This window comes from Eleutherodactylus coqui, chromosome 8 (genome assembly GCF_035609145.1).
Source record: "Eleutherodactylus coqui strain aEleCoq1 chromosome 8, aEleCoq1.hap1, whole genome shotgun sequence".
In the NCBI taxonomy this organism is placed as follows: Eukaryota; Metazoa; Chordata; class Amphibia; order Anura; family Eleutherodactylidae; genus Eleutherodactylus; species Eleutherodactylus coqui.
In genome coordinates this window covers 38,339,863-38,628,220 of record NC_089844.1, presented here as the reverse complement: position 1 = coordinate 38,628,220, position 288,358 = coordinate 38,339,863, and the positions used below count along the sequence as shown (strand labels likewise).

Sequence of the window (288,358 nt, the reverse complement as noted above, 5' to 3'; positions counted from 1 at the left end):
ATAGAGGTATTAGTTTGTATTTTAGCCAAGATACCTAAGCCTGCGAGCCCACTTCACGGGTCCTCGTTGTCTTGCAGCTCCCTACAATAACAAAGCAAATAACCTCGGGAAACCTGACTACAATGTGGGGCGATTGTCCCAACAGGGACGACTCTGCTCTGGAACCTAGGGATCTACCTAGTTCTAGATGATAAAGGACCGCCAGCAAGATACAGTTCACACTACACATACAAAACGTTACAGAGACACCCAGGAACATGTATATATATATATATATATATATATATATATATATATATATATATATATATATATATATATATATATATACATACACACACACGCGGTGGGGAAAAAAAGTATTTAGTCAGATACCAATTGTACAAGTTCTCCCACTTAAAAAGATGAGAAAGGCCTGTAATTGACATCATAGGTAGACCTCAACTATGAGAGACAACATGAGAAAACACATCCAGAAAATCACATTTTCTGATTTTTAACGAATTTATTTACAAATTATGGTGGAAAATAAGTATTTGTTCAATATCAAAAGTTCATCTCAATACTTTGTTATATATCCTTCATTGGCAATGACAGAGGTCAAACGTCTTCTGTAAGTCCTCACAAGGTTGGCACGCACTGTTGCTGGTATCTTGGCCCATTCCTCAATGCAGATCTCAAGAGCAGTGATGTTTCGGGGCTGTCACTGGGCAACACAGACTTTCAACTCCCTCCAAAGGTTTTCTATAGGGTTGAGATCTGGAGACTGGCTAGGCCACTCCAGGACCTTAAAATGCTTCTTACGAAGCCACTCCTTCGTTGGCCTGGCGGTGTGCTTGGGATCATTATCATGCTGAAATACCCAGCCACGTTTCATCTTCAGTGCCCTTGCTGATGGAAGGAGGTTTGCACTCAAAATCTCATGATACATGGCCCCATTCATTATTTCATGTATACGGATCAGTCGTCCTGGTCCCTTTGCAGAGAAACAGCCCCAAAGCATGATGTTGCCACCCCCATGCTTCACAGTAGGTATGGTGTTCTTTGAATGCAACTCAGCATTCTTTCTCCTATAAAGACGACGAGTTGTGTTTCTGCCAAACAGTTCTACTTTGGTTTCATTTGACCATATGACATTCTCCCAATACTCTTCTGGATCATCCAAATGCTCTCTAGCAAACTTCAGTCGGCCCAGACATGTACTGGCTTCAGCAGGGGGACACGTCTGGCACTGCAGGATCTGAGTCCCTGGCGGCGTAGTGTGTTACTGATGGTAGCCTTTGTTACATTGGTCCCAGCTCTCTGCAGGTCATTCCCTTGGTTCCCCCGTGTGGTTCTGGGATTTTTGCTCACCGTTCTTGTGATGATTTTGACCCCACGGGATGAGATCTTGCTTGGAGCCCCAGATTGAGGGAGATTATCAGTGGTCTTGTATCTCTTCCATTTTCTAATTATCGCTCCCACGGGTGATTTCTTCACATCAAGTTGCTTGCCTATTGCAGATTCAGTCTTCCCAGTCTGGTGCAAGGCTACAATTTTGTTTCTGGTGTCCTTCAACAGCTCTTTGGTCTTCACCATAGTGGAGTTTGGAGTGTGACTGCTTGAGGTTGTGGACAGGTGTCTTTTATACTGATAACAAGTTCAAACAGGTGCCATTACTACAGGTAATGAGTAGAGGACAGAGGAGCCTCATAAAGAAAAGTTACAGGTCTGTGAGACCCAGAAATCTTGCTTGTTTTTAGATGACCAAATACTTATTTTCCACCATAATTTGCAAATAAATTCGTTAAAAATCAGATAATGTGATTTTCTGGATGTTTTCTCATGTTGTCTCTCATAGTTGAGGTCTACCTATGATGTCAATTACAGGCCTCTCTCCTCTTTTGTACAATTGGTATCTGACTAAATATATTAGCAACAGGCCTGAGGGATTAACTGGCTGGAGAAATCCACGCCCAGCCAGCTCAACCACCACCTGTGGGGCTGCGCTGCTGAAAACACATGTAGAATAACAGATCCCAGCAGCAAGCTCTAACATGTGTTCTGTCAGATTTATGCCAGAAGCAGCAGCAAAACCAGCTAGGTGAAGGAGTTACGCAGACTCTACAGCTGTAAAATGGTAAGAAATATTTATGTTCAAAATGCTTTTATTGAACTTTTATATGTAAATTACTTACATTTGAAAATAGCACATTAACTGTTGAACAGTTTGCAAATACTGAGACATTATCCACAGACCTATTTAATATTTCTAGATTTGATGTATTCTACCGTCCCTTCTTTTGCTTCTATATAAAAAGAATAAACATTTCAACATTTCCTGTGTTTTGCCTAAGAATTCCTTGTGTATTGGGTCTCCCCTAGTCGTATTGCTGTAGGATCCCCCCAGAAAAAGCCCATTAATTGTCACCCCTTTCTTCTTGTCCCATTTAGTCCAGTTCTAAATATCAGTATACATATTAAGAAGGAAAACCAAAGAAAGTAGAAAGAGAAAGCACAAAGAGGGTACAGTTGGAGGGATTAGGGAAGGAAAATGCCATGGGGGTCCATAAACCAAACTCATTCATTGGATTTCTCTGAATTTCCATACCCATTCACCTGAAGTCTCTCATGGAATTGATACACTCCTCAGCCAAGATGTGAGACAAGGGGAGTCTCGGAACTCTATCCAAACGGCCCAAGTGGCGTAGAATTTTGAGTATTCTGCTTCCATGTCGTTACATCTAAGCTCCTCCATATATTTCAAGGGGTCAATGGCCTCCAGTCACACTACTCTTGGGATTACAACACTCTGTCTCCAACACCTGAGGATAATCTGTCACATAGCCATAACAAAGTGCCTGAGCAGATCCTTTATGAGCTGAGAGATTGGACCCAGGGGAATAGACAAGAGCGCCAACTCCAGCGGAGTTAACTGCAATGACATACACCTCCAGCAGGTAAGAAATATTTAATATAGATGATTAGGAATGTTGTTTCATTTAAATTAGCAATCAAGTGAAGAAAAAATAAATGAAAGTGCAAAAGTGTCCATAGTGTTCTATGACAGGGTCCTAGGTAGAGCTAACTAGAGTCCCTATGGATGGTCTTTACCATTCCTCCTTTTACAAGCATTACAAGATAAACATCCTTGACCCAAATCAGCTTTCTTTAGGGGATTTGCCTAATTTATTTATTGATTTGAATAAGTATTTGCAAACAAGTGGTGAATGAGATTTCATGAACTCAAAGAAGTAGAAGCAAATTAACAGCGCATTGTATGGTAGTAGCGTCTAATGCATTTATGCACTTTACCTTTATGCATTTTACATTAAAGAAAGGGACTCGCCTGGTGCCAGAAGGTAAATCCCAGTGAAGGTATAACCCGCTAGCACCTATGGGTGCTGGTTCGCTGGTGACACTTAAATCCTGTCCTTATCCAGATGATCCGGAGAGACGTCAGGGAGAGTATGCCCACTGGTCCTCAGTGAGCATATGTATATGATGATGATTATCCGTTCAGTCGCATCCGACCCTCGGTCACTCCATGGATCAATGTTCTCCATGCATTCTTGTCTTTGACCGCTTCTTTCAATTCTGCGATTGACATGTTGGTGGTGGCCTTGATTGTATCTAGCCATCTTGTTCTTTGTCGTCCTGATCTTCTCCCCCCACTGACCTTGCCGAGCATCAGTACTGTTTCCAGTGAGTTAGCGCACATCATGTGGCCAAAAAGAGAGTCGCTGTTTGATGATTTTGCCCTCTAGTGATATTCTCGGTTTGACGCGATCTAACACTACCTTGTTCCTTGTCATGGAGGTCCAAGGTATCCGTAGCATTCTGCTCCAGCACCATAGCTCAAACGCATCAATTTTCCTTCCGTCTGTTTTTCTGAGCATCCAACTTTCGCAACCATACGTCGCTATGGGAAAGGCAATTGCATTGGCCAGTCTGGTTTTTGTTGCAATGCTAATATCCCTGCTTTTCCAGATCTTTTCCACTCCTTGCATTGCATTCCTACCAAGTGTAATCCGTCTCTTGATCTCGGGTCCAGATTGCCTGTTGCAATCAATTTTGGATCCAAGGTAGATGAAATTTTGGACCGTCTTGACTTCTTCGTTGTTAATTTTTATGCTCACTGTACTGATGCCTACCGTGGTCATGACTTTCGTTTTCTTGCTGTTGAGGTACAGTCCCATGCGTTCGCTTTCCCTTTTCACTCATTATATAAGGTATTCCAGGTCCCTTTCACTTTCTGCCAGCAGGGTGGTGGCATCCGCATATCGAAGGTTGTTGACATTTCTGCCACTGACTTTGACTCCGATTTCTAATTTGTCCAAATTGCATCGCCTCATGATCGTTTCTGCATACAGATTTAAAAGGACTGGCGATAGCATGCAGCCTTGCTGTATGCCTTTCTCGATTCCCAACCAATCCATGTTTCTATAAGCTGTCCTGACTGTTGCTTCTTGCTTGTTGTAAAGCGACCTTATAAGCTGTTGAATATGTTCTGGATGCCCATTTGCTTCAGACACTTCCAAAGCTTGTCATGTTCCACACAATCAAAAGCCTTGCTATAGTTGATAAAACACATGTACACGTCCTTATTATACTCTTGGGTCTTTTCCATGATCCAGCGCAGGTTCGTGGTTTGGTCTCTGGTGCCGCGTCCTTTGCGGAAGCCAGCTTGAACATCCGGTAGTTCCCATTCAACAATTGTCACAATGCGTTTTTGTATGATCTTTAGAAGAATTTTGCTCACATGAGGTATGAGGGCGATAGTGTGGTAATTGGAACATTCTTGAGCATCACCTTTTTTTGGAAGTGTGATGAAGACAGATCTTGCCCAGTGTTTGGGCCACGATTTGGAGCTCCAGATCTTTTGACATAGGTTGGTTAGGATCTTGACTGACACTGGTTTAAGCAGTTCGGCTGGTATGTGATCAACACCCGGAGCTTTCCTGTTTGGTAGTTGTTTCAGGGCCCATGTGACCTCTTCCTCCAGAATGCCCGGTTCTTGTTCTACTTGATGTACCTGATCCAACGGGTTGTCTGTTTGATTGCCTGCATACAGCTCTGCTGTATATTCTCACCACCTACGCTTGATTAGATGTATATATGTATATATTAAAATCCAAACTAAGGAGAAACAGATATTTTTGGTATAACTTACCGTAAAATCTCTTTCTTGTCGCGTTCATTGGGGGCCACAGCCTAGACCATGGGATATAGCCACTGCCCTAGGAGGCGACACTAAGCAAAAAAGTGTTAGCTCCTCCCCCCCTGGCTATATCCCCCCTGCAGGCACTCAGCTAATTAGTCTGTCTGCAAGCAGTAGGAAGCCAGTGGGAGTAAAATTATACATACTATGTTTTATACATACCAAAAAACATATTTTTGGCGCCATTTTCTGCCAAACCATGACCGAAGAACAGAAAGTTCCAGCAACTGCCTAAATAAACAAGGGGTGGGTGCTGTGGCCCCCAACGAACGCGACGAGAAAGAGATTTTACGTTATACCAAAAATATCTGTTTCTCGTCCGTATCATTGGGGGCCACAGCCTAGACCATGGGACGTCCACAAGCAGTCCCGAAAACAATATATTGGGTGGGCATTCAAAGTTCGGCTGTGCGGTCAACGACCGCCGCCTGCAAGATCTTCTGGCCAAGAGCGGCGTCCGATGATGCAACTGTGTGGACCTTATAAAATTTTGAGAACGTATGTAAGGAAGTCCAGGTGGCTGCCTTACACACCTGAAGGGCTGAGGCTCCGTGACGGACTGCCCAGGAAGCCCCTACCGCCCGTGTGGAGTGGGCCATCACCCGAAATGGCGGCGAGCGTCCTGAGGTGCGATACACCTCTGTTATCAGGGATCCTATCCATTTCGATAGGGTGACTTTTGAGGCTGCCAAGCCCCTTCGGGTCCCCTCCGGAATAACGAAGAGGGTGTCGGTCTTACGAAACTCCTTTGTTCTTTTCACATAGATCCTCAGCGCCCTTACTACGTCCAGGTGGTGCAGCATTTTTTCCTTTTTGTGTACTGGATCTGGACAAAAAGAAGGCAAGACAATTTCCTCATTAATGTGAAACTGCGAGACTACTTTTGGTAGAAACTCGGGTGATGGTCTTAGTACCACTTTGTCCTGGTGGAAGCTCATATATGGCGCCTGTATAGACAAAGCCGCCAGCTCCGAGACCCTACGGATTGACGTGATAGCGACGAGGAATACCACCTTCCAGGTCAGTAGTCGCATAGAAATTTCCCTCAGCGGCTCAAACGGCTGGTCCATCATAGTGTCTAACACGAGATTAAGGTCCCGAATTTGGACCGGGGGTTTAAACGGGGGCGTCGTATGGGCGACTCCTTGCAGAAATGTACGTACAGCCATCCTATTTGCAATTGGCTTTTGGAACAGTACCGTTAATGCCGACACCTGTCCCTTCAACGAACCTCCCCTCAATCCTACTTCGAGGCCTGATTGTAGGAATGCAAGAATTCTGGCCACCGAAAATTGCATCGGTTGTACCCGCCTCTCCTCACACCAGGTGAAGAAGCGCTTCCAGACTCGATAATAAATTGCAGATGAGGCCGTTTTTCTGGCCCGTATCATTGTCTGAATAACCTTCTCCAAATAACCTTTTCTCCTCAACACCTCGGTCTCAACGGCCAAGCCGTCAAATGTAGAGACTTGGAATTCGGGTGTAGAAAAGGTCCCTGGGATAGCAGGTCTCTTTGTTCCAGAAGATGCCACGGTGTGTCGAACAGCATTTCTATGATGGTCGCGTACCAGCTTCTTCTTGGCCAGTCTGGCGCTATTAGTATCGCTGGTCGCCCTTCCTGCTTGATTTTCCCTAGGATCCTCGGTATGAGAGGGATTGGTGGAAATATGTATAGGAGCTTGTACTCCCCCCACGAAATGGTCAGCGCATCCGTTGCCGCTGCTTGTGGATCCCGCACTCGGGACACAAATGGGCGTAATTTGTAGTTTAGTCGGGACGCCATGAGGTCCACGTCCGGCGTGCCCCATTTCAGGCATATCGTCCGAAAAACTTCTGGGTGCAGACCCCATTCGCCGGGATCTACCCTTTCCCGGCTTAGGTAATCCGCCACCCAGTTTTCTATTACGGGAATGTAGACTGCGGAAATCGAGCTCAGATGCTTCTCCGCCCACGTTAGTATGCCTGCTACCTCGCTCATTACTGACGCGCTCCGTGTTCCCCCTTGCTGGTTGACATAGGCCACCGCTGTGGTGTTGTCCGTCTGGACGCGTACATTTTTTCTCTTGAGGCTGGGCCCGAAGTGTCAGAGAGTCAGGTAGATGGCTCGCAACTCTAGGATGTTTATATGCAGCCTTGTCTCTCTTTGAGACCAAACTCCTTGAACAGACTGGTCCCCCAGTGTTCCACCCCAACCTGAAAGGCTGGCGTCCGTCGTCACTACTATCCAACGCCTTGGGCCCAAAGGCCGTCCCGCCTGAAGCCTCCCAGGTTCCAGCCACCACTTCAGTGACCCTTGGACTTGAGGGGTTATCTGGATTCGCTGTTCCAGGGTCAGCCGGGACCCGTTCCAGCGTGACAATATCCAGTGTTGTAACTTCCTTGACCGGAACTGGGCGAAGGGAACCGCCTCGAATGCTGCCACCATCTGGCCCAGGATAGCCATGCAGTGTCTGATGGTTAGCGGTTTCCCCTGCATTAGGGACCGGACCCCCTGCCGGAGCTTGTCTACCTTTGCTTGGGGTAGCAGGACCCGGTGCTGGCTGGTGTCGAATATCATGCCCAAAGACTCCAAACGTTGTGTCGGTATTAGGCACGACTTTTCGCGGTTCACTATCCAGCCGAATTCTTCTAGAATCTTCATCGTGACGTGTAGGCTTCTGATGTTGCCGCCCCACGATGGTGCCTTTATTAGTATATCGTCCACGTATGGAATGGCCGATATACCTTCCGCATGGAGTAGCGCCATCACTGCTGCTAGTACCTTCGTAAAAACTCTTGGGGAGGTAGACAGGCCGAATGGCAGCGCCGTAAATTGAAAATGCCTTCCCTGTGTTTTGAAACGAAGGAATTTTTGATGTGTCTCCCGAATCGGGATATGGAGATAAGCGTCCTTGATATCTATCGAGGACAGAAATTCCCCCGGCTGCATGGAGGTTATTACGGACTTGATTGACTCCATCCGGAAGTGTTTTGTTCTGATGAATTGATTCCAACCTCCTTAAATCCAGAACCGGCCTCACTCTGCCGTCCTTTTTGGGTACAAGAAAAAGATTCGAATAGAACCCTTGCCTCTCTTGCGCCCCCGGCACCGGTTTCACAACCCCCTGTGCCAGAATATTCTGCACTGCCTGCTGTAGGTTGGCTACTCCTTCCGGGGTGGTAGGCACTCTGGACCTGCAGAACGAATTCCGTGGGAGAGTTGTGAATTCGATTGCGTACCCGGATGTCACAATCTCCTTCACCCACTTGTCGCTCACGCGCCTCCCCCATGTCTCCCGAAATTTGGAGAGCCTGCCCCTCACCCTGGTGACACTGGGTGGGGGCAGCATCTCATGCCGCGTTCTTTGATCCCACCGTTTTAGATGTTCCGGGTCGGGATCGCCATGTTTGTCTTATTTTGAAAGAGGGGCCCCTCTTTGCGTCCGTCGGGGTTCTCGTAGACTGGGACCACTGTTCTGACCCTGGACGGGACGAAAAACCCCGAAAGGATCTAAAAAACGGTTTCCTTTTTAATGGAACCTTCTCCTTTCTTGCCGGCATTTGTGGTAATGACGTGCTCTTGCTGCTTGTGGCGTCCTTTATCATGTCATCCAGTTTAGGTCCAAATAGCCTGTTTCCTTCGAATGGCAATTTTGTTAGAGCCATCTTGGATGCTGTATCCGCTGACCAGCTTTTCAGCCAGAGAGTTCTCCTTGCCGCGACCGAAGCAGCGGATGCCCGGGCAACATACTTGGCTGCGTCTAGTTCTGCTGCGCATACAAACTTGTTTGCCTGTATGACGTTGTCTGTCAGTTCGAGCAACTCACTCGGTGGAGCGCCTGCTACAATGTCTCTCCGTAGCTATTTGGCCCAGGCTATGGACGCCTTACTGACCCATGCAGCCGCGAAAATCGGCTGCAAGGCAGTGCCTGTGGCTTGAAACACTGTTTTCGCCAACGTATCCAGCTTCCTGTCTTGAGGATTAGCCAGCGTTGCTACTTCGGCTGTTGGCAATGCTGTGGTTCTAGACAGTCGTGACACTGGCGGGTCGACTACCGGAGGTACCGCCCAACCCTTTTTCAGACCCCCTGGGAATGGGTATGTAATTTCCCAAGTCTTCCCGGGTTGCCTAAATTTTTTGTCCGGGTTCTGCCATTCCTTGTTAAGGACCTCCGAAAAATCCGGATGGTCTGGGAAGACCTGTCGTGATCTCTTCTGCCGTCTAAACGACACCGTGGAAGGAGCCGTCTCTACTGTTTCCTCTGTTACCTGGAGGGTTTCTCTTATGGATATTACCAGGCTGTCCATTAGACTGGCTAGGCGCGACACCTGTTCCTCGTCTAGCTCCAAAACCGACGAGCCTGCAGAGTGGTCGTAGTCTTCAGACCCACTGCACTCGCCTGCCGTTTGGGCCGTGTCCTGGGACGCCCATGAGCAAGACGCTCGAGGGGACTCATGGCGAGCCCGGGCCGGTCTCGCAGAATACCGGGACCGTGAGGAATGTCTTGATCTGTGGTAAGTATGCACGGACTCCCTGGACCCATACGAGCCATGAGAGTCTCTGGATAGTCTGGGCTTGGAGGATCTAGATCACCTCCTGGTGTGGCGCGATCTATGGGGAGTGTCCTCGCTGCTACGGGACCTCCTTCTCTTGTGTGCCCTCCCTCGTGTATATTCCGAGGAGGACGCGTCTGTGCTGGGCTCTAACCGGCGTAAAATCGCCGCAGAGGATGTGGCCAAGCCAGAAACTGCAGCGGCCAGGGACCTCGCCCATCGGGGTTCGGGCCCTGGCTCCACAGGGGCGGCGGGGGGCACCGGGGTCCCTGGAGCTGCGCGCGCCGCGGCACATCTAGCGCAGCGGGGGTCGACTTGACCGCAAGCAAACTTAACGCTGCAGGTAGTGCAAGCGTAATGCTTCACCCTCCCCTTGGCCGGGCTGGAACCCTCTGATCTAGGGTCAGACATGGCAAAAGAAAACAACTTCCAGGTAGTGGGTAAGCTACGTACAGTTACAGGAATGCCTGCAAGGGGGACGGGGAGGGGGAGGGGAAAACACTGCGAAGTGCTGCCTTGGGCAGGCTTACCCGGTCTAGCAGCTGTTTCCGCGGTTCCCCCGGTCCAGCTGGAGCCTCTGGTCCTGACGCTTGGATGCTGTCGGAAGTCGACGCGGGTCCACCACACGATCTCGCAGCGTTGGTGACCCGGCAGGTGCTGTGGCAGGGACTGCTGCGGCGTTGTTACAGCTGCTGGTGCCCGAGACAGGAGGTGCTGCTGCTGTCCGGGCGCTTTCTCCGTAGCAGAAAGGAAAACTGCAGGGCTGAATGGCTGGACGGCTGCTGTGCTCAGAGAGCTGCGCAGTGCTGGGCTCAGAAATGCAGTCAGACGAAGTGTCCAGCTGCTGAGAGCGGCCAGTCCTCTGTCTGGCTGCCCCTTTTAAACTTGCCGCGGTCGGAGGGGGCGTGGCCTGCCCCGGAAGCGCCCCCGCGACCCGGAAGTGACGATTTCCGGCCGTGACGACGGCGCTCCGCCCCCCGGCATCCTGCAACATGCCTCACTTCTATCCCTGCCTGGGAGAGCTGCCGCTGCTGTCCTGATGCTCCTTAAGGTAACCTGCGTCCGCTGCCGCCGCCAGTATGGAGTCCCAAACGGACTGTTGCCGCCGCCACCGCTGTCCGTATGGAGTCCCAAACGGAATGTTGCCACCGCCGCTGTCCGTATGGAGTCCCAAACGGAATGCTGCCGCCGCCGCTGTCCGTATGGAGTCCCAAGTGGGGTGTCTTGTCCGGGAGCCACAGCCTGTCCGCGCGTCGACCGCTCCAGCAGTGCTGCCCCCTATGCGTCACCGTCAGACAGTGCACTACTCTAGGGAGGGGGAGCCCTATGGCTGGCGGGTAACCGACTCAGATGCGCATTGCATGGTCGGGCCCCTTTTTCTTCACTGGGTGAGAAGCCGCAGTAGTGGTGGAGACACCCCCTGCCCGCGTCTCCCCCGGGAGGCCAGTAGAGCCAGGGAAAAGCCCCGACTCCCCGGATTCCCGCGAATAGCTCTTTCCACGTCTGCCTCCTAGCAGACACTAAGCTAAAGACTAATTAGCTGAGTGCCTGCAGGGGGGATTATAGCCAGGGGGAGGAGCTAACACTTTTTTGCTTAGTGTCGCCTCCTAGGGCAGTGGCTATATCCCATGGTCTAGGCTGTGGCCCCCAATGATACGGACGAGAAAATAAAAAACGATCCGCGCTCAATGGATTGGGAAAAAGATGGTCTTTGTAGCATATCCGCACAGCCGCAAAACTGCTGAATTTGCAGTGCAATGCAGTGCAAATGTGTTTGGGCAAAAAGCTGTTCTCACAGGATGGATTTTTTCTGCACTGCCGCAGTGCGGAAATGCAGCTGTGGCGTGGTTTTTCAAGATGCAGCATGTCAATTCTTTTGACTTTTTCGCGCTTTTTTGTCCATAGACCTCTATGGATGCAGCAAAATCCGCACCAAATTATGCTGCAAAAGTAAAAAAGCGCTGCGAAAAAAATCGCTTGCAGATTTTCCACGCCGAAAAAGCATGGAAAATACGCAAGACAAAAATAAACCTTTGAAGCGATTTTGCCGCAGAAGCAGTTCTTCTGTGGCAAGACCGCAACGGAAAAACCGCAGCAAAACGGCAACAAATCCGCCCTGTGTGAACCCAGCCTACGAGTTTCTTTAAAAAGTTGCAACGTGTTTCAGTGCAACCAAGCGCCTTTTTCAAGCAAAGCGTAGGTTCAATACAGGTAAGTATACATCCCTCTATCTAGATAGATATACAGACAGACAGACAGACAGACATGAACTTACTATTACATGGTTTATTACTCTGGATCAGGCGGCGGGTCGGTTGCCGTGACGTCATTTTCTGGGTTGTACATGGGGTGTAATCGGCGTCGGGCACGTGTCATTTAGGGTGGAACGCATTGTGCGGTTCATATTGATAAAGTTTCAACTGTTAGTGGAGCACAAAGTGCACTTCAAGGGTACGAGATGACATCACTGCAAAGACTGATAGCGCTCACTGCAGGAGATCAACTTTATTAACCATACAAAATCACTTTAAAACACAAGAACATACTCAAGGAAATAGTGTTTCCTATATATCAAGGAAAGACATTATTTGAGGTATATAAGGATATTGGGCAAATCTTCTATGCAAAAACATTTTTACGTTTAATTTGATTATATATTCTTATCATGGGTGAATATTTGAGATGCACTCTATTGTTTTCAATATTCCAGAAAGACAATGTTTCCATATATACTGATATTATCATAAATATCTGCATTCTAGAGAATTTTTTATTGATATAGTCAATTTCTCAGATATAAAACAGAATTCAAAAATATAAAAAATATAAAAATATATGTATTTTTCAAAATTCATTAAAAGCAGACAGGGAGTGGCGGGGAGGAACGGAGGGGAGATCTTGATCTCTCTTTCCCCCCCCCCAGCCGGCTCTCCACCCCCCCCCCCCCCCCCCCGCTCTGCCCCGCAACTCACCTATCACCCGCGCCGGCAGCCGAATCTTTACAGACAAGCGGGAGGATACTCGGCTAAGGCACTACTCATCTCTAATAATTTATATTATATTGTGTAAACGGTGTAACATCTAAAAAAGATTATATATAATAACAAAAAAAAAGGTTTTCATTTGTTGTAAAATAAAAAGAATTAGTTGTTTTAATCTGTAAATACTAATGGGCAAAACATGTCCAGCTGATATTTTGAGAACCTTATTGCTGTTTTATATCGTAATGGTGATTAGAGTTGAGCGAGCATACTCTGCCGAGATTGAGCATTAGCATACTCGATGGTGCTCGTTACTCGAACGAGCATCAAGCCTTTTTGGCTGGCAGGCTGGCTGGCGAAAGAGAATGCTCTAGTCTCTCATTGTAGTCAATTGGGTTCGTTATCCCATTGTAGTCAATGGGGTTTGTTACTCGAGTAGAGCTCTTGAATTTTACGAAAAGCTCGACTCGAATAACGCGGATTCGAGTATTTGGGTGCTCGGTCATCTCTAATGGTGATTATTAGCAGAATGGTAAGATACAATCAAGGCCACCACGAACATGTCAATCACAGAATTAAAAAAAGCGGTGAAAGGAATGAAAAGAGAACATTGATCCATGGAGTGACCGAGGGTCGGATGTGTCTGAACGGATAATCATCATCAAGATAATGTTGGCGCTATACAAATAAAGTTTATTATTATTATTATTATTAAGATAAGAGACATTAGACCACATAGAATTACATCGTCACCTACCTCTGTTTAGCTGCCGTCCAAGATTCCTCACACACGGTGTCCTTGGAGGTCTCACCACAGCAGGAGTAGGAGCCATTTGTGTAGGTCCCAGGGTGATCCATGGATGATGTAAGGGCTGAAGATACTGAGAAAGCCGTCAGAGGACATAACATAGACTGCGGTGACTTCTGTACACAGTCGCTGTTCTCCTGGACTGTATGACCATATCCAAGAAAATGGGAAACCTCATGGATGATTGTACATTGTTGGGATTTAGATTCCGGATCCATTTTCCAGAACAGTGCACATAGATAGATGGTTCTGTCGTCAGATCCGGGATATACATAAGCATTGTTTTTATCATCATGTTCAGGGTCTGTATTTTTTACAAAAGTTACCTTCTCTAGTTCCCGGATCAGCTGCTTCACCAGATCTGTGGTGATAAGTGGCCAATCAGAAGTCATCTTCTTATCTCCAAACTCCTTGGGGTCTTCCACAAGGAGACTTTTCTTTTTCTTCAGAGCATCAGATAGGATTCGTAGGGTCCGCTCTTTAGCTTCATTGGCTTGTAGACTTTCATCTTCACTCAGCAAACATGGAATATTCATAGTGCCTTCTTTAACTTCATTGGTCTTTATTTTCAACTCATCTTCCTCAAATAATGTCCTAAAAAGCGAGAACATTGTCCACCCTTCAGATGATGTCCCTCACACAGTATCTTCTGTCGCCTACTTTCTGTATTGTGGATAAGGAAGCAGAAAGTCCCTGCGCTGCTTTCACTTTCATAGTCATACAAAGCACACAGATTTTTACTCCTGTACTGTTTTCCCAGAAAAGGCGTCCCAATTGCACATAGTTGGTCACAGACTCCATTTACCAGCAGCAGTCACATGGTTATGAGAAATACTTGTATGGTACTTTAGAATTTTATGTTGTTTCGCTTCAACTTCACTTAGCAGATCCGATCTCTTGTCATCTGAATGTAGTTCCAATAATTACTGATTCTACTTTGTGTTTGCCAAAAAACTTTTCTAGCTTTGTGTATGTTTTGCTCTATAGGGGAGTTTAACAACCACTTAAGATAATATTAAGTGTATTAAGTGTCCTGGTATTTACAAGCCATTCTCTGAAAAACCCATGTGAGCCCATTTACACTGACAGATGATCGCTCAAAAGTCGCTCAAATGACAGTTTGAGTGACAGTTTTGAGAGATCATCTTTGCATAGTATATAGTAGCTAAGTAGCTACTTAAAAGCTATGCAGGCGGCGCAGGACACTATAGACTATAGTAGCTAAGTAGCTACTTGAGAGCTATCGCTTGGCGAACAATACAGCTGTTCTGCATAAGCAAACAGCTGTTTTGTTCTCTGCGATTACAGCTCACGTCCCACTGTGAACTACCAGCAGGACACGAGCTGAAAGAATCTTATCAGTGCTGCCGACTGTGATAACAACCTGCACCGCTGATATGAGTTCATTGCTCAATTGAACAAAACTAGAATTGAGTGAGGAACGACTCGTGCACGAAGTCCATGCATTTAGACCCAATGATTCTTGTTCAAAAGACGGCTTTGAGTGAATTTTCAGCGAGAATCATTGGGTCAAAATGGGCCTTAACACAGAGTCACTCTGAGCTAAACAGTCAATAAAACACTCCAGAAGGGATCTCAACTTCTACTTGGAATTTCTATACAAGCTGAGGATCTCTTGGACTATATGAACTCTCACCCTCAGTGCGCAGTCCTATCCTGAGGATAAACAGGTGGTCCTTCGGTGACACTGCTACAGTTAATTGTAATTATTACTTTTGAATTCTGTATTTGTTATGTTATAACTTTAAAATTATTAAAAGGATTAAAACATAAAAATAAAAGCTGTCCAGGAAACAATAGAGCAACGCAGGTACCAAGGACTGGAGATGACTCAGTTATTAGTGTGCTGTATTGATGGGTAGGGCACTGCACTCACCGCAGCAGTGTCTTTTAGCTGCCATGTATATGTGTATGTATGCAGATACACAGCAGCCTATCAATTACTACTAACAGAAGTCGGGGCAGCATCAATGAGTCTGCGGTATTCTTTGAGATTTGCTATTTGCCAAATGGCACAATACTTGTTTGTGTGATTTGGTCTAATAGGAGAGCGGACCTGTCACAATACTATGCTGCTCTTAAATGGAAAAGCACAGAATAGGGACAGATCTGTGTCCGCAAAAGTATAATGTACTGCAGCACTGAAGTGTTGCAGTATATTGTATGAGCGATCAAACTATTGCAAGTTCAAGTTCCCTATGCGGACTAAAGAAAGAAAAAGAAAAAAAATAAGCTAAATAAGGATTTGGTACAGAATAAAAATATTAAAGATTTAAAAAAAATGAAAAAAAAAAACCTTTTGCCATTAGCATAAAAACATATGATCTGATCTATTAAAATAGTGTGCATTATTTCTCCTGCACTGTGAATATCACTGGGAAAAAACAGTATGCCAGAATAGCATATTTTTGGTCACTCTATCTCCAAGAAAAAGTATTATGTTCTCCAAAATGGTACCAATAGAAAGTACAGATCATCCTGCACAAAAACAAGCCCTCACGAAACCCAGTTGGTGGCAAATGAAAATGTCACGGGGATCAGAAGATGGAAACAGAAAGCATTTTTTTTTATTTTCAAGTAGTACGACAAATGTAAAAAAAATCATATAAATTTGGTATTGTTGTCATCGTACTGAGCCACAGAAAAAAAGTTACCATATCTTTTTTGAGGCATCCTGTATGGTGTAAAAACAAGATTCCAGTCAAAATGGCGCAATTGCATTTCTTACATCCCCCCCCCCCCCCCCTCCCCACACACATATATAAATGTTTAATAGTTTTTTGTACAGTGTATGATACATTAAATAGTATCCTTGAAAAATAAAACTCTGGCCGCAAATAACAAGCCCTCCTGTGGCTATGTCGAGCAGACCACACACTCCACAGGAGTCCAGTATAATTGCTACCATTTTCCAACTGGTAAGTGGCGGGCCTATCGGAACGCTAAGGCCTCAGATGGGACATTATTGCCACGATGGAGATGGTGTGATGATGTCACTGCATACATTGGGCCGGAAGAGGACTCTGCGTTCATCAGGATTGGGTATTTTTCTTTTTACTTTTGCATAAGTTTCTGTCTGGGGCACTATTGTTTGTAAGGGGCCACTTGTGGATACTATTTCTTCTATTTGGACACTCGAAGGCATTATGACCATCAAAGGGGCACAACAGTGGGCATTATTACTACTGTGTTTCACTGAAAATAAGACTAACCCTGATTTTCGGGGTGGTGGGGGGAGGTCTTGAACTATAAACCCTTCTATGAAAATAAGCCCTAGCTACACTACATGAAGAAATACCATGGCCTCAGCCAATCACATTCATTAAATGGCTGTGATTGGCTCATCAAGCACCAGCTATGATTGGCTGAGGAAACGGTCCTGAGCTAATCACAGCAATCTCTTGCGGGAGCTGGGGTATTCAACCCATGTTACCAGGAAGAGAATGTTCTGTCACTGCTGAGGGAGACACGGAAGACTGCCGAAGCACCTGGAGAGCAGCGAGAGGGAGCGGGATGCCGCCTGCTAGGTAAATATTAAGATACCCCCCAAAAATAAGACAATGTGCCTCTTTTAGGGCCAAAATTAATATAAGACAGTGTCTTATTTTCAGGGAAACGCAGTATGTAGGGACACAATGTGGATGTTGTTTGTCTGTGAGGCATGAAGAGGAGCACTAGTACTGTGTGGGCCACTGAGACAATCAGTGTTACTCTGTGGGGTACAACAGACATATTGCTGTTTGGGTTACAATATGGGGCACTATTGTTTTCAGGGTTGCTGTCTTTATGGCACTATATTTTGGGGGTAATTAAAGTTCTGACATTATTTCTGAAGTGCAGCATTTGGAGCAGCAATAGGCATAGAACTGTGGGTGGTAGCACAATGGGGAGATCTTGTAGGCTGGAAGAAGGTTTGAAGGCGCTAGAAGGCAAAGATGTCTGTGCTGCAAAGTTTCCAAACTAAAGTCATGGCTGGAAGAAGTCCTCTATTCCTGGCAAAGACGGGAACAGTGAACTATAGTCAGAAAGGACAACCTGCAAGTCACTTATACAGCCTGCAGAGTGTCTGTGTAGAATGCATCTCTCCTTCCTGTGAATGGCCGGCGTGTTAACATGTGGACACACCGAGTCAAAAGCCGACAATACGGCAGCAATCCTTGGTTTGTTTAATACTCCCGACACTTTCTGGTAGGTTTGGTGAAGTCATTAGTGAATTTTATTGTACTTCAACTGACTACTATGCTTGCGCTATGTGTAGTTTATACTTGGACATTATTTCTGTCTCTTTTTCTTGACTGATGGTACCATGATACTGGTGGATGAAATGCAACAGAAATTAGGGCCAAAATAGTGTGTTTAGGTATTTAAAGAGACAGGCTCCGGATGGGGTTATCCTTTTCAGGACGGGTAACCCATGGTAGGAAGTAGGGTTTTGGTAGCTTTCCACACATAGGGTATGATAGGGGCAGACTTTAGGGGCCAGGGATTCATACAAGCCAACTCCGCTCTGCGTCATCTCGATACAACAGCTGCAAGAGTAACGGTTTATGGTGATCATCCGCGTTTATCTCTGTGAATCTCTTCATGTGTGTCATTCCAGGAGGGATGCTTTGACTGTATTTGTATTTCTGACAGATGCATGCTGGTTTATGTTGGTTCTCTTTTATTTTCATATCTAATAAATGTTACATTTTAGGGCTCACTTGCTGCTGCGATTTAGATTTTGAAGGATAAACATTGAACCTGGTTACTTCAGCTGCTTTTCTTGGCCCCTGTTGCCGTTTGTTCTGGAAGAAATCATCATGGAGAACCAAGGCCGGATGGGAAAGTGAACAGCTCCACCCAGAGAAGATGTCACCTCTGATCACTGCATTGTAGGCTGTATTTACATGGGCGATATTAACGTGTAAGTTGTGTGACTGCGAGACACACAGAACCCAGGTGTTGAACTACCCCATTATTTTCAAAGGGTTAATTTACACGAGCAATTGTTCGTTTGCACTGGTAGTGTGTGATCGAAAAATCACAGCCTGTCCTATTTTTGGGCAACTCTGCTGCAAGAGTTGATCATTATTTCCTATGGGTGCATTTAAAAAGAAAAAAAAAAAAATCACATTACATTCACATGGCATGCGATTTGCATGCAAGCACAATTCGTTTTTTTCCATTCCAGCTACCGGAATAACATCGGTTTGGTTTTGTATTTCCCAAGGGGGGGAAACCACTTTTAGGCCTCATGTCCACGGGGAAATGTTTATTTTAAATCCGCAGCATTTTTCCCGTACGAGGATCCGCGCGCCCATAGCGATGCATTGTACACCTGCAGGTAGTTAAATACCTGCGGATGTCATTTTTCCCGTCAGGCGCGGATCCGCGTGCGGGAAAAAAAAAAAGGACATGCTCCATTTTCGTGACCTAAAATCAGAATAAACTCACCTGCTCCGGATGATGCGGATCTTCCTTCATGGCCGGATCTTCTTTCTTCGGCCCGGCGGATGTGCCGGGTGGGGTGCATGCACGCGGTACGCCGCCAGCGTGCTGAGCACATCCGCCGGGCCGAAGAAAGAAGATCCGGCCGCGAAGGAAGGAAGATCCGCATCGTCCGGAGCAGGTGAGTTTATTCTGATTTTTAGCCTCATGTCCGCGGGGCAGGAGGGACCCGCTACAAATTCTACATGAAGAATCCGCGGCGGGCCTGATTTTCCCCGTGGACATGAGGCCTTAGGGTCTCCGGTGACAAGACCATTCATCTAATCACCACAACTCTCATCATCTACAGATCTGCTTGAGATGGAACTGCATGCTAACTTTTGCATACCTTCTGCTAGGGGCAGGATTTTATTTATTTTTTTACAAACAGTATTTAATATTTGTATTTTTAAGCAGGAGTCGGTACTTTTCTACCGCCTCCATGGCTTTGCTTCCTCCACCTTTCAAACAAAGCATTTTTTGGCTCCACGACTGTTGTCCCTCCAGCACCGCAGACAATTTCTCCCATCTACTGGACATCACATTCCCTGATTAGTTTTAACATATGAAGAAGCCTTTACAGAGAAGGACGCAGAGTTTTACATGAAGGTACATTCATAATTTATTTGGTTTATAAATTAAAACACCCGGAGGAGCCGACTTCTGTCACAGAAAGTGTCCCTTCCAAACATTACAAATTGTCACAGTATCAATAAAACCTCGGCTGCTCGGCACTTACAGAACCTGAGGAGATGGCTTTGATGGGAATCACAGAGAGCCTGCAGGTGAAGACCGTTGGGGTCTCTCCTAGAATAATCCCAACTGTTACGTAAAAAATGCCCAGCTTAAATAGAAAACTACTGTCCTGTATTCTGCAGGATGTCATCGCTCCGGTGAGGTGCCACCAAGGTTCTACTTTACTTTTGTATTATTTTCTGAAAATCTGATTAAGGGAGCGTTCAGACGTAGCTGATTCACTGCAGATATTGTGGAGCTGAGAAAATCTGCAGTAAATCCACAGCATGTGGTGCGGATTTTGTCGCGGATCTGCAGCAGATTTCACTCCTTCAATTTGAATTTCATTAAAAGGGATGAAATCTGCACCAAACTCTGCAGCAAATGGGGTGAAATGGGTCAAGTATGCACATGCAAAAAACCCACAGCAAATCTGTCACGCATGAACCGCATCCGATGTAGGTTCACATAGAGCAGATTTTTGTGGATAAAATGGGTTTTAAAAATCCTACTGTTGCAGATTTTGATGTAAATTATCTACGTATGCTCCACACGGGAAATCTGCAGAGGAAATCTCCAGCTACTGTTGTGGATTTTAGTACAGATTTTGTCATCTACCTTGAAGTCTATGGCAGAAATCTGCAAGTGTTCTGCACTAAATCCACTGTTAAAAATGACATGCTGCAGGTTTGAATTTTACACCATAAATCAATTTCTGCGCCGATTTAGTGCAGATTTTCTTCTGCAGTTCGTGTGGACTAGATTTTGAAAATCTCATCCACGTTATCGCTACTGGTAAATGCTGCTCCATAGTCAAAAATCTACAGTAAATCCACCCCATGTGAATATATGGCCTTATAGTACTGACTGAGATAGAGAAGGACAGACAGACTGCTGCCAGGCAGGGAAACTTCAGCTTTGAGTGAACAGTCATGGGAAACACTTTGGTTGCTATGGATGCCCTGTCTAACAACCGAAAACGTCAAGCAGCTAGTTCATAGCAACCAGTCTGTCTCAGATCACTCAGGTCTTCAACTGTAGCCCAATTTGCAATGACAAGACGGCAAAAAGGGGCAGAAAGCATTAGTCGGTACTCAGATCATGTCATCTATGATAGCTATATTAATCAGATTTTGCAACCTCTTGAAGGTGTCCATAGACCTAAGATGGTGCTTTGACACTGTAAATAACAGCAATAAGTCAGAAAAGAACCCAGTCAGCCAATCACCCCCACCCCCTTCAAAGAAATTGTCACAATGATGGCCCCCAAGGATATAAGACTTTGCCCCATTCTGCCAATCTCAGGGGTTGAAGGCTGCATCCCCCAAATACTAAATGCAGAGAGACACTCCGGTAATGTATAAGTAATATCATTAACGTTCTTATATAAACCCTTATACATACATATAACTATATAATAATAGGCAGTAGAGGATATCTGGCCCCCCGTGATATAAAGTAATCAAAGCTTTAAATATGGACTGGATTAATATGTACTTACAGATTGAATAGCAGTGATTAAATTGGTATTGACTATGATTAGAGCTTATGAATGTGGGCTCCACCCTGTGGCCCCTACAGCAGCTGTGGAACTAGCACTCTCAGCATGCCTTCTGTTGCGAAGTCTTTTAGCTTTGGCTGCCTAGCAACCCCCTGAATTGGAGGCTGGGTGACTACTATACGAGTAGATGGAGTTCTATGTGCTATACAATACACTGCCTCTGCATGCTGCACAGACTTGGTTGTAGGTCTCTTACACTAAGGCAAGGGGAAGCATGAGACGACTGCACACAGTTACCTGGAAGGAGGTTTGCATTTGTCCTGCTGGGTAGAGGGACAGCATTATGGTCGGTTAAAACAATTGCCAGATTGTTTCTATAAAAGAGGTGGACTGGGGAGAAAACAAATGAACGGGGTTGATCCAGAATTAACTTTTCTTATGGAAAGGTGATAAAGGCCTGGTCGGTGGGGATCACCGCTGAGACCCTCACTGATTCCGAGAATGGGGGCCTCATATCCCCCCCCCCCCCCTCGCACTGCGCACTCACACACAGTGACGGTCAGGGATATGCGGTGCCACTCCATTCATTTTCAATGGGACTGCTGGAAATAGCTGAGCCCTTGTACTCGGTTATGTTTGTCAGGCACTTTAAGATGAGGGTCATGGAACCCCCATTCTCGGGACAGGTGGGGGTCTCACTGGTGAGAGACCCCACCAATCACACTTTATCATCTATCCTAAGAGATAAAAGTGATTTCTGATACAACCCCGTTAAAGTGAAATGTACCGATACTCAACCCATCTGATCTTTCGCAGCTCCCGTCCTGATGGTGCCCGATCCCCGGCTGCACCCTTCTTCTGACTCCAGCTATGACATCCAGTCCCAGGGACTTGTGACTACTGCAGCCAATAACCAGAAATAATCTACAGTGGTCACATGTCCGAGATAGATCGTCGTCGCTAAAGCCGGAGGAAGAATGCAGGGGAGACTGGGCTCAGAACAGGAGCTGCCGGGATCAGGAGAAGGGAGTATGACTTTTTTAATGTTTTTATATAGCAGTGAGCACGGTTGAATTCTAGATTTTCTCCCCAGACCACCCCTTTAAGATTAATGAACATTGGATCCCTTTTCTAGTTAAAGCAACCTAAACCTGCTCTAGGACAAGTTCAGACGTCGCCGATGTGCTGACGATTTTGGTGCATATCTGCAGCAGATTTCAATCCTTAACTTATCCTAAGGATAGATCATGAAGAGCCGATTGGCAATGGTCTGCCGCTCAGGATCCCTGCCGATCAGCTGATTGAAGTGACCCCGATTACTGCTGTAACTTCAATCCATACTAGACATAGTGCAATACATTGTATGGGCTTGGCTGGTATCGTGGCTCAATCTAATTCACTAGAATAGGACTGAGCTGCTCTCAGACCATGTGACAAATTTACGTAATGTCACAGATCGGAGAAGAGGCCGCAGCGCTCAACCTCGGCCTCTTCAATCAACAGATCGGTGAGGAATCCAAGCAGCAGACCCTGCTGACAAACCCCTTAATGACCTATCCTAAAGATAGGTCATCAATAGTTTAGATCCCAAAAAACCCTATAATGGGATTGTCCTGTCTTATGTAAATAAAGCTTAAATCAGTGACAGTCAAAGGAAATTTGTCCTGACTTCTCTCCTATTTAGATCGCACGAAAGTTGGCTAAACGATCTGCACGAGCGGCAATGTCACCGCTAGGTTGTTAGCGCTCGTGTAGAGTAATCAGACAGGCAGATCCTGGCTGGGTACTCATTGGCTTCTCTCAGGGTCTACGTGAAGCGCTGAACGGGGAGCGTTTACACTCAGCAAGAAGCCAGCAATCCAGTGAATTTTATGCGCTATTGGTGTAAATGGCCCTTTACTCTCACACTGCTGCAGTATGTTAGAATGTAGCAATTTAAGTAAGAGCTATCAGTTTGGAGTCTAGGACAAGAAAGAGTTTTGTGCTACTGTATTGTGCTCACCGAGGATTGCCTCGACTGAATACATTGAAACAAACTGTGACGGTGTGAGCAGGACCGTGTCGGGGTGGTCTTTCAGCCTCTGAATGTAAACAACGGTCCATTCACTGATGGCAAGCAGAGATTGAAATAGTGATAAACTGATAAGCAAACTGTAATAGAAGGTTGCAGGCTGTTTTATTAAAGAAGCTTTATTTCCAGAAGACTGGAGAACCCCTTTAAAGTGTACCTCCGATTATAAACACGGTGGCTCAGTGGTAAGCGCTGGGGTCAAATCCAAACAAGGGCAACATCTGTGTGAATTTTATATGTTCTCCCCGTGTCTATGTTGGCTTCCTCCCAGACTCCAAAAACATACTGATAAGTTATTTCGAAATTTAGAGTGTGAGCCCTAATGGGGACAAGGACTGGTGACAATTTCTGTACAGCGCTTCAGCCCATGTTGGCGCTATGTAGATCACTAATAAATCAACAGTACAATTTAATATAAGAAACTTTGTGAAAAACGCTTATTTCTGCAATTATCGGGCTGCTTCCTCACTCCTTAACTGCACACTTATTCTGCATTCACTAATAAAACACGTCTCCAGAAAGGAAACAGCTTTCACTGAGAGATCAGATTACAGCTGCCCATTGAAGTCTATGGAGAGAAAGAAGATGGCTAGCTAATATATTGTCTTTCATACAAGGCACACATGAAGAAGTTCCTGCTCCCCCGTCTCTCTGTACCTCAGAAGCAGCAGCATGGAGGATACATGTATACATCAGTACTAAGTAGTGTAGATACGATACACTGAGGTGAAATAAAACACTCAATAGAGCTTTCAGCAGCATCCCTACGTGCTTCTTTGTTCTCTCACTTTACAGCTGCTTCTTACCCCTAAAGTTCTTCTCATAGACCTCTACAGGCAGCTGTAACCTGATCCCTAAGCTGAAGAGCCGTATTCTCTCTGGAAGTGGATTTTATCTGTGAATTACTGGCGTAGCTATAGGGGATGCGGTTGCACCCAGGCCCAGGAGCCTTAGGGGGCCCATAAGGCCTCTCTTCCACATATAAGGAGCCTAGTACTATAAATAAAGCATTATAGTTGGGGCCCCTGTTACAGGTTTTGCATTGAGGCCCCCCATCAAGTTACGCCTCTGCTGTGAATCCCAATTTCTTCTCCATAGACTTCAATGGGCAGCTGTAACCTGATCTCTCAGTGGAGCTAAAAAGCGGTATCCTCTCTGGAAGTGGATTTTATCTGTGATTTTGGGGAGTCTGATAAGTGGAGAAAGGGGAATTTTTTTGCTAATAAACTACATAACAAAGTTTCTTATCTTTGCTTGTACTTCCGATTTATAGAGAGAGGTTTATAAATGGAGGAACATTTTAAGTTTTTACCCCTCCTCCTATCTTGTCTCCATATAAGAAATAGAGCACCATATAGATTTCTTTTAGGTAACCTGTTTGTTGCTGTTCATCTACAGCTCCCAAGATAACCTGTCGTTGTGAAGCATGCTGAGGCTTGTAGTCCGTACAGTAGTTACCAGGCTGCAACTGGAAACATAGAGTTATAATAAACATCTGACAGGAATGGAAAAGTGTAAGTGTGAGCTATACAAACAGACGGAAAGGCATGTCTTAGTAAGTATATAGAGCATTTCTTTGGCATTAATGAAACTGAATAGACCTTCTGCCTCCTGCACAGAACTCTGAACACACTGCAACTGCTAGATTTTCTCCAAGAATATTTCCAGCCGCAAATGATATAAACATAAATGGTGCTGTAAGTGCATCTTCAGACGCTGCAGATTTTAGGTGAAGATCCATAACAAAATACAGTAAAATGCTAGCAAATGGGGTTTTAAAAACACCCTTCACATGTAGCAGAAAAAAAATTGTGTGGATTTTAAAAATACGCAGCATGCCCGTTGTGGAACAAATCTGCCTGAGATGTCATTCCTTACAACGGCGAAGGTGAAATCTGCAGCAAAAAAAATGGCTGCACTGAAGAAAAGTTCTGCAGCGCCTGAACTTACCCCTAAAGCCGGGAGAATCTGATCTGTGTGACATGAAGTTCATAGTTTCACACTGTAATATCAAATTAATTTGTCAATGGGGTCGTGTTATGCAATGCAACCTAATGAGACGAAAGAAGTCACAAAAATCTAAAAGACTAGAACTACATGGCAACATGAAGATCAAAAAGCCACGCTGCGATATCATATAAAATGATTGTCCATCTGATTAGGTCGCAACGTTCCTCGACTGCAGCATGACTGTTGCAAGAAATCCAAACAGTCACGTGACAGCAAGTTGCAAACAAATTGCACACGTTTTTTGGTTGCATGACTTTTATGAGACTTCGGCTGCTCTCACACAAGCGTTTTTAAACGCAACGTTTTACAGCATTTTCGAATGGCGGTTTCAAACGCGCTAAACAGCGTCATTAAATGCACCTAATCATTGCAATGAATGATTAGGTGCGCTAAAAAAAATTAAAAATCGCTGAAATGCACTAAAACAGTGCAGACACTGTTCAAAAATCGTGGTGTTAGCAAAGCTGCGCTTGAACGCTCTTCTGAGAAATCAATGGAGGCGTTTTACAGTGTTTGAATCGCCATGCTAAACACTGTAAAAAACATGAATGGGCTTTATGTTGCAAGTCCAAAGTTGCTGTGTAGTACTAGCCTTAAAAGGGGTTGTTAAAGGAATGCAACACAATGGCCGCCATCCATGCAACCTGTGAAAACTCATCCAGCTGAATGCCTGTCTAGATAAGAAAGGGAAGACGGTAGGGTTAAGCCTAACAGCATGTTGTTTAGTCTTGCTACACTGAATGGCACGTCTTGCAGGACTGATTGGTGTGGCATTTGGCTCTAGCCCTGTGCCATCCCCTTCAGTCTATCCTATGTTGGGTTTCCACAAGCTTCACAGATGGTGACCATTCTGTTAAAATCCTGGACAATCCTTTAATGTCCCTCCTGTCAGGACCCCTGATGATCTAAGATGGTCCTTTCTAGAGAAGAACTCATTTTCACCCCCTGCTGGGATTTATGGAAACAAGTGCAAAGGAAAAGTCGAGAACTTGTACGCATCAACTAATCCGATCCCAGCTTCCATTTTTCTAAGGCCTTCTGAAGAATAAAAGCCGAAACCTTATTGGTTGCCACCGGTAGGTCCTCCACTCCTCCTTTGCATCAGTTTTGATAAGACTCTCCCATTAAAGAGGTTATACAACAATTTCAAGTTATCCCCTATCCACAGGATAGAGGACAAATTGCTGATCGGTGGGGGTCTAACTGCTGAGACCTCCTCTAATCTCGAGAATGGGACTCCCGCATCCCACTCTCATGTCACTGCGGGGGTTGCTTGTCCCTCTGCAGTCAAGTCACTCTGAAAGGAGCGCTCCATTCTTTTCACTGTGGCTGATGAAAATACACAAGCGGGTGCCGCTCGGGTATCTCGGCATGCTGTGGATAGGGGACAACTTGAAATCCTGCTACGACCCCTTTAAGTACTATTATCATAACGGAAGTCACCTGGAATTTTCTTTTCAAATCCATAAAAATCTTTCCAAAACCTTCACTTAAAATTCACTCAGCAAATATCCAAGAGAGAACCTGAGGCAAAAAACGAGGGCCTGCGGGCCTGATGGAGAGTCTGTGCAGTCTGTATGATCTGGTGTCCACCTGTGAAAGTGATTCTCAAGTTAATGGCCATCCTGCCAAAGCCATTCTGTAAAGAATTCGATGCATGCAAGTCACGGTCCGTTTCTGCCAAGTGGAAACCGGGAGCGGCACCGCCACTTTGATTGGATGATGATTCTGCTTGTAGTCCCTGTATCTGTGCTGAGTGACGGGTGGTCCATGTGGCGCTAGCAGATATTGCAGGTGCTCTGTTTGGCACTGCTGCGACTCCCTTGCTCCTGAATTCAGATATTACAGGTTTATTTAGCTTTAAACAGAAAGGCGAATGTAAAAAGTGCAAAACAAACAGCAGCAGTACAAGGTACAATAGGCTAACACGCCGCCAACGAAGAAGAAGTATAGGAAAAAAAACCACAAATCTTTCCACTTACCTGTGTGCACAATGCTGCGCTAGGAGACATGCAAAATCCTAAGTGTGGCGGTCAGAGCGCTGGAGGAAGAAATTTGGAAGAGGTTTTTTTTTCTTTTTCTTCATAGGATTACTCGAGGAGTGTTGGTCTATTGGTACCTTGTACATTGTGTCTCAAATTATAGGACACGGGAGCAAACCACTACATTGAGGTTTATGTATAGTGCAGATGCATAAAATAAACTAAGGCGTACTGTCAAATGTTCGCCGAGTGCATTGGAGGCACTCCGGAACAAGGAAGTTTCTGGTGTCAAGTGATGTTCATTGTACACTTGACCACTCAGCCAACCGCAAGCTTCAGCAGCAATGAGTTGTTCATGGCTGAAACACCACTGAAGCCTGTGATTGGCTGAGCATGCACAATGAAGAAGACGTGAACGCTGTAGCAACTTCCAAGTCCTGGAGAGGTTGGTCTGCACCCAAGGATCATTTGGGTTTTAAAAGCCTCCTTTTTTGTGGACGTAGCATGGACTTTTTGAATACAAGTTTGCACCCAGCCTATCGCATACTTACAGGTCAGATGTTTCCTGGGTGCATTGCAGCCACACCAGTGAATCAACAAACTAAAGCATACTGTACTTCATCGGGTAAAGGGGTTTTCCGTGGAAAATACTATTGATGACCTAGCATCAGAAGAGGTTTTTTCACTCAGCTCTGTGCCGGCCTCTCTACACTCTTGCTTTGCTCCTGCCAGTGTCACAGCTGCTTATCTTGGTCAGGCAGTATAATACACATGTGCTATAGTAACACAAGTGTTCTATTGTTACCAATGTGCCATGTAGTATTTTCAGGTACTAGGTGTCAACACTTTAAAAGAACTTTTCATAAACTTTTGACAGCTCAGACATATCAAAAGTTTTGATCAGAAGTGTCATGCCTGCGATTTAATCTGTGACAAGATCATCAGAAACGATCAATCTGTAAATCATTAAAAATTTGACAGATCAAAAGTTTTGATCAGTGGTGTCTGTGCTGCTGAGACCCCAGCTGATGGCTACGAGGAGGAGGGTGCCGCGCTCATCTGACAACTGTGCCCCTTCGACCATCTTTGCTGCTTTTCAGCTCCTGCCAGCAGCCAAAGATGGCCGTGTAGAAGTCTTTAGAAAGCTCTATGCGGCCATCTTTGGCTGCTGGCAGGAGCTGAAAAGCAGCAAAGATGGTCAAAGGGGCCCAGCTGTCCAATAAGCGCTGCAGCCCCCTCCTTGCAGCCATCAGGTGGGGTCTCAGCAGCACTACCACTGATCAAAACTTTTGATATGTCAAATTTTTAATGATTTACAGATTGATGGTTTCTGATGATATTGTCCCTTTAAGTGTGACAGATTAAATCGCAGGCATGAGTGCAGACAATGGGTGGTGCTTGCTGTCATGCACATTAGATGTGTTTATCTGGCCGGTTCCTACTCACAGCCTGCTGCCTTCTGTATTCTTCCTCACTAGCTGACAGAGCTTGGGCTAGAGCCAAATCCTCTTCTTCCTGAGAGCTGGGAGAAAATACAAAATTCATCAAATGGAGCGAAATGACAGAACAGCATATGATCCGGTATAATCAATGTAGAGTAAATCCCCCATTAAGAAACGGAGTCCTAAGAAAAAAAATGCATTCAGCGGTTTCCTAATTCTGTTTATGGGGGAGCTGGGTAACAACCAACATGGACACAGCGGTATCTCCCCCAGCGGTCACACTATACCTAGTTACGCCAAATTATGATGCCAGGAAAGCTGGATGAGAACGGGCATTATTTTCTTTCTTGCTTATGACATTAGTCATCTAACCCCAGTGGCAAGAGAGTGATGTGACTGAAGCTGCATGATACAACAGTAGCCCTCACGTTGGGAAACAATGAAGGAAATAGAAGAACTGTCTAAGGCTACCGACACACGGGCGAGATAGCGCTTGCTAACGTGCGTCTTCACTGCAATGCAAAGCATTTTTAGGTCAGCCGCATTGGAGGATCAGTAAGCGTTTACCATTGTTTTCAATGAGAAACCTCACATCGCACGCCGTGCGACGCAGTTTACTATCCCCCTAAAAAAACAATAGGCGATGTGTTCCGAGGAATGTGGAAAGATAGATATGACTCCATTCAAAAGAATGAGGTTCATATTCATGCGAGATATGTTCGTCTCGCAACGCACAAATCTTGCACAATTTTCTCGGCTGTGTGAATCTGGCCTAACACTTGTGTCACAGTGGTTTTCCCAATCACTTCTATTAACCCCCCAACAGTCACATTAAAATTGGAAAAAGCCTACAGAAAATGTCACTTTGTTATTGTAGGTTGGGAATTTATGTCTTATCTAAAAATATTTGTATTTTGCAGAATGAATCTAGTTTTTACAGAAACCAATTTTGGGTACGTAAACGGACACAATTATAAAGGACCTACCTGTGCTGTGGAGCTGTATTCTGCGCCGTTTCAGCAAGTGACATTTCCAAAGCCCTCTGTAGTGCTTCTTCTTCTGTCTAAGAGAAAAAAAAATAAGTATTATAAAGACCAAACAGCAAAAAACATTAAGCCCAAACTGATCATATATTAAAGGTGTTTTCCAGGTTACCACAATTGATGACTTCGGCCCAATGTCCACGGGTAGATTTGATTGGCAGGATCCACAAATCAAGCCGCTCATAGGGAAGCATTGGGCGTCCGCACTTCATTTAACATCAGAGGATTTGTTTCTTTTTGATTTGCGGATGCCACACGCGGATAATAAATCACAGCATGCTCCATTTTACTGGGGATCACACGCGGATCTGCTCCATTCATCTCCATGGGAGTTAACGATCCGCAGTACACCCGCTAATTCAGTTGCGGATGCACTGCGGATTTTATGGTTAAAATCAATTAGGGAAGAGAGGAAAATGCTGGGAGGTGGGGTTGCAGGGATGCATTCTGCGATCTCCGCAAGCAATAAAAAAGTCAATTTAATGATGACTTGTAGTGCATCCGCTGTGGAAAGCCACATGAAAAAAAATGTGCATGCTGGATCATAAACAGTGCAGCAGCATGAGTCCGCTGCTCATTTGCTGGAGCCACCATGTGCTGGAAACATCCAGCTCTGCACACTCTCAGGCAGTCCATTATAGCCCCAGTATGTAGTGTAGAGAGGTCATTTACATCAGTTTCTGCCCTTAATGGGACTCGTTTACCAATTTTACAAATTTCAGTAAAGAACTTTTTCCACACTACGTATTTATGTTATGCTATTAAATATAGAGATCCAATCACAACATGAATAGGAAGAGGGTCTAAAAGCCTTAAAAATGCACCTGATGTTACAAGAAACCAGCAACCGAAACGAATAGAGCATTTTCTTCATACGATTTCATATTCCTTTCGTAAAGTGCAACGTTCTTCTGTTCCTCCACCCGCATCCTAGCAAAAATCTTGGTTGCTGCGACTAAAAGGCAAACTGTCTACGCCTCCCGCACAGGAGCTGCATGTACATCGCGCTCTACTGATGGCAATAGGCAGCCCAGAGTTTTACCTGTGTGTCTATGTAGGGCACACAGGAAGGCCGAGCTCAGACCATCGTCATTTGCTGTGTGCTGCCCGTGGGAGGCACACGCACAGAGCGCAGCAAGTACGCAATTACATTGTGTACTTGCTGCGTCACACCCGTCGCCATGTACTGCCTTAGCTTCTATGCTCGAGTAAAACGTCCCAAAGAAAGAACTAGCAGCGATTTTTCTTGCACGCATTTTTTGTGCAATTCGTGTGAGTGGCAATATGGTTGCTTATAGGAGATTGGTACAGCTTATTCCACTTTCAAACCCATGCGCGGAATACGCTATCCCAACAAGGTCATGTGAGCCCGGCCTAATGGTGTGCTGTGCTAAAGTACTGCAGTATTATAGCATTACCGAGTGCATTTATCATTCATGCCGTTGGGTTCTGGTAGGCGCACAATACCGTGATCAGAAACTAGTGGAGCAGCATTCATGCTAAACATGATGAGGTCGGGCGGCACTTACTAATCCATTCTGAAGCGTGGCTGCTGCTGCTGCAGGCGGCTGGGCACTGGGGACACTTGCTCTGAAAGACACAGGACGACATGACATCAATCATAAAATAGTAGCAGATTAGATGTACATAAATTTAAATCAAAGTTGCTGCAAAAATATATCGCCTACTACATAACAACCGTTCTTTTCCGGTACCTGCTGCGCTGAGGTTGTGCTGCTGGTTTGGCTACTGTGTGACTAGAGGAAGCTGAAGCTTTGGAAGAGGAGGCTTGAGACCTGAACAATGCAGCGTGCCTGGAAAATAAAAGAATTACCTTACTCTCTAGTGCCATTACAGGGTTTTCCAGGACTGAACTATTGATGTTCTACTCTTAGTATTGAGCGGTGGGGGTCCACCACTTGGGATGCCATACGGAGCCAAGGTGTTGCCGAAAACACACAGCTCTGTACATACTGCAGTGGCCCGAAATGGTATTGCAGAGACAGTTCCCATTCAAGTGAATGCAAACTGTGCTTTCAATAAAAACCTGGCCAATGAGGTGTGTACTAAGCTGTGTGCTTCTGGCAACATATTGGCTCCATACACTTACACAGCAGCCCAGTAATCAGCTGATTGGCGGCAGACCCCTCTTCAATCAACTACTGATGACCTATCCTGCTTGCTGCCCTATAGTTCAGCCCTAGAAATCCTCTTTTAAGTAAATTCAATGCAGATAATCATTGCAAGAGTATACCAACACAGCCATAGGATAAGATGGAAATATCTGATCGGTAAGGTAATCCTGCTGAGACCCCCACTAGTCAGGCATATGGGGTAGTACCATTCTGAAGATAGCAGGCCTTCCTGCTCAGGAGATTAACAAATAGCGAAGGGTACTTATCTGGCTTTTTGTGTCACTCTCCTTGGATACCCATGAAAATGACAGCCATCTTCTCCCACCTTAGACTGGATTTGGACCAGCGATGGGAGACAAAGGTACCCCCATTCTCCCAAAAGGTCAGACTCCCACCAATCAAACATCTATAAATAAGTCATAAATGGCTTTTGCTGGAGAATATTCCTTAAAAAAGTAACCAAACTTTTAAAAATCTTTTGGCATGTCATAGCGATGTGCCAAAAGTTTTGATCACTGGAGTTCCACGTGTGGAAAGCCCCACTGATCACTGAAATGAAGAGGCAGCAGCGCTCATCCCCTTAGCTGTCAGCATTGCTTGCCGGCTCCTCTCGGCAGTGGAAGATGGCAGCATGGACTTCTACAGACATCTATACGCCTGTCTTCAGCAGCAGAGACGAGCCAACAAGCAATGATGACAGCTCAAGGGGCACAAAACTTGTGTAAGTGCTGCAGCCCTCTCATTTCAGGGATCAGCAAGGGTCTCAGCACCGGGACCCTCAATGATCAAAATTTTTGACACATGGCTCTGGAATATGAAAAGTTTTTTGTATTTTTTTTTAGAGTGCAGCTAAAATGAAACAATGATAATTCAGAAAATCGTTCAAACGAACAAAACTGAATGATAATCGTTTTGTTTAAACATGAGCCAAAGACTGAATGATGAGATAAAATCATGAGGTTCTCGCTCGTCAATCAGCGCCATCTCGTGCCGTTTATACACTGATCGTTCAGTGTTTCACATAGGAATACGAAACACTAAACGATAAGTGCCCGAGGACTGTACGATTATGAACAAGAATCTAAACAGGCTGCTGAGCGAGAAAGAGCTGGTGATGATGTCACCAGTTCATTCTGTCGGACAAACGAGAATTGAGATCCTTAGCCCCTGTAAAGGGACCATTACTTTTTAAGGATGGATAAATGGTTGTTTCCCAGTAATACGATTTCTGTGCATATACATTCATGCCACTAAGGACTCACCCTGCCCGGGAGATGGGGGCGCTCTTGCCTTTGCAATCATGGTCAAGTGGATGTCTATGCTTGAGGCAGAAGTTTCCATGGCAGTCTTCACATATCACTTTCATAAGCTCTTTCTGCCGGCAGCCCTGCTTCCCACATTTATTAGTGAATATCTAAAAGGTAGACACAGAAACTGATTATATTGATGACAACATCGAGAAAGATAGAAGGACTGGGCGTTCATGCTGCGATCTGCAAAGCTGCAATCAATTACTAAAGAGGTTGTGTACGAATAGTTAAAAAAAAACGAAAACAAAAGGGATCCGACTTTTTTTCCATCTTCTTAACAGCGCACTCTTCTCTACTATTCGTGTCGGCACCTCAGCCCCATTCACTTAAAGGTGTTTTTCCACGAAAATCAAGTATTACCTTTTACAGGATTGTTTGCTTAGGGTCTGACTGCTGAGACTCTGCGATCAGGAGAATGGCGCACCCCGAGTCTGTTCGGTGAATGAAGCTGTGGTGCATATGCATGATAACCAATACAATCACTTCTATGGCACTCCAGGAGATAGACAAGGCGGAGTCCCATAGAAGTAAAAGGAGTTGTGGTCATGCATGCGCATTACTGCTCCATCCACCTGGCAGTGGTGGGGTGTGACAGTCACATGACTGCAGTGACTCCCAATGATCAATCATTTATCACTGATCCTGTAGATTGACCACTGAATTGCAAGTATGGGTTAATATAATCAGTTGTTCCACACTGGCGATGCGAGAGTGAGTGAAAAATCACTGGTTTCAAAATCATTGTTTCACATTCTATGAGTTTCAAACCAATGATTTTTAATGGTTTCATTCTCATTTGCGATATTTTCACTCACTGCAAGTTACTATAATAAAAAATCTTAGATAGCGCCTATTGTTTTCAATGCCAGCCCTATTGAAATCAATAGAAGATCGCAAAAAAGCTTTGGAATCCCCCATAGCAGGGAGAGAGAGGGGGCAGAGTTACAGGGGATCTCTTACATATCTCCCCATATTTGGAGAGATAAGGACTTTCCCAGGGCTTCCCCGAGAGCGGGGCTGAGGGGCGGAGCTAGAGGGATCAGTCTTTCAGCCCAGCTCCCTCTCTACCCCAGCCCCCTGCGCTTGGGGGAAAGGATTTTCTTGCCCACATAAATGTCAGTGATCAGCAGACAAGCATTTTACCAGTTAGCTGGCTGATTGCTGACGTTTACATGGGCCAAAGATTGAACACATGAACATTCATACCTGATAATAAAGTCTTTAGGCCCTCCTTAATGCTTGACTGAAGGGGGGCCCAAACCAATTATAAGGCTTTAAAATCCCTTAAAATGACACTTCCACTTCAAGCAGTCATCTGTCTTCTCACCTTGCGCTTTTGCTGAGCCGGGTCAGACTTGCAGTCACGATCAATGTGCTCCCCGACAACGATGTCTGGGGTCTGGCCCCTTTTAACGGGGATCGGCGTGTTACACAGGGGGCAAACTGGAACCTGCACATCCTGAAAAAGAGCAGAGGAGACAGCACAGCGTAAGACAACCAGATAAGCTCCTCTGTAGAGGACTGCGGTTCTCTTACCACAAGACGTTACCTTCTTGTACGTGGAGCTGCAGCTATGGAGAGCGTACGTTATGTGGTCTTTGCAGAATATTTGCTCACAAGCATCACATTTGAGAGGTAGAAAATCTGCGGGAGAAGAAGAAACGGATGAGGTCTAATAACTATTTGCATCTCATATTCAAAGTCGCTCATTCGGTTCCATAGATTGTTTCTAAAGAGCTCCGGCTGCTCCAGGAAAGGGTTAAAAGCCCAGTTTTTTGTAAAAAAGATAAAATAAATAAATAAATCACCACTGCTAAAAACTTCTCTAACGCGTTTCTGGCGCATGACTGCGCACTTAGTCGTAGTAGAGGTCAGAAACCAACTTGCGGATTTTAAAATAAAGTATTCACAATATCTGAACCTTATCACCAGATCACAACATCAGACAATTAGGCTGAGCCCACACAACGGGGCGGAATCCGCATGCAGGTGGCCCGCAACGGATTCCGACTGTGAGCCCGGCTGGTCATCCTGCGTATGGTAAGGAATAGAGATGAGCGAACGTACTCGGATAAGCACTACTCGTCCGAGTAATGTGCCTTATCCGAGTACCTCCCCGCTCGTCCTGAAAGATTCGGGGCGCTCCGCTGCTGACAGGTGAGTCGCAGCGGGGAGCGGAGCAGAGCGGGCGGGAGAGAGGGAGAGAAAGATCTCCCCTCAGTTCCTCCCCGCTCTCCCCTGCAGCTCCCCGCTCCGCAGCGCGCCCCGAATCTTTCAGGACGAGCGGGGAGGTACTCGGATAAAGCACATTACTCGGACGAGTAGTGCTTATCCGAGTACGTTCGCTCATCTCCAGTAAGGAACTGTATTGCAGATGACCGCGGACGCTCGCAGGTGGTCATGTGCAGTACAGTTTTTTTGTATTTCCTGCACCATCGCTTAACCCTTTCCAATCCAATTTGTATTCTGGTTTTCCTAGGGTGCTTACTCTTTTTCTGCCATTATACAACGGCACTATCTGCTGGCTAAAGCCAGTACTGCACGAGGTGACACGTTGGATAGGCTCCGACAGCAGAGAGGCTGGCAATATACAGTAAGAGACCCCGCCGGACGTCTTCCAACATCGGAGCTGTACAGGCTTAAATCATAATGCCTTCAGACGTCAGACAGTGGATTGGAAAGGGTTAAGGGCCTTTTACACGTAACGATTATTGCTCAAAATTTGTTCAAACGGCCAAAAATGAGCGACAATCGTTACATGTAAAACGCGAGCACTTTTCGTTTGAACAATAATTTTAAGGTGAACTTAAAATTCATTGTTCCTCTACTGAGAAGTAAAGCAAACACATTTATCTCTCAGTAGACTACAGGCTGTTATCTCCACCGGAGACGGCAGATAACATTGTAATCTGCTGTCAGCCACCAGCAGAACAATGCAGATATGCACACAGCTGGGCAAGTGATTAATCCCACACTGAGCTCTGCAAGCAGCTCCTGGAGGCCCTTTTACGTGCAAATGAAGATGATAAAGTGTTAATAATCATTAACAGTTTATGCAAATAGATCACTAAATATTTCAATCTTTCAGTCGTTTGAAAGATTATCTTTGTGAGTAAATGGGCTCTTAGTGATGACATGGGTATGGGTTGTGGGTCGGACACCTCCATTGTGTCTGTGCGGATTCCGCAGCAAAATAGAGTATGCTGCGATTATTCTTCCGCTCGCAGAATTGAAAATGCATGCCTTTCAACGCCCAAGTTTTACAGCAGAATCCGCAATTCACATCCAATCATGCAAGATTGGCTTTAGATAGGCCACAAGTACAGACATAATTGTCAGAATACTCCCACACTAGTACGATCGCCCATATGCCATTAACATACGGCTGATAGGAGTGTGGTTGTAATACCATCATTTGCCCTATGGAAGGAGGAGCTGTAGACTATATATATATATATATATATATATATAGATAGATAGATAGATAGATAGATAGATAGATAGATAGATAGATAGATAGATAGATAGATAGATAGATAGATAGATAGATAGATAGATAGATAGATAGAGACAAAATGCTCAGGTGCTCGTTACTCGGGACGAAATTATCGCGATGCTCGAGGGATCGTTTCGAGTAACGAACCCCCATTGAAGCCAATGGGCGACCCGAGCATTTTTGTATATCGCCGATGCTCGCTAAGGTTTTCATTTGTGAAAATCTGGGCAATTCAAGAAAGTGATGGGAACGACACAGCAACGGATAGGGCAGGAGAGGGGCTACATGTTGGGCAGCATCTCAAGTTCCCAGGTCCCACTATTAAGCCACAATAGCGGCAAGAGTGCCCCCCCCCCCCCCCCAACAACTTTTACTTCTGAAAAGCCCTCATTAGCATGGCATACCTTAGCTAAGCACCACACTACCTCCAACAAAGCACAATCACTGCCTGCATGACACTCTGCTGCCACTTCTCCTGGGTTACATGCTGCCCAACCCCCCTGCACGACCCAGTGTCCACAGCACACACCAAAGTGTCCCTGCGCAGCCTTCAGCTGCACTCATGCCACACCACCCTCATGTCTATTTATATGTGCGTCTGCCATGAGGAGGAACCGCAGGCACACACTGCAGAGGGTTGGCACGGCTAGGCAGCGACCCTCTTTAAAAGGGGCGGGGCGATAGCCCACAATGCTGTACAGAAGCAATGAGAAATATAATCCTGTGCCACCGCCATCAGGAGCTGCACACGTGGGCATAGCAATGGGGAACCTATGTGCCACACCCTATTCATTCTGTCAAGGTGTCTGCATGCCCCAGTCAGACCGCGGTTTTTTATAAATAGTCACAGGCAGGTACAACTCCGCAATGGGAATTCCGTGTGCACCCACAGCATGGGTGGCTCCCTGGAACCCACCGGCTGTACATAAATGTATCCCATTGCAGTGCCCATCACAGCTGAGGTAACGTCCGATTAAATGCAGGTGGGCTTCGGCCCACACTGCATGCCCCAGTCAGACTGGGGTTCTTTAGAAGTAGACACATGCAGTTACAACTCCCTGTGGACCCACAGCATGGGTGGCTCCCTGGAACCCACCGGCGGTACATAAATATATCCCATTGCAGTGCCCAACACAGCTGATGTAACGTCAGCTTTAATGCAGGTGGGCAAAAAATTAATTGGATTACACTGTAGGCGAGGGCCCCCAAAAATTGGTGTACCAACAGTACTAATGTACGTCAGAAAATTTGCCCATGCCCAACCAAGAGGGCAGGTGAAACCCATTAATCGCTTTGGTTAATGTGGCTTCATTTGTAACTAGGCCTGGAGGCAGCCCAGTTAAAATAAACATTGGTTGTGGTGAAAGTTTCAACGCTTTAATGAGCATTGAAATGTATAAAAATTGTTTACAAAAATTATATGACTGAGCCTTGTGGGCCTAAGAAAAATTGCCCGTTCGGCGTGATTATGTGAGGTTTCAGGAGGAGGAGCAGGAGGAGGAGGATGAATATTATACACAGATTGATGAAGCTAAAAGGTCCCCGTTTTGGATGGTGATAGAGAACGATGCTTCCATCCGCGGGTGCAGCCTACGTATTGTTTAGGTACCGCTGCTGTCCGCTGGTGGAGAAGAGAAGTCTGGGGAAATCCAGGCTTTGTTCATCTTGATGAGTGTAAGCCTGCCGGCACTGTCGGTTGACAGGCGGGTACGCTTATCTGTGATGATTCCCCCAGCCGCACTAAACACCCTCTCTGGCAAGACGCTAGCCGCAGGACAAGCAAGCACCTCCAGGGCATACAGCGCGAGTTCAGGCCACGTGTCCAGCTTTGACACCTAGTAGTTGTAGGGGGCAGAGGCGTCACGGAGGACGGTCGTGCGATCGGCTACATACTCCCTCACCATCCTTTTACAATGCTCCCGCCGACTCAGCCTTGACTGGGGAGCGGTGACACAGTCTTGCTGGGGAGCCAGAAAGCTGTCAAAGGCCTTAGAGAGTGTTCCCCTGCCTGTGCTGTACATGCTGCCTGATCTCTGCGCCTCCCCTGCTACCTGGCCCTCGAAACTGCGCCTTCGGCCACTAGCGCTCTCGGATGGGAATTTTACCATCAGTTTGTCCGCCAGGGTCCTGTGGTATAGCATCACTCTCGAACCCCTTTCCTCTTCGGGTATGAGAGTGGAAAGGTTCTCCTTATACCGTGGGTCGAGCAGTGTGTACACCCAGTAATCCGTAGTGGCCAGAATGCGTGTAACGCGAGGGTCACGAGAGAGGCATCCTAACATGAAGTCAGCCATGTGTGCCAGGGTACCTGTACGCAACACATGGCTGTCCTCACTAGGAAGATCACTTTCAGGATCCTCCCCCTCCTCCTCAGGCCATACACGCTGAAAGGATGACAGGCAAGCAGCATGGGTACCCTCACCAGTGGGCCAAGCTGTCTCTTCCCCCTCCTCCTCATCCTCCTCAACACGCTGAGATATAGACAAGAGGGTGCTCTGATTATCCAGCGACATACTGTCTTCCCCCGCCTCTGTTTCCGAGCGCAAAGCGTCTGCCTTTATGCTTTGCAGGGAACTTCTCAAGAGGCATAGCAGAGGAATGGTGACGCTAATGATTGCAGCATCGCCGCTCACCATCTGGGTAGACTCCTCAAAGTTTCCAAGGACCTGGCAGATGTCTGCCAACCAGGCCCACTCTTCTGTAAAGAATTGAGGAGGCTGACTCCCACTGCGCCGCCCATGTTGGAGTTGGTATTCCACTATAGCTCTACGCTGCTCATAGAGCCTGGCCAACATGTGGAGCGTAGAGTTCCACCGTGTGGGCACGTCGCACAGCAGTCAGTGCACTGGCAGATGAAACCGATGTTGCAGGGTCGCAGGGTGGCAGCGTCCGTGTGGGACTTGCGGAAATGTGCGCAGAGCCGGCGCACCTTTACGAGCAGGTCTGACAAGCGTGGGTAGCTTTTCAGAAAGCGCTGAACCACCAAATTAAAGACGTGGGCCAGGTATGGCACGTGCGTGAGGCTGCAGAGCTGCCACCAGGTTACGGCCGTTGTCACACACAACCATGCCCGGTTGGAGGCTCAGCGGTGCAAGCCAGCGGTCGGTCTGCTCTGTCAGACCCTGCAGCAGTTCGTGGGCCGTGTGCCTCTTATCTCCTAAGCTAAGTAGTTTCAGCACGGCCTGCTGACGCTTGCCCACCGCTGTGCTGCCATGCCGCGTGACACCGACTGCTGGCGACGTGCTGCTGCTGACACATCTTGATTGCGAGACAGAGGTTGCGTAGGAGGAGGAGGAGGACGGTGGTTTAGTGGAGGAAGCATACACCGCCGCAGATACCACCACCGAGCTGGGGCCCGCAATTCTGGGGGTGGGTAGGACGTGAGCGGTCCCAGGCTCTGACTCTGTCCCAGCCTCCACTAAATTCATCCAATGTGCCATCAGGGAGATATAGTGGCCCTGCCCGCCTGTGCTTGTCCACGTGTCCGTTGTTAAGTGGACCTTGGCAGTAACCGCATTGGTGAGGGCGCGTACAATGTTGCGGGAGACGTGGTCGTGCAGGGCTGGGACGGCACATCAGGAAAAGTAGTGGCGACTGGGAACTGAGTAGCGCGGGGCCGCCGCCGCCATCATACTTTTGAAAGCCTCCGTTTCCACAACCCTATATGGCAGCATCTCCAGGCTGATAAATTTGGCTATGTGCACGTTTAACGCTTCAGCGTGCGGGTGCGTGGCGGCGTACTTGCGCTTGCGCTCCAACACTTGCGCTAGCGACGGCTGGACAGTGCGCTGACAGACATTGGTGGATGGGGCCGAGGACAGCGGAGGTGAGGGTGTGGGTGCAGGCCAGAAGACGGTAGTGCCTGTGTCCTCAGAGCGGGGTTGGATCTCAGTGGCAGGTTGGGGCACAGGCGGAGAGGCAGCGGTGCAAACCGGAGGCGGTGAACGGCCGTCGTCCCACCTTGTGGGGTGCTTGGCTATCATATGTCTGCGCATGCTGGTGGTGGTGAGGCTGGTGGTGGTGACTCCCCGGCTGATCTTGGCGCGACACAGGTTGCACACCACTGTTCGTCGGTCGTCTGCACTCTCAGTGAAAAACTGCCAGACCTTTGAGCACCTCGGCCTCTGCAGGGTGGCATGGCGCGAGGGGGTGCTTTGGGAAACAGTTGGTGGATTATTCGGTCTGGCCTGCCTCTACCCCTGGACACCGCACTGCCTCTTGCAACCTGCCCTGCTGCTGCCCTTGCCTCCCCCTCTGAAGACCTGTCCTCAGTAGGCGTAGCAAACCAGGTGGGGTCAGTCACCTCATTGTCCTGCTGCTCTTCCTCCGAATCCTCTGTGCGCTCCTCCCTCGGACTTACTGCCCTTACTACTACCTCACTGATAGACAACTGTGTCTCATCGTCATCGTCCTCCTCACCCACTGAAAGGTCTTGAGACAGTTGCCCGAAGTCCCCAGCCTCATCCCCCGGACCCCGGGAACTTTCAAAAGGTTGGGCATCGGTCACGACAAACTCCTCCAGTGGGAGAGGGTTCAGAACCCTTGCTGCCCATTCTGGGCAGGGGCCCGGGAACAGTTCCTGGGAGTCTGCCTGCTCCTCAGAATGTGTCATTGTAATGGAGTGAGGAGGCTGGGAGGAAGGAGGAGCAGCAGCCAGAGGATTCTAAGTTGCAGCAGTGGACGGCGCAGAACTCTGGGTGTTCGATAGATTGCTGGATGCACTTTTTGCCATCCACGACAGGACCTGCTCACACTGCTCATTTTCTAATAAAGGTCTACCGAGTGGACCCATTAATTGTGAGATGAATGTGGGGACGCCAGAAATGTGCCTCTCTCCTAATCCCGCAGCAGTCGGCTGCGATACACCTGGATCAGGAGCTCGGCCTGTGCCCACACCCTGAATTGGGCCTCCGCGTCCTCGCCCTCTAGGCCTACCCCTACGCATGGTGTATTAACAGTAGTGAAAAAACAGAACGCTGTAATTAAATGTGCCGCTTATTGGTCTGTGGTTGGAGGTTGACTTCGCTTACGGAACGCACAGCAGAGCCAGGAAATAATTTTGCGAAAGCCTGCTGTAACACTTAGCTGGCTGCGTATGAATTATGACAACTACCCCCAGCACAGACCCAGTACACTGAGGACAGTCACAGGCAGCCCAAATAGATTTTTTTTCCCAAATGTTTTTGGAAAGGCCCACTGCCTATATTCAATAAATATGTCTTCTGTCCCTGCCTCACCACTACTGGCCCTGGAGTATGTAAAATAACTGCAGATTGTTGCACTGTGGACTGGAATACAGCGGTGATGTAACAGCCAACACAGAGCCAGGAAATAATTTTGCGCAAGCCTGCTGTAACACTTAGCTGGCTGCATATGAATTAGGACAACTACCCCCAGCAGAGACCCAGTACACTGAGGACGGTCACAGGCAGCCCAAATAGATTTTTTTTCCCAAATGTTTTTGGAAAGGCCCACTGCCTATATTCAATAAATATGTATTCTGTCCCTGCCTCAACAAGCAGGAGGGGTAACAAGCAGGAGGCTTAGCCGCCAAGCACAACTTACCCAAACCGGAGCCGTTCTGTGGAGCAACAGAAGTTGCTGGACTCTGAGTGGATTTCAGTTGTTTCAGGACTTGCAACGTGGGACCACAAGTCCCAGCGCATCACGCTGCTGAAGTAAAGCAGGAAGCCGAGACCAATGGGAGCGCTGACCATCTAGAGTTTGGCTTCGGTCAGATTTGAAGCTGCAACTCCAGGATACAAAGCAGAAGCTTCTAACAGCTGAGCCGGCACGCCCATTGGCCTAATGGCCCTCTTACACGGGCCGACGGTCGTTTAACGACAGCACGAGTGCTGATGTCACCATTAACCCCTTGAGTGGCACGCCCGGAAAATTTCCGGGGACGAGCTCCACTGCTCATAGCAACATAGCCCGGAAGATTTCCGGGCTATGTATCACTATGGGAGCTGCAGAGCACAATGCCACAAGCTGTGACAGTGTGCTCTGCCTGCACAGTCCCACAGAGAACAAAGCAAGGGCTTTGAAAAACCAGCAGAAGATATTGCCGACATGTCGGCAATGTCCTGCTTTGTTTACAGGTTGCCATAGAGACCATCGGCTTGTCAGAAGCAAGCCGATGGTCTCTGTGGCAGGGAGAGCTGGTTGTTAGCTGTCAGGGGACAGCTAGGTACCAGCTCTTACAGCAGAGATCAGAGAAAACCTCCGATCTCTGCTGTGTTAACCCTTTACATGCTGCAGTCTATGTGACTGCAGCATGTAAAGGGCTGTCACTGCAGCATGTAAAGGGCTGTCACCATCGGACCCCCGGAATGTGATCAGGGGTCCTGATGGGTCCCTGTGGAAGTCCCCTAAAGGGACAAAAAAAAAAAAATTAAAAAAAAAAAAAAAAAAAAGTAAAAAAATTATTAAAAAAATAAAAAAAACACTTGTCTCCCTTTACTTTGTAAAAAATCAAAAATACAATCACACATGTGGTATCCGTGTGCGTCGTAATGACCCAGAGAAGGAAGTTAATACATTATTTAACCCCTTAATGACATGGCCCCTTTTTTTCTTTTTCCCCAATTCTTTTTTTCCTCCCCCCTGTTTAAAAAATCACAACTTGTCCCGCAAAAAACAGGCCCTCATATGGCCATGTCAATGGAAAAATGAAAAGGTTATGGCTCTTGAGACGCAACTGCAAAATTAGTTGAGATTCAATGATTAGACCATTTTAAAAAACCTGCCCTGGTGGGCACGACAGGGTGGTAGGAAACCTGCCACTCAAGGGGTTAAGGTGGTCGGCGCCTGTGCAGAGCATTTAGTCTGAAAGACATGGCTGGCTTTTTGCTCAGCGCTTTACCTTCTATGTGAATCGGGGAGCGTTTACACGCAACGAGAAGCTAGCGATAATCACGAATCAATAGTGAGCGATTTTTTTGCGTTTACACTGAACAATTATTGCTTCAATTCTCTTGAACGAATTTTGAGTGATAATCGTAATGTGTAAATGGGCCATAACACAGAGGGGCTGAACGATTGGAGGAGAGGCAAAAACCCTCCCCACGGCATGATGCATGCTAGCTCCACCCCGTGGGGTGGCCTTAACAGGCCTGAAGTCGGGGACTCAAGCAGGCCTGGCCGGCGTCTGAACATGCCCATGGTGCTGTGTCAGAGACATGAAGGGTATCATGGGGGTGTCCAACAGCTCCCTTAGAGCAATGGGTCTGTGCAGCAGGGACACTGTATACCCCCCAGCTCCCCATTCAGTCTGCCTACGCCTGCTAATGGGGATGAAAGGAGTAGGAACAGGGACTCACACCTGATCCGGGATACTTACCCTAGTGATCCATGACCGAACATATTCACCCATCGTGATGAACCCAGGCGTCCACCAGCAGCGTACTCTATAATTGTGGCACTGTTCCCCCCACCCCCCTGGCGCTCACCTGCCTTTAGTGAGTGCTCCATGGCTGGCGGTCCACGTTCAAGTTAATGCTCAGACATGCCTGCTTTTCTTCTGAGGTCGCGGCTGACAACAGAATGGTTAACTCCGTTCTGTTTGTCCTCTTCGGAGTAACAGGGACAGTCCTGCCTGCCTGTATCCAAACGGTACTTGAAGACCGAAGACAAAGAGGTCTGCCTCCTACAGACACTAAGCTAAAAATGGATTTGGCTCAGTGCCGGCAGGAGCGTATAGCTGGTAGGAGGAGCTAACTTTTTTTTCCCTTAGTGCCCGCCTCCTAGTGGCAGCAGCTATACCCACGGTCAACGCTGTGTCCCCCAATGACACGAACAAGAAATACGAAAATATATATCTGGATGGACAAACATGTCGGTGCTCTCCGGAGACATGGAGTGGGCTGGTGAGCGAATTTTCCTTTTGTCTGCCCCTTCTGTTCTCCCTAAATTGTGAGTAGGATCCTTACCCAGCTGCTTGCAGGTCGTCTCTGAACAATGCTTCCCGAGATCTGGGAACTCCATTATGGTAACTTAGAAAAATGAGGATGCAGGAGCCGCCTGAAAGTAAAGAGAGAAATTACAGCAGAAGTAAAGGAAGTGGAAGAAAACTGCAGACAAAAAGGCAACTAAGCAAAGAAACCTGATCAGCGGTAACGACATTGTAGAACATATATGTACTGAGTGGGATCTGCCCTCATCCGCCAAAGAGGAGAGAGGGAGGAAAAAGAAGGGCTGCAGCTGTCGTTTATCACTGCATCCCATTCACGGTACTCCCGCAGCAGCTCCAAGTACTTGTATGTCCTGTGCAGCAGGGAGAGCTGCTGTGAAGGGGTGCAACATGAAATCGACACTGTAACCCCTTCATTCTCATGCTGGGTGGAGGAAGTCCCAGAGGGGGTCAGACCCCCAGCATATCTTAGCAATATGCCAATTGCTTTAAAAGGGATGTACACCCCCTTAAGAAGGCCTGCCTGCAACTAACTCCAATCACTGGCGGTTGATTGACAGAGCTCAACGATCATTGCTGAGCAGTCATTGGCTGTAACAGCGCCCAGTGACTGCGAGCAAAGGAAAAAGTAATGTAGTTGTCCATGGCAGCCAATCAGATCCCAGCTTTCATTTATCAGAAGCTCTCTGGTACAAGAAAGCAGCAACTTGCTTGGCTACTAAGGTTCCCAGCTTCACCTTCCTTTTGCATTAGTTGTAACTATAGTTGAGCGAGCATACTCGGTAAGGCGATATACTCGAGAGAGCATCGGTTTTTTCGAGTACCTGCTGGCTCGTCCCTGAAGATTTGGGGGGGACCGCAGGGCAGCGAGGGAGAGCGGGGAGGAGAGTGAGAGAGATCCCTCTCTCTCTCCCTCCTGATCCCCTCTGCAACCCCCGCGGCCCCCCAAATCTTCAGGGACGAGCCAGCAGGTACTCGAAAAAGCCGATGCTCTCTCGAGTATATCGCCTTACCGAGTATGCTCGCTCATCTCTAGTCGTAACCCAGAAGAATGCAGTTTATTTTGGCGTTTAAGACGCGACGATTTTTTTTGGATTCTAATCTCCTTTTCAGCCATAACTTTTTTATTTTTTCATTGGCATGGGTGCATGAGGGCTTGTTTTTGCGTGGCGAATTGTTTTTATTGGTACCATTTGTGAGTGCACATAATGTATCGGAAAACTCTTATTAGATATTTTTTTTTAGAACAAGGCGAGAAAACATCAATTCTGCCATTTTTTTTTTTTACAGTGTTAATCATCCAGCATTAGGCCGGGCTCACATGAACGGGTTGGATTCCACATGCGAGCCTGGCCGGTGACCTTGCCTACCTGGTTTTCTTGTATTGAGGATGACCGCAGCAGCTTACCATCAGTTATACGCAGAATAGTTTGTTTTTCTCACTGCTTTTATTCCCCCCGTCTTCGCTTAGCGCTGACACGGCTACCCGCAGCCCATACTGAATGTTAATTGCGTATGGGCTGCTGATCAGATAGCATCCATTGACTTCAATGAAGGCCGTCCGTGCGGAGTGCAGAGCAAAATAGAGCATGCTGCGATTTTCCTCCGCTCGCGGAATACGCAATTCTAGTCCATGTGCGTGAAGCAAAAAGCCATTTTTACATGTCTTTCAAGCGTGCGTTTTGCTGCGGATCCTCCACATAAACGCTGATCGTGGATTTCGCCATTGGAATCCGCCTGTGTGACACCGGCCGAAATGAGAAGATACATTTTTTTTCTGCGGTTCAGTACAATTACAACGATACCAAAATTATAATTGTTTTAGGTTTTTCCACATTGGCCCTGATCCTGTACGCATCAAGTTGGGATGGAAACGAGGCTACATGGAAGTTTTGCTGGGACTGGATACAACTGTAACAAACCCTCAGCTGTGAGAAGCATTTGGTCTGTAGCGGGTTACAGCCTCTGGGTGTAAACAATAATTCTTCCATTCACTGACAGCAAACAGATCTTGGACGCAGTGAAGAGCTGATACAAAGTATATTAGGAAGCTGCAGAACTTTTTATTATACAGACACAATCCCTTTGACAGTGGACAATCCCTTTAATAGCCTCTGGTGCCCGGACACCGCCCAGCCTGTGGTCAGCCATACCTGGACGTAATCCTCTAAGGCCTCGCCCCATACATGACACTACACATTACACCCGTGTACAGAACCTATTCCGGGTGTATTCTAATCTCACACCCGCCATCCTCAATCTCCAATCTCGGACCACCCGACTACACCCGCTTGCACTCACCAGAACCCAGCCTGCGGCTCCACACCACCGGAAAAACGTCACTTCCGCTCCGTTACCCTGGAGACCACAAGCTTCCTCGCAGCGCGGAGCAGCCATTGGCTCTACTGAGCTGTCAGTCAGGAGAAGGCGGGACTATCGGCCATGTTTGTACACCCAAGAAGACGGGCTACGGAAGCCTGGACGGATTGTTTTGACAGTTCATCATGTGATGTTTGTTGTGCAGCTTGTGTGACTCGGTTCCCTTACAGATCTGTCAAACTCCTCGTCTGATTCCCTAGAAATAATAAAATATAAACCACCAAGATGAGAAGAAAAACTAAAACATTTTTTTGCTATTTTAATTCTTTTGTGTATCAGCGGTCATCTTAGTTTTTTTTACATGTGATTTTCCCTCCTTGCCTAATATAACCGCCGTATAGATGGTGCCTTGTCACATTATCTGATGTCCCGTTGACCTAACTATTGTATTATTTGCGCACACTAGGAATACGGTAAAACACGCACATGCAAATACACAGTGCCCATTGCGTAAATCTGCTTATGTTCGCATGACACCCGCCTTACACTAATTGTCCATTTCAATGAATGGCAGCGCGGTCGCGGGTTTTCTTGCGCACAGTAAAACCCATACATGTGCACACAAATACGCAAACTCCGTCGCGCAAATGCGCACGTAAATGAGCTTACGCCCGTGTGACACTAGCCTTAGTATTCTGGTCGTGTATCAATTGTTTACTAACCTGAACTCAGAACATCATAGGGACTTGTGATAATTCCACGTTTGGGCCAGTAAACCCCGCGGTCGGGCCGGAACACACGTCCGTATTATGGACGCAGAAATGTGCCTATAATGGGCTTGTCTGAAATCGGCCTAAGGGCTTATTCAGACGACCGTATTTGCGCAGGCAATTCCGCAAATTCAATAGCTGCATTCAGGCGAATGTGTTTTTTCCGCTCAAAATCTGTGCGCAAAAAGAAAAATAGTACTTGCTCTATCTATCTCGGTTAGATACAGCCGAGGACCCGAAGGAGAAGGAAGAAGCAGTTTTTAACTGCTTCAGCCTTTCTCTTCACAGGCTACATTGTGTTCAGTGAGCGCAGGGAGTGGCACTGCCGTTTCCAGCACGGCACCTGGCATGTGATCGTCCGCGACCCCCAGCATGCTAGAGCTGCTGAGCTTTAGCAGACCCCTGACCAGCTCTGACAGTGACTACTGTCACACTAGGGGGACATTTTTGCGTGTAAGGCCCCCTGCCCACGGCAGTGTATTCGCCATTGCTATGGAAAGCACCCGCTGGCGGCGGGCAATTCGCAGCATGCTGCGAGTTGCCCCGGTTCTCCGCGGTCAGCCTATCTATTAGATAGGGCTAACCAGCGGAGATTCGGCGGCGGCTCCCACGGCGGAGCTTTGCCGCCAGAATCCGCATCGTCCGTGGACAGCCGGCCTAACTCGGGTTCTTATGGATGCTCCTGTTAAGCGGCTTTCACGCGGCTGAGAAAATCGCTCAAGATTTGTACATTGTGAGGCGCGCAAATCTCACACAAATTTGAATCCCATTCTTTTAATGGAGTCACATACAAATTGCGGCATGTCCTATATTTTCGTGTTCCTCAGAATGTATCGCCCATTGTTTTCAAAGGGACAGGAAAACACATCGCACGGCTTGCGAGGTGCACGCGAGTGAGCCGTGAGGTTACCTATTGAAAACACTTGCCAATCCTCCGACGCGGTTGAAAGCCACGCCAGAGAATGAAAGGTAAATCGCACATCGGCGAGCACGATATCGGGCCGAGTTTCACGTGTGAAATAAATTTTAAAAATGTAAACTACTGTGAATGACCCCCAGAAGTCTTATATGACCTCACAGGGGAAAAGATGTTACAAAAAAGTACAAAGATAAGTAAAATAAAACTTAAACAATAAAATGAAAGTATATATAAAAAAGATGCTAACCGAAGCCGTCGCCATATCCGCCGTGCAATCCAAGATTATACAAATTATATATCAAAACGTCCAAAATTAAATGGAGAACCCATTCCTGTAGTTTATAGAAAATACTAAAATAGCCAAAATTTGTAAGAGATGAGAAAATAAAGGAGTTTTTTTTACCATTTACTATTGCAATTGCCATCTCGCCCCACGTCGCTTCCCCCTACCGCCACCTTCGTCACCTTTATAACAGCGTTTGGTCATGTGACACAGTCTGGTACGCCATAGCGGTCAGTGGCAATGAGGCAATTCATTGCCCTTAGTAAAGATGGCCTCTTCCCACCTGTATTAAACAGTTGTTTGCTGTTGCCATAGAAACAGGACTCAACCTGTCATCTGCCATAGACTTCCCTGGATAAAAATGGAGGAGGAAACCGTCCTATCTACGCTCGGGAAAGTAGCGGCCCACGTGCCGGATCTAGTTATCTACGGGAATCCAGGGAAAAAACTGCCATGTGTTGAGGATTTCCATGGGGTCCTAATATTTGCTGATATCTCAGGTAACCTGGGGAGATATACAGTTGTGGGGCCGTCTGAAACTGTATCACACATGATAGGCTTAGATATATCAGCTCAGCAGACAGTAATACATTAGGATTAGATACATCGCCTCAGCCTGATTAAAAAGCTTAGATACATTAGAGTTTATTTAGGCCTCTTTCACACGAGCTACAAAATCTCGCTACAAAACGTGTACATGTCAGGCCGCATCCACACGGGCAATCTTCTCGCACGGTTTTGTTGCGATGCGTCAGAGCTACAAACCGCATGTATGTGAGGCTCAGGGATTCCAATGGGTTGTTTTACATGAGATGTTTTGTAGCCTGAAAGAACCCATTGGAAACCACGTGCCTCACATACATGCAGTTAGTAGCGCCGTCGCATTGCAACAAAATTGCACCAGAAAATCGCCTGTGTGGATGCGGCCTGACATGCATACATTTTGTAGCAAGATTTTTTAGTCTGTGCAAAAGAGGCCTAACTTGCAAGGCGTTTCGCACTGGTGAAATTAATCCCCGCACCCATGACAAAAACATGGTGGGCTACAGAAAGTAGGCCAGTACCACACTCTTAGGCAAGCCGTCAAAAAAAAGAAATCTGCCGTTGTTGCCCATAGCAACCAATCACAGCGCAGCTTTCATTTTACCTCAGCAGTATAAGAAATGGCAACCAATCACAGCGCAGCTTTCATTTTTTATTCTGCTCAGATAACATGAAAGCTGCACTGTGATTGGTTACTATGGGCAGCACACCCTTATGAAAGCTGTCTAAGAGAAAATCTTTGTTGCCCATAGCAACCAATCACAGCGCAGCTTTCATTTTGCCTCAGCAGTATAAGAAATAACAACCAATCACAGCGCAGCTTTTATTTTACCTCAGCAGTATAAGAAATAACAACCAATCACAGCGCAGCTTTCATTTTATCTCGGCAGTTAAAAAAATGATCAACCAATCACAGCGCAGCTTTCATTTTACCTCAGTAGTATAAGAAATAGCAACCAATCACAGAGCAGCTTTCACATGATAGGCTTAGATACTCCGACTCAGTGAGGGCTCGTTCACAGGGCCGTATTTGTGCAGCGTATCGTGTGATTTCAATGGGTTCATTCACGAGTGTATTTTTGATATGACGTGCAGGAAAAAATATGCGGCGCATCCTATCTTGTGCGTATCTGCACACTGCAAGAGCCTATTGAAATTAATGGGGTCACATAAATGTACGCATTTTTTGTGTACACAAACACGCCAGAGTGGGTGAACTGCAGGGTTGTAAGCGCATCTCAGGCACGTGGCGTGTCTGTGTGGCCGAACTGCGCTTACACCAGTGTACACCCAGCCTTACACGCATTAGATACACCAGCTCAGCAGACAGTATCAGTCATGATGTGCTTAGAAACGCCACCTCAGCATCCAACTGCTATACCTTGTTCATACAGCACAATCTGAAACGCCAAATCTGCGTCCCACGTATTTCGGAATCTGCACCGCAGTTTATACGTCACAGATTTTTTTAGTACACGGATTTGAAATCCAAGTTGTGAATAAAAAGGTCGCGCTCCATTACTTCTTGATGCAGATTCCGTGCAGACTCCGGTGAAATCTATGTCCGGCTACTGGACCATGGATTACTAGTAGAGATGAGCAAGTATACTCTCCAAGGCACATTACTCGAGCGAGTAGTGCCTTAGCCGAGTATCTCCCGGCTCGTCTCTAAAGATTCGGGGGCCAGCGGGGGGCGGGGAGGAACGGAGGGGAGATCCCTCTCTCTCTCTCTCCCGCGCCGGCCCCCGAATCTTTAGAGACGAGCAGTGAGATACTCAGCTAAGGCACTACTCGCTCGAGTAATGTGCCTTGGAGAGTATACTCGCTCATCTCTAATTACTAGCACTGAATGGGGATAATCCGCCTCAGGGTTCAAGCAGATATTAATGATATAAAAAACTGTCGTACGAGCGCGCCGGAGTCACACAGGCGTAAGAGCATTTATGCACGCATTTGTGCCGCAGATTTGCGCAATGGACATTACGAATTTGCGTGCACAAGTGTGTGTTTTATTGTACCTTTTGCAAGGTAATCGCAACCATCCTCCTATTCATTGAAATGGGCAATTGAGTTAAAGAGTTCAATACGCTATTTTTGTGCGCAATTGTGCAGGATAATAGAGCATGCTGCATATTTTTTGTGCGAAAGCAATGTGTACGTAGAATATGCATATGTGTATGAAGCCGTTGGAACGCATAGGTTCTATTTACTTTGTATTGTGCGCAAAAAACGCTGCGCAAATACGTTCGGCCTAACTCTACAGGTTGTGGAGGTCGCTTCATTGAAAACCAAATTTCTTTCTTCTAGGTTTTACCGCCTTAACTGAAAAGTTTAGCAGCACCAATAAGAAGGGGTACGGTGCTGACCAATTAACCAAGACCCTAAATAGTTACATGGCGGACATTGTAGATCGTAAGTGTGAAAGTATTAGGGTGATCTATTACACTTGTTATTCAAAGGGTTAATGTAGAATCCGAAGCTGTTGGAAACAGCGTGTCCTAGATGCTCAGGAGGGGGAGGCTGAGGGTTTCCTGGAGAACATATTAAGTCCAAATTATATCCAAATTTTTGTACTTCGTATCAAAGTAGCATCATATTGTGCATGATCAAACTTTTTATAGGGTGTTGTCCACAGTGATTGGGCTATTATAGACTTCTTTGTTCTACTTTTGGCAATGAAAACTCTTGTGAGTGGGCCAGTTCCTTCAGAAGGGCTAAAGAATAAGACTATCTTAGCTATTTATGAATGAATAGCTAAGCGCTATCTGTAATTTGCTGAGCGCTCAACCAATAGCTAAGCACGAGCTGCTATTGGCTGAGCGCTGAGCCAATCAGCACAGCACTTTCAGAAGGCGGGGATTTTTAGTGTCGGGGAGCCAGCAGGAGGACGCATCTGAGCGGTGGAGAGGTGAGTAATTTTTTTTACCACTTATTGATGCTTTTTGGGGAAGGGCTTATATTTCCAGCCCTTCCCCAAAAATCATACTGCAGGGTTTGCTACAGACCACTGCTTTCAATGGGACTGGCAGCAGCGCCAATCCCATTGAAAGCAATGGGATAGCATGCTGCACTTCTGCCACAGCTGTGACAGCTGTGACAGCTGTGGCAGAGGACTCCTTCATCCCCGCGGTCCCCGTGGGGATGAAGGAAACTCCTGCCACAGCTGTGACAGCTGTGAAAGCTGTGGCAAAAATCCACGGCATCCTCCATATCTTTTTAATGGGGCTAGTACTGCTGCCGCTGGCCCCATTGAAAAGACTGGCGATATCCCGGTCCTATTTCGGCGTCTTTCTTGTGCTGCGAGGTGAGAGTTTTCACGTGCTCTCGCAGTGCAAGAAAGAAAATATCGCCAGTGGGTGTGAGCTCTGAGGCTAGGTTCACACGGGGCGGATTTGCTGCGGCTTTGCTGCGGTTTTCCATTGCATATCCGCACTGCGGCAAAACCACTGCGTGTACAGTGCAATGCAGCGCAAATGTGTTTGGCCAAAAAGCTGTTCTCACAGGACGGAATTTCTCCGCACTGCTGCAGTGCAGAAATGCTGCTGCGGCGTGGTTTTGAAATATGCAGGATGTCAATTCTTTAGAATTTTCCGCAGCACTTTTTTGCTCATAACCTCCATGCACATGGCAAAATCCACTAAAATACGCTGCAAAAGTAAAAACGTTGTGGAAAAAAACGCTTGGGGATTTTTTGAGCCGAAAAAGCAGGCCAAAATATGCAAGAAAATCTGCAAGCCAAAAAAAACCTTTGAAGCGGTTTTGCCGCAACAGCAGAGCTTCTGCGGCATAACTGCAACGGAAGAACCGCAGGAAACCGCCATGTGTGAACCTAGCTTTACAGATTTTGCATTGGGGCCTTGAAGATACACCTGTAATCAGTAACAGGAGACTTCGTTTTTCAACAGAGTTTGATTGGTGTGGGTCTCTCCCACCGATCATTCAGCTGTATGTAGAGGCAGTGACATTTGCCATACACATGTTCGTGTGCCAGGTATTGCAGCTTCCACCCATTGACTTAAAACGACCAAATTGCCATGCTAGGCACAGTCAACTTATCGGCAAGTGTGTTGGGAGTTAAATCCCTATGATCAAATATTAGTGGCCTATCCTAATACACAGCAATAACTTATACAATTTGACCAAGAACAAACTGTCAAACGAACATTCAGTGTGTCCAAGTTTCACATACAATTGCCTTTTATAGTAATTTATTCCATGTTTCTCAACCATTTGTCACGATAGTCACCATTAACCCCTTAATGACATGGCCTATTTTGGCGTTGAGGACCAAGCGATTTTTTGGTATTTTTCCATCTCCATTTTTCAAAAGCCATAACTTTTTTATTTTTCCGTGGCCGTATAAGGGCTTGTTTTTTGCGTGGCGAGCTGTAGTTTTTATCGGTGCCACTTTTGGGTACATAGACAATATCGTAAAATTTTTTTTTTTTTTTTTATGATAACAGGGAGAGAAAATGCATCAATTCTGCCATAGATTTCTTTTTCTTTTTTTTACAGAGTTAATCATGCAGCATAAATGACACAATAAATTTTTTCTGCGGGTCGGTACGGTTACAACGATACCAAAATTGTTATATTTTTTTTAGGTTTTTACACTTTTTTGCAATAAACCCCCCTTTTTTTGGAAATCTTTTTTTTTACTCTATAGCTGCATTCAAAGTCCTGTAACTTTTTTGTGTTTTATGTACGGATCTCTATGAGGGCTTATTTTTTGCGAGACGAGCTGTAGTTTTTATTGGTACCATTTTGGGGAATGTATGGCTTTTTTGATCACTTTTATTGCATTTTTTGGGAGGCAAAATGCTAAAAATTAGCATTTTGCCTCGGTTTTTTAGCGTCTGAGTAATGTGCTTTATCCGAGTACCTCCCCGCTCGTCCTGAAAGATTCGGGGAGCGCCGCGGAGCGGGGAGCTGCAGGGGAGAGCAGGGAGGAACGGAGGGGAGATCTCTCTCTCCTTCTCTCCCGCCCGCTCTCCCCTGCTCCCCGCCGCAACTCACCTGTCAGCAGCGGCGCTCCCCGAATCTTTCAGGACGAGCGGGGAGGTACTCGGATAAAGCACATTACTCGGACGAGTAGTGCTTTACCGAGTACGTTCGCTCATCTCTAGTCAATACCCAATATGTGGGGTTTTAATTTTTTTCCCCTTTTTTTATGCTAATATTAGAAAAACCATAAAAAAAGGGGGGTTTTTTACTTTTTTTTTTACATTTTTCTTTTTTTTACGTTTTTATTTTCTTTTTTTACACTATTTGAGTCCCTCTGAGGGACTTGCAGCAGTATGCCTATGATTGCTGTCATAAGGCATGGCAGAGCTACTGCTCTGCCATGCCTTATCGCTTGTACAGCGATTATAGGCACAGGCAATACAGGACGCAAGTGTCTGGCGTCCTGTTGCCATGGCGACAGGCCGGGCTCTCGCGATGACATCGCGAGAGCCGGCCGGAGACACAGAAGGAGCGCGATCCCTCTGTGAACTCTTTCCCTGCCGCAATCTACTTAGATCGCGGCAGGGAAGGGGTTAACAGCGGGGGGCGCATCTCCGATGCCCCCCCGCTGTTGCAGCGGGACGCCGGCTGTGACTGACAGCCGGCTCCCGCTGCGGGATAGCGCTGGATCTTATGTGATATCGCGCTATCCCCAGGGAAGTCCTGTTGCGGGAAGTACCAGGCTCCCAGGACGTACCGGTACGTCTTGGAGCGGGAAGGGGTTAAGCCAGTGGGAAATCATAGTTACATAGTATTTAAGGCTGAAAAAAGACACATGTCCATCTAGGTCAGCCTATTATCCTGCAATGTTGATCCAGAAGAAGGCAACCCCACCCACCTCCATGAGGTAGAAGCCAATTTTCCTCATTTTAGGGAAAAGTTCCTTTCCGACTCCAATCAGGAAATCAGAATAATCCCCAGATCACCGAGCCTTCTGAGGAATCAATGACTAGAATGTGTAATATTGTTACACTGTAGAAAGGCGTCCAGGCCCTTCTTGTACTCTTTTAGTGAGTTTGCCAGGACCACGTCCTTGGGCAGAGACTTCTATTGTCTCACTGCTCTTACAGTAAAGAACCCCCTTCTATGTTGGTGTAGAAACCTTCTTTCCTCTAGATGTAGAGGGCGCCGCCTTGTCACAGTCACAGTTCTGGGTATAAATAGATGATGGGAGAGATCTCTGTACTGTCCCCTGATATAGCCATACCTAGTTATTAGGTCGCCCCTCAGGTGTCTTTTATCTAAAATAAATAATCCCAGTTTTGATAACCTCTCTGGGTATTCTAGTCCGCCCATTCCATTTTTTAACTTTAGTTGCCCGCCTTTGAACCCGCTCAAGCTCTGATATGTCCTTCTTGAGTACCACACATTCCCGCCCAGACCAAGCATTCTCATTTTATATACCAACCCTATATACGGCACAGTATCAAATGCTTTTGAAAAGCTGAGATATATGAGATTCAGTGACTTTCACCACTCCAGTTTGTCTATGGCCAGCTTTAATCCTAGTGTAGATGATAGTGCCATACTTTCCACTTTTACTCCTTCACCACTGTTCTGTGTATATCTCACTTATCAGGAGACGCAGTGCTGGCCCTTTGGAAAATCCGGCGTGATCAGCTGAGTGACGTCATCACCCTGACAGTGAACTGCAGCATGGAAATTCAAGAGAACTGTGGCGTGAGAGCTACTAATATAGGAGTGGAGCTGAGCGTCAAAATTGGTAAGACCTACATTACATTATAGAGTATCTTACCATTGAGATTTAGAGAATATTGTATCTGTGACCCAAAAAGGGCTTCATAAGACCTAACCAAAATGGTGGTCTAGCAGCAAGAACTAAGAAAATTAACAGTGTCGGAAGAAGAAGAGAAAACTTTGATATCTCTTAAATACTCCTTGCTGTCAAATCCCAGACAGATGGCTTTGCCGCTCTTTGAGAGTAGGCTGCCTAAGGGTCCAAGCAAAACCTCAAAGTAATGGCGATTGGAAGACCTGCAAAACTTGGAAACCTTAAATAAAATTTTAGGGGAATACAAGACCAAGACTCACTCTTTACCTTTATACTGTAGAGGACTCTTCTTGATATAGTGATCCTCTCTATTACCTCAAAATGCCCTAATAAGGCATTTTGCAAGAGGTTGTCTGCAGAGGCGTAACTTGAAGCTCCTGGGCCCCAATGCAAAACTTGTAACAGGGCTTCCAACTGTAATGCTTTATTCATAGTACTGGGCTCCCTATATGGAGAAGAGAGGCCTTATGGGCCCCCCCAAGGCTCCTGGGCCCGGGTGCAACCGCATCCCCTGCATCCTCTATAGTTACGCCCCTGGTTGTCAGGACCAATACACTTTTTAAGTGACTTGTGCCGACCTTTAAAACACAAAAAAACAATGTTCTCCTTCTTTCTATTGTAGCCATCTCTGCAGGACGACTGTCACAAATTGTGAAAGGGAACAAGACAGAAGAGTTCTTTGTTGTGGTGGGCCGGGCGGTAAATGAAGTGCGACTAGCAGAATGTTTAGCTGAAGCCAGTTCCATCATTTTATCACCCAGTGCTTGGGAGCTGTGCGACCGACAGAACTTTCTGACTGAGAAGATCCCTAATGAGCGTGCCGTGAAGGTTAGTCCTGGTACAGATGTTGTCTTGGTGAGTTATATTCTTTTGGAGGACCACAACCATCTTTCAGTAAAGTTTTGGGTAATCGGCTTAGGTAAATGTGTATTTGTTTTCAGTGGGGAGAGGGGATTGAGCTACTAACAGACACCTCTGGCAGAGTTTACATAGTAACATAGTATGCTAGGCTGAAAAAAGACAATGTCCATCCAGTTCAGCCTGTTTCCGTTCCCCCATGTTGATGCAGAGGAAGGCAAAAAAAACCCAATAAGGCAGAAGCCAATTTACCCAACCCTGGGGGAAAAAATTCCTTCTTGACTGCAGCGTCCGAAGAGCAGGCCCACACCCGAGGAAAACAGCGGGGTAGAGATGTTATCCTTGTCATGGGGCTCTACCATCTCCTCCCCTGAGGGTAGCTCGGGACCCGACCCCTTCGTCGCAGGGGGAGATCACAGGGATAGTAACCGGGGGATATCTGTAGTCCAATTGTCACTTGTGCACCACTGTTCCTTCTCCTAGAGTGGATGTTGTAAACGAATAAAATTGTTGAACACCAGAAGGATATATTTTGGAACAAAATCGGGAACGGTCGATCTTGTCCATTTATTTAACTTCTCATTAAAGTTGATAACAATAGCAGTAATCACAGCATACAAGACTTTCTATCTCGGTGGAACTCACGGAGTATTGGAACAATCCACAGTCCAAGTTATCTGCAGGTCCTTTCACTTCCGGCAATCACTTTTTCCACCGATACAGCACTCACACTTATTTTGTTCTCTTCTTGCTGACAAGCGGTTCTATTCTCTCAGTACTCAACAGTAGTACAGAGGATTCCTGGGTTGAACGGACCCAGGCTGAGCAACAGGCAATCGCTCGGCCTCCTCCGTGCCCCCCACACACACACCGATCTGACAGCCTCTCAGTAGTGTCTGTGTGGCTGACTGACTCAGAATCCCACTACAACTTCTCTCTCTCTTGCATTCTTTGCAAAACACACACACACACATATATATATATATATATGACACACAAAACAATACACACAATACATTTTACAGACAGGACAGAACATACCAGACATTAGCTCTTTCAGTCTTGCAAGCATCCAATACACATACTTGTAAAGCACTCCACAAACAAGACACTGACAAGACAGTGACACAAGGCAGACATAGAACATTCTGGAGGGGTTCCACTAACTCCGGGCCACTACACGACTCCATAATGGCAGTCAGAATAATCCCCTGATCGACACTGTTCAGAGAAGGTTCCTTCCTGACTCCAAGTCCAGCTGTGGGAAGATCCCTTTTATTGACAACCCTTCTGGCTATTTAATGTCTATATCCTGTAATATCATAGCAATAGTCCCCTCTTAAACTCCTCTATCAATTTTGCCATCACCACGTCCTCAGGCAGAGAGTTCCACAGTCTCACTGCCCTTACAGTAAAGAACTTCCTGCTGTGTCACTGATGAAACCTTTGTTCCTCTAGACATAGAGGATATCCTCTTGTAACTGTTACAGTCCTGGGTATAAACAGATCATGGGAGAGATCCTTGCATTATCCCCTAATATATTTATACATAGTTATTTGATCGCCCCTTAACCATCTTTTTTCCAGGGTGAATAATCCCAATTTTGATAGCCTCTCTGGGTATTCCAGTCCTCACATTCCATTTATTAATTTAGTTGCCCTTCATTGGACCCCCTCAAGCACTGGGATGTCTTTCCTGAGTACTGGTGTCCAGAACTGTACACAGTATTCCATGTGAAATAAAGGCAAAAGAATGCAAAAAAAAATATATTTTTTTTTTGCAAAATACAAAGTTCACCTCTCCTGCAACGCCTCAATGTTCTGGTTGAAGATGTAATGGGAGCTAAATCCTCATAAAGCTGTCGGCAGGCAGCTGAAGTCCAATAAAGAGCAAAGAATAAAGTGGAGGATAGCTGCAACCATAAAACTTCTCCTTTATTAGCAAAAGAGCATTGCACTTACATATGTGAAATGTGAGGACGCTGAACGCATATCGACAGTCAGGTCTTTTTCAACAGCCTTTAGCTGGCCTTTAGCTTTACTAAAGTTTAGTTTTTCTGTCACTCCCTGATAAGGCTTCCTATTGAATGATAACTGGAAATTAATTATATTGTGGTCACTATTTCCCAAGTGTCCCTCAAGCTGCACCCCCATGATTCTGTCTGGTCTGTTGGTTAATTGTAAGTCCGAAATGCCCCCCACACACACACACTCTCTAATTGGCTCTCGTACAAGTTGGGTAAGGTAGTAATCTTTAATTGTTCTCAAGGACTTGTTAGATTTGCAGATTTCATCTTCCCATATGATATGGGAAGATAAGTCTCCAATAATAATTACTTCATTGTGGTTTGACACCTCTTCTATTTGTCTTAGTAATAAGTTTTCAGTTTCTTCTGTTATTTTTGGTGGCCTATAGAAAAGCCCTGTCAGGAATTTATTAGTTTTCCTTTCCTGTATTTCTACCCATAGAGATTTCACGTTTTCATCTCCTACACCTATATCTTCTTGTAATCACAGCATTTAATAGGATTTAACATACAGACATACCCCTCCCCCTTTCCGGTTTCCCTTGGTCTTTTCTGAAGAGAGTGTAACCTTGTAAGCTCCCTGCCCAGTCTTATTCTTCATTAAGCCATGTTTCAGTTATTCCTACTATATCGTAGTTTTCTGTGATCAGCTTCTTGCATTTGTTGTCATACATTTCATACAGTTGTGGTTATGGTTTGTATTTACTATGCTACTTATGGCCCTATCAGCTGCTCTGTCAGTTCTAACTCTACTAACCCCTCCACCCACTCGACCCCTATTTCCATTTCTTAATCCCAGAACTCTGTAGGAGTGAAATCACTGATATGCCTCAAGTAACCAAATTGTTTTAAACTGATTAATACGAGCTCGGAGAAGCCAATGAATGACATGCCAGATAGTGTGTAAGACCAGATGGCATCTAACTGTAATAATGGCGGCAAAAGGTTTATATAGTAATTCAAACAAAGAAAGGTGGTACATTCATATAAATTACAATGTTTTATGTGCTGATAGGTCATTCTCATGGGGAGTGTTTATGATTTAATCAGAAGAGGTAACTTTAGCCAGAAGAGAGAGGGAAAGGAGATTAGCAGACATGCTCATGTCATGTCATGTCATGTGAGATTTTGCCACATGGCACAATTAGAAACAGACTTGACTCTTCTATCCTGGTCATTCCTGTTTGTCTTGTTTACTTTAAGAGGTCTCTGGAAAAGAAATTAACATTCTCTTTGTATATGTGGGGATAGGTACTGCCCCAAGTAGGTTCAAAGGACTGAATCACAAGCCAACTACATGAGAAATTCTGTTTGCTTCACACTCCTCCCTCTTAGAATTACACAGCTGAACAAAATTGAGAAAATCGCTGTCATCTCCCACATCTGTCTACACTGTCCTACTCCCATCCCTCTGGTTGCCCCTCCAATCTTCTAGCCATCTTCTGCCCCAGCATAGCTGCCCTCTTCCATTGAGATGCAGCCCGTCCCTATAGTAGAGCCTGTAGCCGAAGCAAAGTCAGCCCAGTTCTCCAGGAACCCAAACCCCTGTTTCCTACACCAACTCTTGAGCCACTTATTCACCTCTCTAATCTCCCACTGCCTTTCCGGTGTGGCTCCTGGTACAGGTAGAATTTCCAAGAAAAATTATTTGGAGGTCCTTGTCCTGAGCTTAGATCCTAGATCCCTGAAATAATTTTTAATGACTTTGCATTGGTGCCAATGTGCAGGATTCTCACCAGCTCCTCCCAGTAATGTGTCAACTCAATCTATGATGTGTCGAATTCGAGCGCCAGAAAGGCAATGCACTGTTTGACAATCGCAGTCTTTGTGGCAGATTGCCCTGTCTGTCCCCCTAAGAATTGAGTTTCCCACTATCAGGACCTGTCTAGCCTGCCCTGCACTCCTGTTTCCCTCCTTACTGGGGGACATGGAAGAAGATGTATACTGGATGACAACATGGACAATAGACTAGGTGGAAAAATCTGTTAGTGGGACATGGAGTAAAACAAACAGAAACGACCTGGTGAGGATGTAGAGAGGAGGAGGTGGTGAGGGCATGAGGAGAGGAATAGATGAAGACCTACCGAGAAGATAAAATGGAGAATGTGGAGAATATATTGCAATGTGTTGGTGAGGACCTAGAAACTAGAAAAGATAGTGATGTGTGATGATCAGCACATGAGGACAACGGAAGTGTGCAGCGAGGATAAGGAGATGACACTAAATGGAGATATTTGTTGATGAACCCATGAAAAGAATATTAGATGGAAGTATTAGTTGGCGGGATATGGAGAGATAACTGGATTGAGATACGGACCGGTGAAGCTATGAGGAGAACGTTTGAAGGATGTGTGCTGGTGAGTATGCACAGATAGGAGGACATAGAGAAGAAAATGTGAATCTTGGTGAGAGATGTGAAAAGTGTGAGATCTTTTAAATAACAGCCAGTAGATGTTAAACTCATGAGGACATAGGCAAAAGATAAGAACAAAATGTTTTTTGATGGTCATATTGACCAGATAGCAGCATTCCTTCATTGTGTGATTGGATGGAAGGCTTTTCAGTTCCGATGAGTGTTCACATTTATCCTGGATTAAATTATGCTATATTTCTTTTATGTATCTATTCCCATAGCTGCGTTACATTAAGAGGAAGACCAACTTTGACTTAGAAGTACACCTTCAAGAATATGGCAGTCACCTTACATATGAACCTAATGCACATGGTAAATACATCTAATTTATAATGCACCATATAGTCAGAACTACCCAATATATAAAGACTAGTTGATATACCCGGCTTCGCCCGAGTTAATTTGGTACTGGTGTTTATCTGGTGTTTAACACGGAAAATCTTATGAAGTCGTGGTTACTTTAGAGATACTGAGGAAAAACATATGTTCACCATTTTGCATAGTTCTCTGCGTTACCCAGGAAACACCACGTGGAGGTAACCATGCGACGTTGCCTTCATATAAAATGACATCAGGAAGTGAGAGAATTAGATTACGTACATAAAATTTGGACACTAATTCTTTTGCGCTTAGAATTGAATAATCGAGTTGGGACCTATTAACTTTTCATATTTATGACACAATCAATGCTTGTGCCAAATTTCATGTTTCTATGACATTGGGAAGTGAGAGATTTGGATTATGTACGTAAAATTTGGATGCTAATTCTTTTGCGCATAGAATTGAATAATGGAGTTGGGACCCATTAGCTTTTCCTATTTATGACATAATCAATGCTCGTGCCAAATTTCCCGTTTCTATGACACCGGAAAGTGAGAAAATTACATACCGCACGTAAAATTTGGACGCTAATTCTTTTGCGCATAGAATTGAATAATGGAGTTAGGACCCATTCTCTTTTCCTATTTATGACATAATCAATGCTCGTGCCAAATTTCCCATTTCTATGACACCGGCAAGTGAGAAAATTACATTCCGCACGTAAAATTTGGACGCTAATTCTTTTGCGCATAGAATTGAATAATCGAGTTGGGACCCATTAGCTTTTACTATTTATGACATAATCAATGCTTGTGCCAAATTTCCTGTTTCTATAACACTGGAAAGTAAAGAAATTACATTCCGCATGTAAAATTTTGACGCCAATTCTTTTGCGCTAGAATTGAATAATGGAGTTGGGAGTGGGACCTATTGACGTTTCCTATTTATGACATAATCAATGCTCGTGCCAAATTTCATGTTTCTATGACACCAGAAGTGAGAAAATAAGATTCCGTACGTAAAATTTGGACGCTAATTCTTTTGCGCATAGAATTGAATAATCGAATTGGAACCCATTAGCTTTTCCTACTTGTGACATAATCAATGCTCGTGCCAAATTTCCCGTTTCTATAACACCGGAAAGTGAGAAAATTACATTCCGCACGTAAAATTTCGACGCCAATTCTTTTGCGCTAGAATTGAACAATCGAGTTGGGACCCATTCGCTTTTCCTATTTATGACATAATCAATGCTCGTGCCAAATTTCACGTTTCTATGACACCGGAAAGTGAGAAAATTACATTCCGCACTTAAAATTTCGACGCCAATTCTTTTGCGCTAGAATTGAATAATGGGGTTGGGACCCATTAGCGTTTCCTATTTATGACATAATCAATGCTCGTGCCAAATTTCCTGTTTCTATGAAACTGGAAAGTGAGAAAATTAGATTCCGTACGTAAATTTGGACGCTAATTCTTTTGCGCATAGAATTGAATAATCAAGTTGGGACCCATTAGCTTTTTTTACTTATGACATAATCACTGCTCGTGCCAAATTTCCCATTTCTATAACACCGGAAAGTGAGAAAATTACATTCCGCACATAAAATTTTGATGCCAATTCTTTTGCGCTAGAATTGAACAATCGAGTTGGGACCTATTAACTTTTCATATTTATGACACAATCAATGCTCCTGTCAAATTTCATGTTTCTATGACATTGGGAAGTGAGAGATTTGGATTATGTACGTAAAATTTGGATGCTAATTCTTTTGCGCATAGAATTGAATAATGGAGTTGGGACCCATTAGCTTTTCCTATTTATGACATAATCAATGCTCGTGCCAAATTTCCCGTTTCTATGACACCGGAAAGTGAGAAAATTACATACCGCACGTAAAATTTGGACGCTAATTCTTTTGCGCATAGAATTGAATAATGGAGTTAGGACCCATTCTCTTTTACTATTTATGACATAATCAATGCTCGTGCCAAATTTCCCGTTTCTATGACACCAGAAATTGAAAAAATTACATTCTGCACGTAACATTTTGACGCCAATTCTTTTGCGCATAGAATTGAATAATCGAGTTGGGGCCCATTAGCTTTTCCTATTTATGACATAATCAATGCTCGTGCCAAATTTCACATTTCTATGACACCGGAAAGTGAAAAAATTACATTCCGCACGTAAAATTTGGACGCTAATTCTTTTGCGCATAGAATTGAATAATCAAGTTGGGACCCATTAGCGTTTCCTATTTATGACATAATCAATGCTCGTGCCAAATTTCCCGTTTGCTTGACACCGGAATGTGAGAAAAGTAGATTCCGTACGTAAAATTTGGACGCTAATTCTTTTGCGCATAGAATTGAATAATCGAGTTGGGACCCATTAGCTTTTCCTACTTATGACATAATCAATGCTCGTGCCAAATTTCCCGTTTGCTTGACACCGGAATGTGAGAAAAGTAGATTCCGTACGTAAAATTTGGACGCTAATTCTTTTGCGCATAGAATTGAATAATCGAGTTGGGACCCATTAGCTTTCCCTATTTATGACATAATCAATGCTCGTGCCAAATTTCCCGTTTCTATGACAGCGGAAAGTGAGAAAATTACATTCCGCACGTAAAATTTCGACGCCAATTCTTTTGCACTAGAATTGAACAATCGAGTTGGGACCCATTCGCTTTTCCTATTTATGACATAATCAATGCTCGTGCCAAATTTCACGTTTCTATGACACCAGAAAGTGAGAAAATTGTATTCCGCACGTAAAATTTCAACGCCAATTCTTTTGCGCTAGAATTAAATAATGGGGTTGGGACCCATTAGCGTTTCCTATTTATTACATAATCAATGCTCGTGCCAAATTTCCTGTTTCTATGAAACTGGAAAGTGAGAAAATTAGATTCCGTACGTAAATTTGGACGCTAATTCTTTTGCGCATAGAATTGAATAATCGAGTTGGGACCCATTAGCTTTTCCTATTTATGACATAATCAATGCTCGTGCCAAATTTCCCGTTTCTATAACACCGGAAAGTGAGAAAATTAGATTCCGCACGTAAAATTTCGATGCCAATTCTTTTGCGCTAGAATTGAATAATCGAGTTGGGACCCATTCGCTTTTCCCATTTATGACATAATCAATGCTCCTGCCAAATTTCACGTTTCTATGACACCGGAAAGTGAGAAAATTACATTCCGCACGTAAAATTTGGACGCTAATTCTTTTGCGCATAGAATTGAATAATCAAGTTGGGACCCATTAGCTTTTCCTTTTTATGACATAATCAATGCTCCTGCCAAATTTCCCGTTTCTATGACATTGGGAAGTGAGTGATTTAGATTATGTACGTTAAATTTTGACGCCAATTCTTTTGCGCTAGAATTGAATAATCGAGTTGGGACCCAATTTCTTTTCCTATTTTGGAGATAATCTATGCTTGCGCCAAATTTCATGTCTCTACGACATCGGAAAGTTGGAGAACTTTTGGCGAGTCAGTCAGTCAGTCAGTCAGTGAGTCAGTCAGTCAGTCAGTGAGTCAGTGAGGGCTTTCAGCTTTATATATATAGATTTATTGTATAAGATATAAATATGTCAACATATTATATTCACATATATGTATTCTGGATGTGTATACTTTTGCAAACAATGTTATTATTGCTCCAATGCATTTGAAATACAAAATTAATTAACTCTGCGAATAGTCCTGATTAAAAATCTCCTACTCTTTTTTTGCCTATAGCTCCTATGCAGAAATATGTGTCTCCATGGTTACAGACTACAAACAGGCTCTGTGTGGAGTCTGATCTTGCAGTCATGTGTTACTGTTTTTCCTCTGCCGCTTTTCTTGCTAATCTACAAATGACTAAATATGAGATTAACAAGTCAACTCTTAAGGTCCTTTTACACGGGACGATTATCGTTCTGGTTGTTCAAAGCCCCGCGCTCTTAACAGGGTATTGAATTCATCCCATGTAAAAGCATGCAGAAACTTAAGTATTGGATGAGAGTCATCTAGTCGTTCAGTTTTAAGCATGCTTAAAATCTGAATGACCACCGTTCAGTGTAAACAGCAGCCGTTCATTACTGAATGGCAGCTGCTTACAGTGACTGGAGAGGAGTGGGAAGAGAACTCTCCTCCAGCTGCTCCATCTCCCTGCTGGCCACGTTGAGAGCGATTCAGCGATACTTGCTCCTATGTAACAGCATGGGAGCGAGTACACACAGGGACGAGTGTCGGGTATCGTTTGCCCGACACTCGTTACATGTAAAAGGACCTTTAGTTAGATTCACCATTGGCTGAGAGATCGTACTCAAAGAGTGGTTGCACATTCAAGTGGAAGAATGTCTCAAGTGGGGTACCACAAGGCTCTGTCCTAGGCCCAGCGTTGTTCAACATTTTTAGAAATGAAAGAAGGAATTCAGGGGAACTGATCAAATTTGCCAACGACACAAAGCTAGGAGGGAGAGCAAGGATTCAAAAAGCTTGAACAGTGGGCGGCGACTAACAGAATGGTATTTAAAAAGGAGAAATGCAAAGTCATACATCTGGCCAAGAAAAATGAAAAAAAGCACATACAAAATGGGAGGAATTGGGCTAAGCAGCAGCACATGTGAAAAGGACTTGGGTATACTAATAGATCACAGACTGAACATGAGTCAACAGTGTGATGCAGCACCAAAAAAGGCAAACCCAATTCTGGGATGTATTAAGAGAAGCATAGAGTCTAGATCACGTGAGGTCATTATCCCCTCTACTCTTTCTTAGTCAGACCTCATCTGGAATACTGTGTCCAGTTCTGGGCACCCCAATTTCAAAAGACATCGACAAACTGGAGCAAGTTTATAGAACAGTTACCAGGATGGTGAGCGGTCTGCAAACCCTGCCCTGTGAGGATCGAATTTGGGAATGTTTACTTTGCAAAAAAAAAGTTGAGAGGAGACCTAATTCTCGTAGCTGTCTACAAATATCTGAAGGGCTGTAACCAGGGGCGTACCTAAAGGCTTAGGGGCCCGGGTGCAAAAGTTCAGCTCGCCCCCCCCCCCTCCCCCCCGGGCCCTTTTCCCCCTCGCCCCGTACCTATGCCTGAGGGCCAATGTCCATGTGCGGATTTTATTTATAAAATCTGCGCGTGGCACCCGCACGAAAGATCTGTGCGTCTTGCTGCCCATAGGAATGCATTAGCATCAGTAGTGCAGCTAAAAGCATGCAGATGGGATTCCTTCCCGGTGTGCTGGTCACACGCACAGGAAGAAATTGCAGCATGCTCCATTTTCCTGTGGATCTGCCGCACGACAAGCTCCTGCGGCTTCCATTGAAGCCTATGGAAGCCGTTCGTATCCGCAGCACAGCCGCAGCTGTTTTTGTGCTGTGCCCCGGATATGCGGGAAAACGGGAGATTTTTTTAGATATTGGTGCGCATGCGCGCGGCACGCTGCCGACGTGCCGAGCACGTCCACCGACCAGAAGAAAGAAGATCCGGCCAGCACAGAGGGGAGCCCCGCAGCGTCTGGAGAGGTGAGTATAATGTTTTTTCCCTCTCCATGTCCGCGGGCATGTACGGATTTCACTGCGGGATTCGGCAGTGAAATCCGTGCGTTCAAGTGGGCATGCGGCCTAAGAGAGAGATAGATAGATACATAGATGGATAGATATATAGATGGATAGGGAGCTAGCTAGGAGGGAGATAGCTAGGAAGGAGATGGCTGGGAAGGAGATGGCTAGGAAGGAGATGGCTAGGAAGGAGATGGCTAGGAAGGAGATGGCTAGGAAGGAGATAGATAGAGAGATAGATAGATAGATAGATAGATAGATAGATAGATAGATAGATAGATAGATAGATAGATAGATAGATAGAAAGACAGAAAGACATACAGACAGGCAGATCGATACATATCCCGGTGCCAGGACTACTTCTTCGGTGAGGAGAGCAGCTGTGTCAGCAGGACGGAAGCAGCAGGGAGATGACCTCATCATCCCTGGTCCACTGGATGCCGTGCTGTGCTGGTGAGTCTCTGTCATCTCTGCTCCTCTCCTCCCCCCCCCCCCCTCCTCTTCCCCTGTTGTCTCTCCAACTTACTTTCTCCTCCCTTCTCCTACTGTCCTCTGTGGCTCCTGCTGTCGGTCGGACTACACTAAGCACGCAGCCGCCGACAGTGCAGGGAGAAGTGAAAGTATATGCTGGAGGGCAGCCTATGGGTCCCCTCAAGCGCAGGGGCCGGGTCGCCGTTGCGACCCCGGCACCCTCTGCCGGTACGCCTATGGCTATAACAGGACAGAGAGATCAGCCCTATTCTCATTTGCACATGGAAAGACTAGAAGCAATGGGGTGAAACTGAATTGGACGAGACACAGATTAGATATTAGATAAAAACTTTCTGACAGTGAGGGTGATGAATGAGTGGAACAGGTTACCACGGGAGGTGGTGAGTTCTCCTTCAATGGAAGTTTTCAAACACAGGATGGACAGACATATGTCTGGGATGTTTTAGTGATCCTGCACTGAGCATGGGGGTTGTAACAGATAATTCTGGAGGTCCCTTCCAACTCTACCATTATATGATTCTAAGCAGTAGAAGAGAAGGCAGAAGGAAAGGGATAACACATCAATTAAGGAGCATCATGAAAATACTTGTCCATGTACTGCAAAGGAGCAGTATGGAACCTCCTCTACAGAAATGTCCATAGAATACCTTAAGTAAGATGGCACCCTGTGCGGAATTTTATTTTTCACCCCCCTCATACAAAAAAAATTATATATATATATTGCATTGATAGTCATTCTGCCTGAATTCTGCTTATACAGAAAGCAGCAAGATTGCTGTAAGCCCCCACCAGAACAGCTCAGTGAATAAATTCTGTACCAGAACCAAGCTCATAACACATACATCACCAGAACTACGCTCATAACATAAATACAGCAGAAACCCACCTCAGTATATAGATACAGCACCAGAACCAGGTTCAGTACATAAATATGGCTAAAACCAACCTCCAGTACATAGATACAATTTCAGAACCAAGGTCATAACAAAAGTATTGTACAAAAATATTAGTGATCCTGCACTGAGCAGGTGGTTGGACCAGATAATTCTGGAGGTCCCTCACAACTCTACCATTCTATGATTCTAAGCAGTAGAAGAAAAGACTGAATGAAAGGGATAACACATCAATTAAGGAGCATCATGAAAATACTTGTCCATGTACTGCAAAGGAGCAGTATGGAACCTCCTCTATAGAAATGTCCATAGAGTACCTTAAGTGAGATGGCACCCTGTGCGGAATTTTATTTTGAACCCCCCTCGTACGAAAAAATCATATATATATATATTGCACTGATAGTCATTCTGCCTGAATTCTGCTTATGCAGAAAGCAGCAAGATTGCTGTAAGCCCCCACCAGAACAGGTCAGTGTCTCATAACATAAATACAGCATAAACCCACCTCGGTATATAGATACAGCACCAGAACCAAGTTCAGTACATAAATATGGCTAAAACCAACCTCCAGTACATAGATACAATACTAGAAGCAAGGTCATAACAAAAATATTGTACCAGAATTAAGCTCATAACATCAATACAGTAGCAGAACTAAGCAGTTGTGTTGGTTGGGCACTGATGGGCTGATAGCGCCGTCTTAGAACCTCAGGAGGAGGATGAATTATGTGGTGCCATTACATGCTGCTGCCTGGAGGAAGAAGATCATATGGCTGGGGCAATCACCCTTAGCCTACATCCTCCTGGTTGCACCAATGAGGCTTAAGCTACTCAATGACTCTCTCTTCTTATAGAAAGCTACAGGAAAGTGTTACTTCTCTGCCCCAATCCTTCTCTAGAGCAGATCTTGCGAAAGTACGTCATGGAAACTGTGTTGCGGAAGGTAGGCTTTGTCTGAAGATATGAGAGCACCATGATTTTCCAGTCTTCTTCATTAATCCATTTTCTGTCCCTCTAGTTGGATGATGACCAACCCTTGGAGTATCTCTCCGAGATGACATCGGTGACTGTGCTGTTCCTGAACTTCCAGTTCTGTGAGAGTGCTTCTATTGAACTGCTGTGTCAAGCCATGCAAGATGTCACCATAGGCGTCCTCAATCAGATCACTAAATATAGGGGTAGAATTAACAAGATCTTTACGTTTGACAAGGTGGGTGGAAGTGAAGGGTGTATATGGAGATACCCGGCTGAGAACATTTGCGCCATGTTATACAATCTTCATCTGCAGATACAATATTTTTGTTTCTTCCAGGGTTGCACTTTTCTGTGCGTATTTGGGCTTCCAGGTGATAAACAGGAGGATGACTGTGCGCATGCTCTACACTGTGCCTTCACGATATATGGCTTCTGCTCAGAGGACATTGAATCCATCAGGCAGGTATCATAAAACAGCATATCAAAAGAGTGTAATTACTTCTGCAACCATTTTTGCATTTAAAAATACAAAATAAAGTAACTTTTTAAATAGTCTTGATTAAAAAGCTTCTGTTCTGTGTATACAGCCTAAGTGCAGACCCTCATGATATCATGGTTATGGAATGCAAACAAAGCTTGTTTAGGATAGCAACAGGGGTGCCCCTACCATAAGCCAACCTGAGCCATCGCAGCACCTCAGTGTTACGTTCCTGTGGGCAAATAAGCACCGGGCCCACACGAACGTGCCCAAAGGACGGGAATATAACAAACACAGGGACCTAAAATGGATTTCAGACTAGACGTGCTGTCAGAAACACCAACTGGACAGAGAACTGCATACTATGGACTGGACTCACAGACAGACATAACATAGGACAAACGGCCAACACACTCTACAAACATTCCCGCACACTAAAGCAGATGAAATAGCTGAAATATAAATATGAGGGATTAGTTTGTGAATTGGCCAAGTCACTTAAGCCGCGAGACCAGCGATCAAGAGTTCTCGTGTCTTGCGGTCCCTACTCTAACAAGACACATGATCCAGCAGCAGTGAGCACAGTTCACACAGCAAGCAGCAACAGCACAGACAACAGGACACAAGTCACACAGCAAGCTGCAACACAGAAAGAAACATGACTGCTTACCCTGGACACCAAACAGACACTGACAGGACCTGGGTATATATGTGAGCAAAGACCTGGGGAATTGGCCAACAGAAGATCACCACACCCAGCCAGCACAATCATGCCACACCTGTGGGAATGTGCTCCTAGAAACCATAGTACTACAGGTCCCCGCAGCACAACCTAACAATCAGACGGTTGGCTGAGGTTTGTCACCCAGTTGGTATGTCACCAGCCTGGTAGGTAATTAAGGCTGGTATTTGATTTTTCCGTTCATTTTAAACAGTAACCCAACACTATAAGGCAGGGGCATAGCTAAAGGTTCCTGGGCCCGGGTGCAAAAGTTTATCTTGGGGCCCCCCAACTTCTCTTAACCCCTTAACGCAGAGGTGTAACTTGAAGCTCCTGGGCCCCAATGCAAAACCTGTAACAGAGCCCCCAACTATAATGACTTATTCATAGTACTGATGTCCCTATATGGAGAGGAGAGGCCTTATGGGCCTCTAAGGCTCCTGGGCTCAGGTGCAATTGCATCCCCTGCATCCCCTATAGTTACGCCAGTGCTCTCAGGCATTTAACTCACTCTGTAGCTCCTGTCTGGTGACTGCACACAGGACAGATTCTGCGTGCAGGCAATGGGTGGAGAGGTCAGGTGCCATAATTTGATTACAGTGGCGGCCGCCGCTGCAACGGAGCTACAAACTGAATGAGTTGAATGCTTGACAGTGTCAGGTTGCTGCCCTGCTGGAGGTCCACTTAACGGTCCACTATGGAGATCACTATTACTACTGGGGCAACTGTGGGGGTCACTATTACTACTAGGTCCACTATTGGGGTCACTATTACTACTAGGACCAGTATGGGGGCACTATTATTACTGGGGCTAATTTGGGGTTGATTCGGTATAATGCTGGAACCAATAAAGGGGACACTACTGGAGCCACTATGGGGTTAGTATTACTATTGGGGCCACTATTATGATTGAAGCCACTATAGGGGTCACTAAGGCTACTGGGGCCACTGGAGCTCATGATGGAACAGAAAAACAGAATGCTGAATAAGTCTGTACTCAGTCTTACATATGATGTCCCGTCATGTCCTGTTTGTTCTATGAATTAGTTGTACAATCATTGGCCGTATTCGCACAAAAGTGTTACGGGTGCATACTTGCACCCTTATTGCGAATAAGTCTCCTGGCCTGTCCACAAGTTTACTGACCCGAACTCGCAGCATCATAAATCCCTATGATGCTGTGGATGGGCTGGGACATTTCTCCATAACATGAGCACAAGTATATACCCATAATACACTTGTGTGATTGCGCCCTTTCTTGTGTTACAGGCTTGCCTCAATTAGTTTAACCAGTGGCCCAGTCTTCTGTGGAGTAGTTGGCCATGCAACCCGCCATGAGTATACAGGTACAGTGGGTGCCACACACAATTGCAATTTAAAGGGGTTGTTCAATTATAAATTATTGATGACTTATCCGCAGGATAAGTCAGCAATAGTAGATTAGTAGGGTCAATCACCACAGACACCTGCTGATCAACTGTTCTTCGGGCATTATGCTCAGGCACAGAGCTGATTTCTGCAGGAAGCAGACAGCTCTGTTCTCACTGCAGTGGCCTGGCTTGGTATTGCAACCCAAGTTGGCATTGAAGTTAATGGGAACATGGCCTGCAATACCAAGCCTAACCAATGCAGTGTAAGAGGAGCTGTCTGCTTCCTGCAGAAATCATCTCAAATGCTAATCAGCAAGGTTCCAGCTGATGGATCCCGAATGATCTACTATTGATGACTTTTCCTGAGGATAGGTCATCAATAGTTTACAACTGGACAACCCCTTTAACTTTTCTAATGTTCAGTGAGGACTGTAGTGAAAACTTATAGTGAGTGGGTTGGAATTATGGTGATGGTCATAACCTAAAGGCAGCACCCGATATATTAGGGTGAGTTGTCCTTGTCATGTTTCTTACTATGCAGTCATTGGGAGGAAAGTGAATCTAGCAGCCAGGATGATGATGCATTACCCCGGGTTAGTGGCATGTGATCAGGAGACATACCAAGAGTCCAAGTTTCCAGCATATCTATTCAGTGAACTCCCACCCAAAGAAATGAAAGGGGTTGTTAACCCTGGGACGCTGTACCAGTACCTAGAGAGCAAGGAAGCAACGTGAGTCGAAACACATTACAAGTAGAGATGAGCGAGCGTACTCGCTAAGGGCAAATACTCGAGCGAGTGTTGCCTTTTGCGAGTACCTGCTCGCTCGTCTCAAAAGATTCGGGTGCCGGCGGGGGGCGGGGAGTGGCGGGGGAGAGCGGGAAGGAACAGGGGGGAAAACTCTCTCTCCCCCCCGCTCCCCCCTGCTCACTCCCGCAACTCACCGCTCACCCCCGCCGGCACCCGAATCTTTTGAGACGAGCGGGCAGGTACTCGCAAAAGGCAATACTCGCTCGAGTATTTGCCCTTAGCGAGTACGCTCACTCATCTCTAATTACAAGCCTTATATTACTGCTTTATTGTCAGAGTACTTGTCAGCCAAAGTACCCAAGCAGCAAAAATAACCTGCTTTCATTGACTTCTATAGTTTGCATGGGTGAGCACCCCCTAGTGGTGGCTAAAATCAGACACAATTGTACCATTTAACTCTACAGATATGCATGGCATCTGAAAAACAAAGCTGTTATCCCTGTATAGATATATTAAGAAATTATTTAGCACGGAACTTTGAACCTATTGAAATTAAATAAAAAGAAATAATAGGTTCTGCCCAATACCAGAAAAACGTTAAGATACCCCACGCCATAGGTTATACAGCATACAGTACAATAGACCTTTATTTTACTAATGTGTTCTATAATCTATTGGATCTTTCTTTTGAAATAGAACAATAGGAAAAGCCTACATGACCACACAAAGGGATGTGCATCGCCCCCTGCTGGGTAAGTCTTTATTATTTATGTAGCCATAATACATATTTTATAGAAATCCAACAATGTACAGCCAAAATAGCGTGGTACTGTGGTAACCAGAAAAATCTATGTTATATTAAAAACTGTTATATAAAAAGACAAAAGTATTATAGAGGTAATACCTGTATTGGCTAACCAGGAAAATTATATTTGCAAGGTCTCAAGGTACTCATCATCAGGCTATTATAATAAAATATATCTGAAGAATCACATATGGGAAAGGATTTGTTATTTGTATAGCGCCAACAGGTACTTTGTTTATTACACCCCAGCAATCTGGGTGCTTATTTTACCGACCTCAGAAGGATGGAGGCTGAGTCAACCTTGAAGCCGGAACCATGCAGGGATTGAACCTTCAACTTTCAGGTTGTGAGTGAGAGTTTAGGACTGCTGCCCTAACACTCTGAGCCACACAAGGCCCCTACAACCACATATACTCTATATACACTAAAAAGCATTTGCATTTAAAAAGACAGGCTAACAAATGAAGCACTGAGAGTCCAGCACAGCATGTACATAATGATAAACCAAAGGCATAGAAGTAGGCTTTGTATAAGATGATGGAAGGGCGAGAGGTGATTATTAGGAAGTTACAGATCTGATGGGTATGAGGCGTCTATATAATGAGTCATAAATCCAGTTGTTAAATTGAGTTCTTGTGTTAATGACTGGAAAGCTCTTATCAGCTTGAAAGCCAACATTTTTCTTTCTTGATCGTTCTAAAGGTGACCTTTGAGTATTAAGACTTTTAGATCCATTATACTGTGTTCTGGTTCAAAGAAATGGTTCCCCATGGGTGTATGCGGCTTCTTCATTATTGTACGTATGTGCAGATTCATCCTGGATCGGATTCCCCGGCCGCAGCATGTCTATTTTTTTTTTCAGTTGCGGCCCCGCTCCTCTCTATGGAAGCGCCGGCTGCAAAGGAAAAGCATGCAGCCTAGCCACTCCAAAACCCACAGCAAAGTACCGCGGGTTTTAAGGCAGCACTTTCCGGGGGAAATCTTGCGGTTTTTTGCTGCGGCAAACCCGCGAGACTTACGCCGGGAATACGTCCCGTGTGACCCCAGCCTTTGAGTTTGACTGTGCATTTATCTACTTTAACCCTGGTGGGTGTGTGAGCTGCTGGTGTACACCTGGGAGCAATTAGGGAGGGTTTTTAGATTCCTCCTTGTCTGGTTTCTGTGAATTCAGCACAGTCTCCTTCTTCTGTTGGTAGAAGACATCTCTGGATCTGGTTTCAGTGATTCTCCCAGCAGCTCTTCAAATAAATACAGAGGTTTATTGCTGAGATTTATTCACAGTAGGTTTTGTTTACTCGTGTGATGGTTTTCCTTTGTCATGTATCAGGGTTAGTGAGTGGCACAGGTAGGAGGGTTGCATGCGTCCTTATCAGGGCGCATCATGCACTAGTAGGCAGGAGTTGTCACCCTCTAGTTCCCCTTAGGGAAGGTTTCCCTCTTTTGTTTATTCCTCGTACTTCAGGGGTTGCTGGTACTGTGGTATAAACACTGCCAAGTGGGTGTTTTGTGTTACAGTTATTGCAGGCTTTAAGCGGACGTGACATGTATCTTGTACAACACATAGCAGGATATCCTTCAGAAAGCATTAATGATCTCATAGTCCCCCTGTGTATTGGGTATGTGGACTGTGTTTGCTGGTAGGATGTGGGTACAGGTCTTGCATTTTTTGCAGTTACAGGGAAATTTGCCTGTCTCTGATGGTGATAAGAGGGCACTTCTGGTGAGAAGATTTTTGGGTTTTATGGCTGTTTGTATGAGAGGAGAGGAGGTAAATCTGGAAATATTTCCCTCAGTCTATTGTCTTAGTGAAGTTTGGGGAAATCATGAAGCATCAGGAAAGAGAAAGAAGACTTGATCTAGAGAGATAAAGGACATAGAATTAAGTTGGAGACATGGTGTAATCCTAAGGGAGATGGAGGACTCGCGCTACCTAACCCTGTATCATTTTTCCTAGCGTCACAAATGCAACATTTTAGGGGATGGGAGACGGAGGACACGCGGGATGGGAGCTTTCGTCTCCTGAAAACTCATTTCCATAATGCACACTTATTTGAAGCCCTGGAGAGTTCTAAGTTCCGCAGTAGCCCCCAGAGTTTCCCAACTTTAACCCTCATGCATAGGGTTTGGTGGAAGATTAGAGACATAATGGGGATCAAGGGTTTTACACAATATACTCCTATCTGGGAAAACCCAAGGCTACAAGAGTTAGAGAAGTTAGAGGGTTTTCAAGGGTGCAAGACTAGGGAGATTAGACGACTAACTCAGATAGTATCAGGGGATAATATAAAATCTTTTGAGCAGTTGAGGGATGAATATGGTTTGCCGCACACTCAATTTTTCAAATATCTACAGCTCCGACATGCATTCCAGGCGGAGAGCTGCCTTGAGAATCTTGAATTCAGAAAATTGCTACCAGCAGAAATTGTAGGAAGTTCTACTAGTACCAGGGGGAAGATATCTTGGGTATACTCCTGTATACAGGGTCAGATAAACCTGCGCTACCCTCTGGCAACGAGAAGTAAATGGGAGAAGGATATTGGCCCGATTGAGGAATCACTGTGGACAGAAGTGTTACAAATGACACCTAAATTGTCTCTGAGTGAGTCTCATAGGATATCACAAATATATCTGTTACACAGGGTATATCGCACTCCTGCGTTTCTGTACAATATTGGTGTGAGAGATACCCCTTTATGTAATAGATGTAAGATTCATACAGCGGACCTTATACACATGATGTGGCGTTGTCCTAAGTTGCAGAGATACTGGAGCGAGGTGTGCAGCCTGATCCATGACGTGTATGAAATACAATTGGAATTTACTCCATTGGTATGTGTTCTGGGCTATGTGAACAATGTGCCCCTAGAAGAAAATGAAAAGATAGCAGTGGCCAGGATTTTATACTTGATAGCACAACATCGGTTGGATGACTGTCCCCCTGATCTAGCTGAACTTAAAAAGAAAGCCACTCAAATTCTAATTTGGGAAAAAAGTATTTATTGCAAAAGAAAGACATTACAGAAATATTATGGTATATGGTTCGAATGGCTGCATACCTTCAGTTTACTTGAGAATGACTTACTTAGAAGATAATGCTAATATCCACTGGAATGCATATATTGTGGAAGGGAAAGAGAGTGGAGAGGGAAGGAAGTAGTTGCGCTAACCTTTGCATTACAGGTAACAGCAAATTACAGGGACTGTACCTTATCTATCTGGAAATATGGTCAATTAACCCCTTCATGACATGGCCTATTTTGGCGTTGAGGACCAAGCGATTTTTTGGTATTTTCCATCTCCATTTTTCAAAAGCCATAACGTTTTTATTTTTCCGTGGACGCGGCCGTATGAGGGCTTGTTTTTTGCGTGGCGAACTGTAGTTTTTATCGATGCCAATTTTGGGTACATAGACTATATTGTAAATTTTTTTTTTTTTTTTAATGATAGCAGAGAGAGAAAACGCATCAATTCTGCCATAGATTTTTTAATTTTTTTTTTACACCGTTAATCATGCAGCATAAATGAGACTTTCCATTTTTTCTGCAGACCGATACGGTTACAACGATACCAAAATTCTAACATTTTTTTTTAGGTTTTCCCACTTTTCTGCAATAAAAACCCTTTTTTTTGGAAATCTTTTTTCTATTCTAAATTGCTGCATTCAAAGTCACATAACTTTTTTATTTTTTGATGTACAGAGCTCTATGAGGGCTTATTTTTTGCGAGACGAGCTGTAGATTTTATTGGTACCATTTTAGCGTACATACGACTTTTTTGATCACTTTTATTGCATTTTTAGTGAGGCAAAATGCTAAAAATGAGCATTTTGCCTCAGTTTTTTAGCTTTTTTTTTAGCGTTTTTTTCGGTGCACAATCAAAAGCATGTGCAACTTATTGTACGCATCGTTACGGACGCGACAATACCAAATATGTGGGGTTTTATTTTTTTTTTACCTTTTTTGATGTTAATCTGAGAAAAAGCATAAAAAATGTTTTTTTTACTCTTTTTTTTTACATTTTTTTTAATTCATTTTTTAAATCTTTCTTTTTTTCACACTGTTTGTGTCCCTCTGAGGGACTTTAACCACTGCCCTGATGATCGCTGGTATAAGGCATGGCAGAGCTACTGCTCTCCCATGCCTTATCGCTCATACAGCGATCTCAGGCATAGGCAATACAGGACGCCAGTGTCTGGCGTCCTGTTGCCATGGTGACAGGCCGGGCTCTCGCGATGACATCGCGAGTTCCGGCCGGAGACACAGAGGGAGCCGCGCTCCCGCTGTGAACTCTTCCCCTGCCGCGATCTACTTAGATCGCGGCAGGGAAGGGGTTAAAAGTGGCGGGCGCATCTCCGATGTCCCCCCGCTGCTGCAGCGAGACGCCGGCTGTGACTGACAGCCGGCTCCCGCTGCGGGATAGCGCTGGATCATATGTGATCCCGCGCTATCTCCAGGACGTAAGTTTACGCCCTGTTGCGGGAAGTACCCCGCTCCCAGGACGTAAACTTACGCCCTGCAGCGGGAATGGGTTAAAGGACTCTGCAGCGGTGTACTTGAATAGTACGAGAGAGACTATTGGATTACGTTTCTTGGGGGGAGGGGTATTTGGTGTTTTCTGTGTTTGTATTGTATGTATGTTGAAGGTGTCTTTGGTCGCCAGAAAAAGAATCTCTTTCAATAAAAAAGATTAGAATTAAAAAAAAAAAAAAATATATATATATATATATATATAGACTATTTCAGAAAGAAAGCAAAATTGAAAGACTAAAGGTCACCTCACAAAAAAACGAGCCCTCACACAACCCCATATACACAAATAATAAAGTTCTGGGGTCAAAAGATGGCAACAGAAAGTATTTTTAAAAAAGGGTTTTTTTTTTGTTTTCTTTAGGCTGGGTTCCCACGAACGTCTATCGGCTCGGTTTTCATGCCCAGCCGATATACGTCGTCTCTCTCTGCAGGGGGGGAGGCTGGAAGAGCCAGAAGCAGGAACTGAGCTCCAGCCCCCTCTCTGCCTCCTCTCCGCCCCTCTGCACTATTTGCAATGGGGAGAGGTGGGATGGGGCGGGGCTAATTCTCATAACTTAGCCCTGCCCCCGCCCCGCCTCCTTTCATTGCAAATAGTGCAGAGGGACAGAGAGGGGGTGGAGAGGAGGCAGAGAGGGGGCGGGAGCTCAGTTCTTGCTCCTCGATTTCCAGCCCCCCCCCTGCAGATGAGGACGACGTATATCGGCTCGGCGTGAAAACCGAGCCGATATACGTTCGTGTGAATGCAGCCTTAGGGCGCCCACCCACTGGCGTTTTTTTTTTGCCCTGCGAAATCCGCAGCATTTTTTTTCTGCAGGGGTCTATGGGACTTGTAATGTTAAAATCGCGATCGCGCAAAATCGCAATTTACCGCGATTCGCGGTAATTTGCGATTTTGCGCGATCGCGATTTTAACATTACAAGTCCCATAGACCCCAGGAGAAAAAAAATGCTGCGAATTTCGCTGGGAAAAAAAAACGCCAGTGGGTGGGCGCCCTTAAGTAGTACTACCATAGAAAAATATACAAATTTGCTATTGCTGTAATTGTATTGACCTGCATAATAAATATAACATCTTTTTTACTGCATTGTGAACGTCATAAAGGCAAACCTCTTCCAAAATGGTGCAACTGCTTTTTGTTTCCATTTCTCCCCATTAAGGAATTTGTAAAAGTTTTTCATTCTATTATATGATACGTTAGGCCTCGGTCACACGACCGTTTTTTAGTCCGATCTGCAGACGCGCTTGCGATCTGCATATCTATAGACCAAATGCATCCCAATGGGATCGGTCACATGTCCGCTTTTTATGCGGATGTCCGATAAATTATAGGACACAACGATTCGCAGAACGCGCCTATCTGCGTTCTGCGCATCGCTGTTTTCTATATATGCGCTCGATGGGGCCAGCGGCAGCAGCGCCGACCCCATTGAGAACATATACTATAAAGATCGTCCTCCTCTGCCACAGCTGTTACAGCTGTGGCAGAGAAGAAAGATGTTCACCCATTGAATTCAATGGAGCCGGCAATACAGCTGGCTCCATTGAAAGCAATGGGCTGCCGGCGAGCGCGGGATGAATTTTCGGGAAGGGCTTAAAAATATAAGCCCTTCCCTGAAAATCATTCTAAAATGTGTAAAAATAAAAAAAAATTATACTCACCTTTTCCCTGCAGTCGGAGTTCAGCCGTCCAGCAGTTCTCCTGAACTGCTCTGTGTAGTATTCAGCAGGCGGGGATTTAAAATCCCCACCTGCTGAATGGGCTGCCTCTGATTGGTCAAAGCCCTCACCAATCAGAGGCAGCTCTCACTCACCCATTCATGAATTAAGTGACTGAGCACAGGGACCAATCAGAGGCAGCTCTCAGCTATTGAATGGTCCCTGTGCTCAGTCAATCAGAGGCAGCACTCACTCACCCATTAATGAATTCATGAATGGGTGAGTGAGAGCTGCCTCTGATTGGTGAGGGCTGTGACCAATCAAAGGCAGCCCATTCAGCAGGCGGGGAAAATCCCCGCCTGCTGAATACTACACAGAGCAGTTCAGGAGAACTGCTGGCCGGCCGCGGCTGAACTCCAGCTGCAGGGAAAAGGTGAGTATAATTTTTTTTTTTTTTACACATTTCAGGATGCTTTTCAGGTAAGGGCTTATATTTTTAAGCCCTTCCCGAAAATTCATCCAGCACTCGCCGGCAGCCCATTGCTTTCAATGGAGCCGGCTGTATTGCTGGCTCCATTGAATTCAATGGGCGAACAGCGGACAGCGCTCCTTTGATCGGGCCCGTTTCGCTGAAAACACTGCTAGGTGCAGATTTTTTAGCGAAACGTCGACCCTGGTCACGCGATTTGCGGATGCGCATCCGTTATGCGATCCGCTAATTGCGCGAAAAAATGCCCGTCTGACCAAGGCCTTAAATGGTCCAATTGAAAAGTACAACTCGTCTCGCAAAAAACAAACCCTTATGTATGTATGTCAATTGAAAAGTAAAAGAGCTATGAATTTTTTGTAAGTGGGAAGAAAAAGTAAAAACAAAAAAAGGGTTGCAGTGGGAAAAGGTTAATAGTATTTTCCTGGAATTGAAAATGAATGTGGGCCCAAAGTTGCAAAATAACTTTGCGAAATATGTACGTTTGAGATTCCACTTCAGTTCTCAGTTCACAACCACCAGTCTCGTACGTTCCCCACTGAAACAAGAGGAGCCGCATGAGACGGTCATCCCAGACCTCGATGTTAACTCTTACTTCTATGGTCATATCGCAGGCCGTGACAAAGAAATTGACGTGTTCAGGCATACAATTAGAGAATTCATTCATAGCAAGGACTGGAGGTGGAAGGACTGTCAGCGGTCACTGGTGTATGAAGGTGCTCACGGATTAGGTAAAAGTCAGATTTTGGCTGAAATCAATTACTTGGCGCAGTGTGATGATTACAGGTAGGTCATATCATCAGCAGCTGCAGCAGCTTTATGTGTGGTCAAAGCCCCTTTTACATGGCATGGTTATCGCGCAAACTACTCGTTAGATTAAGCAGTTTGCACGATAATTGTGCAGTGTGAACGCATGCGGTGGAAGACTGATAAATCACTGATCAGATCTTTCATGCAAACCATAAAATCATCATTGGTCTGCTGCTGCATCGTTCAGTTTAAACAGGCAGTCCTTTTTCTATGGAGGACTGCCTGTTCACTGTGACTGGAGGCGGGCAGTCCGGAACAATCTCCAACCAGCTCTGCCTCCATGTACTGAGCAATGATCCTCCTGTGTAAAAGGGGCTGAAAGGGGTTTTCCAGTGAAATACTATTGATGACCTGGGGTCTGCCACTAGGTCATCAATAGTACCTCACTGGAAACCCCATTTAAGCCCCCTTTATACAGGAGGATCATCACTCAGCATATTGATGTCAACTATTGATGACCTATCCTGATGATAGGTCATCAATAGTATTTTCATGGCAAACTTCTCTAAGCCTTCAGAGCCTGCCAGTCATCTTGTGTAAGAGGCTTAAGCGGCGGGGGAGAGCGGGGCGGAACGGAGGGGAGATCTCTCTCTCCCTCTCTCCCCCCCCGCTCCCTCCTGCTGACTGCTGCTACTCACCACTCCCCCGCGCCGGCACCTGAACCTTTCGTCTCGAGCGGGAAGATACTCGCTAAAGGCAATGCTCGCTCGAGCAATTGCCTTTAGCGAGTATACTCGCTCATCTCTAAAGGAGAATGCACAAACTCTATGCAGATGTTGTCCTTGGTCAGATTTAAACCCAGGACTCCAGTGTTGCAAAGCAACAATGATAATCCCATCTACCCCTTCTTCTTTCTTGTGGATTCAGACGGAATAAACTGCCCGTGGTTCACTGTGAACTAAACTATTAATAAAGTTTGACCCAAAAACAGGGTTCAAGTGGTTTGGTTAGCTCAACACTACTCCTGGGTATCTCTGGATCATTAATGCTATGGATGAACGCAATATACTTCATTTAACCCTCCTTATTCTCAGGGTCATTGCTCTGGAGCTGAGCAAGATGAACAGGAAACAGCCATTGTACGCAATGCAGAATCTCATGGCGATCTTTCTACATATTGACGTGTGTAAAGGATTTGCACAGAGGGAAAAGGTTTTAATGAGCAAAATCTCAGATGGTGAAGATGTGAAGAATCTCTGCTTGCTCAATAATATTTTCCTGGTCAAGGTAACGCTTTGTACTGGACTCTGCACTGTCATAAAATCCAATGAACTCCAATGGACCACGAGTGTCGCACTTCAAACGTCTATGTGTAGTTCTAGCCTTAAAGGGAACTTATCACCAGTAACACTGATGCTTCTGCAACGGCCGAGCTGAGCGTGCCAACGTGGGGGTGATCATGGGATTGCAAGATGGTCGTCGCGGGTGGCTCTGCAATCTCTCCTGACAATGACGGAAGCGATGCTCGGCTCAGTTGTCGCACAGTGGCACAAATGACGTATAAGAATACGTTTAAACTGAACGGTGGGTTTTGTCACAAGTGATGCCAGTACTCCAATCTGAACTCTTAAGTTGAACGATGGTGAAAGAACTTGATTCGAGGCCAGTAGCTTGTCTTAGCCAACTGGGAGCATGCAGTTTTACTTAAGCTTTGTAATGAATAATTGGGATACAGTCACATTTTACAGCGTTACAAGGGTTTATCAGAGTTGGCAATGCTGCAGTAAATTAACACGTTGAAAACAGTAGAATTGCAACTAAACAACACTTTTCTTCAACGCTCTCTCTCTATTTATTTCTCTTGGGGTTACTCAGTAATGATTCCCCACAGCTTTGACTATCTGATGGGCTTACTGGAAGTGTAAGATACAGGTGATGGATGAGAGTTGTAATGGCCTCTGGACTAATCCTGGCTGTGAATTCACCGGGTAGTTTAACTCACTGTTTTAGTGGAATGATGGCCCCCAACTCACTGCTGGCAGAACAAGGGAGCGGAAAGGACCTCGCTACCCTGGGAGGCTTGCTAAATCACTGCATGCTCGGCTGCACTCTTGACACACACCTCCTTCTCCGACCATGACAGGCTGCAGACTCTCCTCACGACTCCATGCTAACTGTTCCTCCACTTCCTCTCTCTTCCCACACTTTTCTTCTCTCCCCCCCCCCCCCCTCTGCATAGAGACCCATACTAATGTTTTCTGCTCTGGACTTACCCACCAATCAGTGGAGGTGTGACATACAGCCAATAGGCAACACTAAGCCAATAGCCAATTGCCGCACTAAGCTTTTAGCTTATGAAGGGAAAAACAAGGTTTCTCCAACCTATGGCACCTTCTATGCCTCCTGGAAGCACATAGACAGGTGTGACAGACAAATGTAAGTGTGACTTTTCTGGAGGACCCTCTGGGCCACTACACTTGCACCCACGTTTGACTCTCTCTCATTTTTGATACTTCGGCCATTTAGTAAAGCCGATAGGGATCATATGACATTTTCCTGCAGACAGGACTCCATGGAATAAGAATGGAGTCAGGACTAGAGCTTACTTCTTTTCCCCTCTAACGAGACCTTCAACCCCTTGGTGCCTCAGGACATATAAGTACGTCCTGAGTGTGCAGGGTTTGTATGGCACAGTATCAGGAGCCAAGCTGCTCCATACATGGCTAATGAAAGCTGTCAGCGTTCACGATGATCAGGGCTGTTGAACCTTTGAAAGCTGCTGTCAATTCTGACAGCAGGATTTAAATGCTGCTATTCAGGGGTCCCAAACTACCCTCTGGGTGTCATGGCAGCCAGGAGCCTTCTGAATGCCTCCAGGACTGCCATGTGTTTCTACTTAATAAGACTAGATTGTGGTCTGTCTTAATAGAATGCTTTCAGAAATACCATATACACAATGTAGTATAAGCAATCAAATGATTGCAAGTTCAAGGCCCGTATGGGTACTGAAGTAAAAATAGGTGAAAAAAGATTTTTAATTATTGTAAAAAAGATATTTAACCCTTAAAGACCAGAGTATGTCAATACTAAAGAACCAGACACTTTTTACCCATGTGGAGGTTTTAATGCCCTATTTTTTTTTCTTCGGCTACCAAAATAATTTTTGCTGCATTTTTTTTCCCGTGGCTATTTTTTAAATCTTTTTTCACTGACTTCTTTCATTTTTTTTCATTAGGGGTAAAAGACAAAAAATGATTTTTTGAAATTTATAGTTGTTTATTCTTAAAATTAGTATATTTATGGGTTATTTTCTTTTTTTATACATATCATTTTATTCTGTAGGTTTTTTTTAAACTTATTTTTGTAACTTTTTTTTTAACATCTATGTCTCCCCATGATGTTCTATAAGACCTCTGGGGGACATTCGCATCTATAGGAGCAGTCTTCATAGGAGCCCCAGTTACAGGGGTAAATATCCCTCTCTAGTGACATCAGTCACTAACCGAGCTGATCTGGGTCTAATAGGACCCTACAGCTCTGCCATGGCAAGAGGCACCTGGTGGTCACGTGATCGCCGGGTCAAATAGCGGAAGTAACATTCCACTTTCTCTCTGCACTGCATAGCACTCATTGAGCACCATTTAGCCCGTAAAGGAGAATGCAGAAGCAATTAAAAAACGCTTTTGCCTTCTCCTATGGGTTCTTGGCTGTGACTAACAGCCGATGACCCGACCTGCTCCTGCTAGATTGCAGGAGCTTTAATCCTGCACTATATTTTTACTACTAAAGCCCAGGACCAAGCATCGTAAATTTGCAGTGCTTAAGGGTTAAACTTCCACCCCCCTTTTCCTTCTTATTTATAATAAAAAATCAAAACAAGCAAACAAAAAAAATCGTATATGTTATCACCGCACCCATAAGAGTCTGATCTATCAAAATTACGCAGTATTTATCACGCACGGTGAACACTGTCAAAAAACATAATACACGATGTGGAATTCAGAAATCAAAAAGTCGCATATACTCCAAAATGTTTCTATTAGAAACCACAGGTCATCTTGCAAAAAACAAGCCCTCAAACAGACCTATCAACAGAGATAAAAATGTTATGGCGGTCAGAAGATGGTGGCAGAAAGTAATTGTGTTAAAGATATTATATTTTTTAAAAGCAGTACAGCAAAAAAAAAAAAATGGTATGGTTGTAATCGTACTGACCCATAGAATAAAGTTATCTTGTAATTTTTGCCACAGTGCATATACAGTAAAAACTAGACCATCCCACCCATTCCAAAGATGGTGAAGTTGGATTTTTATCCATTTCACCCCACTTAAAAATGTTTTCATTTTTTCCCGGTAAATTATATGGTACAAAATAAAGCTCCCTCCACAAAAAATATAAGCCCCCAGACAGCCATGTCAATAGAAAAATAAGACAGGATTTTTTTTGCAAGGCATAAGGCCTCATGTCCACGGGCAAAAGATGATTTTAAATCCGCATCGGATCACCCGCACGCGGATCCGCATCCCATAGAGAAGCATTGACCACCCGCGGGTAGATAAATACCCGCAGATGGTCAATAAAAGTGAATTTAAAAAAAATGGAGCATGGAAAAAAATGGACATGCTCCATTTTCGTGCGGGTCACCCGCGTTTCTATTGAAGCCTATGGAAGCCGTCTGGATCCGCGGGAGAACTAAAATAAGAATAACTTACCCGCAGTGGACCGGGTAGATCTTCTCTTCTTCACGGCCGGATCTTCTTTCTTCGGCCCGGCGGATGTGTCCGGCGCATGCGCGCGGCACGCAGCCGGCGTCCCGAGCATATCCGCCGGCCGAAGAAAGAAGATCCGGCCGTGAAGAAGAGAAGACCTGCCCGGTCCGCTGCGGGTAAGTTTATTCTTATTTTCAGCGCTCATGTCCGCGGGGCAGGAGGGAACCGCTACTGATTCTCCATGTAGAATCTGTAGCGGGCCTGATTTTCCCTGTGAACATGAGGCCCAAGGAGAAACTAAAAATGGTAAAAAAAAGGTCTGTGTCCTTAAGGCTGGGTTCACACAGGGCAGATTTGTTGCAGTTTTGCTGCAGAATAACTGCTACTGTGGCAAAACCGCTTCAAAGGTTATTTTGGTCTTGCTGATTTTCTTGCGGAAAAATCCACAAGCGTCTTTTTCCACAGCGGTTTTTTACTTTTGCAGCGTATTTTGGTGCGGATTTGGTTGCGTCCATAGAGGTCTATGGACAAAAAAGAGCTGCGGAAAAGTAAAAAGAATCGACATGCTGCGTCTTGAAAAACTGTGCCGCAGTTACATTTCCGCACTGCGGCAGTGCGGAAAAAATCCATCCTGTGAGAACAGCTTTTTCCCAAACACATTTGATCTGCATTGCACTGCAAACGCAGCGGTTTTGCGGCAGTGTGGATATGCAACGACAAACAGCGGCAAAACCGCAGCAAATCCGCCCTGTGTGAGCCCAGCCTAAGGGGTTAAGCTGGGATAGGGATTGCTGATCTAATAGGAGCCTGTTCTGTTGACATCATTAAAGGCTACCTTTGAAAATATATTTTTTTATTTTTTGCATTTCATCTAAAATGAAAAATAAAGCAACTTTAAAGAAGGTTTTAATTTAAAATTCAGGTGCTGTTTTGTGTCTACAGCTCCTATGCAGACTTATGTATCACCACAGGAATAGACTGCAAACTCTATGTAGTCTGAGGGCTCAATTGCACGGGTGTTTAGTCGCACAATTTTTGTGCACATAACTGATGCGTTCAAACAATCGCGTGACCTAAGCTGGCGGCAGGGCGGAAAAAACCGCTGCTAGCAGCGTTTATCCACACAAAAGGGCTCGGTCACACGGGCGTTTTGATGATCAAAAAGAGCACTGCCCGCTATCCTCTGCCACAGCTGTGCCACAGCTGTCACAGAGGAGCGTGATGTTCTTCCATTGAATTCAATGGAGCCGGCAATACAGCCGGCTCCATTAAACGCAATGGGCTGCCGGCAAGCGCTGTAGTAATTTTCGGGGAAGGACTTCAAATATAAGCCCTTCCCTGAAAACCATCCTAAAAAAGTGTAAAAAATAAAAAAAATTATATACTCACCTCTCTACAGCTGCCGGGGCTCAGCCACATCCAGCTGTCTCTTCTCCTGAACTGCTCTCAGTAGTATTCAGCAGGCGGGGATTTAAAATCCCCGCCTGCTGAATGGGCTGCCTCTGATTGGCTGAGCACTGTAACCAATCAGAGGCAGCTCTCAGCTATTGAATGACAGCTAAGAGCTGCCTCTGATTGTTCACAGTGCTCAGCCAATCATGAATTCATGAATGGGTGAGTGCTGCCTCTGATTGGCAAACGCAACTGTCAGACGCGCGTACAAACACCCATGTGACTGAGCCCTGATGCTGCAGTCATATTACTTTCCATCTGTTTTCTACTTGTTGCTTACTCTCCAAGGGTACAATATAGGATACAGATGGAAGAGACTAAGAGAGCAGAATCAGACCCCACAGAGTTTATTTGTAGTCTGTAACTATGGAGATGCATACATATACACAGGAGCTGTAGACACAAACCGGTAGGAGATTTTTTAAGCAAGGTTGATTGAGAGTTAATCTGAGGAGCCAGGATAATTTGGCCAAGATTGTGCTCCGTCCGAGCGGGGTGCAACCATATAATAATAATAAACTTAATATGTATAGCGTCAACTTATTCCATATCATCCTACTTGTAAATATATACACACACTTTAATAACGTAGGTAATACAAAATAGTTACTAAGAAATATAACAGTGGGAATGGGGAAGTTTACGCTAAATCTCATAATGCAAGGCCAGCCCGCCAAAAAGCAGGGCGCTCACCCTGATGAGGGCAACCCGACATCAGGAACCTGGGGCAACCCTGTCTCTCTCTAGGTGTAGTGGCAAAAGGCAGATAACACAATATATGAATATAACACTTATTACAGGGCACATTGATAAATAAACGCGCCAAGACATACAAGGAAGAAGACTCAGGTCATGGAGCTGCCGACAAGACTAGAAACACCTTCCAACTATGAGTAAAACCAGTGTTTTCCAAATGTACAAAAAAACAAACTGATTAGCTGGCTGGGTTGTTCCATCTCCAATCCAACCAATTCGCACATACACTAGCAGAGAAGAGCTCCTGTGCAGCGCCGGTGATAGTGAGCATGCGCCAGTGTGAGGATCATGTGGGCTAGGACTAACCCCATTCCTCAGATGCAGCCGGCGGACCTTAAGAGATTCCTCAGGAGATGGTAGCTGAGCGAGCTGTCATTTATGTAGTAGGGAATGGGGATAATCTTTCCTCCATGGTACAAAGCTGATCTGGCATTATTCTGTTTGCATTCTCCAGTTTCCCATTACGGAGGAAGTGTCTCTCATGGACCAACATGCAAAATATAAGGAGACGGAGAAGGTGATGATTCGAATCCTCCAGCAGGTATATTGTAAGGGGAAATTACAAACTTTACTGACTGAATTCAGTAGCATTCCTGCCTTCACCGCTCATGGTATGCACAGATTATGCAGTAATATCATGTTTAATCAACATGTCACCTTGTCAGGGAAATTTCTGCGTACAGCACCAATCAGGCCCACCCCAATGCCCCGCTGCCGGCGGTAAAGAAGAGACACCACACACGGAGGTCTGGTATAGTTCCTCACACGGGGACATAACTGCGCACTTTATTACAGATTACATGGGATCTTATACCCTTTGGTCACATCACTAGGAATGGGTGATGGTCTCATTGGCTCAAATTCACTGCATAACCATATATGTAAAGACCGGATTTCCGCCTGAGACAGTGAAAATCATATACGTAGTTGAATAGTCGTTATCTAGATACGGCGCTTCTGGGAAAACAGCCAAGCACACGGCCTTCGTATCTGGTTCTTCCTTGCGGTGTTTAAGATACATTTTGTCTTCGCCTTGCAAGGCCTTTGGAATATCTGATGTAAGGCGACATATTAAGTTTTTCTCATTTTAGCTTTAAATAGAACTTGCATACAGGTATAAAAGCATAAAAAACATATGGCAATATATACATATACCCTCACAAACCCCCCTAAAAACTTAATATGGAGATCAAGCACCAGACCTTGCACTCTTCCTCGGTCACCTCTCCCTTGCGTCAGGGTTTCCCCAGTGCCCGTAAGGCCCTACTCCTAGGAGGGGGGATCCCTACCTCACCTCAGAAGGAGGCCATGGATTCCCTGGGCTCATTTACGGGCATCCATACCCTCTATCTGTACAAGTTAACACCCCACAGGGTGCGCCCTCGCCGGAACCTAAGGTCTTCTGCACTATCCCTAGGCAAATGGGAATTCCACTGACAATCCATCTTAGGAGATCGGGGCAGGCGCAGTACTAGTACATTTCTCCATTCTTCTGGTAACGTACGTGGTTGGCATTATCGGAACTGGCTCTTCATCTTCTTCAAACAAGGGAAACGTTGGTGTCACATTGTCCAGTCCCTTACTCATACTCTTTTTGATCAAAGGGATAATACACGTACAGGAAGTTACATACCCCACCTCTTTCTGCTAAAATCATATCCAGGGCCACTCTATTTTGGAACGCCATGGATGCAGTGGGCCCTAACTGGTCAGATTGTAATAGATATAATTCGTCCAATCTACATTATTATTAACAGTGACAATAGCAAATAAGGACTCAAAACCTGCTTTAACCTGATCTCTAGAATTAAATTCATCTGGCACCCTCCTTGGCACTCCTATTGCATCTATGTATACATCTGGATCAAAGTCACCACCTGGAGCGTCAACTTCCCTCTTAGTACGATGCGGTGTTAGATTCTCACTTCAGTGTAGTCTTCATATTGCACTTTTGATTGTATTAATTTGTTCTGATCCCTGAAACAGGGGGCTAGTGTACAGTAGTCAAAGGTGTGTTTTAGAGGAGTTGTACCACATTATAGCATGTAAAGGATATGCAGGATCATGAGTTCTGTGCTCCGGGACCCAGGGCCTTTTTGCAGTGCGAGGTGTGGATCCAAGTGGCTTTCCTTTGAGCTTGACTACAGTTGGGGTGGTGAGCAACATCTGGTAAGGACCTTCAAACCGGGTTTCTCTCTCAAACTTTTTCACATAGACCCTGTCACATGGTTTCAGATTGTGACACTCATCTGTAGGACCTGGGAGAAAAGCAGAGACTGCAGAATGCGTTATTGACAATTCCTTGGAGAGGCCTAGGACAAAATTAACAAGAAAATCATTCCCCAAACTCAGCTACTGTGGCATGTACCCTCCTGGGAAAGAAAAAGAAAAACTAATAGAAGACACTCAATTCAAAATTTGCCCGTTTTCTTCATTGCCTTTTGTATCTACTTTCCCCCTACTCCGCGGATGGTAGGGTGTGTGAAAAGTCTAGTATATACCCAAAGCAGACATGATGTGTTGTATTATTTCACCTGTGAAGTGTGTACCTCTGTTTGACTCAATCACTTCCGGTGCCCCGTTTCTGCAGATTACCTCATTCATGAGTTTCTGTGCGGTTACCTGCTTATTTACTTTGGTAGCAGAGTAGGTCTCCAACCTGCAAAGACATCAACAACAACAAGCACATATTCATACTTCCCAACAAGTAGGAGCTGAGTGTAGCCAATTTGCAATACCTGAAATGGGTAGAGTGGTCTAGGCAAGTGTGATGTGGCAAATTTTACTTCTGCCCTGTTGCTTTGCGGCAAAGATCATGCAAAATTGGACAAATGATGCAGCAGCTACAGAAAACCCAGGAGCCACCCGTCCTTGTTCAAGCGTCGACATCATTGCTGCTTTGAGAGGTGCGTCTTTCCGTGCGTCAGCTGGGCCATCATGGGGCACAGGGACCGTGGTAGGCAAGTTCTGTTGACTGTTCACCATACGCCGTCCCTTTTTAGTCCATTTTTCCTTTTCTTCCTTGCTGGCTTGTAACTGTAAAGTCCTTAGTATATCAAAGTCCAAAGTTTTTATCAAAGTCCAAAGTTGTTAGTCAAAGTCCAAAGTTATTGTTAAATTCTTCTTTTCTTCCATGGCTTAAGGGCCGCTGCCTTTGCTGTGTGGTCTGTGATGGCGTTGCCTCTTGTTTCTCCGGTGTAGGAAGTGATGTGAGCTTTCCACTTTGTTAGGTAGTAGTAGAGCCTCCATGAGACTCTGCACCGCTGCACCATTCTTAATTGGCTGTCCTGCTGAGGTAAAAAACTGTCTGGCCTTCCATGTTGGGCCGTAATCATGAGCTATGCCAAATGCATACCGGGAGTCAGTGTAAATGTTTGCTGTCTTACCTTCCGACACTCTACTCGCCTCAGTGAGGGCCTTCAGTTCCGCTTCTTGTGCTGAGACATGCGGAGGCAGAGCTTCTGCTTTTAGGACATCTTGTTGTGTGACCACTGCATATCCAATGTGGAGTCGTCAATCACCCTGGGACCATCTATAAAAAACAACTCAAAATATGCATTGTTAACAAGGGCTTTCAGTAACTTTTTAAAACTTAAATTTTCTTGTTGCATCAATGCTTGACAATCAGGCTGATATTCTATTTCAAATAGATCAGAATCTTGTTGCAAAATTTCTTAAAAATGGCTGATTTGCAGTACCTAGATCACCTATGCCTTCTCCTCCCCCCTTTTGAACCAAGGTACTCAATTGAAAGAAGAGTAGCCGGGTTCAAGGTACCGTGTTTCCCTGATAGTAAGACACCCCCGATTGTAAGACGTATCGGGGGTGTCAGGGGGGTCGGCCAATGTAAGCCGTACCCCGAAAGTAAGACATACCGTAGAAAAAAAAAAATCATTACTCACCTCCCCCGGCGTTCTGTCGCGCTCCGGCAGGATGTCGCTCGCTCCTCGTCCCCGGCGCAGCATTGCTTTCTGAATGCGGGGGCTTGAAATCCCCGCCTCCAGAAAGCTAATACACACGCCGTCAGCCAGTTACAGAATGGCTGTGATTGGCTGAAGGCGCACGTGGCTTCAGCCAATCACACTATTCAATGACATCATTGAATGGCTGTGATTGGCTGAAGGCGCACGTGGCTTCAGCCAATCACACCCATTCAATGATGTCATTGAATAGTGTGATTGGCTGAAGCCACGTGCGCCTTCAGCCAATCACAGCCATTCAATGCTGTCATTGAATGGCTGTAACTGGCTGACGGCGTGTGTATTAGCTTTCTGGAGGCGGGGATTTCAAGCCCCGCATTCAGAAAGCAATGCTGCGCCGGGGACGAGGAGCGAGCGACATCCTGCCGGAGCGCGACAGAACGCCGGGGGAGGTGAGTAATGATTTTTTTTTATTATAAGACATACCCCGAAAGTAAGACATAGTCTGGCTTTTGGGGATAAAAAGAAAGTAAGACACTGTCTTACTTTCGGGGAAACACGGTAGTACAACATTGGGAAAAAGATTTGATGGATGCAGATAAGGCCTGTAAGATGTCAGCACCAATAACAGAGACAGGAGTTACATCGGGGCAGAATAATCTACAAACATCTATTAATATTTGAAATGTGATATCCTTTAAGCAAATTCATTATTAATCTGATCCTGCCTGCAATGTCTTATCAAATTTGAGAGAGAAAAAAAAAACTAAAACTTTTACTAACTGCTCAAGATTCTCACCCCCTCCCTTGTGGACAAGAGGTTACGTACTTTTACATCATCTAGCTCCACCCCCTCGATACTGGCTGCTTGCGTCTATTTTCACACCTTCATTCAAACTCCACAGTCTAAGCATCCACATCTCAAACAAGTAAAGTCTTATGCATGGGGGGGGGGGACTTTTATCCCCAGTCAATAGCTGCATCACACATTTTACATTCATCACAGTCTGAACACTGGTCATTAACTCTCATCCATCCATGTGCTCAAGTCTGCCCCATCACCCCCCATTGAAAGTGTACCAGTACATACAGATGCACAGACAAAAAGTGTGACAAACAAACATACATCAGTTGAAAAACATTGAGGTGAGTGCGACAATGCTACAAAGTACATGATTCTATTGAGATGAGATTGTGAATGAGCGCTATTTTTGACAATTTGTGTGAAAAACGTTTCCTAGTGACTGAGACATTCTATCTTTCTTATTTACTGAAGCTATTATATGCTGTATTAAACGCTGATATATTTTCGAATGCGTGGGTATCTTTCAGCCCCCCTTCCTTTCCTTCTCTGTGTGACTCTGAGCTTAGAGTCAAGTCTGAAAGCCCCCACCTTTGCAAAATAACTGTTATCTCTCTGCCTTGAAAGCTAGACACAAGCTGCAGCTTCAAGTAAACAATCCTTCTCCCACTAAAAGCGAGCTCAGTTAACCATTTGTACATATATATATATTTATATACACACACACATCCACACATCTATATCTATCTACCTAGTATTATACACCTTTTCCTCTCTCTTTCTGCCAACAAATCACATGCTTTGTAACTTTCCTCTCGACTTTGCTTGTTCCCCATATTTCTCTCCCTACCTAACTGCCAATGTAACCTTCAGTAGACACTCTCCCGACACCCTCTTGATCACTTACTGTACTTTCCAACATTTCACTTACAGATACATTCTTAATACGTGTACATACTTAACTTTCTCTGACTGTCTCTCTCCTTCTCACTTCAGCACTTTCTAGCAACCCTTGGTCTTTCAAGGCACCCTTCTTGGTCCTAAGGACCTCCTCCCAGTCACCATACTGTAATCTACCGTGCGGGTCCTTGTTACACATTTTCATAAGAGTTTTCTTACATTTTACAGATTGGGACCCTTGTCTCTCCGCCATCAATTCATCCGCACGGCGGCAGCCCTTGAGTGGCTCCGTCTTCTTTAATAAGGTCTTACGCATATTAGAACAACAACAACAATAATAATAATAACACGCTCCATAGAGTGCATCCCAAATTGTTAGCCCAAAACAACCAAAGGCATCTCCTTCTATGGAACCAGTCCCATAGAGTGCATCTCCTCCTCAGCTAAACCATCAACAACTAACTAAACTAAAACCGAGGGTCCCCCCTTCTGTGAGACGAAATGAAAAGAGAGAGAGAAAAAAATTCTGCAGATACAACAAACAATCTCCACTATTGCTAAAACGCTACGGACTTCAAAGTACAAATAGACTACAGACTAGTTCCTGGGTGAGCGATTGGTGCGCTTATCACGGTCAGTGGTCCGTGACGGCAAACCCGAAGCCCACGAGTTACCATGTAGAACTCTTAACCCAACCCGTCCGGTCACAAAACACAGATAGTCCCTCCTGCTGCAAGACTCTCAGCGTAAAATACAACATAAATATATGCCAGTCTTACCTGGAGTTCTGTGAGTTGATCAGGCTCGGTTTGCAGCAGGACGGCTTCCCCGTGACGTGGATCCGGGTGGACTGCGCTGCACGGCTCCGGTTTTACCACCCCACCTTTGGGCGCCATCTGTCAGGGAAATTTCTGCATACAGCACCAATCAGGCCCACCCCAATGCCCTGCTGCCGGCGGTAAAGAAGAGACACCACACACGAAGGTCTGGTATAGTTCCTCACACGGGGACATAACTGCGCACTTTATTACAGATTACATGGGATCTTATACCCTTTGGTCACATCACTGGGAATGGGTAATGGTCTCATTGGCTCAAATTCACTGCATAACCATATATGTAAAGTCCGGATTTCCACCTGAGACAGTGAAAATCATATACGTAGTTGAATAGTCGTTATCTAGATACGGCGCTTCTGGGAAAACAGCCAAGTACATGGCCTTCGTATCCGGTTCTTCCTTGCGGTGTTCAAGATACATTTTGTCTTCGCCTTGCAAGGCCTTTGGAATATCTGATGTAAGGCGACATATAAGGTTTTTCTCATTTTAGCTTTAAATAGAACTTGCATACAGGTATAAAAGCATAAAAAACATATGGCAATATATACATATACCCTCACAACCTGATCGTAACGGCCAATCACCACGGTGAGGTTCTCTAGTAATGCCTGTCATCAGAGAACAGTGCGTTGTGGAGCCCAACGACAATTGCATAGTGAGGTCCCAATATCTTTTGACATAATTGGGCACCTTTTTATGTTATTTTATCATCCAGTTTCTATTGCTGACCATAGTGCAATTTTACTGGACGCACGCCAAATTAACAGCAATGGTGCAAATACTGTCAGCCATTACAAAATTCCTTCTGCATTGTACACTGCGTTTTGGGGTGGGGGGGGGAATGGTGGGTTGTCATACAAAATTTGGCATGCTCATTTAAATGTTAAGCAGAAATGATTACTCTGCACCCCAAGTCATAAACTTTCAGCTATGAAAAGGACATGATGCTATGGAAATTTGGCGCAAGTGCATGTCCCGTTACCAATCCAGATCTAATCCAAAGAACTGTCTGTCCCAATTTTCTTTCCTGCAGGCTGCAGAGAAAGAGACAATCATGTGCATCATCGATGATGCTCAATACCTTGATGCCGCCTCCTGGGAATTTCTCTCGGAAATCACAGACTCTGTACCTGTCTTTCTGGTGATGGCATTGTGCCCTTTCTACCAGGAGAAACAACTAAGCAGCGCAGCAGCACATGTGCTCAAAAGCCCAAACACCATCTATGTTCATCTGAAAGAACTGGAGCCAGATGTTATTTCAGACATCATTTGTCACAGCCTAGGGGTCATCAGCATTCCCAGTGAACTTGAAATGTAAGTCATCGACAAGGGTGCATCTTATGCTTAGAGGGGCTGAGAGCGTCCAACTCCTCATGTCAACCAAATCCATGGCTTCCCTTCTTGCAAAGAGGTGCCAAATCTTATTCAATGCAGAAAATGATTGGTGAAGGGCATTTCATCGTCTTCTGACACATACAGCCACCAAAGTCTCTTTAAATTCAACTGATTGGTGCTTATGATAGTGCTTGGAGTTTACACTTGGGGAGGCGAACAGAGAGCTGCATGATTTGGAGTCTGGACCCAGAGCTGCTGGATAGACCTTAAACTGTGAAATACCAGAAAAATCCATTTAAAGCCCTGTCAGTTTTTCATGGGGCTTCAAGTAGTCCACATTTAAATTTCTTGGGGTGGGGCTTATGTTTTGTTTTTTGTTTTTTTGACAATCCACAAATAGACTATCTTCTCCTCTGCAGTCTTTTAATAGAGCGGAGCCATGGTGTTCCTTATTACCTGAATGAGCTGCTAAAAAGCCTGTGTTATAACAAAATCCTGGTCTTGGAGCCAATGGAAAAAGAGGAAGGCGATGAAGTTGATAATCTACTGAAACAAATCAAGAGTTGCAGTCAGGTCCCAAACTTGGAGCAAAAACGCACATGTGAGTAATGTGTTGACTAGAGATGAGCGAACACCAAAATGTTCGGGTGTTCGTTATTCGAAACGAACTTCCCGCGATGTTCGAGGGTTCGTTTCGAATAACGAACCCCATTGAAGTCAATGGGCGACCCGAGCATTTTTGTATTTCACCGATGCTCGCTAAGGTTTTCATGTGTGAAAATCTGGGCAATTCAAGAAAGTGATGGGAATGACACAGAAACGGATAGGGCAGGCGAGGGGCTACATGTTGGGCTGCATCTCAAGTTCACAGGTCCCACTATTAAGCCACAATACCGGCAAGAGTGCCCCCCTCCCCCTCCCAACAACTTTTACTTCTGAAAAGCCCTCATTAGCATGGCATACCTTTGCTAAGCACCACACTAGCTACAACAAAGCACAATCACTGCCTGGATGACACTCCGCTGCCACTTCTCCTGGGTTACATGCTGACCAACCGCCCCCCCTGCCCCCCACAGCGCACACCAAAGTGTCCCTGCGCAGCCTTCAGCTGCCCTCATGCCACACCACCCTCATGTCTATTTAGAAGTGCGTCTGCCATGAGGAGGAACCGCAGGCACACACTGCAGAGGGTTGGCACGGCTAGGCAGCGACCCTCTTTAAAAGGGGCGGGGCGATAGCCCACAATGCTGTACAGAAGCAATGAGAAATATAATCCTGTGCCACCGCCATCAGGAGCTGCACACATGGGCATAGCAATGGGGAACCTATGTGCCACACACTATTCATTCTGTCAAGGTGTCTGCATGCCCCAGTCAGACTGGTAATATGTACCTTAACAGTAACCGCGTTGGTGGTAATGTGGTGGTGACTGCGGACCTAGTAGCACGGTTGTATTTTGTTGGTTTTCGGAATGCGGCCAGGATTAAGTGGGCCGTGGCGGGGGGATGGTGTGGGGGCTCTCTTGTTGTGTCGGTAAAGGTGAAATTCTTGGACTGCCACCAGACGAACCAATGCAAAGGCATTTGCCAAGAATGTTTTCCCTGTTGGAGGAGGAGGGGGATGTTTTTGAGGCACTACGTGTCCTCTCCACGTGTCCGTGGTTATATGCACCTTAACAGTAACCGCGTTGGTGGTAATGTGGTGGTGACTGCGGACCTAGTAGCACGGTTGTATTTTGTTGGTTTTCGGAATGCGGCCAGGATTAAGTGGGCCGTGGCGGGGGGATGGTGTGGGGGCTCTCTTGTTGTGTCGGTAAAGGTGAAATTCTTGGACTGCCACCAGACGAACCAATGCAAAGGCATTTGCCAAGAATGTTTTCCCTGTTGGAGGAGGAGGGGGATGTTTTTGAGGCACTACGTGTCCTCTCCACGTGTCCGTGGTTATATGCACCTTAACAGTAACCGCGTTGGTGGTAATGTGGTGGTGACTGCGGACCTAGTAGCACGGTTGTATTTTGTTGGTTTTCGGAATGCGGCCAGGATTAAGTGGGCCGTGGCGGGGGGATGGTGTGGGGGCTCTCTTGTTGTGTCGGTAAAGGTGAAATTCTTGGACTGCCACCAGACGAACCAATGCAAAGGCATTTGCCAAGAATGTTTTCCCTGTTGGAGGAGGAGGGGGATGTTTTTGAGGCACTACGTGTCCTCTCCACGTGTCCGTGGTTATATGCACCTTAACAGTAACCGCGTTGGTGGGAAATGGCCTCGCCGCCATCATGTCTTTGGGAAGCCTCTGTTTCCACACCCCAGAGACATACCATTAGCAGTGGTATAGGCAGAGCCCAGAATTCGTAACATTTCAGCCGTAGCATTAGGACAGGCCCCACTAACATATCACTAGCAGCATTATAGGAGGAGCGCAGTCTTCGTTCCATGTCAGCAATAGTAGCACTCAAGACAGGCCCCAGTAACAATTCCGAAGCAGCAGTATAGCGGGAGCGCAGTCTTCGTTCCATGTCAGCAATAGTAGCACTCAAGACAGGCCCCAGTAACAATTCTGAAGCAGCAGTATAGCGGGAGCGCAGTCTTCGTTCCATGTCAGCAATAGTAGCACTCAAGACAGGCCCCAGTAACAATTCCGAAGCAGCAGTATAGCGGGAGCGCAGTCTTCGTTCCATGTCAGCAATAGTAGCACTCAAGACAGGCCCCAGTAACAATTCCGAAGCAGCAGTATAGCGGGAGCGCAGTCTTCGTTCCATGTCAGCAATAGTAGCACTCAAGACAGGCCCCAGTAACAATTCTGAAGCAGCAGTATAGTGGGAGCGCAGTCTTAGTTCCATTTCAGTAGCCTTAGTATAGCCAAGGCCCAAGTTACATTTATGTAGCTAAAGTGTAGGCCAACCCCACACACCTTTCTGTACCATGAGTGCAGGCGAAGAACATACAAATTGCTATGATTACACTGTAGGTGAGGGCCCCAAAAAATTGGTGTACCAACAGTACTAATGTACCTCAGTAAAAATTGGCCATGCCCAACCAAGATGGCAGGTGAATCGCTTTGGTTAATGTGGCTTAAGTGGTAACTAGGCCTGGAGGCAGCCCAGTGTAACGAAAAATTGGTTCAAGTTAAAGTTCCAACGCTTTTAAGCGCATTGAAACTTATAAAAATTGTTCAGAAAAATTATTTGAGTGAGCCTTGTGGCCCTAAGAAAAATTGCCCGTTCAGCGTGATTACGTGAGGTTTCAGGAGGAGGAGCAGGAGGAGGAGGAGGAATATTAGACACAGATTGATGAAGCAGAAATGTCCCCGTTTTGGATGGTGAGAGAGAACGTAGCTTCCATCCGCGGGTGCAGCCTACGTATTGCTTACGTATCGCTGCTGTCCGCTGGTGGAGAAGAGAAGTCTGGGGAAATCCAGCCTTTGTTCATCTTGATGAGTGTAAGCCTGTCGGCACTGTCGGTTGACAAGCGGCTACGCTTATCTGTGATGATTCCCCCAGCCGCACTAAACACCCTCTCCGACAAGACGCTAGCCGCAGGACAAGCAAGCACCTCCAGGGCATACAGCGCTAGTTCAGGCCACGTGTCCAGCTTCGACACCCAGTAGTTGTAGGGGGCAGAGGCGTCACCGAGGATGGTCGTGCGATCGGCTACGTACTCCCTCACCATCCTTTTACAGTGCTCCCGCCGACTCAGCCTTGACTGGGGAGCGGTGACACAGTCTTGCTGGGGAGCCATAAAGCTGGCCAGGCCCTTAAAGACTGTTGCACTGCCTGGGATGTACATGCTGCTCGATCTCCGCACCTCCCCTACTACCTTGCCCTCGGTACTGCGCCTTCTGCCACTAGCGCTGTCGGCTGGGAATTTTACCATCAGCTTGTCCGCAAGGGTCCTGTGGTATAGCAACACTCTCGAACCCCTTTCCTCTTCGGGAATGAGAGTGGGCAGGTTCTCCTTATAGCGTAGGTCGAGCAGTGTGTACACCCAGTAATCCGTTGTGGCCAGAATGCGTGCAACGCGAGGGTCACGAGAAAGGCATCCTAACATGAAGTCAGCCATGTGTGCCAGGGTACCAGTACGCAACACATGGCTGTCTTCACTAGGAAGATCACTTTCAGGATCCTCCTCCTCCTCCTCCTCCTCAGGCCATACACGCTGAAAGGATGACAGGCAATCAGCCGGTGTACCGTCAGCAGCGGGCCAAGCTGTCTCTTCCCCCTCCTCCTCATCCTCCTCATGCTCCTCCTCCTCCTCCTGTACGCGCTGAGAAATAGACAGGAGGGTGCCCTGACTATCCAGCGGCATACTGTCTTCCACCGCCCCCGTTTCCGAGCGCAAAGCAGCTGCCTTTATGGTTTGCAGGGAATTTCTCAAGATGCATAGCAGAGGAATGGTGACGCTAATGATTGTAGCATCGCCGCTCACCACCTGGGTAGACTCCTCAAAATTACCAAGGACATGGCAGATGTCTGCCAACCAGGCCCACTCTTCTGAAAGGAATTGAGGAGGCTGACTCCCACTACGCCGCCCATGTTGGAGTTGGTATTCGACTATAGCTCTACGCTGTTCATAGAGCCTGGCCAACATGTGGAGCGTAGAGTTCCACCGTGTGGGCACGTCGCACAGCAGTCGGTGCACTGGCAGCTTAAAGTGATGTTGCAGGGTGCGCAGGGTGGCAGCGTCCGTGTGGGACTTGCGGAAATGTGCGCAGAGCCGGCGTGCCTTTACGAGCAGGTCTGACAAGCGTGGGTAGCTTTTCAGAAAGCGCTGAACCACCAAATTAAAGACGTGGGCCAGGCATGGCACGTGCGTGAGGCTGCCGAGCTGCAGAGCCGCCACCAGGTTACGGCCGTTGTCACACACGACCATGCCCGGTTGGAGGCTCAGCGGCGCAAGCCAGCGGTCGGTCTGCTGTGTCAGACCCTGCAGCAGTTCGTGGGCCGTGTGCCTCTTATCGCCTAAGCTGAGTAGTTTCAGCACGGCCTGCTGATGCTTGCCCACCGCTGTGCTGCCACACCGCGCGACACCGACTGCTGGCGACATGCTGCTGCTAACACATCTTGATTGCGAGACAGAGGAGGAGGAGGAGGGTGCTTTAGTGGAGGAAGCATACACCTCCGCAGATACCACCGAGCTGGGGCCCGCAATTCTGGGGGTGGGTAGGACGTGAGCGGTCCCAGGCTCTGACTCTGTCCCAGCCTCCACTAAATTCACCCAATGTGCCATCAGGGAGATGTAGTGGCCCTGCCCGCCTGTGCTTGTCCACGTGTCCGTTGTTAAGTGGACCGTGGCAGTAACCGCGTTGGTGAGGGCGCGTACAATGTTGCGGGAGACGTGGTCGTGCAGGGCTGGGACGGCACATCAGGAAAAGTAGTGGCGACTGGGAACTGAGTAGCGCGGGGCCGCCGCCTCCATGATACTTTTGAAGGACTCAGTTTCCACAACCCTATATGGCAGCATCTCAAGGCTGATGAATTTTGCTATGCGGACGGTTAACGTTTGAGCGTGCGGGTGCGTGGTGGTGTACTTGCGCTTGCGCTCCAACAGTTGCGCAAGCGACGGCTGGACGGTGCGCTGAACTACACTGCTGGATGGGGCCGAGGACAGCGGAGATGAGGGTGTGGGTGCAGGCCATGAGGCGGTAGTGCCCGTGTCCTGAGAGGGGGGTTGGATCTCAGTGGCAGGTTGGGGCACAGGGGGAGAGGCAGGGGTGCAAACCGGAGGTGCTGAACGGCCTTCGTCCCACCTTGTGGGGTGCTTGGCCATCATATGTCTGCGCATGGTGGTGGTGGTGAGGCTGTTGGTGTTGGCTCCCCGGCTGAGCTTTGCGCGACAAAGGTTGCACACCACTGTTCGTCGGTCGTCAGGCGTCTCTGTGAAAAACTGTCAGACCTTAGAGCACCTCGGCCTCTGCAGGGTGGCATGGCGCGAGGGGGCGCTTTGGGAAACAGTTGGTGGATTATTCGGTCTGGCCCTGCCTCTACCCCTGGCCACCGCACTGCCTCTTGCAACCTGCCCTGCTGATGCCCTTGACTCCCCCTCTGAAGACCTGTCCTCCTGAGTAAGCGTTGCACACCAGGTGGGGTCAGTCACCTCATCGTCCTGCTGCTCTTCCTCCGAATCCTCTGTGCGCTGCTCCCTCGGACTTACTGCCCTTACTACTACCTCACTGCAAGACAACTGTGTCTGATCGTCATCGTCCTCCTCACCCACAGAAAGTTGTTGAGACAGTTGGCGGAAGTCCCCAGCCTCTTCCCCCGGACCCCGGGAACTTTCGAATGGTTGGGCATCAGTGACGATAAACTCCTCTGGTGGGAGAGGAACCGCTGCTGCCCAATCTAAGCAGGGGCCCGAGAACAGTTCCTGGGAGTGTTCCCGCTCCTGAGCAGGTGTCATTGTAGTGGAGTGAGGAGGCTGGGAGGAAGGAGGAGCAGCAGACAGAGGATTCGGATTTGCAGCAGTGGACGGCGCAGAACTGCGTGTTGACGATAGGTTGCTCGAAGCACTTTCTGCCATCCAGGACAGGACCTGCTCACACTGCTCATTTTCTAATAACCGTCTCCCGCGTGGACCCATTAATTGGGCGATGAATGTGGGGACGCCAGAAACGTGCCTCTCTCCTAATCGCGCAGCAGTCGGCTGCGACACACCTGGATCAGGAGCTCGGCCTGTGCCCACACCCTGACTTGGCCCTCCGCGTCCTCGGCCGCGTCCACGTCCTCTAGGCCTACCCCTCAGCATGCTGTATTACCAGTGATTTGATTTCACAGGCAGGAAATAAATTGGCGCAAGACTGCAGGCCAAATATAATTTTTTCCCTTTTTTGAAAACGAAAGGCCCCACTGCCTCTAGTGAATGAATAATCTAAGTTTAATAACTGTGCTGTGGCCCTGCTAATGTGTCACAGAACGTGAGGGTAGCAGAGTTATTATAACTCTGGCAGAGCAGGTATTTTTTTTCCCAATTAAGGAAAGCAAATGGCGAAGCCAGCAGTAAACCGTAGCTGGGTGCGTCTGATTTTTAAACATTGCACACGCAGCCGACACGTGTCCACCACCCTTAGGACGGACAGAGGCAGGACAAATAGAATTATTTTCAGTTTTTTTCCACCAAAAGGCAGCACTGCGTATATTCAATGAACATGAGAAGTTTAATAACTGTGCTGTGGCCCTGCTAATGTGGCACAGAACTTGAGGGTAGCAGAGTTATTAACTCTGGCAGAGCAGGTATTTTTTTTTCCAATTAAGGAAAGCAAATGGCGAAGCCAGCAGTAAACCGTAGCTGGGTGCGTCTGATTTTTAAACGTTGCACACGCAGCCGACACGTGTCCACCGCCCTTAGGACGGACAGAGGCAGGACAAATAGAATTATTTTCAGTTTTTTTCCACCAAAAGGCAGCACTGCGTATATTCAATGAACATGAGAAGTTTAATAACTGTGCTGTGGCCCTGCTAATGTGGCACAGAACTTGAGGGTAGCAGAGTTATTAACTCTGGCAGAGCAGGTATTTTTTTTCCCAATTAAGGAAAGCAAATGGCGAAGCCAGCAGTAAACCGTAGCTGGGTGCGTCTGATTTTTAAACGTTGCACACGCAGCCGACACGTGTCCACCACCCTTAGGACGGACAGAGGCAGGACAAATAGAATTATTTTCAGTTTTTTTCCACCAAAAGGCAGCACTGCGTGTATTCAATGAACATGAGAAGTTTAATAACTGTGCTGTGGCCCTGCTAATGTGGCACAGAACTTGAGGGTAGCAGAGTTATTATAACTCTGGCAGAGCAGGTATTTTTTTTCCCAATTAAGGAAAGCAAATGGCGAAGCCAGGAGTAAAACGTAGCTGGGTGCGTCTGATTTTTAAACGTTGCACACGCAGCCGACACGTGTCCACCGCCCTTAGGACGGACAGAGGCAGGACAAATAGAATTATTTTCACTTGTTTTACAAGCAAAAGGCCGCACTGCGTATATTCAATGAATAATAACTGTGTTGTGGCCCTGCCTACACAATTCTTTCCCTGCAGTATCAATGGAGGGTGCAATGCTCTGCAGAGGCGATTTTGAGAAGAAAAAAAATATGCAGCACAGTACTGTACACGGTTAAATATGGCCCTAGAAAGGACCGTTGAGGTTCTTGAAGGCTACACTCACTCCTAACACTCTCCCTGCCTATGCAACACTTCTGTCCCTAATGCCGGGTGCAACGCTCTGCAGAGCCGATTTTGAGGAAAAAAAAATTGCCACTGCTAACAGCAGCCAACACACAGCTATCAGTGGCCCTAATAAGGACCTTTGGGGGTCTTGAAGCCTACACTAACTACCAATTCTTTCCCTACAGCAGCTCCGGTACAAACAGCACTGTCCCTCACTAACTCACAAGGCATCTGAGGCGAGCCGCGGGAGGGGCCGACTTTTATATTAGGCGGACACCTGATCTCCCCAGCCACTCACTGCAGGGGGGTGGTATAGGGCTTGAACGACGCAGGGGGAAGTTGTAATGCCTTCCCTGTCTTTCAATTGGCCAGAAAAGCGCGCTAACGTCTCAGGGAAGGAAGTGAAAGTAACCCGAACAACGCATGGTGTTCGTTATGAATAACGAACATCCCGAACACCCTAATATCCGCACGTTCGCTCATCTCTAGTGTTGACACATCTAGAGGAGGTCCTGAGGTGGCAGTCACAGCCAGGCATTATTGTCTGAGAGAGCCATGGCCACCTCTGCGGCATCAGAGGACACCGGTATTATAAATGACACCTTGTAACGTTATTCTGGGACATGAACACTCTGCAAGAGTCTTACCGGTACGTGAACTGCAGAACTGCGAACTGGACACAAAACTCGCGGACATGACTGAGAAACAGACATAAACATTACGTCATTCACATTCACGAACAGGCGAAACCAGACCGAACAGCGGAACTGCAGAACAGACTTCATACTTACGGGCAGGCACAAAGCAATGACTGATAAATGCTTAAAACACGCAACAAGCACACCCGAATGTATAAACAGATGAAATAGATACTATATGAGGTATTATTTCATATTTTGACCAAGATACTTAAGCCCGCGAGCCCTCTTCATGGGTCCTCATTGTCTTGTGGGACCCTACACTAACGAGACAACTAACCCCAGGAAACCTGCCTGCGAAGTGGGGTGATTGTCTCAATAGGGATGACCCCGCGCCGAAACCTAGGGATGTACTTTATTCTATATGATAAAGGATCCACAGTAAGACACAGTTCACACTACGCATATTGAGAGCTGCACAGACACGCAGGAGCATGACACTGTTCACACCGAACAAACAGAAAAAAAGCCAGCAGCCTCTAGCAGAGGAGCTGGTATATATGAGCAACAGACCTTGGGGATTGGTTGGCTGGAGCAATCCACAAGCAGCCAGTTTAATCAACACCAACTGTGAAGCTATGCTGCTGAAAATCTATGTAGTACAACAGATCACAGCAGCGAACCCTAACACACGTGGTAGGTGACGGCCTGCTACAGATTTTGCATTGGGGCTCTTCAAAAAATACTTATGTGTGGACAGCAGACTCTGCAACTGTAGTGCATCCATACTAGGATTCATTTTCTTTAGTTGCAGTCACCATATCTGACTCTCATTGCCTCAATTGCAGCTCTCAGCAGGTGGATGTCCATGGTCCAAGAGCAGACAGAGAACAGAATATTTTCCTGTAAATTGAATTCAGCTGTAAATCTTCAGAACATCCCACTTCCATATCCACTGAAAGGTTTGGCACTCTTATACTCCCATATCTATGTAGGATTTTCAAGCAAAACTGCAGAGGCAACCATGCATATATTTTTAGGTTTTCAACTGTAGGACATCAGCTTTAACATTCCCCCTCCATACACAGGTATTGGTCTTTCTCAGTTTGATAATATGACTGCAGCTCAGCAAATTGTGGTAAAATGTGCAGCACCGATTGGCCAAAAGTTCAGCACTGTTCAACTCAACCATATCTTGCCAGAGGGGACACGGGCCAAGCTGAAAGTCACCATTGACTCCTTGGTCAAGTCACACGTCTTTGAATGTGCAATGAAGAGCAATGGTCAAGAGAGAAGGAGTCAGGTCCTTACCCATACACACTTATGTTGCTGCCCATCAGGCACCCTAGAGGAGGGGAAGAAAGGTGAGTCATATTAATAGATAGACCAGACTATTTAGGGTTGTTTTAGAAGACAAGGCATTGATTCACTAAATGTACTGCAGCACGTTAAGACATTAACTATTTACATAAATAAAGCTTATGTACAACCACTACCATACAGCCAATAATACCCAGCCAATAATACACATAAAGCCAATAATACCCACCAACCACCATTAGCATATAGTCAATAATCTTCAAGACCAGCCACCACCTAAGCTATCAATCACCAAGACCAGCTACCACTACCTTATAGCTAACAATCATAAAGACCAGTCACCACCACTTCAGCCAACAATCACCAAGATCAACCAACAATACCTCATAGCCAGGCATCACCAAGAACATCCTCCACCTTCACAGCCAACAATCCCAAAGACCAACTGCAACCACCTCATAGCTAATAATCACAAAGACTAGTCACTACCACTTTACCCAACAATCACCAAGTCCAACCACCACCACCTCAGAGCAAACAATCACTGAGGCTAACCAGTACCTCATAGCTATCAGTCATCATGACTAAGCACCACAGTCTCATAGCCAAAAATCACCAGGACCAATCATCTCCTGGGCCAACAATCACCAAGACCAAGCACCACCACCACCTCATAGCCAACAATCACAAACACCAGTCACTGCTACTTCAGCCAAGAATTGTCAAGGCTGGCCCACCACCACCTCATAGCCAGCAATCACCAAGACAAGACCAATCACCCCCACCTCATAGCCAACAATCCCCAAGACAAACTACCTCCTCATATCCAGTAAGCACCTAGACCAATCACCACCATCTCGTAGCCAGCAAACACCAAGACTAACCATCACCAACATAAATATGCAGCCAATCACTAACCTACAGCCACCAATCTACAATACCTACCATCAACATATAGCCTTATGGGAACATTCATCTCTTTATAGGTTGGGAACCTTGGTGGGCCTTCGGTGACCCATTATAAGAATGGCCTTGCCGGGTGATGCACTTCTGTTCTACATTGCTGCAGGAAACTGCTAATGAGTTATGGCTCTGGAAACAAAGAAGAAGCCTGCATCACAAGTGTGCTGTATTTTTGGAGCCACACTCACATAGATGCCAGCAATGTGGAGGTAGCAGCTTCATTAGATGCCACAGGCTGGGGCAAAACCTATAGGTCGATGAGTGTCTTATGAGTGAAGAGTCAGGTACTAAAATATGATGACACCGTGAAAAAGGAGCAAAATTGTATTATACTCTACTCTGTATGTGACTGCATTATGTATTTTTTGTACTTCAATAGAAACCAGGTTTGATGGCTCTGAAAATGTTCAACCAATGGTGCCACCTATATCTGAGGGTGATCTATCGGTGCCTGTAGACCATCATGGTAAGTAAGTCAAGTCAACTCCAGATCAGAGTTATATCACACCTAATTTTACAGACAACATATTTTTTGTGTTTTTTAGGGTTCAGAACATCCGAGGAAGATACCCCAGTCAATGACCACAAGACTTTGAAACACCTTGATAACACCTTCTCCTCTACGGCCGCCTGCACACGAGCGGAAATCCCGCCGCGGGATTTCCCGCGGGATTTCCGCCGCTGAAAGTTTGCATAGGAGTGCATTAAAATACGCACTCCTATGCAGACAGCCGCGGTTTGGCCGCGCGAAATCTCGTGCGGCAAACAAACCGCGGCATGTCCTAATATTCTGCGGGGCACGCACTCACCCGGCTGCCGGCTCCGGTCTGCGCATGCGCCGGCTGCGCGGCAGCCGGCACATGTAAGAGCCGGGGCCGCCAGGCGCGGGAGAGTACGCGCTTGTCACTGCAGGCTCTCGGGTCGGATCGCGCGGCGAGAATTCTCGCTGCCGGATCCGACCCGCTCATCTGCAGGCGGCCTAAACCTGATGTGGAGCTTCCTTTAAGTCAATCATCATTAGAAATAAAAGCTTCATCTACCACTGAATATAGTACGTTGCCATACAAACCAAAACATTGTTCCACCTCCTATGCTATTTTATGACCCCACACATAATTAGATAGGACACAGCGTTAACCCCAGGCATACTAGGGGCTAAAACAGCCCATACCAGTTGTATCACCAGTCACCGCTTATGGTTCAGTACTGTGAAAAAGTTTAGGCAGGTGTGGAAAAAGTGCTGCAAAGTCACAATGCTCTCAAAAATAGAAGTGTTAATAGTTTCTACATGAAAGAACAAAAGAATATTGTACTGAAAACCGAGACTTCCCATTGCTGACTCCTGGCTTTCCATCTGACTACTCTCCAGACCTGTAGCTGCTACACCTGAGGCTCCACCTAAGGCTGCCTGTCCACGGGCGTAGCAATATCCAGCGGCGGCTCTCTGCTTCAACGGAGGTTACAAACTGAACCTCTGAAAGTTGTTGTGAACAAAGTGGTTACTGAGGGTGATAAGATCTTAGTTTATTAATATTTGAGGATCTTGTTTCTTAAGTTTGATTGCACAAATAATAAAAAGTTACAGAAAATTCTTCATGTTGTTATTTTGTGTTGTAGAAAAAAGAAGATTCCGACCAGGAGCTCAGAGGTGTAAGCAGGTTATGCCCATAACAGCTGAACCCAGGAGCCTTAGGGGACCCATTAGGCCTCTCTTCTCCATATAGGGAGCCCAGTACTATGAATAAAGCATTATAGTTCGGCCCTGTTACAGGTTTTGCATTGGGGCCCAGAAGCTTCAAGTTATGTCTCTGTGCAGCATGGTTTAGGTATGGGTACGGGTACAGATACAGATAGAGGGGAGCCCCAGCTCATCTTTTGCATCAGGGCCCCTGAGCCTTTACTTACTCCCCTTATCAATGAAGTTCATAAACGACTGTTGTACCGAGTTATCTTTTTACCATCATGGAGGGAATCTTTTGTTGAGATTTCACTATATTATATAAATTAGAAACAAATAACAATAAAGAAAACCACTGGGGGACATTTCTTTCATTTTTCACAAAACATTAAAGGGACTATATCACCAAATTTCTTTTTTATTAATTGAAACCAGACAGAAATATATTTCCTATTTTTCCAATCTATTTTTATTTTCTGACTATACTTTTTTTTCTGTAGTCTGTACATGACTATGAGGGCGGGCGTCTTTCCTGAGCAGCATTTAACAGCATTAAGAAGATACGCTTAAAGCCGCTTTCACACTGGCGACAAAAATCGCACGATTTTCTTGTGTTGCAACAACACTACAAATCATGTGTATGTGAAGCCCATGCTTTCACATTTATGTGAACCCCTCCACCCCCTGAAAATCCCAGCAAAAGAGTGCTACAAAGTCGCGCAACTCTGTGACGACACAAAATCGCGATGTTGCCGCAAGAAAACACAGTGATATCGTACAGAACACCGATGCAATATCACTGTGATTTTCTCGCGGCGATATCGCTGTCACCCATGGGAAGGAGGCCTTACAGCAGCTTCATGGGCCGTTCACACAACGGACAGGAGAGTACCCATAGTCTTGTATGGGAGACTACATGCTCTGTGACCTGTACAAATGTCATTTTACGGGGAGAAGGAGCGGATAGTCCCAGCTGATCACCTATTGTGAATGGTGGATCCTGTGTTCTCTATATATAGGTGTCACCTCTCAGTGTAATCCTGCCTGTGATGTCAGTGAGATGACTGCTGCAAAGCTTCCTCTACAGGACAGGAAGCATCAGACTATTATTAGGCTCTGTGGTCAATGTGAAAAATATATGATTTTAGGATAGAAAAAAAATAAATAGATCGGGACCGAAAATTAAAAAATAAAATCACCCAAAATTCCTTAAGAATATGTTTAACACAATGTGATTTTATAAGTCATTTTTCAGGGGACACATTCCCTTTAATCCCCTTACGCTACAGGGCGTAAGTTTACGTCCTGACTGCAGGGTACTTAACTCAACAGGACTTAAACTTACATCCAATGGATGACTTGGAATCAAAAGCTGAGCTTGCATGTTCCCATCATCAATCCTATGCAATGTAATCGCAGATAGCCGATGGGTTACCATGGCAACAGGACACAAGATACTGGTTTCCCGGTTTGCCATTGGGAAAAAAAAAATCGCAGCATGTCCTATGTTTGAGCGTTTCCTGAGAACATCTCGCATTTGTTTGTAATTGGGTCGGCAAAAACATTTGAATGGTGCACAAGTTGCACACGAGTGTGATGTGAGGTTTCCCATTAATAACAATTGGAATCATTTGCCGATCCTCTGGGCAGCTGAAAGCTGAGCCGGAAGATTACTCCTTCCCTGACGTGATGCGAGGCATTACATGCAGATTTTCTGAAGAAGTGAGTGGTTGCCAATATGCCTTGACTTGTATGCGCTATATAAATGAGTAACATACATTTTAAAACAATATATATATATATATATATTATTTTTTTTTAACCCCTTAATGACATGGCCTATTTGGGGCTTAAGGACGCAACAATTTTTGGCGAATTTTAATCTCCATTTTTCAAAAGCCATAACTTTTTTATTTTTCCGTCGACGCGGCCGTATGAGGGCTTGTTTTTTGCATAGCGAACTGTAGTTTTTATTGGCGCCACTTTTGGGTACACAGACTATATTGTAAAACTTTTCTTTTTTTTTATGATCGCAGGGAGAGAAAACGCATCAATTCGGCCATAGATTTTTTTTAAAGCGTTAATTATGCAGCAAAAATGACACAATCCATTTTTTCTGCGGGTCCGGACGGTAACAACGATACCAAAATTCTTATTTATTTTTTTAGGTTTTTCCACTTTTCTGCAATTAAAAACCCTTTTTTTCGAAATCTTTTCCTCTAAATCACTGCATTTAAAGTCCTATAACTTTTTTATTTTTCCATGGACAGAGCTCCGTGAGGGCTTATTTTGTTTTGTGAGACAAGCAGTAGTTTTTATTGGTACCATTTTGGGGTACATACGGCTTTTTTAACCACTTTTATAGCGCTTTTTGGGAGGCAAAATGCTAAAAAGGTAGGATTATACCTACCCGATAATCAGGTTTCCAGGAGTCTCCACGACAGCACCACCTGAGATCGCCTCCTCCTGATAGGACAGGAACACACCGAGAGGTTAAAGTTCCCCCCCCCGTCCTCCCCTCCTCAGTGTATTATAACGAAACTGCTGGGGTAGGAGCCAACTTAAATTTTTTCCCTATCTGGTATATTTTTTATTTTATTATTTTTTATTTATTTAATTATTTTTATATACATATATACATATATTCTTTCTTTGGGAGGGAATGTACGGGTGCTGTCGTGGAGACTCCTGGAAACCTGATTATCGGGTAGGTATAATCCTACCTTTCCCAGGGAGTCTCCACGACAGCACCACCTGAGACGTATCAACTAAAGTAATTCTAGGGTGGGATTGCCGCTGAGAGGACCTTACGACCGAAGGACATGTCCTCATCTAGCTGCACCTTTACCCTGTAGTGTTTGACGAAAGTATGGGGCTTTTTCCATACTGCTGCCTTACATATTTGCTCTACTGATGCCGAGCCATGCTCGGCCCATGAGGTCGCTACTGCCCTTGTGGAATGGGCTTTAAGAGCCGAGGGGGCCTCCTTCCCCAAAGCCTTATATGACTCGCTAATGGCCAGGCGAATCCACCTGGCTATAGAGCTTTTGGCTGCTTTCTTTCCCTTATTAGGGCCTGAATATTGGACGAACAGGTTGTCGTCCTGCCTCCATGGGCCTGTGGCCTCGATGTACGTCAAGACTGCCCTTCTGACGTCCAAACAGCTTAGGGTTCGCTCGCTCTCGTCTTTTGGGTGATTATAGAACGAGGGTATTATTATATCATGGGCCCTATGGAATGGGGATACCACCTTAGGCAAAAAGGTCGGGTCTGTTTTAAAGACTAACTTGGTATCTGTAATCTTGAGGAGCGGGTGGCGTATGGATAGGGCCTGTAGCTCGCTGACCCGCCTGGCTGAGGAAATTGCCACTAGGAAGATAGTTTTTACTGTGAGCATTTTTAATGAGAGCCCCTCAATTGGTTCGAAGGGTTCCCCTGTCATGGCCCTCAAGACTAAATTAAGGTTCCAGTCTGGGCATATATTGGTGGACCTGGGTCGTAGCCTATCTGCCGCTGCCAGGAATCTATTGATCCACCTGTCCCCGGATAACTTAGTGTCAAATAGGGCGCTAAGGGCTGCCATTTGGACTCTTAGGGTGCTTGGGGCGAGGCCCATATCCAGGCCGTCTTGTAGAAAGTCCAGGATCAAAGGGACGTCCGCACTGTTGCTTGAGGAGCCTCTCTCTTGTCTCCAAGAGGTAAACCTCCTCCAGATTCTCTGGTATATGCGGTTGGTAGTCTCTTTCCTGCTTGCCATTAGCGTTCTGACTACCTTGCTTGAGAATCCCCTGCCCCTCAGTATGGATTCTTCAGTAACCAAGCTGTTAGATGAAGTCTGCTTACGTCGGGGTAGTTCAGGGGTCCCTGCGTTAGGAGATTCTCTTGAGCCGGAAGGGTAACTGGCTCCTGGATGCTCAGGTTTCTTAGGAGGCTGAACCAGCTCCTTCTTGGCCAAAAGGGAGCCACCAGGATCAGGGTGCACGGTTGTGACCTGAAGTGCTGTAGTACCCTTGGGATTAGTGGGATCGGGGGAAATGCGTACGCCAGTTCTCCTCCCCAGTCCTGGCTCAGGGCGTCCACCGCTGTCGGTCGGTCTTCCCGTCTGAGGGAGAAGAAGTTCTTCACCTTGGCGTTTTGTTTTGACGCGAATAGGTCTAGTTGCGGGAGACCCCATTTGTCCGTCACTATCCGGAATGCCTCCTGGGATAAGGACCATTCCCCTGGGTCTAAGCGCCCCCGGCTGAGGAAGTCTGTTCTTTGATTCAGAGATCCCTTTAAGTGTACCGCTGACAGTGAGATGATGCGGCCCTCTGCCCAGCGAAATATCCTTTGCGCGATACTTTGCAGAGCTGGTGACCTCGTGCCCCCCTGGTGTCGGATATGGGCCACTGCCGTGGTGTTGTCCGACAGTACTCGTATATGTTGGTTTCTTACCGTCTCCCCCAGGTGCTGCAGGGCCTTCCAGATTGCTTGTAGCTCCCTGTAGTTTGAGGATTGATGCTTCGTCTGCGGTGGCCATGGGCCCTGTAGGAGCTGGTCTCCGACGTGCGCCCCCCACCCCCAGGAGCTTGCATCTGTCGTGATCTGTACTGCCGGGTGCAATATCCAGTGGACTCCTTTTCTTAGATTTCTTGGGGACGTCCACCAGCGTAAGGATACCTTTACCGAGTTCCTGACCTGTATTCTGTTTTCTAACGAAGCCTGCCTGCCGTCCCATGCTGCGAGGACTGCTGCTTGCAGGGGTCTGGTATGTGCCTGTGCCCATGCTACCCCCGGGATGCATGATGTTAGACTTCCCAGGAGGGACATAGCCTCCCGGATTGTGCATGACCGTCTCTGCATAAAGGATTCTACCATGTGCCGAATTTTCTGCCCCTTTGCCTCGGGCAGGAAGGAGCATTGGGCCTCTGAGTAGAGTGTTATGCCCAAAAACACCTTGTCCGTGCTGGGGTTTAGGCTGGACTTCTCCCAATTTATGATCCAACCTAGGAACTGTAACAGGTTGAGCACTGTTGCCAAGTTCTCTACTAGGCGTTCCCTGGACTCGGCTATGATTAGTATGTCGTCCAGGTATGGGATTATTAGGATCGACCTCTGCCTTAGGTAGGCTGCAACCTCCGCCATGATCTTCGTGAAGATGCGGGGTGCTGAGGAGATTCCAAAGGGCAGGCATCTGAATTGAAGATGTCTTGTCTTCCTGCCCATTTCCAACGCGAACCTTAGGTACTTCCTTGAGTCCCTGTGGATCGGTACATGCAGATAGGCGTCTTTCAGGTCGATCGAGGCCATGTAGGCCCCCCTGGGGATCAACTTTACCGCTGATGTGATGGACTCCATCCTGAATTTTCGATATTTTATGAAAACGTTCAGGGGTTTTAGATTTATTATCAGGCGTGAACCTCCCCCGGGTTTTTTTTACTAGAAAGAGTCTGGAGTAATGCCCCCAGGTCTCCTCTTCCTGTGGCACGAGGGACACTGCCTTTAGACGTCTTAGGTCCTGTACCGCCTGCTGAAGCGGGTACAGTTGTTGTACTGGACCTCACGTGATGATATATTTTCTCCTGGGGGGGGATACTAACTCGATTCTGTATCCCTGCTGCAGGATCTCCGGGATCCACGGGCTCCTGCAAATCGAGGCCCACCGATCCGCAAAGCCCTGCAGCCTCGCCCCCACTGGGATGGCGTCAGGGCTTCTGCTTGGCTGGGTCCCCCTGGTGCGGGTTGAAGAGGAAGTTTCTCCCTCTGCCTCCCTTGGGGTAACTCCATCGGCCCATCTTGCCTTTGCCCTTATAGGGTTCCGATTGTTGTGCTGGGGTTCGGAAGAAGGTCCTCCCCTTATGTTGTTTTTCTTCCGGGAATCCCTTCTTCTTATCCGACGCTTTCTCTAGTATTTTATCTAGATCCGGACCAAAGAGGAATTGGCCGTGAAAGGGTAGCGAGCACAGTTTATTCTTGGATGTTAGGTCGCCCGACCATGACTTCAGCCAGAGGACCCTCCTGGCCGAGTTGGTTAGGGCCATTGCTTTTGCCGAAAGCTTCACTGACTCCGCTGCTGCGTCTGCCAGGAAGTTAGTGGCCATCTTTAGCATAGGGAGGGAATCTATGATCTGCTCCCTCGGTGTTTTGCTCGAGATGTGCAGCTCCAGTTGTTTGAGCCACACACCCAGGGTTCTGGCGACGCATGTGGCTGCCACACCTGGCCTGAGCGTACTGGCCGCTGCCTCCCAGGATCTTCTTAGTAGGCCCTCCGCCTTGCGATCCATTGGGTCTCTAAGCTGTGTGGCGTCTTCGAAGGGCAATGTTGTCCTCCTAGCCACCTTAGCCACTGGGACGTCTACCTTGGGTATTTCCTCCCAATTCGCACATACCCCTTCCTCAAACGGGTAGCGCCTCTTCACCCCCTTAGACGAGAAGGATCCCGTGTCGGGCTTCTCCCACTCCTTAAGTATTAATTTTGTTACGTTGCTATGGACCGGGAAGGTATGTTTCTTCCTCTCTCCTAAACCCCCAAAGACCTCGTCCTGCATTGAACGGGGTTCCTTGGGTTCCTCCATTTTCAGTGTAGCTCTAACGGATTTAATCAGCTCCGTTAAATCTTCTCTATGGAAGAGGTACTTTTGGTATTCCTCTTCCTCTGAGGACTCCTCAAGCATCAGCTCTTCCGGTTCAGATCCCAAACTCTCCTCAGAGTCTGAGAGCTCCTGCAGGGTATGCGCCTTTCTTCGGCGCTTTGTCCCCGATGCCCCTCTGGGTGGAGTTTTAGGGGTCGACAGCGCTGACCGCACTTCCTCTTGGACGAGTTTTCTGACGTCCTCGAGGAATCCCCCCGATTCCTCCTTGACCAACTTGCCTATGCATGCTTTGCATAATGGCCTGGCATGCGAAGCCGATAGTCTTGCGCCGCATTCTGCGCACTTTTTAGCTTTGGCTCTGGGAGGGGCAACTCTTCTATCCCCCTGGCAGACAACAAAATTTGCGTGTAAGGATGCAACATTCATTAACAACATATACGAATATGCATGCCTTGTTTGCCCCACTGGCTACTTACGGTTGCCGCCGCGGTGGAACATTCCGCGACCTCTGGTGCTGGAGCACTCATTGCTTTATTACTGGTGCTGCAGACACTCTTGGGGCGTTTAAGCCAATACTCACTGAGTGGCTTCCTTGCTCGGCGCCATCTTCTCTCAGGTTCCTTTTGAATCCTTTCTCTTTTTTTTTTTTTTTGAATTGTGGCGCCTTTAAATTTTAGCCCCGCCCCCTCCGAGCGCCGGCCGTGCTGCGCGATGACGTCATCACGCTCGCCGCTTGCCGCGGCGCCCCGCCCCTCCACTGCTCGTTAAGGGGAAGCCGGAGGCGCCGCGCACGTTCCTAAGCCGGCGCGTGGGAGAGCTGGAGCCCCGCATTGCACCCCCCATGGGCCGCCGCGGGAGGAACCTGGCCCGGGGGGACCACCCCATGTGGCATCCCGGGAGTTGCTCTGCAAGAAGGGAGGACAGGCTGGACCACTGCCCTCCGATCTGCCGGTATGCTTCTTCTTTCCGGGCTGGCGTCTCCACCAGCCCCTCTCGGTGACCCTGCCTCCTGGCAGGACAGGAAAACACTGAGGAGGGGAGGACGGGGGGGGGGGGGAACTTTAACCTCTCGGTGTGTTCCTGTCCTATCAGGAGGAGGCGATCTCAGGTGGTGCTGTCGCGGAGACTCCCTGGGAAATTAGCATTTTGCCTCAGTTTTTTAGCATTTTTTTACGCTTTTTGCCGTGCAGGATAAAAAGCATGTTCAACTTATTGTACGTGTCGTTATGGACATGATAATACCAAATATGTAGGATTTTTTATGCTAATATGAGAAAAATCCCAAAAGAAGGGTTTTTATTAAAATTTTTTTTACATTTTTATTTTTCTACATTATTTTGATCTTTTTTTTTACACCATTTGTGTCTCTCTGGGGGACTTACAGCATAGGACCTATGATCACTATGATAAGGCATTGCAGGACTTCTCTCCTGCAATGCCTTATCGCTTATTACAGCGATCATAGGCAATGGTATTACAGGACACCTGCAGGTGACGTCCTGTTACCATTGCAATCAGCCGGGCTCTCTGCAATTATATCGCGAGAGCCTGATAACATCACATAGATCGCTGCAGGGAAGGGGTTAACAGCAGGGGGCGCATAGGTCGGCTATCAGTAACAGCCAGCTCCTGCTGCCGGATAGTGCGAGATCTCTTATGATCTCTCGCTATCCACATTACGTAAGGGTACGTCCAGTTGCGGGAAGTACCCCTCTGCCATGACGTACCCTTACGTCATATGGAGGGAAGAGGTTAAAGGGGTTGTCCGAATGCGGATGATTTTTTTTTTTAATGTCTCCAAATGTGATAAAATAATAAAAGCAGCAGTACTCACCCGTTCGTACCCACCGGAAATCCAGTTCTGCAGCTCCCGCGGTCCTTCCAGTTTTTGTTTGCCAACAACTACCACCTGACCACTGCAGGCAATGAGAGGCTGCAGCACTCACATGCTGTTCTCTTAGCATCATGGCCTCCAGCATCTGAATGGTGATGCCAGTAGAACTTCACATGACCACCGTGGCCCCACAATAGCTGCAGCTGTCAGCTGGTAGCCATTGGTAAGTAAAGACCGGGAAGGCTGTGGGAGCTACAGAGCTGGACCACCTGGGGAACAAATGGACACACCGTTAGCATTTCTTAAACCTGACCTCAATTGATGACCAAATCACCAGAGTCACCAGAATACCCAGGAATCAACTACTCCAATACAAGGAAAGAAACACTCAATCGTGTACCTCTAGTAGTGACCTTTAATCCACAGCTAGAGGTACTAAGGAAAACTGCAAAGAAACTCGATCATACCTACACAAGGAGGACGGTCGTTTTGATATTGAAGGGTGGTTTCAAGTCACAAAGCCATAGAAGAATTTGTGAATATAAATTTATAACAACTTTTGACACGCTGAATAGTGGGTTAAATTATTCACTAGGATTTATGGGTGAATGGGAGGTATAAGACATCTATAGCACAGATAAGACTGCTGGCCGGGGGAAAACCACCATCAACAGTAATTCAGGGACCATAAAACTTTCACTCCCTTATCAGTGCCTAATCAAATAGTTTGTTTCTGTTGCAGTATTCCTTTTAAGTGCGAACCAATCACATCCATATCTGTGACTTGGAATAAGTATGTGTGTCATAAGTGTCTATAAATATTCATGCCTCTTTGGATCTATTCCAATTTTAGCCTGACAAAGACCCCGAGAGATTCGGAAACTCGCTGTAACATCATGTATTTTTCTTAGCCATTAAAAGGTATCATATCTACAAGATTACGTGGGTTCTCTTGCTGGGAACAATCACACTTTAAACCTTCTGTACGTGCTTGAACAGTCATTGGTAAATGGACAATCCTTTATCATGTACAGAGCGGAGCTCAAGTTTCTGCAGCGAATGGACAGTTTCCTCCAGACATTGGGAACTAGAGAGCCTTCTTCATTGGTGGGATGCAGCTGCAATAAGATTTTAGAGGCGGTAGTCTCACCTTTGGCGAATCACTGGATAGAGGTGGGAAACAGAGCCAAGTCTATTTATTACCTCCTGGAGTCAGCAAATGCAGCAATGCATATATCCAATAACTACCTAGTGAGTGAAGAGCTATGATGACAACCTGAAGAGTTGACATGATATATTCGAATGGTCTTCATGTAACGACTTTTGGGGACAGTAGCTTACATACCATACAGTTAGAACCTGAAACTACTATGGTGGGAGGGGGCCTAGCAGAGAACTGCCTCCCCTGACTGACAGTCGTAGTGGAGAACTTATCACAGGCTTTACACAACGTTTATGGGCTAGAAAAGTGTCAATTAGGAAAGTTTCAGGTCAAGGAATAAATCCAGATCTTTACTGGAAACTTGATAAAAACATCAATTTTAGCAAACAGACCTCGAAATTGTCTGCCTGCCCTAGCCTGTAAATTCACAAAAATCTGCACCAAATCCCACACTATTGGTGCAAATTTTGATGCGGATAAGCAACAGATTTCACCCCTTCAATTTCAATAGTGAAATCTGAACCAAATAATGCAGATTTTGGTGCAGATCCGTACTAAAATCTGCAGCACAAAATATGCTGCAGATTGTGCCTCTAAGACCACGGCAGAAATCTGCAGCTATTCTGCACTCGGCCCTGTCAATGGCAAAGTCCGCTAGCAAAATTTCCAAAGCAATTCCATGCAGATCTGAATGAAGAAGCGTCGTCAGTTCTTCATGTGGAAACGTTGGAAATTCCGCACATGGATTTGGTCCATTGACAAGGCTAAATACCCATGTAGAACTGTCGCAAAATCTGTGGCAGGACACATGCAGATTTGTGGCGCAGTTAAAAAAGTGAAATCCGCACGGAAAATTCCAAGATGGATTCTGTCGTGTGAACATATCCTTAAAGTGAATCATTATGTTGAAGTTTAGGGGATGGGACCCTTTTCAATTTTTAATTTCCCCCCATATTGACATTTTTCAGGCTTTGTCCTTTCTAAATAAAGCTGAAACTCTGCTGACAGATAAGAAAAAGCGGAAAAAATCTGAAGAATGGGATCAGGACTATAAACAAGAAATCTCTCGCTTTGAGACTGCTTGTATGTACGGCATGAAGGGAGAGGTAAGAATGGTGATCTCAACCACCCAACCCTACCTTACCTCACCTTACAGTTGAGCATCACCCTCGGTGGTCCAAGTGCAGCAGTACATTAATACAGGTACACACTGTTCGTTCCTGCCAGGCCTACCATTCATCCAAACAGGACTGCACAGTGTGGCTTTGGCTCCGCTCCAGGGCCATTACACCTCTGGTCTAGAAATGCATTCTCTCATTCTAGGATGGGTTTCCACATGCTGCATGGATGGTGGCCATTTTGTTGAATTGCTGAACAGCCCCTTTAAGATTCCTTTAAGCATAATTTACAGTAACAAGAGGAACATATCAAGACCCTATAGAGCAACTTCTAGTGGTACCAGCCTGCAGCATTGTTTAGATGAGCTGCTTAATGATGACAATATGATGACCTCTCTACCTTAGCATTACAACGTCCATCACCTTTCTTTTCATATTTCAGGTTCTCTTCAACTTGGGACAGGTTGAAAATGCGGAAATACTCCTCAGGAAATCATTACATTATCTCCAAAGATGGTTTCCCAGTTCTGTCCCTGAAGCGGCTGTGAAACTTCTAGTAGAAAATGCCAAGATTGGTCTGAAGAGATGCTGGCGACAAGCTCAGGAAATGCGCCCTGCCGAGTAAGGACTGATGGCAGGCTCAAATCATCTCAGCTATCTACTGTGTTTCCCCAAAAAGAAGACCTTATCTTATATAAATTTTTGCCCTAAAAGAGGCGTTGGGTCTTATTTTCAGGAGGGGGGGTTCTTATTATATTTACCTAGCTTGCTCTGTCCAGGTCCCTCCTGCTGCTCTCCAGAGCTCCGAAACGCTTCCTGCAGTCCTTGGACGCTCATACAACATCACTTCCCGATTACAGTATTTATAAGTCCCGCCTCCAGAAAGCTATGGCTGTGATTGGTTCTTCGACTATTGCTCAACCAATCAATGCAGCGCTGGATGAACAAATGCGATGTGATTGGTTTATCCAGCACTGCATTGATTGGCTGAGCAGCGGGGGAAGAAAAAATCAACAGCCATCGCGTTGTAGAGGCGGGATTTATGAATTAGCTGAGCCGCGGCCAATAACAGCCATTGCATTGGATCATACAGCACTGCATTGATTGGCTGAGCGGCGGTTGAAGAACCAATCACAGCCATCACTTCCTGGAGGCGGGATTTATGAATGCCATAACCAGGAAGTGATGTTGTACAAGTGATGAGGAATGTGGGAACTGTGCCGAACCTCTAGAAAGCAGCAGGAGGGACCTAGACAGAGCCTACTAGGTGATGTATTATTTTTTTGTGTAGTGCAGTTAGGGATTATTTTTGGGGTAGGGCCTATAGTTCAAGCTTCCCAAAAAATTAGGCTAGGGCTTTTTTTTGGGTAGGTCTTATCTTCAGGGAAACGGGGTATCTATCTATATATCTAGCTATCCTTGAAATCAAGATTATTCAACCCCATTGCAAATTTGTAACATTTTCAACTGTTTCCACAAAAATGCAAACTAAAACTATTTAAATAGCTCAACACAACTCATATAACATGCGGTTTCTCCAAATTTAACACAAAATTCCACATTTACTAGCTACTGCAGTCTCACAATTATTCAACCCCCTGAATAGAATCCCTCATAAGAGCACACATTTGGAAATAAGATGTTGTCTCAAGTACACCTGATGCAACTAATCAAGGGCTTCATTAGTTATACTAGATGTGATTGAGATAGAATACACTACATACCTAGACAGGTTAGGGCTGTGGACTGTGATGTATGATTGCATGTTAGAAATAAGTCAAGGTCCGAAAATGTAAGAGATAAGATCTTTGCTTTGTACAAACCGTTAAAAGGATACAAAATGATTGCAAAGCACTACCGGGGCATGGCAGATAAAGGAGGCTGTCACCAGCTGCCACTCGAGGAAACGCGTTGAACCTACAATCGAACCTTGAATATGGATACTGAGTCTTTTGCATCTGGCGTTGTATGCCTCCTGATGAACCATCACAATGCTTAGCTCTTTTTGACATCTATGAGCCCTAACCAGGAGCATAGTGGACTCTGTGCCCCATCCTCTAGCACGCTTAATGGTATCTGTGGTGCGCAGACATTTGGGAGATATTCTTCATGGATGTGGATGTCTCTCTCGGATCCACTGCTCTACTTATATAGGCATCACACTATGTTATGAGTGTGTCTGCCTTGGCAGACTGGCCGATTTGACTTGACATCCCATCCAATTCATCCAGACATTATTAGCTCTTTTATAGATGGCTTTTGTTAGGTTTATTTGCCAAATTTACAAACCTTCAGCTGTTTGCAAAACTGAAAGCAATCAATCTATCACTCACTTCTCTCCAGAGCATCCAGTGTCACCGAGCAGATCCAATGCCTTTCTCTACTATGGCAAATCCATAGTGCGTGGGGTGGAAGGGGGGATATGTTCGAGCTCTTCTTGCAGCAAAGATGGAAGTCATCTGTGCAGAATCCACTAAGGACTCGTCTAAGGTAAGAGATATTCATAGAACAAAATGCCTGATAGTGAGAAGTCATTACAAAGGCTTATGATACATGATTGATGATTTGTCATTAATTTCCAATTACAAAGTCTCTTCTTGCTGTCAGTAAATGTGAACATTCTTGTTTACATCCAGAGGCTGAAAACCTTTACAGATCTAAGGGTGGTTTTACATCTGCGTCTTGGGTTCCGTTTTCCTGCTCCGTTCAGGAAGCCGCTACTCGGACGCCTCTGCCCTGTGCCAGTCACTGCACTGGCTGCTCGTTAAGTACAGAATTCAATTTAAACTCACTACCTTCATCCACAAAGCCCTCCACAGTGCAGCGCCCCCCTATATCGCCTCCCTCATCTCAATCCATCAACCAGCCCGGGCTCTCCACTCTGCTAACGAAACCAGACTGAGCGCCCCTTTAATTTGAACTTCTCATTCCCGCCTCCAAGACTTCTCCAGAGCAGCACCGGTCCTCTAGAACGCACTAACAAAGGCTACCCGAGCAATCCAGGACTTGCAGAACTTCAGGCGTGCTCTAAAAATGCACCTCTTCAGGAAGGCATACCGCATTCCCTAAACAAACCCCTCTGTATGCCGCCTGATAACATGCTCCCTGACCTACTGACTGCAATCCCTGCTAGCCATCATAAACCGCTCCTGCAGTCATACTATTTCTGCCGTCACACGGCTAAATGTCTGACCATTGTCTATGTGTATAACATCACTCACTCTCCACCTCGCCATACCATGCACATCTCCAGCCCCTTTACCTTCTGTATCACCCCACTATTCGTAGTATGTAAGCTCGATGGACCAGGACCCGCACCCCTATTGTTTCCATCAATTGATTACTATGTAACCGTGGTTCTGTAATGTTTGTATTTTTGTCTTTCTGTATCTCCCCTGTCTATGTAAGCGCTGCGGAATATGTTGGCACTATACAAATAAAGTTTATTATTATTAAAGGGGAATCCACTGTCCGAACGGCTCCATCTTATTGACTATAATAGAGGGCCGTTCAATTTCCACTAAGCTTCCCGACTTTTTCTTTAAGTATTTTGTGCCAGATCTGCGACAGAACCTCCGACCGGGGGTTCCAATACAGATGTGAAATCACCCTAATAATTCTTCCAGCTGGACGTTTATTACAGTTATAACCATGTTTGTATAGCTGATGTATTTAGCTCACAGAGGATTGTCTACACTGGATACAAATGTAACAAACCCTGAGCTGTAAGATATATTAGGTGTTAATAGGTTATCAGGCTGAGCTGTGGTACCGGTGGCGGTTTCAGGCACTAGGTTAGAGCCTCAGGTGTAGCAGCCACAGGTCTGGTGAGTAGTCAGGGAAGAGCCAGGGGTCAGCAATGGGAGGTCTTGTGTCACGGTACAAATGAAGGAGGCGGGTAGTGTTGTCAGAAAGGAAGCCAGAAGTCGGTATTAGGAGGTCTCAGTTAGATAACAGATGAGCAGGTAGAACTGAAGCTTGATCGAGACTTGGAGCACAGTAATCACACGCTGGATCTGAGGCAGGGTCAGGATTTTATAGGTAGCCCCGATTAGTGGCAGGGCCAGGATAGGGAAGCAGGAACTAGGAATTAGTCTAGCAGGAAACAAAGAACAAGGCTAGAGTCATGTAGGGGAATTGTCCAAGGCTGGATGGCTTAATAGGTAGAGCCACCAACTAGAGCGCAGGAGGTCCCAGGTTCAATCTCTGACAGTACAAGATGTAACCACATAGGCAACAGTGACACTGTTTCTAAAAAAAATAGTCTAGGAAAAGAGGAAATAGCTGCATTGTTTGCACCTTTTTAATTTTCCTTGATTTTGAATTCAAACAATTCTGTTTGAAACAATGTTGCAGATTATCGAGGCCTACACCGACTACTCCCAGTGTTGCCAAAGACTTCAGGGGAGGAGGAGCTGTGAGCACTTTGCTGCATTATCATTGCAGATAAGTTTCCGCCTTGGCCCATCTGTACAAACGCTAAACAGCATTTTACGCCTTTCACTGGCCCTAAGTAATTTCAAGCTCTGCTTTGGTCACCTGCAGGATGCCATAGAATTTGGTAAGTAAATTCCGACAACTTACCTTATATAGTTGGCAGATAGATTTGCCACGTTTTTTCCCCACTTGTGTTCAATGGGAAAAACTGAAACGTTAAAAATACACGTAAAAGCCAATAGACCGCACATGCAGGGCCGCAATGTTGCTTCTAGAGTTGCTAATTTAGAGGGTATGTATACTTTTGCAATCATTTTGTTCTTCACTTTCTGATCTTCAGTCTAGAGCCGAGGAATATATTCACATGAGCCTGTAGTGCTGTCCACTAATATCTTAATCATCGTTTGAATTGTATACCTGTATAAACTGAGCAACAAATGATAAGCAAATGTATGATCATTCATTGTTCCGTCGCTGGCAGTGCTTATACTGAACGATTGTCGCACACTTTCGCATGATCCAATGATTAACCGATCGATCATCATACTGCGTAAAAGGGCTCGTTCTCCACTCCCTCTGCCCCCTTTTCTTGATTATATAAAGACAGCAAAGAAAGGGGCAGAGGAAGAGGAGAAGCACATGACTGTAGGATGTGACTACACAGTTTGTTTGTAGTCTGTAACCATGGCAACATATAAGTCTGCACTGGAGCTGTGTACACAACAGGGTAGGAGATTTTTAATCAAGACTTTCTGCAAAGTTGCTTAGTTTTTTTATTCTAAAATGTATTGAAACAAGAAAAAAAAAACTGGTTGCAAATGTGTTCACACCCTTTAAGAATGTATAGATTTCCACATTTTTTCCAATGTAGTAGAGGACAGCACTACTGTAGACCTGTGTGAGTATACGGTTATACTCTGGACAGAAGGTCAGGTAAGTACCTGATCACTTCATAGCAGAACAGAAGCAGATGGTTTGTCTTTTGGCTTTTCAGGGCTTCGCACTCAGACACTCGCTTTTCTGCTGGATAAGACTATTATGGAATATCGAATCCTTCCCATTCTTATCAAAACCCTGTTCCTCAGTAACAGGTAGGGTAAAGCTCTGATCTATGTCAATTTCTGTTTAAAGGGGGGTTTCTGATTTGGAAACCCGATTTTTATATACTGTATTAGGGAACTCTCTGTTAAATGAGTGGTTTGGGCCTTTTAACCCCTTGAGTGGCAGGTTTCCTACCACCCTGTCGTGCCCACCAGGGCAGGTTTTTTAAAATGGTCTAATCATTGAATTTCAACTAGTTTTGCAGTTGCGTCTCAAGAGCCATAACTTTTTCATTTTTCCATTGACATGGCCATATAAGGGCTTGTTTTTTGCGGGACAAGTTGTGATTTTTTAAACAGGGGGGAGGAAAAAAAGAAATGGGGAAAAAAGAAAAAAGGGGCCATGTCATTAAGGGGTTAAATAATGTATTAACTTCCTTCTCTGGGTCATTACGACGCACATGGATACCACATGTGTGATTGTATTTTTGATTTTTTACAAAGTAAAGGGAGACAAGTGTTTTTTTTATTTTTTTAATAATTTTTTAACTTTTTTTTTTTTAATTTTTTAAAAATTTTTTATTTTTTTTTGTCCCTTTAGGGGACTTCCACAGGGACCCATCAGGACCCCTGATCACATTCCAGGGGTCCGATGGTGACAGCCCTTTACATGCTGCAGTGACAGCCCTTTACATGCTGCAGTCACATAGACTGCAGCATGTAAAGGGTTAACACAACAGAGATCGGAGGTTTTCTCTGATCTCTGCTGTAAGAGCTAGTACCTAGCTGTCCTCTGACAGCTAACAACCAGCTCTCCCTGCCACAGAGACCATCGGCTTGCTTCTGACAAGCCGATGGTCTCTATGGCAACCTGTAAACAAAGCAGGACATTGCCGACATGTCGGCAATATCTTCTGCTGGTTTTTCAAAGCCCTTGCACTGCTCTGTGTGGGTCTGTGCAGGCAGAGCACACTGCCACAGCTTGTGGCATTGTGCTCTGCAGCTCCCATAGTGATACATAGCCCGGAAATCTTCCGGGGTATATCACTATGGGCAGTGGAGCTCGTCACGGAACTTTTCCGGGCGTGCCACTCAAGGGGTTAAACTGATGACCTAGGTGCCAGGCGGCGGTGCATGGCACTGTTAATTGTCTTAAAGATAGGATACAATTAATTTCAAATTCCACCATGGAGGATCAACAGGCTGTGCTGGCAAGCCCATTGAGCCCAAGCAGGGAGCAGCTAAATTGCTGCCCCCTGCTGTAGAGATGGGGCGCTGCCTGAGGCACAGTGCTCAACTCACCTCATAGACGGGTCACCCCTGGGTGTGTTTGTCTGGCCACTGCCTACAATACTTTGTAACTTGCCAGGGACAAAATCTTGGGTTCCATGGGAGGTCCCAGCAGTCAGACTCCCACCAATCAGCAAGCTATCCTGTAGATAAGGGACAACTTGCTGAGACGGCTCCACTCCTTTAAGAAAACTCATTGACTTCTATAGGAGAGTATGGTGGGCATGCTCTATGCAAAGGTCATTATACTGGGAGGAGGTGGATCCTGTGTTACCTGCCTCCAGTTTTAGAATATCAATCCTGTCTGTGAAGATAATGTAATGCGGTGGCTGCTGACACTGCCCCCAGTGTACACAGCACAAGCTGAAAAGTGACAAGAAGTATCAACGTATTGAAGGCTCAGAGTACAGTGTGAAAACATGCCATGTATCAGGACATATGTGACAGGACAGAGTACAGATTTTATAATCTCTTTACACTGGGGGGAGCTTTGCTTTGTTCATTATCCAGCAGGGGGTGTCAATGAACACAAAGACCTTCCAAAAGTAATAGGGGAAGGGGGAGGCAGCAGGAAATTTCAACATTAATACACTTCAGAATACTCAAGAAATCTTTGATTCCAGGTACAGAGAACTTGTATCCTTTGTTGGACGCATGGAAAGCCTGATAAACACCTACCACAGTGTGAAATTGCAGGCCTGGTTCTACATTATATGTCTTGATCTCCTGTTGGAAGGGGGTAAGCATGGACGTAACTTTAGACAGTGCAAACAAAACAGTCCTACCTGATTCCTAGTGTATAAGGGGGGCCTAAAGCCCCTCTGCCACATAAGAAGACAGCAGTATTATAAATGGCGGGACACCCAGTGGGTAGTAAGCCAAGACAAGCCTTCCCAGGCCTCGTTAGGTTGGTTCCAATGATGTCTAGTCATTCTGCATTGTACTGTAATTGATGTCTTGGGCTTGAGGAGGTGGAGTAGGACACATAGACTCTAAGAAGACCAAAGAGACCCTTATGTCATGCTCCACCCCCTCTTCTCCTGCACTAGACATAACAGAATGCTTTAGTCTTGCCTGGAGCGTTCCGTTAATGACGTCTGTTTCTAGGCTTCGCTTTCCGAGGAATGGACGACTGTTTGAAATTTGTGGATAATTTTCACACCCATTCCATCATCTCCTTGGAAAACCAAATCAAATTGAACCTGTTCTCCTCATTGGCGCTCTGGTAAGATCTAGCGCTTGTATTTTCTTTCCTCCATGGAAATTCATTGGTGCAGTGACATGAGTGGGGTCTTGTCCGTAGGTTCTGCAGGTTACAGGAGTGGGACCTCATCCAGAGCTTCTTCCAGATGGCAAAGATACTGCTGCCACAAACCAGCTCTTCGTTCTTCACCCTCTGCGGGTTCTCCAAGTTGTTGGAGTGTCAGGTGTTGGTACTACGGAAGACCATGGAGGAGCAATCTGAAGACTGGGACATCGTCAGCGACAACACAGACCAGGTCTCTGCTGGCTCATACAGTAGTGTTCAAAGAATAGCAATGAGGGTTCAGTATTAGGCCCCATTCTGTTCAACATATTTATCAATGACCTGATAGAGGGGCTGCACAGTAAAATATCAATATTTGCAGATGACACAAAATTATACAATATAATCAATGCAACGGAGGACAAGGTACGGCTACAAACGGACCGAGATAAGCTGGGGGCTTGGGCAGAAAAATGGCAAATGAAGTTCAATGTTGAAAAATGTAAGATTATGCACATGGGCAGGAGAAACGGATGTCACAAATATTCACTCAATGGGGTACTGCTAGGGAGAAGTGATATGGAAAAAGACCAGGGGGTAGTAGTGGATTATAGACTAAACTGGAGTAACCAATGCCAGTCAGCTGCTGCAAAAAGCTTATAAAGTTTTGGGGTGCATTAAAAGAGGTATAGAGGCGAGGGACGAGAACATCATCCTTCCATTATATAAGGCACTAGTCATGCCGCACATGGAATACTGCGTACAATTCTGGTCACCGGTGCTCAGGAAAGTGTTACAGTGCTGGAGGGGGTTCAAAGAAGGGCAACTAAACTAATACATGGAATGACGGGACTGGAATACCCAGAAAGGCATCAAAATTGGGATTATTTACCCTGGAAAAAAGACAGCTAAGGGGTGATTAAATAACTATGTATAAATACATGAGGGGACAAAACAAGGATCTCTCCCAGGATCTGTTTATACCCAGGACTGCAACGGTAACGAGAGGACATCCGCTACGTCAGGTTCCATCACCAACACAGAAAGGGATTCTTTACTGTAAGAGCAGTGAGACTGTGGAACTCTCTACCGGAGGATGTGGTGATGGCAAAATCCATAAAGGAGTTTAAAAGGGAACTAGAGGTCTTTCTGGAGTGGAAGGATATTACAGGATATAAATATTAGGTTAATTGTCAATTCCGGTATAGAGGCAGGTAGGAACTATAAGGGATTGATCCAGGGATTAGTCTGATTGCCATTAGCGAGTCGGGAAGGAATTTTTCCCCCAAAAGGGCTAATTGGCTTCTGCTCTTGGAGTTTTTGCCTTCCTCTGAATTAACAACACAGGAGGATAGACAGGCTGGACTAGATGGACATTGTCTTCATTCGGCCTTACAAACTTTTATTTCCATAAATGCAAATACACCAGAAATACTTCACGGTCCATACCAAATCAGAACAATAGCACAATTTATGCAGTTTGTGTTAATCCTTTACAGAAAGTAAAAGAAAAAAGGAATTTTTGGCTGTTCAAAAAAAATAGCAGTGCAGCATCCTTCTTTAAAACTCAAAAACGTCACGTATAAATGGAAAAATGTTTAAGATTTCACTTTACGATGAATGATTGAACTAATGTTTATAATCATCATGGTCTCTGAGAACTGCCTGACTTCTGGGCTGCATGGAGTCTCCCAACTTCTGGCGCATCTGAGCAGGTATTCCAGTCCAGGATAGTTGTACTACATTCAACAATTCTTCTGCATTTTTTAGTTTTGCCTCACAAACCTCATTTCTTATGTCACTGCACAAGTTCTCTAAGGGATTGAGGTCAAGGGATTGAGCTGGTCACTCCATGATCTCAATCCGGTTTGTCTATAAGCAGGATGTTGTTTGCTTATTGGAGTGTTATTGGGTCATTGTTGTGTTGAAGCATCCATTTTAAGGGCATTTCTTCTTCGGCGTTGGGCAATATGATCTCCTCAAGTATTTTCATATACTCAAAACGATCCATGATCCCTCATATGCGATAAATAGGCCCAACACTGTGGTATGAGAAACATCCCCATATGATTTTTGCACACCATGCTTCAATTCCGTGCTTGGGGGGGGTCACCTGACATTCTGTCTGCGGCCATTAGACATATAAGGAGCAGTTTTGCTTTCATCAGTCCACAAAATGTTGGGCTTGTCAATGTTTTCCTTTGCAAATTTTAACCTATTCAGGACATGTTTTTGTTTTTTTTTTCATCAAAAGGGACTTTGCTGGGAGTTCATGCCGGTAACTTGGCTTCACTTAATGGTCTTCTGATTGTAGCAGTAATCGCTGGGAATTTCAGTTTTTTTTTTATCTTTGTGGAGGTGACCATTGGCTATTCTTCGATCCATTTGTACAGTTGTTGTCGTTGTTAGCCGTTTACGACTCTCGAGAACCCTAAAGGCTCCCTCCCTCCATGTTTTTCGGTTTTGCACTGCCTCTTTCAGTTGTGTGATATCCATGCCAGTATCAGCTCTGACAGTATCAGCCATCGTGTTCTTTGGCGGCCAGGTCTTCTTTTGCCACTGATCTGTCCAAGCATTATAGATATTTCTAGCAACTCTGCTGACATCACATGGCCAAAATACGTGAGTCTGCCCATCTTCCCCTCCAGTGATATATCGGGTCTTTTACCATTCAGGACTTCTCTGTTACTCTTGCTGTCCAGGGTATTCGAATAGTAGTTCCCGGCTTCCTTCTGTGTCTTTTCTGATTTGGGTTGCCTCTTCAAGGCATTTGAGATTATTTTAGCTGAGCAGCCTGCAATTTGCTGCACTTCTCTATGTGTTTTTCTCTATTTTTAATCAAAGTATGTTTTTCAGCAGAACAATGCTTGAAACGACCCATTTTCCTCAGTCTTTCAGAAAGAAATGCGCTATAACCAACATGTGCAACATTTGCCGCCCTCCTACCGTAAATAATGGCCAGCATTAACATGTTATTCCACAGGACTTCACCAATTTAATTCCTCGCTGCAAATATTTTGAAAACTCCTGTTTCAATGAATGATTCATTCATTTAGAATAAGCAGCATGCACATCCAAAGAGCATGTACACACGGGGCGGATCTGCTAGGGAGTATCGGCAGCGGACAATCTTCAACAGATCTGCAGCTGAAAGTCTGCAACAAAACCCGCATTATTTGTTACGGATTTTGACAGTTTTAAAAGCACATTTTGGTGCCGAGTTCACCCCCTCATTGAGAAGACGTGGATCCCGGAAGAGTAAATAGAGATGAGCGAGCGTACTCGGCCACGCCCCTTTTTCACCCGAGCATCGCGATTTTAGAGTACTTCCGTACTCGGGCGAAAAGATTCGGGGGGCACCGTGGGTGAGTGGGGGGTTGCAGCGGGGAGTGAGGGGGAGAGGGAGAGAGAGAGGGCTCCCCCCTGATCCCCGCTGCTACCCCCCCGCACCGTCACGCCTCCCCCCGCCCCCCGGCGCCCCCCGAATCTTTTCACCCGAGTACGGAAGTACTCGAAAATCGCAGTGCTCGATCGAGTAATTACTCGAAACGAGTATACTCGCTCATCTCTAGCAAGCAACTAAAAAATTGACATACTTTGGGTTTAAATTCTGCACCACATCAATTTCCGCAGGGTTTTGTGCAGATATTTCTGTAGCACGTGGAAGAGATTTTGAAAATTTCTACTGTAAATGCCGTGGATATTCAGTGCGGAGGGTCCGCTAGGAAATTCCACACTCCCCACCTAATTTTTGGTCTTTTTCTTCTATTACTTAACCACACTTACAAGTTGATTACTTGCCATGTAGAAATATCACTTGTACCAAAAACAGTGATCTGTCAGGCTAAGGGCTCCTTCCCACGGACGGATTTCCGTCGCGCAATACGCATTGCGCATGCGCGCCGAAGCGTCCTGCGGGACGTAGGACGCCGGATCCGGAGGTAAGTATTGGGGTCTCTGGGGAGGCACCGTGACGGGCTCCGCTGTGGAATTCCGTGGCGCAGCCCGTCACGGCTGTGTGAAGCCGGCCTAACGATGTCGGACTGCTATATCTCACGGAAGTAGTGTGATTACGTTTATGTCCTCATGCCGCTTGTATTACTCCACACAATTCTGGACAGAAGATGCCAAGTCAGAAGTTGGAGGACACTGTGGAAGTGTGATGGTGGGGAGCTTATTTTATTGCTGGAACACAGTGGAGCCTATAAATTACTAAAAGGGCATCGAGCGGGGCCTATAAATTACTAAAAGGGCAGAATGAAACCTATAAATTTCTAAGGGTGCATTTACACAGGCAAGTGCATTATCAGTCCGAGAAACTTGGATCGATATCGCACTTGCAAACCTTCCATTTTCTATGTGAATGCGATGCGTTTTGCTTGAAAAATTGACCATTATTGCCTATGGGAGAAAAAAAAAAAAAAAGAATTGCGTTGCACTTGCATGTACACGTAAGGGTGAAGCTATTTTTTTTGCCCCCATTCAACAGAATCGCCTAAATATAGGACACACTGCAATTTTTCTCTTGCATTGCTGCAATGGTTTTTCCCCCATGTGATTTCTCACCAGCTCTGAAGCTGATCCTGTTTCAATGGAGACACATAGCTTGGCACAGGAATTGCGTACACGAAAGGGTAGATTTTTTTTTTTTAAATCAAAACCAAAATAGTTTCATTTGATTTTAGATGCATTGTAACAACAAAAAAGTAGTTGTAAACCTGTCCATACCCGCGATCGTATAGAATATGTCGAGATCAGTGGATTGTAGAATGTGAATATTCAGCTAAACCGCATTCCTTTTCTCTTCGACTCAGCTTATGCAAACCTTTAACCCCTTGAGTGGCAGGTTTCCTACCACCCTGTCGTGCCCACCAGGGCAGGTTTTTGGTAATGGTCTAATCATTGAATTTCAACTAGTTTTGCAGTTGCGTCTCAAGAGCCATAACTTTTTCATTTTTCCATTGACATGGCCATATGAGGGCTTGTTTTTTGCGGGACAAGTTGTGATTTTTTAAACAGGGGGGAGGAAAAAAAGAAATGGGGAAAAAAGAAAAAAGGGGCCATGTCATTAAGGGGTTAAATAATGTATTAACTTCCTTCTCTGCGTCATTACGACGCACATGGATACCACATGTGTGATTGTATTTTTGATTTTTTACAAAGTAAAGGGAGACAAGTGTTTTTTTATTTTTTTTATAATTTTTTTACTTTTTTTTTTTTTAATTTTTAAAAATTTTTTTATTTTTTTTGTCCCTTTAGGGGACTTCCACAGGGACCCATCAGGAACCCTGATCACATTCCAGGGGTCCGATGGTGACAGCCCTTTACATGCTGCAGTGACAACCCTTTACATGCTGCAGTCACATAGACTGCAGCATGTAAAGGGTTAACACAGCAGAGATCGGAGGTTTTCTCTGATCTCTGCTGTAAGAGCTAGTACCTAGCTGTCCTCTGACAGCTAACAACCAGCTCTCCCTGCCACAGAGACCATCGGCTTGCTTCTGACAAGCCGATGGTCTCTATGGCAACCTGTAAACAAAGCAGGACATTGCCGACATGTCGGCAATATCTTCTGCTGGTTTTTCAAAGCCCTTGCTTTGTTCTCTGTGGGTCTGTGCAGGCAGAGCACACTGTCACAGCTTGTGGCATTGTGCTCTGCAGCTCCCATAGTGATACATAGCCCGGAAATCTTCCGGGCTATGTCACTATGAGCAGTGGAGCTCGTCACGGAACTTTTCCGGGCGTGCCACTCAAGGGGTTAAGTCACGCTGCCAAACAGCTCCAGTATTTTTGTCTCGGTTCTATCACCTGAAGGCTTTTTTGATGCTGCTATTTGGGTACAAGGGGCGATTGCGGTGCTACCTGCAGAGGGCGATAGAGTTCGCTCAGAGACATGAGAACAAGCTGGAAGAAAGCTGGATCAGACTGAACACTGTAAGTAGTAGTGCAGATACTTAACAACATGTCGTATGCCTTGGATATGACATCTCCACTGTCCATCTATGTCAGATGTTTTACATTCTGTGTCTGTGAGAAACATGATTAATGGCATAAATGTATGAAAATCAATGCATGCCTTATACTTTTCTGTTCTCACAGACGAATATAGGACTTTCAATGTCCAATGTCCATGTAGATCGAACTGCACACAGACGGGTGTCCATGTGGAGTCCGATGCAAGTTGTGCCAGAATTTCCTAGGCATAACTCGCAAAACCTTCCCATGTTTATCAGTGGACTATTTAAGTACTTATTTCTCTACTCATCATGTTCTGGTCAAAAGTCATTTTTTTAAGTGCAAATTAATCACATCATGTCTGTGCCTTGTCATAGGTATGTGTGTGTATGTATATATGCATGCCTCTTCAGATCTATTTCATTATGTCTGAGGAAGAACCCTGAGAGGTTGGAAAGCTCACTATAACATCATGTGTTTTTGTTAACCATTAAAAGGTATCATATCTACAAGATTACTTGGTTTCCCTTACTGAGAACAATCACATTTAACAGTCAAAGTGGCACCATTAATAGAAACAGAGCGCCCTCCAAAGACAGCGCTAGTAGATTGTCTCCAATAAACAGCACCAGAAAAGCTTCCTCCATAAACAATACCGTTAGCAGTGAAGCCAGCGGCTCTGGTGCAACCTATAGTAGGAAGAGAAGAGAGGATGCCAGCTGTAAAGAAGCAATAGAAATGTTATTGGTGATCAGCAAGTAACATTTCGAGGTTCAGTGCCTCTTCATCAGACACTAGATAATAGACTACATAGCAAATACAAGTGCAATTTAAGAGGAAAATAATAAAAAAAGGATATATTAAAAACCAAATAAACACAGAAAGTGGCACATAAATGTATCATAAATGTATCACAGAGAGTACTTGGTGTTTTCTGTTTAAAGCACCTATTAATCTTGTGAACTTTTACTTTGTGTTTTTGACTCTATGGTTTTCTAAGAGTAGATGCAGGATTATATTATAATATATATACCTTGACTGGATCGTCCTTAAAGATAGATTACTAGATCTAATGAAGCGAATGATGCCAATATTAGATCTACTTTTTTAGTCAGTTATATTTTTATGTGATATTTTTTTTGTAGATGATAGATTTCTGCATTACTTTCTGTGTATTTGGTTAATATGTCCTATTTATAATCCTCTTTTTCTGTTATATTGCTCTTCTATTTGAAACGGTCTATTATGCAGCTGTCTGATGAAGAGCCACTCAGTCTTGAAACGCGTTACTTGCTGGTCACCAAAGTTTACACAGTTTCTTTACCATTGGCATCCTGGATTTTCTACCTACTATAGGTTGCACCACGCCTATAGCTTTTGTTTACCATGGCTCTCCATGCACATTGGTGCTGCATAGCCTTCAGCTAGCCAGCATTACTAGGTCGGCAGCACCTATTTCTACATTTTTGCCTTGCACAACTGTGTATCTGTATTTATATTCCCACGTTTTGTGTTTTGGACCACTGCAATCTTGTGCTTCTCTACCCATCTATTCTGTACAAGGTGCTCTGACCACATGCTCTTTTTTCTATACAACCAAATAGACTCTGAGCAGTGCCTTCTAACAAACAATACTATGGGTAGCGCTCGCAATAATCTGCATCAGAAGCGTGACCCCAATAAACAATAGTTTCAGCAAAAGCCCCCAATAAACAATGCCAGAAGAATACCCTCAATAAACAATACTGTCAATAGAGTGCCCTTTCACAAACTGCAGAATTAAAGGGGTTGTTCCGCGCTGAAATCCAAAATTTTTTTTTTCAATAGACCCCTGCATTATGCCCTGTTAAAAAGAATGCATTTGTTAGTTTAAAAAAAACAAAAAAACATTTCACTTACCTGCATCCCCATTCTGCAGCTTTGAAGATTTCTTCTTTTAAAGATGGCGCCGCTGGTCTTCTCCCACAGTGCACCACGGGTCTTCTCCCATAGTGCACCGTGGATTTTCTTCTCCTTTCTTGCGTTCCACTGCCGATACAGCCACCTCATTGGCTGATCGGCACCACGTGACGGAGGCAGAGCTACGATGACGACGCGCAGACCAGCTCTCCGGCGCGAGCGCACCGGAGCGGCCCCATTCACCAGGCAGAAGACCGGACAGCGCAAGCGCGTCTAAAGAAGCCAGAAGACACAGAAATTAGACGGAGCCATGGAGACGGGGACGCTAGCAACGAAGCAGGTAAGTGAATAACTTCTGTATGGCTCATATTTAATGCACGATGTACATTACAAAGTGCATTAATATGGCCATACAGAAGTGTATAACCCCACTTGCTGCCGCGGGACAACCCCTTTAAAGAAAGAAAAACAATTCTGTCTGCCACAAGGGGGAGCTCAATGTATACAAAGTTATACATCTGCCATTAACATCAATGGGAGCAATATTAATGCACATGCAGCTAGCTCCCTCTAGTGGCAGTGGCCTGTTCTGCTCAGAAATCTCCAGAATCGTACTATATGCTCCTGTACAGTTTAACAGCTGGAGGGTTTGTCTGTGTAATTCAGTACTATTCATGTCTGCAGGATTGCTGGTTTGAAAACCTGGCACAGGATTCCTGTCTGGAAGCAGCAGCTGAGATGCCACTATGGCAAGACATCGCCGGGACGGACACAGAAGTCTTAATCCGTAGGAAGTTCTTGCTGAAGCCATTTCCTGTTCCTGTGGCGGAGACCCCAGAGACTGAGGAAGAGCCTGATGCCAACACAGATACCATGGAATAAATAGACATGGATCGCCCTGCATATTACTTTTTCTCTTATTTGCATATTTAAAGAAGCAGTGACATAAAAAAAAAAAAGCTACACATTTTTAGTGTACTTGTATCGAGTAACTCCAAATCAACTTCCCTCACTTCAGCAGACACCTTACATTACTGGGTTGAGCCTATTTTCCCCTCCATTTTCAAATTATAGTTAATGTGAAAATTGAAAAAGCCCTCCTCGATTTCCCATTCCTTCAATCTGGCATCCGACAATCTTGAAAAAGTCCAATTGTCCAGCACATAGTGGCAAAGCAGTGTGGAATTTGATGAGATAAGAAGGAGGAGGCTGAGCAAAGAGAAGGCGCTGACGAGGCATGTTACAATGCAATGCAGAAGTGGTGATCACATGTTCAAATCCTCTAGTAGGGTTAATAAAAAAAAACAAACAAAAGCAAAACAAAAAAAGACTTCTATGGGAGTAATGGAAACAGCGTAACGATGCCCGCTTGGCTGTTTCCGCAAGTCAATGCAACATTCAGCCGTGCTGGGAGTAGAACTAGAGATAGGTGCAGGTCCCAGAGGTGGGATATGGACCTCTTAGGATTATGCCATGAACGTTTAAGGATACTTCAGCTAGGAATATCCATTTAAATTAGAAGTTCATGTTCTATTTAGTCAACATTAACCCCTTTCCAATCCACTGTCTGACGTCTGAAGACATCATGATTTAAGGCTATACAGCTCCAATGTTTGAAGACATCCGTTGGGGTTCTCTTACTATCTATTACCAGCCTCTCTGCTGTCGGAGCCTATCAAACGTGTCGCCTCATGCAGTACTGGCTTTATACAACGGCGCTATATGCTGGCTAATGGCAGAAAAAAAGTAAGCCCACTAGGAAAACCAGGATACAAATTGGATTGGAAAGGGTTAAAAACTCCCCATGTTGTACTTCAGATACTGCAGTAATAACCCAAAATGTGCAGGTTATATGACAGTGATGACGTCTCAGCCTGTTCAGTTCCTGTAGAGGTACTTACTCTATTATCACATCACAGCAGGGGCAGAACGGAGAGATCCTCACTGACTTGTCTTTAGTATTAAATTCTGCCTAACGTATTAAATGTGGTGACCCGACGCGTTTCCATCCTGCTACAATTTTTTCTTGATGGGTCATTTTGACAGCTGTTATTAATGCCACGCAGAACAATCAGAATAATTACTACAATGATCCTGGAGGAAAGCTTAGCAGGACGGAAACGCGTCGGGTCACCACATTTAATAAGTTAGGCAGAATGTAATACTAAAAACAAGACTGCGAGGATCTCTCTGTTCTGGTCCTGAATTGATGCGAGTACGTCTACAGCAATGCTACAGGCCGAGTCTCCAATACGGTCTTCACTTTTCTTAGCACCAGTGTATTGTGAAGCTGCGGCTGATTACTGACAAATGTGTCAAGTGAAACAAAATATCTGAAATAAAACACTGGCCAAATGTAACGCATAACAAATAAAATATCTTCTAATTTAAAGGTTACGGACAACTTTGAGGGTTTTTTTTCTATTAAAAGCATCTATTTGTGGCTGAAAAGCATTTTATAGTAGGGTCTTCCTAAAAACTGTGCATAGTTTGGCTTCTGCAGCTTCTGTATATCCCTTTCTGTACTAAGCTGCAGACTGCAGCTCACAAGTCGATCCATCAGTGAGCTCGTCCGACGGCTCAGTCTCAAGCTACTCTCTCTCCTCTCCTAAACCATCTTATCAGCAGATTCATGACCAGTTCAAAGCCCATCTTTGTTCTGGTGATAAATCAACTAAGATGGTTCAGGAGAGGAGAGAGGGGGACCTGGAGACCAATGCCCTATTTATACAGGACGAGCTGTCGGGTAAACCATACCCGGCAACTCATCCCAGTGATGCTCGCTCTTGTGCTGCTACACAGGAGCGAGTATCGATGGCATCGCTGAAAGCCTGCTGGCATGGAGGTGGAGCATTCTTCCCCTGGACCGGCTCCATTCACTGTAAACAGAAAGTTGTTCTAGATTGAACGACTGCTGTGTACACTGAACGGTCCATCTTTTAGTTTTCTGCATGTAGAAACTGACAACTGAACAATTCTCCTTCAGTCGCTGCATGCGTTTACACGGGGCGATCGTTCTAATTCCCACAGGGAACTTGGACAAATTGAAACGATTATCATCCCGTGTAAATGGCCCTCTAGCCATCAGATGAGCTGATTGACAGATCTGCTTATGAACAACCATCTGCAGCTTGTTATATACAGGGATATGCAGAAGCCAAAACAGCGCAAAATGTTTAATAAAACCCCATTGCAAGAATGATTTGCAGCCAAAAATTCATGCATTTAGTAAATAAATGGCCCGAAGGTGCCTATAGCCTTTGGGTTCCTATGGAGAATCATTGATAACTAGCTGTCTGTGAATGATGGGCTCTTTACTTTTACAAATTCTAAACACTTTCCTATGGCTGTCCTATAATCCAGAAGATCTGATAATCCAATACCATTATTGTCGAAAAAAAACAAATATGTGGTCGGGTCTCGTTAAAGGGAATGTCCGGGTAACTTTTTGAAAAGGTTATATGGAGGTGCACATATGTGAAAGTAACAAAAATTGAGTACTTAGGCCGTGGCGTTCCCTTTTTTACTCACTCATTCCCAGCTTGGCTTCCTGCTCTAGAATACATATGACAACACAAATAATATTTGACATTACAGATAGTTCATTTAATTAGAATTATACAATGGTACAAAAGATGCAATATACATTTCTATACAAAACATTGCAGACATGTTAGTGGTGCACTATATATTAAGGACAATGGACCTATGTGAACCCATAAATCCTGTCTTATGGAATCTATTTACGAATCCTTGTATATACACCTCTGGAACCAAGTCTTATATTGCTCCATAAAAGGTGAAGCAACTTTGCAGATAGTCTTGATTAAAAGTATCGACTCGTTCTATGTATACAGCTCCTAGGCAGACCTATGTATCTCCATGGCTACAGAATACAAATGATCCCTGAGGTAGTCTGATCCTGCAGTCCTGTGGTACTCCAATGCCTCTGCTATTTGAGTAGTTTGGTAAGAAAAGGGGACAAAGGGAGTGGAGGACTCTGACCGCAGGATCGCACTACACAAAGGGCTTGTGGTTTGTCACTGCAGAGACACATAGGCTCGCTTAGGAGCTTCAGAATGCTAGAGCATATTTGATGAAGACCATTTGCAAAACTGCTTCCTTTCTCATTCTGAATGCACAGAAGCCGTAAATAAATAAATGGCTGCAACAGTATACATCCCCTTATCATATCGAAAGTGGTAAAAGAAGGCTTCTTTACTGCAGGGTTCTATTATGTTACCTTAAAGGGTTTTTTGGGACTAAAGTCATTGCTGACCGATTCTCAGGATAAATCATCAATAGTTGATCGGCAGGGTTTGACCCTTGGGATCCTTCTCAGGCATGTGACATTATGTTCATCCATCCTGCTTGAGAGCAGCTCAGTCCCATTCAAGCAAATGAGGTGGAGCTGCTATACCATGCACAGCCACTATACAATGTACGGCGCTATGCCTGGTGTGGACTGAAGATTCAAACACCTGATTGCCAGGGGTCCCGAGCGGTGGACTCTCACCAATCAACTATGGATGGCTTAACCCAAGGATAGATCATCAACAGTTACATCCCAAGGAAACCCTTTAATGGGAGGAAGGATGTCAGATACAGAATAGAAGTATACAACAGACAATTGGCAGTATCATTTGGGCAATATAGACACAACTCTGCGTCATCTCTTCATGTTCACAGCAACACACACAAAATCTGATCGTTCAGTGCAAATCCAGCCAAGTATTCAAGAGCGTGTAGGCAAGACCATAATATTCATATATACAAAAAGGTATTTACAGACACTGAGGGGAATACATATACATGGACTATGGATGGACTCAATCTCCCAAGACATTCCACGGGCAGAAGACGTCTACAGAAAGATGCTTTCTTGAGATGGTGGAGAAGACGTTTTACACCTGGAGGAAATGAAATATTAAAAAGATTACTTTCCCTTTAAATAAAATAATTCTATATATTCTTTACACATTGCTGGGTCCTGTAGTGCACAGCGTTGGGGGGTGGAGGGGGCACAAGGTTAACTTAAGGGGTTGTCTCACGACAGGTCATCAATCCCCCAGAGAGTCCAGCCATGGCTTACCCCAAAGTCTATGACAGCGGTAGCCGCTCATGTGCACCACCACTTCATATACTTCAATAATCGAGTCATCCGGCTGAAGTCAATGGAGTAGCAGTATGCACGCACAACCACAGCGGTCACACACTTCAGGGCGAGCCATGGCTGGACTCAATGGATGACTGCTAAAATATGCTGTGAGACAACCTCTATAAAGGGGGCTGCAAAGGATTAGAAAAACACTAAAGCAGCGTCATACTGCCCCACAGGTTGTGTGTGGTAGCGCAGCCCAGTCCCAGTCCCAAACTGAACTGCAGTACTAGACATAACCCACGGACAGGTGTGGCAGGTATGTTTTTCTCATCCTTAGAGATTAAATGAATATATGACGCGACTGCGGAACACACAAACCTTCTGAGTCTGAGGCGGAAGGTCATCTTCGGACCCTTCCTCTGGCACAGTTTCTGGATGACGGGTGCTTTGAGTATCTTCGCTCCACCCACCCATGGGCTGCCGGGCTAAGTTAGAGCAAGATCTCTGTATTGTGCCAAAGTCTGTGGAAAAAACATTTTAAAAAAATGAAGAGTTAGCAAGATCTATTAAACGGTATCTTATGGGAGAGATCCCTGCAGTAGGTACCAAGGTGGGAAACACACAATAAGGGGTCCGGTATGAAGCTGCTGGAGTCCAATGCAGAATCTGTCCAGACAATTCCTAATAGACATAATGTAGCTGGAGATCGTCTGCCGCCTCATTCCCACTTCTTCAGTAACGAGTGCCAATATTGTTGACTGGTGCTCGTCATTTGGCTTAAATCGAACCATGCATAAGGGTGTGCGACAACAGATCTAACCTGCTTTTGAAGACTTACAGGATTGAGCCAAGTCATAAAGCTACCCCCTATACACAGAATAGGGAATAACTTTATGATCGGTGGGGGTCTGACCGTTGCCACCCACAAAAATCCCAGGAATGGGGATCCGGCAGGTCCCGAAGTGAGGGAAGCGGCGACTGACCAATCTGACCGCCAGAGATAGTGTTTAGCTATTTTCAGCAAACCCACTAAAAAGAATGGAGCTGCGGTGCACATGGGTGGCCTCCGCTCTCTGTTCATAACGGGACCCCCGTTCTCAGGATTGGTGGGCATCCCACACCAGTCATAAAGTAATCCCCTACCCACAGGGTAGTGGATAACTTTATAGCTTGACATGACCCCGTTTAAGTGCAGGAGATTTGTGTATGAACCATACATACCCGTGCTGGCACTGAACCTATGTGCACTGATTGGCGGCATCCTATCCTCCTGGAGCAGCGTGGTCGGTGATGGGCAGCTGGCAGAGTTGGGCATGTTGGATGTAGTGTTGATCAGTCCGTCCCCTGACACACTCTCTCCACTCTCATCGCTCTCCTGCCTGTGCCATATATGTCGCCCCGGTGCCATCCGAGTGTGCTGCTGATGTAACTGGCAAAGCACAGCTGGTTTAGTCAATTACATTATCACTTCGTTATCAATCAGTCATGATTACTGCAGTGAGGATGAGGCATACTGACCTATATACAGTCACAGATATCACTTTACTACTATACTACTACATAGAGATTTGTAAATCATGAAGCAGTTACCATAGCAACCAATAATGTCGCTAAAGCTGCTGTCCAACTTGGTCACTGTGGGCAGTGTGACTTAATCTAGGGCTACACAACCACTTTGGCCGCGGCACAAGTTTGTTTTTTTGTGATCTGCAAGATGCAGCAACTTTCGGGTCGCACCACAACCCCACTGACTTTAATGACTGTGCGAAGTTGCAGGACTACATAGCAATCTTAGATCGTACAGCCCAAATCACCGTGTAGCCCTAGCCTAATTACTACTAGTATTCATGTAGTAGTGGAGTGTGGCAGGACATAGATAATAATATAAGCACTTACTTCGTGCATGTACAATGCGTGCAGGCTCATCTCCATGGAGGCGTATTCAGACAGGGGCCCGCTGGTCATAGGGCCCTCCCATAAACTGCTTCCAAAGCTGCCATTCCTAAATTCAAGACTACAAGGACATAAAACACATGTAAGCGCACGTAGATTTCAATACGTTAAAATATTTTTTTCTTAATGGAAAATTAATCCTCAGGGTACGTCCACATAAGACCTCATTTCCACAATGTAGAATTGTGAGCAGATTTTGGTGCGGATCCGCCATGGATTTTATTCCCTCCTTTGAAGAGGTGATCTAGTGGAGATCTGCAGCATAAATGGACATATTGCAGATATACAATCTGCACCACATATACACACACACTGCCACCTACAGCACAAGCTGGTTATGACTGACAACCGGCCTCTCGGTGAGAACATTGATCCCTTACATGGCCTGATCAATGTTGACTGCTGCATGCACAAGGTTACCAGACAGGGGGGGGGTGCTCCCTCTGTGACATCATTGGCCCTCTACCATGAAATTGCCGGGGGCGGATTGATTGCCATGGAAACTGGACGCCAATCAATGGCGACTGGATCTGCCATAGCGTGTCCTATATAGAGATGCAGTGAAAATACACTGCAGTCTGAGTGAGGATGGGACTGCGGGTTCTGGTCTCCTATAGGGATATAAAACGTGCAATCGATCGTCGGCCAGTTTACACGGGACGATCATCGTTTGCTTTTTATGCCTGCAGAAACTGAACAACAAATTTCTGCCGACATTTACACTAAACAATTACACTCAGATTCCTCCGATTAATCTCACTGCAGTGTAGTTGTCTATAGCTTTCTGTTATCAGCCACTTTGAGGGCTCAGTCACACGGGCGCATTGGCACCCGTACATCGGTGCCGATGCGCCCGTGTGACTGACAGTTAGAAGACGGCCGTACCTGAAGACGGCCGCCTCTCTCCAGCACTGAGATCAAAGAACACATGACCGTCAATGGAGCCGGTCACATGTTCTTCCTCCCGGTGCTGCAGAGAGATGTCCGTCTTCAGGTACAGCTGGCTGCAGTAATACGGGCGCCGATGCGCCCGTGTGACTGAGCCCTAAGGGAGCAGGTGACTGTAGGCCGGGCTCACAAGAGTGTGTCTGTGTAGCGCGTTATACGTGATGAATAAGTTGTACCAATCTCCTATAGGCGGCCATGCTACCGCTCACACGGATTGCGCAAAAAAAAAAAAATTGCAGTATGTTGCATCTTGGAGCGTATTATGTGCACATATGCACCAAGACAGTACATGGTGATTGGCTGCGTGTGTATCTCTCGCAGGCAGCATGCTGCAAGATACGCCTACGTGACTGCGGCCTAATAGAAAATCCAGAAAAGCATCATGGTCACTGCTTTAAGCCCTATTTAGACAGGACGAATTTCATCCCCGCACACATACATGCTCCTGTAGGTGCGGGAGGGGACACATGAAAACAGAAATCTCCTGCAGCCGCCCCGCTGTGAGCCAGTGATACAAGCTCCTGTGCAGTATGTGCGGGGGCAAGTGTCGGGCATCGTTTGCCAGACATTCGTCCCATCTAAATCGGGACTTATGTGTCATATCTACAGTGCCGAAAGCCTCTGGAGATATTTACGTCCAGAGCGCTGATTGAGCCCTTAACCGGTTTCTGACTTTATTACTAGCGCTCATTTAAGAGGTCATTAATTTAATTGCCTCAACTCACACAAGACCCCAAGATTATTAGTCCATATGTTTGAATTACAGTTGATAGATGCCTTTCGCACAAGACAAGAGTACACATGTGGGTGCCACTGTCCCCCAAAGTCACCAAGGAGCTTGAGACGTCTGTACCCCATTTCCTCACCCGCTCTGGTTTGGAGCCATATGACAGGACTGCTGCGGTGACAAGGAGCGCAGCGCTGACGCCACCTCTGATACAGCCGAGACGTGCGGAGAACAGAGAACTTCAGTGTGCGGAGGCATCGCGGTCGGGGAGATCCCGTGGAACATGTTCACCATCAGACTGTGGGGCTAAAACAGAGAAGAGGAGAGGAGAGGAGTGGGTGAGAGCAGACGGAGTCACATGACTGCAGGACTTGTGCTGTATACACATCATCTTTCATCAAGACTTTCTCTCAAGATGCATCATTTTTTATTTTAACCTTTCACCAGCCTTTTTTCAGGCTTTCCTTTTTTTCATCTTCTCCTTTCAAAAGCTATAATTTTTTTTTTTTTCTCATTGAAATAGCCTTATGGGGACTCGTTTTTCGAAGGCGGAGTTGTAGCTTTAAAAACATTTTCCAATACATTATATGATGTAATGAATGGCATAATAAAAATTGTTTAGTGGGGTGAAATGGAAAAAAAAACAAACAAACAATTCTGCTATTTTTCAGGGGGTTTTGTTTTTGCAGCGTTCATGATGCAGTAGAAATGATATATTATTCTGTGGGTCAGTACCATCATGATGATACAACAGTTATAGATTTTTATGTTTTATTATTATTATTTTTTTTTAATTCTTTTAGCTTTTTGCCATCATATTCAGAACTAACTAGCTCCCCCCCCCCCCCAATCGATGGGGTTGTGAGGGCTCGTTTGTTGTGAGGTTGGCTGTAGTTTTTATTGCTACCATGTTTGGGTATATTTGACTTTTTGATCACTTTTTATTATGTTTTTATTGGAAGGACATGGTGACAAAAAAATAAAATAAAAATCTGGCCTTGTGGAATAAAAAAATGTGAAACAGTTTGCAGTGATACCAATTATGTTTATTTTTATTGTTTAGACTGTTGGGAATTGGGCAAAGGTTTTTATTTTATTTTATTTTCAAAAAGGTTATTTGACTTCATTATTTTAGCCCTCTTAGGGGACTTGAGCTTGCGAATGTTTGATCGCTTCTGTAATAAAGTGGAATACTTCAGTACTGCAGTAGAATTGTATTTTTAACGTTCACCTAATAGAACTAAACACAAGGCAGCCCCGGAATAGTTCACTAGGCTCAGGACTACTGTTGCAACCACCAGCACCTTGCAATCGCATTATAAAGAGGCAATGGTTAGTCGGACATTGGACCCTCTCCCTCCCTCCCCTCCTGCTGACAGCTTACAGTGAAGACTGACAGTGCATGTAAGCTGTGAGACAGCTGCAATTGGAGCCAAGTCCGATTCACATGCAGTGCGAGAGACACTCTTTCTAACCGCTCTCTACTGTGGCGAAGGTCTCCTTCACACGAGCCACATCATCGCCAATAATTGCGTGCAAAGAAAAAAGCCGCAACCTAGTCACAATCTAAATAAGCATTTTCTTGTCCATTTAAACAAGAGCGGCGTATTAGTGAAAAATACACCGCAGCACAGAAATCCCTCAGTTGGCAGAAATCCTCGGAATGATTGCTAATGCTTAAACAGAGCAGCGGTCTTCTCTTCCCAGCGTAGGGCACAGCTAAACTCCCTCCCCCTCCCTTTTTTTTCAGCTTCCATAGAGGCCTATAGAGGCTTCCAGCGTATCTCAGGAAAGGTTAGGACAAGACCTATCTTTTCCGGCAATCCTTGATTCTCCCTAGTGAAGTATATATTAAGAGCCCTCGGCTTTAAATATTGGTACCGTTGCTTTATGAAAAAAAAAACTGTTGTGGATAAGATTATGCAGCAGGAGGATTAGGGTTGTAGTGACCACTGGACATGCAAGTACCTCGGAGTCAGACTGCAGAGACAGCCCAGAGTAATGCAGAGGATGCCCCAGTCCAGGGGGATTTTTCGGTGTAGTTCCTCCACTGTCTTTCTGGACCCGCTCTCGCAGATGTGTCAGGAAGGCCGAACATTCTCGAGGAGGCTGCCAGCGTGGATTAGTGATGGCGAAGTGCATAAGTGACAGCTCAGTCTTCCCATCCTCCGCCTGCTGGTAAACTGAAGCTTCGGTCTTGCCGGCAGACATCCACTGCAAGAGAAGCAAACATACACAGCGATTAATTATATTCCCTCAGGTAATCAAGATTCCTGCAAGATGACCCAGCACTAAACTAAAGTAGTTCACAGGAAGAGAAAGATCTAATCAAAAGGGAGGAATTTAGTGGGTCAAATTAAATAATTAGTCAACCAATGCAGCAATTCTTTTTTATGCAAGTTATGAAACAAGTTTGCATATAGACTTCTACCGTGTTGTGTGTTCAGCGTCTATGGAGACCTATGTATCACCATGGTTACAGATAATATTCCAGATATAAGTGACTAAGAGAAAGTGGAGGGATGGGATGGAAAATGGCTCATGATCAAACTACACAGCTTGCTTGTAGTCTAACCATAGAGACATATAGGTCTGCATAGAAGCTGCATACACAAAACTATAGGAGACCGTGAAGGCTGGTGCACTATATCTGCATCACAGACTGCTGTGCGCCTTCGGGGCAATGGATTGAATTCCGCAGGCAGGAGCCTGCAGCAGAATTCGACCCTGCTGCCCGTGGCCAGCGACTCTGCGTTACCTGTCAGGGTCTTCTTTTTTCTGCACTGCAAATGTGTACAGGAGTGCCAGCCGCTGTGCTGGCGCACATGCGCAGTGTTTTTTGTTTGTTTTTTTTAACTCCTGCTTTCCTGCAGGATCCACGGCCCGTCCGCAGTGTCAGTTCTGCAATTAAAATCCACCTGTGGACATTGGGCCTTAAGGTGTTGTCGAGTTGCAAACTATTGATTGCAAGCTATCCTTAGGACAAACCATTAAAAGTAGATCGTGCGAGTCTTGCTGCCTGAGTTCTTTCTAAGCATTACCCTTTTTCCCCGAAAATAAGACGCGCCTTATATTAATTTTTGCTCCCAAATATGCGCTACGTCTTATTTTCAGGGGGTGTCTTATTTCGCCGCGGCAAATCCGTCTGTGGCCGCTAATCCCTCAATTGGCCAGCTTTGTGGACTAAATTTCTCAGAAATCTCGTCCACATGGGACAGCAAATCTGTAACGGCAAAGCTGGGAGAAGCCGGTGTTGTGGTGCAGATTCACCGGCCATAGAAACGGAAAAGCATGCGGCCAGGTCGCTTCAAAACAAGCGGCTGAGTGCCGTGGGTTTTGAAGCAGAGCTTTCCCGGCGTAAATCTCGCTGTTTATCACTGTAGCCAAACCGCGAGATTTCCGCTGGAAATACGCTCTGTGAGAACCCAGCCTTAAGAATCACACACAGGGTGCCTGACTCACACACAGAGCCATAAAAAAATAAGGGCTGTAAAGTAACGTACCTGTCTGCAGACAGAAGTTCCTGTACCACTTGTAAGCAGGGATGGTATTGCAACTTCCGGCCACCAGGGGGAGCTCATGTACAGCAGGAACAGAACGTACAGTATGGACTTTTTCAGCCAGCAAGGGGAGCTCACAACAGCACACTCGTACAGCACAGCAGGAGGTAGGAGACAACGGGGATGGCAGCAGGGGACAGGCCTCTCGACTTGCCTGCACACTTTAGTATGCCTTACTATCGGGGTGTGCCTTATATTTGCGACTTCTGCAAATTTCTTAATGTGTCTTACTTTCAGGGGTGCCTTATTTTCGGGGAAACACGGTATCTGCTAACTTTAGGTTGGCATTCCCAGATAATGAAGGTGTGCGAACTCAGTATGCAGGACATTAACACACAGGATGTGAGAAGTACAAATACAGGAATGTCTGGGCTGGAAGCTCCCGGACACTCCTGTAAAAGCTACACCACGTATCCTGAGTCTTTACACACAGACAATGACTCTGCAATGTTTGGTTCTATATGCGAGCGTACTGAATTATGAAGCAGTGTATTTACCGCAGGATTGCCGTGCTGACGGACGTCCATTTGTGCAAAAGAGCAGGTGTCCCCGACTCCCACCACTTCCACTGTGAAGTTTCGGAAAAAGTCAATGATCTCCAAGGACTTTGGACGCAGACGGAATATCAGTACGAGAGGCGTCAGCAGTGGACTCAAGAGCTCCTCCAGAATAAAGACCTGCACAGAGAAAGTAACATGGGGGTTCATCAGTAGTAACAGGAGGGTTTTACATAAATTCACGACATGAGCGGACAATGTAAGCAGCCATCGATGTATATATGTGTATACAGGACTGTGCAAAGGTTTTAAGCAGGTGTGGAGAAAATGCTGCAAAGTAAGAATTTTTTTTTCAAAAATAGAAGTCAGTTTCCAAATTTTTCTACAGAAGGACAACAACCCCCAACATCCAGCCAATGTCACTAACAACTATCTTCAGTGTAAAGTAGTGATGCCATGGCCCCACAGAGCCCTGATCTCACATCATCCAGTCTGTCTGGGATTACATGAAGAGACAGAAGGATTGGAGCGAGCCGATATCCACAGCAGATCTGTGCTTAGTTCTCCAAGATGTCTGGAAGAAATGCCCTCCCGAGTTCCTTCAAAAACTGTGTGCAAGTGTCCCTAGAAGAACCTATGCTGTTTTAAATGTAAAGGGCGGCCAAACCAAATACTGATGTGATTTAGATTCCACTCTTGATCAGTCACTTTGCATTTTGTTAATTTAGGCAAAAAAAATAAAAATCTATTAACACTTCTATTTTTGAAACTATACTAATTGACCCTTGCTGGTTTAGAAGTTGCAGTATGGAGTCTGACATGATCTTGGACTAGCTCAGATAGAATGTACCTTTTAATCCTCCAAGATCGGCACATAGAGGTATACAGGATACGGCAGCGGCTACCGTCCTGTGCTGTAGATCGCCCACATCGGTGGTGTTGGTGCAACTCTAACCGCAGAACACTCACCGCTTTGTACTGGAATAGTTGTGCAAACTCTCCACGAGTCTCTGCCCGATGGGCGCTGCGCTGCCAGTGGTCAGGCATGTAGTGAATGTGGGCCAGGATGACCCTTAGAAGCTGCTCCGGGCAGAACACCAAGTGCTGATCAGGAATGAATGATCTGAAGAAAGGAGATGGCAAATGATTAGATTTCGGTGTACAGAAGATGCCAGCAGCTACAATAGACCCCAAGTAATTGAAGCACCATCTTATATCACACGGCATGTATTATATACAAGTACATTCACTATGACGCATATGATTACCACCTAATTATATAAAAGGAATTTAAGAAACTGTCACCTACTCCTAGTCCTACAAGCTAAGCTTACGGGCTAAAAGTGGGTGACCTGATGATTTTGGGGATGTGTTATACTTGCCTTCCCCGTTGTTCCCCAGAGGCACTGCTGGAAGCTGCTGCTCCGTGCATTCAGCGGCGCTTCTAAGTAGTCCATCCATTATAAAATTAGAAGGGGCGGACTATTTAGCAGCGCCACTCAATACATTGAACGGCAGCTTGCAGCACTCACAGCAGGGGAATGGCGGAGGAGGAAAGTAGAACACATTCCTGTACGCAGTGGGTCACCTACTTATAGTCCAAAAGCTTAGCTAAAAGTAGGTGACAGAGTCTCTTTACGCTTTGCCAAATTGTAATTTACAGCTTGCAGTACTCACCAACACCTGTAGAGGGTGCTGCAGTCCTTTTAAGTAAAAGGCGTTGTCCAGAAAGGTGAAATCCATACCTGGACCTGCGGTGTCAGAACCTCCACTTCTGGCCCAGTTCTGACGCCAGGTCATGTGGTACGGCCCCTCTCTCTGTGCCCATCACGTCATCAGGGGAGCTGGCCATTCATCTTATCCCTTTCCAATCCACTGTCTGACGTCTTCTGACATTCTGATTGAAGGCTGTACAGCTCCGATGTCAGAAGACGTCCGGCAGGGTATTCTTACTGTATATCACTAGCCGCTCTGTTGTTGAGGGGGGGGCCTGTCCAGCATGTCCCATACCGCAGTACTGACTCTAGCCAGCAGATGGCGCCATTGTATAATGGCAGAAAGAGAAAGCCCCCTAGGAAACCCTGAATCCAAAATTGGATTGCAAAGGGTTAATACCCAAGTCCCTTGTTTGCTGCTGCATCGGCCGTAACAGAGAATGGGGCTGGCTTAGTTATAAAGATACAGAGAACAGCCAGCATCTCCAATGACATGAACAGAGTCCAGACAACGTGGTGTGGTGTCAGGCAAAAGCCGCAGGTCCAGGGAAGGATGTTGCCTCCCTGAACAACTCCTTTAAGGACGCATTTAGTTTTCGCCTTAAAAGGGTTGTCCCGCGCCGAAACGGGTTGTTTTTTTCAACCCCCCCCCCCCCGTTCGGCGCGAGACAACCCCGATGCAGGGACGTAAAAAAAAAAACGGCTCAGCGCTTACCTTAATCCCCGCGCTCCGGTGACTTCTATACTTACCGGTGAAGATGGCCGCCGGGATCCTCTTCCTCCGTGGACCGCAGCTCTTCTGTGCGGTCCATTGCCGATTCCAGCCTCCTGATTGGCTGGAATCGGCACGTGATGGGGCGGAGCTACACGGAGCCGGCATTCTGCACGAGCGGCCCCATTGAAGACAGGAGAAGACCCGGACAGCGCAAGCGCGGCTAATTTGGCCATCGGAGGCCGAAAATTAGTCGGCACCATGGAGACGAGGACGCCAGCAACGGAGCAGGTAAGTATAAAACTTTTGATAACTTCTGTATGGCTCATAATTAATGCACAATGTACATTACAAAGTGCATTAATATGGCCATACAGAAGTGTATAGACCCACTTGCTGCCGCGGGACAACCCCTTTAATGATTTTTAACTTTTTCTTCCTGTTTGTCTTTCGAAAGCCCTTTTTATTTTTCTGCCGATGCTGCTGTATAAAGGCTCGGTGTTTGCCGGCCAAGTCGTTTTTATGACACCATGCTGGAGCACATAGAAGTGACTGTATCATTTTTATTAATCTTTTTTTTTTTGTTAGGGTGGGGCAGCAATTACACGGTTGTTAATTTTAACGTTTTGCTTTTACGGCTTTTACCATGCAGTATACTTAACACAATACATTATTTACTGGGCCAGTATGATTATGGGGATACTAAATTAATTATTTTTCTATTTTTATACTTTTACGTGATAGAAACACTTTTTAGAAAGCTCTTTTTTGGATCCATGACAATTATATTTTAGAACACTTATTTTTCTATTGACTGAGCTGCATGAGGGCTTGTTTTTCCGGTGGGACAAGTTGTAGTTTTCATTGATAAATGCGACTTTTGATCATTTTTTTATTCCTTTTGTGGGAGGCAGGATGACCCCTCCCGACCCCCCCCCCCCAAAAAAAAACAACTATTCATTCTTTGGAAGGGACCTGGTGATGTCATCAGCGGCGGACGTGCAGTAGGAGAGCTCCCGTATGGCATATTTTTAATACAGTGCCATCGGACCTCCTGCTGTATCCCACTCACACACAATTTGTCAAGCCCACCCCCGTGGCTTATGGGCCTTCCCAAAAAAAAACTAAAATGTAACAAAGTAAAAAGAGGGTCAAGAAAAAAAAAAAAAAAAAGAAGAAGAAGAAAACCATCAAACAATCTACCCCGAGACCGCCGGATGCGGCGCTAACATGACAAGAAGCAGCGCTTTCCTGGCTTCAGATAAGCAACACAGACAACACAAGTCACCCCCACTTGCCAACATAGGCCATGGCAATACCAACGGCACAGACAAGCCGCTAGCCCACAGAGTTAACCCCTGAAACAGAATACCAATGCACAAGCAAAACGGCTGTCACCAAAAGAAAATAGACACCTGAGAAAGCTCAAGCAACGAGACCAAAAAAGCAAAACGAAACCCGTCACAGGGACCGAGCTCAAAGTCTTCGACTAAACAAAAAGGACAAGCTCAAAAAAAAAAATTCCTTTTTTTAAGGTGTTCACCATGCAGGATAAATAATGTGATAAGTTTATGGTGCGAGTTGTTACAAATGTGGCAGTACTAATTAAAGAGACTCTGTCACAGCACTCTGACAGCAGCACAAGGTGATGACACGCACGCCGATTACAGTGATATATCTATTATGTACATCTGTGCAGTAGTTTGGGAGAAACTTAGATGTTATTAGTAGCAGCCACACAGAGGATGTAGTCCTCCATACTCATGAGCTGCAGCTAGCCCCGCCCACCCCGCCTTCTAGTTACTGATTGTCTGCTCTCCGCCCATTACTGTGCACAGAAAAACAACTGTCAGTCAGTGGCTGGAGGGCAGGGTGGGCGGGGCTAGCTGCCGCTCATGAACAACTACTTTTATGTGTGACTGCTACTAATAAAATTCAAGTTTCTCCCAAACTACTACAGTATCCCTAATCAGTGTCAGGCACTCCCTTCTACTCTCAGCGAGGGCTGCAAAAAGTTGGTGACGGATTCCCTTTAAGTATAGTGTTTTTTTCCCTAAATCTAAGAATTTTGTAGAGGAAAAAAAGGTTTGAAATTTTTTTGTAGCGCTATTGAACTTTTTTTTTAACAATAGTTATTAGCCCTTTAAGGGAACTTGAACCTGCGATCATTTGATGAAGTTTATAATACACCGTTCCACTTACGTAGTGCAATGCATTATGCCGGTCAGTATTATACTAAGAGTTATACTGTTAGGTTGCAAAAGTCTACAAACACGTCAAAAGTTAATTACGAAAGAAGATTCTCCTGCAGCCGGTTGAGCTATCATAAAAACTGGATCAAGGTCTGTAAAGGGAGAAGCATTCATTCAGCGCATCAATCATGTTCACCTATAATGTCAGTGCTGACCTGCAGACAGTCACCACCACTCCCAGGAGAGTCACGGCGCTCAGTACATGTTCCACCGCCAGGACGTCTTCATCGTAGACAGTAAGCGCTATCAGCACCGCCAGGATGGAACCTGCCAGGAATCCTAAGTGTTTGGCAGCCACAGCCAGGAGCGGGGAGAGGAAGCAGTTCATGTATTTGCTGGCCGGCTTGTACGCTCGGCTTAGCCTTGCCTGTAGCTGATGATCCAGCTCATTGAAGTGCCGGAGATAGCAGCGGCCATACAGGGACCAGCATCTGGCTCCAAGGCTTCCAGGTTCTCGTCGTAGAACTTCTGTGTAGCTGAAGAAGGCATAGAGGATCTGCCAGACGAGAACAAGTGGGCAAAGCACCAGGTTGGCGAGTCCTATCCAAAGAATGCGCTGAGATAGCTTCTCCGCCAGCTCTAGGCGCGCTCCTGCTCGCTTGTACTCAGGCTTTAAACTCCACTCATTTTGGAAGAGGCATCCAGGACCCCAGAAGAAAATGAGCTGAAAGTTGTACTTGAGACCACGGGTGTAGAAGACCGTTTCACCCAGCAGAGGGAGCCGATGCTGAAGCGGCAGAAGGTTCTTGTTGACCATGGCTACCATGTAATTTTTGAAGCGCAAAATTCGATGAGACACGTCCAGTTCGGACAACTCCTTCTTGTGGATGCAGATTTGGTGCTCTTTCTGGATCTGGACGATTCTGCTCTGGATTTCCTCCCAGGTGTAATAAGGGAGATCTGCCTACAAGGAGGAGAAAAAGTTAAAGAAAACCCCTTAGCTTGACGAACAAAGATGGCTGAGCTGCTTCTCTTACTGCCTGCTGTACAGTGTGTATAGTATGCATTGGCGGTTCATGTGGACAGCACTGGTTAATCAAAGCAGAGGACAAGGTCTTAGACTAATGATACATACTAATACACAGCGTGCATCAAATAGTCATCATAGTGTGACCAGACTTGGAGGGTTGCTTTAAAAGGAAAATGTGTTTAAAATCCCCCCCCCGCCCAAGCAAATCCTTAGGCCTCATGTCCATGGGGAAAATCAGGGCCCGCCGCGGATTCTTCCTGTAGAACCCACAGCGGGTCCCTCCTGCCCCGCAGACATGAGGCCTAAAAATCAGAATAAACTAACCTGCTCCGGACGATGCGGATCTGCCTTCCTTCGGCCCGGCGGATGTGCTCGGCACGCCAGCAGCGTGTCGCGCGCATGCGCCGGGCACATCCGCCGGGCCGAAGAAAGAAGATCCGGCCGCGAAGGAAGGAAGATCTGCATCGTCCGGAGCAGGTGAGTTTATTCTGGTACGGGTCTCTCCGCACAAAAATGGAGCATGTCCATTTTTTTCCCGCACGCGGATCCGCACCTGACGGGAAAATTGACATCTGCAGGTATTTAACTACCTGCGGGTGTCCAATGCATCCCTATAGGCGTGCTGATCGGCGTGTGGGAGAAACGCTGCGGATTTAAAATAAAAATTATCCCTTTTACACGCAAAGCTAATCTTTCAAACCACTGAAAGATTTAGAGATCTAATTGCATAAAGTATTAGTGGCCATTAACACTTTATCATTTTCATTTGCATGTAAAAGGAGCTCTGGAGTTGTTTGCACAGCCCAGCATGTGTTTAAACACTCTCCCAGCTGTGCAAATAGCTGCCAACACATTCCATTGTTCTCCCGGAGGCTGCTGGGAGATTGCATTGTTCTCCTTGTGACTAGTGTAAACATGCCGCGGGGAGAACATCATGCAGTCTTTTGAACGATGACCAAAATAGATGCTAATGGCACGTATTTGCTCAGTCTTTCAGCGGCTGAACGATGGGTTTTAAATCCATCATTCAAATGAAAAGTGCACGATGCCTGCATTTAAACGTAACGATTATCGCTCATTTTAGGCCGTCCGTTCTTTTCACAGTGCTGCCCAGGCCCCCAAATTTCTAATTTTGGGCAGGGCGCATGTTATGCTAATGAAGAGCAAACAATCCGATGGGCAGTCCACACTCTGGGACTGATCCAGTGCTCTTTTTTTTGTCGTTCCGCCAAAATCCCAACCCTTAACTAGTAATGGCCGTCTCCAGCTCCCTTAAGCTAGAGGCGCCATGCAGTCAAGATGCTTTGTATATGCCACACTTCTGGAATAAGTGCATATGTAGCAACTAGACCACACACCATCTCTGGAGCCGAAGATGTCAATTACTGGTCAAGTGGGCGGGGTTACAGATGAATGCAAGGATAGAGAGCTGGACCAGTGCCAGAGTGTGAACTGCTCATTGGATATTTTCTACTTAATTAGCATACCGTACTGCACAAAATTGGAGATTTGGGGGGCCTGGCAGCACTGTGAAGAAAGCTAAAAGGTATGGATCGAGTTCTCTTCACATCCCCACCTATGGTTAGGATTGGTTTACTGAGGGAAAGATAGTGACGGACACGCTTTAATGGGGGTTGCCCAGTCATAAGTAAATTAAACATTTTTTCTTATTCTGACCAAGTCCCTAATTCTGTGCTGAATCATTTTATCATATATCTTCACAGCACTTGAACTACATTTTCTGACACAGACCTTTAAATTTTCTGCACAAACATAAGTGTTCTATGATATAATTTCATCTACGTTCAGTCACCACTAGGGGGAGCTGACTGCATATAATGCAATAATAAAGCAGTATGCAGCGAGCTCCCTCTAGTGGTGACTCTAAGCAGTTATAGTTTAGTTATTTAACTGTCTATGCAGGGAATTTGCAGCTCTGTATCAGAAAAAGAACAAAGCTTCTGCTCCTAGGACTACACCAGCCCCAAGCTCTGTTATGAAAAATGAAGAAAATGAACAGTGGAGTGAAACATCCTCAAGACTAAGGCTCTATTCAAATCCGAGCTGTGGTTTGTGTTCATGGTTGTGTGTTTGGATCTGTTGTACGACCTGCGCCAGACAACCCCTTTTGACTTATAAGTCCATCAAAGTTCAGTCACAGTTCTGTCAAGTTTTCCGTCATTTTCACAGCAAGAACAGAACTGTGCCGTTCTTGTCATCAAAACAACCAGAATCCTTGATGAAAGCCCAGAACATACATAGGATAATATCGGGTACACACCATCGGGATACGCAGAGCTTGGATGTAAAAGTTGTAGATCTCCCAGTAGCAGCAGATATTGTAAATAAACTTGATGAGTCTGTGGATCCAGAAGACGCCGGCGATGACCAGAAGCACCATGAGGAAGCAGTTCTCCTGAATGCTGGAAAACAAAGTGAATACTTCTATACATAAGGGAGGATCTAATGGTGGCTCTACAAGGCTCTACCCTCTGAATAGTTGCTCAAGATAGTCGCAAATGTGTACCAACAACCATTTCTGTGCTTTTACACAGTGATCGTTGCTGACTTGTTCAATTTCGCAATCGCTGAACAGATTGTTGGGACCATTTACGTGGGCCGAAATATCATTCGCCAACCAGTTAGGAGGTGCGAGGTTCGTTGGCTGGTGTGTATCTGAAATGTTGACCCCTCCCCAACACGTTCATTGGTGTCTGACTGTGGCTGTGACTGACATGTGAGCAGTATCCGCGTGAAAACCTGCAATACCAGACACAGCCAAAAGAAAGGAGTGGCGCTGTTTCAAAAAAAAAAAAAAAAAAAAAAAAAGTATATATTTTTTTAAATCCCAGAAAATCCCTTTAATCTAAAGGAATGTTACGACTTCCTAGAAATAAAGCTTAAAGGGGTTGTCCCACCAAAGTTAGTTCTCTCCTCATTTAGGAAAGCTCCAGACGGCCTTTCTTGAGATCAAGATCAGCAAGTCATCTTACTGGTAGAGGATAAGGTACCTTGGTGGGACATCCCCTTTAATTATTGTATGATGAATAGTTCTGTAACTTTCTAGTATGTTTTGTATTTCAGTGCACAGCCACCGGTAAATAACAGAGGAAGGGATGAGATACTGACCGATCCCTGCAGACTCTCGGGGGCAGGAAGGCATCCGGCAACGTCACTTTATTGTTTTCACTCTGACTGTGATTCACCATCTTGTTTGCAAAAAGGATGTCATAATCCACACAACTCACCAGGAAAGTTGTGAAACTGACAACGAAGATGAACTGCCTGCAAAGGATTTGGAATTGGATTACTAGAGACCACAAAGCAAAGTGCAGCAAAACTCTACAAGTATCTAAGACTGCGAAGCAACAAAGCTCGGTGTGTTGACTCGGCTACAGTAACATTTCATCCCAAGTGATGCAACGTGGATACGCCTGGGCCATTACTGAGGCTCCTTTTACACTTACCGTGAACGATGACAGAGTTTGCTGTTTCAGATCATACAGGCAGATAAATCGTTCGTGAATGTGAACGACTAAACAATCGTTGTTTACACACAACGAAAATTTTTTTGCCTGCATGAATGAGAAGCGAATGAATTGTCGTCCAATCATTGGCTGTGTTTACACGGAACGATTATCGTTCAAATTCGCACGATTGAACAATTTTTTTTTAATGATATTCGTTTTGTGTGAAAGCCCCCTAAGCATCACATGATATGAAGGACACGTGCAAATATATGTATACTCACAGCAGCTCGAACATCTCTCCAATCAGCATGCAGGTGAACCCATTCTTCTGGTGCAGATTGTATACCTGAGGCATCTGTGTTAAGGAACACCCTGTACCTATAACTATACAGATGATCAGGAGGAGAAACATGTGATGTGCTAACAGAAGCGAGGCCTACACTGACACATTGTACCAAACTGCAGCTGTGGGAAAGTGAAATCAAGACAGGATTAGCTTTCAGCATCCGACTGCATCCATCCAGGCAATCATCTAACGCAGCAGCACAAATTTCTGTCCTGTCCTGACTCCAGACCTACAACACTGATACACTGTAACAAACTGCAGCAGGAGAGGTTTTTGGCCTCTAAATATAAGGCAGAATATTCATCCCTACAAGCAGAGAACCCGATAATGGAATGAAAACACAAAGCATATTAAAAAGTTGTATTAAAGGGGTTGTAAAAAAAAACAAAAAACTGCAGCCTTCTGAGCGACCGGTTAAAATCTAGGACAGGAGAATGCATCTCAAGACTGGAGAGGGCGAAGTCGGACCCCCCAGCAGAGCCTGAAGGTACCTTTACATAGGGCAATTATCACCCGAAAAGATGCCCGAAATAGTGATTTTGGGCAATAGTCGGTCCGTGTACACAGCCAGTAATAGGGCACAGAGCGAGAAATTATTCAGCAGTCGCTATGCGCTTTGTTTCAGTGAGCTAATATGAAGCAACTAGCGAGCGACTTCTCGCTCAGTGTAAGCAGGAGTCATTCAATCGTTCAGCGACCGCCTGTTTGCAATGAATGGAGGCAGGTGGCCAGAAAGAATCGCCGGCACGCTCCGCCTCCATTCACTGAATGACTATGGCTCCTGTGTAAGAGCAAGGAGCAACAGTCATTGGGACAGCTGTCATGCGCCCGACAGTCGTCACATTTAAAAGGTACCTTCAGGCCACTCCGCTCGCTCATCTCAGGCTTACCATTCAGCCTAACAGGACCAAACACTGTTAGTGTTAGGCTCTGCCCTCCTCTTCCCTGGAGATGCGTTCTCTTGTCCTAGCACAGGTTACAGGGCCAGCGGCCATTCTGTTGAGTTCTTAGGTAACCCCTTTAAGGATTGCAAAGGATAGAGGATTAAAGGATACTCTGGAGAAGAAGAGGTCGAGGTTCTCAATGTGATTCCAAGGAGCTGGAGAGAAAGAAGAAAAGAAACGGGTCATACATTATACTAGTGTATCATAGTTATTACTACATCACAATAAGACCAAGTCTAATGATTACAAGAGGAGCTGCCAGAAGGTCCCTCGTCCTTGTTGTCAGACAGCAGAGTTCCTATAATACAATGCTCAATTATAAAGATGGCACTACCCAGAATGCACATCACCAGATCAAGCTCTGAGCAATGAAATGTTGGAATATTTCAGCTCTTCCTCCAACATTACTAACTCCCCCTCCCACTCTCGGATCACAACCTCCTCTCTTTCTCCATCAGGCACCCTAGAAACTCCCGTGACCCTCCCATCTATCGCACCTCTAGGAACCTCCAGTCTGTCCGCACCCATCATTTCAGTGAGCCCATCCAGTCCTCCCTGTCCCTTATCTGTCTCCTCTTCTGCCCTAACCTGGCAGCCGAACACTACCACACCACCCTCAGCCATGCCCTGGATGAAGTGGCACCACCTGGGACCCGAGCGGTCAACCGCAGACCACGGCAACCTTGGCTCACGTTCTAAGGGCGCTTCATCCGGTTCAAACGGCTCTTCGACGCCTTCTCCCTCCTACTCCCTCCTCAGCCCCAAACAGGCCCCCATGACAGATCTCAGTGCTGGAGAACTAGCCGCCCATTTCAAAGAAAAAAAAAAACATCCAAAAAGTAATCTCCGCAAACTGCATGGCCCGATCCCAGTCTATCCAGCACTGCATCCAACACTCAATCACCATCTATACTAGAGCCACCGACAGAGGGAAAAGTCTCCAAGCTGCTTTTCGCTGCTTGCTCCACCACCTGCGCTGCGGAATAAGTTGGCGCTATACAAATAAAGATTATTATTATATCTAGTAGCAGAATGAGACTGTAGGAATTCGGTGTTCTTGCTTTGCATAATGCCTTGAATAGTGTGTTAAAGGACACTTCACCTTTAATGCTTAACCATCATCATCCTCATCTGCATCCTGGTTATGGATGATAGGAGTGCTGCTGCTGCTGGGAGGGGTATTCCTATTTAATTCATGTAACTATTCATCTTTTCTAGTATCAAGTATTCAACCTGCTCGTACAAAGTAACAGAACTCCCACTCAGCAGGTAGCAGACCGCTGCCAGAGGGGGCAGGACAAAGTCTGCAGCCTATCTGCTGGTGCTGAAGTCAGTCTACAACATTGTGCAACCAAACTGACATACAATATAAGGAAGAAGGAGCAAATACAAAGGGTCACATGACAGCGATCATCAGGAAACACGTTTCATTTCTAGGACATTGGTTGCTAAATTTCGACACTTAATAACAAGCCTTTTAAAAAGGTTCATTGCACAAGATTAGTTGGTACTCACATTTACTCCCCTCTGGTACATGCACCAAGAGGTCATCCTCCCCTAGTGGCGAGTCCGTGTATGAGGCCTCCAGCCGCTGGTAGGGTGTGTCAAATACCGCCATCTTCCCTCGGCCTCACATCCAGATCCCAGCCTTCAAAATGGGGGACGGGCTGGACAGAGAAGAAGAATAAGAGACGCTTTTACACCATGTGCACCAATTTAGGGTGACAGTGATTCAGGTAATAGTAGCAGAAGTGAACTTCCCAGTAAGGGCTGATTCACACGGGAGTATGCGATGTGTGTGTATGTGCCTGTCGTATTGGTATTCACTGCGTTTTTCACGCACAAGAGAAAAAAAAATGAAGCAAGAAGGCCCAATTGATGTCACGTTTTATCCCCACTGTGTCCTGGCAACATGCATAAAAAACGCAGTGAACGTGCATTAACATCCGTATTCACTGCAGATTGTTTTACGCTCCCATAGATTTCCAAAGGCTATTTTAGTCCATTATTAAGGACCAAAATAGAACATGCGGCACATTTTTGTTTACACGTGGTAAAATATACACATTTGGATACATCAAAGTAGGTCAATGGGTCTATATTCACTCAGTAAGAAATACAAACAGAACATAGACCCATGTGAGTGAGCCCTATGAGGGAGAGAATCAGCTAAGGCAACAGTAGTAGGACCTCCATCAGTCAAACAATAGTGGCCTATCCAAGCAAAAAGCTATTAGTGTCCATATCAGACAACCCCCTTTATAATGGAATGTATCACCTATAGATTTTCTTTACTAATTTAAACCAGAGTGAAAAATGTCCCATTTTCTAATCTGTTTTTCTGTTCTCATTGTAGATTTTTATTCCATTGTCTGTACATGACTATGGGGATGGCCATCTTGCCTTAGCTGCAGAGACACTCTTTACAGCAGCCTCATGGGCCATTCACAAAATTGACAGGAGCTGACCCGCTGATGTATATGGGAGTGTGTTGTGGGCATGTGCTAGGATCGGTGCAGGGAGAGGGAGGAGGTGAGCTGTGACCATCACCCACTGTAAATTGTAGATCCTGTGTTATCTATATATGGGTGTCTCCTCTCATTGTAACCCGGCCCCTGATGATGATAAATGACTGCTGAGTAGTTTTCTTTACGGAACAGTAACTGTTAGATTATTAGTAGGTTTAATGGTCAGGATGAAAACCACAAGATTTTAGGATTTTTATGGTATACTGTATAGAATTCGGGACATAAAAAAAATTCTAATCACCAAGCACTATTAAAAAATATGTTTAACATAAAAAATTAGTACAATTTGCCATTTTCTGATGACACATTCCCCTTAAGGCTCAATCCACATCTGCACTGGGGCTTTAGCCATTATTATGCTCCTCTGCTCCGTTTTTTTAACAGAGCAATAGAATTAAAAACGGAAAGTAACTGATTAGTTTTCCCCCCCACTGATTTCAATTAGGTTTTTTATAAAACAAAAGCTACATGACGAGATTCCTTTTAGGCTTCTTTCCTGTTTAGTTTCTATTTTTCTTTAACTGAACAAGTAATGCAGCAGCACGACTCATTCAGTTAAAAAGATGGAAACCAAACCGGATAGAAGCGAATGGAGAGCATTTGGTATGTGATTTCTGTTATATTAAAAATCTCAATGCAATTATAGGATGAAAAAAACGGATCCGTTTATTTCTGTTTTAAAGCTCTTTCTTCGCTCCAAAAATGGAACAGAGGAACGGAATTATGACTAAAACCCTAATGGGGATGGGAACTGAGCCCGGGTTGGCCAAGACATTATACAGCAGCGCGCTGACCACCAGTCCTGTCGGCTCTCCTGCGGTGTAGTATATAAAGGACAACAGTCTATGACTGGGTTCACAAGAGACGGAATTGCTGCGGAATTCTCTTGCGGAATGTCCACACGGCTATTCCATCCGCAGCTCCTAATCCAAGGATTAGCAAGCAAAGGGGACGAGATTTTGCTAAACGGATATGCGGTGCGGAAAACAAAGACGCAGCATGTCAATTTTTTTTTTTTTTTAATTTCCGCAGCAGCCTCTCTCTTCTCTAGGGGAAGAGATGGGGATAGATGGCCCCAGTGGAAATGTAAGTGGTGAAGACGCTTCAGAATTTACAGCTGCAGACACAGGTTTTGAAGCTGCACTTATCCTGCAGTTTTTTGTTGCGGTCATTCCGCGGGATTTCAGTCCTGCGTGACCCCAGCCTAAGAGACCAACCACAAATACTTACATAAAGACACTGGGTCCAGGATCCACTGAATGATCACCTTTTGCAGTACCATTTCCTTGGGTACAGCAATTTGACAAATCTTCACAAGACATCTGATTTTCTTCTCCACATCTCTACAATTCAGAATCTGAGAAATAATAAAAAAAATTAATAATAATAAAAGTAGAGGTCAATTCTAACTTGTTAGTACCACTCCATGTGGACAAGAATACTATAATACGGCCCCCCTATGTACAAGAATATAACTACTATAATACTGCCCCCCTATCTACAAGAATATAACTACTATAATATTGCCCCCCCTATGTACAAGAATATAATTACTATAACACTGCCCCCTATATACAAGAATATAACTACTATAATACTGCCCCCTATGTACAAGAATATAACTACTATAATACTGCCCCCCTATGTACAAGAATATAACTACTATAATACTGCCCCCCAATGTACAAGAATATAACTATTATAACACTGCCCACTATGTACAAGAATATAACTAATAGAATACTGCTCCCCTATGTACAGGAATATAACTACTATAATACTGCCCCTTATGTACAAGAATATAACTACTATAATACTGCTCCTATATACAAGAATATAACTACTATAATACTGCCCCCTATGTACAGGAATAAAACTACTATAATACTGCCTCCTATGTACAAGAATATAACTACTATAATACTGCCCCCTATGCACAAGAATATAACTACTGTAATACTGCCACCTATGTACAAGAATATAACTACTATAATACTGCCCCCTATGTACAAGAATATAACTACTATAATACTGCCCCCTATGTACAGGAATAAAACTACTATAATACTGCCTCCTATGTACAAGAATATAACTACTATAATACTGCCACCTATGTACAAGAATATAACTACTATAATACTTCCCCCTATGCACAAGAATATACCTACTATAATACTGGCCCTATGCACAAGAATATAACTCCTATAATACTGCTCCCCTATGTACAAGAATATAACTACTATAATACTGCTCCTATATACAAGAATATAAATAATATAATACTGCTCCCATGTACAAGAATATAACTATTATAATACAGCTCCTATGTACAAGAACATAACTACTATAATACTGCCCCGTGTACAAGAATATAACTACTATAATACTGCCTCCTATATACAAGAATATAACTACTATAATACTGCTCCTATGTACAAGAATATAACTACTATAATACTGCTCCTATGTACAAGAATATAACTACTATAATACTGCCCCCTATGTACAAGAATATAACTGCTATAATACGGCCCTCTATGTACAAGAATATAACTGCTATAATACGGCCCTCTATGTACAAGAATATAACTACTATAATACAGCTCCTATATACAAGAATATAACTACTATAATACTGCCTCCTATGTACAAGAATATAACTACTATAATACCACTCTCTATGTACAAGAATATATCTATTATAATACTGCCCCCTATGTACAAGACTATAACTACCATAATACTGCCACTATGTACAAGAATATAACTACTATAACACTGCCCACTATGTACAAGAATATAACTAATAGAATACTGCTCCCCTATGTACAGGAATATAACTACTATAATACTGCCCCCTATGCACAAGAATATAACTACTGTAATACTGCCACCTATGTACAAGAATATAACTACTATAATACTGCCCCCTATGTACAAGAATATAACTACTATAATACTGCCCCCTATGTACAGGAATAAAACTACTATAATACTGCCTCCTATGTACAAGAATATAACTACTATAATACTGCCACCTATGTACAAGAATATAACTACTATAATACTTCCCCCTATGCACAAGAATATACCTACTATAATACTGCCCCTATGCACAAGAATATAACTCCTATAATACTGCTCCCCTATGTACAAGAATATAACTACTATAATACTGCTCCTATATACAAGAATATAAATAATATAATACTGCTCCCATGTACAAGAATATAACTACTATAATACAGCTCCTATGTACAAGAACATAACTACTATAATACTGCCCCGTGTACAAGAATATAACTACTATAATACTGCCTCCTATATACAAGAATATAACTACTATAATACTGCTCCTATGTACAAGAATATAACTACTATAATACTGCTCCTATGTACAAGAATATAACTACTATAATACTGCCCCCTATGTACAAGAATATAACTGCTATAATACGGCCCTCTATGTACAAGAATATAACTGCTATAATACGGCCCTCTTTGTACAAGAATATAACTACTATAATACAGCTCCTATATACAAGAATATAACTACTATAATACTGCCTCCTATGTACAAGAATATAACTACTATAATACCACTCTCTATGTACAAGAATATATCTATTATAATACTGCCCCCTATGTACAAGACTATAACTACCATAATACTGCCACTATGTACAAGAATATAACTACTATAATACTGCTCCTACGTACAAGAATATAACTACTATAATACTGCTCCCCTATGTACAAGAATATAACTACTATAATACTGCTCCTATATACAAGAATATAAATAATATAATACTGCTCCCATGTACAAGAATATAACTACTATAATACAGCTCCTATGTACAAGAATATAACTACTATAATACTGCCTCTATGTACAAGAATATAACTACTATAATACTGCCTCCTATATACAAGAATATAACTACTATAATACTGCTCCTATGTACAAGAATATAACTACTATAATACTGCTCCTATGTACAAGAATATAACTGCTATAATACTGCCCCCTATGTACAGGAATAAAACTACTATAATACTGCCTCTATGTACAAGAATATAACTACTATAATACTTCCCCCTATGTACAAGAATATACCTACTATAATACTGCCCCCTATGCACAAGAATATAACTACTATAATACCACTCTCTATGTACAAGAATATATCTATTATAATACTGCCCCCTATGTACAAGAATATAACTACTATAATACTGCTCCTATGTACAAGAATATAATTACTATAATACTGCTCCTATGTACAAGAATATAACTACTATAATACTGCTCCTATGTACAAGAATATAACTACTATAATACTGCTCCTATGTACAAGAATATAACTACTATAATACTGCCCCCTATGTACAAGAATATAACTGCTATAATACGGCCCTCTATGTACAAGAATATAACTGCTATAGTACGGCCCTCTATGTACAAGAATATAACTACTATAATCCTGCTCCTATATACAAGAATATAACTACTATAATACTGCCTCCTATGTACAAGAATATAACTACTATAATACCACTCTCTATGTACAAGAATATATCTATTATAATACTGCCCCCTATGTACAAGACTATAACTACCATAATACTGCCACTATGTACAAGAATATAACTACTATAATACTGCTCCCCTATGTACAAGAATATAACTACTATAATACTGCCCCCTATGTACAAGAATATAACTACTATAATACTGCTCCCCTATGTACCAGAATATAACTACTATAATACTGCTCCCTATGTACAAGAATATAACTACTATAATACTGCTCCCTATGTACAAGAATATAACTACTATAATACTGCTTCCTATGTACAAGAATATAACTACTATAATACTGCTCCCTATGTACAAGAATATAACTACTATAATACTGCCTCGTATGTACAAGAATATAACTACTATAATACTGCTCTCTATGTACAAGAATACAACTATTATAATACTGCGCCTATGTACAAGAATATAACTACTATAATACTGCCTCTATGTACAAGAATATAACTACTATAATACTGCCCCCTGTGTACAAGAATATAACTGCTATAATACTGCTCCTATGTACAAGAATATAACTACTATAATACTGCTCCTATGTACAAGAATATAACTACTTTAATACTGCCTCCTATGTACAACAATATAACTACTATAGTACTGCTCCTATGTACAAGAATATAACTACTATAATACTGCTCCCTATGTACAAGAATATAACTACTATAATACTGCCCCCTATGTACAAGAATATAACTACTATAATACTGCACCCTATGTACAAGAATATAACTACTATAATACTGCTCCTATGTACAAGAATATAACAACTATAATACTGCCCCCTATGTACAAAAATATAACTACTATAATACTGCCCCCTATGTACAAGAATATAACTACTATAATACTGCTCCCCTATGTACAGGAATAAAACTACTATAATACTGCCTCCTATGTACAAGAATATAACAACTATAATACTGCCTCCTATGTACAAGAATATAACTACTATAATACTGCCTCCTATGTACAAGAATATAACTACTATAATGCTGCCCCCTATGTACAAGAATGTAACTACTATAATGCTGCCCCCTATGTACAAGAATATAACTACTATAATACTGCTCCCCTATGTACAAGAATATAACTACTATAATACTGCTCCTATATACAAGAATATAAATACTATAATACTGCCTCCTATGTACAAGAATATAACTACTATAATACTGCCTCCTATGTACAAGAATATAACTACTATAATGCTGCCACCTATGTACAAGAATATAACTACTATAATGCTGCCACCTATGTACAAGAATATAACTACTATAATGCTGCTCCCTATGTACAAGAATATAACTACTATAATACTGCTCCCCTATGTACAGGAATATAACTACTATAATACTGCTCCTATATACAAGAATATAAATACTATAATACTGCTCCTATGTACAATAATATTAATACTATAATACTGCCCCTATGTACAAGAATATAACTACTACAATACTGCCCCCTATGTACAAGACTATAACTACCATAATACTGCCACTATGTACAAGAATCTAACTACTATAATACTGCCCCCTATGTACAAGAATATAACTACTATAATACTGCCTCCTCTGTACAAGAATATAACTACTATAATACTGCTCCCTATGTACAAGAATATAACTACTATAATACTGCCCCCTATGTACAAGAATATAACTACTATAATACTGCCCCCTATGTACAAGAATATAACTACTATAATACTGCCCCCTATGTACAAGAATATAACTACTATAATATTGCCCCCTATGTACAAGAATATAACTACTATAATACTTCCCCCTTTGTACAAGAATATATCTACTATAATACTGCTCCCCTATGTACAAGAATATAACTACTATAGTACTGCCCCCTTTATACAAGAATATAACTACTATAATACTGCTCCCCTATGTACAAGAATATAACTACTATAATACTGCCTCCCATGTACAAGAATATAACTACTATAATACTTCCCCCTATGTACAAGAATATACCTACTATAATACTGCTCCCTATGTACAAAATATAACTACTATAATACTGCTCCTATGTACAAGAATATAACTACTATAATACTGCCTCTATGTACAAGAATATAACTACTATAATACTGCCTCTATGTACAAGAATATAACTACTACAATACTGCTCCCTATGTACAAGAATATAACTACTATAATACTGCCTCTATGTACAAGAATATAACTACTACAATACTGCTCCCTATGTACAAGAATATAACTACTATAATACTGCCTCTATGTACAAGAATATAACTACTACAATACTGCTCCCTATGTACAAGAATATAACTACTATAATACTGCCTCTATGTACAAGAATACAACTACTATAATACTGCCCCCTATGTACAAGAATATAACTACTATAATATTGCCTCTATGTACAAGAATATAACTACTATAATACTGCCCTCTATGTACAAGAATATAACTACTATAATACTGCCCCCTATGTACAAGAATATAGCTACTATAATACTGCTCCCTATGTACAAGAATATAACTACTATAATACTGCCTCCTATGTACAAGAATATAATTACTATAATACTGCCCCCTATGTACAGTGCAGAAGACTGCATTGCATTTAAGTGGCTGCAATCCAAAGAGGAGACCTGCAGAGTGTTGTAGGCAATCAGGTGAGGGTGCAGGGATGTAAAATATATTTTACCCGGAGTGGCCCTTTAAATATATATAACAATACAAATACATTATTATTATAGATTATTGTGGATGGATAATTGTTATTTCCTAAAGTGACTTGGAATGACGTTTGTCGTAGTACACTGTGAATGACCCCTACAGAATCACAATGTTATTTACCTACAACCAACTGCCCTTTACATTGAGCGGGTCTGTCCTCTGTGCTCGGCTCCTGGTCACCCAGCAGCTGCATTAGGCATCTGCAGACATACTCACCCAGTGTGGCCCCCGGGATCCTCCTCGTCCTCAGCTGTGGGTTAGCTCCCCTCCACTCACATATCAGGGCTGTAGAGAAAATGAAACTAATGTGTAACTAAGTCTGAGTCACAGTCGTTACACCCAGCCCATGTCAACTGTTTCCAGTGCAGTGTTAAAGGGCCGGTAACCTATATAGAGCATATAGCAGTGCAGCAGCCTTATAATAAGAGGTGCGGCTGTTAGTCACACTTATGTACTAAGGAGTTTTTGTAATGGCATTCCTCTGTTGGGTCCTGCTGAGCCTACACTGATACAGTGCAACAAATGATGTGCTCAGGACAGGCTGTCCAGCATCTGGATGTTATCAAGAATGTTCCCATTCACTGACAGCAAACAGACATCTTAAACCAGATGAGGAATTGACAAACAAAGACTATCAGAAAGTTGTGGAACTTATGGATTACTATTACTTTACATCAGTATGGACAATTCCTTTAAGGAGCCGTGTAATTACTATACATACAGTAGTTATTACTCTGCAGTGTAGGATGTAATAATGCATGCATGCCCTGTTATTGCGGTGTACTCCACATCTCGCCAGGGCATGTATACAGAACGTGAGACCCAGCATGGACGGACGATAGAATTCAGACTTCTTCGCTGTCCATGGTGTTGAAATACTCAAAAATTCCCAGACTCTGTACAGTCTATATAAACGTATATGCAGATACCTTCGTGTACTTCCTCAAACCGAATGGCCCAGTGCACAAATATACAGGCCGCTAGGGAAGAAGGAAGGTTAATAGCATTCCGCATATACACAGATATGCAGCACTAACAGCTAATGCTCCATGGCGGTCAGATATGAACATGGGATTAAAAAAATGGCGCAAACCTCTGTAAATGGCGCGTGTTTATAAATTCATCACCTGTGGTGGATTTAATGTCTTCTTTAAAAAGGGGCGTGGTCTTTTGGTCGCCAAATACGGGACATGCCTATAACTGGTCACTAGATGGTGCCGTTAAGTCTTTGGGGGGAAGTTATTAAAGGGGTTTACCGCCAAAAGACGTTCATGATCACTGGGGGTCCCATTGGTAAGAGAACTGCATTCCTGAACGCCTCATGTGAATGGAACCGCAGTGCGCATGCGTGGCTGCAGTGGTCTATTCACTTCTATGGGACTGAGGGATCGATCTGCGCCTGTGCAATATAAGTGAATGGAGTAGCATTGAGCATGCACATCGCCACTCTACTCACATAGGCATTTGGGGGCGCTGTCCTTGGCATCACCGATACAGCAAGAGGGCATTTAAAAGGGTTGTCAAGTTATTGGTCAACATGTCTGCCTCAAAATGACAAACAGAGCAATAGCCACCCGTCGTCTGCTGCGCGGATCCAGCAATGCAGCACCGCCGTCCTCCTAGTGATTGTTGTAGAAGAGGACGTCAGTAGAAGTCACCGAACCGCTGCAGCATCTCCGTTCTGAACTCCTGGCATCATGGATCTGAGCGCCGACGCCAGGCGGTGACACTGCAGCCTCTGATTGGCTGTAGCGGTCAGATGACCTCCACTGCCGTCAACTGCTGCGACAACCACCGTGCGGACATCAGGGCAACATCGCGGAGTCCCTACGTCTAGAGATGTGGAGTCGCTTTGTGCACCCCCTACCAACTGGGGTGGGATCACGACAAATTTTGCAGTCTTTTAAAAAGTTTTAAAAACCACCTTGCTCGAAAATTCTAACTTCTGGACAACAGAATTCTGTTTAGCACCTTCCCCTCGCCTAGATCTCATCGACAGGCCTCAAGTGTCTGACAAGTTTCATCACTGCAGCCGGGTTATTTTATTTCTTGTTACTCTGCCATAAATGTGGGGCGGATCAACAGAGATTTCACGGCAAGACAGTTTGCAGTGAATCCAGGGACTTGGGACAAAAAAAGTTTGTGATTGGTTACATTTGGGGATCCGCGCCATTCTGCTCTATAGTCACCGAGTTGCTAAGTTTAGAACGGAACATCTGAGGACCAAGAAGGAGAACTCAGGGAGACCAACGCGAGCCGCAACTCCAGGAATGCCAGTCATTCCTAGACAATCGAAGGACTGTCTGCTAACATATAGCGGAGGCCCTGGCGATCTCCCGAGAGGACTAGATCAGATTTTAGACATTCAGCAATCTCTGGGTTCCCAAATGCCTCAATGAGGACAATGGTGATGGAGTGGCAGCTTCACAAGCTGTTACTGGACCGCTCTTAGCGAGATCCTCTGCGGTTCTTGAACCGGCCTGGAGCTATGGATGAAGCTTGGATCCATAGAAATGATCCAGAGACCAAAGAATGGAGACGGGGTGGTTCCCCGCACCCAAGAAACTTCAAGACACAGAAGTCAACAAGCAAAAGTCACGGGCGTCTGTCTTCTGGACAAAGTTGGAATTGAGTTTGTAGATCACTTGGAAAAGGAGGAACTTTCAAGGCAAAGTACTACTCTACGCTTAACAGCAATTGGTCTGCAAACATTAAGGCGAGTTCACAAGAATAACATTGCTTCTTCAAGACAAGGACACTCCTCACAAGGTGGTGGATACAAGACGAAGCCACTCCCTACAAGGTGGCCGCTATAGGATGAGATCTCTTCACAAAGAGGTGGCCGCTACAACACAAGGCTGCTCCTCACAAGCCAGTCACTACAAGACAAGACCAGCTCCGTAAGGCGACCACTGCAAGGCAAGACTGCTCCGTTCTAGGCAAGACCGCTCCCCATAACATAGACACTATGATACAGGGCCACTCCACCCAAGGTGGCCGCTCTGCCGAAGGTGGCCACTACAAGACAAGACCGCTCCCCATAACATAAACACTATGATACAGGGCCACTCCACCCAAGGTGGCCGCTCTGCCCAAGGTGGCCACTACAAGACAAGACCGCTCCCCATGGCATAGACAATGTCATACAAGGCCGCTCCGTCCAAGGCAGCCACTACAAGACAAGGAAGCTCCCCATGGCGTAGACACTATGATACAAAGCGTCTCCAGCAAGAGCGGACGCTCAGATATAAGGCGGCCACTACAAGACAAGGCGGCTCCGCCCAAGGCGGCCACTACAAGACAAGGCCGCTCCCTATGGCGTGAACACTATGATACACAGTCTCTAGCAAGAGCGGACGCTCGGATACAAGGCGGCCGTGACCAAGTCGGCCACTACAAGAGAAGGCGGCCACTACAAGACAAGGCAGCTCCGCCCAATGAGACTGCTCCGATACGAGGCCGCTCCTGCCAATGTGGCTGCTCCGATACGAGGCCGCTCCTGCCAATGTGGCCGCTCCGATACGAGGCCGCTCCGCCCAACGGGGCCGCTCCGATACGAGGCCGCTCCGCCCAACGGGGCCGCTCCGATACGAGGCCGCTCCGCCCAACGGGGCCGCTCCGATACGAGGCCGCTCCGCCCAACGGGGCCGTTGCGATACGAGGCCGCTCCGCCCAACGGGGCCGCTCCGCCCAACGGGGCCGTTGCGATACGAGGCCGCTCTGCCCAACGGGGCCGTTGCGATACGAGGCCGCTCCGCTCAACGGGGCCGTTGCGATACGAGGCCGCTCCGCCCAATGAGGTCGTTCCTCTTCACCTCATTCGGCCCCCCTGGACTACTGCCTCACCTGAAGAAACACCTTAAGGGAAGAAAGTTTTGAAGCGCAGCAGATGGCAGTGTCGCGGCGCCGCACTCTCGGGTCCGTGAACGCGTTGTGTTCGGACTCCTAAGTTACAGCAACCTAACAAAATAAAACCTAAACTGGCCGAACTTCACGACCGCAGTCACTGAGGAGACGTGGCACCGCAATACCGCCATCTTTTGCTGCGCAACGAGTTTCGCTACCACGTGGTCTTTCGCTTTAGAACAACGAACTCATACGAGGGGACATGGAAGGGCATTTACGGAACCCCGCAGATTGTTGACTTATCCGCACCCCCGTAGAGGTAGGTAGTCAACGAAAAATACAGAACATCATACTGCGATGGAACGGTGGCGATAGTGTATCAGCCATACGTGATATAAGCATGATGCTATACATGTACCAGACATACAGTCATCCACAGTGTAATAACACAAGTACATGCCACACACTCCTATCACCCTACTGCCTCTATATTACACAAGGTATGATGCACCCCGGCCCTTCACCCATATGCTGCCTCTTTTATACCCCCTGGTCTTTCCCATTACCCGTCAGGTTGGCACCTGAGTTACCACTCAGTCTCCTTCGGCCGCTCCTCACAGCAGCTTGGCTGTCCTGTCACTGTAATGGGGCAGACAAGACCACTAGCCAATCACAGGGGAGTATTAGGCCTGCCTGTGTTCAAGGCACCAATCACAGCGACAGCTAGAAGCCCCCTTCCAATAGCCGCGCAGATGGGCGTGTCCCAGGTTTGTTTTGGGTCAGCGTGAGAGAAAGGGATTGCCGTACAGCTGAGGGGAAGGGCGGAAGTGACGTCACTCGAGGAAGAGCCGTGACAGCGGGGTCCCACGTGAGCGGCATGGAGGGGTGAGGAGCGGCACGTTACGGTTACGGGACGGCGTCTTGTATCGGGCTATATGGTAGTCTCTAAGAAATCACAGGCAGACGGGAAGGCCGAGAATTCCTGTGGCACTACAAGTCCCATAGTTCCCTGCGTGGGTGGGGAATGCTGAAGGATGCTGGGAGTTGTAGTTCAATAGGCAGTGTAAGCGAATCGGCGGTCTGTGTGCTCTGTGGAGGTTTGAGAAGGGCTGTGATGGACAGTTGATGCCATATGTTGTCCTACAGTCACCTATGGGAAGATGCAGAAATCCTGTGACTTAGGCAAAACGTCCGAATGGTCTTAAAAATGGTGATAATGTTGTAGTATGGAAGGAAAAACAGGCGCAGCCGTTCGCAGCGCCAATGTTGCAACCAGAATACATCCCAGCTCGATCTGTAACGTGACTGTGTGTAGGCCGGCTGCACACCAGCGTAAGCACAATTGCACACAACTTAGCGCAACACTTTTATATACGGAAGTGTGTACGAAATCAATGCGTCCTATTCTCTGCGTATTACACGTGCAAATATGTCCGTGTGAAGCCGGCCTTACAGAGGAGAAGCCCCTCCTATCCTGATGGCGGAACACGCAGCGAACGCCCCCTGGTTATAGGCCCGCGGGCGCTCTCTCATGGGCCGATGGGTTTAATCTTCTTAAAGACATTGCGTTGTATTGGCCCTTTTTTTTTTTTTTTTTTTTTTTTTTTTAAATTTTTCCTCCCCGCTTTCAAAAAATCATAACTCTTAGTTTTCACGACCGGAGATGTCTGAGGGCTTGTTTACGTCGGGGGCGAGTTGTATTTTTCAGCGGTACTGTCCAAACCGCAGGCGTCATCGGAGGAGGGGAGCAGATGGATATGTAGTTTTATGGGGAAGCATTCCGTATAAGACCCCCTTTACATGGCCGTTTTGCCCACGCAATATGCAAAGACTAGAACCCACGCGGTCGAATGCATGCATTTTTCGCGCACATTTACTCTTGCGCAAAAAACCCTGCAGCATGTTCTATTTTTCTGCACATTTCTGCACCCAAAGTCCCCATAGAAGTCAATAGGGATGCGCAAAATATGCTAGGAGACGCGTGAAGCGCTGTGTAATTGCGCAGCAGAAAGAACACATCTGGAACTCATGGGACTGATTAGCCAATTCACGGGTGCATATTTTTTGGTCGTGCGCAAATATAAAAAATACAGTAAAATACACCGCTGTACGCAAAAAAGCATTCTTGCCTGTCTGCATTTCAGATGTCACCCCCTTTCTACTGACCGAGACTTAAGGCCCTTTTACACGTGACGACTTGTTGGGTGCGGATGTCCGACAGGTCGCGCCAGTGATGATTGTTCCTGTGCTTTTACACAAGAACGATCATCGCTCAGTGAATGTAGGCGGAGCGGACTGAGGACCGTGCCGGTCCTCCCACCTCCGGTCACAGTTAACAGGCCGCCATTCATAGATGAGCGAATGCCTGTTTACACAGGATGATTGATGTTCAACTTTCCACCTGCAGAAACTGAACGAGAAGCGTACAAATTCTCATTCGTCGATTAGTCGGGGCGTGCCTTTACACTGAATGATAAGCATTCAGATTCTTGCTGGATGCTGGAATCGAAACGATTCCCTAATATTTGTTTCCTAGTTGAATTTTCCTTTTTTTTTTCCTCCCAGCTCTCCTGGATTTCAGTCGATCAGTTTGTTTGATCTGAGTCCATCAAGTCCGGTGTTGTCGGGTCTGGCCCTCCATAATAACCCTGGAGGAAAAGACGATCCTTCAGAGGCGAAAGTAAAGCCTCCAGGTATAAAATCACTAACCGCTCTAGAGGCGGGAACAGAGATCCGCTCAGGTTTCATTCTGAATAGAGATGAGCGAGTATACTCGCTAAAGGCAATTGCTCGAGTGAGCATTGCCCTTAGCGAGTACCTGCCCGCTCGAGACGAAAGGTTCGGGTGCCGGCGGCGGGCAGGGAGCTGCGGGGGAGAGCGGGGCGGAACGGAGGGGAGATCTCTCTTTCCCTCTCGCCCCCTGCTTCCTCCTGCTGACAGCCGCTACTTACCGCTCCCCCGCGCCGCCACCCGAACCTTTCATCTCGAGCGGGCAGGTACTCGCTAAGGGCAATGCTCGCTCGAGCAATTGCCTTTAGCGAGTATACTCGCTCACCTCTAGTTCTGAACAGTCTGGCAATTAAAAATCATAGTGGAAACCATCAGCAAGCATGTTGTGGATGAATCTAATCGCTACATTTTTATTCTTATCATGGAGATCTATTACAAAATTTGCTGATTATATCGTTATATATTATTATTATTTTTCCGTAGAAATAAATAAAAGGGAAGCAAAAGCACCGAACATCCCGGAGATTTCCGACCGGATGTCCTGCTCGACGTGTCAGTGCACATTTGACACTAGAGAGGAACAGGTAATTTCGGACTACAGTATCTCGCCTCTAAGGGTTCGTTCACATCACCGTTAGGGAGTTCCATTTTCATGCTAAATTTGGGCAGCGGAAAAACAGCGCCCTCTGGCTGAACGGTTCCGTCTTAATACTGGGCTGAGCGGACCTCCATTGACTGTTATGGGGTCTGTTTGATTTTGGCGAGCAATTTGGTATTTTGCGGAAATTTTCAAGATGAAATGGCGCTGATTGTTGTGCTATTTCATCTGTTTTCTACCGAAAATCAGTGGCTGAGGTTCCAAACGGAAGCTCCGACGTGGAGGTGAACAAACCCTAATCTAACTCTGCTCTCCGTGCGCCGATGTCCTGCTGAGCTCGTGCTTATACCCAGCAGCCAATCTGTACAGGAAGAGCTGCAGTGTAAAGCATGGCAGAGGTCAGAGATTCCTATGAGTAGGGAGGTAGAGATTTCAGACTACAGATTCCCAATAGACAATGTAGTGGAGTCGGAGTATAATATCAAAGCTGTTGAGTAGCCCCCCTAGGAGCTTCGATGACAACTTGTTACATCTTTCACTATCCTACCAAAAGTATTCGGACCCCCGTCAGTCATTGTAATAAATGATGCTACAAAGGCTGCAGACAGAGGTGTCGCCATAGTTTGTGACGGGAACTGCACGGTATTGGATATATGGGTTATACCGCCGCACACAAGCCGTCCATCACGAAGTGCAATGTATCGGCCCGTCTACAATGGTGCAAGGAGCGTCGTCATTGGATAGTTGAGCAATGGAAGAACGTCCTATGGAGGTTCTGTTACGGTCTGGGATGTTTTACGTGGCATGGTCCCGGTCCGTTGGCTGTAGTGACAAGAACCATGAACATGGAGGTGACCCTGACATTCTGGACAATAATGTGCTGCTGACAATGTGACAATACTCTGGGAATGGTCGGCCATACTTCCAACAAGACAAGGCGCTGTGTCACAGATACAACGCTGTTTTACATTGATTTGAGGGTATGGATGTTCCACGATTGGACCGGCTACACAGAGTCCCGACCTGAACCTACTGAACATCTCTGGGACAAACTGGAATGTCAGGTCAAGAAAAATGAACAGTATCCATCTTCTTTGGGAGAACTCATCAGACGTTTGCAGGATGAATGGAGGGAAACACCAGCTGCCGTGTATCAGGTGTTAGTAGACAGTATGCCACGAAGAGTATCCAATGTCATTAGGGCCAAAGCAGCCCCACTAAGTATTAACCTATGGAAATAAATACTACTTTTCTTTCTTGCTTAGGGGTCCAATTACATTTGGTAGGGTGGTGCACTTAGTTTCTCAGTTCTGCATTGTGGACAGGGCGTTTCTCCAGTCACTTTGTGTCTTGCTGCTACTCTGTTCCACCAGACCTTTAGTACGGAGGTAGTTTATGACTAATGATGATTGACTTCTAACTAGAGATTACCAGACTTTGATTTCTGTGTTTAAGAAAGAACATTACACCTTGGACTGGCATCGATTTAACCTGAAGAGGAGAATTAAAGGGGCGGCAGCATTAAGTGAAGAAGACTTCCAGGACAAGACACGGGCAGGTGAGCACTGGGGAGTAAGGCATGAACAAGTGAAGGGGTCAGGAGCAGCGCGAAAAAAAAGTTTCCCCAGCTGACCCCTCTAAATAAGACGCGCAGGTGAAGGGGGTGAGGCAGACGTCTGGGAGTAAAGGGGTGAAGCTCCAGAGCTCCAATACAAAATCTGTACAGGGGTCCTTCTATGGTTTGCCATTTATAATGGTGGTCTCCAATTCTACATACAATGTTATGTTCAAGATCGCTGAGGCATTACTGGAAACCCGGGGCCAAAATTAGTTTACGGAGGTTCCACTGTAAGGGCTGATTTATTTTTTTTCAGAGGCGCCGTCCAAAATGACTCAGGCAACAGAAGATCCAACGGAGATCCTAATAACCCCTACGCCTTTGGGTCGTGCACAGAGGGCACCAGACTTTAGTGGACTATGTGAGAATGTAGGCTTAGCATTGTTAATGTAGTCCCTCGCCCACGAATACAGCGGGGCCCATCCCTATGTAATGTTCAATATATACAGAAATGTGTGTTCTTAGTTACATGGGTGTTTATATTGCTGAAAACCATTAAACAGATTAAACCTATAATAGTGGTCCACATATGGGGGAGAGGAGCTGTTGAGGCACCCCTAGGCTGCAGGACCCAAGTGTAGCATGGCATGCTTTATGGTTGAGCTCCTGGAGTGAGGTTGAGGGACAAAATGTGGACTCGAGAGATATTTGGGGGGGTGAAGCCGTGGGATGAGACATCAGCAGCTAAGGAGTTAATAAAGTGGCAGGTGAATGGATAAGATGCATGTAGGAGACATCTTAAGCATCATTTAGTTCTCCTCATCTCATACGAAGCTTTTTCAATCTCTTCCAGGAGACGTCTCCAGCATTTCTGGTTCAGACTCCGAGAGCTCGGATGAGTTGGAGTCAGGGACGACCTCGGAGCCCGGTAATGATTCACCCGCTATCGTTGCTCAGTCCAACCGGACGCAGAAAGTCCTTTTTAGGAATGGAGAGCAGCAGATTCTATCCGTTTACCACCGTGTGCTGGGGGCAGCGAAGGTGAGAGGACTATAAGCGCCTCGGGTGACACTGGGGACTATAAGCGCCCCGGGTGACACTGGGGACTATAAGCGCCCCGGGTGACACTGGGGACTATAAGCGCCCCGGGTGACACTGGGGACTATAACCGCCCCGGGTAGCCATCCGTACGAGACCTATGATACAAGATTACTGTGTCCCGCTCTAGGACATGGACGTGACGCCGGAGCACCTGCTGACCTGCGTGAGGCGCCTGCAGGAGCAGCCAGTGCTGGTGATTCTCATGGCTGGTGGAGGGCATTTTGCTGGAGCTGTTTATAAGGGGTGAGTTTATTTTTCTCGTGGTTGAAGTGGCCGCGGTGCTGCAGCCTCTTTATTGTATACCGGTCAGAGTGCTGTTCTTTCTGTAGTCGCTGTCCCTGCTATTGCAGCTACGTTCCATTCAGTTGAATGGGATGAAGCTCCAGAAAGGCCATGTGACTAGAGATGAGCGAACGTACTCGTTTAGGGCGATTTGGCAATCGAGCACCGCTTTTTTTTTAGAGTAACTGACTACTCAGGGGAAAAGATTCGGGGGGCGCCAGGGGTGAGCGAAGGTTGCAAAGGGGAGTGGGGGGGGGGGAGAGCTCCCCCCTGTTTCCCACTGCTACCCCCGCTCCACCACGTTGCCCCCCGAATCTTTTCCCCTGAGTAGTCAGTTACTCTAAAAAAGTGGTGCTCGATTGCAAAATCGCCCTAAACGAATACGTTCGCTCATCTCTACATGTGACGAATGAACGTGTCCTCACAGGCCACAGTGCTTGCAGTCAGACCCCACTGATATAGTACTAAGGTTAGGTCATCAGTAGTAAGCTCATGGAAAACCCCTTGAAGTAATCACAAAAACCTTTGGACTCCTGTGGAAAGTCTGTACCTGGGTCAATACCCTAATCCTCATTTGTAGTACAGACGGCGATTGTGTCCAACTTTGTACGTTTTGGGTCACACCCCATGGTTGCTGAATGGGTGCCCTCTCCTGGTGTGATGATAGCGCTATACCGCTCTCATCTACACTAGACTGTCTCATAGATACAGAGGAAGATAACTGCAGCTGCATCCCCCTCCTCCCTACGGTATTACACTAGATGGATTCTTTTGAGGGTTGAGCAGATTTCTGGTCATTTTACTGGCAGAGAAGAAAGACATTGTATGTATTAACCCAGAATTTTGGTGAAAAAAGTTGCACATGTATCAAAAATTGTAACTTTTTGAGGGTTTTCGCTTGCCAAGCAACTTTTGAAAAAAAAAACATTAGTTGGTGTGGTCTATGCATGCATGGCCTTATAAATCTCCTTACACCTAAGTGTTCACCCTAAGGAGAAACCATACCCTTACTGACCACCAGAATTTGGCCTGGCATGGCCCGTCAGATTTACGGTGATTTACGCCAGAAACCGGCGTAAATTATAGCTGAAGCTTACGCCGGCGCATAATTAGCATAGGATTCAGTCTGGCTCACAGATGTATAACCAGATGCGTCACATGTATTAAGAGTTTGCACCTTTTAACACATTTGTCATAGTTACGCCGGCGCAAATTTTACTTACAGCGGGGTATGAAGCACCAGTGTAAGTAAATCTGCCCTGGTGCGCAGGATCTTGTTCTATGCAGTTATCTGTGCTTTACACACGGCGTCTCTTCTACAGAAAGGAAGTGATAAAACACAAGACCTTCCATCGTTACACGGTGAGAGCCAGAAGGGGCAAAGCACAATCTGTCCACGATGCCCAGAACTGCGGTCACATGGCCAGGTCTGCCGGAGCGGCTCTGAGGAGATACAACCAGGCGGCTCTGATGGCGGTGAGACGTCTGCATCCGAACATTCCTGCACGTATTAGCGAATGTCATAAGAGCTGTAAGTATTAATATTACTGCTTCTCCAGGACATCAACCACTTGTTACAAAGTTGGGCAGAACACATTGAAGAAGCTCAAGCGATCTTTCTCCGGGCCCCTCGTTCTGATAAAACTCTGTTCTTGGGACGTAATTCCCCCATAACAAGGAAGGACCCACGGGTTTTTGGAATTCCTTTCTGCACAAGGAGAGCCACCTTCAGGGAGGTCCATCGAGTGCACACTCATCTCTTCACGCTCCAGCTCTATGGTAAGGAGACTCATATGCTTAGGTGAGCACATACAGTTTAATTCACAGGACGTTTACCACTAAAGTGTTATACAATATGTGGAAGGACCAGCTGAATAAAGTATTGAGTCATTTCATAAATCTTGTACTGATTCTGAGTTACATCCTGTGTTATACTCCAGAGCTGCACTCCCTATTTTGCTGGTGGAGTCACTGTGTACATACATTACTTATACTGTACTGATCCTGCATTACATCCCATATTATACTCCAGAGCTGCACTCACTATTCTGCTGGTGGAGTCACTGTGTGCATACATTACTTATCCTGTACTGATGCTGAGTTACATCCTGTATTATACTCCAGAGCTGCACTCACTATTCTGCTGGTGGAGTCACTGTGTACATACATTACTTATCCTGTACTGATGCTGAGTTACATCCTGTATTATACTCCAGAGCTGCACTCACTATTCTGCTGGTGGAGTCACTGTGTACATACATTACTTATCCTGTACTGATCCTGAGTTACATCCTGTATTATACTCCAGAGCTGCACTCACTATTCTGCTGGTGGAGTCACTGTGTACACACATTACTTATCCTGTACTGCTCCTGAGTTACATCCTGTATTATACTTCAGAGCTGCACTCACTATTCTGCTGGTGGAATCACTGTGTACATACATTACTTATCCTGTACTAATCCTGAGTTACATCCTGTATTATACCCCAGAGCTGTACTTACTATTCTGCTGGTGTCACTGTATACATACAGTACTTATCCTGTACTGATCCTGAGTTACATCCTGTATTATACTCCAGAGCTGTACTCACTGTTCTGCTGCTTTCATCCCCAGATATTCCAGGACTAATGTTAGAATAGCACCATGCGCTGCTTCTGTTCTGTGTCCACCTTTGGGCATTTTCCCACCCACACGGTCTTTCCATCCACCCTGCCGCCTGCTCCGTGTTGCTTCTCTCTGCTCCGCTGGGTATGTGGCGGGATCTCGGGTGTGGTGAGCGGCTGCTTCTAAAGATGCTGCTCGCTGATATCAAAAAAGATGCTGAGCAAGTGATGAGAGTGAGATAGCGTTATTACAGAGAAGCAAGACTGAGTAGGGGTGAGCACCTTGGCACATTTAATGGGGTGGATACGGGATGGAAACAGCAGGTGGCGCTAGTCTAACAGTCCTGGAAACATTTTTTGCAGAAGTACAAAAAATGTTTAGAATTATAGGCCGGATTTGGGTTTTTTGTTTTGTCATCTGTAAACTATTAATGCAGAGAAGGATGCCTCATTGTCGCTGGTCAGTGGAGCCCAAGAGAAAACCGTAAAGTCCAGAAGACCTGAACGGAAGAAAACACAAGAAGAGACCGCTGGTAAATATGGTGTAAACACAGTCCAATCTTACATGAAATAGCCGAGTTGGGGATAGAAAATGATGAATATACTACATATCCTAGGGACATTTGGGATTGGGAGACTCATCTCTGCCTAAACAAGGCAGACTAGGTTCTCAGGAGTCCGGGAAAGCTGGGTGGCTGCCCATATGGGAGATGTAATGGCGCCCCTACTGGTTGTCCCCCTCCCCCCCCCCCCCCCACTTCTACTATTGAAAATCTTTGATCCTGTATGCGGAATATACCTGTAAATTATGACTTGTTCTGTGCTTTTTGACAGCTGCCTCCGATGTATCACAAGAGGAGATTCCCCTGCCTGTCGTGTATGTGGAAGAAGAGCTGACAATCAGCACATTGGATCTCCGGGAATATGAAGTGCAGCCGAAGAGGAAACGCAAAAAGAAAAAGAGGGAAGGAAGCAGTATGTGGATATATTATATAGCTTCTTGTATAGACCATCATGCTTTGTGGAATTGCACCCCACCCCATGCCCTGGCTATAAGAAAGGGAAGCTGTCTGGTGCTTTATGTTGTACTCGGGGCTTATATTGATGGCAGCCATGCGATCTGGTACTTATGGGCAAGGTGTAATAGGTTTGAAGCCCTGACATAAAGACACTGAGAGATGAGTCCTGAGTATTTCTAAGTTGCCGCTCAGCCCGCATAATTGACACTTTTGTCAGTATGCAGTCTGATAGCAAGAAAAGCGTCAATCGCAGAGCGCGGGCAGGTTGAGCACCTCTGGGCACCAACAATCTGCCCGCAGTCAGTCGCCATGTTTACCCATGACCGCCAAATGTTGCACAGAGGAGAGGTCAGCACATTATCGGAGAGCAGATTGATGGCGGCCATCATGTGGTGCCGCGTTATCGATCACAGGATGTCACGCGCCAGCTGTCCCTAATGCAGCGATCGCTCAGTATATATTTAGTATTTGAACTGATTTGAATGTTTTCTGGGTTTTACCAATGACAGGGCCCGTTCAGGAGGAACGTACGACCGGTCCCGCATCACTGAAGAGGGTCCACAATCATGTGGATGAAGATTCAGCCACAGAGGAAACCGAGGATCATACACATCAGCCAGCACCTGCACTGGAGGGTAAAGCATGGACTATGGAGAATGGCTTCACCTCTTAAAGGGCATGTTATAAAGTGGTGGCCTATTGCTAGGATATGCCATCACTCTGAGTGGCGGGAATCTGAATTCCGAGACCCGCACTGATCCTGAGCATGAGGAGGCAATTGCGTCCGCTTAGTGTATCTTGCTCAGCATCGCTCCCAGCCTCCCCGGATGTGCAGGATGCACTGGTCCGGTTCACTCGAATGGGTCTGCATGGCGCTCACTGGCACAACATGTGATTAAAGCAACACCCAGAAGGAACAGTGAAGGGGGCACGGTGCTACACCAGCTCTGCCGCCCTTTGATTCTCACCAAATGTAAAGTGATCATGTATTCCAGAGGTTTGCCATCGCTTTATAAGATGGTGAAGCACTTTTAAATTGCAGTTAATACACAAGCGTATTTGCACCGTTTAGTACACTTGTAATACATAGTGAATATAACCCACTGATTTATAATGAGTTCACTCACTTGAGTATATTTTTTTACATGATGTGCAATTACTGAAAAAATATGTGGCATGTCCTATCCTGGCCTGTATTACGCATCATAAAGGCTCATTGAACTCAATGGGTGTGCATAAATACGCACAAAATAGAGGGAAGCCTGTGTATTGACACACAATATCAATGTGATTTTCTGTGTATTTTGTTATGCAGTGTATTTGTGCAAACAAAAATGCCCAAACTGACATTAGCGATTTTTGGTCACAGTGTATTCACGTGGCTGAAATACGCTAATGCCCGTGTCAGCCGTCCCTCGGAGTTACGTTAACATACACCTATACCGCTGAGTAACTTGACTCCACTTGTTTTTACTAGCATTATGCCTTTTTCACCCAACTATTTTCATCCAGAACTGCACTGACTTCACATGAACCAACATCTCCTGCTGGTTCGGTGTCAGTACAAGGCATCAGCCAGCATGGAGAATCGCTGTAAAGAGCAGCTCCCACCCTGGAGGACTCAGTGTGACTAGAGATTAGCGAGTATACTCGCTAAGGCACATTACTCGAGCGAGTAGTGCCTTAGCCGAGGATCTCCCCGCTCGTCTATATAGATTTGGGGGCCGGTGGGGAGCGGGGGAGAGCGGGGAGGAACGGATGGGAGATCTCTCTCTCCCCAAGCCCCCCTGCTCCCTGCCGCAAGTCACCTGTCACCCGCGCCACCCCCTGAATCTTTAGGGGCGAGCGGGGAGATGCTCGGCTAAGGCACTACTCGCTCGAGCAATGTGCCTTAGAGAGTATACTCGCTCATCTCTAATTACCATATTTCACCTGCAGTACCCACTGAAATATATGGCTTCCCTTAGCAATACAAGTTGGACAAGTGATTGGCTGCCAGATTTCCACATTTAGCTGAGCACCCGCAGATCCTCGTTTAGAGAGACTGTTGTCCAGATGTGACTATCCTTTAAAGGAATCTGCCTGTAGTTGAGTTTTGGTATAAAGCTTTTCTTATACTAAGGTACTTTAACACGCCCAAGTTATCGCTCAAACTAGTGATCACGGGCAACTGTTGTCCTGTGTGACAACTACGGTAAGTGAGCAAGAATCGCATTGTCGTAGTTGCTTAGTTATTAGTCACTTGGGTTTTAGGTGAGCTATCAGCCCGTGTAAACAGGACGTTGTTTATCTATGAATGACTACCTGTTTACTCTGAATGGAAACTGCAGACGGAAGAGATCTCCAGCACTGTCTGCCTCCATTCAGTAAGCAATCGTCGCTCCTTTGTGAAAGCACCCATCAGTCATCCCATGTAAAAGTACCCCAACTCTCCACACAATGAATTAATTGCTGCTTACATTCTGTTCTGCAGGCGATGAACTGTGCAGGATTCGTAATGTCTTGTTCACATGCTGCAAGACTGGAGATACAGACACCGCTAAGCAGATCTTAAGAGATCTTCTTCCTAGTTCTTCTGAAGACTGCTCCGGTCCAAGACTTTCCACCTCCGAGGTTGTGCAGAAACTGGTGAATGAACATCTTCCTGTAGAGAAGCGCACACTACTGCATGTGGCCGCATCAGCAGGACATGGGGAGATGGCATGTGTGCTGATGGATGCTGGCTGGGACCCTGCACTCCGGTACATGTACTGCACAACGTTATGGATTTTCATTATTTTTTGTATTTAACTGGTAGTTCTCACAAATCTTCATCTTTCTCAGGGACTCCGCTGCCCAGACCCCCTATTCTGTGTCTGCTGACAAACGTACCCGCAATAGCTTCCGCAAGTACAGAGAAAAGAACCCCAACAAATACAACTACAGCAAGTCTCAGGTGCGTAGCTGCTGCTAAAGTCTTTGCCCTTTTGATCCTGGCCGTTCAACCACTTAGATGTTGCAGTCAGTGGTGAGCGTGGCATCTTAGGTGGTTGACAGAAAAACTAAAGACATTGTCCAGGGAGGAGAAATGCTTACCCAGCCCAATTGTGTCAGGACCTGCACTTCCATCCCTGTTCCAATATCGGGTCATGGGGTACGGCCCTTCCGTTACCCGAGATGTCATCACAGGAGACTGGCTGTCCAACTCATTTAAAGGGAGTCTGTTAGCTCGAACTTGCTGGGTTAGATAGACCAGTTTCCTACAGCCAACAGTTCGAGAATCTTGGGTGCAACTTGCATCAAACAGCATTGACACCCATCCGTGTTCTGTCCAATCTCCACAAACTCTGCACATCGCATGTCCTATTCTCTCGTCTATGAAAATGGAAAATAGGACATTCAGTGATTTCCCCCCCCCCCCCCCCCTCCCCGACATGGACCGTATGAAAAATCATTCACGTGAATAATCTCAGACTATAACGGGTCAGTGTGCTTTCCATAAACAGACCATACATGACCCAAAAATACTGGTGTGTTAATTGCCTCTTATTGAAACGAGCTGAATTGCCAGCCCCCTGCGATGACGTCATGAGTAACAAAAGAGCCATACTATGTGACCCGGTGTCCGAATCGGGTCGTAAGTGGAGCTTCTGACATGGCAGGTCCAAGTAAGGATTTTCCTTCCCTAGAGAACCCCTATTAATAAGACAAAACTATTTTTTATCCTTTTTCCAATAAAAAAAATTTTTTTTTTAAATATTTATTCATAAACACATTTGGTACGGCCATAATTATAACAGTATGTAAAAGTGTAGAATAACGTTAACTTGATATTTAACTTTAAGAAGTCCTCATACATGGATTACAAAAAAATAGTTATGGTTCTGCAAATGAAACAATGAAAAGGGGAAAAAATTGCTTTGTCCATAAGGCTTGAAGGGGGTTAATATCAGCACCAAGACCCGATGACTCTAGCCGTACTACCGGCATTTACTGATATGGCTAGAGGCTTAATCGCTTAACTATAAAGATTAATGCAGTTTTTCTATGTCTTTACTTTATAACTTTCTGTGCTACCAAATTTAAAGGTATTTTCCCACTAAATACATTCCTTCCCTATGCACAGGATAAATGTATGGTCACTGGGGATTTAACCATTATGACCCCCAGGCCCCTGCAATCCCAAGACCAGTGCACCTGAATGCATGTGAATGGAGCACTGCCACTCCATTCTCTTCTATGGGACAGGCGGAAATCTGTGTGTTCAGTAATCTCCCTCCGCCTCATAGATGTGAATGGAGCAGTGGTTGAGCATGCGCACTGCTGATCCATTCACATGGGGCGTTTGGGTGTGCCAATTTCTAGATCTCTAGGGAAGGGTCTCCGTGGTCGCACTCCAAGCAATCAGACATTTATTCCCTGTCCTGTGGATAAGGAATATATAGCTTTAGTGGTAAAACCCCTTTTAATATTAGATACTTGTCAATCTCTTGACCGAAATTTAGATTCCTGGACCTGTAACGGAGGAGGTGGAGGCACGCAAGGCAGAGAAGAAGAGCGCTCAAAGGGCGCAGAGGAAGCAGAAGGAAAGAGAAGACAAAGAAGAGCGCCGAAGAAAGGAGACAGAGGAGGCTGAGATGAGGAGATTCGCAGCTCTGAGTGACCGTGAGAAGGTGAAGTCTGCCTGTAGCATTGGGCACTGTTATGTACAGATTGGGAATGACCTCCTGCCTTCTCTGGGGTTGTCATTGTAGCACCATGTTTTTTGCAGTGCTGCAGAATAAGACCCCCTTAATTGGTGTCATGAACATATAGGGGCAGCCATGAAGATGCTCCTGTTTCGCCTCTCTCTTGCTCTAGAATTTTGTATAATTTGTCTCCATGTAATATCAAAGTGTTTCTCTTTCCCTGCAGAGAGCCGTCGCAGCAGAGCGCAGGTTGGCCGCACAGCTCGACCTCACCAAGGAGGCAGCTTGGACTAACGTTAGGTAATTTTGTTTCTGCACACCCTCTACACTTGAGCATTTGAATTGGACGTAGCAAGACCACCCGGCCACATACGGGCCCCTTGCATATCCTAACAGAGCACTTCCTTGTGGCAGATTCCCTTTAAAGAGTAGCTGCATTTTTTTTTTCTAATATGTATAGCATAGGTGATTATAAGCATTTTTGCTACGTGGTTTATAAGCCTATTCTGAACCTTGTTCATAGAAAACCCCTATTCAGCTATGAGAAGTCCGTCCTCTACTAACTTTATAGCTCAGCATGAAGCTCCCGTCTGCGCTGTGCCTGCACTGTTATCTCTAGTGCAGGCACAGCAGCTTACATAGAGAATCGAAGAGTAGATTAATAAATGTCTGACTTTTGTTTTATTAAAATATATAAATTTCCCCATATTGTCCTCTTTTCTCTCTTGACATCCTTTTTTACATATCTCTCCTTCTTCAGTCACCCATTGCTGTGAAGGGAAGTAGCTGTCCTAGGTTACAGACAGCTTCTCCTCTTCACAGCGCACCGGTTCTCTGCCAGACCCCATGCACTGTCAGGGTCTCAGAGCACCGGAATGTGACATACATTAGGTCACAACCCAATGCGTTGAGATTCTGACGGTTCATGGAGTCAGGCGGGGAACTGGTGTACATAAGCTACTGTGCCTGCACTAGTAATAACGCTGCAGGCACAGCCCAGATGACTGCTCCATGTTCAGCCGAAGCCTGAAAACAAAATTAAAGTGCGGCTGTTTTTAAAGTTTACATATACAGTAATTTTGCTTTACTACTTTTTTTCCATTAAAAGTTGATTTCTTCTTCATTGACCTCTAAAGCTACATTCAGATTGTTGTGATGGTGGAGGTTCAGTCTGGCATTTTGCTTTGTGTTCTAGGCGCTGCTGGCAATGTGGGGAATCGCTTTTAGGAAAAATACCATTTGAATACCTTGAATTCTCCTTCTGTACCACACGCTGCCTGCAAGACCATCGACGGAGCCAGGCGGCTAAATCCCAGAAATAGCTGCTGTGATCAAACTAGAACTTGGCTGTGAGACTTCGCGCAATATCTCAATTCAACGCTGCAGCCATCACTTACCTCACTGGTCTCGGGTCCAGCCCTTCCCTCTGAGCTATAACCAGGGGGGTGGATGCATGCAGCATTCCCGGACAGCTGCAACCAGACTGCACATCCAAGGGTGCTACTATCAACTACAATGCGTTTCTTAAAGAGAGCCTAAGCTGGCTGGGCTGCGGGCAGCAGGGTATAGCGCTGCGGAATAAGGTGGCGCTATACAAAAAGAGATTATTATAGTGACAGACACTCTGATTTCAGCCAAATGTCACTTTGCAAATCTTGCTTGAGATTTTGCAGGGCTGGACTGCAGAGGAGCCCAATGAAGCTCATGTATATTGATATATGCACGCTACCCGCCCTCCGCCTCCTCCTTCCAGATGTTGAGTCACCGGTCTCTTCTTGTGAACTGTTGGACCTGCCAGTCAGCATCTGGAGGGAAGGTGGAGGGAGCGTGCATATATCAATATACATGAGGTTAACTGGACTCCTGCCCGTCCCTGCAACGTTTCAGAAGTAATATTTGCAAAACCACTTAACTGATCTTTGTGTCCGTCACTATACCCTGCTGCCTGCAGCTTAGGGGGTCTGACAGGTTCCCTTTAACACTTCAATGATCACGTGTCTTTTATGGCAGCCCTTGAAGGGATATTGCAGTGACACTTATACGCTTCGTAAAGTGATATGTAATTTTGCAATATAACGTTCTAACTTGTTTTACAAAGCTGCAGCAATATTACTTTCCCTGGGGTCTGCCCCCTCCATTGGTATCCAATGGTTACCACCTGCATGCTCAGGTGTCTCACTATTCTGGCATGCTCGGTGCCTTCAAATTCTGTAATGACGACACAATTTGTGCACTAATCAGTAACCGGCAATGGGGCATTGTGGGAGATGTAGTAGACGGCACCAGACGTTGCCTAGATGGCTTTATTCCCATTGAAAGCAACGGGGTCAGCTGCGGAAGTCTTATAGCCCCTTCTGCTCCCATTGATTTCAAGGCGAGTGAAGCCATCAAGGCCACAGCCAGCCCGGTGATCGCTGGAGGTCCCATGCTGTGTGTCTCCCCAGCAATTAACGATTGATGACCTATCCTGAGGATAAGTCGTCAATAGTTTGTCCAGAAAAACCCTTCAAAGGGTTTTCCAGGCAGCGAGCACTTTCAGTGCCAGGATGCAGGTAGGTTAGGGGGGGGAAGCCGCCACTCCGCTCCCTCTGTAGTGACCGGCGCTTGTAGTTGCAGGTGCAGCTCCTGATGATTTTAGTGAGAATTGCGCATGCAATTACGAGCGCCAGCCACTACCCAGGGATCGGAGCGGCGGCTTCCACTCAGACCACGGTGTACCCCTTAATGACGGCGCTATAGTAAAACTACGTCCTGCTGTTGCAGGACATGTCTATTACAGCTGACACCCGCGGGCAATAGCCGCGTTCGGCCGAACGTGGCTATTAACCCTTTAAATGCCTCTGTAAATTCTGACAGCGACATTTAAATCCCCCGAACGCCGTGTTTCCCTTCCCTCCCCCCCCCCCGTGCGGTAAGATCGGGGGAGCCGTGCAGGTGTCATGGCAGCCGGCGGCCTTTAGAAAGGCCCCAGGGCTGCCTTAGCAGACTGCCTATCAAGCCATCCCCGTGGGGTGGCTTTATAGGCTGCCTGTGAAATAGCAGTATGACGTCATACTGCAGGAGCGATCAAAGCATCGCATGTTAAAGTCCCCCAGGGGGACTTCAAAGTAAAGTAAAAAAAAAATTTTTTAATTGTAAAAAAAAAAAAAAAAAAGTTAAAAGTTTAAATCACCCCCCTTTTGCCATATCTATCTATTAAAAAATCTAAGTCATAAAATAAAAATATGTATTTGATATCGCCGCATCCGTAAAAGTCCGATCTATCAAAGTAGCGCATTATTTTTCTTGCACGGTGAACGTCGTCCGAAAAAAAAAATAAAGAACGCCAGAAATGCATTTTTTTAGTTACCCTGTCTCCCAAAAAAAACACAATAAAAAGCGAACAAAGTCATATGTATTCCAAATTGATACTATCGGAAACTACAGGACATCCCGCAAAAAATGAGCCCTTGCTCAACTACGTCGACGGAAAAATAAAAAAGCTCTTGCGCGCACAAAATGACCGCAGAAAATAATTAAATATCTTAAAAAAAAAAAAATGCAAGTACTACAGCAAAAACAATACTATATAAGTTTGGTATCGTAGTAATCGTACCGACCCATAGAATAAAAATATCAGGTTGTTTTTGTTGCAGTTTGTGCTCCATAGAAACAGGACGCACCGAAAGATGGTGGAATGTCGTCTTTTTTTTTTCCATTTCTCTCCGCTTAGAATTTTTAAAAAGTTTTCAGTAAATTATATGGTACAATAAATAGTGCCATTGAAAAATACAACTCATCCCGCAAAAAACAAGCCCTCATACAGCGACTTCGATGGATAAATAAAGGAGCTACGATTTTTTAAAAGGGAGGAGGAAAAACAAAAATGGAAAAAGCAAAAAAGCTCTGTCACTAAGGGGTTAAATGCCGCTGTCAATTGAATTGACAGCGGCATTTAAAGGGCTAATAGCTGTGATCAGCCGCACGGCCGATTGCAGCTATTGCCCGCGGTTGTTAGCGCCGCTGTTTATTACAGCTATCTCCCTCCATACACGTCCTGCAATGGCAGGACGTAAGATCACTATTGGGCCGTCACTAAGGGGTTAAAAGGATTTTCTTGGACTAAACTATTACCGACGTATCTTCAGCATAGGGCATCAATACTTGATCATCAAGATCTGCCACTGAGTGAGCATTGCGGCCTCTTCTCTGAATGGGTTTGAGCTGCTATACCATGTACAGTACTGTACCGCTCTGGACTGCAGTGGCCATGGTGCTTACCGAGCGCCACCGTAACTTCAATCAGCTGATAGGCACGAATCCTGGTAGCAGCAGACCCCATTATTGATGACTTATCTTCAGGATAGGTTATCAATAGTTTAGTCCTGAACCCCCCCCCCCCTCCCCCAATGGCCCCAAAGAGCACGCTGGTGTTAAGGATAATCCGTCCAGCAGGCTCCGCTTTACTGGTTTTCAGCCTAACCTTTATTATCCACAACAAGCTGCCATCATCTTCTCATTTGATCATTAGTAGAGAAATGGATTTCTACACTAAATAATAATCATTTTTAATCTTTGACTAAACTGTTGTGTGAAAAGAAAATGTGACTACAGTCTGCCAATAATCGTTGATTAATACAGAGTGGCCCACATTGGGGTAAATGGACAGACGGTCTAGTGATCTCTTCAGTACAACAATGGATATCATGTTTTATAAGGAGCTGCTGACTCGGTGATTTCTTACATAAAAAAAAAAGCCGCCAACGAGAAGTGTTATTTCCTCCATAAGGCAACCAGTGCAGTCAGCGTCAGTGACCCCACGGTGGAGCCTCAGGCCAAGGGCTCATGGACACGGGCATAGACTCCTTTGCTTCATGAATAATAAACCGATCACACTGTTTGTGCAGCTTGCAGGCACCTCAATGGAGGGTTGTTTTTTTTGGTCTCCATCTCCTGAAGGCAAGCATAAAAAAAAATAAAAAAACAAAAAAAAACAAACCACGGCTGTAATATCCATGCCCAGTGTCTTTATGCTCTCATAGACTTTTGTTGCCAATTTTGGTCCCTGAATAAGCAGCAGCAGTCCGAATGCACCAATTTAATGGGTTTGTGTGCTGCTGTATGCAGTTGGTAGAAAATAGGGACCGCACACAGACAGAAAATATGCCGTGTGAATGGGCACCAACTGTTTCAGTGCCAACATACATGAATTAGGCCTGAAGACGTCAGATGTGGGTTTTTACAATAAATCTTTATTTTTTACAGCAATACAAAATATATCCAGCCTCTATTTCAGATTATCAATTATCTTCTTCCCAGTGAGGTCGGCTCTTTGACTAACTTGAGAGAGACAAATCTCCACCTGGAAACCATCAACAAGCTGATGTTGACTGATCTAATAATGTGTGCCTAGTACTTTGAGTAATGAAGTCTTCGGTCGGTGACACATGGGCGTATTCCAGCTGCATTTATGCATTCGAAATGTGTACAAGTGTCTGGCCTGACCGTACAGCTCCAGACGAGTCTTAGTCAATATTTGTATCGCCCATGTAATAATTCAGCAGTACTTATCTGTCCTCATCGATCCAGGATTACAACCTTGCGGTGCTCCTGGTCCAGTAGAAAGCAGAAGTCAGGTGACTACTGACTGCCAATTAGAGGCTGCAGTGTCACCGCCAACATCCTGGGTGCCATCATGCCAAGTGTTCTGAACTGTGCTAATACAGTCTGATTGGCAGGCAGTGGTCTTCTTAACCTGCTGCCGGTGACTAGGAGGTTGCAGTGCTGGATTGCTGGGGCTGAGGACAGGCAAGTACTGTTGAATTTGTTATTTTCACACAGATTCAGCGGACTCTTCAATGATAAAAAGAATAGGCCATCAATAGTAAATCAGCGGTGGGCTGCTGCCTGGGATCACTGCTGATCAGCTTTTCACCAAGGCAATGTGCACCGGGTTTATTTCAGCAGGAAGCAGATAGCTCTGTTCTCACTGTAGTGGCCAGGCTTGGTATTGCAGGCAAAGTTCCCATTGAATTGAATGGGAATTTTGCATGTAACACCAAGCAAAGCCACTGCAGTGGGAACAGCGCTGTCTGCTTCCTGCAGAAATCAGCTCAATGCACAAGCACAATGCCCTGGTGAAAATCTGATCAGGGAAGGTCTTGGCTACAGACTCCCGATCTACTGTTGACGGCCTAACCAGAGCATAGGCTAGCAATAGTCTACAACTGGACAACCTATTTAAGAAGTTATTCTTGTTAGGTGAAAACTTGAAAAAGGTCACCTAACACCAATAGGTGAAAACTGCTAGACTGATGCAATTCCAACCACAGGGATCCCCTCCGATCACCAGTGGATAGGTGAAAGTAACCCAATCAGAATACTCCTTTAATTCTTATGAACACCCAGTGCATATTAGGTATTAATATGGTTGTGTGTATACAGATTAGGTGGATCTTTGACAGTTAATAAATATCAGGCATTCTTGTATTTTATGAGTCTTTACACAAAATCACAATAAAAATAAAGCTGTGCTAAGATCCATCAAATGCAGTGAACCTGCTTGTTGACTGTTTCCACGGAGGAGGCATTTTTTTTAACAGAGCAAAAAGAAAATCTGGAAACATAAGTGAAAAGGTGACCGATACAATAAAAGGATTGGCTATATAGTCAACACATTTCACTCTTGATAAAAGGCAGAGCTTCACTTTATTGACATCCCTTTCTATGTATTGGGGTGTGTGATCTGACCCCATATTTAACGACGGATTACAAATTGGATAAAGAGCGCAAAGGACCTTGAGAAAATGCGAAGAAAGCAGAGTAGATTGTATTTAACAATTCACATTCAGTGCCTGTGACGTGGGAGCCACAGTCTGAGTAATACGTGTGTCTGTGGCCCCTGGACTTGGCTGGTAGAGCTCAGGGTCCCAGCAATCCAGTGTAACGCATTCATCACTTCACCAACTGCAGGGCTTTACCAAGTAAGATCAGGACCCGGACTGTGCAGGAAGCTTTCAGAAGTGCGCATAAGTTCCGTTTAAGACCGCTACTCATTTACCCGTATAAGTCCCATTCAATATGGGCCTGTCCAGGAACATGACTAAAGGCTGGTCCGGCGCCTGCTCCAGCTCCAGCACCGTAAGGTTGTTGATTTGTGAAGAACTTAATATAGTACCTGGTACATAAAGGGTTACTTGTGGCCCTCGTATTGGCCAATATCGTCCAAGATTAAAGCCATTTATCCACACCTGTCCCTGGGGAAGAAGATGAACACTTATTACATATGAGGATATAGCACACAGACTGATACAGCAATGTTGAAGAATTCTAGTAACCAGTGTACCCATAGAATAAGGCTAGGGTTACGTGGCGACTTTCTGCTGCGACAGGCGTTACACATGTACCAACACTCACATTGCCAAGAACGGGGGCGCTGTGTGAGTTGCAGCTTGCTACAGGATGCAAGGAATACATCGAAGTTGAATATTTTTATAACTGGTGACCCTTATTCAATGCAATGGGAGCTTTCAGGGTTACACGGTGATTTTTATTTTTCTTTGTCACGCAAACCCTGTCGCAGACAAAAGTCACCATGTAGCCCCTAGCCTAAGTCTAGCTAAGATTTGGCACTTTGTAAGTACATTGTATCTCTTAGGGCCCATTCACATGTGCAAAATCATACAAAGACTGATGGGCTGTGAGAACAAAAACAGTCAGTGCCTGTTCTATTCTCATCTGTAAACCTTATGTTATTTATATATATAAATGTTTAAATAAAATGAAACCTGCGCCGTTATTTGTTTAGCATCTCAATCCATGTTAATGTGTCTTTGGTTCAAGTTTTAATCCCGGGCAACGCCGGCTATCCCTGCTAGCTTAATTGCATACACGCGGCAATGACGTCTGCCCATTTGAGGATACCTAGAGAGCTTGACCACATTTTCGGGATAAAACATAGCCCATGTCCTTTTATCAAGATGCAAGCTATTAAAAATATCAGACAAAGTTACTTTGGCATTTCTAATATTAGTATGGATGTAATTACTGCCCGGTTCTGTAAGACGCTTAGGCATTGGCTTACCCAAGGTGTGGGAAGTAACATATATAACCGTTACCTTCGTCCATTTATGCATTTTCAGATATGTATCTCCGATGTCAGTAATGGTGAAGGCCCCACTGTAGATGGCCGGACCCGTCCTGCTTGCAGTCTGTGGCGTCTTCGGCATATGATCAGCCATAATGTGAGGCCACCCTTGGGAAATTGGGCCATCCAGATTTAGAGGATAAATCACCCAGTTTTCCAGGAGGTCCGTCCCCAGCGTCAGGTTACCTAGTAACCCCTATCAGAAAAAAACATTACCATCCCTGCAAATAAAGCAATGTGGTGACAGAAGACTCAAATAATTCTATTACTGCCTTTACCTTGAAGTCTTTGAGATCGCCGCCATAGTTAATTCTCCCCATATTTTCAACTAAAACATCCAAACATTGGCCCTCCTTCCCCGTCACATTAACATCCTTTAAGCTGTCCCTTTCCAAAACGCCATAAAAGTTCTGTAAAGAGAAGCACAGACTCAATACATACATGTTTAACCATAATGATATTTAGGAGCTGCAGTAAAATGCAATAAGTCAGTGGTCAATGCAACGGGCGAGACGTCGTCATCTGCTCTTCTTTATGGTCAGGACAGGACGTCCAAGTGTGACCACAAGAGGAGCAGGAAGTGTAATAGAAGCGCAGTGCTACCATTGATTTGAGTGGGAATGAAGCCGACACTCACACTTCCTGCCCTGACCACTGATGACAACGTCCATGATGGAAATCCTGAGTGGCGGGTTCCTGACGGTCAATTACTGAGGACTAGAGATGAGCGAGTATACTCGATAAGGCAAACTACTCGAGCGAGTAGTGCCTTATTCGAGTACCTGCCCGCTCGTCTCTAAAGATTCGGGTGCCGGCGCAGGTGACAGGTGAGTTGCGGCGGTGAGCGTGGGGGGGGGGGGGGAGAGAGGGAGAAAGAGATCCCCCCTCTGTCCCTTCCCCCGCTCTCCCTGCCCCCTGCCAGCAACCGAATCTTTAGAGACGAGCGGGCAGGTACTCGAATAAGGCACTACTCGCTCAAGTAGTTTGCCTTAGCGAGTATGCTCGCTCATCTCTGCTGAGGACTTATCCAGAGGATAGATCATCATTTGAAATGCCCAGAATCCCCCCTTTAATACTTTGTTCCCATACATGATAAGTCAATGATAGAAGAGTCGGGCAGCAGCTTATTCAAATCTCCCTACTGAAAACACATGAACGTTCAGATGAGCCCAATGTGCATCTATTGTATATGAGAGAGTTCAGCTGACAGCTATTGAAGGGGCAGATGACATTACACAAAGTTACTGTATATAAGGCCTAGGTAAGATTTCCATTTTAGCTTAAAGAAACACTAACTAGCTCTTACCCCACCAACTGAAACATAACCTCGGTCATGAACTCCGTTTACTGCTGACGATAGAGGAGTTTGCTCAGGAACGTCTCCGGTCAGATAGTTCCGGTACAGCATGAATCCAAAATACTGAACAAAAACAAGACAAAACTAGTTAGGTGTATAATCCTGCCAAATAATTATAATGACCGGTACCGTACATGTATAGATATTACCTGCTTGACATCCTCGAATGTGACTGGGTACCGAGTCACAAAGGGGTCATTGGGTGACAGAATACCCAATAGATCCACAAGATCTCCAACCTAAACAGGAAGGTGACATCAGGAATCTCATACTGAGGTAGGCGTCATACTTTATGATAGATATATATCACTCACCTTATTAAGAGTCACTAAACCATATGCAAATTTACAAGTAGGTGGTGGAATTGGTCCTTCTGGCACTGGCTGGAACTGTATATACAGAAAAAGCACATTAAAAACTGTATGCAAAGTTTAAGACACTGCCTAGTAAAAAATGGGTTTACAATATTTATGTGAATCACTGTACTATTAAAAGTTTTGCAACTTTGAGAGACTGAAAGACTCAAACAGAGTAAGTGCTGCAGCTTCTAGTAAGTGATCTACCTGGAACCACAGCTATACTGCTCAGTGCTACTGTATAATGTCCTCCATGTTGCTGTTACTTATGAGGGTGTGCTTCAGAAAGTTATAGGGGAAGGATATCCACTTTATGTATGCAGTGTATGGAGACATCGTAGCAGCTAGTCTATGCCTGTCAGCTCAAGGAAAACTGAGAACTAGAGATGGAGTCTGCAGAGGGGAAATCTGGTGAAGAATTCCATAAAACGTCATAATGTTCCAAAACGTTACACATAGAAGGAAATGACCCCCAGTGAGAGGCAGGCTACTTATACACACTATTATGCCTGTTATACTGCATGAATAAAATATGTTTTAGCAGAGGTTTATATTTAAACCACCTCATGTACCTAAAAAACACAGAATAGTGCTGACAGCTAACGCAGAACATATGCACAAGTCCTGATGGATTTAAATAGCGGACCAGTACCCTAGTCCCTTTAAATTTAGGCACCATATCTGGAATTCAAAATATTAACACCAGTCTACCTGACCTGTTTCACCGTGCCACCCGCATCTTCAGAAGTTTGGCTAAGACTCAGGGTGCCTTCACACTGGAGAGGAAATCGCACGATTTACCGGCACATTTGCGATGTTTTAATGCTTGCGATGCAGCGTTAAAACAAAATCGCGGCATGTCCATTCGTTTTGCGATCTTGCCCATTGTTTCCCCATTATTGTACAGGACAATATCTCTAAATATGGTGCCATATGGAGCAAGCTCTGTATTGCAGAAGCATGTGGATGCCAAATCTCTGCTGTGTGCACAGGTCTATTATCTTTTACTATTAACGCTCATGTCCACGGGCGGGTTTGAATTCTGGGATCCGCGTGGGGCACCCGCGCGGATGATCCAGAGTTTAAGCCGCCCATAAACAATTATGGGTGCCCGCAGCTTAATTAAACCATGTGGTTTGTTTTCTGGACCTTCCGGTGTGGAAAACAAACTGCTGTCACTCCGGGTGTGCTGTGGGTCCTGCGGGAATGCAGAAGATCTAAAAAAAATAAATACATTTCCACTGGGCATGTGATGGGGGCGGCCCCTGCCCACATGCCAGCGCCTGCCCACATGCACAGAGGAGACGCCGGATGACCCGCACGCATCCGGACTGGTAAGTAATGTCCTCATACTGCGGGCAGGGTGGGATCCCGCGGCAGGCTCCTGCCCATGGAACCCGACCCGCCCGTGGACATGAGGCCTTAAGGTACCTTTTCACAAAGCAACTAGGAAAGTCGTTGAAGCATAGAAACAGCAGTCGTCCATTCACTTTTGCACACGGTGATGATGGCTCATTAAATTGTTCGCCAAAATTCGTTCCCAAGTCGTTCAAATACGAACAACTGTCACTTTACACAAGGCAACTTTTAATCAACCTGTTTTTTTGGTAAGCAGAAACAAAACTAGTGATTGGTCACCCTGTTGGTGGCCATGTTTATAATGAACAACTATGGTTTGAATTCATTCTCTCAAGCGATTCCGCAGCCGCTGCTCGTCCCATGTGCGGATACTTTTAACTACAGCACACATGGTGAGAGTATTTACCTTACTAATTACTGAGCGGATTGCCAATAATTTATCTGTGGGGTCCCCAGCCTCTGTAAGGGGGGCATCATAATCGTAGCTGGTGGTGATCGGCTTGTAGACTTTAGGAAAATCGTCTCCTGAGCAAAACAAAAATGACAAAGCTATGATTAGTGATCATGTGGAATCTACAGAGGAGACAAGTGGAGTACAAGCACCACTCTTCACTTCCCTACATTCCAAAAGATGCCGTAAGCAATCTTGCAACATTAACTTTAGCATGAACTGTGCAATGTATCACCAGGATATCCTCACACTTCATGCACAGAGATGCCTGCAGTATTTGAGGCAGCGTAATAAGTAAAAAAAACTAAACGTCTACATTTTGGACTACTTCTTACCATTCCAATAGCCAAAGTTGGTTCCCCCCTCAAACATATACCTGACACAAAACAAAGAAAACAGAAGTTTGTATCAGCGAGTAATAAAAATCATTGATATCTAATTATACTGAAAAGACCTCGAGAAGTACTTACATATTCACACTCGCACCGCTCTCCAAGATGGCCTGCAGACCCTGGCTCACTCTGTCCGCAGGGCTCACAGCATGCTTATCCCCCCAGTAATCCAGCCAGCCGGTGTAATACTCAGAGTTCACCTGCAGCGAAGAAAAATATCTTTAGGTTGCTATTATAAGGCCGGGCGATATAAAAAAACAAAACAAAAAAAAAAAACGCATAAGATTTGTGTGTTGCGTGATGCACAAATATTAGCCCCATTCATTTGAAAGAAAGAGAAACACATCACAGCATGTTCTATCTTCCTGCGATATCGCCCTTTGTTTTCAATGGGGCCGATGGTAGCAGTGCTGGCCCCATTGACAGCAATGGGAGAACTCCACGATCTTCTGTGACAGCAGCGGCAGGGGATTCCTTTAGGAAATTGCCATCGGCCCCATTGAAATCAATGGGATCAAGAGATTTCCTGCTGTGATACGAGGCTGTTTTCACATGAAACCGCCTCACATCCACCAGGCTTTCACATGGTGGAAAGTGCGATATCGCCCTCGTTCGTGTGAAACTAGCCCAAGAGTGTTCTTAATGCTCACGATTTAGCAGTAACTGCTGGGCTGCAGCTGAACTTGCAAATTCAGCCCAGCAATCACCGGTAAATCGCTAGCGGGGGCTGTTAGGGCTCATGTGATAGCACCGATAGTTTGGTGACTGCATATATTATATATATTCTTCCTACTGCATGCAAGACAGCACGCTAACGGTTCACAAGGCTGACAATCATTGGCGGATTGGTGTACTAGTGAAAGATTTTACAAAGAGCCATAAGGAAGGTTCATCTAAAAGGTCCTTTTACATGGTCCGGAACGTTCCTCCAAACGCTCATTCGCCTAACAATACGAAAGGGACTAACGATTAGCTGACAAATGAGCAAATGCAGATTGGTTGACTGATCTTTCAGGGAGCATACAAATATTTGCCGATTAATGGTGCATCTTCCAGTGCCGACCAATGACAGCTGTATGTGGGTGAATGATCGTACTAAGTGATCATTAGTCCCCATTAACCAATTCTCATCCCGCGTAAAAGAAAATGAAACGAGTGCCTATTGACATGCATGTTGATTGGCGCTCATTAGATTAGGTCAAGAACTCGGCTGATCTAAAAGGACCCTTAGGTCCAAGGAGCGTCCCATTGTAAGGAGCGCCAACTGACAAAACAAGTCATTCTGTGCACATGTACTGCTGTTCCCACACGACAGAGGATTGGAGGTAGGGAGACAAATCCTCGTGAATATGATCATTACCCCACATACGGTGATCACTGGTCGGATTCACGTCCCTAGGGTTACACAGGTATATAGGCTGCCGACCAGTGAGCAGTTTTGCACTGCGTTCTTGCTGGATTATTGGGACAGGTAAAAGGCTCTTAAAAAAAAATTAAGTGACAAATCATCCACTTTAAGGCTTTCGAATAGTAAAATCTTTATTACTCACCTTACTGATCTCCCACCGCTCCCGTTCTGACACTTTGATGTTTTCTGTACGTTTTGGTCCAGGCTGACACACACATGTAACTGCTGCAGCCAATCCTTGGCCGTCCTGGTCCTCTTTGACACGGACATATGACTACTGCAGGCAATCTCTGACTATAGCAGGTCACCGCTGTGGTCAGTAATTGGCGCAGCAGTCACATGTCCGTGTCAGCAGGGACTAGGAAGTACAGAGAGAACAGGGGACCCCAGGAAGTATCAGGTAGGGGGAGCAGCGGATCGGTAAGGAGAGGATTACTACTACTATTATTTTAACACATTCACCCCTTTAATGCTCAGTAAGTTTGCAGCTGGAAAGAAAGGGGCCCATATCGCTCACGTAGAGGCGCCCTCTGCTGTCTGGTTCTGCCCATGTGCTACCTGTCCACATAGGAAGCGGTACTAGAGCCTTCTATGATATTTATCAATTTGAGCATCCTAATGCATAACAGACAATGAGGACTGATCACTACAGCACAATATTCAGCATCATGCTGGGGGCAGAGAAGTAATCACATTACCAGGGGTCCTCGGGGTTGATATCTGCGCATGGCTGCAAAGGCTTTAGTTACGTTGGCCACTGAAAGATAAAGATAGGAACACATAAATTTCCATTCAGCACATTTCTGAGGTTTGCTCATTAGGTATGAAGACACAGGTCTGTACAAGAGTTCAGCCTTTGGATTTAAAACAGGAATGTTTTGATTCACTGACAGCAAGCAGAGATCTTAAAAATGGTGGCAAATTGAAATGGAAAGCTTTTCATTTTACACCGATTACAGAGTAGCTACACTTTTCAGAAACCTTTGCCGTATCAGAGACATGTAAAAAGTTCTGATCAGTGAGGGTCTCGCTGCTGAGACCCCTACTGATTGCTAGAATGAGGAGTCTGCTCTGCTGTGCCCCTTCGGCTGTCTTTGCTGCTTTTTGGCTCCTTCCTGCAGCTGAAGACATAGAGGTCTATAGCACCTCTAAAGACCGCTATCCGGCCATCTTCAGCCGCCGAGAGGGGAATAGTGCTCAGGTGAGCGCTGCAGTCCTCTCATTCTAGTGATCAGTGGGATCTCAGCAGCCGGATCCTCCCTGATCGAAACTTTTGGCATGTTTCTCCCACATGTCAAACATTTCTGAAAAGTGTAGCTACTTTTTAAGCTTTACATGAAAGCAGAAAGTAAAAGAAAAAAAAAGGGTTGCCCCAAGAAATAAAGTTATCCCCTATTAACAGATTACGGGATAACTAGCTGATTTTTAGGCGTTGGACCGCTGGGACCCTTGCCGATCCGGAGAATTGGGATTCGCAGCACCCCACTTGAATGGAGTAGTGGTTGCACATGCTCACCACTGCCCTACTCATAGCAATGTGGAACACCGGATAAAAGCCGGGTACACTGCGCAAACCTCTGAAGAAACGCATTTTATTGTTGGCTTTAGCCAAAAAAAAAATAATAATAATAATAATTAAAAAAGAAAACAAACACTTGACTTCACTTATGTGCTAGAAAATGTTTCTTTGGAGTTTTGCGCCAGGTAGCAGGCTTTTATCCAGTGCTCCTTCTAGTTTCTCACACCCCCTCCAGGTGAGGCATTTACCTGGTTGGCAGTACCCCTGACTCACTTCTACCTGCACTCCCTGCCTCAGGCAGACACCTGGGTTTGCTCCACTTTCCTTTCCACCTGCTATTCATTATAAGACTGCCACAAATAGCCTAGTGCGAACGCTCACCTATCTCCGGCAGTACCATTGAAATAAAAGGAGTGCAGTGTACATGTGCGACCATCCCTCCATTCACTCAGGGATGCTCTGGACCCCTATCCGCCCAATCAGCAGGGGTCCCAGTGGTTGGCCCCCCAATGGTGAGTTCATTATCCACTATCCTGTGCACAGGCAATAACTTCTTTTTAGAGGGACAACCTCTTTAATAATTGGTGACTCTCAAAATGATGGACTCGCTGCAGGCGAGAAGCCAGAATACAGCCCCATATATCTGTCTGCGGGGTCCGCTATAGATTCCTGAAGCTTTGGCACAATAAACTGTGCCCCAACCCCACAAAAGGGGAAGAGAAGCTTGTCCACCATTAGTTGACCTTTAAATATTGATGCTAACCTGGGCCAAAGTCGACAGTGGCATAGAGATCCTGCAACGTGCCACACTTCAGAAAGTAATCAGCGTTACCATCTGTGGTGAAAAGTACAACGTCATCCCCCAGGTACAAGCGGAACATGGCATGAAGGTGGCGCATATAACCGTAATCGCAGGCCATGAAGCTGCCGTATTCATTCTCTACCTGCAAGATAATAAAAACTGTTACAACGGGCCAAGAATCGATCAGTGTAAAAGTTACCATAATAAAGGGGTCTTCTCACTTCTTACTATTGATGACTTAACCACAGAAGATAGGTGAGGATCTGTCACTTCCAACCCCCACAATCAGACGCTTCCGCAGGCCTGTCACTGTGTGTACAGAGCTGTCTTTGTGCCGGAAGCAGACAGCTCCATATTTTGTGCAGTGGCCCTGACTGGTATTACATGCGGAGTCCATTCACTTCAATGGGAGTCAGCATGCAATACCAGCTGGGGCCTCTGCACAAGGTACAGATGACAACCCCTTATACGTCAGTCTTATGACCAGGTCAGCCAAATTAGGTCAGTCTCTATGAAAACATTTGCAACTGGAAGCGTAATACATAAAAGTTAGAGAGCACTTTGTTATAATTGGCCATATAGTAGTAAGTCAGAAGTTAGGATACTTTTACATGGTTTGACGGCCACTCCTGTACGTTTACACAGGAGCGTTAGTTGTTCGGCGAATGGAGGCAGAGCGCGCCGAAGACGTCTTCCAGCTGCCGCCTCCATTCACTGAACACGTAGGCATAGATGAACAATGCCCGATTACACTGTGCCAGTAGTCGCTCACTAGTTGCATCGCTTCAGTGAGTTGAAACAAAGCGACTAATGAGCGATTTCTTGCTCAGTTCCCTATTGGGTCCTACTTTACGTGGGACAATTATGGGTCAAAAATAAATAAAAAACATTTTAAAAACGCTAATTTGAGCGATTTTTCAGCTGATAGTCGACTCGCGTAAAAGTACCCGTAAGACAGCAATTACAGATAAAATCAGTCAGTAATAATGAATCTTTTTACCTGGACACTGATTATATTTCCTCCATTGTTGTACAGACGTGAACGCAACTTTGGGAGCAAAACGGAAAGCCAGGAGTCCACGGCATTTAAGTAATCTGGAATCATGGGGTTCATCGATTAGACACAAAATTTCCGTTTTTTAATACTGAGCACCAAATCCTTTGTATAGACAGAGTTAAGTAAAAAATTCTGTCTGTTGCCACCACTAGGGGGAGCTCACTGCATGCTGTTTATACAGTAAGCTCAATTAGGCAAGGGCTACATGGCAACTTTGGTCGCAACTTCATGTTGTACAGCTAGGGTTGCCACCCGGCCGGTAATTCACCGGCCTAGCCAGTATTCTGCCCGCCAGGCTGGTGTCGGTATTTTGTTTTTTACCAGCCATATTACAGGCCGGTATTTTTGAATACCACCCCCGACCGCCCATCTGACACAGAGGCTGGTATTCTCAGTGATTCCCAACTGGAGGGCCGCAGCTCCCCGCTAGTAATCACACTGAGGGGGTGTAATAATAATAATAATAATAATAATAAACTTTATTTGTATAGCGCCAACATATTCCGCAGCGCTTACATAGACAGGGGGAATACAGAAAGACAAAAGTACAAAAAATTACAGAACCACGGTTACAATCGTAATCAGCTGATGGAAACAATAGGGGTGAGGGTCCTGCTCCAACGAGCTTACATACTACAAGTAATGGGGTGATACAGAAGGTAAAATGGCTGGAGGTGTGCACAGTATCGCGTGCTGGAGAGTGAGGGATGCTATATACAGACAACAGTCAGACATTTAGCTATGCGACGGCAGGATCAATATGACTACAGGAGCGGTTTATGATGGCTAGCAGGGATTTCGGTCAGTAGGTCAGGGAGCATGTTATCAGGCAGTGTATAGAGGAGTTTGTTTAGGGAATGCGGTATGCCTCCCTGAAGAGGTGCATTTTTAGAGCACGCCTGAAGTTCTGCGAGTCCTGGATTGCCCGGATGTTCTTTGGTAGTGCGTTCCAGAGGACTGGTGCTGCTCTGGAGAAGTCTTGGAGGCGGGAGTGAGAAGTTCGAATTAGAGGGGTGTGCAGTCTAGTTTCGTTTGCCGAGCGGAGAGCCCGGGCTGGGTGATGGATGGAGATGAGGGAAGCAATATAGGGGGGCGCTGCACTGTGGAGGGCTTTGTGGATGAAGGTAATAAGTTTAAATTGAATTCTATATTTAACGGGCAGCCAGTGCAGTGACCGGCACAGGGCAGAGGCGTCCGAGTAGCGGCTGGACAGGAAGATGGGCTTGGCTGCCGCATTCAGGATGGACTGGAGAGGGTAGAGTCTGGTGGAGGGGAGCCCGATCAGCAATGAGTTGCAATAGTCGAGCCGTGAGTGGATGAGGGCAACAATAAGCGTTTTCAGCGTGTCTATGGTGAGAAAAGAGCGGATTCTTGAGATGTTCTTGAGGTGCAGCTGACAGGTTCGGGCCACTGATTGGATGTAGGGGGTAAATGAGAGATCTGAGTCGAATATGACCACAAGGCAGCGGGCATGTTGTTTGGGAGTTATGGTGGCGCCACACACTGAGATGGAGATGTCAGGATGAGGTCGGTTGGTGGAAGGAGGAAACACCAGTAAGTCAGTTTTAGAGAGATTTAGTTTAGGTAGAGAGAGGACATCATGTTAGAGACAGCAGACAGACAGTTGGTGATGTTTTGGAGGAAAGGTGCAGAGATGTCACGGGAAGAGGTGTATAGCTGGGTGTCATCAGCATAGAGGTGGTAATGGAGGCCAAAGCTCCTGATGGTTTGTCCAACAGGGGCTGTGTAGATAGAGAAAAGGAGGGGGCCAAGGACCGAGCCTTGGGGGACCCCAACAGCAAGGGGAAGAGAAGGAGAGGTAGAGCCAGCAAAGGAGACACTGAAAGAGCGGTCAGATAGGTAGGAGGAGAACCAGGAGAGAGCTGTGTCCTTTAGGCCGATGGAGTGAAGCATACTGATGAGGAGTTTGTGGTCAACAGTGTCAAATGCTGCGGAGAGGTCGAGGAGGATCAGCAGGGAGTAATCACCCCTCGATTTGGCTGATAGTAGGTCGTTTGATACTCTTGTAAGGGCAGTTTCTGTAGAGTGTTGGGGTCGGAAGCCAGACTGTAGGGGGTCGAGGAGAAAGTTCTCTGATAGATAGCTTACAAGGCGGGAGTAAACCAGCCGTTCTAGTAGTTTGGAGATGAAGGGGAGGTTTGAGATGGGTCGGTAATTGGCAACGTCAGTTGCGTCAAGAGTCGGCTTCTTCAGCAGTGGGGATATGATGGCGTGTTTGAAAGAAGAGGGAAAGATGCCAGAGGCCAGAGAGAGGTTGAATATAGTGGTGAGATGGGAGATGACCACTGGGGAGAGGGATCGGAGGAGATGTGAGGGGAGAGGGTCGCTAGCGCAGGTGGTGGGGCGAGCAGAGAAGAGCAGTTTGGAGACTTCTTCCTCTGTTGCTGGTCTGAGTACAGACAGTGAGCAGGAGCTAGATGCAGTGCTGACAAGACTAAGGTCAGGGCTAGTCTGGGATTTGGAAGTTATTTCTTGACGGATGTCATCAATTTTCTTTTTGAAATAGGCAGCCAGTTCAACAGCACTGAGATCCGTCACTGGGGGCTGCGGTTTAGGGCTGAGAAGAGTGTGAAAAGTATCGAAGAGTCGTTTAGGGTTGTGCGATAATGAGGAGACGAGAGAGGTGAAGTAGACTTGTTTGGCGTGGTGGAGGGCGTGGTTGTAGGTTTTGAGCATGAATTTGTAGTGGAGGAAGTCTGCGGACGTTTGCGATTTCCTCCACAGCCGTTCAGCACTTCTAGAGCACCGCCGGATAAAGCGCGTTTGAGGCGTGAGCCAGGGTTGGCGCGTTATACATCGGATGGCTTGGATTCTGGGGGGAGCCGCGTCATCCAGGGCATGTTTGAGAGCGGTGTTGTAGTGATCGGCAGCCAGGTTGGGGCAGGCGAGGAGAGAGATAGGGGACAGAGAGGACTGTAGTGATTCAGCAAAGTCTTGTGTGTGAATGGCCTCAAAGCTCCTGTAGGTACGGTAGGTAGGTGGGTGTGGAGAGATGTTAGGGAGCGTGAAAGAGAAAGAGGAGGTTATGATCTGAGAGTGGGAGAGGGGAGTTAGTGAAGTTGGAAGCAGAGCAGAGCCGGAGGAAGACCAGATCCAGAGTGTTTCCATCCCTGTGAGTGGGAGAGGCTGTGAGTTGAGAGAGACCAAGGGAGGAGGTGAGCGAAAGTAGCTGAGAGGCAGATGGGGAGTTGGGGTCGTTAGTGGGGATGTTAAAGTCGCCTAAGATGAGGGTCGGGATTTCGCAGGATAGGAAGTGGGGGAGCCAGGCAGCAAAGTGATCCAAAAACAGGCGAGGAGCACCTGGGGGGCGGTAGATAACTGCTACTCGCATGGACAGCGGACGGAAAAGCCGTAGCATGTGTACTTCAAATGATGGAAAAGTGAGTGAGGGTACAAGGGGGATGACCTGGTAGGTGCATTTCGGGGAAAGAAGAGCACCTACTCCTCCGCCACGCCTGTCATCTGGTCTCGGGGTATGGGAGAACTGCAGGCCATTGTAGGACAGTGCAGCAGGGGAGGCCGTGTCAGACTGCTGGATCCACGTTTCCCTACCGCCAGCGTTCCGATGCGCTTGCGGGCCCCCCGTCGCTCCTGCGAGCTGCCGGGATGTCCTCCGTGCCGGCAGAGCATTTCTTTCTGGAAGCAGGGTTTGAGTTCCCCCCTCCAGCAAAGATAATGCTCTGATTGGCTATTGAATGGCTGTGATTGGTTAACCCAGCGCCGACTTTCATTGGCCGACACTGGCCCTGGCTAGCCAATCGGAGCATTATCTTTGCTGGAGGTGGGAAATTCAAGCCCCGCTTCCAGAAAGAAATGCTCTGCCAGCACGGAGGACATCACGGCAGCCTGCAGGAGCGACGGGGACCTGCAAGCGCACTGGAATGCCAGAGGTAGGAGAGTATTGGTGTTTGTTTTTTTAGGTTTAGTGTAGTTAGGGGTTATTTTTGTGTAAAATTGCTTTCCAGAATTGTGGGTGGGAAGTAGGGGGTGCGTCTAACGGTATATGGGTTGGGGGGGGGGCTATTACTACTGAGGAAGTTACTACTATTGCTGATGAGGGGGGTTAATATTGCTAAGGGGGGTTACTATTATTGTGGGGTTGATATTATTACTGAGGGGGGGGTCGCTATTTCTACTGGGGCCACTATGGGGATCGCCATTTCAACTAGAGCCACTGTGTCAAGTGATGCAGCAGCCAGCGAGGCTGCGATCACTAGAGGCCACCGGGTGCCCGGAGGTCAAATAATATGCCATAATAAGCCAAGCCCCATTTTTTACCATGGTCGGTATTTTTTCGTGACAAAGGTGGCGACCCTATGTACATCCAAAGATCACACTATGGCCCTGCTCCGTTGCATCCTAATGCAAGTGAATGCATTGCAACTCTCAAGTGGCTACAATCATTGCAAGAAATCCAAACCAGCTGGACTCCTTGCAAATGTCGGGTCGCAGTAACTTGCAAGATACAATGTGACTGCATTCACTTACATTAGAATGCAATATAGCAGGGCAATGGTGCAATCTTTGGCCGTGTGAGGTGAAGTTGTGATCAAAGTCGCCATGTAGCTCTAGCCTGATAATTCAGTACGCTATTAGCTCCCTCTAGTGGTGGCTACAGGTGGCCAGAATAGTTATCATTTAAAGTTTTTGTGCAACAATTTACAAGCTACCCCCTAATCACAGGATAGAGAATAGTTTGCTGAACAGTAGGGGGTCTCACCGCAGAAACCCCTGCAGATCTTGAGAACGGTGATCCCGTTCTCCTCATTACGGGGTTACTACACCCCCTCGCAGTGAGGAGGAGACTGGATGAACCGCTGGTTTTGCAAGCGCATTAGTGCTCTATGCACTTTCAATGGGACTGTGGAAATAGCCAAGGGCTTGCTGTTCAGCTACTTTCGGCAACTGCATTGAAATGAATGAAGCGCCGACTGCGCATACTTGTCCGATGCTCTATGACGTTACAGCGGGAGGAGGGGGACGACAAGCCACGCAGTGGCAGGCAGAGCGATACTCGGGAGTTCAGTTCTCAAGATTACCGGGGTCTCAGTGGTTAGAGCCCACCGATTAGTAAGTTATCCCCTATCCTGTGGATAAGGGATAACTTGCAATTGTGGTACAACCCCTTTATTGTCATATATTCAGAGTAATGTAGCAGAAACAAGGAGCTCCTATGGATATAATGAAGAACAGAACTATAAAAAAAAAAAAGTATGTGGTGCTAAACAGCGGACATATGTGTAATAGTGATTGATAAGATATGACTGGATAAAACAATGGTCTATGATTGATATTTAATAAACTGATGGGACCCAGCATCACTAGTTATTACTACTTACCCGGATCGGAGGCACGCAGAGCGATATCCTTCTTATGCAGCAGCCAGGCTGGCAGTCCACCCTGATAGAAAGCAACATGAAGATCTGTTACCGCACACAGCCTGCGACATAACTGCCCCATGCTATAATCCTTGCAAACACATTCGGTACTTTACAGATCTTACTGTGTATACTGCATGCTTTATATGATTCCTTATTTAATTGATCTCTGGACAGAGTGCTGCTCTATGTGGATAAATTTGGTACTGCATTTCTGCACCTTCTTATGAAGGATCATGAGGGGATCAGACCCCACTGGTCACGCAATGATGGTCTGTCCAAGGATAAGGCATAAATCCTATAGTGAATGGGACAGTCTGGCGTTTCCAAAAAACAAATACAAAAGATTGGTTTATGTAAGATGTGGAAGATCAAAGTGGTGAAAAAAAAAACAGCTAAATATCACAAAACGGATTACACTATCTTCTTCTAATCTTATCCACGCCACTGACCAAGTTAAAGAAAAGTAAAAGTTAAAGGGGTTTCCGGGATTTTACTATCCTATCCTAGGTTGATTGGCGATGTCTGCCAATCAGCTGCTTGCTTCGCCCGCTGTTAGTAGGGACAGAGCCAGAAGCAGACAGCTCTGTTCATACTGCGGTGGCCAAGATTGGTATTGCATTGAACTGAGTGAGAGCTGTGCCTGTAACACCAACCTGGGCCGCTGCAATGTTGACAGTGCTGTCTGTTTGCGCTCGGTCTGCACTGACAGTGGGCCGGGCAAATAGCCGATTGGCAAGGATTCCAAGAGGCGGACCGCGCTGATCAACTATTGATGGCCTAACCTGATGATAGGTCATTAATATTAAAAAGTCATCTATGACATCTTTAAAGAGATTCTATCAGCTCCTGCGAGACTTTTAAACTAAAGCTATAGGCTTCTAGGAGCTGGGATGTCGGGAGAAATCCCTCTCATACTAGCTTTCCTCGCCATTTTCCTTGTATACAGCAGTGTTAAGAAAATTGTAGATCAATGTATCAGTTAATTGTTTTTCTATTAGATTGTAGACTAGAAGCTTTGGGGTAAAAAGGGGAGGAAGATCTGAGAAGACTCAGACCTCAAGGTTGGATTTCAGAAAGGCAGATTTCAATGAACTCAGGAAGAGGATAAGAAGAATCCAATGGCTGGACGTTCTTAAGGACAGAAATGTCCAAGAAGGTTGGGAAATATTGTGAAATGAGATTCTCAAAGCACAATTGTTAACAATCCCTAAAAGAAGGAAGAATGGGAAGCATTTAAAGAGACCAGGATGGATGAACCCAGAACTTGCACACATGTTAAAAATGAAGAAAAATATGTTTATCAAATGTAAAGAGGGGGAAATATCTAAAGAAGAATATAATGGGGTCTGCAGAAACTATAGGGCAAGCGTCAGAAAAGCTAAAGCTGATAATGAATTGAGGCTTGCAAAAGAAGGATTTTGGGGATATGTCAAAGGCAAAAGAAAAGTCAAAGATGCTATTGGATGCTTACAATATAAAAATGGTGAATTGGTTAAAGGGGTTGTCCCGCGCCGAAACGGGTTTGGTTTTTTTTCAACAGCCCCCCCGTTCGGCGCGAGACAAACCCGATGCAGGGACCTAAAAAAAAATCCGCACAGCGCTTACCTGAATCCCCGCGCTCCGGTGACTTCTTACTTACCGGTTGAAGATGGCCGCCGGGATCTTCTCCCTCGGTGGACCGCAGGGCTTCTGTGCGGTCCATTGCCGATTCCAGCCTCCTGATTGTCTGGAATCGGCACGTGACGGGGCGGAGCTACACGGAGCCGCTCTCCGGCACGAGCGGCCCCATTCAGAAAAGAAGAAGACCGGACTGCGCAAGCGCGTCTAATCTGGCGATTAGACGCTGAAAATTAGACGGCACCATGGAGACGAGGACGCCAGCAGCGGAACAGGTAAGTGAATAACTTCTTATAACTTCTGCATGGCTCATAATTAATGCACAATGTACATTACAAAGTGCATTAATATGGCCATACAGAAGTGTATAGACCCACTTGCTTTCGCGGGACAACCCCTTTAAGAATGATGTTGAGAAGGCCAAACTTTTAAATTCCTATTTTGTATCTGTTTTCTCTCAGAAAATAAATGTAACATCAACGAACCTTCCCTGCGCTATTGGGGGAATAAAAGAATGCAGGCTATCTGTAAGCAGAGAGATGGTGAGGGAACACTTAGCTAACTTAAATGACTTCAAGTCTCAAGGTGCAGATGAGTTACATCCTAGGATACTAAAGGAAGCAGCGGAGGTAATTGCTGAACCACTCGCCATAATCTTTCAAAATTCCTGGAGAACAGGAGAAGTCCCAGAAGATTGGAAAAGGGCAAATGTTGTCCCCATCTTTAAAAAAGGGAAGAAGGTGGATCCAGGAAACTACAAGCCTGTGAGCTTGACTTCTATACCGGGAAAGATCTTTGAACAAATTATTAAACAGCATGTATGCAAGTACTTGGATAAAAATGGAGTAATTAACCAGAGCCATCATGGGTTTGTAACAAACAAGTGATGCCAGATAAATCTAATTTCCTTCTATGACAGAATCACCAACTGGGTTGATCAGGGAAATGCGGTGGATATATAATTTATCTTGACTTTAGTAAAGCATTTGACAAAGTATCTCATACCATACTTATTGAAAAAAAATGACCAAATATGGGATTGGCAAGGCAACTATTATGTGGATTTACAACAGGCTGAGTGATCGTACTCAAAGAGTGGTCCATAAATGGCTGCACATCCAAGTGGAAGAATGTATCAAGTGGGGTACCACAAGGCTCTGTCCTAGGCCCAGTGTTGTTCAACATTTTTATAAATGATCTGGAGGAGGGAATTGATGGGAAACTGATCAAATTTGCCGACAACACAAAGCTAGGAGGAATAGCTAACACTAGGCAAGAGAGAGAAAGTATTCAAAAAGATCTAGAAAAGCTTGAACAGTGTGTGTGGGGGGGGGGGGGACTAACAGAATGTCATTTAACAAGGAGAAATGCAAAGGCCTACATCTGGGCAAGAAAAATGAAAAAAAGCACATACAGAACGGGAAGAATTGGGATAAGCAGCAGCACATGTGAAAAAGACTTGGGTATACTAATAGATTATAGACTGAACATGAGTCAACAATGTGATGCAGCAGCAAAAAAGGCAAACACAAATCTGGGATGTATTAAGAGAAGCATAGAGTCTAGATCACATGAGGTAATTATCCCCCTCTACTCTTCCTTGGTCAGACCTCATCTGGAATACTGTGTCCAGTTCTGGGCACCCCATTTAAAAAAAGATATAGACAAACTGGAGCACGTTCAGAGAAGAGTTACCAAGATGGTGAGCGGTCTGCAAATCATGTTCTATGAGGAACGGGAAAAGGATTTGGGAATGTTTAGTCTGCAAAAAAGAGTGCTGAGAGGAGACTAAATAGCTGCCTACAAATATCTGAAGGGCTGTCACAGTGCAGAGGGATCACCCCTATTCTCATCTGCACAAGGAAAGACTAGAAGCAATGGGATGAAACTGAAAGTGAGGAGACACAGATTAGATATTAGAAAAAAACTTTCTGACAGTGACAGTGATCAATGAGTGGAACAGGTTACGACAGGAGGTGGTGAGTTCTCCTTCAATGGAAGTGTTCAAACAAAGGCTGGACAGGGGATGATTTAGTAAATCCTGAACGGAGCAGGGGGTCGAACCCGATGACCCTGGAGGTTCCTTCCAACTCTACCATTTTATGATTCTATGAGAAAGATATAGCATGCTGCTAGTATAAGTAGTGAAGGGGTTAAACAAAACCTTTTCTATACCAGTGATGGTATGATAGAGACAGACAGAAGATAGGATAGCCCTCCAGACCCCCTCCCCCCCCCCCCCCTTGCATTCCTTTTCACTGAATTCATAACGGTTTCTTTGTATATTATAGTTACACCTTAGAAGGAGTAACTTATGTTAAACATTTTAGTTGTAGCCTATCATGTATTATTATTATTCTTGGTGGTAGATACTTTTCCTAAGATGTCATTTATGGTATATAAACCACATACACCTTTGAATACATTAGAAATCATTTGATACTGCAACAGGCTGGTGTGATTTGTATTTCTTCTGAACTCAGACTTCTACATGAGATCTGGGATGGGCTTCTCCTTGGTAAACACATAAATTCTCCTTACAAGCAGTCTACTTATGCATCTGCTCACAATGAGCGGTCATTATGAGGGCATGCCAAGTAGTCTGCTGTATACAAAGAGTAGTAGCTTTGTAGGAAAACAGCAGGAGAATATGAGTCTCACGACTCCGGACTCAGCACCCCCAACAACTATGAGCCATAACTTTAGTTTATGGGGTGTCATAGGAGCCAACAGTCCCTTTAATAAAACCCAGTGTCCTGAGTGTGAGTTTTCAGAGAGAACTAAAAAGTGAGTTCACAAATTAAGTAGTCTGGAATCCACATCCAGTCTTATAAGAAGCTCAGACAGCTGTTGTGTCCATCCCCCATGCTTTATACTGCAGCTCTGCTCGTTTATATTGTCTGCTGGGCATAAGCACAAGATCAGCAGAAAGTCGGCTCATGGAGATATGATTTCTATTCAAATAAAGACAGAATGACATCACGCTAAGGGCACAACACCTCCTTGATGTCCCTTCTATATGGCCTTGTTGAAAAATGCAGGCTGGGAAAGATCAGTAATTAGTCATCATAAGAAGAAATTTCCAAGTTAAAAATCTGGGGAAAAGTTGATGAAATTAGGAACATAATAATAAAAATGAATATTGCAAAATTGGAAAGCGTAAAAAGCAAAAAGTTCTGAAGATCATTCTATAGCCATTCAAAACATAACATTAAAGCCTCGGAAAGTCCCAACATTAGAGATAGAGGAACTAGAAACTAAGATACAGAATAAAGTGGTAATGATAGCCAGATGACGGAGTTGTTAACACTTTCCTAATCTTGATCTATTATAGCAGGTATTTAGAAGTGAAAAAAAAAAAACACGGACTGTCATTAAGGGGAACCTGCCACCAACTGTAAGCATCACCAACCAAGTTGTGGTTCCTATAGGATCGGTTCCAATGAGTCTGGGGTGGAGTTTTTATACTTGCTGGGTTCACCATTCCTCGGCGTCCGGTCAGTCACGATGGCACTTTTCATTCAGTTCATGTGCTTACACTTCACTGTTCTCTATGGGAGTGCGTGCGCACAGACTGAATGAAAAGAGTCATACTGACCGACTGCACACTGACTTCCCAGGCTGACAGAGTAGAAGAAGGAAGACTAGTAAGTCTAAGAATTACAGCCGGAGTCCGCGAGCCCCATCCTATAACTTTATTTATGGCGCTTATAGGAGGTGACTGGTTCTCTTTAAATGTGAAAAACCATTTGATAAATTTTGTGTAATATATGGATGTAATTTACGTGTATCCCAATCCCTAGTTATTATAACCCAAGGGTAACTTTCCCTTTCATCAGCAAGGCCAGAACATTCATCTTTTTAGATTCTCTGTGCTCTACTTCTTCTCTATCTAATTCTCCACCTGTACCTCGAATCTCTCTGCATAACTGCCAAAAAAAAGTAGAGTTGCAGTGTAAAGCATGGGGGGAATGAACAAAGCAGTCAGTGATACAACAGGAAGTGGATATCAAACTACCTAACAGACAATGCAGAAGTCACGGATTATGTATATACCTGACTGGACAATGAGAAATCAGCCAAATGAATGGTTACAAACCCCGAGATACGTACCATATCCCACTCTGCACAGATGTAAGGCCCCGGTCTCATGATAACCAGAAGTCCCAGCTCCATGGTCAGGTTCAGGAACTGTTCAAGATCATGATCTCCTCTGAAGTTATACACCCCGGGCTGAGGCTCATGGAAGTTCCAGGGCACATAACTAGAGAAAGCGTGAATTAATATACACATATTGAATGGTGACTTCATTATATCTTTACCTCAAACAAGCCTGGACCAGTTAGTACATTACTGAAAGGTCAAGTGAAATATTGGATAATCAACTAAGCAGATTTATTATGTAGGGATACCGCTTCTGTTCTGAAGTTACCCATCCTTATAAATCAGCTCATATTAGGATGCATTAGGGTGTGGGTAGCTAGGTTTCTGTATAGGATTGCCCTTGTCAGGGCAGCTATCCCATAGTGGTAAGTAGGATCATAGAGTAGGGTGTAAGAGGCAGGAAATGCAATCTCGCCCTTTACTTACCTATGCTTATTATTTATATTTATTGTGATTGCAACGTTGTGACTTTAGAGACTTTTAATAAAGGTTATGTTTTATTTGGGGGGTGACACGCTGATTTCATTAGTATTTTTTGGCTCCACTTGGACATCTCGGCTTACTGACGGCTGCTCTGTTAGATCTGTGATTACTATTCACATCTCTAGAGAGCAATGATTGCAGATTAAGGCTGCTAAACTCCCTCCCTCTGTTCTCCTCTCCCCCGTGCAGGCTCACCTGTCTTCCTCCTCGCTCGTTCTGTGCAATGGGAGGGGGCGGGGGCAGAGCCAAGCGGCAGTCTGCCCCACCTCCTCCAATTGATGCTATGGACAAGGGGCAGAGCTAAGCGCCCGCCCTCTTTCTGCCCCTTGTCCATAGCCATCAATAGCAGAAGGCAGGGCGGACTGGAGTTTAGCTCCGCCCCAGGTGGAGAGGTAAGCCTGCGATGGGGAGGGGAAATAGGAGATGGCCTGGTGAGGTCGGCACATTTGTGCCGGCCTCACCAGGCCATATGAACGGGTGCACAAATGTTTGATTTGTGTGCCCGTTCCCCAGATTTTCCTCTGCCAACGTGTGAAAGAAGCCCAAGGCTGGTCCACACGAGTGGATAGCAATTGCGGATTCTGCGAGCAATTGATTCGCGGATCAATCAAATGCATTGGATTACGCAGTTCTGCTCACATTAGTGTGTCGGAATTGCATAATCCGCTAGCGGAAAATAGAATGCAGCATGTTCTATTTCACTGCGGAATCCGTGACATAGAGCCCATTGCGCTCTTTGGTCGCGGATATACTCGCAGCCCATATGCAATTACATTGCATATGGGATGCAGGTACCCATGTCATCGCTAAGCGACGGCGCAGAAAAAATAAACAAAAATGTGTACTGTGTATGACCACCCGCGCGAGTACGCGGCCATATGCAATACAATTACGTGGCCGTACGCAGGGTCACAGCCCAAGGGTGGCTTTAGACGGGACAAATATCATCCAAATAATCGCTATATAGAGCAAATTTAAGCAACAGTTGTTCTTTGTAAACAAGACCACCAAGCGGTTGGAGAGCAAGGTCAGCTAAAGATAAATCGCTGGTTGATTAATTATCATCTGGTGTAAACGGGTAACCATCTTTCAACGACTAGCCAATTACTCCGTAGGGAGGTGTGCCTTTGGAACATTTTGCCTTCATGCTTTGCGCTCCTTTGGTCTTTGAAGATACACTTATTGCAGCATCAACTGTTCTGTCAACCCAGCGAGTCACCGAGCCGGGGAGTGTGAATATTCCATTAATTATTACCAGGGAGTAATAATAATTACCCTGGATGGGGTCTATGAGGGTCATTTAAAAACTGCAAAGCCTGATCACTTCCTAATCTGAATGCAATCTTATGCAAAAGTATATAGTGCATTAATGTATACTATCGGCATGTAAAGGTGAAAGCTTGCAATAGTGTGTCATTAGAAAGTCTGTATGTGGAACAGTCGATGCAGTGATAGAAAGAGGGGCTTGTTTAATATAATGAACCCACAGCCCATCCCTCACTTATGACGTCATCGGAGGTCCGCAATACCAAGTGACTCCTTGTTGGGACTGAAGTAACTGGTCCGACTCAGCAGGTGCCAGTAAGGAATGTAAATCTCCGGATACTCATTTTAACTGTTTTGTCCTGCACAACGACTACCTGGCCTCCCACTACACAGGGAATAGCAGAAAGACCCTCAAGTAAATGGGGCTGGCTGCAGTTCCCTGCACATCAGATGAGAAAGAGCGCCAAAGCACAGGGAAAACTTACGAGTAAACACAGCACCAGACAAACATTGCAGCCTCTTCCTTCTCAGGATCAATGGGGAACCCACAGGTGAAACCCAACCAATAAGATGGGAATATGTCTTTAAAGGGACTCTATCACAATCATGCTTATCTGTGCAGTTGTTTGGGAGAAACTTGCATTTTATCAGTAGCAGCCATATAGAGGACTACAGGAAGTAGTCCTCCATATTCATGAGCTGCAGATAGCCATGCCCATCTCACCCTTTAACCACTGTCTGCTTATTAGCATGCATAGGCAGACAGCTGTCAATCAGTGGTTGGAGGGCACGACTATCTGCAGTCCTTAATACCCAGAACTACTTCCTCTGTTTCTCCTAAACTGCTGCACAGATACACACAGTGTATATATCTGTAATCAGACTACTATTGTATGCTACTCTGAGAGGGATGCCAAGAGATGGCAACAGATTTTTTTTGAGGAAACTACGCAGAGCATAAGGTTCCTATACAATGGTGAGATAATAGAGTTCTTACACTTGAACTGCGTTCAGCCCGGTCATATACATTTTCAGAAGTCGGTCTTTCCAATAGCTGGAGGGGATACGGAAATAGTGAATACTTCCCGAGATGTAGCGGAAACATTTGCCGTCCTTCAGGAAACAGTTCCTGTTATAGTCAATGGTGAAGGACTGATCTCCCCAGACCTGCAGGACAGAGGAAGGAACAACAGAGCGACCATTCAATGTTCATGTTGTCTGATGGGAATTATTAAAATGTCAAATCATACAGACCTTATAAAGCAATTCGTAGTAATTAGAGATGAGCGAACGTACTCGTTTAGGGCGATTTTGCAATCGAGCAGCGCTTTTTTCGAGTAATTGACTACTCGGGCGAAAAAATTCGGGGGGCGCCGGGGCTGAGTGGGGGGTTGCAGAGGGGGGTGGGGAGAGAGAGCGCTCCCCCCCGCTCCACCCCGCCGTCCCCCGAATCTTTTCGCCTGAGTAGTCAGTTACTCAAAAAAAAGCGATGCTCGGTTGCGAAATCGCCCTAAAAGAGTACGTTCGCTCATCTCTAGTAGTAATATACCGAGTCCCATTATGGAAAAGACATGAGATTTTCACATGATTGTTGCACAAAATTATAGGGGTTGCCAAGAAACGGACAATTTAAAAATATAGAAGCTGCCGTTCTCATTCACGATCCATCTCTGTGACTCTCACCGTCCTGGCACTCTTCATTGATGAACAGATACCACCTGACACCTGCAACCAATCAGAGGCTGCAGCAGTCACATGACATTAGGGCTCCCAGCATTGCAGCTGTGATGTCAGGAGAATGACATGTGACCATTTTCATTTCCACTTTTCAAAAGCCATAATGGCTTTAATTTTCCCTTTGACGGGGCTGTATGAGGCTTGTTTTATGCCTGGTCAGCTGTAGTCTTTAATTGGTGTCCTGTTTTTGGTACATATAATGTATTTCATAACTTTTTGGAAGGCAGGGAGAGAAAAGCACATTAATTCTGCCTTTTTTTGAACAATGTTAATTATGCAGCATAAGAGCCCACGACCGTAGGCATTTTAAGTGTAAAAACCCCTGAATGGTCGGGTGCTTTTACGTCGCAGAAATTGTATGATGCATTGTATGTAAGCCAATGCATCAGAGGCGCAGCATATATAGGCCGCGCGTGAAAACCCAGCCGATGTACGCCCGTGTGAATAAGCCCTCAATGACATGATTTTCCCTTGTGTTGGTATGATTACAGTAATACCAAAATTCAATATCTTTTCTTGGGAGTTTTCCACTTTTGTACAATAAAAATCTGTTCTTGTGTTATGTTTTTACATTTTTTTATGTCCCTCTAGGGGACTTCAACCCGGCATTACACGATCACTCATATGAACTGCAGTACTTCGGTAGTGCAGTATACTATGGCAGATCCGGACACTGTTGACAGTGTCATTACATAGCGGAGGGCCGATGATGCCACAGAGGGAGCTCCCTCCCTCTGTGAGCGGTTTACAAGCTTCGATCGATATTCACTGCGACATGTAAGGGGTTAACAGCGAGTTTTGGTGTTCTCGCTGTTGCATCGAGGGGCATGCTGTCAGAAATAGCTGACTTCTGCTGTGGATAGCACGGACTCAGCTTCTAGGTATGTGCCCTTTCCACCAAGACGTACATATATACCCAGGAGTGGGAAGGGGTTAAAGGAGTATTCCCAGAATTAATGTTTATCCATACACTAGGTGATAAATGTGTGATCGATGGGGTTCCAAACTGCTAGGACCTCCATCAGTTTTGAGAACTGGGTTCTCATGTCCCTCTTTCCTCTGCAGTGATCATCAGCTGAGATTGCATGCTGATAAACCATATCAACTGGCAACATTTTATCAAGATTTGAGGAAATGAATACACATGACAAGAGCTCTTTAAGTTAACCCTACACATCCTAGGTGTCTTGAAGAAACAGAGACCTGATCAGGACAGCTGCACACGGACGTATTTGCGCATGCATGCAATACACAGAGAATATCCCCATTGATATACGCTGCGCAATTCTGTGAAAGAAACAACACATCTGGAACACGTTAGGCTAATTCCAAAAGATCTATGACACACTGCAACAATCCCAACTGGGAGATGGTCAGGACGGCCTCCTTTACAGCCTCTGTATATAAACACGAATGTTTCTATTTACTAATAGCTGGCAGAGAGATTGAAATAGTGAATGACTGAAGCACAAAAGTTTATTACAAAGTTGCAGAACTTTTCATTCTGCAAACTTTATTCACAGATCACCGATTGCTGAAATGCTCTCTGTCAGCAACAAGTCTGTCAGTATTTTGGACCCGGTTGTGGTTACAGAACGCCACATGCTACAGGTTTTGGATCCTCTAAAATAAGATTTATCATACAAGCTGGTAATATGACCCATATACTCACCAGCGGGCACAGAGAGCAGACCACCAGTATCAGCCAGAGCGCCCCCGCCGCCATCACTGCCCCCCGCAGCTCCTGTGTCCTGTATGGTTCCGGGTGCAGCTACTCAGCTCTCAGTTAATTCATATTCATTCTCCTTCCTTTTCTTGATACTTGACTCTTGCCTTGAATGCAGCAACATCATCATGTGATCATCCAGTTCCTACTGCCAGACTCCACTGGGTCCTAAAGCCAGGGCGAATCAGTGTCACAACAATTGTGTCTACATCAATAGTTTCCTGACGGACAATGGGATATAGATAATAAACCAGGGCCAGGGGTGTAACCATAGGGAGACCATCGGAGGGGACACCAGCACGGACATGCTGAGCTACAGACTTTTACCAATAGTGTCATATGGCAGCTATAGGGGGAGGGAGTCACATGATCCTGTCCATTTAAATGTACATTATGTCCAGGGGACTTATGTGGTTTCCTGCAGACAATGCAATCCATTCACGCCATACGTTAACTGGAATCTATGGACAGAGATATTTTAACAGACTGTTTAGATAGAGTCCTGGGGCAGAGCTGGGCGCGGGAAGAGACGGATAAAGGGGCGATGTTACTATTTGCTGGATGTGGGGGTATCAAAAATGCTCTAACGGGCTCGTTTACATTAGCAATTTTGCATTAGCATGCACATTGCTTTCAATGGGTTCATTCACATGCACGTATTTTGCGTGCGCATCTTCGGCCGCATAAAAAAAGATAGCAAATACTCTACTCTAGCATTTCCGCACCAAAGGTGCCCATAGAAGTCAATGGGGAATGCGCAAATGCATGCACAGTACACAAGGAGATACATGAAACTCTGCATAATTGGAAAAAGAACACATCTCGAACTAATTAGCTATTTCAATTGGTGTGTTTGTTCGCCGCATGCAAATGAACATGCCCTGCGTGCAGAATAAGTACATTAAGAGACGGCGGTGAGCACGCAAAAAAAAATAATTTGTTCATAGCACAAAAAAGTTGCACTAAGATGTTGTGCACAACTGCGCTTGCATTCGTGTGAAGCCGGCCTTATGTTCAGTTCTGTTTCTATCTGCTTTCCGTTTTTTGGGGGGCGGGGGGTTACGGAAAAAATAGCGCAGACTGCAGCACTTTTTGGCTGCTGAAAGTGAACGGAAAGAACCCTTGGTGATTTTTTACATTATAGTCAATGGGTGACGGAACTAAACGGAAAGATTTCTGTTTGTTTTTGTTTTTGTTGTTTGCTTATCAGACCCATTTATAAATGTGCAGAAGGGAAGATCCATTAACCCTTTGCAATCCAATTTTGGTTTCAGAGTTTCCTAGAAGGTTTTCTCTTTCTGCCATTATACAATAGCACCATCTGCTGGCTAGAGCCAGTACTGCAGTATGGGACATGCTGGACAGGCCTCGGACAACAGTGTTCAATAATATACAGTAAGGCTGCATTCACACAGGGCGGATTCCTGTCGGAAATCTCGTGGTTTGGCCTCAGCAAAAACCGCGAGATTTCCGCCGGGAGAACCGCTGCGGTTTAAGCTGCGACGGCTTTGAAGCGGCTCGGCCGCATGATTTTACGTTGCGGCCGGCGCTCCCATAGAGAAGAGCGCGGCCACGATGTAAATAAACAAAAGAAAAAAAGTAAATAGACATGCTGCATCTTTTGAGACCGCAGCTGCGGCGGCCGCAGCCGCAGCTTCAACCGGATTTACCGCAGCGGATTATCTGTCCCGTGTGGACGAGATTTCTGAGAAATCTCATCCACATGGCTGGCTAATCCCGAGATTAGCGGCCGCAGGCGGATCTGCTGCGGCAAAACCGCGGCAAATCCGCCCTGTGTGAATCCAGCCTAGAATACCCTCCTGGATGTCTTCCGACATCAGAGCTGTAAAGCCTTCAATCAGAATGTCTTTAGACGTCAGACAGTGGACTGGAAAGGGTTAAACAAAGATTATGGTTTCCATCTGCTTCAATTTTAAATTCACTTTGCTAATCATCTCAGTAGAAAAAAAAAATTGATCCATTAACCCTGTGTTGAACCTTGTCGGACACTGAGATTTCCCGGCAGAGCTCCCATGTTGGGCGAGGTCCAACATGTTTCTAACTCTCTGCATAGGTGTCATTTACACAAAATTGCAAATAAAATCATCATGACCGTTTCTGTTGGTTAATTCCAAAGAATACACAAAGCGCTTTCCCACCCAAAATAAGAGCTAAAGAGCGTGCCGCTGGCAGGGACACTTGCCCACGGACAGAGCAGTATACGCTCGTTGGCGATCGCGGAAAAACGTGTTTTTTTACTGCGTTTTTCCGCGATCTCCATTAATACTATATTAATGGAGACCTCCCGCCATGGAAAAACGTGGTAAAATAGAACATGCTGCGATTTTTTTTTTTTTCCCGAGGCGTAAATCCGCGGCAGAATCCCTGCATGTGAGGACTGAACCATTAGGTTCAATAGAACCTAATAGCTGCGTTATTCCACCGCGGATTTACGCCGCAGAGAACGCGGCATAAATCCGGCCATGGGCATAAGCCCGAAAGGGTTAAAAACAGAAATTTATATGCATATGTGAATGAACCCAAACTTGGTGAGGCTACAGAGGTACGGCAGTGAACTGAATTTTTGCACTAGGTGGAGGAAGCCTAGTCACACCTCTGTGTTAGGACTCCTGCGCACTGGCGATTGCGGTCTCGCCACGAGAAAATTGCAGTAGAATCATGACTTTTTTCCTTGCAATTTTTGAGTGTCAGCGCTGCTTTTTTTTTCACAAAAACATTGCTGCAATTTGCGATTTTGCTCGCAATTTTTTCACGTGATTTTGCCGCAATTTGTTAGCTGGAAAGTCAATAGGACTTTCAAATCTTAAAAACGCATCGCATCGCACGAAAATTGCAAGTTTGTGCTTTGCGATGTGATAAAAAGGAGGCTCCATAGGGAAACACTGGAGATTTTAAAAAATGCAAAACGCAGAAAGATAGGACATGCCGCGATTTTTTTCTCCTGCAACATCGCATGAGTGAAAACATCGCAACATGTGAAGGAAACCATTGAAAATCATTGGTTTCATAATTCTGCTTTTTCACTCACTCTCACGTCACTCATAAAACGTGCAATTTTCTCGCAAGTGTGAAGGCATCCTTAGGGCTCTTGCACACTTGCGTTTTTCTTGCACGTTTTTTTCACGCAATATCGCTGCATTTTTTTAACGCGAATGACAATGGGACTTTCAAATGTTAAAAGCTAGAGATGAGCGAGCACGCTGGGATAAGGCAGTTACTCGAGCCAGCATCGCTCCACTCGAGCAACTGCACTCTCGTCTGAGCAGGCTCGGGGGGGGTGGAGAGTGAGAGAGATCAGGCTAACTACAAACGGATGAGCGCAATATCGGCTAGGTGGCAACCCTAGTGCCACCCTTCTGAAGAGCTGCAGACTGCCGCCTGAGGCAGCAGACTCAGGTTGCCTCATGGTAGGGGTGCCGCTGGGCCTGCTTTGGGGTCTGATGAAAAGGTAATTTAAATAGACATATGCGTGTTGCGTCTGAGAAGCTCTGTGCGCGGTCCGACCTGCGTGGAGAGTGTGCAGTGCATGTCCTACTCACACCCATTACAAAAAAGAACAGGGATAGGATATGCAGTCATGCGGTCCATGCGAACCATCCCTTGTGTTACAGCCTCATAGGCTATAATGGGTCCGTGGAATATCGGGACAGAAAATACTCCCATCTGAATGAACCCTAAGGCCGCTTTCACGCGGCTGAGAAAATCGCGCGAGATTTGTGTGTTGCGAGACACAAAAATATGAACCCTATTCTTTTGAATGAGGTCATATACATAAGCGATTTTTTGTTCCTGCGTAGCACCGCTGCGGAAATGTCGCAGAATTTCTGTGCGGTCCCGCTGCGGACATTCCGCGAGACTTCTCTCCGGTGTTACCCCAGCCATAGACTGATTAGCCATTTCAACGGTTGGGCACATATTTTTTTGAACGCGCAAATGCACATGCCTTGCACGCAAAGAAGCAACGATCGCTCTGCAGATACCCATACACTCGTGTGAAGCCGGCCTAAGGCACTACATGCTGCCTGCGCTCGTCATAGGCCAGTCGATCACAGCAGCAGGGCCACCATCTTGGAAGATGGAAGAAGGGCCGCAGGAAGCTGCAACAATGGCAGAATGGAAAAGGGCCAGGTAATATTGTTGTCCCGGGACCGGAGGGTCGCTTTAAGGCCCTTTTACATACAGACTGATGATTGGACAGATGAAGGTTCGTTCTCGTTCATCAACCTGTGAAAGCAAAGACATGCGAACCGTGCGGCTATAAACACTGGTATTAATGGTCGCTCGTCCCCATAGCAGCAGCACACAATGTACCATATTCTCCATCTGCGCTTGTTAAGGCTAGATTCACACGCACGTATTCGCGCACGCTATATGCAGGGAATAGAACCCGAAGATTTCAGTGGATTTGTTCACACGGACGTATTTTTCTGGCGCATTTTAGCTGCGCAAAAGAAACCCAGCATGCTCTATTTTCTTGCGGATTGGTTCACCGAAAGTCCCTGTAGAAGTCAATGGGGGGAGGGGAAGGCACAAATGCGTGTGCAATACACAGGGAGATGCGTGATATGCTATGTAATTCTGCTGGGAAACGAACACTCATTAAGACTAATTGGTAATTTTATTTGGTGCGTCTTTGTTTGCCGCGTGCAAATCAACATGTCTGGTGGGCGCAAAAAGTACAGTAAACAATTCCGTTGTTCCTTCTGCAAAAATGCTCCGAATATGCAGATACACTCGTGTGACGCGGCCGACGAGGCATAAAATCTGTCAAACCACGTAATTGGCAGCTTCGGACAACTGTAGTAAATATGGGGGTGAACACCATTCAATTTAGCACAATTGCATTAATACAAGTGCCTCATTTGCCCTCATAGGGGCGCTATGACTGGCGCTGGGGCCATTAGCTGTACTGGAACCTAGAACAGCTGCCCGTAGCAACCAATCAGATCGCAGCTCTCATTTCTCAAAGGCCTTTTGGAATACGAAAGCAACAACGTGATTGGTTGCTAGGGGTAACCGCTCTGCCCGCCCCCTCAGTGACGGCTGACACACAACCTGCCACATCCTGCATGCATATATTTATTTTCAGCCCTACTTCAGCACTATTCACCAATCAGGTTGCTGCATTCTCCAAGCAGGAAAGTGAGCTTGGGTATCCTAGCAACGCCCAGTCACGTGATCTCTTCTGGACGCAGGCGCGTTTCCGTGATGTCATCATCCTGCGCCTCCAGCTGATTGTTTCTAGCTATGGTTCCGGGCTGAGACGTGGGCTGCAGGGTTGGCGTCACCGGGGAAGAGGAGCCCGGAGCCTCCATAATAGCGGTATGTAGAGGGGCGGGCGGGACACGGAGTAGAAGGGTCCGCCATCACCTGTAGCTATTGTATATGGTTATAATCTACAGGGCATCTATTATTACAGACCTGGAAGAGGCACAGGACTATATTACACTTGTAAGTGATGACTATCCCCTGGTTAGATGACCGTCATGTGATCGACGCATTTTATAAGAACGCGCAATTAAATTCTACATGTAGCTGCGAAGCGATTTATTTTTTATTAAATTTTTTTAAATATTTATTTATTTTTTTCCCCCTCTACGGCTGGGTTCACACAGGGCGGATTTGCTGCGGAAATTCAGTGCGGAATTTCGCCACGGCAAATCCGCAAGCGGCTGCTAATCCTGGGATTAGCCAGCCATGTAGACGAGATTTCTCAGAAATCTCGTCCACACGGGACAGCAAATCCGCTGCGGCTAAGCCGGCAGAAGCCGCTGCTGCGGCGCGGATTTGCCGAACGCAGCATGTCTATTTTTTTTTTCCGCTGCGGCCGCGCTCTCCTCTATGGGAGCGCCGGCCGCAGCAGAAGAGCGAACGGCCGGGCCGCTTCAGAGCCTCCATAGTGGTTCTCCTGGCGGAAATGTCGCGTTTTTGCTGCGGCCAAACCGCGACATTTCTGTCAGGAATCCGCCCCGTGTGACCCCAGCCTTATTTTATTGAATTTTATTTTTCGCCTTCAGTAGTTTTTCGGACGCTCTTCTTCTTCTTGCGCTGAGTGTTGAGAAATTTTTGGCGAAAAGTGTCATGACCCCCTTGCCTCACCTCTGTATTCACTGATTGCGCTCCGTGCGACTTTTTTGTACAAGTGCAGTGGAGAAGGAAACAACATTTCCCATCCGCTCGTTCTTCATGTGAATCCGCCATAGGCGAAAGAAAACAAACGACTTGTTGGGGGGAAAAAAAATCACCAGAGCCAATCGCAACCGCCGTCGGCCGCCATACTGCCTCAGAAGGGGTCGGCGGATGTGCATCCAGAAGCAAAAGCCACTACCAGTGCCGCCTACCGGAAGACGATTGATATTCCTTCTGGGTGCCGCTCGCATATGGCCGTCTCAGGCGTGATAAAATGGTGGGCAGGGGTCGGAGGGGGATATCAGGAATCGTTCTGACTGACGGAAGCGAAGCTGAATACAACGCCCGCGAGCCAACTAGCACGTCCGAACACACAACTCGCCGTTCCTACGCAAGGATGAGCTATAATGCCCCTCTCAAACACACTGATTTTTTTTACAGTGCTTAGCGCGGCGTGTCAAGTGCTGCGCTAAACACTGTAAGCCGCCTGCATTGATTTTAATGGGGCTTCTCAGACGAGACGAATGCTGCGACTTCTGAATGCTGTGTGCGTTTCCGCGCTTTGAAACGCAACTCATCACCCATCGTAATAATGGGCTGCATTAAAAAACTGCGTCGGATGCGTTCGAAAACGCCGCATTTGAAATGTGACATTTTAACAAACGACGTGTGTGCGAATGGTCCACCGCCGGTTTCACACAGGCAATAAAATCGCAGAATTATGAAAGCGATGAATGGTTTCCTTCACATTTGCGATGTTTTCACTCATGCGATATTGCATGGAAAAAATACTGTGGCGTGCTCTGAGATTTTTTTTAACATTAGAAAGTACTATTGTCTTTCTCGCAAGAAAATCGCAAGCGTCAGCGATGTTTTAGCGAGAAAAAGCCGCGCTGATGCTCAGAAATCTCATGAGCAAAATTGCGTAATTGCCGTGATTTTCTCACGACGATATTGCAATCGCCCGCGTGAAACTACCCTAAGAGAAAAGGCCGGTTTCAGCATCACTGCCGTCTATGAGCTCATTCACACCCGCATAAGCGTATTTTGGCGACCAAAATATTGCGTACTCCCATGTATTTCTCCCGCGAGTTTTTGTGCACACAAAAAACACAGCAGGGCCCATTCGTGTCACTGGCCTATGGCCGCGTGTAATTCGCACCAAAGTAGGACATGCCGGCTATATTTTTTCGTGCTCGTGTGAACTAACGCAATGAATTCAATGGGTTCTATTCACCGTATATATTATGTGCGCAAAAATTGCACGCTTAATAACACCGGTGTGAACGAGCACAAAGAGAAACAGAAATACAAGACCCCAGTGGAAAAGCATCGCCTGGTCAAATGAATCCAGACTAGATGGGTGTCTCTAATAAGGTGGCCAGTCAGTATACACCTGGAATTACCTTTGACGTGTACCGCCGTTCAATGGCGCACTCCGCCGTATACTGCACAGTATATGTTTAGCATCTTGTTTTGTGTGTTACAACATGAGCCATTATGTTATATGATATATATTTTACCCCTTGCTATATGGCTGTGCTTGGCTCATTGAGTGCCAGCTCTGATTGGCCGAGCCATGGCACTCCTGAACTAGAGCAATTGCTTGCTGGAGGCTGGGTATTCAAGCCCCATCACCAGCAAGAGATGCTCTGTCGGCATTGAGGACTGCATGGATGCCTGCCGGTGCCCTGCAGCAGGCACCCAAACGGCAACTGCTAGATAAGTATGAAACACCCCCTGAAAATAAGACCCTGTGCCTCTTTTGGGGCAAAAATTAGTATAAGACAGTGTCTTTTCGAGGGAACACAGTATGACACTTCTGTCACACAAAATGTGATATTTCTGATGTGTCCCAACACATGCCACCCCAGTGGAGGCCAGGACAACACTCTAGTAAATGGGGGGCTATGGATATGTTCAGTGTATACGCCAAATGTGTTTACAAGGCATGGCGTAAACCCGGCCTAGTAGAGTAGTTTGTTCTGCGGGCGGTCGGGATCTTTGGCTGGTCGTTCTGTATACCCTGTACTTTATCAGCCTGTATTTGTCTTCCTCTACAGTGTGTGCAGCATGTCCGAGCCGCTATGGGGTCTACTCTCTGTATCTGCTCTCGGGGGGTCATAACCATTGAGAACAAGCGTTACCTCTTTATACAGAAACTGGGAGAGGGGTAAGTAAGCCTCCACGAATCATGATAAATGCATCAAGGCTCATGTCCACGGGCCTCTTTTCACCACGTATTACACTGCGATGCGTAATATGCGGTGAATGGAGTCAGTGTACTATCATTGATCCATGCACGTGAGCGTGTAGATGAGCACGAGACATAGATCGCAGCATGCTCTGTTTCTCGGCGTACCACGCAGCTTGAGCAGCATGTGCAGACGCTGTTCATACAGAATACATGTTGTATATTGGCGGTGATTTTTTTTTTTATACGCAACTCCGCTATGAAACAGGAAAAAAAATTAAATAAATACAGTGTCACACTGCGTATGACCGCGTGCGTGTGATACGCGGGCATGTGCAGTATACTCACTGCCCATACACGGTCTCTACTGGCAAAGACACAGTATTTACAAACGCTGGTAAAATGCTGCAGTCACCTCCAGCCGTCTGGACCCTCTTCTTCCTCTGACGACGAGTACATTGCCGCCATTCTTCTTCTGCCTAGCAGGGAATGCCGAATCCTCGGCAGCCTGCTTTAGTGCGCAGGTGTGGCGTCTCGCTGCTAGCATTCTTATTGTATAGTGAGGAGAAGATCGGGGAGGTGAAGCTCTGGTAAGCAGACTGTCTGGGGAGGAATAGATAAGTATAGAATTTCTTCTTGAGTGGAGCGACGGCTGCGCCACTCCATTCATTTTCAATGGGACTGCCGGAGATAGCGGAGTGTGCAAGTGCTGGACTTTTTCCGGCAGCTCCATTATAATGAATGGAGCGGCAGCTGCGCATATATGGCCATTCATTCTGACGTCACTGCGGGTTGGAAAAGTTACCCTGTAGTGACAAAAAAAAGGGAACGGGACCACCATTCTCGGCATTGGTGGGGGTCTCAGCAGGGAGACTATCACTAATCAGACTTTTATCAGCTATTCTATGCATAGGTGATAAGTTTATCTTGGGACAACCCCTTTAACCAGTACATTCATCTGTCGTGTCATTATTGGGGAGTCCATGAGTCTTGGAGCTGCAAAGGTTTTCCAGGACTTTGATATTTATCCTAAGCATAGGTCATCCATATCAGATTTGGGAGGTAGACACTCCTGCTCATCGGCTATTTGGGGGGCCATGGCGCTCAGGTAATCTCTGTGGCATCTTCATTGTATACTAGACACACTATCATATATTGCATAGCGGAGGCGCCTAGTATAGCAGCTCAGTCCCATTCACTTGCACAGAATTGAGCTTGCATCAAGACTGTTTCAACCAGCTGATTGGCAGGGCTACTGGGAGTTGGACCCCAGCAATATCAGAATCCTGGAAAACCCTTTAAAGCTTAAAAGGGTATTCTGGGCATTTATTATTGATGTCCCATTGAAAAGTTGACAACACAAATAAAGGAACGCAAACACATACAATTCAATAAAGATCTCCAAGACTTTAAGAAAAATAAAATCTATATGGAGAGAGATACACGTTCCGAGACAAACGCTAGCTCCTCCGAGTTCGAACAATCTGATAGTGAGAGAAATAGGACGAGGAGAGCCCCTAAACCACCTAGACGGGCATGTCATCCCCAACAACCGAGAGGCCGCGGAAAAACCACACAATCTGCGGGTTTTTTAGAACAGCCCATCTCGCAATACTTCCTGCGAGGAAGCAGGGATTATTAAGACTCAATATGGGTCCTCAAGTGGACTCCAATCCACAACCAAGTTTTGATCCACACATTAGTGCCACTAATCCGGAAACAGTTAAATATACACCTACAGACAAATTACAAGTGATTAATCTGTCTGACTATAATTTATCAGGGGAGGAGAAACGAGTTTTGGAGAGGGGGCTGTCCTTCGTCCCCACGACCAAATTTGATTCGTTCGTGTGGGTGAAGGACATCTCCCTCTTCACTCGTAAACTAAGGTGGCGTAAATTTTTCATGACTAAAAACCGCGAACACGCGAAGGAATTAGGACTGGAGGTCACTGACCTTCCAGGGCTAGATTTGCTGCAGCAGCTCGAAGATGAAAACGAGAGACCGGTGGGGATCGGACCATTTACGGATCTGAAGCCATCCAGTACAAAAAAAACCCCGGCCTGTCCATGCCCTGAATTGGATATCTTCAAACGGCTAGTAACAGAAGATTTAAAGACAATCAAACCCCGTAAAACACAATCCAATCTACCTCAAAGAGAGAGCGCTGCACTACAAAAACTAAAAACCAACACTCAATTGGTTATAAAACCTGCCGATAAGGGAGGAAACGTGGTCGTCCTGAATAGAGATAACTATGTATCCATGTGCCACCAGTTATTAAGGGATACAACCACGTATAAAACACTAACCTCTGACCCCACTCTACGGTTCCAGACGGAACTAAATAAACTTTTACAAATGGCTCTTGAAACAAAATGCATTGATCAGAAAGAATGGGAATTTATGTACCCAAAACATCCGACTGTGGCCACATTTTACGCCCTTCCAAAGATACACAAGGGGACAAATCCCCTCCGCGGGAGGCCAATAGTTTCCGGTATCAATAATCTCACGCAAAACCTGAGCATATACACAGATAAAATCTTAAGACCCTTTGTGACCTCGCAAAGATCTCATGTCCAAGACACCATGGATGTCCTTAAAATGATAGAAGAAATCACGGTTGATTCAGAGACTCTCCTCGCTACCCTCGATGTAGAGTCTCTTTACAGCTCCATCCCACCCGAAGGAGGTATCAGAGCTACCCGATTCTTTCTAGAGCAAAGGGGATCTCAATTCTCGCAGCATAATCACTACGTCCTTGAATTCTTATCATTCATCTTGACCCATAACTATTTTTTGTTCGATACCCAGTACTTCCACCAGCTCAGGGGGACAGCAATGGGGACATCTTGTGCCCCATCCTATGCCAATCTCTACCTGGGCTGGTGGGAGGAAAAGTTCGTTTACACTAACTCTGAATGGTCAGAGAAGATCATATTATGGCTGCGCTTCATCGATGATACCCTGATCCTTTGGGGAGGCACTGAATCATCTCTCAAAAGTTTCATCAATACACTAAATAAAAATGATCTCAATTTGAAATTGACAGCAGAAATAAATACGAACTCGGTAGCCTTCCTTGATCTACTGATATCAAAAAACGATGATGGATCGATCACCTCCACACTTCATCGAAAAACAACAGCTACCAACAGCCTCTTAAGATGGGACAGCTATCATCCCTTTGCCCTCAAGCGTGGCATCCCTAAAGGGCAATTTCTCAGAGTTAGGCGAAATTGTTCTGATAATCACGATTTCAAACAAAAAAGTATGGGTCTGAAACAAAGATTCCTGGAAAGAGAATACCCATGTGAAATCATCGAGAACGCGTATAAATATGCTAAACAACAATCGAGAAGTGATCTCCTTATCCCCAGACAAAGGGACAATGCTCAAATATCAAGAATCATTGGGACCTTCGACACAGGCACACGTGAAGTGAGACAAATACTTAAACACTACTGGAGCATAATTGAAAACGACCCTGACCTCACGGAAATTCTGCCATCTACCCCTATGATTACATTCCGCAGGGGACATAACATTAGGGATCACCTGGTTAAAAGCCATCTAACACCAGACACCAGTGAAAACTGGTTGAATAGCCGTAAACCATCTGGGACTTTTCCCTGCCATGATTGCGCAGCATGCACGTTTATCCTCAAGAGCAATACCTTTACCAGCGCAAGCACAAACAAAACCTACTCCAACCGCGGTTTTATTAACTGCAGAACGCGCAACATTGTATATATGGGCTCCTGCCCGTGCCCCAGGAACTACGTCGGAAAGAAGACTCAGGAGTTCCGGCGTCGTATCCTGGGGCATGTTGGCAACATCCGTCGTGGGGAATCGACCCCGCTAGCAGATCATTTCCGTAACGTCCACCATGGTGAAGTTAAGGACCTGAAATTCCAGGGTATCGAGATACTGCGGACAAACGCAAGGCGTGGGAATATTGATAAAAAACTTCTGCAAAAGGAGGCCAGCTGGATATTTAGACTGAATACGGTTAAACCAGAAGGCCTCAATGCAACATTAAACTTTAATTGCTTTCTATAAGACTCTGCGAATTCTCTATTTGATACTCCTTCTTTGAATATGTATCTGACTTCAAGTGGTACTCCCTTGAAGATCCATACAATGACCAGCACAGGCATTGTCCTACAGTATCATCTGTATATCTTGAAATTCCCTGGCACCCAGATAAGCGTTTTTTGACACATCTCTGATTTATCGGTAAACTATCATATGTATTACTGGACCTACGTTTGACATTATGACATCTATGGAGTGTTTTTGAGGATGACAGGACCACTAGGGGTTAAGTGTATTTGACCTATACCATCTGGATCTCACTGAGGGTCCTGGGATTTGATGATCCCTTGACCCTTTTTGACATGGATGAGTCGCTGCATCAAAGATCAATGGAGCACAATCAATCGGGATTCACCTGATGGATGTACCATCCATACCCTTTACCTCTCGCACTAATCCAGAATCAAAGGGAATCTACCCCTGTGCTCTCACTGTATCGCCCTCTTGCCTAGTGTTGTGTGACGTCTGTTCCCGCCCCCTCACACCCCTCCCGAGCGAACGTCCTATGCGATGAATCCATCACGCCTAGTCGTCCTGCCCCTACGTCTCAGGTACCTCCCCGGTGGGGTACCCCGCCCCAGTGTGCGTGGTGACGTCACCGTGTGGCGTCCCACGTCCAGTCCCCCGGAATGACTGAACTAACCGGGTGGCTCCACCTCTAGGTGACACCATGCGTCAAGACGGCACTACGCCGTGACGTACAGCACTGGGCGTAGGCGAGACACCACCTAGTGTGAGGGCACCGAACGGGGTGACGTCATCACGCAGCGCGCAATGCGTTCCAGCCTGGAACGCGGAAGTAGATGAGCGACAATGCAAGTAAGCAATCGGAGGACTCCCGCAGTGATCGGCCGCAGCCTTGCCATGCACTGGGCCATAATCTATGGCTCCCAACATTAATTTAACAATCGGGAAGTAGATTAACTGTAGAAATATGTGAGAACGATACGAATACCCACCCAGTGTGAATGATACCGCCCCTCGGTGCTTCCGATAGGTCAAGCTATAGGACACCTCCCATTAAGGAGGAAGCATGCCCTATATAACTGTAAGGAGAATTTATGTGTTTATCAAAGAGAAGACGATCCCAGATCTCGTGCAGAAGTCTGGACCCAGGAGAAATACAAATCACACCAGCCTGTGCGGTATCAAGTGATTTCTAATTTATTCTAAGGTGTTCGAAGTTTATATATCATAAATGACATCACAGCAAAAGTATATACCTCCAAGATTAATAAGAATACATAATAGGCTAAAACAAAAATGATTAACATAAGTTACACCTCTTAAGGCGCTACTCTAACATACAATGAGACCGTTATAAATTCAGTGAAAAGGAATGCAAGGGAGGCAGTCTGGAGATTCTTATCTTGTCTGTCTACCCCGTAATGGTATAGAAAAGGTTTCGTTTAACCCCTTCACTACTTATACTAGTACCATGCTATATCTTTCTAGTCTACAATCCAATAAAAGAACAATTAACTGATACATTGATCTACAATTTTCTTAACAATAACCTCTGTCAGTAGCTCTAACACTTCATAGCCGGCCGCTCACCATCAGAGCCGCAGGCGCCACTCCTTTCTCTTTCTGTCCTTGCTGCATACCCCGGTCTAATCCAACCTTGGATAGACTAGATAGGGGTTCTGTCGTCCTCTGCATTTAGGCTTCTACCTTAATGGGGCTCTATCCCCGAAACTAACCCATACGGGTGTGCTTTTCTCTTCAACTCAGTACAGTCGTCGCCTGACTGGGGCATTCTGCTTAAGTACTTAACTACCTGGCGTACAGAGCATTATCTCCTGATCTTTACACATACTGATATTAGATCAGCCTGTGTGCTAACAAACGCCTAATGACCACAGGGAACTATCTGACATAGCGTCTATTGGGGAGTCGCACGCCACAGACCAACCCCTAAGCCTAAGCAGACGGCAGCAACTCTAGCTGGCCTCAGAGGCCCTCTCAGACCCAGGGGATTAGTATTGAACAAGCAGCAGGATCAATATCGTGCATGAACCCAGGTGCATCTTTTGATGCATTAAGTGACCTACCCTGACTTGGGGGTCACTCGGCTCCCTCTATCTCACTACGGGGTGCGTTCGGACGTAGCACTGATACACATCAGGCTACTGTTCAGCACTATTGACAATCCGACAGTGGTGAGCTAGTAGACGCCGAGCCAAAGAGTGAGATAAGGAAGTGGTAACCGTAATTTACGGAATACCTTTAACAGAAACGGGTGGTATTACCCAAAACCGGGCTCCACCGCTAAATCATTGATGAAGCTACCTCACCGACCCTGGTGACTAATGATCCACGTGACAAGGACTATACACTAACTGATGGTTACAATCATCTTCTGCTCCTGAGGAACTGTCCGGTATCCGGACAGGGAAACGCGTCGAGCCTTTCGACCCCTTCTACTTAGCGCTATTGCAAGCTTTGAGTACTTTGACTCTTTTTGCTTAGCGCTACTGCAAGCTTTCTGAGCCCTTTTTTATCTAGCACTATTGATGTGCAATACGAGTCCCTTGGTTTGGCACCTCCTATGCAAAATATAATACTGTGCTACAACTGGGTACTCATACAGAGTCTTGTTTTGCCCATCATTACCGATATGCAAATCAATATCGTGGCTTAATTGGGGATTCGCTCACGCACCGCATAAATTATCTAAGTGATTATCGATCTATCACTTAGAGGTGGATACATCCCCCCCGAGTAGTAGTGAGACTAAAATTGGATCCAACCAATACATAAAATCTTTTTCCAATATCTACCTCTACTAGCGGTGTTCTGAAGACTCGCACCCACTCTTGTGCGATGTTTTCAGATATACTGTGAGTGACTACTGAACACTATAGCAATCTCCCTGAACCCTCTAGGAGATGTGCTCCCCTACTCGATCTTGAACCAGGGTCAACCCTTTTTCTTTCTGTTTTGTTTTGGTTGATGTTTGTAAGTGTCACGTGTGAGCCCATGTTTTTAGAATTATCCAATAAAAGTTATTAAATTTTAATATCTATCTCTGTGAAGGGTCTCTGATATAAAACATATAGATTTCTATACCACTGTGACTTCCCCCCAACCCCTTTAACCAGTACATTCATCTGTCGTGTCATTATTGGGGAGTCCATGAGTCTTGGAGCTGCAAAGGTTTTCCAGGACTTTGATATTTTTCCTAAGCATAAGTCATCCATATCAGATTTGGGAGGTAGACACTCCTGCTCATCGGCTATTTGGGGGGCCATGGCGCTCAGGTAATCTCTGTGGCATCTTCATTCCATCACCCAGTCCGGGCTCTCCGCTCGGCAAACGAAACTAGACTGCACACCCCTCTAATTCGAACTTCTCACTCCCGCCTCCAAGACTTCTCCAGAGCAGCACCGGTCCTCTGGAACGCACTACCAAAGAACATCCGAGCAATCCAGGACTCAAAAAACTTCAGGCGTGCTCTAAAAACGCACCTCTTCAGGGATGCATACCGCATTCCCTAAACAAACCCTTCTGTACACCGCCTGATAACATGTTTCCTGACCTACTGACCACAATCCCTGCTAGCCATCATAAACCCCTCCTGTAGTCATATTGATCCTGCCGTCGCATAGCTAAATGTCTGACTGTTGTCTGTATATAGCATCCCTCACTCTCCAGCACGCGATACTGTGCACACCTCCAGCCATTTTACCTTCTGTATCACCCCATTACTTGTAGTATGTAAGCTCGTTGGAGCAGGACCCTCACCCCTATTGTTTCCATCAGCTGATTACGATTGTAACCGTGGTTCTGTAATTTTTTGTACTTTTGTCTTTCTGTATTTCCCCTGTCTATGTAAGCGCTGCGGAATATGTTGGCGCTATACAAATAAAGATTATTATTATTATTATTATTATTCATTGTATACCAGACACACTATCATATATTGCATAGCGGAGGCGCCTAGTATAGCAGCTCAGTCCCATTCACTTGCACAGAATTGAGCTTGCATCAAGACTGTTTCAACCAGCTGATTGGCAGGGCTACTGGGAGTTGGACCCCAGCAATATCAGAATCCTGGAAAACCCTTTAAAGCTTAAAAGGGTATTCTGGGCATTTATTATTGATGTCCCATTCTCTGGGCAGGTCATCAATAGTGGATTGGCAGGGGTCCACCACTGATTAGCTGATGCTCTGGATCGCTGTTAGTGCAGCAAGGCTGGACATCCGCAGTGGTAGACAGAGCCAGAAATAAAATAGAAGGCATCGCTCACGTTCATTGATAGGTCATCAATAGTGAATGCTTGGCATACCCCTTTAAGTTAGCAGTGCATTGGACAGATAGGATGTTGCTATGAAAATTAAAGGGGGGTTTCCCACTAATCCACTAATGTCATTTATCCTCTATCCACATGACTACCACTCCATTCACTTCTATGGGATGGAGGGAGATCGATGCACTCGACAATCTTCCTCCATCCTATAGAATTAAACAGAGTGGTAGTAATGTAAGCACATACTGATAAAACATTCAGGGTACACCTTTCTCAGATTTGGTGGGAGTCCCAGTGGTTGGACCCCCAGCAATCATTTATCCTTTATCCTGTGGATTAAGAACAAAGGTAGAAAAACGCCTTAAATTCATAGCAATGATGGCTATTTAATATGTGATTCGTTAGTAGGATTCACAGTACAAATATCTCGGTGCACTATTGTCAGTATGTCACTAGGGGGCAGTCTAGTACTAAAAACAACGTCTTTGCTTACAGTATCCAAGAAAAAAAATCCCAAATTCTGGGACTCCTTTGGAGCTATGATATTGGGGCGATTGGTACTCATAGGCCGGGTCCCGAGGAGCCTGGGGATGTAGTTTCTATACCTGCTCAGTGTTTCCGCACTGTCCCCCCAAGGCAGTTGGCGTGCAGTGGTCCGTCTCTGCAGGCTGTGCATGCACTGTTCTCTATAGGAGTGTGCACAGACTGCAGCAATGACTTCCACAGGTGTCCGCGCCGGAACGGGGAGCCAGAGAAGTATGTAAAGCCCATTCCTGGACCCCTCGGAACCTGTCCTAGGACCACCATAACTTTATAGTGCTCATAGCTGGTGACAGGTTCCCTTTAAATATGTGATTTATTTCTCAGGGGATTCAGCTACGTAGATCTGGTTGAAGGGGTCCATGACGGGAGGTTTTACGCCCTGAAACGCATATTATGCCACGACCGGGAAGATCGGAAGGAAGCTCTGCACGAGGTGGAGATGCATCGTTTGTTCAACCACCCCAACGTCCTGACGCTGGAGGCGCACTGCATGATGGAGAAAGGACCCAAGTGGGAGGCCTGGCTCCTCCTTCCCTTCGTCAGGGTAAACCCTCCGCTCTCTAACATGTGATCTTGACTATTGTTTGCAGTTGTCCCGCAGGGCGTGGTGGCATCGTGTGTTTGCTTTAGCCACGTGTATTTACGCAATAGTCTGTGACAGCCTGGAAGTGATTGTGACCACGTTCTAGAACCAATCGGAGCACCATAGGAGGGAGGTAACATGCAAAACCTATATAACGCGGCCAGTCCCGTCCTGGAAAGGCATTAGTTACAAACGTTCCTTGATGTTTCCTAGAAGGCTCTGCAGTCCCTGCATCCATATCCCTGACACTTTCCAAGGACCACCCAGCTGCAGAATATAGAAGTGTACAATGTGAATCTTTCAAGAATATTTCATCGCTCAACCCCTTAATGACACCCCAACCCTCTTGTTTTTGGTTTCTCCTCCCCACTTCCAAAAGTCGCAGCTGGCTTGTTTTTTGCGGGGCGAGTTGGATTTTTTAAAGGTACTAGATAATGTACTGAAAAACTTAAAAAAAAAATGTCTTAGTGGAGTGAAATGGAAAAACAGTCCCACCATCTATCTACACACTACAGCAAAAATGACATAACCTTATCCCGTGGGTCCATATAGAAAGTTATACCTTATCCATAGGGAACAGCTGTCAGTGTGGTGGGTGTCCAAGCGCTGGGAACCCTACTGATTCCGAGAACAGGACTCCAGTGGGTCCTGAACTGAGGGCAGCAGTAGTTGCACAGCAGGACCACCAGAGGTAGCGAAGTTCACTCAACTATTTCTGAAGGTCCCATTGAAATGATTGGGGCGGTAGTGCACATGTGCGACCGTCGTTGGCCTCACTTCAGGACGGGCTGATGAGCACTGTTGGCGCTGTTCTCGTGGTGATTTTCAACCATGCATAACCCCTTTAAATATAGATAAAATGCAGAGAAATGTCTATTGATCCTGAGCGCATGTTGTCTTCTCCATTCACATCCGGAGCTGCTTTCAAAGCTCTGCTGGTTGCTCTTGGAAACGGATAGCAGTTTGGCTCCACCTCTCACATAACCAATGGACATAGAGCAAAGCTGCTATCTCCCACAATGCACTGCTATCTGGTAACAGGAAAGCAGCACAGTCTTGAATGTGGCTGAATATTGTTAGTAGAAGATAAGTAAAGCAAGCGAACGGCGGGCGAGCAGTAATTCCACTCTCTATGCAGCGCAATCTGCTGATATTTTGTGAGTTGGTCACGATCTCTTTTCTTGGACATAACTTTTGTAAAGCGTACCTGCAGCCCTAGAAGCGTAATTTTGTTATTAGATAAATGTCTTAATGTATTATTATAGTGAGACTCACTGGGGTTTATATTTACAGCTGCCAGAGGGGGAAGGATGGTGACTGGTGTTCATGTGAAGTGAAAGATGTGTACAGGGCAAGCCAGGGGTTATGGGAATTGAAGGCAGGAAATGGAGCCCTGGGTCATGTGACAGTGCCCAGCAGCCTGGCCATGATAGCAGCAGTGTTAAGGAGGACACAGAGAGGATAAAAAAAAAGTTAAAAAAGGTATATTTTGGGGTAAAAACAGTGCAAAGTGGTTTAAAATAGCAGTTAATAGCTGACTGGGAAATCGCACTGGGTGGTAGTGCAAACTTAAAGGGCCATTAGCCCCTTAATGCAAAAGTCCGTACATGTACATCTTCCAGCAGCAGGGTTGTATATACACACCTGATGTTAGCTGCGTTTTGATAGCTGAAACCTGGCCACAGCAGCTGTGATCAGAGATACTGCCAATCACGGCTGACAGTGGCATTTAAATGGCCCAACAGAGAGAAATGGCTCCCCCTGTCTTCCAAATGCACCTTCTGCAATGAGCTCACAGGGCACTGTTCGGGTTTTATGGCAGCATAGGGCCTTGTGACATTCTCCAGAGCTGCCATGTATTTCTGCCTATTAAGTCGTGCCTATAGCACAATGTTAATAGAATGCCTGCAGAAATGCGATATACTGCAATACTGAAGCGTTGCAGCACACTCTATAAGCAATCGGACAAACAAGCCCCCATATGTGGACAAAATGAAGAAGGGGGGAGTGAAAATATTACCAAAATTAAACACAACTCCTTTTTTTCAGTACATCGTTAGAAAAAACAATACACACAAATTTTTTGTCTCCAAATACTCAGTATATTTAATAGTACCAAATGAAAGCTATGGGTCGTACTGGAAAAAAAACAGCTTCCACAGAACCGCATTGATGGAAAAGTAAACCTATTACAGCCAGAAGATGGCGACAAAAAATATTGTTTTTTAAAAATCAATACATTTTTTAGTAATACCAAAAAAAAGCCTGTATAAATTTGGTATTGTTTTATTCAAAATGAGGTTTAATAAGTACAAACAACGCCGTGTAAGCCATAAAAACAAGACCCTCCAAAAAAGGCTAAAATGCTTTTTTTTTTTTTTTCATTTTGCGACACTTAGAAATTTTTATATATTTTTCAGTACACTCTATGAAGTGGTACCATTGACAAATATAACTTGTCTCCCTAACGCCAAGCCCTCAGACTGAAATGTATTTAGGTGGGGAGGAAAACACGAAAAATAGCTCAGGAGTGAAAGCGTTAAAACAGACTCGGTTTGCCTTCAGTTGTTGTGTCTTATTCCCCGTCTCAATAGCGTCTGAACTACGCACTGTGATCATGTTCTTTCAGGGGGGAACATTGTGGAACGAGGTGGAAGCGCTCCGAGATAAGAACGCATTCCTGTCTGAGGATCGCATCTTCTATATTCTGCATGGGATCTGTTTGGGACTCAAAGCCATCCATGACCAGGGCTACGCTCACAGGTGAGGACCTCCGAACCGAAATATATGGGAAGCCAATGGCCAGACAGTTTATTTTTCTTTTAATCTTAAGTACACTCCTCAATATTAAAATTGTAACTCAAAGACGGTAAATGCGTGGAATTACGGAAATCCCAGGATGGATAGACATGCCAGGCCGCTTTAACATCTGCGATGGAACTTCAATTCGGCAGTTCTGTGGCAGATCCAAGCAATGCATATATATATATTGTTCGGTAAAATGCCACGCCATATAGCTGAGCGGAAACTAAACTGACTCCAGTATAGTCAACAGGGCCCGCTGTTCAGTTCTGTCATAAGATGGTTTCTTTCGGCCAAGGGACTCCCCTTTCCTATTTCCCTAACGGAGCAGGAAAACGGGACCCCAAATGCAGATGGAAAAGTAGCCTTAACAATATACAAATGATAAACTGGAAACAAAATATTCAAAACATCTCGATTTATTCAGTATAGAGTGAGCGCCACACGCAGGAATACACGGGCTAATACACCTCGGCATGCTATCAAGGTGGTTGTCTGAGGAATGTTCTGCCAGGCTGAATGCAGTTGGGCACGCAAATCATCAAGATGCGCTGTTCGCTTTGCAGCCGCCGTCCAATGACACCCCAGACATGCTCAATGGGAGACAAGTCTGCGGAGACGCTGCAGGTCATAGTAGCACGTTTAGGCCATGCGGGCTGCTCACAGTTGCAGGAGCTTCGTGCAGCTCTCCTGGGACACTTTGGAGGAATGGCCGTACCGCTGGTTCCACAATGAAATCAACATAACGCTGAGCTGTTAGTGTTCCTGGAATGAAGGCTAGAAGCTGCAGCTACCGCACATTATGCCACCACACACCAAAATCTCGTGAGTAGGACCCCTGTGACGTTTTCTCCTGAAGGCCTCTTCATGGCGTTGCCCAAGTGGTCTCCAGACCAATCTTCGGCTATCATTGCCTCCAAGACAAAGGCGGGACTCCTTGCTGAAGAGTACAGACCTCCATTCCAGCCTCCTTTGCCGTCTTGCTCTGCAGTATAATAGCCTTTGAGTGTGGTGGCATGAAGTCAATAGAGCACCTGTCTTTGGACGTCTGGCTCGTCCCCAATGTCACACAAGCGTCTTCTGATGGTTTGCATAGACGCTATACAACGCCTGCGGCTTGGGATGTGATGTCCAGTTTCACTCACAGTACAGAATAGATCACTATGCGCCATTCTTCTAATCTGAATGTCCGTCTGGGCAGAATTTCGCCTCTTTGCACCTCTGGCTGTCATTCAAGTTTAGTTGTTCTCCCAACAACTTGGACATGCAACATGTTATAATCCTAAATATCTTCAGACGGGTCGGTGGTCTGGGGATTATTCAGAAAAACAATACATATTTTTTTCCCTAAATGGGCAAAATTGGCTTCTACCTCATTTGAGAATTTTTTGCCTTCCTCTGGAAACATTGGGGGGGGGGGGGGGGGTAATAGGCTGAACTGGATGGACTTGTCTTTTTTTTCCCGACCTTGCATACTATGTAACATTGTATAGTGCTGATATGTTGGCCTACATGTGTAGCGATATGCTGGAATGACAAACCAAGGTCCCCCCGCTCAAGGCTTCTGTGTCTGTTTGCAACTAGTGGTGATAAGCGGCACATCGGCAAGCAGCGGGCATCACACCATCAGACCACAAGGCTTTATCAGGTTTTTAGGGTTTTATGTGGCTGAAAAAAGGTGCTTTCAATCTGGCTTTTATAGCGTAGAAGCCCCTCCCACATGTCACAGATTGGAGGTAGGTGGGTGCTTGGAGATTTTGACATTTGCATATCTTAGCAATACTTTTAACTTCCTCAATTTGCGCCTTACAGCTTGTTCTTCTTGGTGCTGCGGCTTCAGTGTTGGGGAGTGCAGCTCCGCTAATCTGTGCTGGTTAATACAGTAATATAGCTTTATAGCAGTCAGAATTCTCTGCCTTTCCAAGAGCCCCAAATTCATTATGCAGACATCAAGTTAAATGATACATTTCTGTCACCACTAGGGGGAGCTTAGTTACTACGGTACATTAACCTTGATAATAAAATAGTATACAGTGAGCTCCCTCTAATGGCGGCTGCAGGAAGACAGAATTTTATCATTTACCTCTGTGTTTGCAGGGAATTTGGAACTCTGCATCAGAAAAATGGAGCAGCGACTGCCATAAAGTTATATTACGAAACTAATCGGCACAGAATGTTGGACCCGAAAATAACAAGATGTTAGAAGATGGAGATTCACTTAAAGCAGTAACTATATTCTACTTTTTCTGGTCTATGTCCTGTTTCATACAATCTAGAACCTGGTATAGTACGTTAACCCCTTAAAGGGGTTGTCCCGCGCCGAAACGGAATTTTTTTTATTCAATAGGCCCCCCGTTCGGCGCGAGACAAACCCAAGGGATGGGTTAAAAAAAAAAAAAAGGTTTAGTACTTACCCGAATCCCCGCGCTGCAGCGACTTCTTACTTACCTTACCAAGATGGCCGCCGGGATCTTCACCCACGATGCACCGCGGGTCTTCTCCCATGGTGCACCGTGGGCTCTTTGCGGTCCATTGCCGATTCCAGCCTCCTGATTGGCTGGAATCGGCACACGTGACAGGGCGGAGCTACGAGGACCAGCTCTCCGGCACGAGCGGCCCCATTCACCAGGGAGAAGACCGGACTGCGCAAGCGCGTCTAATCGGGCGATTAGACGCTGAAATTAGACGGCACCATGGAGACGAGGACGCTAGCAACGGAGCAGGTAAGTGAATAACTTCTGTATGGCTCATAATTAATGCACGATGTGCATTAATGTGGCCATACAGAAGTGCTGAACCCCACTTTCTTTCGCGGGACAACCCCTTTAACGCCGCAGGACGCACAACAGGAAGTACACTTACGCCCTGAGGGATAGTGCGATATCAGAAGAGATCCTGCGCTATCCGGCAGCGGGAACCGTCTGTCACCAATAGCCAGGCTCCTGCTGCAACAGCAGGGGTGCATCGGGATAGCGCCCCCCCCCTCCCCCCCGCTGTTAAGGGTTCACAGAGGGAGCACGCTTCCTCTGTGACGTTATTGGACTCTCACAATGAAATCGCGGAGAGCTGATGGGTTGCCATGGCAATAGGACACCACCTACAGGCGTCCTGATTTGCCATTGCCTATGATCGCTAATACAAGCGATAAGGCATTTATCATAGCGATCATAGCAGCTGTAGTACAAATCCCCAACAGGGATATGAAAAGTGGTTAAAAAAAAAAAGTTAAAAATACTGTAACAAAAACACTTTTTTACTTTTTTTTAAAACCGACATATTTGATATCGTCGTATCCCTAACGGCTCGTACAACAAATTTAACACACTTTTTATCCTGCATGGCAAAAGTGGGGGGTTTTTTTTTTTGTTTTTTTTTTAAAAACCTATATTTTTTTTTTTTTGCCTCCCAAAAAACGCAATAAAAGTGATCAAAAAAGCCGTATGCACCCCAAAATGGTACCTATAAAAACTACAGCTCGTCACCCAAAAATACAAGCCCTCACAGAGCTCCGTCCATAGAAAAATAAAAACGTTATAAAACTTTGAATGCAGCGATTTAGAAAAAGCAAATAATTTCTCCCTCTAAAAAGAGGTTTTTAATGCAGAAAAGTGGAGGAACCTAAAAAAACAAGAGTTTTAGTATCGTTGTAATCGTACCGACCCGCAGAAAAAGCGCATTGTCATTTAAGCTGCATGATTGACGTTGTAAAAAAAAAAAACTCCCAGAAATCTATGGCAGAATTGATGCAATTTCTCTCCCTGCAATCATAAAAAAAATTACTAAACGTTTTAAATCTAGTCTATGTATTCAAAAACGGCACCAATAAAAACTACAGTTCACCTCGCAAAAACAAGCCCTCATACGGCCATGTTGACGAAAAAATAAAAAAGTTATGGCTTTTGAAAAATGGAGATAAAAATCCCCCAAAAATCATTGCGGCGTCAATGCCAAAATAGGCTGTGTCCTTAAGGGGTTAAAGGGATTGTACCAAATAACAAGTCCTATTCCATCCACAGGGCAGGGGATAACTTGCTGATCACTGGGGAGCTCACTACTGACACCCCCGCCCATCTGGAGGATGGGACCCCCGTGTCCCGCTCTTCTGTCACTGCGGGGGTTGCTTCTTCCTCAGCAGCGGTATCACTCTGGATGGAGCGCCAGCCGAGCATGTGCAGTCAGCGCTCCATTTATTCCACTGCGAATGATCAATACCTGTGCGGGCACCGCTTGGGCACTTGGCAGTCCCATTGAAAGTGAATGGAGCGCTGGTGTACTTGTGTGACCAGCGCTCCATTCAGTCTACTCTTCACTGCGGGGGATGGGTTACCCAGGATCCCCATTCTTGAGATCGGTAGGGGTGTCAGTGGTGAGACCCCTACCTATTAGCACGTTATTCCCTATCCTGTGGTTAGGGGGTAACTTGCTATTCTGGTATAACCCCTTTAATATCTCAAAAATAATATCTCCGAACAGGTGTTGGTTCCCTTTCAGCACTCTTACCACAGCTTTTACCCAGGAGGGGGCACTAGTGAGCATGTCTCCTCCCAAAATAAAGAGAATATAACATCCTGGCTCCATCCGTGGGCATCCTGGCAAATCAACAGATATTGATATTCTCTTTACCATCCACTCTGTCCTATTTCTGATTTATTTTAGAGACTTGAAACCCACTAATGTGTTGCTGGGGGACGATGATCAGCCTCTCCTGATGGATCTGGGCTCGATGAATCATGCTCGTATCGAGGTGAACGGAACTAGGCAGGCAATGGCCGTGCAGGTATGGACTGTCATAGAGCATACTTCTGCTTTACAGACCTTCCTATGATCTGGGGTGCACTTGTATTGATCCGGACTTCATGACTTCTACTCCAGTCACATCCAGAGCTGCATCCAGAGTTGACAAGCGGCACCTATCACTTTAGCTGGTTCAGAGTCTGTACAGAGCATGCTGTGCTGTAGTGCATTGCCGAAATGTAGTGTGTATATTAAATACTGTGCAGATAACCGGTATCATCTTTGTCTTGTATCTCCCAGGACTGGGCTGCACAGCGATGCACCATTTCCTACCGGGCCCCGGAGCTCTTCAATGTGAGCAGTAGCTGTGTGATCGATGACCGAACCGATATCTGGGTAGGAACTGGTCCTTACTGTTTACAGATTGCCGGGAACAGGCGTTCTTCATCTGATCACCCTTGTGCTTCCTCCATCAGTCCCTCGGCTGTGTGCTGTACTCCATGATGTTCGGGGAGGGGCCCTACGACATGATATTCCAGAAGGGGGACAGTGTAGCTCTGGCTGTCCAGAACAGTATATCCATACCTGAGAATAACCGGTAATGTTACTAATGGGGACGGCTCACAGTATTGGGTCTCAGTAGGTAGCTCAGGGTTGTGGCTACCAATTACTGCAGTGAAAGGAAGCTGAAAATTGCAGTATGCTGCTTTGCCGTCTGAACCCCTTAAGGATGCGGACATTTTTCATTTTTGTTTTTCCCTCCCCACTTTTTCAAAAAATCGCAGCTGTTTTTATTTTTCTGATGATGTAGCTGTCTGAGGGGTTTCTTCTTTTCATTGTATTTTTCAATGGTACTATCGGTATTTAATATACCATATAAAGTACTGAAAGACAGTAGAGAATTTCAAAATGAAGTAAAATGGGGAAAAAAGCACGCAATTGCGCAATTTCTTTTTTGGGGGGGGGGGTTCCATTGTTTTACAGCATACACAGGGCTGCAAAAATGACATGATGAATTTGTTCTAAGCGGCAATTCCTAATTTAATTTAGTTTTTTTTAGTTGCACTATTGAAAAAAAAAAATCAAAAACTTTTTCTGCCACCATACTCTGACTGGCAACCCCTTTTTTATTTTTCTGTTAATTTAGCTGTGTAAGGGCTTGTTTTTTTTGTGGGATAACCTGTCTTTCTATTGGTACTATTTTGGCGTACTTATGACTTTTTGATCGCTTTTTATTGCTTGGAGACAGGGTGACCTAAAAGCGCAATTCTGGATTTTTTTTTATTTTTTTATTTCTGACGAACTTTATTGTGCAGGATAAATAATGTACAATATTGGTAGATTGGAGTTTTATGGATGTGGTGACAACAAATGTCTCTTTTTTGTTTGTTTGTTTTTAATTATGAATACGGGAAAAAGTTTTTCTGAGATTTTATATTCTTAATTTTTTTTTAATAATAAACTATTTTTCACTTCTTTTCATCCCCCTAAGGGGATTTGAACTTGCAGCTGTTTTATCAGTTATACGATATACTGCAATATTTTAATATTGCGGTATATGGCGTTTCATGAGGTCTTTCTATTAAGCCCTGCGACAGGCACATCTTAATACACAGCAGTCTTTAGAAGGCCCTAGGCTGTCATAACAACTAAACAGCACTTCGTGATTCAATTGTGGGGGACGGGGCTATTCAGGATAACTGAAAGCTAAATGGGGCATTTAAATGCCACTGTCAGAATTGACAGTGGCATTTTAAAGGGCTAAAAGCTACAATCTGAGTGATCTGCGACTTCAGACAGCTGACGCCAGCGGTGTATGGAGGGGTCTCCATGGATGCCACCATCGAGTATTGAGCATCACTTCCGTCACGAGGCTTCATCCTTCATGTAGGACGGGAGACTTGGTGATGAAACTTTAGGCTCAGAGCTTTGGGCTCTTCAGTTCTGTCTGAATGTGAGGCTGGCAACTTCTCTAAGCCTGTTTTATGGCTTGGAGATGATGATGATCGCCCTTGTATACAACCCGCCGTGCTATTTGTACAAGGCTGCTGTCAGCACTAGGCAAACCTTGGGCATATGCCACGACCTACGGCAGTCTAGGTAAGCATGTGCAGTGAAAGGTGGGGATTGCCCAATGCGCCCTAAATACCTGGAGCGGGACCTGAACCATCCAAATACAGCAATCTGCCAAAAAGGGAAAATAAATCCTATTACGGTCACTATATTGTCCAACCAATGCTCTAATTTACTTTTAGTATAGACACAGAATATCGCTCAGGGGAGCCCAAATTAATGTTATGTGACTGTTGAGGAGTGGGGTTACTGATACCTACTTATATCGGCCCCATAAACCATTAACTCTACGCAGAGGTTGACCCCAGTTCAGATTCTAGTCCTTGATGCAAGCGCTGCAAGGTGACGGTGGTGGACACTTTGCCGCCATATCATGTTTAACCCCATATTTATGTCCCAGGTGCATGAGATTAATATGGCTTGGACTCTGAAGCTGAGCCCGCTCCATACACAGCCAGTGTTGGCTGTCTTTTGACAGGTGACATCGGGCCCCAATTGTAGTTCACACTGATTGTGTCTGTTAACCCTTTAAATGCCTCTGTCAATGCCACCTGTCAATTCTGTCATTTAAATGCCCCGAGCTGTGTTCAGGGGTCCTCAACGGCCCCCTCGACATGAGATTGAGGTGCCATTCAGTAGTCATGGCAGCCCAGGGAAAGAACCCAGGGCTGCCATGTGTTTCTGCCTATTAAGACATGCCTGTGGCAGAAGTATTGCAGTACATAGTATAATGGTCGCAAATTGAAGTTCCCCTATGGGAACTAAAAAAAAAAAAAAAAGGAATGGGGAGGGAATTAAGAATTTTTTTCTTGTTAGAAACCTGACAAGATATTGTAAATTTCACAGAAAAAAATTGTCAGTTTTCCTGCTGTATGTTCACCATATAAAGAGGATGCCCAAATATTGCAAAATTACATTTTTTTCCCCTTTAACTCCACTTTGGAATGTTTTAGTTTTTCAGTTTATTATATAGTACATTAAATATTACCATTACAAACTACCATTCATCCTACAGAAAAATAAGACAGTTAGACCAGCTTCACAGGGGGCGGGAAAATCGCGTGATGAGTGAGTGAAGGTGCATGATTCTGAAACCAATGGTTTCATTCAAATTTGCGATGTTTTTAACTCCAGCGCTGCTGCCCGAAAAGAAAATCACAGCATGTTTGTTTTTTGGGGGTTTTTTTGAAGCCGCGCCAGCCTTATTGAAACCAATGGGAGAACTTTGTGATCCTCTGCTACGGCTGTCGCATCCAGGGGTTTCCACATGTTTCTAATGGGGCCACCGGCCCCATTGAAGACCGTAGATGAACATCGTGATCTCCTGCCGTGGCTGTGGGGGTGAAGAAACCCCCTGTAGTGATGCAAGGCTGTTTCCATGTGAAGACTCCTCTCAACCAGGGGTTTTCAGAAGGATTGCAAGGGAGATATTCGTCCGTGAATCACAGCTCGATATCTCCCTCGTCAGTGTGAAGAAGCCCTTACGTAGTAAGAAAAATAATTTGTATTTTATTTTTTTTAAATGTGGGAGAAGAAACCAAAAATAAAAACAACAAAAGGGTCACGTCGTTAAGGTGTTTCCAGGGTTGTTGAGTAGAGATGAGCGAGTAGTGCCTTAGCCAAGTATCTCCCTGCTCTTCTCTAAAGATTCGGGGGCCGGCATGGGTGACAGGTGAGTTGCAGCGGGGGTGGGGGGGGGGGGAGAGATCTCCCCTCCGTTCCTCCCTTCTCTCCCCCGCCCCCCCCCCCCCCCCCCCCGAATCTTTAGAGACAAGCGGGGAGATACTCGGCTAAGGCACTACTCGCTCATCTTTATTGTTGAGTTTTTGTATTTTCTTTTCGATTTAGTATCTCTTTCTCCCCAGGTACTCCCAAGGATTGCAGTCACTGCTCTCCTCCATGATGGTGGTAAATCATATGGAAAGGCCGCACATCTCCACTATACTCAACCATCTTGAGGTGCTTCACCCTAATGTCGATGGGCAAGCCACCACGCGGATATGATGTCATAGGAAGCGACTTCACTCAAGTGCTGCTTTAGTCAGACCCCTGTACAACGGTCCCATACTGTCGGACTCTTCCAAGTGTGGGGTGGTGGTCTGACCATCAGACTTCAAGTCTGTGGTGTCTCTTAATATTGAACTTATTATTTTTATGAATTACGGTTTTAGGTCTGTCTTTTCTGAATGTTTTTCTAACACTTGAACCAAATGTTCATTCCGACTGGCGGTACATAGACGACGTCTCCTCGCCTTATTATAACTGCAGGTTACAGCCAGACCGTGCCGGTGCGGAGTCCTCAGGTCTGTCCCCCGGAGGCTGCTAATCTCAGGCCAGCGACCCGTCTGACCTCTGGAGCATGTTGTCATTGTGCTGTGTAAGATGTTACATGTTTCATCTCCTCTATGAAGGACATTCAGAACTAAACTCAAAGGTGGGAAGGGAAAGCGTATCCTTGTGGGAAGAGCGTGTCTTGGCGGCTGTCAGACATCATGGTATTTTATAACTGTGCTCCATTCTCTCTGTTGTTAAAAACGACCTGTAAATATAAATAAGTCCCGAGGGGGCGAATCTTTTAAGCATTCAATTCAGCTGTTTTCAAAGTTACTTTTTTCTCTAAAAAATGGGAAGCGTGAAGGCAAAAGGTCACCTGGCGCCATACAGTCATAGAGGACTGCTATACCTCTCCTGGGATGATGCCGGAACTGCTGCTTTTGATCGCCGACAATCACATTGGTTTGTCACCTGACGCGCTGAAAGATGTGGGAGGACCTAAGTCTAAGGCGTGATTACATGAGCGCTGTTAGTGATTGGGTAATGGCGCTGATTGTCTGGCTGTACCTCACCTCTACTTGCAGGTTCAGCCTGACAATTGTCGAGAAAACGCTAGCGGCAGCCGCTAGCACTTGTAGAATAGCATTTTCACACAGATGCCCTGTGCTAGTCTTTAAAGCGAGGTGTCTCCCCTATGGATACTGTAATGGCAGCTGTGCGCAGTTGTCACCTGGCAATCCCACATCTGTAAGATGACTATTACAATATTATGTTATGACGGCTACACTATAGGCTGACCACTTTATTAGAACACCCCTATCTACTGTTTCCCCCAAAATAAGACCTACCTCGGTTTTTGGCTATTTTTGGGGAGACTTGAAAAATAAGCCCTAGCTGGATTACATTAAAAAATGAATTCATTACCTAGCAGGCTCGGTCCGGGTCCCTCTCGCTGGTCTGCGAAGTTCCATACCTCCGCTCGTGCCAACATATTCCGCAGCATATACTGCGCAGGTATACTCTCACCGTTGCACTAAAAAAGCCCACAAGGTTGGCAGTGAAATCCCGGCCCCAGCTACTCTAGTACCAGTGCTCAGGCCTCATTGGAAGTCTTTCAGATTGCTGGATTTTGTCAACCTAAGGTCCAATGTGCACGGGCAAATCTGATTGGCGGAATATCCGCAAAAAAAAAAGCTGTCCATAGGGAAACCTGGGCGTCTGGAAAAACAAATCGCAGCATGCTCCATTTCAGTGCGGTTCCTGCACGGACGGCTTCCATTGAAGTCAATGGAAGCCGTCCGATCCACGGCCTATCCGTAACTGACTTGCGGACAGGCACTGGATTCCGTCGGAAAGCAGGAGATAAAAAAAAAAAAACTCCACTGCGCACGTGCGCCGGTCGGCACTTCCGCACACCTGGACCTGGACGGGTAAGTAGTGTCCACGGCCGCGGGCAGGGTCTGATTCCGCTGCAGGCTCTCACATGCAGAATCTGATACGCCCGTGGACAGGAGGCCCAAGGCCGGCTACACACTGCAGAGCTGGGTTCCCGCAGCAGATTCACTCTCTGATCCCGGCTGGTGACCCTGTTTCAACTGTACTGCGGATGACATGGACACTCGCCATCGGTCAGGGCAGTACAGGTTATTTTTCTTTTAAATACTTGTTTTTCGAGTGCTGTCACTAGGCGATGAGGCAGGTACCCGTAGCCCATTTGCAATGCCAATTGTGGATGAGCTGTGGGCCAGAAGTAGTTAGCAGCAAAATAAAGCATGCTGCGTTTTTGCCCCCCTCCCCCTTCCCTCTGCTCGTGAAAAAAATTGCAATTAGTTACCGTGAGTGTGTAGGAAAAAGCAAGTTTATATAGTATGCTTTGTATAAAGGTATTTGCTGCGGATCCTCCGTGCGTACGCCCGCCGCGGCTTCCCCAGTAAAAATCCGATCCTGTAAAGCCAGCCTAATGTGGATTCACACTGAAACTGATTTATGGAAAACCTATGTGATTTTTTTTTTATGCTGCTCTCCGGGGTCACTGGGAGAATTCCCATGCAGGGAAGCGCCAATCATGAAGGGGCTGGGGCTCTAATAAAGGGCCCATTCAGTGTGCATCACTTTGTATATTGTATAATGATACCTGGGTGCAGCTTCAGCACATTGCAGGCGTCGGCCCAACGTGACTGGGAGGTTTACCTTTGTTTTATGACTGTAATTGGAAGATTTACTGAGGCTTAGTTTAATAGCAAACGAGCTTGGGTAATTATCATCATATCGTTAGAGCGATGGCAGTAACATTCAAGTCAATGATGTCACCCCACTGCCAGCATTTCCACCTACTCAGCTACAAAGTGAAGTATAAATTAAAAGACACTTGTCATGTTAGTGTAAATATGGGAGGAAGGAGTAGATGACCTTATAATGGAGCATCGCCGTCATGCTTACAGTCATAATATTGGGGAAGCGCTCACTCCACCTGTTTTGTAATGGTAGAAACTCCTACAGTCTTTCTGGAAACTCTCTTAAAGGGCAATGCCTTCTAATATGAAATAAGGGTAAAGTTGCTCTCCCCATGATCGGATTTATCAAATAAAATTGCCAAGTGCTATATAAAGCAAGTAGTGTCTATTTTTCAACCATAGCTCTCTAATTTTGGAGAATCAGTAAACCTACTCAAAGTGCACCTGAGTTTTCAACCAATTTCTTAAAATACACCAAGTTCTCCTTACCTGTCCATTTGCTGCTGTTTGCACCCTGTTTCATGTCTGTAAGTTACGATTTTCAGGTAATTTTCCCAATTGTTGTTTCCAATCCACTATCGGAGCGGGGGTGTACCAAGTCTAGTATTCTGACAGTAGTTCACTGCCTTGTAGTTCCTTGCCCTTACTTTCAAAGCTGCATTGCACAATCTGTAGTCCAGTCAGCAGGGGAGCAGTATCTGAAGGCCTGCCCCTCTGCTTTCACAGGATTCTTTTGACCAAAGGGTGAGTAAACCCAATATACTGTGTGTATACTCACCGAAACTCCCCAGAAGAGGCAGAGATTGTTGAGATCATCAGCGCAGTGTCTGCAGATCTGTCAGCTTGCACCCTCTTGAGCGCACGGGAGCACGCCTATGCACATAACTCCATCAGCGCTAAGAAAACATCTGTGTCCTTGTTACTACAAAAGCTCTATACCTAATGACAGACAGTGGATTGTAGAGAAGCTGGAATGGAGTCCCCCTCGTGGCAGCCACTTCAAACATGATTTACAGTGGTAAAGCAACAACATTTTTAATGCAAGTATATTACAAAAACGATGAGACTAATATAAGCGAGTAGATCTGCCTAAGTTATCTGAAAATCTGATTTCAATGAGACCTGTGCATGCAGTTACAAGAGCTGGCCCCTACGCAGAGAGTGGCGCGGAGGCTTCCACGCCAACCTCTGTGTATTTGCGGCGCTCACAGCACACGCCTGCTCAGCTGAGCGGTTGGGGTCCCGAGCAGTGGACCCTGGCTGATCAACTATCGATGATCTACCCTGAGGATGGGTCATCAATAGTATTTCCCTGGAAAACCCCTTTAACTTTTTCTTTTTGCATGAGTTGCTAGTCCAGTTGTGACCAGTGATGGCGCTGTGAAGTTCCCCTGCAGAATATTGCTAAAAGCAAAAATAGTTGTAGCAGCAGCAGCTTGTATCTGCAAATAGAAAGATGACCCCACCACACCCTGAAAATGTCATTTCCCAGAGAGCGCGGCACAGCTGTTGTGTGTCTAAGTATAAACGTGAATCGTCTCATTCGCGGAGGCGAGGGGCTGCGGCAGACGAGCACAAGCCAAAACCGCTTAATGTTTAACCTGAGCAACATCCTGTTTCTTTATGGTTGTGACTCTTTCCCTTACTGAACACACCCCATTCTCTCAGAGCAGAAGTTCACAGTCAGGTGCAGACTGCAGTCCTGAAGGCTCTTGTAGTGCTGCACAAATGGCCTAATTAATGGGCAAGTACACCCAGAAAATGTGACTAATGATCCGATTCACAAATGCAAAAACTTTAAGCGACCCTCTGGTCCTGGACAAAGATGGCCAAATTGCTTCTCTGATTACCTGATGCACACTATGCATGTAGCCATTAAAAGGTTTATCACCTGTTTTACCTCACTGCTGCATGCACAATTCTGCAGGCTCCAGAGCTGAAATCTCCCACCATCGATTGCTAGCTTAGTATCTGCACAGCATTTGCTGAGGTAATTTACATTCGCGGAAGTGTTTTCACACCGTCCATTAATGGTGTAGGGAAGAAAACTTGACACCCACCCACCACCCTCGCTGCAGCATTATAGGACAGCTCTGGAGTATAATACAGGATAAGTAATGCATGTACACAGTGACTCCACCGGCAGAATAGTGAGTGCAGCTCTGGGGTATAATATAGCATGTAACTCAGGATCAGTACAGGATAAGTCATGTATGTACACAGTGACTCCACCGCAGAAGAGTGCAGCTCTGGAGTATAATACAGGATGTAACTCAGGATCAGTACAGGATAAGTAATGTATGTACACAGTGACTCCACCAGCAGTATAGTGAGTGCAGCTCTGGGGTTTAATACAGGATTTAACTCAGGATCAGTACAGGATAAGTAATGTATGTACACAGTGACTCCACCAGCAGAATAGTGAGTGCAGCTCTGGAGTATAATACAGGATGTAACTCTGCATCAGTCGGGCAGTATAGGATAAGTAATTTATGTACACAGTGACTCCACCAGTAGAATAGCGAATGCTGCTCTGTAGTATAATACAGGATGTAACTCAGGCTCTGTACAGGATCAGTAATGTATGTACACCGTGAAACCACTAGCAGAATAGTGAGTACAGCTCTGGAGTATAATACAGGATGTACCTCTGGATCAGTACAGGATAAGTAATGTATGTACACAGTGACTTCACCAGCAGAATAGTGAGTGCAGCTCTGGAGTATAATACAGGATGTAACTCAGGATCAGTACAGGATAAGTAATGTTTGTACTCAGTGACTCCACCAGCAGAATAGTGAGTGCAGCTCTGGAGTATAATACAGGATGTAACTCAGGATCAGTACAGGATAAGTAATGTATGTACACAGTGACTTCACCAGCAGAATAGTGAGTGCAGCTCTGGAGTATAATGCAGCATGTAACCCAGGATCAGTGCAGGGTAAGTAATGTATGTCCTCAGTGACTCCACTAGCAGACTAGTGAGTGCAGCTCTGGAGTATAATACAGGATGTAACTCAGGATCAGTACAGGATAAGTAATGTATGTACACAGTGACTCCACCAGCAGAATAGTGAGTGCAGCTCTGGGGTTTAATACAGGATTTAACTCAGGATCAGTGCAGGATAAGTAATGTATGTACACAGTGACTCCACCAGCAGAATATTGAGTGCAGCTCTGGAGTATAATACAGGATGTAACTCAGGATCTGTACAGGATCAGTAATGTATGTACACCGTGACACCACTAGCAGAATAGTGAGTACAGCTCTGGAGTATAATACAGGATGTACCTCTGGATCAGTACAGGATAAGTAATGTATGTACACAGTGACTTCACCAGCAGAATAGTGAGTGCAGCTCTGGAGTATAATACAGGATGTAACTCAGGATCTGTACAGGATTGGTAATGTATGTACACCGTGACACCACTAGCAGAATAGTGAGTACAGCTCTGGAGTATAATACAGGATGTACCTCTAGATCAGTACAGGATAAGTAATGTATGTACACAGTGACTTCACCAGCAGACTAGTGAGTGCAGCTCTGGAGTATAATACAGGATGTAACTCAGGATCAGTACAGGATAAGTAATGTTTGTACTCAGTGACTCCACCAGCAGAATAGTGAGTGCAGCTCTGGAGTATAATACAGGATGTAACTCAGGATCAGTACAGGATAAGTAATGTTTGTACTCAGTGACTCCACTAGCAGAATAGTGAGTGCAGCTCTGGAGTATAATACAGGATGTACCTCTGGATCAGTAAAGGATCTAGGTGAAGCGCTGAGTGAGAATCCCACGATCCAGCACTGTTTTTCATGCTGACTGAAAATCAGCAATAACAAGAAGTGAATGAATAGTAAACAATAACTTTGCATGTACACGGCACGATTATGGCTCAATTTCGTTCGTTTGAATGAATCTTGAGCGGTAAGCGTCCTGTGTAAATGGCCCTTAATCCAGGATAAGTAATGTTTTTACCCAGTGATCTAGTGGCTACATATTAGCTATAGTATGATAGTCACCGCTGAACAAGCCCTTTAATTTCTTCGGCTAACGGCAGGGGCAGTTGAGTATTTCAAGGTCCATTACCTAAAGCTCCTGACTGTCCTTGTTAGGATAAGGCTATTTGTTCAGGCAGGCTCACTATAAATCCTCTGCATGTGATCCATGTGTGGGACACTGGAGAAATTGAGCAATGATTAGTCAGTTGCGGCTTGTTTTCTTACCTGCTTTTTCAGCCAAGCTGCTGCCCACATTGTGGAGTACAATCGCCTTTTGTGTCAGAGCGAGGGCGACTCGCATCTGCAGATATAGCTGGCAGCTTCACAGTAAGATCTGTCACCTTGCAACACAAGCTGTGGTGGTGCAGAAGGGTACCTTGTCCCTAGTGGCTGCAGGACTGTTGCGGGCACATGACCATTTAGGGGTGCTGGTACACATAGTAGTTTTATGCCCACTGGAGTACAGCCTTTCTGTTTGCTGTTACAGCCCATCTGTGGTAAGGAAAAAGCTGTTTGTTTGGACACATCAGCGCTGTATTCGGCTGCTGTGCAGCGCCTGTTTGTCAGAACAATTCTTGACATCCTCCTGACCCCTTTCATTAAGTTGTTTCTGTCCACAGGATCCCCCTTTGCTGGATGTTTTTCCACGATCACATCATTCGCTGTAGACTTTCTACACCATTACGAAACCCCACACAGTTTGCAGTGAAACCTTGACTAGTCTGGCACCAATGACCAAGCCTCGTTGGAATACATTCAATAAGAAGGAACGCCGCGACAGTCTAGGATTTTAGATGCACTTAAGAATAGGTAATCTTTATTTAGATGCACAAAAACTAGCAACATTTTGGACTTTGTCCTTCATCAGGCTTCATCACAGAGAAATATCACTTCAGATAATTAGGATTAATCATCCATAGAAAGACCAGAAGAGTTAAAGGGCCCTTTCAGAAAGGCCGATAAATTGTTCAGATTCTTGCATCAAGTGATTATCGCTCAGTATGAATGCAGGCCGTAACTGAATAATTCATTCTCTTATCATTCAGTTTATGCGTGCAGAAAACCTGAAGAACGAGTTGCCATCTAAACAGGTAGTCACTCCTCTATGACTGCCTGCTTACTGTGAAAGGGGTCGGGCGGGGCGCAACAATCCCCGTCCCACTCAACCTATAATCACTAGCGATGATCATTCCTGTAAACCGATTCCAGGAATGATCATTGCTGGGACAACCTGTCGGGCCGGTTTATGTATCGTGGAAACTGATTAAAAATAGGTAAGCTATTAATTCAAGGGAACCTGTCACCTTCTTTTAGCACTAAGCTAAACAGTAGGTTCTAAGTTTATAACCGGCGGACTACTTAACAGCGGCACTCAATGCGTTGAGTTGCGGCTTCCTGTGCCGACACCAGTGGAACACTGGGTGAGGGAAGTATGAAGCTGAGCTTGTAGGGCTAAAAGTAGATGAGCGTTTCCCTTTAGGCCTCACTCACACAAGCATATAAAATACATTGCGCAAATCTGCAGTGTGTACAGCGTATTGATCCTTGGATATGCCACTTGTGTTTTTTGTGTATTGAACAAAAAAAAAACCCCATGCAAGCAGACACAAATGATGCCGAAAGTTGTATTTTCCCGTCCGGTTTCTTAGCAACTGGCATAAAACTGCAATACATACCCACGTATACGCATACACACTGCATATTTTACGCATATTATAGACTCGAATGGGCGGCTTGAGCGTGTAAAGTGACCAAATATAGACCGTGCTCTTATTTGTTACGCAGCGTGTAAAATACGAATGTCTCAAGAACCCCATCCAAGTCTATAGGATTTCTGCACACGTAATAAGCTGCAACAATACGCTCATGTGAGTGAAGCCTAAAATGCGTCTAAAATCCTAGACCCGTGTTTCTCAAGTCCTGAAGGCACAACAGTAGAGATGAGCGAACGTACTCATTTAGGGCGATTTTGCAATCGAGCACCGAAAAGATTCAGGGGGCGGCGTGGTGGAGCGGGGGGGGGTAGCAGTGGGGAACGGGGGGGGGGGGATCTCTCTCCCCCTCCCCTCTGCAACCCCCCGCTCACCCCCGGTGCCCCCCAAATCTTTTCGCCCAAATAGTCACTCGAAAAAAGCAGTGCTCGATTGCGAAATCGCCCTAAACGAGTACATTCGCTCATCTCTATCATTTCTACACAACAGGTCATGTTTTCAGGATATCCTATAAGTACACCTGTGGCAATGTCTGAGGAGTGACAATAATTACATCACCTGTGCAACACTGAGGAAATCCTGAAAACATGACCTGTTGGGAAACCCTGTACTAGCCAGTGGTGCGTTTCCTTCTTATTGGATGTATACTTTGGTGGCTTCAAGGCAGCAGGGGTCTGAAATCACAAACAGCATCTCAATATTTCCCAACCAATGGGTGCATCCCGTACTCTGACCAGATCTTGATGGAAGACGCTGGATTTTCCCTTTTATAATGTATATTCACGTTGAATCTGATCCACAGGAAATTGGTCTTGTGGTTTTATGCTGCACTCCGGGGTCACGGCTCTAATTGCCATACAGGGAAGCTCCAATCACGAGAGGGTCGGGGGCTCCAAGGAAGTGACCAGTCAGTGTATTCTACTATGTTTCTACATTAGGAATACTTGAGATTAGATACATTGTGTCATGTCTAATGCAGGATCTGAAGGGGTGGACCATGGCAGGGATGCCCTCGGTGGTGGTCTTTGAATCCGTCATCCTCAGACCCTCTCAAGCACTGCAGCAGACATGACAGTGTATTCTAAATAATTATGACCCTCATCCTGACATATGTAACAGATGAAACTAAACCCCTCCATTATACTGTGTATTAGTGGAATGCTGCCAGCCATGGGCAAAAAGAGCGCTGGATGTTAGGATTATAAAGTGAAAGCTGAAATTACTCAAAACTAGTCAAGTGCTGAACACTCTGGAGTGTGACCGATCGGGTGAGACCAAATAGGTTTTAAGATGGTGTAGTCGCCTCCATCTCACCTCCACATTGCTGCTGTGTTTTCCTGAAAATAAGACCTAGTCTTATATAATTTCTTGCCCCAAAAGAGGAACAGGGTCTTATTTTCAAGGGGGGGGGGGGAGGGTGTCTTATACTTATCTAGCAGGCACTGTCCAGGTCCCTCCCGCTGGTTTCTTTGGTTCTAGCAGGCTTCCTTGCAGTTTTCAATCACGTGCTCGTAATGGGCTTTGCAAAGCACGCCGTGAGCAAGCGATTGCTCTGATTTTTTGAGCGCCGCAGCTCAGCTACGATTCAATGGCTGTTATTGCTCTGGCTGAGCCATGGCGCTTGAGAACCAATCGCTTGCTGAAGGCAGGGTTTACAAACCCAGTTACCAGTGAACAATGCTCTGTCGGCGACTGATAACTGCAAGCAAGTCTGCTGGAACGGTGGAGGCCAGTGGGGGGAACCAGACGGCGCTTGCTAGGTAATGTATTGCTTTTTCATTTTCATGTAGTGTAGCCAGGACTTATTTTTGGGGTAGGGCTTATTTTATCTGTAGGGCTCATTTTCAGGCAAACACGGTAGTTGCAAAGGACCCAAGTTTGCCTCTTCTACAACCTATATTTAAAAAGGAAGCTATCACTAGCAAAATATTTTAAGCTGCTTCCATAGCTGCAACAGTACGAATCAAGCAGGGCATACATACATTTAGCCTTGCTTTGGTAAAGTGTTTAGAAACACATTTCTCAATAGGTCTCAGAGTCAGCTCAGCATCCCAGCCCCTTCTCCAGCTGACTGTTGTCAATGGTCTCTCCATTAGTGTCAATAGCCCGCGCATTAATAGTGCCTCACTCCTGCCCTGGTGCAGGCGTGAAGTCAAGGTCAATATACCTCACTTCACAGCAGAGCGATGCACTACACATGCGTGGGATCTCAGCGCTGATGTACTGACTTTGGGGGACGGCAGCCAACTGGAGAAGGGACTGGGTTTGAAGAATGACCTGCTGACTCAGATATCTTGGCGACGCCTCCGATTTGAGGCAGATCATTAGCATATTAGGTGCATATTGATAAAAGTGAGAATTTCTAAAAATGCATTAAGCCTTTTTTTGTAAAAGTATGTGTGCCCTGCTTGATTCATACTGGTTACCGCTATGGAAACAGCTTAAAAAGTGATTTTGCCGATGACATGTCCCTTTAAATTCCCCAGTGCATCAGTGACCTGTCCTGCAGGTTTTACTGACCCAGAGGCAATGACGGTTTAAGGTCAAATTTCCTTTAGTAAGCAGACAAGTGTCATTCTTTCCTTGCACATTTCTTCTAGTTCTCATGTATCTCATGTGAAGGGCATTACGGAATTTGCTCATGTCCATGACTCCTAGTTATGCCTTTAAGGGTCAACATGCCTTAAGACATTGGGTTATAGAAGTCGGGCTACTAATATCCTTGATTCATATGGATGTAAATACTTCTCACTGTATTTCATACCGTGGTTAGTATAGATATGCCATAGGTACTTCAGACCTGCCCATTGTGTAAAAAAAATAGTATCTTCAAAAAAAAAAAAGAAAAAAAGTAGAGGTGAAATACGAAATCACAATCTAACATTTCATCTGATGTTTATTGTTGTGGCAGATAAGTACAGTTATGGACTATGACACTTTATTCCTCTCCTTCATCTTCATCTTCATAAGAGTCTATCCCAACCTCTTCGTAATCCTTCTCCAGGGCAGCCATGTCCTCCCGAGCCTCAGAGAACTCTCCTTCCTCCATACCCTCACCAACATACCAGTGCACAAAGGCACGCTTGGCATACATTAGATCAAACTTGTGATCCAGGCGAGCCCAGGCCTCAGCAATGGCAGTGGTATTACTCAACATGCACACAGCACGCTGCACCTTGGCCAGGTCTCCACCAGGAACGGCAGTTGGTGGTTGGTAATTAATACCAACTTTGAACCCTGTTGGGCACCAGTCCACAAATTGGATGGTGCGTTTGGTCTTGATGGCAGCAATAGCGGCATTGACATCCTTGGGGACAACATCACCGCGGTACAGCAGGCAACAAGCCATGTATTTGCCGTGTCTAGGGTCACATTTCACCATCTGGTTGGCTGGCTCAAAGCAAGAGTTGGTAATCTCGGACACAGAGAGCTGCTCATGGTAAGCTTTCTCTGCAGAGATGACAGGGGCATAGGTGGCTAGGGGGAAGTGGATACGTGGGTAGGGCACCAAGTTGGTCTGGAACTCTGTCAAGTCCACATTCAGAGCACCATCAAACCTGAGAGAGGCTGTGATGGAGGACACAATCTGACTAATGAGTCGGTTCAGGTTAGTGTAGGTTGGGCGCTCAATGTCCAGGTTCCTGCGGCAGATGTCATAGATGGCCTCATTGTCCACCATGAAGGCACAGTCTGAGTGCTCCAGTGTGGTGTGGGTGGTAAGGATGGAGTTATAGGGTTCAACCACAGCTGTGGAAACTTGAGGTGCTGGATAGATGGAGAACTCAAGTTTGGACTTTTTGCCATAGTCAACGGAGAGACGTTCCATCAAGAGGGAGGTGAAGCCTGATCCAGTGCCACCACCGAAACTGTGGAAAACCAAAAATCCCTGCAAACCTGTGCACTGATCAGCCTGGAAGAGTAGAGAGCGCACAATTAACCATGGGGAACAGTCAATGGCATGAAAGAAATGACCTTCAGTAAAGTAGTACACACCAACTTGCGGATTCTGTCCAAAACAGGATCAATGATCTCCTTGCCTATGGTATAATGGCCTCGAGCATAGTTGTTGGCTGCATCTTCCTTGCCACTGATAAGCTGTTCCGGGTGGAAAAGTTGACGGTAGGAACCAGACCTGACCTCATCTAGAAAATAAAGTACATAAAGAAGACATTAGGCTACAAGGAAATTCTCTGCATATTTGCAACACAGTATCTCCAGTAACCAGGCCAAGACAATGCCCATAATACATGGTGAATATATGGGAAACTGGCTCTATTATGAAAAGTTAAATCAATGGGGAAAAAAAGATATACATGGCCAAGAATACCCCTTTAATAAGGAGCAGCTCTGTAACTGCATATAATACATCACATTAAGTGATCGAACATCTAACATACATTTGCCAAGTATTGACCGAGGGCTGATAGGTAGAGAGAAGTAAAAGGACTTATCCTATACCCTATCTACAATACGTACCGATCACAGTGGGCTCCAGGTCCACAAACACAGCGCGGGGGACATGTTTACCAGCTCCAGTCTCACTGAAGAATGTAGTAAAGGAATCATCTCCTCCACCGATGGTCTTGTCACTGGGCATCTGTCCATCTGGTTGAATTCCATGTTCCAGGCAGTATAACTCCCAGCAGGCATTGCCCATCTGGACTCCAGCCTGGCCAACGTGGACTGAAATACATTCCCTCTAAAAAGTAAAGATAAATAAACTTAAGAAAAAGGGTTTTAACTTTCTGGGTTTGTCACATATATGATCATAGCCCTCTCCTTATGAGGCTCCATGCCATTACAACCCCCTAGGAGGGTCCTTCCTTCATATGACAGAAGGGTAGTAAGTCTTTTGGGCCAGTTGAGTTTCTTTATTTGCAGAGGGCAGGTCCACATTGGAAGATGGGGTCAACCTGAGTAAGGGCTCTACTCTCCATGGCCACCATAGATTCTGTACATGGAAGATCAACCTGTTCCAGACAGCAAGCGTTGGCATGTAGTTGGACCAAACAAAGCTAAGATCTCTGAAGAATTAAGCCCCTAAAAAGCCATTTTGAAACCCCAAACTGTTTTTTAGACTATCTTGGAAAGGCATGGGGAAAAAAAAAGAAAAAAAAAAAAAAAAAGACAACTTTTGAGCTCTGGAATATAATACAGGAAGTAACTCAGGATCAGTACAGGATAAGTAATGTATGTACAGTGACTCCACCAGCAGAATAGTGAGTGCAGCTCTGGAGTACAATACAGGATGTAACTCAGGATCAGTACAGGATAAGTAATGTATGTACACAGTGACACCACCAGCAGAATAGTGAGTGCAGCTCTGGAGTAGAATACAGGATGTAACTCAGGATCCGTACAGGATAAGTAATGTATGTACAGTGACTCCACCAGCAGAATAGTGAGTGCAGCTCTGGAGTATAATGCAGGATGTAAAGCAGGATCAGTAGGGTATGAGTAATGTAATTTATGTACATAGCAACTCCACCCTTTATGCACATCTTATCTGTATAAGAGCTGTAAAATTTATGCTCAGAAGTAGGACGTACCCTTTAAGACTGAAGGAGTAACATTTCAATGCACACAAACTGTTAAGTTGCAGAGAACAGCAACTGAACATTCCATAGACCAGCACAAGTGTGACAAGAATGTACAGATGTCTAGGCTATATATAAAATATATACTCATTGTCAAAAAGAAAAAAAAAATCTAAAGCACCTATAAATTGTCAGAATGGAATTAAACGTGCTCTGTGGGATTGTGATGTTGATATAAGTGATTACAATAACACAGCAAAACGAGAATTTATTGTGGAAAACTGACCCCTTGTAGGGAGGCTCTAGTACCCCAATGTACCGCCCCTAGCTTGGATACAAGATGTGATACAGGAAGGCATGGATGCTCTAGTACCCTGTTGTACCGCCTCTAGCTTGGATACAAGATGTGAAACAGGGTGCATGGAGGCTCTAGTACCCTGTTGTACCGCCTCTAGCTTGGATACAAGATGTGGGGGGGAGGCATACAGGTTCTGTATGGTATCCTGCGGCATATCACTCCACATTTGCTGTAACTGGGTCTCTAGATTGACACCAATCGACAGCTGTTTGCACAATACAACCATCCAGCTTCTCACATCCCAATAATGCGCCCCTCTCAGACTCTGGTAACGGGGTGAAATCTCTTCTCTGCATCGTAGAGGCGGCTAGTGGTCAACAAGCTCTACACAAGCGGAAGAAGAGGACACTACACACAAGGAGCCTCCGAGAGCCTCTTATAGGCCAAGGGGGAACCACTTTTAGGGCCTCCGGTGACAAGACCGTTCATTTAAAGAAAGTAGAAGGAGCAGCAGACTGGTGCAAGAGCAGAAATTCACATCCTCCGAGCACAGAGGATGCCTCTTTATTAGATTCCTGAGAAACACAGACAACGTTTCGGCTGGACACCAAGCCTTTTTCAAGCCGAAATGTTGTCTATGTTTCTCAGTGGAATCTAATCAAGAGGCATCCTCTGTGCTCTGAGGATGTGAACTTCTACTCTTGCACCAGTCTGCTGCTCCTTCTACTTTCTTTGGAAGTGCTTGAAGATTGGATCTGTGGTCGGGATCTTCTTGGAGCATGTATCAGCTGTTCGCTTCCCACCAAGTTTGTGGTAAAAGTGTGTGCTGCTTCTCACAGTTAAAAGACCGTTCATCTAATCACCACAACTCAGCATTTACAGAGATGGAACTGCATGCCGGGTTTTACAGCCAACGACGCCTTCTTCAGGGGGCGGGATGTTTTCCATGACAGTACACTATCTGTAGCCTGGTGGTTTTCACATTCCATTATTGATATAAGTATACCTCCACCTCAAACATGCCAAACTTGCACAAACAAGACTGCACACCCTTCGCTTAAGGCAACAGTGATAATTGCACCCGCCATTCTAGGTCTCGCCCTGAAGATCTGAAAAAGCACAACATATGGTCAGACTACAAAACAAACTACAAGGGCGCCATTATTACATCAGGCTTCACATAGATCAATGTCATCAGAAGTAAACGGTCACTAGAAGTTTGGAGTTTTCAAAGAGGAATATATTTTAAACTCCTGTCAGGCCCAATTGTCACCTGCGGATTTGAATTGCGGATGCCACGTGCAGAAAAGAAATCGCAGTTCAAGCCGCCCATAGTGAAGCATGGGGCGTCCGCACTTCAATCAACACCTGCGGATTTGATTTCTGGATGCCAAGTGTGGAAAAGAAAATCGCAGCATGCTCCATTTAACCGCGGATTCCACAGGGATGGGCTCCATTGATCTCTATGGAGGCGAGCGATCCGCAATTCAATTGCGGATTTGTAGGCAGATACCTCTTTGGTTGCTTGGAGACCATGCAGGGAGGTGGGGAGGAGGGGGAAGGCAGGCACTTTGGGCTTGTGATTCTTTTTTTTCCCGCGAGGATGTGATCTGCAGTGCATCCAAGCGGAAAAAAAAAAAATTATAAATCGCATCTGCAATTGCCGGCAAGCATTTAAAAATAATTTCCGCACAGACAAGCACGTCTTCTGCTGTGGAAATCCACACGTGCTGTGGACATGAGGCCTAAGGCCGCCTGCAGACAGGCAGAAATTCCACGGCAGGATTTCCCGCGGAATTTCCGCCCCTGGTCGCTGCCATAGGAAATCTCACGCGGCAAACAAATTGCGGCATGCTCCATTTCTCTGTGAGCCCCGCACAGAAACGTCACTCCCTGGCCGCCGGCTCCTCTCTGCTCATGCGCAAAGTGGAGCTGGCACATGAAAGAGCCGAGGCCGTGGGAGCAGGTGAGTGATGCGCTGCTCTCTGCAGACGCTCGGGTCGGGTCCCGCTGCGGGAATTCTTGCAGCCGGATCCGACCCAGCCGTCTGCAGGCGGCCTTACTTTGTGTATTAGGGTATTGCACTGCTAGCAGTTCTCTAATATACTTTAATTGCTGCATTTCTCCCTCTCTGAAGGACAGTTGACCTTCACTCTCCAGGAGGTCTCATGGCTGGGTCTCCACAGCTATAAATATTGCTCTAATAGGCAGTCTGCCTGTATTCTGCTTTTGCAGAAAATGGCAAGAAAGCAGCATACGCACACCAGAACAGCTTAGTGAATGAATACGGTACCGGAACAGAGCTTATAACATAAATACGCCACCAGAACCAAGCTCAGTACACACACATTTTTTTTTTTAACTTATACTTGTGGACAGGGTATCCTTGACACATGGCTGCTTTTTTTTTCTTTTTAAAACCCAGCATGACCTATTTTTTTTCAGTTTTTACCTCCATATTGGTATTTTCTAAATCGGGCAAATACGCAGCAGTATTTTCACGTAAAAAATAACGGTTGTAATGTTACCTGTAACACGTCGCTTCCGTATTACAATACGCTCGTCTGAAACTAGACTACCCACAGCAAACAACAAGATGGCTGAAAAATGAGAGCTGGAATCCATTGTTCCTTACTTCTAGTAAATCTCCCTCAGTGACGTAATTTTATGTTAAGGGGGAGGTGACCTTTATTACTGATTGTTCTAAAAAGTCTATGAAAAGGTCATATTCTCTACAGATCTGCATTTTGGCGCCGTTTTTCTGTCACCGAGTAGAGCTGTCCGCCGCTGTACCTGCATGAAGTAACTGATAGTTGCAGCGAACGCTCGGACTTGGAACTTTTAATAACCTGCTCTGAAATGCGGGATTAGCAGGTATAATCTCTACTTGTGGAATGTGGGGCGGCGCGGCCGCGCTCTTATGTAAATAAGATCATGTCAAAACCTACAGTATGACCTGAGAAGGGTCCTCTTACACGGGACGATTCACTGTGCAACACAATTTTTGTAACCGATAAGCAGATAGGCGGCTTACAGTAACTTTAGCGCGCCGATTTCAAATAGGATATCCGTCTTTCGGCCACGTACGGTTTTCCAATTATGGGGAATAATGTAATCTATTTGCCGTTGTATTGTATTTTTGGGAAATCTGCCTATACAATTAATCCCGTCGGCTCACCATTAACCTTGCTTAATCAAAAGAATAACAAAAGTGATTGCACAACTATTCAACAATCACTGTTACACACCGTGTGCTGACTGAGCACTATAAGGGTAGGTTTATGTAACATATAGGGTATGTTTCCACATGGTGTACACACTGCGGATCATCCAGCAGAAAGTTGTAATTAATGAACTGTGTTTTTACAGGTCATTGGTCAGACTAAATAAGAGATTCAAAATCACGTTTAGTACCGCTGCTTCCGTAAAAGTCTGATCTATCAAAGTAATGCATTATTCACCCCGCACGGTGAACGCCATCCAAAAAAAAAACACCGACAGAAATACGCTTTTTTGGTCATTCTGTCTCCAAGAAAAAAAATGCAATTAAAAGTGATCAAAAAGTCGTATGTATTCCAAAATGGTACTAACACAAACTACAGGACGTCCCGCAAGAAATGAGCCCTTGCACAACTATGTGGACGGAAAAATAAAAGGTATTGCGCGCAGAAGATGGCGGCAGAAAATAAATTTTAAAAAGATGTAGTACAGAGAAACACACTGACAGACACAGACACAACATAAGTTTGGTATTGTAGCAATCGTACTGACCCATAGAATAAAGTTATCTTGTTATTTTTGTTGCAGTTTGTGCGCCGTAGAAACAAGACGCACGAAAGATGGCGGAATTTAGTTTTTTGTTTTTTTATTTTACTCCATTTAGAACTTTTTAAAAGTTTCAGTACATTAAGTAGTACCATTGAAAAATACAACTCGCCCCACAAAACTCAAGCCCTCATACAGCGCCGTTGATGGATAATGGAGTTACGAATTTTTAAAATGCAAAAAAGTTTTACTGGTCTAATCGGCAGGTTTTAATTTGCCAGAAACCCATCAATTACTTTCAGTTACGAAAATTAAAAAAAAAATGTGTTGCACAGTGTAATCGTACACACAAGCAAATGAGCAGCCTCTAGTGAGCGCAGCGCCGCTAATCACATCCGCATCAACTGACCAGCGGCGCTATGTGCAGTAAAGGCCACCGGGTGCCAGAGAAGGAAGCGCCAAGAGGCCAAGGCTTCAGAGGTGAGTGGGAGAGCGCAGTATTTACCATGGAATTCTGCAGCATTTCCGCTACGTGTAAACATTTTAAGGGCTCCTTCACACTGGCAATCGCAGCAACAAATAATAAAAAAAAAGAACGTCATTTTCTCGTACGTTTTTCCCAGACAATAGGAGTTTCTAATGTTAAAAACGCATCGCGCAAAAGTGGCAAGTTTGTGCGTTGCAATAAAACGAAGGCTCCAAAGGGAAACCGGGAAGATTAAAAAAAAAAAAAAAAAAATGTAGGAAGATAGGCTAGAACCTGCTGCGATTTTTTTTCCCGCTCCACATCGCATAAGTGAAAACATCGCAAATTGGAATGAAACCATGAAAGTCATTGGTTTCATAATTCTGCATTTTCGATCACTCTCGCATCACCTGATTTTATCGCGCATGTGAAGGCAGCCTTACAGGTCCTGTGAGCCAATCAAAATCAACGTATCCGCCTTAAACGAACAGCAATTCTCACAAAGCCTCATGCAAACGAACGGTGCGGTGGCCCAGGAGTTCCTACTATAAGGACCGCCATATAGCACCTCCATGAGGTGCTGCATTATCCTATAGAAGTAATGCTTTGTACAGGATGGCCATGGAAAAGCAGGCCGCACCACACTGTCCTTGTTGCCCATAGCAACCAATCACAGCACAGCTTTCATTTTACCTCAGCAGTATAAGAAATGAAAGCTGCGCTGCGATTGGTTGCCATCAGCAACAAGGAGAGGTTTTCTTTCAGACAGCTTTGGTAAGAGTGTGGTGCCGGTCTACTTCTGTGACCCTCCCTACAGTATGGCGTCCGATGACACCAGCCATGATGAAGAAAAAAAAAAAGGGCAGTTTCTCCATATAGATTTCTATAGGCTCTGTACAACACAGGCCCACAGACATCCATACTAAGTGCTCGTTCAGAAGGAGACCGGGACGGTAAGGGAATGTGCCGTGAAAACGCCAGAGGCTTCGTATACTACACCTACACCCCTACACACATCCAGTATGTACATCCGGGGTCCGCCTCACATGGTGATACAACCCTATCCTCACTAAGGCTACACTCTCGTGCGAATTTTACGAGACGCACGAATATGAACGCCATTCTTTTGAATAGAGTCATACACGAGCAATGTTTTTCCCTGTTAGGTAAAAGTTGCTGCATGTTCTATTTTTTTTGCGTCCCTCATAACGCATCACGCATGGTTATCAACGGGACTGTCAAACAATGCCGCGAGGGGCACGCGAGTGCGACGTGATGTTTCCTTTTGTAAACAATAAGACACTTGGCGCTCCTCCAACGCGCGTGTAACAAGCCCCGGGGAAGCGGAAAGTCAGAAGTATTGAGGCGGTTTTTGCATGAAATAGGCCTCACATTCGCGGTTAAAAAAAAACACGTTGACAAGCGTGATATTAGGCCGGGTTTCTCGGTCCGATATCGCGCTCGCCGCTGTGAAGGCAGCCGTAGGGTATATTCACATGGTGGAATTTTGCTGTGGAATCTGTGCCGCATAAACTTTTTTTTTTTTTTTTTTAACACACGCAAAATTGAAATCCATGTGTGAAAGAAACGCGTTACTTCTTGGCGCCACTTCTGTGTCAGGAATTCTGCATGCAGATGTGCCCACTGAAGAGGGTTAAGTCTGCACGCGAATCTGCGGCCATACGTTTCCACAGCCACGCCAGACATCCGCAGCTCAGCTGAGGTGAGGGAGACGACATGAGGGGGGTCCCGCGTGGGCGACATGAGGGGGGGGTCCCGCGTGGGCGACATGAGGGGGGGGGGTCCCGCGTGGGCGACATGAGGGGGGGGGGTCCCGCGTGGGCGACATGAGGGGGGGGTCCCGCGTGGGCGACATGAGGGGGGGGTCCCGCGTGGGCGACATGAGGGGGGGGGTCCCGCGTGGGCGACATGAGGGGGGGGTCCCGCGTGGGCGACATGAGGGGGGGGGTCCCGCGTGGGCGACATGAGGGGGGGGTCCCGCGTGGGCGACATGAGGGGGGGGTCCCGCGTGGGCGACATGAGGGGGGGGTCCCGCGTGGGCGACATGAGGGGGGGGGTCCCGCGTGGGCGACATGAGGGGGGGGGGTCCCGCGTGGGCGACATGAGGGGGGGTCCCGCCGCGGTCTTGTGTGCGAATCAGCACACTTCTTTGCTGAAATACTCTGTGCTGCTGGAGGGGTGACACCCGCCACTTCAAAGTTCATCTAAGAAAATGGCGCTCTTGTGATGCCCCCCTTCTTATCCGCCTCACGCAGACACCCGCATTAAGTTAGTCGGTCACTTCCTAAATGGCAGCCACATTGCGGCGGCCGCCTTCTCATCGGCTGTATTTAGAAACCCATGAAATATAATGAGTAGAGTAAGCCGGAGCGGGGGGCATGTGACACCGAGCGGGGGGATGACCCTGCACTCTAATAATAAACTGTGACAGCACCGCAGCACGAGATGTTATATTTGAGTAACCGCCATTTTACAAGGCGACAAACAGGATATGGATAGTGACTGTGGTGAAATCTGTGGGGTACGATATGCTTGCAATGTGCATGCGGAACTCCAACAGTTTTAAAACTACAACTCCCAGCAGTCCAGTCTTAAAGGGGAGTTGGAGATTGGAATAAAAAAAAAAACAAAAACAAACAAACACAACAGAGACCACCCTCGTCCGCGGCCGTGCCTGATATTGCAGCTCAGGGCCGGGCACTTGAATGACAGCAGTGCAGTAGGCTAGACCATCGTAACTCCATCGAACCCCTTTAAGGCTTCTTTCACACAACAGTCAATAGAACATGCGAATGTTAAAATCGGGACGCAAGTTTGTGGTGATACGATACGATAAAAAGGAGGCTCAAAGGGAAACATGGGAGAGAAAACAAAAACGCACATCGCAGAAAGCGCTCTCATCAGTGAAAACATCGCTAATGGGAAGGAAATCATTAGTTTCATAATCTGCTGTTTTACTGCCTTTTGCATCAGGCGAAAATCACACGATTTTCTCGCCTGCGTGAAACCTCCCTTATAGCGAAGAACGTCAGCTTCTTTCACTGACTGACGACATTGTGTATTTTTGACCCATAATTCCAGGTCACAATACTACTTGGTTAATCAGTGACAGAAATTCTCGGGTCACGACTATCTTTCCAGTAGTCACAGCTACAGATAAAGCAGCTTCTCCAGTGTGAGGAGTATACAGCAGCCCAGATCTCAGCTTCCCAGGCTGCTATAAACACAACTTTGGGCAAAAATGGGCTTTGATGTTAATCTGAGGCGAAATCTAGTCCCACAAAAATGTCATAGCTGGGTTGGAGTTCCCCTTTAAATTCTAGTTAATCCATATGGTTAAAGGGCATTTTCCAAGACTAAACTATTGATGACCTATCTTCACAACTGGTCGTCAATAGTTGATCGGCAAGGTCTGCCGCTTGGGATACCCGCCAACAACACACTGTTTGATATAGAATAAAGTGGCCGTGGCGCCCACTTGAGTGCTGTGTGACTTGAATCAGCTGATTGTCGGAGATCCCAAGCGGTGGACCACCACTGATCAACTATTGATGAGCTATCTTGAGGACAGGTCATCAATAGATTAATTAAAAGGGATTTTCTGAGACTGAAGGGTATGTCCATTGGGGAAAATTAAGAGGAGGGTTTTGTAGACTTCTGATTTAACTCTTAAAGCTCCCCTACTGAACAAAGATGGTCACAGAGCTTCTCTGGCCACCTGATGCACACTGTGCATTAGTATCTATCAGTACTCTAAGACCCTACATGCTGCTCTGACTGGCCAGATCTGATCACATGGACATCACTAGCCAATCAAAGCAGTGTGTAGTGTTTTAGACTAGTGATGCCTACTAATACACAGTGTGCACCAGGCAGCCAGCGCAGAGGTGTAGCCATCTTTGTACAGGATCGGCGGGTTGCTTTAAAGTTTAGCTTTCAACATCTGGACAGAGTTCCCCTTTAATGGTGGCCAGATATTAAAGGGAACCTGTCACCAGGCTCATGCTGCCTGAACCACTGGCAGCATGAATACCAGCATAGATGTGCCCATTCAGCCCACCCATATATAATATATTCTGAAACTTTGCTGCGTTTCATAAAAAACCAAACATACTTAGATGTTTCGCTTGGAATTCAGCTGGAACGGAGCTCCGAGTCAAAAAGGCAGACCGTATCGGGCTCTTCCGGCCACAGAGTCAAGAGTGACAGCTCCTCTGCCTGCATGTGTATAGGGAGAAGGCTGTCAATCCTTGATGTGGGCAGGAAGAGTCCGATGCGGCCCGCCTTTTTGACTGGAGCTCCGTTACAGTGAAACTTCTAAGCATGTTTTTTTCTGAAATGCAAGAATGTTTCTAAAGATACTATACATGGGCTGAATGGGCATATCTGTCCCGGGTTCATGCAGTCAGTGGTCCGGGGAGCGTGAAACTGGTGACAGGTTCACTTTAATGAATGAGATAACAAGGTTTCTACGGAGCCAGAAATTCTGACCCTTCTCGAGTCAATAAACCAAATACTGACAAGGCCGGGGTTCTCCTCAGCCGCCTTGTTATCAGAGCAGATGAGAGCCTGGCATAACTTGAATGCCATCACGGCTGGGTATATAGGAGGATGCTATGGTTCAGTGCCTGCAATCTTATTTACATTCTAATGAGCTGTAAGGACCACTGGCCGCAGCACTTGGGAGTCCAGGCATGCATGACCTTAGATTCCAAGTGATACATAATCCAGCTGTGCAGAATCAGATGCAGGACTCTACACATCCTGGTGTTAAAGGGCCACAAGACCCCACATTATAGTGCAGCTGCGTAATAAGACCAGTGGCTGATATCAGTCAGCCACATAGCTGCATCTGGAGGATCCACACTAGGAGATACAGTAGCGAATATCATTATTTCTGCACTTCCTGTTCATCTTCCTATAGAAGAACAGAGGAAAATAGATTGCATTCCGCAGCACAAGAGTCTTCAGCTTTGACGTCCCTTTAAAGGGGTTGTGCTAAGTTTTAAACTTTTCCTATCCACAGGATAAGTGATACGTTTCTGAACAGCGGGGGGTCCATCTGCTGGGATCATGAGGACAGGGGTCCCTTGTCCCCCTTATGAATGGAGCAATGGTCAAGCCTGCACGCTCGCACTCCATTCATTTCTATGATAACGGAGTACGGAGCTCAGCTATCTCCATCAATCCCATATGGCACATTTGACCGCCTCTCCACTCATACGGAGGGCACACTGGACCACTGTTCTCATGCTCTGTAGAAGTCTCAGCAGTCGGATCCCCAGACACCTGTTCCCTTATCTTGTGGGTAGAGGAGAATTTCAAATGTGGCATTACCCCTTTAAATCACCCGAAAGGATGCCGGATAGGGACAAAATTCCGTAGCAGGATCGCCTTGTGTTATGTGCAAATTTTGCTGTGAAACTGTCCGATCTTCACTTTTTGTTGCAAAGGGTAAAATCCATTGCAAAAATCCAGAAGAAATCCACAAAATACAGCATCTTTGGAAATTGGTTGTAGATTTGCTACATTTTACCTTGACTCATACAGTGTATCAGCCTAAAATCCATGTTGATTGGACAGGATGCAATAGTGGCAACCCTTCAGCTGTTAGTGAATGTGAGAATGCATGATTCTGACAGCAGGCAGAGATCTAGATGCTGGCGAAGAACTAGAATGCAAGTTGCAGAACTTTTCAAAAGTTAGAGAGCCCCTTTAAAGTGTATCTAAACTTTTTGAAAACTTCTGACATGTCATAGGTTTTGATCATGTGGGCTCAGGTGATAAGACCCCCATTGATTGCCAAAACGAAAGAGAAAAAGCAGTCACCCGAGCGCTGTACCTGCTCAGCTGTCATGGCCAGCGGTGTACAGAGTCTGTACACTGCTCCTAGCAGGGACGGATACAGCAAACAGTCACAGCGCTCAGATGAATGCTTCAGCCGTTTGCTAAAACAATCAGTGGGGGTCTTAGCGGCTGAGCCCACCTGATCAAAACTTTTGACATGTTACGATCACATGTCAAAAATTTACAAATAAGTTTAGTTACCCTTTAAATCCTCAGAATGCGCCTATGTTAGACTAGACACTAGATATCCCTGCGCGGCCTCCGCCGTCCCGCCATGTGCTCGCTCCCCTGATGTGTCTGTGTAAATATAGGATCTGTGTTAGGCAGGTGCTGCGAATTCTCCATGTGACAAGCCAAAGATAAACAGGCCCCATGGAGAAATCTCCTGCACCAAGCGACTCCTACTACAATTACCTAGTTAGGAAAGGAGCCTGGGACGCCCCCAGCAGCTGGGACCCTAAAGGGGGAGGGGTGACCCCATAAGCCCTTCAGTGACAGGTGATTCCACGTGTCATTCAGTCCGCACTCTGCAGCAGTCAGAGGGGAGCGGCTCTTGCAGAATGTGAACCCCTCCAGGAATTTCAACTTTGGAAGAAGATGCTGCAAGGAAGTGAATACATGAAGAAGTTGGGGCAAGGCAATACCCTCGATATAATCATTGCCATCACCCCCTTTACTGGAGCTGTGGGGGTCGTCGGCCCTTCAGGGGCCAAAATGACAAGAAGAGGGTAACGTTCAGTAAATCAGCGCCATTTCCACCATGGTGACTGCCGATCACGGAGTCCAGGCTGCTGTAAATGGCACTCATGACGTTAGAGGAGGGGAATTTGAAATTCCCACAACCCTGCAGACTGATCAGAACGGATAGTATAATCAGATCGTGTAGCAGAGCCGAGTCGGTCACGTGGCAGAGATGGTGATATTACAATGGGTTGCCTGTGACTTTTCGACCGTCTGACAAGTCAAGTTGGAAGATAGGTGTTCATGCTCTGTTTGAAGAGACTTTCAAACCAGTGTATTATTCTTCCACATTAGGTCTGTGTTGAGCGGACCCCAATACACAGCTAATCACACGGCCATATTCCTTACGAACGTTTTTCGAAAATGCAGCATGATCTAGTTTTTGCGTATTTGCCTCCACATAGAATGCGGATATAATGACTTTCGCAACCCATCCGTAATACGGACATGTTTTTATACGCTCATCAGAGCCCGCCTGATGCAGGTTGCGAATGAGCCTCTTGGGTGGAGCTTGCAGTTACCACTACTGTGCGCCTAGCCTAAGGCCTCCGGGACGCTAGTGCGTTTGTATCCGTGTGCCGTTGGCGTTCATATAGTCTAGGCACACTGCCGTATCACCCAGATCATCAGTTCACGGAAAAACCGGCCCCATAGAAAAAAAAAAACTCAGCGCATATCCCATTCTTGCCCATATCACTGACCCGCAAATTCATGTCAATGTGCCCGCCATCCATGCATCAGACAGCACAAGGACAGGTCCGATGAGAGCTGTGCCCGTACCTATCCGGTGCAACTCGGACACGCGTCAAATGTGTCGGAGACCTACGTGTGGCTCCTACATGAAGGATTACCTCCATGCTCTGCAGCCGGGCTCACCCCAGACGTCTCACCTACAATGACCCCCTTGTTCTAATGATCAGAGGGATTCCGGCCTCCAGAGCAAACAAGAGCATGACAAACACAGCTCTGCTACATCTCTACACGTAGTAGAACTTGGCACAGTTCATTTTCAAAAAGTGCAGGTTAATTTCCTGTGTAGAAGCAGAAGGGGAAGAACCCGGACTGTGTTGTAACACGTTGTGATGAAATACTGCAACGCCCGATCCTTCTACCGTGCGACCGCCAGCTGCTACAGGCTCATGTATCAGAGGGGTCGTAGACCCCCTAAAGAGTGCTGGATCTGATAGTACATGACTATGAAGACAATAGATCTTGGAGCTGGGATTTTTAGGGTCCGCTTACCAGGCGTGTTGGAAAGAGAAAACATTGACCGGGTCATTTTTCCAGCGCCGTACATATACACGAGCGGATCAATGCGCTCATTCAATCTATCGTCGGCGGGTTCTAGGAAGGTCTGCGAAAGCGCATTTTTACACTAAACATCCAGCAAACGACAAGCCCGGTTTTTTTTTCCCGCTTGCATAAAGTGAACGGCGAATGGTAAGCGAACGATTATCGTTCCGTTTCGCACAAACGATCGTTCCGTACACAAGGCCCCTTAGAGGGGGGACAGGTAAGGAACGCAGTGCTCCGCAGGCTTCTAGTTTTCCATCGGCCACATCCAGGGTTACAATTACATAAGAATCAGCGATAGATGATACAGACCTGCTGCAGGACGGGGGCGCTGCTGGACTCCCCCCAAAACATTTAGAGTCAAGCCTACATCTGCAGTAAGAAGAAGCTGCATTACAGTAGGAGGCATCAGAGGGCTTATGGAGCTCACCATGGTGTCGTAGCCGCAGGGGGTCGGGTAAGCTGGCAGTGGGGGATGTTCTCACCGGAGCCTGGGTGACGGATCTCTGTGAGAAGTGACTTGTCAGTTGCGCAGACAGTAGTCTTATGTAGGAAGGCGGGGCCCGGAGCGCGGAGTCCACGCCCATGGGCGGGAGCCTGAACTAGTCCTACTGGTTGTATAAATACGAGGGACCTTGGAGAAGGCGGGGCTATGTAGAGAAGGGCAGGGAAGATAATGAATCAGAGAAGACGGGGGCGGAGTCTGCCTCCCAATCCTCGCGTGTGCTATACGGCTATACGGAAACTAAGAGAAGCTGCAGTGTAGGACACACCCCCTGCCTAGACGAATAATAAAGCAGGTCGCGTCGTAAGAAGGAGCGGCTCTCGAGTTGGGAAACGCCCACTGAGTGGAATACTAATGAAGTAGTAGAGGACATTGGGGCCTTGTTATACTGTAATCCCTGTACGCTATATACGGGAGCAGGAGGAGCTATGATAATTAGACGCACGCCCACTAATTCACGGATGACGGGTTTAAGCGCGCTGGGGTGATTTCTTCTCACATGGTGCCCCCCTCCTCCTACACTTATTGTAAAACCCATCCCCCCCAGAAGTTGTCGGAGGGGTCTGTGTGATTGTAACGTTGTTATAAGGGATTACAGTATCAGAGCAGAAGGGTCGTTTATTGTGGAGAACTGACCCCTTGTAGGGAGGCTGTAGTACCCTGCTGTACCGCCTCTAGCTTGGGTACAAGATGTGATACAGGCGGGCATGGAGGCTCTGGTACCCTGTTGTACTGCCTCTAGCTTGGATACAAGATGTGATACAGGCGGGCGTGGAGAATGTAGTGCCCTGTTGTACAGCCTCTAGCTTGGATACATGATGTGATACAGGCATGGAGGCTCTAGTACCCTGCTGTACCGCCTCTAGCTTGGATACAAGATGTGATACAGGCGGGCGTGGAGGATGTAGTGCCCTGTTGTACTGCCTCTAGCTTGGATACATGATGTGATACAGGCATGGAGGCTCTAGTACCCTGTTGTACCGCCTCTAGCTTGGGTACAAGGTGTGATATGGGTGGGCATGGAGGCTCTAGTACCCTGTTGTACCGCCTCTAGCTTGGGTACAAGGTGTGATATGGGTGGGCATGGAGGCTCTAGTACCCTGTTGTACCGCCTCTAGCTTGGATACAAGATGTGATACGGGTGGGCATGGAGGCTCTAGTACCCTGTTGTACAGCCTCCAGCTTGGATACAAGAAGTGTTACAGGCGTGCTTGGAGGATCTAGTGCCCTGTTGTACCACCTTTAGCTTGGATACAAGATGTGATATGGGTGGGCATTAAGGCTCTAGTTCCTTATTGGGCCGCCTCTAGTTTGCATACAAGATGAGATATGGGGGGTATGGAGGCTCTAGCACCCTGTTGTACTGCCTCTAGCTTGGATACAAGACGTGATACAGCAGGGGATGGAGGTTCTAGTACCCTGTAGTACCGCCACTAGCTTGTTTTTTTGCTATAGTTTTTTTATTCTGTTTAGGTGGGGCGGGGCGGGGGGGGGGGGGGGGTTAAACTCACTTCAGTATTGCAGTATATTGTCTTTCTTCTGGCATTCTATTAAGGCAGGTTGCAGGCAAATCTTCATAGGCAGAAATACATGGCACCGCTGGGGGCCTTCAGAAAGCCCAGGGACCCGATCAGCATCTCCCAATTTCATTGCAAGGGACTAGAGGTGAGCGAGTATACTTGCTAAGGCACTACTCGCTCCAGTAATGTGCCTTAGCCGAGTATCTCCCCGCTCGTCCCTAAAGATTCGGGGGCCGCTGCGGGTGACAGGTGAGTTGCAGCGGGGAGCGGGGGAGAGCGGGGGGGGGGGGGGGGGGGGGAGAGAGGGAGAGAGAGAGATCTCCCCTCCGTTCCTCCCCGCCGCTCCACGCCCCCTGCCAGCCCCCGAATCTTTAGGGATGAGCGGGGAGATACTCGGCTAAGGCACATTACTGGAGCGAGTAGTGCCTTAGTGAGTATAATCGCTCATCTCTACAAGGGACCTATTCAAGACCCCCAAACGCAGAACGGTGGCATTTAAAGGGCTAACAGACCCGATCGGTGTGAAAACTGATCGCAGCTGGATCGTAGCTGTTGCGACTGGTTGTGAGCTGTCAAAGTTCACATTGGGCTCCCAATCGCTCCATACAAATCTTGCAGGACTTACATATATGTCCTAGGTCGTTACAGGACTAAAGACCGCCAAATGGGGAGATATAATGTATATGTAGTATAGTACTGTGCCAAATAATTGTGGTGCCACAAATATTATAAAATATGATAGGAAACAACGGAGTGCGTTTCTAACGCCGTTTACACACAACCAAAAAGGAAATGAAATTTGAGCCGATTCCACGTCAAAGTTATTCATTTTTCCATCCAGAGAGTTCTGTGAGGGCTTTATGTGTGACAAGCTGTGGTTTTTATTGGTACCATATTGGGGTACATACCGCTTTTTTGATCAATTTTTTGCGTTTTTTTGGAAGGCAAAATGAAAAAAATAGGCATTTTGTTTAGCTCCATTTTTTTAGTGTTTTTTTTAAATAGTTTTTGCCTTACACGATAAATAGTGTGTGTGATTTATTGTATAGGTTGTAATTAGAGATGAGCGAGCATACTCGCTAAGGGCAATTACTCGATCGAGCATTGTCCTTAGCGAGTACCTGCCCGCTCGGAAGAAAAGGTTTGGCGCCGGGGCGGGGGGAGAGCCGAGAGATCTATCTCTCCCTCTCTTCCCCCCCGCTCCCCCCTGCTCACTGCCGCAACTCACCTGTCACCCGCGCCGGCAGCCGAACCTTTTCTTCCGAGCGGGGAGATACTCGCTATGGACAATGCTCAATCGAGTAATTGTCCTTAGCGAGTAGACTCGCTCATCTCTAATTGTAATGGATACAATGATACCAAATATGTGTTTGTTTGTTTTTTACTATTTTATACAAAGAGAGTGAAATGTGCAAAAGGTTTTTTTTTGTTACCTTTTTTTACGTTTTTTTTTTTACCATTCTTTTTTTTACCCTTTTTAATGTCTTCGTAGGGGAGATGAACCAGAAAAGCTATGAGCACTATGATAATAAGTTGCAATACTTCTGTACTGCAATGTATTACTGCTTACAATAGTGATCGCAGACCACCGCAATTACTTAGTGAATGGCTGATGACATCACAAAGGGAGCACGCTCCCCCTGTGAACCCTTTAAATGACGCAAACTACACCGATCACAGCATGTAAAGGGTTAGCAGCTTGGATCAGGGTTCACAGCGATCCCCGCTGTTTCAGTCGCAGTCGGCTCTTGCTAAGGGATAGTGTGGGTTAACTTCTGAGCCCATGCAATCCACAGAATGAACGTTTACGTCCTGTTGCGTTAACTACCATGCGCTTAGGACGTAAACTTATGTCTTGCGGCATTAAAGGGTTAAAACCGTCCATGAAAATCTATGCGAGAATAAAAAAACCACAGCGGACACGTTACGTGCGCCTGTGCGCGGTGTTTTTTACGTATGTCGTCATGAGAAGGTAAAAACAACAGAAACGAACATCAATTAGGCCTTCTTGCGTTTTTTATGACACGCGGATGGCACACAGATGTAAAAAACGTGCATGCACAACAAAAATGCCTGGAACACGCCAATACACACATGCAGGGAATCAGTCCATTTTTCATGGACCAAAATTGCACACGCCAGTTTGAATGAGGGCTAATATTACAGGCGCTCTAATGTGTTCCTGCGTGTGTTGTAAATAGTACGACTCATTGTACATCCAAAGCTGATTATTAACCACTGAACCAGGAACTGCTGGCAAAGCTGCGGTTAAGTATATGCCCGCCCGGGCACCTGTACAAGATGGGTGTGACGGGCTTAACCAGGCTTACGAGAGGGAGGAGGGTGTCGAGCTGGAACACTGAGGTTTAATAAGGAGGCTGATGACCCTGAAGCTGCTTCCTGCCTCTTCTTGCGGGTCGCTGTGATGTTTCTTCTTTCAGTCTACAGCCGCCTGCACACGGGCGGATTTGCATAGCGGAATCTGGAGCGGCGTCCGCCATCCATATTCCGCAACAAGTACCTGCCATTGTATGCTATGGAAAATGATTTTTCCTGCCCATAAGCAGAAATCAATTGTGATTTTCCGCTCGCAGAGGGGGGGGGGGGGGGGGGGGGGGAATCGCAGCATGCTCTATTCCTAGGCAAATTCCACGCAGACGGCTTCCATTGAAATCAATGAAAGACGATCAACCTGCGGCCCTTCCGCAATCGTCATTGCGGAAAGGTCGCGGGATTTGCGTCATCGCGCCATTATCTGTACTGCGGGATCCGACCCGCCCATGTGCAGGCGGCCTACTTCTTACGGCAGATGATGTACTGTATCCTGCAGTCCTTGTAGGGGTCAGTCAGGGGGCCAGAAAGGTTGGGCCTTTGTATGGCAGTGAACCCATTTGACCACTGTAGGGCCCCTTTCTAATATGGGCACCCCAATATAAGACTGGTTTCACACAAGCGTATGCTACTTTGTATTGTGTGTAATATGAAGTACCAATCTCCCATCGACTTTCAATTGTGCCGCTCACACAATGTGCGCGTATAAAATAAATCGCAGCATGCTCTATCTCGGCGCATATAACGCATGCATACATGCCAAGAAAGTGTATAGGCATTGTGGCACGCAGCAAGTATGCGTGTCATTGTGTCTTTGCATACTTGGCGCATGCCAGCAAACATGGTTGTGGGAGCCCGGCCTAAATGTAACGGGTTTACTGGCATAGTTACAGATAGGACAGTTTACGTCGATGACAGTAATATAACGGGGCGACGCCTGGTGCGTGGCGCAGTCTACAGCGCTTGGGGGCAGAGACGCTATCCTTCTTGGGGAGCCAGCAGTTGGGCCACAATCAGCAGACTTGTTGGTGACGCATGGTACTGACAAATGTTGCACGATTTGGGGACGCACCAGTTACCGGTGGAAGTGCTGCACCAAGCCCCGAAGGTGCACCAGGCCTGGACGTTCTTCAGTATGTAGGGACCCAGAACAGTCACCATATAATATTACGATAATTCTGGGAAATGTGTGCCTTAGACTGCGGTCACGGCTGCGTTACAGCTTATTCCGACGTGCGTATATCGGCCGGGTCTTCATGCCCATGCGTGCCCAGCGGCCACTTTAGTACTGGATGAGCGGGGGAGCGGGCAGCAGTTGTCAGGATGCAGCAGTGAGGGGGCGGCCGGCCGGCTGTTCGGGCAGTGGAGCAGCAGATGCGTGGGAAGCGTCTACTTTTGCAGCGGTGAGGGGGTGGATCGGCCGTTAGGGAACATTGAGCCTGCAGCGGTGGCCGGCATGCAGCATTTAGCCGCCGTCCTGCCGGCGGAACAGATGCGCGGCCAGCGGCAACATGCCGGTGAGCGGGGGAGCGTCCGTCATGTAGCAGAGGCTGTGCTCCGGCTGCCGCAACTCAGCGCTGAGGCGGCGGCCGCCTGGGAGCCAGGCATGGCTGCTCCGCTCACACTGATCACTGCAGCGTCTGCACTGATGACTGGCTGCCCTGCTGCCTTAGCCTGATGGTTAATTCTCATTATTACATGTTAATGCTGGCAGCTTACATCGGTAACATTGAAGTCACCGTCAGCCTATGACAGCAGGGTAGCCAGTCATCAATGCACACTGTGCTGCTAGGACCTTCGTCTCTTGACCCTATCGGGAGTTAGGGGTGTGGGAGGGGCGTTCCCCCTGTCAAACTCCCAGCTTTCAGTGGCGTCAAGTTACACTAATACCGATAAGCAGAACAGGCGTTGATAGGAGGGCAGAAGCACTTCCAGCCACCACTTTCAGACCTGGATGTGAAAGATTAGACTGTAATTGGCATTAACCCTTTCATCATTTAGATGTTTAATAAACATGTGAATTTTCTGTTACTCTGTCTGAGTCCTTGGACTCTGGGGGACACACTTCCCTACAGGAGGGCATTACACCAAGGAGCAAAGGCCAGCTTGTAATATCAATCCCCCAAACTTTTCACTGTAACTGGGTGGGAGAAGGACATTTACCATCACTGCGACCGTGACACTGACCTCCCGCTCGGGCATGCTACAAGTGTTGCCTAGTTCAATAAAGACCAGTTTTACAGCAGCAATATGGAAGTCCGAGTCTTTTTTTTCACTGAATGCTACCAAACGAAGCAAGCAGCCATGACCACTATGGCTCTGGGTCACATGGTTCATACGGATGGTTGGTAACAGAGGAGATGCCTGTAACCAAGCTATCTGGAGCTGGTAAGAACTTGGTCTCTTCAGAGGCCCCTCCCCTTCATCTAAGCCCCTTCTGCAAGACCCTGTATCTACCACCTCTCGGGGCTACATAACAGTTTTACTTAACCATTGTATAGTGAATAGTAGGGAACCCCCAAAATACTTTACCCTGAGGTCTCAGCTCAGAGCTGGTCCCAACATGAGGATGCCCATTAGAACAGTCTCTGTCTTTGCAGATGCTCTCAGCAGGTCCTGGCGTGTTTGCCAACCCTCTGAATTAGGTGGGACAGTCCTGGTTTTAAAGGGCTGCTCAGTTGGAGGTAGTAGACATGTCCCACAGTGGCCGCCAGAAGTGCTTTGCAATGAATACCTCTTTTACTTTACCTATTGCTCTGGCCCGAACGCTGCCATCGTCCACTCACATTTGGGTCGCAAGAACACATTCTGTCACATTTACTGCATGAAAGGGTCGTTATTAAGCAGGGACATTATTAATGTGAGGGCACATGCGGGAGGCGTGCCATTAGAGGCACTTAGTGAAAACTAAGGCTGCTCTCACATAGCAGCGCCGCGACTTGACTCTTGTTTTCGGCCGCAGCTCCCTGCAGCCGATAGCGATGCTTAGCACACCTCATCATTGATGAGGTGCACTAAATGCAAAAAATAGAACGGACTTCACTCAAAACTTGCGGCCATGGAAATCGCTTCGATCAAGCACATATCTAAGAGAGCTTAATTGAAAACAATAGGAGCCTCTGACAGCATGTAGGGGAGCTATTACTGTGTGGGTGACACTAAGGGGCACTATTACTGTGAGGGAGACACTAAGGGGCACTATTACTGTAATGGTGCTATTACTGTGAGACAGACACTAAGGGGCGCTATTTCTGTGAGGGAGACATCAAGGGGCGCTATTACTGTGAGGGAGACACTAAGGGGCGCTATTATTGTGAGGGGGACACTAAGGGGCGCTATTACTGTAAACGGACACAAAGGGCACTATTACTGTGAGGGAAACACTAAGAGGTGCTATTACTGTGAGGGAGTCACTAAGGGGCACTATTACTGTGAGGGGGACACTAAGGGGCACTATTACTGTGAGGGAGACACTGAGCGGTGCTATTACTGTGAGAGAGACACTAAGGGGCACTATTACTGTGAGGATGACACTAAGGGGCACTATTACTGTGAGGGGGACAATAAGGGGCGCTAATACTGTAAGGGAGACACTAAGGGGCGCCATTACTGTAAGGGAGACACTAAGGGGCGCTATTACTGTGAGAAAGACACTAAGGAGCGCTATTACTGTGAGGGAGACACTAACGAGCGCTATTACTGTGAGGGAGACACTAAGGAGCACTATTACTGTAAGGGTGACACTAAGGGGGGCTATTACTGTGAGGGGGACACTAAGGGAGGGCTATTACTGTAAGGGAGACACTGAGCGGTGCTATTACTGTGAGAGGGACACTAAAGGGCACTATTACTGTGAGAGGGACACTATGACTGTGAGTATGACACTAAGGGGCACTATTACTGTGAGGGTGACACTAAGGGGCGCTATTACTGTGAGGGTGTCACTTAGGGGCGCTATTACTGTGAGGGTGACACTAAGGGGCGCTATTACTGTGAGGGAGACGCTAAGGTGTGCTATTACTTTGAGGGAGACGCTGAGTGGTGCTATTACTGTGAGGGGGACGCTAAAGGGTACCATTATTGTGAGTGGGACACTAAGGGGCGCTATTACTGTGAGGATAACACTAAAGGGCACTATTACTGTGAGGATGACACTAAGGGGCACTATTACTGTGAGGGTGACACTAAGGGGTACTATTACTGTGAGGGTGACACTAAGGGGCGCTATTACTGTGAGGGTGACACTAAGGGGCGCTATTACTGTGAGGTGACACTAAGGGGCGCTATTACTGTGAGGGAGACACTAAGGGGTGCTGTTACTGTGAAGGTGACACTAAGGGGTACTATTACTGTGAGGATGACACTAAGGGGTGCTATTACTGTGAGGGTGACACTAAGGGGCGCTATTACTGTGAGGGTGACACTAAGGGGCGCTATTACTGTGAGGGAGACACTGAGCAGTGCTATTACTGTGAGAGGGACACTAAGGAGCACTATTACTGTTAGGGGGACACTAAGGGGTGCTATTACTGTAAGGGAGACACTAAGGGGCACTACTGTAGCAGCAGCACACCATAAAATATAGTGTCTGTAGCTTTCTTGGTAGTGACTCCCAGCATGCAGCAGAGCTCAGGTCTGTCCAGATTCATGGACAGGGCAGCTACTGTGACCCCTCTCCTTTTACTGTGAGGGGGACACTAAGGTGCGCCATTACTGTGAGGGAGACACCAAGGGGCGCTATTACTGTGAGGGTGACACTGAAGGGTGCTATTACTGTGAGGGTGACACTAAGGAGCGCTATTATTGTGAGGGGGACACTAAGGGGTGCTATTACTGTGAGGAGGACACTAAGGGGTGCTATTACTGTGAGGGGGACACTAAGGGGCACTACTGTAGCAGCAGCACACCATAAAATATAGTGTCTGTAGCTTTCTTGGTAGTGACTCCCAGCATGCAGCAGAGCTCAGGTCTGTCCAGATTCACGGACACGGCAGCTACTGTGACCCCCCTCCTCCTCCTCCTCACGTGTGAAATATTTACTTTGGCCGCTGTTGATACTTTACAAGTTACATAAAGCTGAACAAGGTTTTCTTCAGAGACTGTAATTAGGTCACGCTCTCCGCAATCCAGTTGTTAGGTGCATTCACGTTGGCGAGTTTTACGCGCAGGTTCCATCTGATAGCGGTACTTGTGCGTGAAAATAATCCACCGATTTCAATGTGATTATTCACATGAGCGATTTTTGGGCTATTCCTCATAAGGAATCGCCTATTATTACCTTTGGGTTTAAAAAAAAAATCGCGTCATACTCGCCTGCCGTGTGATTTGCATGTGAGTGCGATGCAATTTTCTACCATTGAAAACTTTTGGAAACACTTATGATTTTTTTCACACCCATGAAAACCTCGCGTAAAAAAATCGCAAGCACATAGATATGATGTGGGTTTTTTTGAGCAAAAACGCATCATTCTCGCATCCTGAATTACAACTTTAAAGTACAATATTGATCCGAATATGCAGGAGAAGTTAACCCCCGCATCACATCATGTATGAAGACGGCTGTCCTTCCGCATGATGTTTAAAGTGAATGTCTGCACTCGCATCTTTTTTAACCCTATAATGACTAATCACTTTTACGGTTGTACTTTTTAATGGCGTCATTTTTTGGGTGCATATAATGTATTGTGTAATGTAATCATTTTCATTTTGTGTGTGAGGAGCCCAGAATTGCCGCCATTGTTTTTTGGGGTTTTGTTTTACAGCCTTCCTTTTGTATGAATTACGTGATGCCATTATTCTCTGGATCCACACGATTACACAATACCAAACGTATATAGATTTGTTTTATATTTTACTATTTTTGCACACCGAAACCACTTTAACGCCTTAATGCCATCCTCTGTATGAGTGAAGCAGATGGATGGTATGTGTTGGCGCGGTGGTGACAGACGGAGGTAGAGGCAGCTCGTTTTAGCCAAAAATAAACTTTACTAAACAGAAATTGCTATTTACAGTACATCACTCCATAGCACAGTTCAGTATACTTAAGTGTTGCGTAATCACATGATGTATCCTCCTCCTCTTAAAGAGCTAGTAACCAAACCTTGTTTATAATATCTGGTATTACACCTCAGACGTAATTTCTCAGTATCTTTAACGAGGCAGCAGCAAGGCACATGCAGACGTGGGCGTTCTCCATATACACTATACCAGATTAGGCAGCTTCCCTTTCAGTAGTTCTGATGCACAGACATACGGATTCCACATCCATCTACATTCTGTCTTCTCCTCAGCTACGCACACAATATCCAGGGGCTTTACACAGCCTTGCAAACACTTCTCACACAATGCTGCCATCCAATAGGTGGTGCTGCAGAGGTATTGTTCCATCTTCCTTATTTGCATATTACCCATAGGAGCGTGTATGGCCTTATAAGTCTCTTCACTCACCTTCTTGGTGCTCTCCCTAAGGAGAGATGTTACCCCTCCTGACCTACATCGGTACTGGTGCATTATGTCTCCACCGGAAGCTAGGGGTGGAGACATCATTGAGCTGGGTTGACATGCAGGTGATGCCCCCAGCTTTTGATTGGCTGTCCCCGCTGCCCTGCCATTTCCGGGTCTTGGCTCTCATGTGCCAACCCCAGCTTTTGATTGGCTGTCCCCGCTGCCCTGCCATCTCCGTGTCTTGGTTCTCATGTTCCTTCCGGACCCTGCTGTTGTCACTGTCCCGACCCTGCTCCCGTTGCCAATATCCATAGACTGTCAGCGCAGGAGAGCGGTGGGGGTTGTGAGTGACAGCAGCAGAGGACCAGAGCACATGGCTGATCGGCAGGGAGACTGTCAGCACAGGAGAGCGGCGGTGGTGGGGAGTAACAGCAGAGGAGGACCGCAGCACATCGGTGATTGGCGGGAAGACTGACAGCGTAGGAGAGCGGCGGGGGTGGTGAGTCAGAGCAGCAGAGGACCCTAGCACATCGCCGCCAAGACTGTCAGTGCAGGAGCCAAACGACGGCAGATGTGATGGTGAGTGACAGCAGCAGGGATGGAAAGTTTAGTAGCACGGGGGAAAACTTAAGCAGCAGCCAGGAGAACAGATGGGGGTGTCACCTGCCCCTTCCCTGTCACTGCCCCAACCCATGTCTCCACCCCTAGATACGGTGGAGACAAGATGCACCAGTACCACCAACATCACAGGCCTTTCACTAGCCAAGCCAGGATCCTACTGCACACTGATGAGGGGCAAAAAACTCAGAAACAGCTGTATGTGTATGGATTCTGGCTTGGTTTTCAATTCCAAATCCTTGCTCTACAGACAGAGGCGTAATTTGACGCTTCGGGGCCCCAATGCAAAATCTATAATGGGGCCCCAACTATAATGTTTTAGTCATAGAACTGGGCTCTCTGAATGGAAAAGAGAAGTCTTGTGGGCCCGGGTGCAAGCACATCCTTTGCATCCCCTATAGTTACGCCCCTGTCTACAGACCTGTATAAAGGGTCTGACATTGATTTGCAGGAATGCTGCCATCAAATAGGTGGCGCTGCAGAGGTATTGGTCCATCTTCCTTATTCACACAATACATGCACAGAAGATTATCGCGACTTCTGTTAAAAGATTCAGCCCTCTTTTCTCAGAAATGCACAATCGGAACAATCTCAGTAGTATATGACTTAAAATACACCATGCTGGTCACTAATAGTCTTTACTCAAGTTATACGCCAGGTGCCTTGCTGCAGCATTACAAACATAATAAACCTGTAACATTACAGCATAGACATAGTCCTGCCCGCACTTCATTTCTCTTCAGTCAATTCTTCAACATCGCCGACTTGGAAACTGCACTTCAACGCACTGTGAGGTCCTTGGCCCCAGTGGGCCAGTCGCTACTTCATATTTAGTTACCGCCTCTTCACCTCCTGTTGGAGCCACTACAGTAGGCCTTTCCTTTTTTCTACACAGTGGCAGCTGCTCAAACCTTTACAAAGTCCCTCTCAGTCTCTCTGGGCTACCCGCGGACATAGGCACAGCACTGCATTGGAGCCTTGCGCTTCTCTCCATGGTGGTAGCGGCCTCCGCCACTTCAATGGGAGGCTCTGCTCCACACTCCTTCTGCTGCATTACCCTGTTTTATGGCACAGCTCTTTTTCTTTTATAGGACGCGTGATGCCTCGAAGCTTCTAGCACCTTCGGGCGTCGCGGCTTTGCCCTGTTTTTTATGGTCCTGCATAGGGGCTCTCTCCAGGTGGTTACGCACTAGCCGCATCACCGCATATGTCATTGAGGGGGTGAAGCCACTCTCTTGGTGCAAACAGTGCC

General features: G+C 45.7%; 7 protein-coding genes across 9 annotated transcripts; 3 read left to right on the top strand and 4 right to left on the bottom strand.

Annotated features, from left to right (window-relative positions):
• Positions 1 to 19,609: 19,609 nt before the first annotated feature.
• Positions 19,610 to 46,994, bottom strand: ZFAND2B (zinc finger AN1-type containing 2B). 3 transcript variants are annotated; one of them, XM_066575523.1, is made up of 11 exons: positions 46,951 to 46,994; positions 44,669 to 44,759; positions 34,791 to 34,885; positions 34,569 to 34,700; positions 33,194 to 33,345; positions 31,512 to 31,610; positions 31,326 to 31,386; positions 29,740 to 29,816; positions 28,758 to 28,833; positions 27,312 to 27,370; positions 19,610 to 27,158 (listed from the first exon to the last, which is right to left on the bottom strand). In XM_066575523.1, the coding sequence occupies exons 2-10, from the start codon at positions 44,721 to 44,723 to the stop codon at positions 27,350 to 27,352; spliced, it is 768 nt and encodes a 255-aa protein (XP_066431620.1). In that variant the 5' UTR covers positions 44,724 to 44,759; positions 46,951 to 46,994; the 3' UTR covers positions 19,610 to 27,158; positions 27,312 to 27,349. The 3 variants fall into 3 exon arrangements, with proteins under 3 accessions (XP_066431620.1, XP_066431619.1, XP_066431621.1); XM_066575522.1 differs by lacking the exon at positions 27,312 to 27,370; XM_066575524.1 differs by lacking the exons at positions 19,610 to 27,158; positions 27,312 to 27,370; positions 28,758 to 28,833; ... (1 more) ...; positions 31,326 to 31,386; positions 31,512 to 31,610 and having other exon boundaries at positions 33,190 to 33,345.
• Positions 46,995 to 49,301: 2,307 nt separating this feature from the next.
• On the top strand, positions 49,302 to 136,265 carry ADCY10 (adenylate cyclase 10). The gene is made up of 27 exons (XM_066577789.1): positions 49,302 to 49,440; positions 51,791 to 51,901; positions 54,429 to 54,444; positions 56,050 to 56,210; positions 56,902 to 57,107; positions 61,799 to 61,880; positions 69,689 to 69,792; positions 69,868 to 70,059; positions 70,162 to 70,283; positions 72,293 to 72,369; positions 72,935 to 73,124; positions 81,122 to 81,406; positions 82,465 to 82,657; positions 88,743 to 88,829; positions 95,783 to 96,063; positions 96,504 to 96,685; positions 105,718 to 105,831; positions 105,958 to 106,233; positions 107,215 to 107,361; positions 107,532 to 107,618; positions 118,174 to 118,487; positions 119,367 to 119,504; positions 119,959 to 120,137; positions 126,907 to 127,022; positions 127,391 to 127,508; positions 127,587 to 127,782; positions 136,068 to 136,265. Exons 1-27 carry the CDS (start codon positions 49,302 to 49,304, stop codon positions 136,263 to 136,265), a joined length of 4,311 nt encoding a protein of 1,436 aa, XP_066433886.1.
• A 2,702-nt stretch (positions 136,266 to 138,967) lies between these two features.
• ATG9A (autophagy related 9A) lies at positions 138,968 to 172,926 on the bottom strand. Its single transcript, XM_066575521.1, has 17 exons — positions 172,845 to 172,926; positions 168,649 to 168,717; positions 162,337 to 162,463; positions 160,094 to 160,245; positions 158,690 to 158,733; positions 157,570 to 157,634; positions 156,948 to 157,103; positions 156,100 to 156,241; positions 153,004 to 153,752; positions 149,139 to 149,292; positions 148,170 to 148,349; positions 146,081 to 146,326; positions 144,252 to 144,418; positions 142,381 to 142,498; positions 141,706 to 141,913; positions 140,863 to 141,005; positions 138,968 to 140,293 (listed from the first exon to the last, which is right to left on the bottom strand). Exons 4-17 carry the CDS (start codon positions 160,194 to 160,196, stop codon positions 140,288 to 140,290), a joined length of 2,481 nt encoding a protein of 826 aa, XP_066431618.1. The 5' UTR covers positions 160,197 to 160,245; positions 162,337 to 162,463; positions 168,649 to 168,717; positions 172,845 to 172,926; the 3' UTR covers positions 138,968 to 140,287.
• Positions 172,927 to 173,081: 155 nt separating this feature from the next.
• ANKZF1 (ankyrin repeat and zinc finger peptidyl tRNA hydrolase 1) lies at positions 173,082 to 189,966 on the top strand. The gene is made up of 16 exons (XM_066575518.1): positions 173,082 to 173,163; positions 174,844 to 174,971; positions 175,492 to 175,592; positions 177,062 to 177,164; positions 178,018 to 178,205; positions 178,393 to 178,508; positions 179,870 to 180,023; positions 180,107 to 180,326; positions 181,591 to 181,686; positions 181,988 to 182,128; positions 182,682 to 182,807; positions 184,646 to 184,913; positions 184,996 to 185,107; positions 186,657 to 186,824; positions 187,066 to 187,139; positions 188,035 to 189,966. The coding sequence occupies exons 1-16, from the start codon at positions 173,156 to 173,158 to the stop codon at positions 188,159 to 188,161; spliced, it is 2,130 nt and encodes a 709-aa protein (XP_066431615.1). The 5' UTR covers positions 173,082 to 173,155; the 3' UTR covers positions 188,162 to 189,966.
• A 2,084-nt stretch (positions 189,967 to 192,050) lies between these two features.
• GLB1L (galactosidase beta 1 like) lies at positions 192,051 to 220,233 on the bottom strand. Its single transcript, XM_066575519.1, has 16 exons — positions 220,007 to 220,233; positions 217,595 to 217,764; positions 214,798 to 214,948; positions 209,026 to 209,086; positions 203,609 to 203,703; positions 202,570 to 202,750; positions 200,986 to 201,044; positions 198,958 to 199,079; positions 198,823 to 198,863; positions 198,443 to 198,561; positions 196,636 to 196,710; positions 196,471 to 196,560; positions 196,271 to 196,384; positions 195,243 to 195,374; positions 194,936 to 195,160; positions 192,051 to 194,074 (listed from the first exon to the last, which is right to left on the bottom strand). The coding sequence occupies exons 1-16, from the start codon at positions 220,058 to 220,060 to the stop codon at positions 193,871 to 193,873; spliced, it is 1,893 nt and encodes a 630-aa protein (XP_066431616.1). The 5' UTR covers positions 220,061 to 220,233; the 3' UTR covers positions 192,051 to 193,870.
• Positions 220,234 to 225,272: 5,039 nt separating this feature from the next.
• On the top strand, positions 225,273 to 250,080 carry STK16 (serine/threonine kinase 16). The gene is made up of 8 exons (XM_066575520.1): positions 225,273 to 225,403; positions 228,274 to 228,383; positions 237,626 to 237,845; positions 240,514 to 240,647; positions 245,343 to 245,463; positions 245,721 to 245,816; positions 245,897 to 246,018; positions 249,359 to 250,080. The coding sequence occupies exons 2-8, from the start codon at positions 228,298 to 228,300 to the stop codon at positions 249,495 to 249,497; spliced, it is 918 nt and encodes a 305-aa protein (XP_066431617.1). The 5' UTR covers positions 225,273 to 225,403; positions 228,274 to 228,297; the 3' UTR covers positions 249,498 to 250,080.
• A 10,515-nt stretch (positions 250,081 to 260,595) lies between these two features.
• LOC136576322 (tubulin alpha chain) lies at positions 260,596 to 276,269 on the bottom strand. The gene is made up of 4 exons (XM_066575517.1): positions 276,116 to 276,269; positions 262,194 to 262,416; positions 261,711 to 261,859; positions 260,596 to 261,627 (listed from the first exon to the last, which is right to left on the bottom strand). The coding sequence occupies exons 1-4, from the start codon at positions 276,116 to 276,118 to the stop codon at positions 260,656 to 260,658; spliced, it is 1,347 nt and encodes a 448-aa protein (XP_066431614.1). The 5' UTR covers positions 276,119 to 276,269; the 3' UTR covers positions 260,596 to 260,655.
• Between the last annotated feature and the right edge of the window lie 12,089 nt (positions 276,270 to 288,358).

Bases quoted from the DNA above. Each gene is read 5' to 3' on its own strand.
- STK16 (XM_066575520.1), top strand. From the start codon at position 228,298: ATGGGGTCTACTCTCTGTATCTGCTCTCGGGGGGTCATAACCATTGAG. The intron at 237,846-240,513 runs GTAAACCCTCCG...ATGTTCTTTCAG, and splicing joins TCCTCCTTCCCTTCGTCAGG to GGGGGAACATTGTGGAACGA. The intron at 246,019-249,358 runs GTAATGTTACTA...CTTTCTCCCCAG, and splicing joins TCCATACCTGAGAATAACCG to GTACTCCCAAGGATTGCAGT.
- ATG9A (XM_066575521.1), bottom strand. From the start codon at position 160,196: ATGGCGGTATTTGACACACCCTACCAGCGGCTGGAGGCCTCATACACG. The intron at 153,753-156,099 runs GTGTGTACCCGA...TCCTCCTTGTAG, and splicing joins AAGCTCTGCGTATCCCGATG to GCAGATCTCCCTTATTACAC. The intron at 146,327-148,169 runs GTAAATACACTG...CTTCTCTTGCAG, and splicing joins GTCAGCACGGCAATCCTGCG to TGGATGTCTGCCGGCAAGAC.
- ANKZF1 (XM_066575518.1), top strand. The intron at 178,509-179,869 runs GTGAGTTTATTT...TCTCTTCTACAG, and splicing joins GCTGGAGCTGTTTATAAGGG to AAAGGAAGTGATAAAACACA. The intron at 182,808-184,645 runs GTAAAGCATGGA...TCTGTTCTGCAG, and splicing joins GCCAGCACCTGCACTGGAGG to GCGATGAACTGTGCAGGATT.
- ADCY10 (XM_066577789.1), top strand. From the start codon at position 49,302: ATGGAGGAGGAAACCGTCCTATCTACGCTCGGGAAAGTAGCGGCCCAC. The intron at 61,881-69,688 runs ATGCACATGGTA...CTACTCAATGAC, and splicing joins TCACCTTACATATGAACCTA to TCTCTCTTCTTATAGAAAGC. The intron at 127,023-127,390 runs GTAAGCATGGAC...GTCTGTTTCTAG, and splicing joins TGATCTCCTGTTGGAAGGGG to GCTTCGCTTTCCGAGGAATG.
- GLB1L (XM_066575519.1), bottom strand. From the start codon at position 220,060: ATGGCGGCGGGGGCGCTCTGGCTGATACTGGTGGTCTGCTCTCTGTGC. The intron at 202,751-203,608 runs GTAAAAAGATTC...ATTATCTTGCAG, and splicing joins GAAATATAATCAGTGTCCAG to GTAGAGAATGAATACGGCAG. The intron at 194,075-194,935 runs GTAACGGTTATA...CTTCTTCCCCAG, and splicing joins AAATGCATAAATGGACGAAG to GGACAGGTGTGGATAAATGG.
- LOC136576322 (XM_066575517.1), bottom strand. The intron at 261,860-262,193 runs GTACGTATTGTA...TTTATTTTCTAG, and splicing joins CCTGGAGCCCACTGTGATCG to ATGAGGTCAGGTCTGGTTCC. The intron at 261,628-261,710 runs GTGTGTACTACT...CTACTCTTCCAG, and splicing joins TGGACAGAATCCGCAAGTTG to GCTGATCAGTGCACAGGTTT.
- ZFAND2B (XM_066575522.1), bottom strand. From the start codon at position 44,723: ATGGAGTTCCCAGATCTCGGGAAGCATTGTTCAGAGACGACCTGCAAG. The intron at 31,611-33,193 runs GTGAGTCCTTAG...TTTATTTTCCAG, and splicing joins GCCCCCATCTCCCGGGCAGG to GCACGCTGCATTGTTCAGGT. The intron at 28,834-29,739 runs GTAGGTCCTTTA...ATTTTCTCCCAG, and splicing joins AATACAGCTCCACAGCACAG to CTCTCAGGAAGAAGAGGATT.